The following is a 288358-nucleotide window of genomic DNA, read 5'->3' as shown; positions in this document are numbered from 1 at the left end:
GTGGATGTCAGAGATACATTTGCAAATATCTGAACCTTAATATGAACAAAGTTCAAATTTATTCCCCTGAGGTCCCTGGGTTCCCTTCAAACATCAAATATGTTTTTAAAGGTAATGGAATGAGGGTTCAGTATAAATAAAAGTTAGATGTTGCCTCTGATTCAACCAAAGCATATCTCTATAGTTTATATTGATTCTTTATTTTTTTCTGTCTTTACTTAAGTAAGTCTTGATTGAGAAAGTAAAGCTAGTCTACTACCAAATCTGTTTACAAATAGGAAGGACACAGGGACGAGAACTAAGGGGGGTGGAAATGGGAGGGAGGTGGGAGCAAGGGACGGGGGAGTCTGGGATGGGAGAAATAGACAAAAAACTGTACTTGAAAAATAACTAAATAAAGTTAATTAAAAATGTTAAAAAAAACAACTCTAAGAAATTAAGATTGACACCAATAAAACTCTTAGAAATTAAAAAAGAAATTTTCCAATAGATAAAATTATATATGAATAGGCACCTTATTGCACTCTTTGTAACTTCAACAATTCAATCCTCGGTGATGACATTCAAACAACATATTATTGACAATTTATGCCAATTTTATAAAATATATGTGTTCTCATTGGAGAGAGGTGGGGCTAGATAAAAATCTTAGAAATTATTTGGCACTAGGAATGAGGCTTTTCTTGGCTTAGGGATTGGCTGAGCCAGGATCCAAATAAAATTGTGCTTTAGAGCTGACTTGCCCATCTTGCTTAATCTTTCTGTAGCACTAACATTACTGACTATCTCCAATTACTTGAGACACTCTTCCTTGGTTTCCACATCATAACAGATTTTAATTTGTTTCTGCCTTTTAAACTCTTTCTTTCTCCTTTCTTTGCTCATTTTCCTCTAATTGTTTTTGACATGTCTGTGTTATTTAAGGATCTGTACTTGCCCTCTTCATTAATCTTTACTTTGATAATCTGAGTAGACCAAAACACACAACCTTCTACTTGCCCCTTACATTGTATTAAAGAACAAATCTTTAGGTGGGGTCATTTTCAAGAGGTTCAGACAAATATTCATTGGTCTTTTTACCTCACATAGATGTCTCAAACCCTTTACAAAATCAAAACATTCAAACTCAACCTATCTTTTTTCCTCCACATCATGATATATGCTCTCAGTTGAGAGAAAGAGAGAGATCTAAGTTGGAATTCTGGCTTTGTAACTTAAGTCTCTTCATGGGTTTCTCTGTGGTTTCAAATCTCTACCTATGATCACTGGACAATATGCCTGTATCAGAGCATAATTTGAATACGAGATCTTATTTCAAATGAATCAAAATTAAGATTCAATAAGCAGTAGCTATTACTATTATATGTTATTAATTTAGCAACCCCTTTATTCGCCCAGATGTATGAGGAGAAATATCGTGTGCTAATGGATTCTTCCAGTATCCCATCATAACAAATCCCTCATGAAAGAGTATTGACTCTCTCCCTTGACATGCTCCTTATGAAGAATCAGTAGCAATCAAGATCTAAGGGGTACATTTGGTTGCTATCAACATATGAGTGATATTTAAAACCATGAATTAGGAAGAGAATATAAATATAGATGAAAATATCACTTGTGTTTTGTATGAGATTTTTAATTACCTTATCTCAGCAGATGCACCTCTCCAGGCTCATTTCTTCCTGGAAATGCCAGTTCTCTTTGATTAGCAGAATTAAAATTCACCATCTGATATAAAGACTCCATGTGACTTATAGCACTTTCTTCATTATGAAATACTTTCCAATATTCTCTAATGGCACTGTTACAAGTCTATTACATTTTAGTTTATGTGTATTGAACTTCTTGAGTGAAAGGACCATATATTTTTTGCCACTGTAATTTCAAAACCTGAGCACAATACCTAGCAAAAACACTACAATCAAACCAATGTTTCTTGAGGCTTCTTTTTTTCTTCTTTTCTATATCACTAATTTATAGTCTAAGATTTCATATTATGATGTTAAATAGATTTTATTTCAAAACAATTTGCTAAATAAAAATGGATTAGATGATATGTTAAAGGGAATATATAAAGGAGAACTGAGGAGCAGAAACCTAAAAATTTTTTAAAAGGCCTTTTTTCATACTTTGATATTTCTTGAGGTAAAAGGAACATGACTTTGGGGATTACATTTCATAACTGTCAAATGACATCGGAGGAGATAATTGTGCAGTCATCTAGTAACTGCTATGGCAAAACAGAGAAACAAATTAATCTGGGAGAAAATGTTAAATTTTTATGAGATTTCAATACTCAAAAACGCATAACTAAAGTTAAAACATAAGTAGCATATGAAAACATTCCATTTTACTTTGTATCAGCAGATTGCTTACTGATTGCTCGACTTTGAAAACCATATATAAAATCAATACTTAACACATGAATGAAATAAAACTTATGTAAGTAGAAATAAAAATCAGTAAGAATGTATTGTGCTAAGATCAGTGGCCAAGAAATAGATAAAGTAAAACCATACCTAGTACTGCACATAATTCCAGTAATTGTTTTGAATGTCTAATTTAAAACTGTTATTGGATAGTGTAAGTAAAACACATCATATCATAATCAGCCTAATACAATAAATTGCTGCTCTTTCCATTTATTATCTTCCGCTTTAAGAACTGCAACATTATGCATTTTATTTAGCTAAAAGGTGATGTGGAAAAGAAAATAATGTTTAAAAAGAAAAGTAACAGTACTGTCCTGGCGAGGGCCCGTATTGAATCTAAAGAAAAGTAACAATACTAAAAACTTGAAATAAAATATTGCTATTCCATTAAAAATGTATATAGGGTCCAGCAGAAGTAACACCTGCTTGAGTGTGTTTGGTAGGATAATAACATGGGTGTAACAATTTTACTTTAAATTTGAACATTTCAGTTAAAATGTCATATGGTATGCACAAGTGTGATATTGTTATGTTATAGCATTACATGCTTATGATTTTGTAATAAAAGATTTTATAATAAAAAAGGGATGTTGTTGTGCAGGAACCTGTGTTTAAATATATATTTAAATATGTGCATTTGAAATGAGGCATAAAGATGATTTGAGAATCCTCCTTTCAAATGCATCATTGGTTCTGACTTGTGTCCAATGTGAGAAGTACCAGCTGCTTTTCAAAGATAAATTATCACAGAGTCAGAAAAATTAGAGAAGTATTGATAACAGGTTAAATAAAAGCTAGTAGAATGCTGCTTGCCTATGAAAACTTTAGTGTGCATTAGTATAGAGTTCAAAGGGCAATGAAAAGCTTGGTTAATTCATTGGCATTTAAAACATAAAACTTCAATGGATAAATAAGTTGCTCCTTCATGCCTTTTAAGTGACTCAAAAAAAACTGATCACCACTGATAGCAAACTGAAGATTTCATTTTTTTTCAAATATTTAATAGCTAGAAAGACTGTGGCATATTATTTATTGCTGTAGGTATTGGGGATAAGAAGTGGAAATATAAGCAAGATTTCTATTCTCATGGTAAATATTTCCAGTGAGAATTTAAGGTAAATTAATTAACAAGGCAGTATTGTATTATGTAGTGGGAAATGCTATCCACAAATTAAAATATGGCATTATAGTACAGAATGATAGTGGGGAGATGTGTGTAATTTAGGTAATTGGCAAAAAACACCTCTCTGAGAAAGTGCCATTTAAACTAAACTCTGAATAAATAGACAGGTTCGGCTTAACTAAGATCCAAAGGGAAAAATCAAACTTGTGAAAAGTGAACAAACAAACAAAAAATACACAAAAGATCCTTGTGTCAAAAATAATTTGATTTACTTGAGGAAGTAAATGAAAGAAAGATTGGAGCAAAGTGGACTAGAGTATTTGCCTACAACACAGAGGCCATCATCCAAGACTGGGTTTGATTCTAAGGAGATAGAAGACTTCAAGCAAGAGAGTAACATGGTCAGGTTTATGTTTTTAAAAGGTCTTGGTCTGAAGTATTATGAAGGGACAAGTAGAAATGAAGGACCCTGTTAGATTATTGCAGACCAAGGAACAGATGAAAAAGACATACTAGAATGATAACAAGTAATGTAGACAGTTGTTAATACATTTTGGTTTATTTTCAGAAACACAATGTGCCATCTGAATTCAGTTATTCTTGTCCTTGATTAACCAGCTCCTGGCAAAGGTTTTTTTTCTGAAAGAGATCCAACTTACTCCTTCCGTTATACAATGGATCTAACAACCTATTCTTTGCACTCAGTCCATCATGTATTAATTCTAAAAAACCACAAACATTAAAATTGCTTTTGTCTAGAAAGGACAACAACATAGTTTGTGTATCTATTACCTCACAGATATGTGAATTTACCTGCTACCTGTTAAAATGTGTAAACATGTCAATACCATTTAGGGTGATAACTTGAAGGCATTACTGTAACCCATAATAAAAATAATCGTGTGATGGCAACAAAGAACAGATCTGAATGTTCCTAGGACATCTCTGGTTGGACTTTTGATAGCTTATTAAACTAGAAATTATATAATAAATGCAGTAGACATAGGAAGTAGATACCTGCACTAGTATAGACCCAAGTTCTAAGCATTTCTATTACTATTGCCCAGCTAAGCTATCTGATACTCAAGGCATCGTTTGCTATCAGAATAACTCCCAGGTTGTCATAGACAGTCAAAGAAAAGAGGCAATTTCATGCATTGATATGTGGCACTTAAGGGTGCTTTCTATCACATATTCTATTACATATATTGTACAAATGTATACTAATATGTTACACTTGCTTTTTTTCCTATGACTTGCTATTTCTTCAAAAATGTTTCAGTTGCAATCACCATTCAGAAAACATCTACAACTGTAGGAACACAGCGATTCTAGTTCTACTGTGCCAGAATAAGACTGATTTGACAGTTAAGTCACTTTAGATGTGGACCTAGAAAGAAAGAAAAGCAAAAGTGGTAATAATGAACAATCATGCAGCATGAGTAAGGCTTCTTGAAATCCCCAAAATGAACAAATTTGCAATATTTTATGATTGCTTCACATATTTGCAGGTTGTTTCACTGCTTCTGTACAGATAATTTTAATATAATATTTGTAATCAATATTTTACATTGCTTATTCACATGAAAAAGCCAGGTGATTATGCCAATCACATAGAATTATAAATATAAATAGACAAGATCTGTCCAGAAGGCATCCAGCCATTTAATATGAAAAAGAGACATTTACTGAAGAAGATACAAGGCACAAGACACATTGTACACAAGACAAGGACAACACAGTCCCCTTCAGAGTAGACACCTTAGAACCTCACACAGTTCTCCCAATCACCATCAGCTGACTCATCGTATTTTCCTAAATCTCAGTCAATGGTCTGAAATCTCCTCCATTTCAAAGGTGATTTTAGTTTTGGGAAAAGCCGAATATCTCAGGGCACCAAATCTGGGCTGTAGGGAAGCTGAGTCACCCAGGTGATTTGATGTTTCACAAAAAAAAAAACTGTGCATGGCATGTGATGCATGAGTAATTTCATTGTGGTGATGAAGCTGCCAATCACTGGCTGCCCACCCATCGCTACAGCCTTCTGAATTATCCGAATAGTTCCTGTGGAGGAATGTTCAAGCGTAATGCCAAATCTGGTGCAGATTTATTGCTCTACCAGCTCAGTCATTTTTAATGCAATGGCCACACAGTATACATGTCCCAACAGCATCTACCACCACTCCCCCCACTGACTAGTGCAGTGAAGTGTCACTGTTCATGGCCCACACTCCAGTCTACTCTCCTTGGCTATCAGGTTACATAGATGTTGTGCAAACCATTCTTGTTATATTAACAATAGTCGGACTTTTTCCGGACAGACCTCAGTGACCTCAGTATGGCCCAATAACTCTTGACTACTCTCTTTCTAAGAACATGAACACTAGATAATGAACATAATAATTAAAAAACTATTTCGTTAACTCTAGTAGAGGGTGAGAAAGTGAGAAGCCATATGAGAAAGTTCACCTGAAATGTGTTAGCCAATTGAAACTTTCAAACAGCATATTCTAGGTCCACATACAGTTCCCCCTCAAGATTTACATACCACCTCCAAATCAGATAATGATATTAAATCAGGTTGATTAGACCCAAGAATATTCCTGTAGCTATCCAGTACCCTTGTGCCAAAATAAAAACTAGAAGTTATTGGTTATTTTGCATCACAACAGACATGAGGGAAAGAGATATTCTGCAATCTTAATATTCTTTGTATTGATATTCTTTATAACATTCTCATGCATTTGTTACTAGAGTTTATTGATTTGGGATTTCAACAAGTTATACATCTTCTAATAATAATTATTCTACATAACTTAATACATATTAAACAATTTAACAGTGAAACAGTTCGTATATGGGGTCCAGCACAAATAACACCCCCCTTTTTTATTACAAAATCATAAGGATGTAATTCTGTAACATAACTATCACACTCAAGCATGCCATATGAGCTTTTAGGTGAAATGTTAAAATTAAAACTATAAATTATTACCCCATATATTACGCTACCAACCACAGTCAAGCGGGCGTTACTTCTGCTGGACCCTATATTTTTGGCTATTGCAATAGCTATGTGTGTGTGTGCAAGTGCATTCAGAAGCACAGGGCATGGTTCACTTCTTGAAATACTATTTAACAGATTAGACAGATTCTAAGAAAAATGCCATTGTTTGGCTCATATTAACATTAATAGGCAATACGTATCCTTAATAAGTTGAACTCATTATTGACAATCATGTCAATTTTATAACAGCTAAATTGAGCCATTATAAGTCCTTTGATGAATAATAGATATTCTAAAATCTTTTATCTTCTTTACACAAAAAGTTATTTGGACTGAGCAAAAAGGAAAAAGGGCTCATGGACAGGGACAACAGTGTGGTGATTGCTGGGGCAAGGAGGGGGGATAAGAGGACTAAATAATGAGGAAAAATACAATAAAAATTTAAACAAATAAATAAAAGTTATTTTACACTATTACAGAGATCATTTAAATGTTATATATGTATATATATATATATATATGTTTAAAATGATTTAATATCTGAAACATGTCACAGAATATACCTTTTATACCCAGTATAAGGTCATGCATTCTTATGATTTGCAATTAATTTAAAAATAACAACTACCACTGTGCACTTAAAAATGAGTCATATCATAAAGAAACAAATGGTAAAGAGCAAATTGCATATATCTTTTTGTGAAATATAAAAAACACTCTATACCTACCCTTGCTTTTAGTCTTACCTCGATTATAAAATTTTGCTTTTAAAAAGAAAAAAGAGATGTCTGATGAACAAAAATTTTAATTATTTGAATCTTCTTGTCAGTATTAGATTTAACAATCATATGAAAACTTTTTCTTCATTTAGTTTTGGTTTTTGATTAAAGGTATTAACCTAATAATGGAATCAACATATTTTGATTTACAAATAGACATCAAAGAATATCCAAAACCAACCGTACCATAACAAGAGAATTATAATTTAGCAATAATTTTGGTGTTTAGAAACAAGTCACAAGAACATTATTAAATTAAATTTACCCTATAATTATAGTTTCAAAAAACTACCCAGATTTATTGTACACTTGTGGAAAAACTTGATTTTTCTATGATTGGGAGTTTTGGGTTAGAATAAAAATGGGAATGCATTCGTGCTTAAAGTTTTCCAGAGAAGTGCTATTGTTAGCGTTTAAGTGTTCTTGCCAAGACTCGGATGGTGTGAGTCATCCGTTGTGATGACTGGTGTATTACTCGCGCTAGCAGTCAGATTCCAGCCAGCCTGAACCGGGAAACACTGCAGTCCTGGGCGGTGACAGCTGTTTCTGTGCAGAATACTGTGAAGCTGAGATGATTCAGACGGTCAAAACCAGGTCTCCACATCGTTAGGACCCTTTTCTCTCTGACGTAGTCCTTCAGATATTGTAGAATGGAACCAATGCAAAGATACTTTTTAAAGTATGTACTATCTTTCCACTCATTTAAAAGGATGTACACACAAACTAAACAATGAATATATTGGTAACAGAAAAGACAACTTAATGCCACCATTTCCTCTGTAGAAATATAAGACCCTTATAAAATCATTATGTTTTACTTATGACTTGGCAAACTAAGTATGAGGAAAAAAGTAACATAAACATGACATGGAAAAGGGCCAGTTCATTGTTTTAGAAAAATCACAGTTATCATATATATTTCCATCTTCTTTTAGGTTCTGAGGCCAGCTGACAATGGTCCTTGTAAATAGGGTGGTGGTATACACTTGAAGCAGGGAAATAATCCTAAGTTTTTCAGTTAAAAGTAAATATCATTATAAACTATTTCTTTCATATTTACCTATCTTAAAAGCTAAAAGAAGCTTATAAAGACACCATTAACAAAATATTTGAATTCAAAATAATTGATTTCAAATAAAATGTTTTAAACAATGGATACAAATATCAGAAATCGATAATATAAGAATATATGAAATTGTGAGTTTCATCTGAGTCAGAATGGAACGCCTTTACTAAAAGTTGGCATTCTTCTTCAACACTTAGTCCAAAACCAATGCAACTCAGTAGTTTCCTTGTGATATTAATCGGCTTTGATGGGAGACCAACTGCACAGATACACAAACACACAGCCAGAAAGAAGTTCTGGGAAGAAGGAACTGTATAAATTACTCATAAATTACTGTATATGAACAGTAATGTAATACTTTTGTCGCATTTGAAAACTTAGTTTATTCATAAGGATTTTACATAAAAATTACCAACTTTGTCCTCAGAAATAACTACACAAAAGAGAAATAAAATCCCATAATTAAAAATATTTGAATATACCATTGAGAAAAAAGTAAATAAACAAAAGTAGGTTTCAAACACTCCTACAACAGTAACTAGTTAAATAATTAAAAGTGAAAGAGACAGCCACTTAAACAGAAAAACCCAAACTAATAATCAAAATTGGCTTCAAACTAAAAATCATCATGTTTCATATAGAATGTAATATATTTTCTGAATGAGTGGATAATTTGCTTGTTTTAGTCCTCAACTATTTGCTGTAGAATGAAGTAAATATTTTGTTCTTCCTTCTCATGATTCTTCAAGAACGGTTTTCAGATTTTCTCAAGTGTAAAAACCCCTGCATGGCCTGTTTAAAAACAGAGTACGCTACCACACCTAGAAATGCTGACTCAGCAACTCTGGGCGGGATCCACATTTCTAACAAGTTCTCAGATGCAGTGAGACTCAGTCAGGTGACCACATCTGAGAGCCACCCCTCAACATTAATGACTGCAACTCCAGGCAGGGTAGAAATTAAAAAAGAGAACAGCAGGGGAGGGGGTATGTCAAAGGGAAACAGGAGCCCACTGGCACAGCTCCCACTGGCCAAAGGGGAACCATTTGAGCACCAAAAGAAAGTAGTATTCGATTGTAAACCAAAATATAAAATGAACATTAATGAATCTATGCTGATATGAATGATTGAATAAGTAATTCGAGCAAAATAGACAAAGCTCCTTTGCAGAATTCCAAGTTATTTTTGTACATACTCTGCCCTCGAGATGAAATGTAACTTCCCATCCTTAAGTATGTGGTATGTATAAAGAATTTCTTCCGAAGAGTACAGCATAAAAAAGAGGATCGAAGTACAGCTTTACAGTGGAGGAAATTGATAAACTCTATCTCAGCCAATTGATCTGCATAGGTACCATTAAAAGTGATGTTATGTTGACAGTATGTGCCCTCAACATTATGTTATGAAAATGGCAATTTACCTCTGTAATCCTTTTCCCCAAGACCCCTAACCTCATTTTAATCATAAGAAAGGAATCAAATAAATTCAAATTGAAGGACAGTCTAAAAATATCTGATGATCCAAAGCTGTCAAGGTCAAGCTTGAGGAAATGAGGAAAATCTTAGAAACTGTCATAGTCAGTAGGAACTTAGGAGAAATGAAGCCTAAATGTAAATATGGCATATTGAATAAGGTTCTAAAGCACAAAAAGGACATTAGGTAAAAATTAAAGAAACCTGAATAAAATATATACTTTAATATATAATAATAATAATGTAGATTAAGGTTAATTATTTGTGGCAAATAAAGGTATCTAGACATATAAACAATAGGGAAAACTAGATGTGGGTTTTTGGAAACTGTACTATCTTCACGACTTCTCTGTAAATCTAAATTATTAACCTAAACTATTATCAAATAAAAATTTATAGCAAAAAAAAAGAGAAAGCAATGAGGATGAAAATGGTTAAGAAAATGGGAGACTGGGAGGAAATGACTACCTCGTCATCTTCTATAGCTTTTTGGGTTCTCATTAAGAGAGTTTTGAGTCAGAGAGGGGGAGGTAAGTAAAGACTTGTGGGTTTTTAGTTGTTTCGCTAAATCCGTCCTCCTTTCATCTGAAAACTACCCTAATTCTCCTTTAGGCATTCAGATCTTCCCCATTCAACCCATATTTTTTTTATTTTATTTAGTTATTTTTCAAGTACAGTTTTCTATTTCTCCCACCCCAGCCCACCCCGCCCTGTGCTCCCCACCTCCCTCCCATTTCCACCCCCCTTAGTGAGGGATTTGGAGGAACAAGTACGAAGGACACAAGGACAACAACAACCCATCGTTTTTTAAGAAACTGACACTTCCTTGGTTCAAGGAGTAGAGCTGATGTGGCTGAAGTCTAAGCTGTTTAGGTGAATTTCATCATCAGAGCCACAGATATCGATAAACATAGAAGGTAATTAAACCAGTCAATCTGAACAAGACAAGTACTAGAAGTTTCTGAAGGGAAAAAATATCTACGTGACAGTATGGTGCATTGACATGAAATCTGATGTCAACTATTGCTGACTTCTCAACATTACAGAGGCCTGTTATCCAGGTATTCAATAAAGCTGATACTACCGGAGAGAACAAGAGATGGAGGGAGGGACAGAGGGAGGGAGGGAGGGAGGGAAAGGAAGGAGGGAAAGGAGAAAGAGAGCAAGGAGGACAACCTCAAAAAACTACTCTAAAAGCTTATTGATAATATTATTCAATTGTGTACACCAAGCCAACCAAGAATCTGCTCTCTCTCCACACTTTGCAATTACCTACACTAATAAATCCACCGCATTGTTCAAGCAAATCTGAGTTAGAATTTTTGTAACTTGCAACTGGAAACATTGTAAGTGATAAAAGACTTAAAAATATATTCTGGGATAAACACATCAACTTAACATATTTTAATATGTACACAATAATTTCAAATGTATATTTAAAAAACAAGTGGTAGAGCATTTAACCAATTTAGGCAATATACGCATAAAATTTCAGCTGCATTAAAGGTGCAAATCAGCTTGTTAGGACAATTTTGTGACCATTATCAATTATATCTTCTGTGCTGCAAATAGATATGTATAATATTTCATCTTTTTTTGCTCTATAATCATTAGGCACAAAATTTCAAAACTTTGCATTGCCCTGTTATTCATTAAGTTATGTTAAATGTATTAAATGTACAATATTAATAGAGTAATATTAAAATTTTTTAATGTTGTGATAGAAATGAAATCACAACATTTAAAATGTTGTGATAAAATTTGCAACATTAATTGTATAATTTATACAACAGTGACAAAATTGTTCACTAAATGAACTTGTAAAGATAATCAAACCCTGTTTTTAAATGAACGATTTTTCCAATTAGAATCTAAAAATGGCAAGGGCAACATCCTATGAGATTTGACAGTGTGCCTAAGATGGTATATTGAAAAATTTAAATTTTCCTGCGGTGAGAAAATATCCTTTTGGCAGGTATCAGTAACTGAGGATGTTTCACGAAATCCCATGATGACTAGGGCCCTTGGGGAAAGGAGCACAATACAAAATCAATCTCCGGAGACAATGGGTTTAATTAAGCTTCAACTAAAAAAAAAAATGTCCCTCAACTGAAGTGCAGTAAGGGCTGCATGAAATCAAAGTTCCTGAAATTTGCTCTCGCGCTGATGCAGATACTGCCAAATATCATTCTCTGAAAATCTTTTGAAATGCAGAATGAGGACGAATCCCTAGGATTGGTTAAAAATGTGTACTTTACCCACAACTTCACTTGGACGGAAGCAGGAAACAATGCCGGGTGCCCCCAGGTCCCCAGTGGAAGGTTTGGAATTAGGAGAAGTGGCTCTCCTCTGTGATTTCCTGGGTCTCAGTGCTTTGAGAGGCAAATCTGTTATTTTCATCAAGAGAGCAAAGCACAGTTTATCAGTGGCTGGCACAGATAGATATATGTCATGATTTACAGAGTTTTGATGCTCTAGAGAATTCTTTGTCTCTAGAGATAGAGCCCGTGTTTGGAACTGTAAAGAAGCAAGCTGAGCCCTGGCTGGCATAGCCCAGTGGATTGAGTGAGGGCCTGTAAACCAAAAGGCTGCCAGTTCGATTCCCAGTCAGGGCACATGCCTGGGTTGCAACCACACATTGATGTTTCTCTCCCCCTTCCCCTCTCTAAAATTAAATAAATAAAATATTTTTTTAAAAAAAGAAGGGACTGAGATCATTCGTTTTAATTTCATTGCCCTGCAGCAATTCAGATTCCAACACCCCAATAAGTAGAGTCTGACAATTCTGACAAGCATTTCAGGTATTTTGTAATGTAGGTAAAAGGTTCAACAGTTTGTGTCTTCAGGATAATGTTGGCTTTGGGTAACAAACAACTTTTTGCCAAAGACACTAATAACAAAAGATAGAAGCTTAACATGTTATCACATTTGATAGTCTCAAAACAGCTAAAAATATTATAACAAAATTGTGTTTTGTCTATTTTTATAATGACTCAATTTACGCAGCACCAAAGAGAGTAGTTTAATCCTCTCACCAAAAATATTATGAAAGGCAATGCTTGATAAATTACTTACTACTTGATCTTGAAATCTTAATTATCGGATTCTGAGAGTAATGAGGTTTCGCCATTCATTATGCAATTTCCATTATTGTGACATTTTTATGAAATAAATAAAAAATTAGGCTGTATATTATTTTACTGATTTGCATGTTCTTACATATATAGAATATATACCATCTATCTTTGGGATATTAAAACATATCACTCAGATATAACAAATAGCTACAAGAGAATGGCCATTTGTTTTACTTTAAGGTGTTTCATTTGTCACATTTTTGTCACATTCGCTCACTTTAGACTCTGCTGATTGATAGAATCCCTAAATGTGCTTTTTTTAGCAATTTTTAAAAATACCAAATTGTTGGTTAATTTTTATAACTAAGAGTAATGTAAAAAAAGGAAACAGCTTTTTAAATATTTTCTTGTTTCAGCACCCAAAAAATTACAATGGCAAGTTTAAGTCTAATTGAAGAGAAATTTATTGAATATTGAAGTTTTCAAGGTTTTGTACAGAATATTCTACCGATTGGAGGCTTCTCAGTTGTTTGTATTTTTGTTATTTCATGAATTTGATGGTATTTAGTCAATGAGCATGTCATTTTCACTGATTTTTTCCAGATCATAGTAAAAATACCGTAGAAATATTTTTTTCCTTCTTTCCTAGTCCTCTGCCTAGATAGGGACCAACTCCCTCTTAATCTTCACAGATAGAAGAATTCTTGAATGTGTGTTTATGCTTATCTCCTCCTTCCCAGTGCTGGGTGTCCCTTTGTCTTTAGAGTCATGGCCTAAAGGAGCAAATTCAGTGATGAACTGCTTTATTTTTGTTTCTTTTCTTTCCAGAAGAAAGCTTATGTCTTTGCTGTTTATGTTATGCCTAAGGTATGTCAGTTGCTTGGAGAAGAACTTTAAATGTAAGCAGTTAGGGTGGAAATGGGGTGGAACTTGAGATCACTCTGTTTGTTTCGTGTTCTCAGATTATTGTTAATAGCATGCACTTGCATCTTTTAAATTTAACTTCTGCACTTATTGAAATAGCTTGAAACAACACTCAGACAACAAACCAAGTATTTGACCTTAAGGCTAACACAGACTTGTTTTTCTTTTGATGGAAGCTCTAAAACCGCCCCCAGAAGCCAACCTTGGCGTCCTTACTACTCAGATCATAAGGGATGCAGACTTTGGGCTCCCGGAGGTCCAGTTGACCTGGGAGCCCCACTCACTCCCGATTTATGGACAGAGAACCTTTCTGCTCTGATCTTAGAGGGAAAGACCTGACAGCTCTCTGACCTTGCTGACTCTAGAAATAGTCCATTGTTGGCTGCTCTGAAAGACACGACATTTCTTTAAGTCCCTCTGGATTTACCTCTGCTCATGTCAGACGTAGGTGAGGTAACTAGTAACTAATACACTAGGTTCTAAGTATATAAAAGTGCTTACAACCACTTAATAAAGAGCAGTTGCTTCCACATTAGCCTTAGCTCTGCCATTCAAGTCTTGCCTTGTGAATGCATTGTGAATATATAGCAAACAAATCTGTTTGCCCTGACAATGTATTGAGAGACTTCGCCAAGAAACTGTGTCTGATGGTCCATGAGTGCCCTCCACAGGGTGCAATGAAGATTTTTTTATTGTTGTTTCTGTTTAATTTTCTTGAGTGTTCTGTCTCAGATCATTTCTGTATTAGAGAAAATGCATAAAGGCTTGAAAAGAAATTAAATTCCTTGATCTAATTTAGTGAAGGTTTAATCATTCAAGTTAGGAAGCAAAACGTCAATGCCAGCCTAACCCTCCCTGCCACGGTATATCATCCTGCTGCATCCAATCACTTGGTAAGGAGCTTCTGAAAAATGTTATTTTGCTTCCTAAACAACAGGTAATGGATTTTTAATAGTTTTTTTTCAGCTGTTCTTCCTGTAGGAAATTGAGTTAAGAGTGCAAATGTTGGCAATTACTCTTGTACTCTGTAGCATTTGTGTGGAACTAGTACTTAATAAATGCACTGCAACTTTTCTAGGCCCTTTGGTGCAAACCCTCTGCTTAGATTCTTCATAAAACACAGAGTCCTCCTTCTGACCCCTTCGAGGGAATACCTGTGGGACAGAATTTAAGTAAGGGCTAGCAAAAATCCAACTACATCGTATTTGGTTCATTTTATAAACTAATGATTTGAGAATAGAAAAAAGTCACTGTACACTGCCAGAATAAGTAGGAGGGATAAACAGCATGCACATTAGAGGGGAATTCCTTTTGAACAAATACATGTTGCCCTGTCGACTCCTTAGAGTCGGTCCTGAAAAGAAACATCAGGAAACCCAAATCAAAAAGAACCCAGTGTTTTGATGGCCTTTTCAAAATAACCATTGAGGAGGTACTGTTGCCTTCAGAACTGAGGCTGAACAGTAACTATTATGTTCCTCTAAATACCAAAGGAAAAGGCAACACAATCGTGTGAAACTCAAGACAGCTCAGGAGATCTCATCTATCTCTAGCATAGTCCCTGGTCTGATCAAGGCTGAGGACCAGCAATGCCGAGGCTCCTGCAGGCCCAAGGTCGCTCCCTCAGTTCCTGACTAGGGCTGCTCCTTTCACAGCCAAGGCCACAAAGGCCACACAGAGCCCTAGAGTGAGATGAGTGGTGTACCCCTGCTTTGGTGAACACACACACCCACACTTGCTTGATACTGAATACCCATTAACATAGTTAGTTGCCCAACCATTCAGTCTCCTAATGATGAGAAGGACAAAGATGATAGTGAGAAGGCTGACCCCAAAACAGCTCTGTCACTACTCAGACACTATTTAGAACATCTTCAAAACATGACTTAAGAATTAAGTACGTTTCAGTTGATTTCAAAGTGATGGCCAAAATCAACCCATAAATTAATCTGAAGAAGTTTGAAGAGTGCCCCACAAGTATTTTTCATGGAAGACAGCACATTTATAAGCTCTAGGGGCCTAGGCTCCTTCTGGCTTGGAGCTACACCATCTGGAAGAGGAGGCTTTCAAGGTCACTGCCTGTGGGGATGAGAAGCCTGCAGGATATTGCAGAATGATTCCTAAAAGATGGGGTGGCTTAAACCACCTCTGCCCACCACCTATTGGCTGGAACTCAGCCAGGAATAGCGTGTCATGACTGCAGGTAGTGGGGACTGGGGAAGTGATCTGGTAAAAGTCTGTTTGTGTCCCCAGGAGGAGGAACGGTGTGGTGACTGTGTAACCTTGTCCCTGTCCTGTCTTCTTGTATAGAATAAACACCTAAGTACAATCTAAGTGTATTGCCTTCACTTTTGCTAGTAACCATCATTGATACAAATCATCATTGCTTTCCTTGAAACATTTTGTTTTAATTTCTCAATATTTTATAATGCAAGCCCTTAAATTTAACAAATGACTATTTTTCCTTGGTCATCTTATTTCAAAATTATTTATGTAATAGATCCATGTTTTTTATATTATTTCTATATTAAAAATCTCTGGAAAATATATTAAAGTTTAATTTAGGATATTTTCCTAAATTTAGGTCAAAGAGTTAAAAGAAGCCCTTTAGACACTTACTGAGAATTGAACACTCAGTTATCCACCCCAATTTCATAATAATTTGATAAAGCAACAAAAATTCTCATTAATTTAATAGAACAGTTATCGCCAGAGAGAATTCTGTTGGTTTTGAGCTTCAAGGCAAGGCATGTTTATTGCTTGATTAAATATTAATGTGATTCCAAGTCATGCTCTTTGGTAAAATCCCATTAGTAACATACAATGGGGTACAAACATTCCACTTCAGCATTATGTGTAATATGTTCAGAATGATACGACTAAACACTTAAAAATGAAGACCTGAGGTGCTTGCATGCAGAAGCTATAAACCAGATGCTGCCATAATACAGGAATGCCAGAGTGAGGGGAGATTTATAAGCAAGACATAAAAAAGGGAGAGTTTCATTCTTCTGACAGTCTAGAAGTACAAAACCATATTTCAAACCTAAGTAGATAAAACTGAAGTTAAGTAAGTACATGTGCCTGTATTAACCAATCAACCATTATGATTGTGCCTAATTAGGGAGAGTTGAGTTGTAGCTTATCATAAACTGGTGACTAAATGGTAAGAAGGGAAATTCACAGACTATTAATAACTCACCATGGGAACATGGATAAATGACCACAGTTTTTGGTACTTCCATTTCTGTACGTGTAACCTTGGGATAACACCTACCCAAACCTGATAGTTTTAAGACTTTTTAACAAAGAATGATACTCAAATGACTGAAGATTCAAGCAGGAGATATGGAAAATATCTGTAATAACTGTACAAAGAGAGGAATGATTGCTCATCCATGGTGTCACTGACACTTACTATAAATACCAAAATATAAATTTAATGACACTGATTTATTAAATAAACACATGCTATGCAAGTAAGAGCTAGAATTTAGTATTGCAAATTATTAACTTTTTAAACCTATTTTTTTACTCATTATGATCTAAGGTTAAGATACCTAGATGGTTGAATCACACATAATTTAAAGTCAGATACCTCTTAAAACTTGTTACATGTATATGTTTTCCTTTTTTACTCTTTTCTTTTTTGCCTTTTTTTTTTGCTTTAAAAGCTTAAATAAAAGGCATTGTGAAAAACAATACCTCTTTTTAGTTGTTCTTTGTATTGAATGAATATGAATGAAATTGAGTTGATATTGTTACTTGAGAAATAAGATTAAAAAACTCCACTACTGGTTTACCCACTAAGAATCTGGGAATTTAAGTGAATGAGATAAACCTCTATTTCAAAACAAGATATAACTCAATTAAAATTGGTACCTCTTTCCAAATTGCCTAAAGAAATACTGCATTTCACACAAGAACTCAGGATCACACATATGTCACATAGGAGTAATTTATTTCAGATCTTCTAACACGCTGCTCTTTCAAAGGGAGCCCATGACCCCATAAAGGAGCTGATTGACAATCCTAAAGACCTCTCGCTTCTGTGTATCTATAACACAGGCATCCACTGTGCAAATGTCTCCACAAACCCAACATTGATGTGTGAACTATAATGCGCATCCCGAACTGATGACAACAGGGCATTTGTTGCACTCGGTTTCCAGGGAAACGGCACTTTACAGGATCTCCACTTATGCCAGCCGCCTTAGACTCGCCTTCAAAGAGCCCCTGTCTCCATCTGTGAGCTGAAGGTAAAATGCTGTGATGGCAGCTGCTAATGAGCTGACTCACCTCCACCAGGGCAGGCCTAAATTTATTTCTGCTGTCCCCCTAGGGAACTGTCAGCCAGGAATATGAGGAATATGAGTGAGAGGAGAAGAAATGATGGCCCCTGCGCAGGAGCATGGTACTCGACCACATTCGCTAATTTGATCATTACAATAAAGGATGGAGAGTTAAGGGGGGGGAAATTCATGTACTTTTGCTGGTACTGCAATGTCAGCTAAGTGTTTGCTTCCTAACTTTCCCAGTGGCACCTTCCCTTTGCCGTGCTCTCTGCACGTGTCTCCGACTCTTTATTTTGTCAGCTGTGCTTGTTTCTAATTGCAGGTTTCACATGGGGTACCTTTCTAGAGGCCTGCGTTCCCTTGTTCCTAATCTGCCATTGACAATGAAGAATGGTAACAGAAGCTACTGGGAAGATAAAAACATATGTTTGAGATCACCGGTGAAAGTTTCTTTGTGTGTTCTGGTACTAGTCATTAACGGGTCACTGCAATAAGAGTATTAATGGCAGGTGTCTTCTGTTCACTGGGTCACATGCCAGGGTCATTACCATGTAGCAGAGCCATAGTATATTAGGCTAAGAAGACCCGATTCTGAGAGACAATTAACTAAATTCTGCTGAGATTGGAAGAAATTGGTGAGCAGTAGTATGCTTCTGGTTTCATATTTTGGGGATGGCCCTATTTCATTTAGGGCTGATAATGCTGACTGCATTTACAGAAGGTGAAACAAGTGCTATCACTTGAATTGCACCCTCATTTACACAGGTGCTACAACTCATCTGACGGGACTCATTTTCCCTTAAAGGACAATAAGTAAGCTAGTTACCGAGGGCTTACGCTATTCAATTAGGAGGAAATCACAGTCAGATTTACATCACCAGACTTCCAGAAGCAATTCACTTCTTATAAACCTGGAGGAGGCAGCAGAATATACTATGTGACATGAGATCATAAAGGGGGTGGAGGGTATAATTTGGGGGTTATATGTGAAGGTGCATATATACACACCTGCACATGTGAATAAGAATGTTTAGGTTCAGGAAGAAGTTACTGTAAAGTTCTAGTAATAAAAGAATATATTTGTATCTAATGTAACTGAGAATAATCCTTATGACAGCATAGCTCCAGACTGTAGCCAGTGGAGACAGACACTGACATGGAAATGTATCTGAAAGATCATCAAAAGGTAAATGGAATGAGAATCCCTAAAAAATAACAATGACAAAAGTGATTTTATGGAAGGAAAAGTTAAAAGCTCTTTGTGGAAAGAGAGAAACATGTTCCGACAAATGCCATTCTCACTGTCCCCTCCCAAACTCCGTGCTTTTCCCAAATGCCAGTGTAGCATTGTGAGAAGAAATTACAGGTTCCCTTTAAAAGGGAAGTTCAGTGAGACACACGATGGAAGACCTTACAAAGATGACAGAGTCACTGATGGTGTCTAAAAGCATTTACACTAATGCCCTGAATGAGGGTCTCTCTACTGTTAGCATTCTCGAGAGAACTCCTACCATCTGCTCTCTGCAAGCCAGATGGCCAGTGCTGTAGTTCAGGTTCAAATTCTCAGGCCAGAGAATGGGGGACGCCAATAATGTAAACCCCAGTGTGAGGTCAGGAGAAGACTGATGTCCCAGTTCATGCAGGCAAACAGGAGGCAAAAGCGGTGAACTTCTCCTTCCTTTCAGGCCCTCAGTGGATTAGAAAATGCTCACCCACATTGAGGAGGGCAATCTACTTTACCGAGGCTACCAATTCAGATACGTACTATTCGCATCTGAAAACACTTTCACAGATACACCAAGAAATCAGTGTGTCATCCAGGCAACTTTCGGCACAGTCAACTTGACACATAAAATTAAGCATCTGTTGGCAATAGAACAAGAAATGCATATTTATTAATACTTTATCAATAACCTCTAAACTCAGTTTTCACTTGCTTAGAGGAGCCTACAATACCAAGTCTAATCTCTCCCATTAATTGTGTCACCAGAATACAACATGCTTGTCCTTCTCAGGACTTATCATTGTTGCAATTTTACGTGTATTTCTGGGACCATTTGATTCTGTCTCCTGAGCTAGATCCTAAGCTTCACAAACATGGAGGGAGATTTGTTTCCTTGCTAGTTTTCCCCTTCACTGTTGACAACTCAAGACCTAATAGAGTACTTGGTACATAGTAGGTATTCAACAAATATTTGCTGAAAAGATTTCTTTTAGTAAATAAATAAATACATCATAAGTTTCTTAATTATTGTCCATATTCACAGCTTCAACTCTAATCGCCATTTTGGATGTTGTTTTTTTTCTGCCCTCTACTTTTTCTGGAATCTTTATGTAAAAAGACAACCAAAGTAGTTGTCTCAATTCACTTTAGAAATTAGGCAGGATATAAATTAAACAAATAATGAATCAGCAAAATGTTAATCCATTCAGTGCATTCCAACATGCACAGAGTAGAGAGGGAATTGTTTATCTTATTGCAGATGCTGTGCTATCAGTGAAGTCTGATACTTACAACACTTTAGAAACTAACTCACTGTTGATTTGTACTGAACTTAGGAGTTTTAATAAAGTCTAAGGCTTTTTTTAACCTATTTTGTTTTTATTCCCCTCTCTGTTACGTAGCCTTTCCATGTATCACCATTATATACTGCCTTAGGAGATTCACTTTATAGATCCAACATATCAAAATATTTTTGGAATCTAATGATGAATCTAAAGATCTAGGTTTCAGAGTGTCGTGGTATGCTGAGAGGAAACCATTCTTTTCTTGTCATTGTTAATAGGAAGTCTAAGTTAAGCTGCAAAAATGACTATATAAATATGGCTATTGTACTATGTATATATTTTACCATAATATTTCTCAAGTTCCTTGTGTTATTACCCATCCCACTCATCCCCTGCTCACATCCCTCCCCTACTGGACTGAGTAAAGGAAATGTGTCTTGCACATACTTGCATGGAGGGCAGTATTTATTTTAACAGTGACCTATGAGGTCTGTCCAGAAAAAGTCCAGCCATTGATAATATAGTGAGAATGTGTTGCATGACACTGATGTAACTTGGCCACCAAGGAGAGGGGACTGGAATGTGCGTGTGTGAATAATGATAACTTTACTGTGCTACTCAGTGGAGGTGGTAGACACCATTGAGTGAGCATGTGTATTGTGTGACCATTGCATTCAAAATGACTGAACATGTAGAGCAATGAGTCTGCATCAAATTTTGCATTAAGTTGGAACACTTCTCCACAGAAACTATTCATATGATTCAGAAGGCTTTCAGGGATGATACAGTGAGTACAGCACAAACAAAAGTGTGGCACAAATGCTTCAAAGATGGTCAAGAATGTGTTGACAGTGATCCATGTTCTGGAAAGCCTGCAACAAGCAGGACACCCAAGAATGTTGAACATGTATGAGTTGCAATCAACAAAGATCGGTGACTGGTGATGTAAGAACTAGAAGCTGATCTGAGGATTCCAAAAGTTACTGTGTCTGAGATTTTGACACAGGATCTTTGCATAAAATGTGTCATGAAAAAAATCCTTCTGTGGCTTCTCATACCAGACAAGAAGGAACACACGCTGCAGCTGTGAGAACTGTGTGAGGTCCTAAGGTGCCTACCTTGAAGGGGACTGAGGCGTCATTGTCCTATGTACAATGTTTCTTGTATATTTTATCTTCTTCAATAAATGTCCCTATTTCTCATATGATATGGCTGGATACTTTCTAGACAGACCTCAAACGTTGGTGATCAAGAAAATATATATTCACTCAACCACTAAAAACTGTATCTTGAGCTCTTACTCCAACTTACAACCTATGCCATGTGCTTGATAGATAAATATAAACAAGACAAAGAATTGTAGAGCAGAAACTCACATTTCTAGTGAGGTGAAAAGCACACAAAACATTATGAAACAACTCAAAAGTGCACTTACAGCAACAAGCGAAGAATATGTGTCAAATGTTAAATTGAGTTGAAATAATCCTGTCTGCCCACCTCCTTAATTAATTTCAGTCCTGAATTCCCAGAATAGCAAATGGTTGCATGAGGTCCAGAGACCATCAATCAAGCTCATCCCCACCTTACTCACACCAAGTTCTTCACAGATATATTCTCACCCCAAGAAGCGTTCCCCATGTATTTGGGGAGACAACTAATGTTGTTTATTGCCTTAAGTTGACCTAAATGGTAATACTAAATCCACCTTAATGACCTCTTCTTGTCTAGATATGGAAAATGCATAGAATTCGCCAAAGTATCTACACTGAAATTCTGCCAAAATTTTCACCACCCTTTCTTTTTATAGGAAAATCTTATTGAATAACTAAAATTATGTCACAAGGCACAACCAAATGATTGGGAAGAAATGTACGGTATGAGCCCTTCTCACATAAAACCTTGAGAGGGAGAGAAAATACAGTACCTTTGTCACTGCGCCAAGTGTGACAGGCAAACACAAGCTCTTGCCCATGAAAAATCAAAAGCTAAGGAGAGTATGAAGGCAGATCTATACAGACATTGGTTTATTTTTGAGGACCTACTATATATTAAGCATGACAGTGAGTTCTAGATAAGCCACAGCCTATGTTCTTTGTCCTCGATACTTCTGAGTTTAATGGGAGGAAGGAGCCCAGTAGTGCAATAAGACTCAGTTTCACACGCAGACACAGAAACTCGGGCAGGGTTCCGCAGACGTGGGGAAGCAGCAGCGCAGAGCCCGTCTGCAGCGCCAGGCCAACGGGGAGAACTGGCGTGGTAGGAAAGTCATCCGGAGGTGACCCTTGGGATGAGTCTCATAAACTGGAATCTTTCGTCCTCCCGATGGTTGTTGAAAAGAGCATTCCAAGCAGAAGAGGCCCTGTGGCCAGTGTCAAAAAGGGGCGTGGCGAGAGTGCGAGAAATATACGATGTTACCTGAACTAAGACAAGAGAGAGGGATGTGAAAATGAAGGGATTCTAAATGTTTCTGGGTGTTTTGGTTAAGGATGAGAGTCAGTGAGGAGAAGGGCTTGAGGATAATTCCCACCAATTTCCAGGTTGATTAGGTAGATGATGATTTCTGAACAGAACTTCCTGTCCAGTACCGTGATCTGTTAAAATTTAGCAGATATGATGACCTCCTAACCTCTCAGAATTGCCACAGACCTTAAGAAGCCTGCTACATTTCTTTGGATGTACCTTACATATTTTCATTTCTTGTGAAAGGTGTGGCATAGGAACAGTTTAAGAAGAAACTGCATAGTTATTTGTTACCAGGTTGAGGCCCCAGTGAGGCCCCGCACCCACGAGCTTGTTCCTCCATTCTTGCCTTGCTCAGAAGAGAAGAACTCCAGTGAGAGAAAATATGTATAGTAGAAATGAGATAGAGAATTTATCTATGAAACAGACATGAGCACAAAGCTGCATGCAGGCGCCCAGCTAGTCTGGATGCCTCACATATAGAGGAAATAAGGTTTTAAGTTCGTTAGTATGTTTGCTCTACTCACTTGACCCCAGTACACTTGGGCACTCAGCTAATCTGACTGCACTGACTATACTTTAATCAGCTTCTAGGTACCCCCCCTCTCCCTCTCCTAAACCTTGAGAGTACTGTATAGCTACAAAGGCTTTTTTTCTCAGCCAGTAAAGGCTCTTTTGTCTTAGTTAATGAAATTGCTGCAGAGGCTCCTTTTCCCAGTACAAAGAGTTTCAAGGACTCCCTTCCTCCCGCGCTCTTTGCTTTTGATGTTCGGAAAGGCCGACAATCTTACAGGACTCAGGACTGCGGAGTCAACGGGCGAGACATGTCTCCCTCCTCCTCCCTGCCTTGCTTTGCCATCTATCCTGCCTAACACTGACACAGTGACAACAATGTCCGCTTTCCTAAACACCACGCCCGGCCCAAATCAGTCTTTCAGAAAAAGCAAATGTAGGTACTGTCTCTGTTATTCAACTCATATTGGTAATATACATATGTGCGTAATTAATTAAGTTTTTTCAGCTTTAATTGGTCTAAAATAGTTCTTTCTTAAGAGAGTCACATAGTTTTACAATACATTCTAACAGTCTACAACTGAAGCCTTAAAAGACATAAGAAAGAAATCCAATGTAGCCAGACCTGGGTAATTATGAACACAACTTAATATATTATCATGAGTATGTAGGGCTTTTTTTCTACCTGATGGTAAAATGGTAGCAAATATAGCCTAAATCTGGTGAGTCTCCAAGGTAATTTTCATAATGTAACACAGCTACTATAACCCTAAACAAAATATGCCCACAACCAAGCTCCTTACTTCCTCCACTCTTTCCTACCCATCCCACGCCATCATAGTTGGCACCATCACCCTGGGTTAAAAACCATGGAACTCCCTTGAACTGCTGTTCTGCTAGAATAGGGGAAACTGTTTTTCTGAAGAAGGACAAGTCAGAATCAGGCAAGGCCGAGCAGGGCTCGATGCAGACAGGGTGCAGAAGTTCAGGCCGCCAGTCCCTACACGTGGGCATGCCCTGCACCCAGCTGGGGGAGGCAATTTAGCACTGAAGTAAGCAAGATCCGATCAACAGCAGTTTGGGTTCAGGAGGTCAGAGCCGGGTAGTCAATCAGCTGGACAGGCAGTTTGCGGATCCGAAGTACACAGGTAAGGACTGCCTGGAAAAGTTGCCAGTTGAGTGAAAGGCTGAGCAAGTGGCAGGAATGAGGAGATTCATGGGAGCAAAGAGCAGAGCCAGGTCAGAGGGTCTGCCTCCATCCATATCAGCAAGGAGGGGAAAACTCAATAGGCAAGGCATCTTCCAGCACGTCCGCGTCCAGTCCTGGCCAGATACAAGCAGCACGTTTGCTGATTTGCTCTTCACGACATACAGGATATTTCAGGTGTGTGATGGCTGGCTTTTAAAGAAGGAAATATCTTTTTAAAAATAAAAGCCCATAGGCTAAAATGATGAAAAGGGGTAGGTTTAGAACACAGATCAACAAGCTATAGTAGTCCTGACTCTTCGTTTAGCATTACAAGGCTCAGTTTGCTTTCTGTTGTTTGGTTTAAATAAGCACATCAAGAGGACAGTCAGGAAAACCGCAATTCACACAATAGAGTCAGGATTTTTCTTTAACACTGAATATCAGGAAAGTGCTGAGGCAGGAGCAGTTACCTATGTTCTCCTGTGTCGTCTCATCTCCTAAAACACACAGCCCACGGAAGTGATCCTGGTTTTCATGGATTGACTTGTCCCATATGTGGTTTCAAAATAGATTTAATATGGCTAAGGATATCCGCATCGAAACTCATGGTCTAACACAGCTCTTTGTGATGATTATTCCCAAGGCGATTACTTCAGCCTGTATCTTCAGTCCCAGGTTCCTGTCTAACTCTGGCATTCACGTTGTCCTTCCATTATGCTTTTTAGTTTGGATCTTTCGCTTCTCTTTCTTCTTCGGTTTTCCTCTTCGCCAGCAGGCATGCGATGTGCTTTCCCGACCAGCATGACACGACAGGTCCTCAGTGAATCATGCCTTTCCTAAATATCATAACACAATATTCCTAAGTGATATATTTTCTGTTATAACAAAATGTTCACACCTAGTAGTTGACCCTTTAAGCTGAACTTCCCATTTGATTTCATTTCATCGCCTGTGTTCCCAAATAATACTTCACTCCAGCTTCTACTTCCCTTCTTTTCCATTCTAAATCTATCATCTGCTTCCTTCCTGCTCCAGCACTTTGATGAAGTGACACTTCCCAGTGTAACGCTGACCGCTGAGCGGTTGTTGATCACTGACCTCTATGCTACTCCCCCAATCCCCCACTGTCCCTCATGACCATTTTTAGTTTTACTTTAGGGAACCTCCCCTTCTCTGGCTCTGGCTCTTTAATCTCACTTCTCCTCTGCACTTCTAAAATAATAATTTGGAACCTTTCAAGGGTGATTTTACTTTCTCTAACTATTAAAAGCAGATTAACCTAATCCTTAGCCTATTTTCTCTTTTCCTTTTCCTGTAGGAATGGATCCCGTCCTGCAGGTTAAGTTAGTATTTCTAAATATAACTATCACATCAGTGCTGACAATCTGCGTCATTTCTGCGGCTCTGCCCTGCCTCTCCAAGGAGAATCACTATATTCAATCAATGAAACACATTTTAATATATCTCAAGTCGAACAGATTTTTCTGTCTTTTCAGTATATTTTCTATTCGTTTTGGGCATGTCCTCAAGATTTAAATTCTCATGTCTGCTTCTCATCTTCTCTCCTTTCTGAGAACTGCATGTTTAATCAACCAAAATCCATACTGTTTCCTATTTCTAAGTGGAAAACTACTTCTATTTTAGTCCTCTCTTTTCTGTGTCCCTCGCCACTGCTGTAATAAGGCTCCTACCACCTCACATTTGTTCTAAAAGCAGATTCTTCAAAGGCCTTCTCACACTGAAGTTTCTCCTCATAGGGACCTGCCTTGCAAACACATTGATCTTTCTAAATACTGCTTTGATTGTGCTATGCATCTGATTTAAATACTTTCAATCAAATTGGAGCATCTCAGCCCAGAATGCAAAATCGCACACTGTGTATTCCTAATGCATTTTCTAGATTTCTTCAGCTACCCCTCCCTTACCCTCCTCATGAAAGCAGATTGGTTTTTGCATTAACGAGCACCTGCCTGGGCTGTGCCAGCCAGATCTCCAAGTTCTTCTCCACTCTCTCACATCCTCCCCACCAGTCTGAGTTTCTCTGGGGTTTCAAGACCTCAGTTAAGTACTTTAGTTTACTCCAACCCACACTGATCTCCTAAATTCTATACATGTAACACTTTACATATTTTTCATATGAAACTATTTAATGCATGCTATGCTGACATATACAACTTACCTTAATTTTATTTCAATGATTTTACTTGAGGAAAAGTGTCGTATATTTTAACCGTATTAGCCAATTATTTTTAGTTCACCTTTATTGGTATTTTATTGACCAGCATACTTATTAATGAAACATAATAATTAAATAGCATTTCACCTCTTCAAAATCTGTGTGCTATATGAGTGTGTATAATGATTTAATTTTTCATGTATTGTTAACTTGGTGGGAAAAATGTTTCTTTATCCCCACATATACCTGGTGTGTGCACTTACACACATACGCATTCACGCTTTGACTTAGACCAGCAATGCGGCTCTGCACCTGAATGTCTTCCCTTTTAAACTGGCGATCGCGCTACTCTTCTCTCTTGTCTCACTCTGGGATGTAAAAACAGCTGTATACTGTATTATAGCTAGTATAACAGGATTTATCTAAGCTGTGGAATAACAAATATCTTCTTGTGTGTTTTCCTACACATGCATCTCAAAGACCAGTAAAATTCGTTTGATGGAAGCGCCGCTTTAATGCTCGACGTTTACAAATTGTCTGATATTATGAACTGCAACAAATTTTCTTCTTCTTTTAGAGCATTTCATGTTACAATTTAAATTTGCCACGTTGAACCCTAGATTTTAAATCTTCAGTATTTTCTGTGGCTACAAGCTGGTTTTATGTAGAGCAGCAGTGCCCTCTAGTGGCGAATTTTTTCTTGTTTTTATTTCCTTGTTCCCACTACACTGTTGACTAATTTATTATGTTCCTAGTGGTTTGTCACAAATTATAATCAGTTTTTCCAAATTTTTTTCCTTAGAAAAATATATGAAAACATATACTACCATGAGTTTAATTATTTTCGAAGTTTTAGCAGTTTTTTTTGTTATGTAGCAATCATATTTCTAGGACATTTCTGACAACTTTCCACTCAAACCATTTTCTTGCTAAGTATTGTATAACTAGTTATATAAAACTTTGTGGCTGCTTGTGAAAGTTTTAAATTTATTCCATCTATCAAAAATTTAATCTAAAATTGCTAAAATGCCCATAAAAAAGCAACAGCCTTATAATAAGTCTAAATATTTAACCCCCCATTATTAAGTTGCTTGGAACAATAAATATATTCAATTAGTGATTCTCTTCCAGGCTTATTTAAATACCTAGGAAAATTAGTAGATTTCTATTTGCATTGCATTCAGGTAAATGAACATTTATTAAATATCTATTAGAGCTGGGTGGTAAAGATATATTAATAAATATGTTACAGTCATAAAAAGTATTTCTCCAGCACTTGTTTTATTAAAATAATATTCCATGATTATTTCATTAGGTTCTAGAATATCCATAATCTTTCCATTGAACAAATGAGGTAATTAGAGGTTAGAAAGCTTCCAATGTGTTCATTTTAATGTGTTCCAGTCCTGGCATTTTGAATACCAGGACCAGAACCCTGTTAAGCATTCAGCATTTAGACCTTAGACCACCTGTCAATGTGTGTGATTTAAAAAAATGTTTAATGTTTATAAACACAGGTAGACATACACATTAATAAAAAATGTGAAACATGATTCCATAATAAGTAAGGTTTTTCAACCTTCACCTGAGGTTTATTGATTTGAGAGAGAGAGACCAAAGGAGAGAGAGAGAGAAACCTCAGATTGCATCCCCAGCCCGTGACCCATGTCTTGCACTGTGACCTTACAGCAGCTCTGACTTCACCAGGCAATAGGAATTTCTCAGCTCCACTGCAGTCTAGTGGGGCCACCACCACACTGGGACCCAACACGGACTGAAACATTATGTTGTGCATGACTGTAGTCACTTTGTTGCAGAGCCTTGAATAGCCAATTAGAGTGAACCACACCATTTTTAATTGATTCACCTTTCTACGTAATAGTGTTGGCTTTCAAAAAAAAAAAAGGATGGCAATGATAGTATATTCATTTCCTCGGCAGTTCTGGTGACCAGGACTGAAATCAGTGTCGACAGGCCTTCACTCCCTTTGGAGTCTCTTGGGGAGGCTGCTTTTGTGGCTCCTCCAGCTTCTGGTGGTCCCACACATTCCTGGGGGAGCAGCACCCCCTTTGTGCCTCCATTTTCATAAGACTTCGCCTCTGTGTCTGCCTTCCCTTCTCTTTTAACCATACCAGTTCTTGGATAGAGAGCCCACCCTAATTAATCTAAGATCTTCTCATCTCAGAATCCTCACCTTACTTATATCTGCAAAAACCTCTTTTTCTAAAGGGAGTCCCAATGATGGATTCCGGGTAGAAATGCCTTTCAGAGGATCACCATCCAACTTACTACAGACAGAAAAATAAGTCTCAAAAAATTTCATATCTTCTTGCTGATTCCTCTATTCAGTGTAGCATCTCTCTTGAGAAGAATAGTAAAAGGGTCATTGCTAGAAAGAATAGAATCCCATATAATTAGTACAGAAGTAAAGATAAGTGTGATGTCCATCCATGACTTGCTTTTTTAATACAAAATAAGGCACATGAGTACTTAGAATATATAAAAATGATAACTAAAATAATTTTAAAAACCAGAGTGTTTAGCACACTTTAACAAGTATATAAGAAACCATAACTTATACAGAGTATTTGTATACCTACTATGTCTGAGACATTTCCTTCTCAAAAAAGAGTCCAGTTCTTAAGAATCAATATTATAGTCATAAAATAACAAAAATTAAGTTTATAAAGTTTATTTATTGTAATAATTTTTATACAGAAGAAAACAAAACCTCTACTGACAAAGCTTTTTAAGCCAGGCATAGGTTTCTTACTAAAGGCCAGCCACACAGTAACTCTTTCACCTCAACTGTGTTACTTTTATTGGGGGGGGGGAGTTAAGAGAAAAGAGCACAGACATTTTCTTTCTCTAAAAATTGACCATGTTTAAAGGGAGAGATATAAACACACAGGCCAAAATTGATCTCTTAAAACTGTAGGTGATCAATTACAGCCAGAGAAATATTTCTCTAGATATTTTCAGTATCGTGCTTTTGAAAGAAATCATTTTTCCATAAGGACTTGTGGTTTAAAGGAGTCATTAAGTTCTCAAGTGTCACGTTGTGAAGACTGTTTGTTTAAAACTTGACCATAGCCCTTAATAGACTCAGTGCGTTGCAATTAGCAGTTCATGAAAAGTCCAGCCCTACAATGTCATGGCAGGTGAATAATAACCAAACAACATTCCTCTTTTAATGTTATTTCCTCTTCCTCTTTATATTATGCCCAAGTTACCTTCTTTTTTTCCCAAATAGTAAGTAAAGGGGATGTTGTTCTCCAACCTCCGAGATGTTTGCGTGCGATTCAACGATGCTTTAACATTCCAATGCCTAGCATTTACGTTACAAGTATTTTGAAAAGAATAGACTTGATAGTATGTGAGGAGTTATTAGTGTTAATATCACTTCAGGACTACTTGACTGCATAATTGTAATGTAAGTCCTTCAAATAAAACCATCCTTTGTCAGTTTTAAGACTTCTTTTGAGAGCAGTTCACTTTATAATGGTCCTTACAAAAAGTAAGTGGTTTCAGATACTTTAAATTTTATTTTATGTGTATGTGTTGCTGAACTTGTCCTTCCTCCCCAGGAGAACGAGAACCAGCTCAAAGCCAGTTTGATATCTGATGCCTCAAGAAATGGCTGAGCGAAAAGAAACAAAGTAAAAAGAAATCAATGCATTTCTTCTTGGGATCTGATTTATACACACATTCAGACATTTCTATTACATTGGTATTCATCAAAACGCTTGCTGAAAATCAGCATGTTGAATACTCCTTCCATGTTTCCGCAGGAGGCTGAAAGCCATGCAAGGCATGGTGGCGCAGTGAATGGTTAGTGTCACTGTGACCCAGCAGGAAGCCACGGTAGGACGGTGGAGACGTTAACTTCTTCACAGCTGCACATGTGAGTTAGCATCACACCTGACTCTTTATTTCAAAAAAAAAAATGTCTGCTTATAGCATTATTGCTAAGTGTTTGAAAATACAAGGTCTTTCATATACAATCGAGCGTGTAGTAACACTGATAAATGTCATCTATAGTATCAAATCATTTATATATGTGTAGATATACGTGTGTGTATGTAGCCATCAAAATCAACATTGGTTACTGAAAAGTCAAGTGTGAAAAAGTCATGAATCAAACAGCATCCTTTTCATTTTTATGATGTAGTAAACTGTAAGGGCAGGAGTACAGAACACACGTTTTTCAAGAAGTATGAAAATAAGATTTGCTTAATATCTGAAGATTCCCCATTAAAGCTGTACATGACTGGCCTCTCCTCAATGGACTGTGAGTTCAATGCAAATTCCACAAATGAAAATCACCGCCTTAAGTATTTGTAAAACTCCGGGCATACACACAATTCGCATCAGTTATAAGCGTGCAGGCCCCTCTGGGTCCGGGACTTCTACGTGCCCCACCCGGGCGGGCAAAGCCGGCAGCAGGCTTCTGCCTGCCTCCGCTCAGCGCCTGGGGCTGTTCCTCCATTCATCGTTGTCCTCCGACACCCTAATCAGAAGTAACAGTCCCCTTCCTCGTGCTCCCACTTTCTTTATGTCACCATCAAAGAATACATCGCTTAGAATAATTTGTGTTTGCATATCTCTAAGTGACGGATGAGACTTTGTACCCACCCACCCCCTGCACGGCGCCTCACACTCAATCCGCTTTGCTAAGTTGCTGGTACTCCAACCATAACGAGCCTGATGATGTGTTTGTATCCAAACACTGCCTGTTAGCAGTTTCTGGATCTTGGGCAAGTAATTTATTCTCTGTGGAGCAAACTCTTCATCAGTAAAATTCAATGTTTTAACTAGAACTAAAATTCTATGGTTCCAAGTTTTGAGCGCCTGAATAAAAACTGTGAAGGAGGCGCGGTACGATTTCAAACTACATAGAAACTTGGTCTTTGGAAAACACATTCACGCCTGAGAAAAATATATATATTTCGTCTTCAAAAATCCCAGCGAAAATAGGTATCCTTAATACGGGTGCTTAAAATCAAAGGCCTAGTGATCCTTGTAACTAGCAGCTACATATGTGTGCGCTAGTTAGCACCACCCTGAAGGCTAATGGGCTCAGGGAAGCCACATTTGATCATGGCTGCCAAGTGCGTGTGATATACAATGATTAGTAAATCAAGCCCTGCGCATACTTTCTTCCCACTGTTTAGCTGTAGTTTTTAGTGGCTGCCCTTCTCCATCCCACCAGCAACGTCAACGTCCAGAGCTCCTGAACCCATTTGCTTTCCACTCACTGCTTGCCTCGCTGCCTGCAGCTATGTTTATAGATCCCAGAAGAATGTGTTCCCATCAATTAGGGGAGAAGTTGTAGTCACAGTTCTGTGACACCTCGGAGGTACGGCAAGCAGACAAAAAAAAAAGAGAGAAAATTCATAAAATAAATAAGATGAAAACAGACTCCGCCCGTGAGTCCCTACAGTTAAGATGCTGAGACGTGGGCAAAGGAAAAATAAAAGCCACTTTGACTTTACAAGATAGATTATGTGATCCCTAAGATGTTGCCTCACACAGAGTATAATAATGATTTGGGGGATGATGAATGCATGCAAAGTTAGTGAAACTGAATGGTGAGGAAGAAAGGTGTGAAGCACTGGAGAACTCGACTAATTATTTCATGCCCTTCATTGTGACTGCCCCCAAGTTTTAGTTTTAAAAGATTAAACTTCCTTTTTAAAAATCTCTTGTTCAATGTTTATTTGGGCTACCAGAAACTACCTGTAAAATAGGAAGTGCCCTGTATTGATAAACATTATAATGCCCCTAAGATATGAACAATAATCCTAGAAATAAAAAAATAATCTATCTTCATTTTTATTAAGATGATTATTGACGACTTATATGGCCTCGGAATTGTAAAGGCAGAGGAAACTCTTGGCTATCGCACAACTACATCATTTTATTAATAGGAAACAGAAATGTGTTACCTGGGGCAAAGGGTAAGGAGGAGCCAATCACAGTGCTCTGTTGAATACTGTAACCTGCTCACCTCTCAGTACTCCTGGTCTTCTTTACATCAAGCTGCTGTTTTTTTGTTTTTTATAACTCACTGGCTTTTAATATCTTATTAACTCTATTTATTTGTTGCTTATTGTTTTTTCTCCCTCCCATTGTAATGTACCCACAAAGAGAGCAGATTCCATTGTCTGTTTTGTTCATGAATGTATCCAAAGCATAGAGTGTAGTGTTCATTCACAGTAAGAATTGAATCACACATGCTGAATGAATAATAAAGGAATGGCATAATTGATAGGAAAGTCCCTTAAAGAAGTTGGGGGTGAGAATATTCTCAGGCACAAAAATGGAAGAGAGATATTCTTAACAATAGAAATGGAAGAAAGACTATAAGAATAATTGTGGCTATAGAGGGGGGTCTTCATACTTTAATATATAAAAATTGTTAGGTCTTTGTAGACTATTATCCTGAATAAAGTGGATAAAGTATATCAGCTAAAAGAGGTCATCAAAACATCATGGAATACCGTCCTTGAAAAAACTAGAGAATGAAAATAGTGAGGAAGCAGGAACGTTCACCAGGTAGCAAACCCCCTCTAAGAAGTAGTGAGAAGATTGAAGAGCATAAATGCATAGTGGTACCAATTCAAAAGCCTCATCTTTGTTTCCCTATAATTCAGGTGCAGTTGTACCAAAGGCACACAATCCAAAATAACAGAAAGCCAGGGCTCTCCTTTTCTCATGTTGTGGAGATCAAAGGATACAGATGCTCTAATGAAAAGGATTGATATGGTCTTGACACTGAGGGCCGTGTTATTGTCAAAGAAAATCTGCCCTGGATTAAGGAGCGAAATGATAGCTGCAAAGCCGGGAGCCTGTATTCAGGACACAGGGTGTTGAAATTTGACATCAGACATGTAAAAAATAAAGCAACATGGCTCAAGCTGGCGCCATCAGTGAAACTGAAGTGAAAGTTGATTATTTCAGAGTCATAACAATAAGTGTATCTAACTCATACTTATGAATGTTGAAGTAATGCAACATGAATTTAAGAAAAATAAAAGCTGAAGACTGTTACCCAAATGTGTCTGGAGGAAATGGCCAATATACTATGACAATAAATACCAGCAGAGGGCGGTTTAACGATAGAGCTGGTGCCTCAAAGAGAAAACTTCAGTGCAAGATGAAAAGAAAGAGTTTGAAAACAAAAATGGGAGACTAGAAGGAGCTGGTCCTTTCTCTGAAGATGGGAACAGGAAAGGGAGCAGCCACAATAGAAAGTTTTCAGGGGAAGATGGTATTCTCAGGAGGCCATTGGGTTTCAGTTAAAACAAGAGGATTCAGAAAGTGCTCTGTGAAAATGTTGAAGGAATAGGAGTATTTTGTTTTTATGTTGACTCTGTTTTGCTCTTCTCTTTGTGAGGGAATCTGTTTCCAGTGGGCATAAAAGGAATGATTAAGAAGGATATTAACATAGGGAGGGGAAGGAGTGAATATAAACTCAAATTCAGTAAAGGGGATTGGCGACTTTTCTTGCATTTTATCTTTTTCTAGACAGTAAGAACACTCAGATGTGTATTTATCCATGAATAATGGAACAAGAATGACCTCAAGAGACATAGAAGTTCACCTGTTTTTTTGAGTGATGATTTGCCAGCTCTTCACATGCCAGAGCAGAAACTAGGAAGTGCATTTATTCTGCAATTTTTATTCTTCAAAATGTGTTTAGATTTGTTTTATGCCTACAAATATCAACTTTAGTAAACACATCACATGCATTTGAAAATAATGAATATTGTGCAAATTTTGAGTAGACTGCTTTATATGTATCAATTAGGCCAGTCTGATTAATATTTAATTCTTTTACATCTTTATTTTTTATCCCCTTGCCCTGTTCTGTGTGACCATAAATGGTATATCCAGCCAGCCAGTCCCCAAACACCAAGTCAACTACAGGTTCTAAACTTATTTCCTTGTTTCTTCTCACCCAAACAAGATAGACCGTATGGCCAGAGCCAACCAGATGTTTTCCTTTTTGTCTCTTCCTTACTCTTTGTTTTTTATCATAAAAAAGCTTCTTTCCTTCTACCCATTTTGTAATTCTCTGAATGGAGACTTTCTGCTTCATGAAGAAGTAAAATTTGTATCACCTAAATATACACAAAAGATGATAATAAATTACAACAAAGTATGACTTGTTGCAGGAATTCAAGAGAAGTTATTATTCATAATTTAATATTATCCAGTATGTTAATAGAATCCAGTAGAAAAACTATATAATTGTTTTAATAGGTGCTGAAAAATCATTTGACAAAATTCTGTATCCATTCATGATTAAAAACAAACAAAATCACTTAGCAAAGTAAGAATAGTACTTACAAAGACCTATATCTAACATTATACCTGATATTAAGTATTAAAGCTGTTCACACTGATGTCAAGAATTAAAAATTTAAAATATATGCTATCATCTATTCTACATTGTACTGAAGGTTTTAGCCAGTATAGTAAGGGAGAAAAAATACACAAGGATCAAATGAGAAGGAAATGTAACTGTCATTATTCACAGATGAAAAGTTTCTTTGCACAGAAATACCATTAGCAAATGTATTGGATACAAATCATTTTTTAGAAGTTTATTGACACTAGGCATGGATACAAATACATAGAAAGTAAAATTTTAAAAGGTACTATTCATAATAACAATGACATATCTAATCAAATTACAGTTTTAACAGCATGTGTGTAAGAACTCTATATTAAACATTAGTAAGATAAAGAATACCTAAGTTATTCAACGTATTGGAACAATCAGTATTATAAAGTTATTGGTTCTTCCCAATGAGATAAGAAACCCCTATGAAAAATCTCTTATAGAAAAAGTGACTATCTGATTCTAAAATTTATAAATTAATGCAAAGGGCTAGAATAGTTAAGATAATCTTGAAGAATGAAAAGGAAAATAAAAACATGCACACTTACAGAGAATTTATAAACATAGTAATTGAGATGCATGGTGAGGGCGCTAGGCAATGAAGGTAGAAAATAGATAATGGGAACAGAATATAGAGCACAGACACCGAGACACATATGTGACCACCGTATTTTTGAAAATTGGCTTGGCTGTTGTGAAATAAGGAAATTTTTCTCAATAAATGGTGCTAGATCAATGGGAAATTCAATAGGAAAAACATTATACCTCGATTTTCACATCATAGTATATATCAAAATATACCATATAGTTTGCATATCTAAAAATGAAAGCATGTAAATGAATCAATGCATAAATAAATAGATACGTTTTCAAAAAATCTTTCTGAGAAGGATAGGAATAAGGTTAGAAGGAGGTTTGTAACCTATTTTCTCCCTTTATTGAGAACACCTGACAAAGAAATGATCTTATCAAAACACCTGGCAATTAAGCCACTAAAACAATGTACTGGTAATGGCATTGCTTACACTTTTCATGTTAAAACGAAAGCAGAACATGTTATAATACAAGAGCTAAAGGGCATGGGGGGAGGGTGAAGCAATAACAATTTTGAACCTTCTGAAAGACTAGACACATTTTTAAATAATGCCTCTGCTCTCTGAATTAATAATTTGGCAATGATTACATTTTTTATAAAATTGTATTACATCTCACTTGACAATTTGATGTATTTGTAGGCCTAGATCTCTTAGTTCACCAGGTAACCAATCCCTTCTGAGAACAGGCAAATGTGTTGTGTATAGTCACACAAAGGAACACTACACAGAATGAGAATGGACAGTCTACAATTATCTGCAACAATATTACAAATATAACTTCAAAAAAGTGACAAAAGGTACACAATCATGTATACGATGATTCCAGTCATAAGTTCAAAATTGTTTAGTTAACAGGATTAGTTCATATTTTGGGTTAGATGTCAGAATATTGTTCATTCTTGAGGGTCCATTACTGGGTGTGGACACAAGAGGAGCTTCTGGGGCACTGGTTACATTTCTCTTTTGGATTCTGGTTATAGGTTTAGAAATGAGACAGGAGATATTGAAGTTGAATATAGGAATGAATGACTTCCTACATGGCCACCTCTTGAAAATTCATTCAGTTCTATGTGATGATTTCATATTTTTGTACGAATATCATGCTTCAACTTAAAAAAAAATTTTTTAAAATGTTCTAGAGAAATGAGGTGGGATGTCAATGATAACACAATTTTTTTTAACAGAAAAGCCCAAAATAATACCCAGGTCTCATTCTATCACTTTTATCATGCACACTCATTCTATCACTTATATCACTTTTATAATGCATACATATATGAGTATATATACATATATCACTCAAACAAACACACACATCTTTAAACAAGGGGTGTACTAGCAAAGTTCTAATAATTGTGATGGGTTTGCCAACAAAAATAATGTGCTAAATAAATACAACTAAATGGGAAAAAAATACACAGAACACCTTTGAAGACTTGCCCTGGGTTTCAAAAACATCCTGATAGCAAATATTAAAACAAAAACTCTAATATTAGAACCAAAGGATGAAAACCACGAACAGTTGCTAAACACCAGAGTGCAATCTATTGTAGTTGAGAAACAGACCAAGGTACAGAGGACTTAACTGCTAACTAGAAAAGTAATAAATAACAATGACAGGTAACGATTACCTGTGCCTTTTCCCTGTTTGAAACTCATGTTTTGTCTTAACTCGAGAGTGCTTTGATTAAAATTAAAAGGAATAAAAAATATATACACAGAGAAAGTTCTTTGTAAGAATGGCAAAGGGCATTAAATGTTATGAGTAAAATGTTAATAAATTTGGTAGCGATGTGGAAATTTTGTAATGATTCTAATGAGGTAAAACTGGGATTTCTAAGATTTCTACAACTAAACTAAACCTAGGTAATAGAGATACTAATAGTACTAATCATAGCTGTTTCTAAAAATTAACTTTGTTATCTGAGACACAAGACCATAGAGACAAACTAAAACTTTGGTGAGAACAGGCAAAAGGGTTTTTTAATTTTTTTTATGACTTTCCCTGAGAAAATAGATTTATATTAGTTGTTTTAAGAGGATTAGAAGGCAGGAGATATTTAAGTTGAATGTAGGAAAGAATGACTTTCTAGAAAAATAGTGCATCTTGAAATGACCAATTGGAATAAAGTAGTAAGTGTTCATCCTTAAAATAAAAAAATCTAATTTACAAAAATCCAGGCAAGATTTTAAAAACCTTTTAATGTTAAAATGAGTTTGGATATTTATTTATTTAGGGTTTGTATTTCATGGAGATGGTGGAGAAATGAGAAATACATTAAGGCAAAGAAGATTAAAACACCCTTTACGCTGGCCTTTAAAAAAGTATCTACATAGTATATTTTTCTCACAGTTTGAAATTATATTACTTCTCCTATATACACTCCAAAAAACATATACTATACTTATAAGTGTTAAAAATACTGATTTGAATATATTCTTTCTGCAGTCAAATTTATAGGGATATATTCAAAATCAATGTTCAAATTGGTTAAGCTCAGTTTATCAGCTTTTATATTGTGATTCAAATTCATTAATATGAATAAGAAAAAGTGAATATGATAAAGTGGAAATGTCATTTCACTTAAATACATTTAAAGCAATTAGGAGTGCAAATATATACTCATATTAATTAATATTAAATTAAAATTGTAACTCGTAGGTAAAATTACATCAGCACTAATAGAATTTCTATAGCTAAGTAAACTAAAAATTATTGTATAAGACAAAAATTATAGTATCCAATTATATCTGAAGAAAAAAGTACTTAATTTATGAAACAACTATTTTCTCAAAGGTTGCCTTCATTTTTTCCACTTTTCCCCACTGTACTTGAGTAGATAAACTAAGATTAATTTTTACAGAAATCAAATCTGCCCTGTGGTTATAAAGCCTTGAAATGACCATTGATTAAAGGAGGTTTGCATTGCTTTGCCTGCTTGTTACTGTTACATAAAGTTTACGGAAAGTTGTTTTAAACTAAAATAGGAAGAGAGAGTCAAAAATATTTGTGATAACAAAGGAAGAATTTTACTAGCAGAACTGTATATGGGGCTGAAAAAGTGATCATAATTAAGACTTACTTCTTTGTTTCATCTGGATAGGAAATATTTATTTTATAATCTATCTTCTTTAGATCTTGTTTTTGACAGATTGATCATTTGAATACAGTGCTTACCAGGCAATTCTTCCCCACCCCTGCCCCTGACATCAAGCATGTATCAGCAAAAGAAAACATTAAGGAACAAGATAGATAGTTCTACAAATGAAATTATGTGTCGTAATAAATCATACCTTTATTATTTGATTTATGAGGGAAAATAGGTTACACATACCAGTTATAGAACCTAATGAATTATAATGATAGAATTAGTTGGAGATTGAATATATAAATATGAATATAATTTTATTTTAACCTACAACAAAGCCACTATTTTGTAATAAGCAAAAGGAAGTTCAGGACAGTCAAAAATGAATTATATTCAGCTGACTAGTGATCAAATAAGGGAGGCACTATTAGCAATACTACTTTAGAAATATGGAAACAGTCTCAAAAATATTGTGTAACTTTCCAAAAGCCATGATTTCAAATGATAGAGCCAGGATTCTCTATCATTGTAATCTTGGTAATCTGACCCCCAAATTCACTCCATTAGTCATTGTTCCCTGCCTCCTCTCATTACAGATCTCTGGTTTTAAGTTTGACTCCAGATCACCACAGTCAGACTTGACTGAGTTCTATAAATGGAACTATTGGTGACTCATGATGTTAATGAGAACAAGTTATGTTTCCTTTTGTTTTTCATTATGCTATCTTCCTGATAAGTGCCAGTCATTTTAAGAATAATGACTGGATAGGCAACCTCCACTGACCCCTAGGAATACTCTAACAAAAGCACATAAAAATGAGGTAAGAGTTTATGTCCTTTATCTTGTTTATTTGATTTGAGTTTAGCATTAAGGAAGCAGAGTCATGAACTTAAATCCCATTTGAGTCACATAAATTCTCTACATTCAGTAGATACTTATTGTTCTTTTAGATCCAAGCTAGCCATTTTTTTTTTTGACAAATAAATAAGCCTGGTCACAAGGAAGGCAAGATGAGAGCCTGCAGATAGACCAGCATCATTACACAGGCAAAACAAGTCAAAGTCCATCTGTCGGTCCAGTCATTCCACCTGTTATTATACACTAAACTTGTAGGTTTGTGTAGAATTTAATCCCAGCTAAAACTGAGAATATGTTACATATGCCTTCAAACTTTTGTACATGTGGAGTTTATAACATAATTCCACATATCTCACATAACCATACCTGGTTAGATTAGAGAAAGCCTACCAAAATCTCTGAGCAATGTACTGTAAAACTGTCATTATCAACCTACACCACCACTCAAAAAGGTCAGTACAATACTCTACAAGATTTGTAACCACCCATAGATGAACTGGACTGAGAGCCTTCCCAGGATGTAGAAATTTCCGGGTAAAAACCAGCACAGTTATGCACAACCTGGAATGCTTAGCTTGGGCATGATTTTGATAGAGAGTTGAAAGAGCTAGAGAAGTCAAATGTAACTAATTCTGAAAACAAAAAGAATAGAAGCTGTAGAGTGTGGCTAGGGCTGCCTTATTAACAAAATGCCACAAACTGGGCGGTCTAAACAATGGAAATTTATTTGCTCACCTGTCTGTGGTCTAGAAGTCACAGATTAAGGCTTCAGACGGTCCGGCTCTTTCTGAGGCCTTGCCCCTTGGCTTGCAGACAGCCTGCTGTCTTCTCCCTGTGCCTTCACAAGGTCGTCTCCATGCAGGGTCATGTCCGTCATCTCTTCTGTGCTCAAAGAGCCTCTATGAGAGCATCAGTCATATTGAATTTTCATTTAAAACACCATTTTAATTTTATTTTCATTTAAAAGCATCATTTTCATTTAATCACATCTCTAAGAACCCTGTGTCCAAATAAAGTCACATTGTGATGTAAAGGAGGTTAGGACTTCAACAGGTAAATTTGGGGGAGACACAACTCAGCCCATAATAGAAATACTACAGTATTGCAAATGCTCTCACTTTAGATAGGTTTTAAAACAATTTTTTTTGGTCCTCAAAGGCAAAAATTTGACCATGGGAGAAAATGACCATGAATGTGTTTGTGACTCAAGCTGTACCACTAAATATGCTTCCCAGTGAGTGGTAAACAAATTTTCATCAAGAGCTGTTTGACAACCTTCCAGAGATACGGTTCCTGAGAAGAAATTTTGACTTGACTACCAACACTGCCATTTTCTAAGAGTTGGAGAATTCTGAATAGACCACACCTGACATTAAAAATCAGTGTGTTTTTGTATATGAATGTGTGTTTTCAATTATATAAGCACTACACCTTTAGGGGCCATTAATAAACATGTAAAAATAATATTTGCTGAGCCACTTTAAAGTGGAATCCGAGCTGCCAACCCAGAGGACTCCCTTGCACATTTTGTGATTCCAACCTTTGGGATGCTTTGGATGGGGCCTAAAGCAGCATTATGTCCTGAAGAGCTATTTGCAAGGATAACAAAAAGTCAGAAATTATGATGAAAGGACTGAAGACTCCCAGAAGGAAAATCGAAAACAGCACTTAGGAATAGACCACTATGTTACCTTATCTGCACCAGTAGAAATGCCTTCCTTCTACTAACGCAAGTGCTCCTCTTACCTTTCTCTTAAATACCCTTTGCCTTCGTCTCCTGATCCAAACACTGTTTCACTATTTGGGCTTCTACCTGAATCAGTGCCTTCCAAGTAGCTATTCATTTTCTCTCTCTCTCTTTCTCTCTCTCTCTCTCTCCAAATGCTTCTTTCCTCTCATTGTGAAAACACTTATTTTTGAGTGAACATATGAAAGCATTACACAGAGAGAAATCAGAGGAGGAGACTGAAGCTGGTGATAGAAGATGATGATGATGATGATAGATAGATAGATAGATAGATAGATAGAGATATGGGTTCTAGATAAATAGAGATATAAATATGCAGACACAGTTACAGATAGAGATAAAGTATATACAAATATCTATATATTCAAAGAAGGAAGTATTGAAAGAGAAAAATAGTAATTTTACAGTGGAGAACCCTTATAAAAACTACATTAACCAAATAATGAAGGTAATATTATCAGTACTTTTATGCAATTTTTATCAGTAATTATCAATTTATTTATCAGTAATTATCAATATTATCAGTAATTTAGGTCAAAATCATGCACTCCTTGAGACTACACACGTAATGAAATCACTTTCTGTCTGTTGTAGTCTTTCCAAAAACCCATGGGCCCCGTCTAACCATGAAGAAAACGTCTGACAAATCAGAACTGAGGGCTATTCTATATAATTCCTGGCCAGTATTCCTAAAATCTGACAAGAAAATAAAAAAAGACAGATTCTCACAGAGCAGATGAGACTGGAGACACATGAAAATAAAGGCTACATGGTGCCCTGAGGTGGGTTCTGCAGCACTGGGAAGACATTTGTGAAAAAAGTGGTGAACTACAGGTAACTACAGAGTTCAGATAAAGCAATGTACCAATGTTGATTTCTCAGTGTTGACAAACGTACCATTACTGTGTACATAATAATGGAGAAAACTAGCTGAGGCATACATGCACCAGAATTCTCTGTATTATCCTAGTTGTCCTATAAATATAAAATTATTACAAAATAAAAGCCTGTTTTTTAATGTGATAGCCTAAAAGACGGAATAGACATCAATTCAACTTCATGCAGGGGAAGCGTAGCATAGGCCTTATATACTTTGCCACTCAACTCCATTCATTGCTGTTCCAAGACAACCCCACTACAGATGGGGCAGTAACCACATCTCCTCCATTCTTAACCACGGGGGTGGAGTCTACCCATTCCCAAATCTTAAAATGGGCATGTAACTGCAATGAGGGAGTCTAAAACATTGCCATGGCCAGGGTAATTAACTCAGGAAGAACAAGCAACCCACATATGCTGCATGGTTTTAATAATAGTCTAGAGTAAAGAAAGTAAACCTTATATTTTTGCAAGATTTGAACTTCAATAAATGTACGTTTGCATCTCCTAGAAACCAAATGCTGTGATTAAAGTCACTAAGAAAAATAACAGATCAAAAGTGGCCAGCTACATCTTGTGCTTGTTGGTTGAACCCTACATGACCTGAATCACATGAATCACTTTTCTCCTCCATTTATGCTAATGCCAGTTTAATTTTCATTTGGGTACTGGCAACCAAAAACTCTAAAGGTTAAATGACATCTATGATAACAGGCTCTGTCATTTTTATGCACTTCGTATTCACAGATTTGATTTTTTTTTACTTCTAATTGTTAGTGCAAATCATAAGAAAAATGTAGAACAGCCTAGGGTTCAATGGGAATTCTGAGATGTCTGATTAGGGACCTAACTCTAATTCATATCCAGCCTCTGGGAGTGAATCATGACTGGTACAAGTCAGTGAATCTCAAGCATAAGAGTACATCACAATTACCTGCAGGGCTCATTCATCTTCTGCAAACTGCACCGCCAGAGAGTCTAATTTGGTAGGAAAGGTCTGGACCAGAGAGTTTGGATTTCTAATGTGTTCCTGGAGATGACACTTTGAGAAGCATTGGTCTAAGCACATAATCCTCACCTTTGGTCCTCATTACTTTCTGTGACCCAATAAGGGACACTCCAGATATGTTTTCAGTTTTAAGAAAGATGCAGGGTAATAGATTTCCTCTTTCCTAGTGTTTTTCTTCCCATGTTGGACATAATGATGAGAGAATGTGATGCTTCAAATGGCCACAACCATAAGAGAATCAAGACAAAAAACCAAGAGAATTAGCAGGCTACCTATTCAATGCCTTATGCAGTCCAATGTTCCTATTTAGTGACATAAGCAGCCCTGGGACTGACTTTTGTCAAGAGTTCTTGATATGACGAACAAATCAATGTCATTATTACTATCAAACCGTGAGTCAGGCACTATGCTACTTTTAGCTAATCGTTCTGCTTGGAAATGTTTACTAATGGCCTACTGTAACTGACATATTATAGAAAGCATTCTTCTGACTAGACGAATGTTGGTGGAGCACAATTTGCTTTAAGTCCTACAAACACACAGCCCAGAGCACAGTTGCTTGAATGCAATAGATGTCCAGTACAGATCTGTTGCTTTAATGATAAATGTCCCAGCAGTTTGGCTTCAGTATAAAATAGTTTGGGAGTTTTAAGCATGAAAAAGTTTTCATGTAATTTCTCTTATTATTTAATTGAGCAGATCGTAAAAGTTACTTGTTTCTTCTTGATATTATAGTTCATTTTCTCTTTTAAGAAGTATCTAACTCCCACAAAGATTTGAAATGCATTTTTCCACCACATATCTAAAAATAGTTTAATAAGGGGGAAAATCTGTGGTTGCAGTTTGAAATCATATAATAATTCATGCTAAAAATATGGAGTAAATGTATCTTTTCTTGTCAAGGACTGTTTATAGAGCCCACTTAAGAGGGCATTATTTTTCAGAATTTTCTAATGCCCTCAGTCAGCAATTTAATAGAGAAGAATACTAAGAAATATGATTCCGATAAAACCGTTTATGTCACATTTTTTTCATATGTAATTTCTTTGTGCTCTGGATGTCCCTATAATTCAGACTTGCACATATAACATCAAACACTTCTTTGGCTTCCTTGAAACCCAGTATAATAAAATTTTCATTAATACTTAACTTACCATAGTCTGTACTACCAAGCCTGTGGCAATTATTGTAGCATTTTTTTACATTTACGTCAATGAAATTAAATCTTACACTTAAGAGTTGTAAATAAGGATCATAATTTTGAGTGAGAAAATAAAATCTGTACAAAGTCCACAAGTAATCACGTTAAAAAATTCAAAAGCCCAAAGTTCAAACTACTACAGCTATAAATCAACTAATTGTTCCCATGTTTGTATTACACAGGCTTTGTCCCTAAAACTGCAGTACTAGTGAACTTGGTAAGACTAGCAGTTTTCAGCCTAATACACCATTATCATTTATTCAAAATGACCCCAAAAATGATTTTTTAGTATTGAAATCTCCTTTCCCCCCTTTTTTTTGAAATGATTGGAAGACTAATTATATTTTTAGTGTAAGAAAATACTGATTCTAACTCTCTGTTTTTAGTTCTTTTTTCACTTTACAACAGCAAACATTCTGGAGACAAGTTTTTTGTTTGTTTGTTTTTACCTAAATCTTTACTTCAGCCTTGGAAGTTGTTAAGATTTGACTGACTAGAAATAATAATTTGGAATTGGAATGACTAAATGAAATTAAAAATTGACTGATATTTCTATCGGATTATTACATGAGGCCATAACAATGTCCAACCTCTGTGGGAAAACAAAGGAAAACGTTTAGGTTAGAACTAATGCTACAATTGTCAGGGTCAGTATGAGAGGGAACACTCACACGGAGACCCTCTATACCACTGTCTCACACCTTCTTGGTCCAGGTGGCTATGTGGTCCCATCTTACTCAAGGAAGTAGGTGTCTCAGGGAGGCTGCTAAATTCATCGCCACTCAAATTCTCTAAGAGTGCATTCCGGTGCCTATGTCTGCGCCACGTGTCTTTTGCTCCGCTACCACAAAGGAATGAAATACAGTCATCTAGCCTGAGTCAGATTAGGCTAACCTGACTTCTTCTCTCATAAAGTAGAAAACTGGAAAGTGTTGGGAACCGCTTTGCCTGGTTTCAGGAATTGTAACTGCCTCCCACAGCTAGGGCTGAGTGAGCGACCTCCAGAATGCAAGCCACTAAGGAGACAAAGCTTGTCCCCTGCCCCCAATGCTTGGTTGCTTAGTCTATTGTAACAGGGCACAGTCAGGAGGGGGGCCCTAAAAAAAAGGATTTGGAATGGGGTCCAGAGCTCAGGGCATCCAGGAAATATTAAGATGCGCTCACCCCCACCCCCCCCCAGGTTTCAGTTAGGGAAGGGACAAATGGAGCAGGGCCATTGAGAGCTGTTTTGCATAGCAACAGTTTTGCAGTTAACCTCTGGAATGGTCATTTAACATATCTATAAGTTTTAACTGGTTTCATTGATATGTTAAATAGCTGTGCACATGCTTTGAGCCAGGGAGAAGGGAGTGGCTTCTACCCAGGTTGTAACTGGGGGCTGGTCTCCTGAGTTACAGCACCTGCGTGAGAGCTTGGAGTTGATTGGCTCCACCCCATGGGGCCACACTTGCCCAGACGCACTATGGCAGCCCAGTAAAGCTGGGAGGGTATGGGAGTCCTGGCAGGTGTAACTGATTGTAGGAGGAGCTGAAAATGGGGTTGCAAAGGAGGACTGGTATGGGTTTTAAAGGCAGATGCAGCAGCCATGTAAGAGAGCCATGCAGTTTTGGCAAAGTGCGGACCAACTATTTCCCAGGTAAAAGGGAAAACCACACAGCCTTGCCAGAATGGAGATCCCTGTAGCCATGTGAAGGAGAAAGATGCACTTTTGGTGGAGTGCGGACCCCTGCAGCTTTGGTAGAAGAGGCCCAAGCAGCTTTGGGGTGCTGTCTTTGGCCACGTGGCCTGGGAAGCAGGAGAGACTTTGCCTGGAAAAAGGGTGAAAGAACACTTTGGCAGTAAGTCATGAGAAGGTTCCATATGACTTTGGATTAATTGAAGATCCTGCCTGGACAGCGACACAGCTGATGGTGCCAGCGACCTGAAACACGGACGTGTGCTTCTTTTCCTGACATACGGTACCCCGAACTAGGGCAGGGGGAGAAGGAAGCCTGTGGGCGTCTGTGGTTATCCTAAAGGACTTTGATATTTTTATGGGGATAGTGGGTCACTACTTTAAGTCTATACAGCTTTAAATAAACCCTTCCTTTCCTTTTCACAAATCTCTGGCATTGAGAGATGTCTTTCTTCTGGCGGCGGACGAAAGAACTCAGTAGGTATTAGTATAATGTGCTTGGAAGGGGGCCCTGTTGTTCTGTAGCTGTTTTTGGCATCCGTCAGTGGGCCAAATATTGCCCCCCCCTTGGACCTCTGTTCGATAACACTAAGACGGGTATGACCCCTCAGAGGAGGGGCAACCTAAGCCAGACATAATCACTTGGGAAGCCATCATGGAAGGACTCGGGGGCTACAACAAAGAGGGAGTGATGGACCCTCGCTCCCCCCGCCCCTGCTATTCCAACATAGCCCAAGTCCCCATTTCTGTCTGGGAGAAGCACTTCCTGGCTCTAATCCGCTTAAGCCTAAAAACCTATGACTGGGAGGGTGGTGCAGCTCTTTGCTGGAAAGGGCAGGTTCCCGGGGGTCATCAGGCCTAAAAAGGATATGTAAAATCCGGTGAAACTTGCTTTGTTTAGAATGCTCTCATTTAAATGATAAGGGTCCAAGCAAGAAGTTTGTTCCTCAAAGTTTTATGGCTCTTTAGCTATCTGACCCAGACTGAGAATAATCCCTCATTGTTCTTTGAATGCTATCTATTGTTTGATCCTTACCTGTATTCTTGTGCAAAACAAACCCAATAAAAGCCCCTAGAGAAAGGGGCTCTTGGCCCTTCTCCTTTGAGGGATTGGCCACTTTTCCTCCCCAAGCAGATCATTACATTGGCAGTATTACTTTCATCTGTGGCGGACGGGGGGACTTTGCTGGCAAACTTGCCCCCACAGGCGTGGAGATGGGGAGGTTCTAGCACTTTCACGAATCCTGAAAGTGCTAGAACCTAATCACAACTTTGGTTGCCACAATGAAATGTTCATGAAAACTTGTTTTGGGTATCTCTGGAACTTTTCTCATTCCTGACCTTTCTAGAGCTTGCTGATTTAGCTTTTCTTAGTTCCATTGCAAAATTCTTTGTGTGGATCATGACCATGACAGGTAGTTCACATACCCTACATCATATCCATAAATAGGCATAACAAAATGTACACCTTTGCTTATATCTATATCTGCCAACCTTTCTAACCATGTATCTCTGTGAGTATATGGATGCATGGAAAGCTGATAGACATATAGGGGCATATCTGTGATATGTGGGCACATGGATATCTATATATTTCTACATGGGGATATATTATATGGATAAGTGGGTATATATAACACTTTATATTATTGGATTATAAAATTATATAAAGGGCTCACATTATAAAAAGGGCTACAATGGACTTAAAGAAATGCCCCTGTGAAAGTAAAAAGCCCCTGACCACACTGAAAAACTTATGGGTCACTGATGTGCAGTGTTTGTTTAATGCCACCTATCTTTTTAATACCTATTTGTACCAATAGACTCAGTCACATATTAACGAAACTTACTAAGTAATTATGATATGGGTTCAGTAGGGAGGCAGAGAAAAATTAGAAGTGAATTTTCTTAAGATGGATTATCTTAGGTCTGGTCAGTGGAACAGCTCATTTAATTTTCTTTATAAGAAAGAGATATTGTCTTATCTGGTCCCAGGAGTTGCTACTAAAAAAAGTAAATTTATTAAAAATATTTATGTGAAGAATAGGTAGCCTGGAGAGGGAGTAAACATATATACACATACATTAACCCAACATGCATATATAGTTACAACAAATACAGTACAAGGTAATAAAAAGAATACAGGATTGTTGTTAGAAATGGAAAAATTGGGCCCATTGCTTGCTCCTTCATGGAATTGTGGGGTTCTGTTTTGATCTACCTGGCAAGCTTTTCCTTTTTATAATCAATACCAATGACTGGCTTTGGTCATGATTATGGAGACAGCCTTCAGACTTTCTCAATAAATGTAAGGACACTTTTAAGGGTCATAACCACAAAATGCACATTTTATAAAATAACATTCTATTAGACAATTGAGCTGAATTTTAAAATAAATCATACTTCTTTTTCCCTTGGTCAATGACCTCTCTTGCTTTTTTACACAGATATTTACTCAAAGACAAAGAGAACCTAGTACTTCAATAAATCCACCTCTGCTTAACAAGCTTCCAATTTTTATTCTGCGACAGAATCTCAGTTTTAGATAAGAGCACTTGATTATTCCATTTAAGTCATTTATTACCTCTCTCCTTTGAGACTTCCAGAATCAGGTTAGGACTGAAGCCTCAACAGACTCCTTATTTAGCCTTTGAAAATGACTGTAGTAGAAATTTATTTGAATGCAAACAACAACTTCCATCTCATAGACTTATCACAGTAATCACGTTTTATTAAATGAGTTTTATGAACCTCATATGTTATTATCGTGCCTTCATATCTAACTATTTAGAATTCACACTTTCAGTGAGGTCATTGACCATGTAGTGCCGTGATTTTCAACCTGTGTGCCGCAGGATTTTTAAAATGTGCAATACCGGACAATTTAGTCAGGAGCACTGACTAAACAAAAACGTCAAATAACAAATGACAACAGCCAACAAAACAATAGCTATCTAGTGTGAATGAATCAAAATCGGAACTATTTTTTTGTCAGATCAGTAAAAACTAACATATTTTTGGTGTGCCGCAGAATTTTAGTAATTGGTTTATGTGTGCTATAGGTGAAAAATGTTGAAAACCACTGGACTAATGTCATTATACAGCAGTTTTTCTTATTGCCTCAATCTCACCCATTTCTGTTTCTTGATCTTAACATTTATGCCATTCCTTCTTTTCCTTTTCCTTTTCCTTTTCCTGTGGAGTTACTGTACTTGACATTTTGTGTATTATTCCTATTACATCTCTGGGCATGTTTCCTCTCCTGAATTCTTCCTGTCATAAGCTGCTTTATTATCAATCCCGTTTCTTGTTTTCCTTGTGCTTATGCTATTCATTTAGGATTATCCAATACTTTATTTACTGTGGCATTTTGTAAAATTATTTTGAGCTACATTACTTACAAACCATGAAGGTAAAGCAAACTGAGCCTATTGAATGTTTACATATGTACCACTCTTTTGTCTTCAAATTCTCCCATTACCTTGTGTTCTGTATTATTAGAAATATTATTAAAATATTTGAGTACCTGAGGTGACTACCTCATATTTTAGAAAATTCATCTCTGGAACATAACCTACTTATTTAATATCAGGCTAGTTTCTATTAAGATATGGTAAACAAACTAGGAGACTTGTTCATTATTTCTGCCTCCTGCCTCTCTTTTTAGGAAGTGAGAGAGAGAGAAATTGAGATTTGTTGTTCCTCCTCTTCAGGCATTCATTCATTGGTTGATTCTTGTATGTGCCCTGACCAGGAACCGAACCCGCAACCTTGGCATGCAGGGACCATGCTCTAGAGCTACCCAGTGAGGAGTCCAGCCTCTTTTTTCCATTGAGAGAAAATATTTGTTTAGTGATACAAAAACAAAATTATAGGCAATCACTCATAAAGGGGTGCTACTCACATAATAGCTATGTGGTCATGTTTAGACAATTTAAACTTTCTCTCTTGATTGTGAGATATCATTCTCTTCTGAATGATATCTACTTCCATAGAAACTCCTGATGGAAGCAATCTCATCTTTTAAAAAATAGATTATGCTGTCTCTCCCTGGGATGTTTATTTTACTTCCACTTTGCTTCATCCTGATGTCACACAACAGGACAATGTCCATATAGTCTTTTCCTTTACTCTGACTCCACAGGAGGACCACAGGGATTTTGTTAACCTGTTGACCACCCCACCTCACATTACTAAACGTATTTCACTCTCCCCTCCTTGTTTTTAAACACATGGCCAGATTGGAAAACCCTTCTTGGCTTCTGCTTAGTTGGGAGAAATACAGCAAAGGTCTACTGGAGCGGACAACTTGCCTTGATTGATATCCCTAACATATGAGCATGAAGACTTTTCACACTCCAAGTGGTTTTGCCATTTGAGTGACTAAGTTTTGCTGCAAAAATCTCAATAAATATTATCATTAAATTTTCAAATATATGTATTACTTGTAACACATGTTTAAGACACTGCATCTATGCCATATGCTTACTTGTTGGTGTATGCTTATTTCTGCACTACATGTTTGCTAGCTTAAGCAAACATGACTTGGCCCTTAAGGAACATGAAAAACATTACATTATGCTGTTTTCTTTCAAAACCTAAAGTCTGAGAAAACTGTAGTTACTAGAGGAATTACAGAGAATAGAGATTTAGATCATTTACTTTTATTTGCTTGCTCAAGATGTTAAAAAACACAGCAGCTAAAATAACCACAAGAGTGGTAACTGAATACCAGGGCAATTCATCTTATATAATAGCAGCATAGATACTATAGATGGAAAAATAAAAGGTATATGCATACATGGATGAGATTAGAAACCTACAAATAGAATATTACATTGTTTTGTTTGTATCAGAAACAGCCTAAATTGTTTCAGGAAATAACTTGCAACCTTGACACAGTTCTGTTGAACTTTGGACCATTGAAACCCAACATTTATGCCCTTGACAGCAAGAAAAATGAGTTCCATCTCTGCTCGTTCACTCTGCAGTTCGCTGCTCTGTAGAATGTGGTGTTCTGGCTCCTCTTTTCATATATCTATCATCTATGGGCAAGAATGACTTAAAAAGTCTTTAAAAAATGATCCTAATTTATATAGACCTTTCTACTTTTCAACTCATCTTTTTATAGGCACAAAGATTGGTTTCCTGGAAAATTGTTCTTTAGGTACTTGGCACTGAAATATCTATTATATATAGATATATTTCAAATTTTTGATACAGAATTTTGAGCTTCTTTGGCTTAATTTTTTTTGAAATGTCAACTATTTAGAAAAATGCTATTAACCCCCTGTACTGGCCTTTACTAAGGCCAGTAAAGTTTATCACTACATATAGGTAACTACATTTTTAAAAAAGGAAACTAAACAAGTCATGCAACTTCCAAGTGAGATGTACGCAGAATCAGTGGGTAAGCCTTGTCAATATAAATGTGCATTATAAACAATTTTGACACTTTAAGCTGTCCTTCTACTGCCTGTTTTATACACATTGATTGCCTTGCAGAGTATCACAGAGAGTGTTTTAGTCTGAGAAACACCACATGGGAATATTGAAATTTGTAGTTTTTAACCATTTTCTGCTATATTCTTAAAATTTAACAAGAACAAGAAAGCTCCTAAAATAGCACCCTACACATTATATGTAAGATCTGGAGTTGTAAGAAAAGAATAGCTGAGGATGATCTGAAGTCCTAAAGAAAAGCTGGGGGAAAATGGAGAAATGGAGATCACTTAACATGGTTCCTTTAATATCTACCACTTTCTTTGGGAGAGGACAGACGATATTCCTCAAGTAATCTTCACTTGTTCCAGAAAGTTGAACCATGACTGTAGTAGATTTGTTGACCTGAAAATTTGCTAAAACACTCAGCTACCTTTGTTTGTTTTACATCCAACCAAATAACACAAATGAAAGCTGGAAATAATTCTATTTCTGCATGAGCTTTCAGGTCAATTGAGAAAATTCAGAATTATTTTTTTATGGATAACATGGAAAAATTAAGTTGCTTTTAACTTTAATAAAAATACAAGACTATGCTGCATTTGTAGAGAGAGATAGTATTAAGTATTAAGTCTGAGGTAGTCTTATGACTAACAGAAATAAAACTAATTACCTACAATTTTTACAGCATATTTGTGTCTTTTCCATAAGATTATAGAACAAAATTTATAGGAGACTCTCCAAATTAACTTTGCCCATTAATAACATTAAGTCCCCACTAAAATCTATTATATACGTCATTTTTTGCACTAAATACTTCTTCCGTCTTTAATCAATATTTTAACTGTTATAAAAATATTATAATCATAGCTTATATGAGAAGCAAGAAAACATAAATCCAGGTAGAATTACATGGTGATTTACTAAACAGGTTCTAAAATGTTAACATTTTTTAAAAATGTGAAATATAAAATTTAATATTTCATCTCCTAACAAATAACAAATGCAAATAATTTACCCAAATGATCTTCTTTTATGACAAAAATGCTACCTGCAGACCAAGGATAACAAACTAAATTCCAGAAAAGTTCCAGAATTTAAGGTGTAAACTATATTATTGAATTTAGAATTAAAAGTATAAACCACAACCTCCAAAAATCTGCAGCCTAAATTTAGTCATTCAAACACTTAAGAAGGAAGTAACCTCCTTCTTTTATTATAAACATTCATTTATATCCAAAAGAATTCTGTAATCATCTATGCCTTCCTCTTGCATCAAACTTTAGTAAAAAAATAAAGGGAAGCTCATAAGGTATGTGTCTGTCCCTGAATGGCCTATTTCTCTTAGCATAATATTCTCCAGGTCATCCATGCTATCACACTTATGTGTGGAATCTAATTAACAAAATAACTTAATAAACAGCACAAAAGCAAAAGCATAGATATGTAGGATAGACCAGCAGCTGTTTGAGGGGAGTGAAGTTCCAGGGCTTGATGAAAAAAAAGGTGAAGGGATTAAGCAAAACATGTGTATATGTAGATATATACATAAAACACATATATTTGTATATACAAGGGATATATGTATATATATAACACACACACATATGTGTGTGTGTGGTGTGTGTATATCAAACACTTATTGGTGTATAGTGGATTGGTGTGTAGAGGTGGTTGTCCAGAGGGACGGAAAGGCACTGATGTTTCTCTCCCTCTCTCCTTCCCTTCCCCTCTAAAGATAAATATAATCAAAAAACACTTAGACACAGACAACAGCATAGCGTCAGCCAGAGGGAAAAGGGTGGTGGGCAGGTGGAGGTGGGTGAGTCTGAAGGACAAATGGGGAGAGAAAGAGCCTTCACTTTGGTGGAATGGGTACTCTATGCAGCGTGCTGATGATGCTTTGTGGAGTTGCATCCGGTGTGGTTTCGTTAACCAACGCCGTCCCAATAAACTCAGTAAAATATAAAAATTAGAATCTAAACTGAAAAGGTAAGTAAATAAATAAATAAATGAACAAACAAACAAATAAATAAATGAAAGCCACGCTATGGGACGCGCAGCTGAGTCAGGGCTGGGTTTGTCAGCCAGATGGGCACAAGGGCCAAGGCTTTCGATTGCCAGCTGCAATTGCTTTTTCCTCTAGCATTTATGTTAAACCATGTGACTTTCTACCTTATATACATGCAAATCGTATTAGCAGCAGAATGATTTCTCTTGCCTTCAGAGGAAGTCCTAGCCCAAGATCATGCCCGAGTACTCCATATTTTGTTTTGCTTTTCTAAATGGAAAGTGATTACCAGAACTTACATTTATTGAAACCTAACAGGGCATAGCTTGCCTTATGAAAGCAAGAATTACTTATAGTACCACCTCAAAGTCTCAGAGAAGGCAAACTAAAAAGCACAGGACTAAGTACACATAGTGAGTACAGTTACTCATTTACTGTTCACTGAAATAAAGGATTGAGTAAGGGCAAAAGAAATAATTGTCCTCTTTGGAAGCCCCTCTTATATTTTTTCAAGCTTTGCCTTATTTCTCAATTTGCAAATCAAAGAGAAGACTTATAAATGTATATAATGGAAAAGTTTGTAGAAATAATGGATGAAGCAGGTAAACAGGGAAGACCTTTATGTTAGAAGGACTAGATATTTCTCTGGTCTTCTTTACTCTGTATTATGCAAGAAAAATTTTAGGTTCCAGAGAAGTGAAAACCTAAGCCAGTACCAGGCACTGCAGCCAATGAATGAACCGAGAAAAATCTCCTCTAGTAGCCAGCAATTGCGTATGAATTCTACATCAACCTGAATTAGCTGACACATACCCATGATGAAAATAAATCACTTGTTTATTTTTCCAGCTTAATTGAGGTATGATTGACAAATAAAAATTGTATATATTTAGGTTGTATTACATGATTTTGTTTTTTTTTCAAAGTATATAATTTAGTAGACATTTACGATCAAGTTAACACACCCACTACCTCACATAGTTAAATATTTCTGTTTATGAGGTTAGAATAATTGAGATTTACTGTTAGCAAATGTTAAGTACACAGTAAGTATTGTTAAATCTGATCGCTATGCAGTATGTTATGTCTCCAGAACTAATTCATCATGTAACTGGAAGGTATACCCTTTGACCAATATATTCTAATTTTTCTCACCTCCCCCGCCCCTGGCAAACACCATTGTAATTTCTGGTTTTGAGTTTATCATTTTACATTCCATACACAGCAGCCCACACAGACACAGGGAAGTTCCTAGAACTGAAAAATCTATCTCTACAAATGGAGGACAAAGAAAGAGTGAAGAAAGAGGCTGGCCAGTCCGGTCTGGGAAATCACAGAGTTTAGTAAAGGAAACTTGCATGCAAGGCACATCTTGGGTGGCTGAAAGGCCAAGTGAATTCCCATGTTGTCTACCAGGCACCCAAGAATTGTATAGAGCAAAAGGGGATGTAACGGGTCCTAGTGTGTGAATGCTACCAGCCCGTGGAAACTGCGTGCTCAACCAGGTCGGAACAATGGCTTGTTCCAGGAACTAGCATGTGGTGGGAGTCAGGAAAGAGATGCTGATGAATGTTAAAATAAATGTCAGTTAAGATCAGACAGTCTCTAAGTGGGTGTTTGTGGGAAGCAATCTGGCTTGAGTCCAGTTCACAGGTCAGACAGCAGACATGGCATGAAACAGTCTCACCTTCAAAATGCATAAATGAGATAATGCAGTATTTGCCTTTCTTTGTCTTATTTCACACACCGTAACATCCTCCAGGCTGACATATGTTTTTGTAAACAGCAGGATATCCTTCTTTTTCCATGTTTAACACTCTTTGTATGTATATGTACACAAAATTGCTAACAGGTATGGAAATGTGCTCAACATCACTAGTCATCACAGATACGCAAATCAAAACCACAATGAAATGTCCCTTCACACACGTTAGGATGACTAGCATCAAGAAGACAAGAGATAACAAGTGTTGGCAAAGGTGTGAAGAAGAGGGAATGTGAATTGGTATAGCTGTCTGGACAGCAGTGTGGAGATCCCTCAAGAAATTAAAAATAGAAATACGGTGTGATTCAGCAATCTCACTTCTGGATATACATCTAAAGGAAACGAGATCAGTGTCACAAAGAGATATCTGCATCGCTGTGTTTGTTACAGCATCATTCAAAATAGTCCAATGTTTGTGGAGGACAGAATAAATAAAGCAGTTGTTTGTTTTACCAGTGAGTGTGAGATGCTGGTAGGAGAACGAGGGAAAAAGTCAACACACAGAGACTAATCCAGCCTGAGAAAGGCAGGAGAGGAAACTCCACCCTTGGTCCTTCCAGGTTCTTTGTCTGGTCCAATTATTAAATTTATATGACAAATTAATAGGAGAAAAATTAATTTCATATGTATTGGATCCCCATAGATACAAGACTCTAAGAAATGATCAAAGTAAGCATCTTTTGTAACTTTTGTATTCTTTCAGACAAAGAAGCAATCAATTTCTTAAGAACTGACAAGACAAAGGGGTCTGGGCTTCTCAATTCAGTTTTGGAAGACTGTATGTTTCTAGAAAGTTATCCATTTCAGCTAGGTTGGCTGATTTCTTGGTATTTAGTTGTTCATAGTAATTTCTTACAACACTTTGTATTTTTGTAGTATCAGTTGTTACTTTTCTTTCATTTCTCATTGTATTTATTTGGGTCCTCTCTTTTTTTATGAGTCTGATTAAAGCTTTCTCAATTTTGTCTAATTTTCAAAGAAGCAACTCCTGGGTATATCGATCCTTTGAATCATCTTTTTACTCCCAATGTCATTTAATTGTGCTCTGATTGTAATTATTTCCTTCCTTCTACTCGCTCTGGACTTTGTTTGTTGTTGTTCCTCTAGTTCTTGTAGATGTAGGGTTAGGTTTTTTTATCTGAGATTTTTCTCCCTTCTTTAGGCAGATCTGTATGGCTATGAACTTCCCTTTCAGGACTGCCTTTGCTGTATCCCTTAGGTTTGAGGCTGTTGTGTGTTCATTTCATTTGTTTCTAGGTACTTTTTTTATTTCTTCCTTGATATCATTGTTAACCCACTCATTATTTAATAACATGATATCCAGCCACAGTGCGTTTGAATGTTTTTGATTTTTTTCCTTCAAGCTGGTTTCTAGTTTTGATCCATTGTGATCCAAGAAGATGTTTGATATGATTTCAATTTTCTTGAAATTTGTTGATGTTGGTTTTGTGTCCTATCATGTGGTCTATCTTTGAAAATGTTCCATGTACATTTGAAAAGAATATATATTTTACTTCTTTGAGGTGAAATGCTGTAAATACCAATTGAGTTCATTTGATCCAGGAGATAGTTCCATGCCACAATATCCTTATTGATTTTTTGTTTGGACAGTCTATCTGTTATTGACAGTGGGGTGTTAAAATCCCCTATGATGATTATATTGCTGTTGATCTCCTTCTTAAAGTCCTTCAAGATTTTCTTTATGTACTTAGGTGTTCCTATGCTATATGCATATATATTTATAAGGGTTAAGTACTCTTGTTGGACAACTCCCTTAAGTATTATGCAATGACCATCTTTGTCTCTTGTTATGGCTTATGTTTTTAATTCTATTTAGTCTGATATAAGTATTGGTACCTGAGGTGCATGGGGGGAGTTTCATTTTCATTTGCTTGAAATATTTTTTTCAATCCTTCATTTTCAGTCTGTGTAGGTCTTTTGCTCTGAGGTAGGTTTCTTACAGACACATATGTGTGGGTCATATTTTCATATCCATTCAGTTATTCTGTACCTTTTGATTAGAGCATTGAACCCATTTATGTTTAAGGTTATTATTGACAAGCAATTATTGATTGCCAGTTTTTCCCTATGCCAGTTTTTGTGCCTATGTTCTTCTGTCTTTTTCTCTTTTTCTTCATCTTCTTATAACACTCCTTTTAGAATCTCTTGCAATGTTGTTTTGGTGGAGATGTGTTCTTTTAGACATTTTTTCCCCTGGGACACTCCTGATTTTGACTCCCATTTTAAATGAGAGCCTTGCTGGAGTAGAGTAATCTTGGTTTCAGTCCTTTGCTGTTCATTACTTGGAATATTTCTTGCCATTCCCTTCTGGCTTTTAGTGTTTCTGCTGAGAAATCAGCTGCTAGCCTTATCAGGACTCTCTTATACATTCTCTCTTGTTTCTCCCTTGCTGCCTTTAAGATTCTCTTTTTGTCTTCAAATTTTGCCATTTTAATTTCGATGTGTCTTGAAGTTGGTCTCTGGGTTCATCTTGATTGAGACGCTCTACGTTTCCTGAATTTGTAAGACTTTTTGTCCCACCACATTAGGGAAGTTTTCTGTCACTTTTTTCAAACAGGTTTTCTACCCCTTGGTCCTTTTCTTCTCCTTCTAGAATCCCTGTGATGTGAATATTGTTCCATTACATGTTGTCCTGAAGTTCCCTTTTATTATCTTCATTCACTTTGAGTCTTCTTTTGTTTTGTTGCTCTGACTACAAAAATGGGTAGAATTTATTTGAATTAATCAAGTGTACATTCTATAATTTTGATACTTTTATGTTAATGTGGTCTCATTAAAATTTGCACAATTTGCCTGATCTATCTGTCTGTGTATAGCTCTCTCTCCCCAGCCTCTGAGCCATCTCTCTCCTTCTCTTCTGTTTTAAAAAAAAACCTAAAATTACAGAAATTTTGAATTATGAAATACTTTCAGTTTTCCTTGGATTATTTAACCACAATCTTCCTTTTGTTTAGCTCTATTGTCCTCTTAGCTTCATTTATTGGTAACATCCACAGGACAATATTATGATATAATATCTTTATCATATTGTCTTTTGAAACATAAATCTTTAATGTCTGGCTCTGGCTCCTAGTTGACCACACTCTTTCTGCATACAGACAAACAGGATTTGTCCCTCCTAATTAAACCTGTGTTTTTCAGATTCAACGACTCTCCTTGTTTCTCGTCTTTTTGTCTCCCCTCTCAATATTTTCAAATTTAAAAGTACTTTTAAAAATCTGGATGCATTAATTATTTTTGCATTAAAGTAATTTAAGGTGAACCATGTTATGCGGTACTTTCATCTCAATATTGGATTCAGGGGTTTTCCACTAAATAGATTCATTTTGGTTTTCACATTGTAACTCCGTGTGAGGTAAACAGGGCCTTGTTTTTCTTTCTCAGAAAATCTCAATCTGAGATTCTGAGACTTTTGCTCAATCAGATTTTCTCAGTGAGCATAAACTTTGACATCTAGGCAAGAACTTTTTTTCAACTGACCATCATTTCACACATCAACTTCTTCCTACTTTCACTCCTCACTTTTATTTTCCTTGGACAAACTTTAAATTCTAATTTTAAAGGGGGAATTTTTAAATGAATTCTGCCTATTTCAAAATTTTTATTTTACTGTGTTTTAATAAATAGAGACAAAATTCAAAGACTATAACTTTCTTTTCTCATATATGACCTTTCACAAACAAAATAGTCACTTGATTGTGACTGATAATGATTTTCTTCTCCAATGATTCATTTCTAGGTACAATAGAGCCCCTTAAGGTAAGAGACCTGCATTAAAGATATTGTGGAAAAAGCAGCAATTTCAACCATAAATTGTTAGATTATATCACACTCTCACATATAGCAAAGGTTTGTAGATGCGAACTATTGTAATTTATTATAATTTACCACACAGCCTTGTTTGTGTATTGCTTTTGTACATAATCGTGAATAGAATTTTAATGCTATTTTTAGACTCATTCCAAAATTTCTTTTATCAAAAGTCCAATTATCTATATTATACCATTCTGTGACCTTGAGTAATAGAAATTTGTCTCTTTAAAGAATGGAAATGTATTTTATTTGTGTTATCAATGCTGTGCAATTATCTTAGTTGTGAGTTTCCTTATCATTTGAATATTTACCATCACATTAGGAAGCATAAATTAAATTCATACTGGAATTATCAAGAAAAATAAATAATGACTCACACTACATTTGAAAACATTATACTGATTAAAGCAGTTTTCCATAGGGGAAAATTTGTAAATTATTTTAATAAACAAAGACATGGATAGAAACTCCTCTTTCCAGAAAGAAAAACTGTACTTATTTTATAACACATGGTAGTAAGTTTCAGACAAGTGCAATATCCAAAGTTAATTGGTAACTTTAAAAGGGCACTCAAAATAAATCTACTTAAGTTATCACCAAAATTATATAGTAAATAGAAAAAAGAGGGGAGAAATTTCTGAATGAAACATCATTATGGAAAAAAGTGCCCTGGCTGGTGTAGCTCAGTGGATTGAGCACAGGCCTGCAAACCAAAAGATTGCAGTTCAATTCCCCGTCAGGGTACATGCCTGGGTTGCAGGCCAGTTCCTAGCAGGGGCCAGTTCCCAGCAGGGGACGCATGAGAAGCAACCATACATTGATATTTCTCTCCGTCTCTCCTTCCCTTCCCTTCTAAAGATAAATACATAAAAATCTAAAATAAATAAAATTATTTAAAAAGGAAGTAAAAAATACAAGACAAATTTTATTTTTCAACCTATTTCACAAAGTTTTACTTAAGACAAAAGATAGGTGTGGTTTCTGAGAATGGAAATGGCATTAATGAACTGTTCATTTTTCTTCCCTGGAGAAGAATGTCATTAATTTTAATTTTTTCTAATATTCTCACTATTATTAATGACATGAGTAAACTATAATAATATTGTTTTTAATTTTATTTTAATTACAGTTGACATACAGTATTATACTGGGGTAAAACATAGTGATTAGACATTTTTATAGCTTGCAAAGTGATCCCTCTGATAGTCCAGTACTCATCCAACACCAGACATAGTTGTTGAAATATTATTGACTATGTTCCTTATGTTGTACTACGTATCCTGTGCCTGTTTTTATGATTCAAAATAGTACATTCTAAATTAATATTCTTGATTAATATTCACTGAATTAAATTAATAACCCAGTAAATAACATAGCAATAGCAGTGCATGTAGGTTAATTTTATGTATCGGTCTAGCTGGGCCACAGTCCCCAGATATGTGGTCACACATTATATGGGTATCTGTCTCAGGATGGTTTGGGATGATATTAAGGCTTAAATTGATAGACTTTGAGTAAAGCAAATTGCCCTCTGGAATGTGAGTGGGCCTACTTCAATCAGTTGAATGAAACAACTAACCTCTCTTTCACCTCCTGGCTTATTTCACTTAGCATAATGCCGTTTGATCTCACTTCTAACAGGAATGTAATCAACAAAACAAGCAAAATATAACCAAAGACACTGAAATTTCAAACAGGCTGACAGTAACCAGAGGGGAGAGGATTATAGGAGAGAAGGGTGAAGAGTTTGCAGGAACAAATCAAGGATACATGGACAATAACAGGATGGGGGCGGTGGAAACAAGGGAGGGAGGTTGTACAGGATTGGGGTAGTGGGGAGGCTAGGTGGGAAAGGCAGAAAACTGTACTTGAATAACTGTAAAAAATGTTTTAAAAAATAAATTAGTAACCCTGTCCCCCAGAAAAACTAACCTCTCTTGAACAAGGATTCTGCAATACACGACCTTCAAACTTGAACTGCAGCATTGGCTCTTTGGCAGTTTCGACCGAGGGGCCCACCCTGCAGATTTTTAACTTTGCAGCTTTTATAGTTATGTGAGCAACTTCTTTAGAACAGCACACACACACATTCTATCAGTTCTATTCTGGACAACACTGATTAATACAGTGTAAATAAATCATTTAATAATGTAAGTAAATTGTGATCAATGTTACTACAGGAGTTTATTGTTTTAATGTTTTCTTATTGTTGTTCAAGTACAGTTGTCTATAGTTGTCCCCACCACAACTAAAAAAAAAACTATTGAATTTGCCATCTGAACAGAGTTAAAAAGAAAATATATGTTTTAATAACTGAAGGGGAAAAAATGGCAAAATCAAGGATTATGATAAAAATTCTTAACTAACTGAATTTGATACCTGGCATCTTTGAAAAAATATGTGGTTAATACCATATTTTAAGGTAAATATTGAACTCATTCTCATTATGATCAAGAACAAAGCAAATATATTTTCTCTGACCATTTTTCTTCAACATTGTATTGGAAGTGCAATCCTATGCAGTGAGGCAACAAATAGAAAAAAAAACATGAAGAAGCAGTAAAACTGGCTCTAACCTAGACAACATGATTGTTTACATTGAAAGAAAATCTCTCAAGAGAATACAGCAGTGCTAAGAGATTCTTTAAGTCACAGAAAGAAATGACAACATGTGAAAATCAATTGTATTCCTATATTTTATCAATTATGAAATTTTTGAAAATTCATATATAATCAAACAAAAATTGTTAGAAATCAATTTAAATAATTAATGGAAGACCCCCACACTAAAACTTTTAAAACATCTTTGAGCTAATTTATGACAACCTAAACAAATGGATATATGTACTATGTTCATAGATTAGAAGAATCAATTATTTTAAGATAATAATGCTTTCCTCACTGATATATTCAAAACCATCCTCATCAAAATTACATGTTTTTTCAAAATAAACATTGGCAATCCAATTTTAAAATTTACATGAAATTTGAAAAAACAAAAATATTGAAAAGACACATTTTTCTGAATTTTTACTAATTCAAGTATGTATTTGCTTTAAATTTGCTGTAGTAATTAAGAAATAAAAGATTAGCACAAAGCTAGACATACAAGTACCTAGAAAATATTAGAGAGTCCAGAAATAGGTGTATACTTATCAGATCAATTGATTTTTGAAAATGTACCACATTTATTAGAAAAATTATTTCAACAAATCATCCATGAGTAAATAGATACCCATATAGAAAGAGCTAGCTTAACTTCATGTACACTATATACCTCATACCATACATACATGAAAAAAATAATCAAAAGTATATCATAAACCTATACATTAATTGGTAGACTCAAAAATTACTAGAAAAAAGCAACATATTCACTTTCTGGGTTAGAGAAAGAAATATGACAAAAATACATGACAAATTTGACTTTGTAAAATTATAAATGATACAATCTTTTTATATTTCCCACTTCAGAAAGCTCACATGATCAAGAAAAATACTGCTTTGCTTATGGTGTTTTGGTTACCTATACTAGTCTGCATTTATTTCCCAACCAACCACAAGTTTTATTTAGGAGAAAAAGCCATGCATCTGGTTGGACTGGGTTTCTACTACAGGGATTACAAAAATGGCATTCAGAGCCCACCCCCAATCCCTGGGTGGCTATGCAGTGCCCGGCTCTTGTAGTAAGATGTTAAATCTGAGGCTTCCTATGTTAAAGGCAGGTTCACTTCTCATGAGTTTAGCTGGTGCCATGTGTCATACATTTCCTGAATGGAGATATTTTGTCCCACTACTTTGTAAAAACAGCACCTGCTCCTCTGAGCTCTACTCTGACTTTGATGAAAAGATATCGAACAACCTTTATCTTATTTGATCTGTTTGAGAACCACTTGAGAGTTTCATCTTGAAACGTCAGAGCTGGAACACGTAGGCACTGCCACAGTGGGCATTGCTGAGTAAAGTGCTACAACTTCCCACCCTGGCCGTGGATTCCAAAGCTAAACTTTGTCATTTCTTCCCAAAAGTACCACTCTCTAGCTTCCCAGAGACTGCATGAGTACTCCAACACCCTAATTCTTTTTTTTTCTTCTCATAGTGTGATGCCAATAGTCATTTCCCAATAAGTATTTAACTCAGCTAAATGACAAGATCAAAGTTAGGAAACAGCTTCATCTCGATTCTCCGTATCTTGTCATTTTAACTGAACTACTGTAATACAAGTCTTTTTTAAAAATGCACATTTAAAAAAAATCTTTGTTTCTGATTAATAAACAAAGAAGACAATAGCAGTAGCAACTCTACATTCATCAAGCCCCAGGCCTCGTTTGCAATGCAGAATTCTCTCCCAGTGTGGGTAAAGTTCTTCTTAATAAAGGCTATTACTAACAGTCTGAAAAGATGGTGATCACTTGTGTAGCATCAACCTTAATAATTTCTGGACCCTCAAACTAAACTAAGTTAGGTGTCCGAATTCGATTCAAATATGCAGTCCACAAAATGTTAAACAAATGAATATATTATACCAATTATGGTACATTCATTGATAAAGATTCAATCATCTTAAGTGGTTTTAACTCACTGGCATTAAAAATTGTCACCTTCTCCTTTATGATCTATCTCCCCAACAAGTAGAAGGCTTAATGTTGTTGCCTATTTACAATCAAGGCCTTCTCATTAGAAGGGAGAGGACTTCTTATTAGCCCCAATGTTTTATCTTCCTTGCTGAAAAAGGTTACGTACTTCAGGATTTTAAATTCACTTGCATTATTAATGACTATGATAAAATTGTTACCTTCACCAAGAAAACAATGGTTAAACACTGTTTGTATCCCTAAATCTCCAGGACAAGATCACCATGTGGAGAACACTGAGCAATTTCCAGTACGTAGCTCTACCACATACGGCTCTTAATGACAATCGTGTATCAGCGCCCTTCCAAATGAAGAGGCGACATTAGCAGTTTCTTACATCTACATACTCTGGGACTGAACTTTATTTCTCCCAGGCTATTTGGGGTAACGGAGAACATATGTGTCTCCATTATCCTTTCTGGCCCAATTTAAACAGAAAAGCCTCAAATGTGACTCCAAGTGCATGCTCACTTCCCGTCTTAGTGTGTAACCCTATATGAAAAATTACTATAATGACAGACCACATGGGTCGGAGCACTTGGTATAAACACTAAGCTCAGCAAGGTACAAGTAATTTTCTCAGTTCTTTCAACAATTCTCTAAAGTAGTTACAATCCCTCTCTATATTTCACAGTGAGAGAACTGAGGCTTAGATGGGTCAAGTACTTTATTAAAGGTCACACAGAAAAGGGACACAGAACAAATTCAAAGACAAGTCCATCTGATTACTGAAATTGCTTCTTCATCACAATACTACATTGTATAAAATGTGATGGGCTATGACATAAAAAATTTAAACTTAAATATTGATGGCATGGTTCAGGCTATTCACGCATCTTATCATGTGGAGCAGTATGTCTTACATTAAAGAGTGTTACCTACTTTTTGAAATAAATGCATCATTTTTAAAAAGAAAAATATAAATATCTGAAAAAAATCCATTTAATTTTTATGTGTGTGTATCCAGGGTACTATGTTTATCCCAACTGACAACTGAGTACTCCTATAATCAATAGTTGCATGATTATTGATTATATTACATATAAAGTTTTTTGTGCTTTAAATTTATGGATATTATTCAGCTCTAATTAAAATCTTAATCAGCTCTTTCTTAGTAATTTTTCTAAGTATTTGTACTGTTTCCGCGTGTTAGTTTTAAAAGATTATCTTAATTTAGTAGTTTGAGTAACATATTGGAATTTAGGAATCTAGATAACCACCTTCAGTGTTGTTACAAAGTCCCCCTAAGACATGAATTCAGTTTAAACGTCTGAAACATTGAGAATGTAATTGCCAAAATAAGTGGACTTTATGCACGTATGTGTTAAATTAAAGTGAATTCTAAGCAACATCATTTTAATTGTGAACTTAAGAGCTTATCTGACTAATAATTTCTAAGATAAAAATAAACCTGCCTAAGTAGTTGTTCAATGAAATTATGATGTTGAACAATGATTCTATTTTAGAATTTGGAAAAGAATGTTGAACTTCTAAAGACATGCCTGGAGAAGAAAATTAATTTCAGAATGCCCTGGACATAGTTTACTGACTAGTTAAATTACCTTTTTGGGTGTTCTTTAAAATTATCTATTAAATAATTCTCTATTATCTGTTCAAGAGATAATTGCAGTAATTTCATTTCTTTGAAGAAAAATAATCATTTGACTTTTCTAATTGAAGGTTGTACTTCCCATGTTAACTATATTCATTTCATTTTAATCAAGGAAGTTACTTTATATAATTTGCAAAAAAAATTGGTTTATTCATTTTAGTAATCTACAAATAGCCAGAACTTAGTTCTTCTGAGGACAGTAAATCAAATTTTATCTAGATTGTTATTCAGTATTATGCAAGAACAGACATTTTATTTGTCTTCCCTTTTTGAACTCAATTTTATCTTCTCAGTTGTTAAAATTAGTCACAATTATTGTTACTAATTATTTCTTCTTTTCTAAACTATTGTATAGAATTAAATAACTATGTCTTTTCCCAAAACTCATTGATTTTTGCTGTTGATATCTGACATAAAACCAGAGTTTTCTGTTACAGAATGAAGGAGGTCCTTCTCTATGAACCCAGGACTAAAAGGTAGTCAGACATTTCCCTTGCAAAGAGCAAGTGTTCGAATTGAATGCTGGTAACTAAATAATTCCAATGTGTGGGGAGCTTAGTAGTGGTTTAGAAACTGATGTTCTGATATTCTAGCAAGTGGAGGTCATGACTTCACCAGCACAGATATTTCCCAACTACAGATATATTTCTCATGTAACTCAAATATAAATGATGAGGAAATATCTAGAATCCACCTAATAGATTTTAACATAGGAATACAATTACATGATTCCACTGATAATCACAGAGCCTTATCAAAATACTAAAATTATCCCTATATGGTATAATTGCCCAGAGGAAGAGCTACATATACTTGTATTAAAATGACTTTGGGAGCCAAAAAAATATTGTAACCTAATTGAAATTTTTGCTTCCTTGGAATTTTCATGGAAAGAAAGATCCCAACAGGGTACAAAAATATCACATTAACAAGGGAAAAAATGGTGTATTCAACATCTAGGCACTTTTTCTAAAAAATAATTTTCAGAATGCCTAAATTTTAATTATAGTTTATATTACAGTTATGAGTATCCTCTTTGTATCTTTCTAAATCAAATTCAGTTCCTTATATGATATTATCTTCATTGTTGTAAAGACTTCAAATATTCCAATATTAAATTTCCAGTACTCACATATCTACCTTTGATAACTAGATCTCAAGAAACTGAAGAATGAAAATGCTTTTTATTGACTCATACTATCAACTCTGTATTGAAATTGTCACCAATTAGTTTACATTTATCTATATAGTTCTATGCAATAAAGAGCACTCAAAACCAAAAATTCTTATTGAATATTAATGTAGCATTATATTCACCTTCTGTGTGCTGTATATACTTCAAATTCTAAGTGGCGAATAACTTGAAAAGTGATTTTTACACCTTTTATCTACATGTGCTAATTCCAACAAACCATGCTTTAAAAATTGTAGACCCAGAGAATATCCATGTCAGGGTAAAGGTTAACTATGTTGTTAACTCATTTAACCCATATGTACTTGGAGGTGCTGTCACTTTAATATTAGCTTATCTACTGCTAGCCAATCTCCCTCCAAGAGCCACAAAGTAGAACATAGTATTTGATCCTGCACTGACTTCCAGAAAATTCAGGCTTAGCTTAAGTAAAATCATAAATTTTTTCTTAATCAGACTACATTGGGTGGAAACAAAAATTACAATGAGAGAATAAAATTACAACTAGGAGAACAATTGTCTTATGCGTGGCATGGGTGTGAACACTGACACTGGATGGACAGTAATGATCAGTTAGTTGTAAACTCATCTGAGTTCAAACTCACGGCCTGCCATTCTGTGATTTGGACCCTGGCTCATGGGGCCCACCACATTGTGGATGAGGCATGAGACATTCACATGGACTACCGAGTCCTGTGGAGGAAAAGAGACAGCATGGCTTTTCTCTCAAGGAGAGAAAAAAACCTCAGCCTCCACCATGACAGGCCTTTATTTCTCTTTTCTCTGCCCATTACATGATGGTCCTCATTTACTATGCAGAGGTTCACTTTAGGTGGTTGCCTTTTACAGAAAACAAAGGAGAGGAAGCTGCTAATTACATCACAGAAGGATATTTGCAAATGAGAAGAGAAAAGTGGTTGAATTGGTTACACTCATCTTTAGAAGGTTTAGTATGGATTTTAGGAAGTTACTTTGCAGTAAATGTTTACTGCCTCAATTCAGGGTGAGGGAGTTTCAGCAAAAGCAAGTCTCAAAGCAGCCTAGGTACATTGCAGGCCTGATTCCCCACGGGAGAACCTATCCGTGGGCTTGGGTCCTGTGCATTGGATCTTGCCTTCCACTGGGAGCTGGGCCCATGCCACACAGAATGGTCTCCTACAATTCTGTTTTCATCTTGAATTGCCTACAAAACCTCTACACTTTCAGAAAAGTGTAGAAAACTGGGTGGAAGAGGAGAGCAAAAGTTAATTTCATAACAAGTAAAACATGCTAGCTGTTCAAAGATGCGCAGCTCTGCTCTATTTTCTGTAATTGTAAAAAATTGTTGAGAGACAAACCAGAGCTCAGGGAAGCCTGCATGACTCTTCTATAATGCCATTTCAAGCCAGCTCAAAGACCTCAGCATTGCACACTGCGAATGCCAAGATTTATCCCTCCTAAGAAGCGTATCAGCTTGCATTTGGGGGAGCTTTATATTCTAAAACTGTATCAATTTGCATTTTTGCACAATATATGACAAATAAAAGAGAGGTGGCAGAGAAGTCTATAACCAACTCACTAAAATAAAAATGGACATTTTATTCACTACATATTTTTGTGAATGGCTTGCAGCTAAAATAACTCTATACTGATTGGTTATCTGAGAGTAGTGTTAGGCATATTATTTCATATTACCCTTCCCGAGCCTTTTACCTAGGCCCAAACTCACAGGAAACTGAACTATATTATAATAAAATCCCTAACAAAATTATACTACCTGAAGTGAAAAAGAAGCATGCAGTGTTAAAAACACAAAAAGCAGGTCATTCTCTTGCTTACATTTGATAGAACACTGCATTGCAATGTTGTGCCAGTGATTAATCATAGATTATGTTTAAATGAGTAAGATAAAAACCATCACCCAATTTTTCACGATTATCACACAAACTATAGAATTTAGCATCGAAGTCCAAATATTAGAATGTTTCCCTGGCTTTGTTTTTGTTTACAGTGTATGCATGGAATGAATCTTTCTATTCCAGGCTTGTATTTACCCCTGCTTCACCCAACAGATGTAATAACCACAGCATTTTATTTGAAAAGGCTGGAATTTATAACACACACACAGCAATTGAACTCCTGAGGCTGGCTCCAGAGGGTGCCAGGAGAATACTGACATTTAAGGCTGCCTTGGATTTTTCCCTAGCAGAAGGAGCATTTAAGTGGGTCATGGCCCGAAGGTATTGAACTCCTTCCGTTGCTGACAGCTATGCACAGAGCAAGTCAAGTCAAGGAAGTAAAGGATTAAGGAGCTCCAGTTGATCAAAAAATAGCATTCAAAGTTGAAACCTGTCTCTACTCCCAGGCCTCAGTTTTGAAAATCTTTTAGCAAAACCATTGTCAAGGGATGGCATAATCACGGGATGAAGTAAGAAGATTTAAAATTCTTAAGCAGACAAAAATGCACTGACATTCTAGGTTTTAAGGACAAATTGGAAATAGCCACGTGAAACTAAATTACAGAGAAGAGTCATTGATCCTTTCAAACTGCCCAACATGTTTCAGAAGAAAATAGATCTTTCCATTATGCAACCCCAGATGGAATATATGTTAGAGAAACAAGGGCATTAATGGAACTTGCATTCTGTCTAATTTAAAATGATAATTCATACAAGCAATAAAAATATGCAGATAAGATTATTTTTATTAACCTGAAAACTAAGGTGCACTGTATATGAAAGAATACAAAAATTTGTATTGAATGAGCTGTGTTCTGTGGCTGTTTATTTCCTTAGCATTTTCGCTGAATCAATTGCTTGCACAGATTAAAAATAAAAGACGAGCAAAATACAAGTGATGAAAACAAAGAGTAAAACAAAACTCAGCTGGATCTTATATAAATGGTTTTTCTTTTGTAATTTCCTATTCTTCCATTTGGGGTGGATTTGTTTTGATAAGAAAGATCGGTGTGTTTCTTGGGCCACTTCAGAGGGAAGGCATTCACACGGAGGCCTATGTAAAATGGACCGAGAGTCATTCAATAATTGCAGTGAAAAGGCCAAGAATTTTCCATCACTAAGATACTTATAATTTTGAAAGTTTGGTTTCAAAAATAAAATGACAGTAATATGTGGTATGTATAGGGTACTAGTTATGTGATAAGGACTCTCTGAATAATTTATATAAATTGATTCATTGACAGTCACAAGGCCCTGCAGAAGGAGGTTCAATGAGTATCCCCATCCCACAGAGGAAGAAACTGAAGAACATAAAAGCTCATTAATTTGAACAACAATAAAATTTTTTTAAAGTTCATTAATTTGAGCAAAGTCTCACAGTCCACAAGTGTTGTAATGGCAAAAATTGAACTTCAGAGTGCTGACTCTTGTTTACCCAAGTGGACAGGAAAATGTTAGTAGAACAGTTAGTGGTCTGGACGTCAGAAGACCCATTCATGTGTGGCTTTCATGAGTGATCCCAACTCTGAGCTCCTCTGATTTTTAAAATACATTGACAAGTCCCTACCACACAGTGTTGCATGATGCATTATACAAGATTAAGTGAAAGTTTGTTTTGCTGAAATATTAAATTCTACATTTAATGTAAAATTCTGTTTCATATAAAGCTGTATTTTCTACAGTTCCTGAAAGAGGTCATAATTCATTTGATAATATTAACATCCTCCCTTTCTTTTCCTCAGCAAAGGAACAAAAAAAGTGCAACAGCTTTTCTCAGGTATGACCTTTTGGTCAGAATGCAAATTATGTTTGTATATTTTTATTAGTAAAACATCCATTCCTCATTTACAAACTAAGTTCATATAACCAACCCAGAATGAAGAGCATGGTTATCATATATATTTTGAGATCTAGTTTTGTTTCAAAAAATGAATAAAACACATGGTGAAATGTATCAAAATAACAAGCTACTTTCAAATCATTGATAGAAGCATTTAATTTATGTTAATATGTGTTAATTTTTTGGATTACTGAGCTAACAGCAAAAACATTACAAAATAGCTAATCAAAACAATGATTTTTAACATTTAAAAATAAAAACTATGAGATGAATGCAAATATAATGGGTGTAGAGCCTCTGAATATTAGAATGGGACCACAGTATAATAATATATTTTATATCATATAAATGCATCATGCAATAACACTGTTGCTATGTAAACCAGATACTAATAAATTCAAGTTTGATCATACTTTATGCTTAAAATTTTGATATGTTTTCAAAGTGTGGCATGTATCGTCTAACTGTGTTCCATGTATTTCCTCCTTTAATCATCACAGAGCCTTAAGAAGAAGGTGCTACTATAATTTCCACTTTGAAGATGGTGGAAATATGGCTGAAAGTTTATTTAAGTTGCCCAAGTTCCCAAATCCTGTGAGTGTTAAGTCAGCTGGGTTGTGCAATGAGGAAATCTGGCTCCATACTTGGCATTCCTAGTGATCTTTCTATAGTAAAGTTTATTGATCTCTAAAATCAATTACCAACAATGTCACAATCCATTCTTCTGATGCATAGGCTGATATTCACCAAACGTGCTCAGAGAGCCAGATGCTTATGAACCATGTTAGGAAACTATACTTAAAATCACCCTCTTGGATCATTCAGCCAACTAAATCAACATCCCTGGTAATGGTCTAGAAATCTACATTGTTAAAACAAAAAAAATCAAACTTTAACAGAATATCCAGCTATTTCTCAAACCCATGAAATGTGAAACAATGTTAGTGTGCCTTCTAAATAGAAGCATGAGTGAACTGTTTCTCTAGATAAAGAGATTGAACATGAAAGATGATTTTGGTTGTATCCAGGTAGCACTGATTAGTGATGGTCTCTGCCCTATGTAGGCATACCAAAACCTAGGCACGGAGACATTCCTTTATTAGACTACAAGCTTAAGTATATCTTAGATTGTTTGAGCTACTATAACAAAATACCATAGTCTGGATGGCTTGTGATAGCAGAAATGTATTTTCCACAGGTCTGGAAGCTGGAATCTCCAATATCAAGACCTATAGGTTTGGCCTGGTGAGAGCTTCTTCCTGGCTCATAGATTACTGTCTTCTCCCTGTGTCCTCACATTGCAAAAATAATGAGGGAGTTTGCTAGGGTCCTTTTATAAAGACATTCATCATATTTATGAGGGCTCAACCCTCATACCCTAGTGACTTCCCAAAAGCCCCACTTCTAAATATTATACTGAGAGAAAGGTTTCGACACAGACATTTCAGAAGGACACATTCAGTCTAGTTCTTAAACCCAATGACTGTCTTTTGAAATTTTGTGTTGATCTGCTGCCTGTTTGATTTTAGTTAAAGAGGAATTACAATTGACTACTTGAATAGAAAAAAAAGCAGTAACACAAAGTATGTTTCTAATTTTTCATATGGAAAATAGTACAATAATTAATAGATAATAATACTAGAACAAACTCTATGTTTTCTGTGCTCACAAGTGAAAACCTACTTTTGCTCCACCCTGTAATTTGAATTCTTGATCAAATAGCTGAATGACAGAGAGAGCCACGTATTATCTCAAACTCGCTTGAATAAAACATGTGCTTTTCAAGTTAGAATGGATTGGCGTTGTGTGACGGAGGTGAGGTTTTTCTCCCAAGCACATCTACGGAAGTTGTGCGTTACTAAAGAAAACCTAGCATTAATTACTTTGAATAATTTATTTAAAATATAAATGACTATTTTATACTTTAATTGCCACATAGAGTAAAATTTGCAAGAGTGAATGAAAAGGTATGTAAGGAGAAAAAAACGCAGCAAACATTTGTTTGGTTCACACAGTCATGTGGTACAAGAACGTGTTATTGCCGTGGTAAATAATCTGCTGGCAAACACATCACAGTGCATCCATTTCAAGAGCTATCGAGGGGTGAAGTAGGATAAATACCATTTTGAGATAAGAGCCATAACCGATGGAAATAGCATAGAATATGTGGGATTAATGTCTTTTTATGAAATTGGTCAAATAAGTCTCAACTACGAAAGAAGAGTTAATTGACAGTGAAATTTAAGCTGTGCCACTGGAAAGATAGGAATTTTACCAAAAAATTAATTACAGTGAAGTAAGAATGCAGGAAGAGGAGGGTAAAGTGAATAAAACATTGTGTTAAATTAAGGACCGTGCTCATCAGAGGAGAAGATTTAATAAAACTAATGTGTCTTAATGGTGACAAATTTTATGAAACCACTTTCATGCAAGATTTTCTGAATGTTCAATTATTCAACATACTCAGCTATTGCTTTTAGGTAGTTCATTCCTTATTTTGTAACAGTGAAATAAGTATGTTTTAAGAAGAAACAAAGATATGTTATTAGCAATCACTGTATTACCTTGATTTCTTTTCTAATTATATCCTTAAAGAATTTAAGAAAAATAATGCAATGGAAAAATCTAGCTAGCACTTACATGAATAGATCATGACAAGAATTTTACAAAGCCTTATTTGGGGTTTTAAAATGCACAATTATTCAAAGTGCATAAATTTTGTCTAACCGAGCCCTTGGCCTGGGAACCCAGTAACTGCATGAGGCCCTCTAGTTACAGTACCTCACAACCACCCCTGCTCCTTCCAAAGCATCCCATATGAAAACATTCTGCACCCTTTAAGTCATTACCACAAACCTCTAATCTCTGTTCTCCAGTGATTTGGGTAAACCTCTCAGAATTAGGTTGCTTGGCAATCTACTCAAAATATTTTACACTGTATTTGGATACTTAAGGGTGATTCCCAGTCTCTTCCCATGCTATAATTTTCTAACTGTAAATCTTGTCTGCTCTCATCCATCCATAAATCCAGTTACTATCTACCTCTCCTTAACCTGTCTTTCTGTTACTGATCATTGCTACTTTGATCATAATGCATTTGTGTTTCAATGTCTAGAAGTAACTCCCCTCCTTTCAAAACCCTATTTCTCTATATAAAGATGATAAATTATATTTGAATTAGAAACATAATCTGAAAGTTCTGGGATATATATTCTATATTTTGATGACTCTAATACATAAAAATCTTATATTAAGATAAAAGCTCATTCAATATTTTCATCAGAAATTCTTCCAAAGCTTCATTACACATTCTTATGAAAGACTGCAATCAGTAAAGAATAATGGTGGCTGGGTGGTTCTTCCTTGTTATAATCAACTAAACTGTCCCTTTGCTGATTATCTCTGAGCACATCTTTAAAGCTCATTGAATTATAGTTTCTCCATCAATAATATGATCATAGAAATAATTGCATCCTTTCACATGGAGGTATTAACAAAGTTAATCAAAAATTTTAATGTAATAAACTATTTAAACACAAGGCACTATAACAAAAAAAGGTCATTTGCCATGGGTAAATTTGTAAAAGCAAATATGGAAATGAATACAAGTAAACCTCCAAAGGCCAGGAGTAATTCCTAAGGATCATATAAGAGATTTTATCTGGAATTGGATATAAAGGGAGAATTGAGTTTTAGAGCAGATTGTTTTCAATGGTGTTTAACCACAGGAAAGAAGATTTATACAAAATAATACAGAGCACAGATTAATTAAAAGATTTCAAAGAAAACCACATGGATTAAAGGGCTTCATGACTTTAAGAAAGAACAAATGAGTGTTCTTCAACATTCCACCTGAAAGGATTCTTTTACAGTAATTCTCCTCATAGTGAAATTTCAACTTCCAATTAATCATGGTTGCAAAATCATGATCTGCAACGATGCCAGAAACAAAGGTTTTCTGCTTTAGGTTTATTTCCTAGACAAATAAATGCTCACCATGTATCACTTTTTGTTCCAACGCCACCCAAATTTCCACAGTCAGAAAATAAACATATAATGCATGTCCACATGCTTTGCATATAATCAAAATGTTATTCATTATTAGATGTTTGTTTGTTCTGTTAATGTCCCTACTGAGACTCAGAACCAGGTCTAGCTAATAGTGTTGACAGTTATTTATAAAACACAGTGAAATGAACATCCTTGAGAAAGAAAGCAGAAAGCAACATACAAATAGGAAGCAATATTTGATTATTGCTTAATCACTTTTGTTCATCTTTTATTTTACCATTTGCTGGTATAAGGAATGATCTGTAGTACAATTAGCCACTATGTTTGCCTTTCCTTTAATAATTAAAATTTTATAATTTTACCTGAAGAAAATAGAATAAAAGGATGGAAATCGGTTTTTTAAATTATCAAAATGAGACAAAATTTAATTACAAAATCTCTGCAAAACTCCAGAACATATTGTTAATCATACGGTTTTATGAAAATGTATAAAGTTAGCACCAATGATGAGGATAGATATCTGAATATATCTGGCCCTTATCAAAATCTGAAGTAACTACTCTTTTTCACATAAGCCTAAACTTTGCTATGTTCAAGACAGCTGAAGCAAAAATTACAGAACATTAATTAGCACTTCTCCTGCTTCATTATTTTCAACATAAGAGTGTGCCGCCTGTACATAGCCCCAAACTGGCTCCATCTTGCTATTCCGGAAATCTCTTCTTGCATGGGTCAGGGTAGATCAGTCCTCTCCTCCACCTACACTGGGGTGTTGGACTGCTTTACGACTTAACACGACAATATTCCCAGCAGTGCTAAGGTCTGGCAATGACCTCATTGTCACAATGAAGCGACGCCTGAGTAGGAAGGACACTCACTGCTATTTAACATTGACATTTAAAGAATAAACTTGTACCTTTTCTAAACAGATTATTTTACCAGGTGATTTTCAGTTTTACCTGTCCAATTTCTTGCCAGAATGAGAACAACCTTCTGAGAAAGGTAAACAGAAATCGCTGTGTGGCTTTCTTGATTAAGAGTTAACAGTTATAAGCAATTGCTTCCAACTTTTTTCTGATGAGTATAAAACTATAAATAAAACTTTGACTATTTCCCATAATACCTGAGATCACATGACAGGTACCAATTTGCTAGGGCTGCCATAACAAAATACCATAAATTCGGTGGCTATAAACAACAGAAATTTATTCCTTCCCACCCCACCACCCCACCACCCCACCACCCCACCACCCCACCACCCCACCTGTTACAGGCTACTTGTCCGAGATCAAAGGTGAGCCTGGCTGCACTTTCTCCAAAGCCTCCAGGGAGTGATCCCTCCTGTCCTCTTCTGCCTGTGGAAGTCCAGGCATTCCTTGGCTTGTGACGAGAGATCTTCAGTCTCTTTCTCTGCTTTCATGTCACATTGTCCCCACATCTTGGTGTCATCATTTGGCCATTTTCTCATAAAGACACCAGTCATGTTGAATTAAGAACCCACCCTTCTACAATATAATCTCTCCTTAACTTTACTAACTATATCTGCAATGACCCCATGTCCAAATAGGGTCATTATGTGAGCACTAGGGGTTAGGACATTTTATATTTTGGAGGGTAACACAGTTCAACCCATAATGTGATACAAACCTAAAATCTAAACTCACATCATTTTATGAGGTTACTAAATGATACATAACTAGATAACAAAAGTACTGAAACCATAGTGTTCAGAGAAGTCTTACCACAGGAGAAAACTCCTCTTAAAGCATAAGTAAGGGCCCCAGATACAAAAGAGAAATGGAAGAAAAAGATACCTCTACAGTAACAGAATATTATATATTAATGAGTTGACGTCATAAAAAATAAAGAGCATACTTAGAAAATTGCACCTCATTTTCCAATAAGTAGTAAAAGCTAAAGCTTAAGTGAAATTTTAAGACCTCATATTAAAATTCCTCGAATCACATTTCAAATAAATTTATACTGTTTTTTCTAAAAGCAGAGAGAAGTATAAACATATTTTAAATAGAGGAAATGTAAGTGACCTTTACGCTGTAGAAATTTAATCTTGTAGAGATGACAAGAGATAGCAGATGTTCAGCAAATGTGTTCTAGAAACATTGGATACATGTGCAGTAGGCATTATTGACAGCATAAATATATTATGCTTTCTGAAGAAGGTGCAAAAATGTAGAAGTTACACCAAAATATGTTATATCTAAGGAATTAATTTTAATTACATTACATATTCAAATTATTCAACAATGCTCTAGGTTGCCTTATAGAGTGAATACAAGTATATTTTGGAAAAAAAATATTAAAGAAAAGAAGGGAAAATGTATACTATACCTAAAAACAAAATTTTAATTGCCTTTTAAGATGGTGTGTCAAGTCAAAATGTTTCACTACTTTCCTTAAATAATAGACAAGAAAAATAAAAAAGCAGGAAGAAAATTCTGAAACCTTCACTTGAAAAGGAGGCAATCAAGGGAGAGAGCCAGAAAGAAATGTTCACATGGTGATGTCAGTGTGAGACTGTACTGATGATGAGCATGTCAGTCCGGCTGATACTCAGCACGTGCAGAGATAAGTCTGTCTGTAAAGGAAGTGCACAGGATCCCCATCATAATCCCAAATGTGCCAGGTAAAGCGCTAAAATTCTAGTCTAGGCCAGCTGTTAGTTGGCCAACAAATGGTTTACCGTGTGACCCCAAATTTTATTGCCCCCTTTTTAAAAAACTCCCTAAGAAATGCAGCTTTCACACAATGGACAGTATTGCTGTAAACGTGTTGGGTGCTGAGGCACATCAATCAAGAATAACAAACATAACAGGATGATGGTTCATGAGCTGAATATGCACAGACATGCACATGTATTTTTAATTGCTTAGATTTATGCTTCAGTAGACTAAAACTATACCTAATTCAAGAAATAATGTTAATAAAAACTCTCTTTAAAATTCATAACAAATGTGAGCGATATCAAAGCATTCAATGACAATAAAGTATGTTTCATGATTTTTGTGAGAAAACTAGATGAAGCTGTAAGTGCAACACAAGTGATCGCAACTTAGCAAAAGTAGGCTTGGAGACTTGGTTCACTAAAACAGGATCTAAACAGGGGCAGGCCAGCTGTTCAAAAGCAAAACAAGACATTGTTAGAGCTGAACAATCAATACAAATGTCCCACATTTGTATGAGAGAAAATATTTTAAGTGGATAAAAAGAATGAAATGCCCATTCTCATTTGCTCAGTAACAGTGGTCTTAGATTCATACTGGCAAGATTCAAGAGACTCAAACAATGTAAACCAGTGCGAAGTTGATTTACCTTTAAAAAAGGATGTAAGACAGTGGCAGTGGCCAGCAGAGACGGTGTGACGCCCAGACACAGGATGCAACTTTCCTAAAGCAGTCTCCATTTGGAACATGAGTGTGTTAATGAGAGAAAAGGCTGGCTGGGTGGGCACCACCTTAGTGCAGTCAAGTCGTGAGGTCTGGAATCTCTTTAGTCTTTGTACCTCGCTACTCACAAGGCTTCCTCAGGCTTCGGAGCACCATGCTCCAGGGTGGCTGCACAGCACCATTTAACAGTGAGTCATTTTTAACAGATTTTTCAATAAGAATTTTGATAACATAGAACCCACACTGAATTGGCACAAAGTATATTCTGCACTTTTTTCCACATTTCATTTTGATCACGTGCATGTTTCTTTTTTTTTCTTTTTTCTTTTTTTTTATATTTTTTTTTGTTCTCCCGTTTTGTCCAAGTTAGTGTCGAAAGAGGCATTTGACCAGAGAAAAGGTTACAGATCAGAGAGTAAATTTTTCTTTTCTGAGAAAGATTTCATTATTATTTTCAATTAGTTTAAGCCAAAGAGAAATTTTGAGACAATTAAAAATCATTTTCAGGTGAGTCACATAAACACCAAATTAGAAAATTCAGAGAAGAGGTCTATCCCCCAAAAGGCCAACCATTGTTAAAGTAATGAGAACAGTTTGTATAACCTGGCAGCCAATGTGATTGGACTAGAATGCACGTGTGTGAATAATGATGACTTCATTGTACTGGTCAGTAGGGGCAGTAGACAACTGTTGGGCGAGCTGTGTGGCCATTACATTCAAAATGACTGAGTGAGTAGAGCAAAAAATCTACATCAAATTTTGCATTAAGCTTGAACATTCCTGCATGGAAACTATTCAGATGCTTCAGAAGACTGCAGCTATGGGCAAATGGTGATTGGCAGCTTTAACACAACAATGTGCCCAAACACGCACCATGTCTTATGCAGAGTTTTTTGGTGAAACATAAAATCACTCAGATGACTCAACCCCCTACAGCCCAGATTTTGTGCCCTGTGACTTCTGGCTTTTCTAAAACTAAAATCACCTTTAAAAGGGAAGAGATACCAGACCATTGATGAGATTCAGGAAAATACGATGGGGCAGTTGATGGTGACTGGGGCAACTGTGTGAGGTCTTAATGTACTTACTTTGATGGGGACTGAGGCATCACTGTTCCATGTACAATGTTTCTTGCATCTGGTACCTTCTTCAGTGCCTCTGTTTTTCCTAGTATATGGCTGAATATTTTCTGGACAGGCCTTGTATAAGTAAGGATGTTCTTCTCTTCAGCATACTGACTTCATTCTCTCAAATGTAAGAGCAAGTAAGGTGAGAAGAGTGAAGGATTGGTGTGTCATGACTGCCTTAGAAGGTTAGAGCTGTAGGCATTCCAACCTGGTCAGTATCAGGGTTCTATTAGCAAAGATTGGAGGGGCAGACTTCTGGTTATGCAACTAACTGCCACAGACAGATACAAATGAACAAGCAGTGGGCAAGAGTTGAAATCATTCTAAGAGGGCGACAGCCAAGTGTTGCTATGTTGTTGCTTAGAGCCAATCACTTCCTTGTAAAAACTCACTAACCAATCAAAGAAAACTAAGTTACAACAAAAGAGTTTTAAGAACATCCCATTTTATCCTAAACACAAACTCCAAAAGGACTGAATCGCTCTAACCCAGGCATGGCATGATAAATGGTGAAAATGACAAAAATTTCTCTTCTTTTTTAACAAATACTTTGTTTCATAACATTAATTTTTAATGTTCTTTTTAATTCTTTTATTAAAAAGAACTAATATTATGACATGTGGATAAGCTAGGAAAATAGACATATATTATCATCATATTATTTATTGGCAAATAATTTGGCAACACATTTTCTACCCCTTTATTTTTGAAATTTTATCAATGAAAATACATAATTTTATAATGACAGAAATCTTTGATTAGCCAGGAAATAATATAAGCTGAATTCGATGGACTTTAATATTAATAAAAAATGTTCTGAGATTACCAATGTATCAGAAAGAAGATTTCGTTGGCTCAAACAAAAGGCAGTTCCATTTTTAGTTTTCTGAGGAAATTTCATACTATTTTCCATAGTGGTTGCACCAGTCTGCATTCCCACCAACAGGGTACTAGGGTTCCCTTTTCTCCACAATATCTCCAACACTTGTTATTTGTTGCTTTGTTTATGACAGCCATTCTCAATGGTGTGAAGTGGTATCTCATTGTGGTTTTAATTTAATTCCACTGCTAGGATTATATCCTAAAAACCCTGAAACACCAATCCAAAAGAACCTATGCACCCTGATGTTCATAGTAGCATAATTTACAGTAGTCAAGTGCTGGAAGCAACCTAAGTGCCTATCAGTAAATGAATGGGTCAAAAAGCTGTGGTACATTTACACAATGGAATTCTACACAGCAGAAAGAAAGAAGGAACTCCTACCCTTTATGACAGTATGGATGGAACTAGAGAGCAGTATGCTAAGTGAAATAAGCCAGGTGGTAAAAGACAAATACCATATAATCTCACCTTTAACTGGAACAAGCAAGCAAAATATAACCAAAGACACTGAAATTGAGAACAGGCTGACAGTGACCAGAGGGGAGAGGGGAGAGAATAGTGCGGAGAAAGGCTAAAGGGTTTACAGGAACAATTATAAAGGACACACGGACAATAACAAGGTGGGTGGAAACAGGAGAAGGAGGTGGGGAGGGCTGGAGTGGGGGGAAAGGCAGAAAACTGTACTTAGACAACAACAAAAAGGAAAGAAAGAAGGTTTTGATAAAACTGAGAAATACAAATTTTTTTAAATCAGAAAATGGAAGTCACTGAATTCAGTTCCTCATGGAGCTGCTTACTGTACATATCACAACATTGCATAAAAGAGCCACTCTATAACCAGGTCATCATCCCAAGTTTGAGTTCTGAACCTGCCACTTGCTCAGTAACAATAAACAAGTTACCTTCTCTATTCCTTGCATGATATTAAGTCCTGACTCACCGAATGCCTATGCATATGCAGATTAAACAAGGTAATATTTACAAAGTGTAACTACTTAAGGTGTCTGTCACATGGCTGTATGTTTGTGCATTTATATTTATGTGTGCATACAGAGTTGCTAAATAAGAGTTTATAAAACAAAGCCATTGTGTGTCCTTCAAGTTGGAAAGGAAAAAAAGACATCATTACAGGGAAAAAAATGGTCTGCAGAGTAAAAGAAGTTTTTGGGTAAATATTTAGAGAGGGACTAAGTATATGAATAAAAATAATGTTTTGTTAACATTTGTTACATTCATAGCATACAGCCTGGTACAGAGCCAAAAATAAATGTCATTGTCTTTCTCTCTTTCCACTGCATAATGTATTCTTGCTATGTTTTATTCAGGATATTAAAGGCTTTTGACACCAATCTTACTTGAAGCTCAGAATACTCATGCAACTGAATCATCAAAATATACAAAAGAAATGTCTACAAGTATGTTTAGAAGATATTTTTAAAATGTTTCCTGAATGTGAAATAAGGCAAAAACAGCTTCATGAAGGACAAAGAGAAAAACAACATCACCCAAAAGACACTGAAGGCAACTTTGCTTCTCCTTGCAACAGAAATGCTTTCACTTACGGACAGAAGCCTTTTGCTCAAAGAATATTTACATTATGGGACGTGTTATGCACTAATCTCTTGTTTTGTACAATATTTTTAAAGGATATAGAAAATGTTATGACCTCTATAGTCTTCCTTTAAGGATCATTCAAAGGGAAGACCACAGATAAGCAGCCATAACTTTAAATTAAGATCTGACTGTGCAGTCTTTCTAACCAGGCAGATCTGCTGATTGTTACAAAACATGGTTGGCCCCTCCATGTGAATGAAAATTTCAATAAAAATAACTTTTTTGCTGGCCTGGGCTACTCTACTAGACTTTCCTTTGAAGAGATTTTAGTGTTGACATTCCAAAGATGGCTTCCTTTAATTTTGGTTTATTATCCTGTACTGTATCATATTGTATAGGAGCTTCTTTTCTCTTAAAATATCTGACATTGTACTTTTTTACATTCCGTTAAAGTTTGTTTGTTTAATTTCTTCATTCTTTATACTGCTCCATTTACATCAAGAAAATTTAAACAGCGCGTAACTTAGCGTGCATTCTTGCTTTCCTCTCTACTCTCTCTGTCTAACTGTTGATTCCCCAGCTCTTTTCTCTCCAACGGCTTATAGTTTATAACTTTTCACAAAGCACAATGGATTCATTTGCACAGCCCTTTCTTCCCAAGCCCTGGGGTTTGTTTGTTTGTTTGTTTGTTTGTTTGTTTGTTTGTTGGGGTGGTTGGGTGAGTGTTTGAGGGGTTTTTGCAGTTCCTATGTTAATCCGTGGAGTTGGCATTATTTAGCTGTGACTCTGAAATAAGCCTATCAGGGACTTGCTTACTTTCGCTTCTTACTTTAAGCAGAATAACATCATGGGTTTTATGAAACAAAAGACTAACGGGCTCATCTGTCATATTCTGCAAGAATGTCACAATGAATCATTTTTCTAACTTTAAGTGGCACTGGGAAATTACTACATGTAAATAGACTCACTGAGATGTCAAAACAAGAGAGTTGCATACAGAAATTTTTGCATAGTTTCTCCACAGTATTTGGCAGGGCTTAGAACTTTAGTAGACAGTTGGGAGAAGTCTGGGCACCAGAGTTTACAGTTTAAGCAAGATGTTCAGGTTTTGAGGGGATGTAAAGGAGTATGAGGAGGCTAGAACACAGAATCTTATCTCAAGTTAGCAGAGGTTGTGATGTTTGGAAATTATTGCTTAGGTAACTGGAAGCCTAAAGAATAACTGTAACACCCCAGACAACGCTATAAACCTATAAAATGCTTTCCATTTGAGAACGTGTGAAGGAATTCCCTTTAAATTAAAACATTAGGCAAACCATTGGTGCCAAGCTAAATCCATTTCTTATTTGACTAAACCACTTTTGAATCTCTCTTTTTTGTTTTGCTTTCTGCTAACACTTCAGTGAATTATTCTAAGAGAAAGAGGATGAAGATGAGAGAGATGATATTGAACAACTGATCATAATATCCTTGACATTATATTAAACACATGGAGGTATAATCTATTAATATCAAGGAAGATTTTCAGTTATAGAGAATCAGTATCTTAGTTTTATAGAGGTATGTATCAGTAAGGGTTCTACTGGGGACGTAGACCACTGAGCAATATGAAATAAGGAATTTATTTTAGGGATGAAACTCTTCACAATTATGAGAGAACTCACAGAAGGAAAGATGAGGAAAAACATTGTGAAAAGGCCAAAGAAAACCATTAACAAGGACTCATGGACAAGAGCTGGTCGAGTCTATAGAATACTGTTGCTTCTGTATCTGAAAGTGGACAAGAAGTGGATCAGCAGGGCAGGCAATTGTAAATAAAAACGGTACCTAAAATGACATAAATAAAAAACAAAGATAAACCTGTAAGCACAAACCTCAACTCACAAGGATTACTGGAATGCATAGCTTTCGTTTTGCTTCTCTTCCTATTTCTAACCCTAGATGTAGCCTTGGCACTGCATGTGAGCCTGGACCACAACATAAGAAACCTGAAGAAATTCTCTGCTGGATGCAGCCCCATGCCAGTGAGATGAACCAGTAGGTCAGCAGCCACAGGAGACTCACAGTGATGCCCAGAGTCCCAGAATCAACCTCCTAGCTCATTAACTACTGTTTGACATCCGCCTGCCAGTTCTCACAGATTTCTCTTGTGGCCAGACAAACCAAAAAAACATACAGAAGAGGGCACTTGAAAAATGAAGTTAGAGTTTAGCTAAACCACTGAGTGTTGAGTTTCAATCCAGACTACTTCAATTTATTTCCTGGTGCTTATCGGTTCTGACACCTTAGGCTAGTTCACTAAACTTTGTGTGCCTCAGTTTCTATATCTGTAAAATGGGAATCATCGTACCACCTAACCCATAGAGTTATTGTGAAAATGTAGCAAGTAAATACATATAAAATTCCTAGAATTACACACAGCATAGCATATGGTCTTTACATGCAAGAAATTATCTTTATATTGTAGCATCCACCAATGCAAGCAACAAATGGTCAGAAACTTTCAGGAGTTTAAGATGGAACTTTATTGGCCAAAGTTTTACCTGTGCAGGGGCGAACTCTCGAGGTGTCCGGAGACACCGTACCAAAATGGCTGCAAATGAGAGTCGCGCCCGGCGATTACAGCCTAGGGTTTTTATTGGGGTGAGCAAACAAGCGAGCAAGCAGCAAATACAGAAGCAGACGTAGCTGTTAGCAATTGGCTATCTTGAGAGAACACACATGTGGCTATGCTCTCTGCTTACAACAATGGATACTTTTCTGCAAAGACAAGGTCATGCAAAGACAAGGTCATGCACAGGCAGTGTATCTTGTTCAGCACTCTTTGTACTTTCTTTACTTTTCTATCTTCCTTGCTGAGACAGTCTGGTGCCTGCCTCGGGTTCCTCTTGGCTACTTTTATCTAATTCAGGGCCTAACGATATGTATTTACCTCATTTTACTCTATTTTCAGAATAACTACATGAAATGATGTCTTGGGATCTGCTACCAGATTACATGCTTCCTATATGAGTTAGAACATACTGTGATGTTTAAAAAATCACATCACAAAATATCAAGACATTGACGGTTTCGCCTTCCTTTCACTCTCTATTGAAGGATGATACATTGTTTCAGCCTACAACCTAAAGGTGCAAATACCAGTAGTCTGAGAAGTATTTGCCCAAAACTAGCATTGTAATTTTCAGTGGGCTTAACTGAAGGGATATGTCAACAATAATTTTTCTTCCAGCAGTGAAGGTTGAACTTAAAACAGATGGTGAAATGTACTGGCAGTCTCCCTGAGACTTAATCCATTATCTTCCTGGGCAAAACTTTATATCAGAAAATCCTACTCAGACCTTAAACAAAGAAACCATAACATAAAGAGATTAAGGATAAGTAAATTCAACAGACTGGGAGTAAAATCCCCAAACAAAAGTATGGCTATTGCATAGCTATCTATTTTTCTTTAATGAAACTGTGTAGTGACCTTACAAAAAAACATGCTGACCTCTGGTATGCTTAAATGAAGAACATTGAGTATAATTTTATTAGTGAAGCCTAAGAAAGGAAAAATTGTTCCCCGACCAAGGATAAGAATATCTGGTCTCAAAGAAAAATTTTTTGAGGCTTTCCTTAACATCTAGGCAATTATTATCCCACTATATTGGTAAAGAAACTGACCTGTGGGGGAATTAAGTAAAATCTACCCACCATTTTTGGTGAAGAACAAAAGGTCAAGATTTGAACTAAGGAAGTAAGACTCAAAAGCCTCTGTTTTCACCCTGTAAGCAAACTGCCTTCTCTCTGCAATCAGGATAGAAAACTGTGACCGAACACGGAGCCCTGAAAACTGTGACCAAGGTCTTGAACCTCCAAATTCTAGATCTTTCCAGGCAAAGACCCAAAGGCCTATTTGAAACTCACTTATTACACTGCATATTCGTAATGTCACCTCACTGCACGTTGGTCTTATATTAGGGCTATTTCCCAATGTTAGTATGTATTATTATTAATATTAGTAGCAAAATTCCAAATATTAGCATTTATTAGTATATAATACTGGGAGCAATATTACTGCTGTAGTGTTTAATGGTATAGCAGTCCCAAGTCTGATATTTAAAATAACAGTTACAAAGGAGAGTTTCTGAATTTCTCCCCAAGCTTACTCTTTGAAAACTCTGTGCTTGTAGAACTTTGATTTATAGATAAGTCACCCGAGTCTCCCTAGACACTTTTTGGGGGTGAGAGGGAGAAAGCCCACGCACCAGGAAACCATTTGATGATATATTGCTGAGACTCACTGTAGTGATGTCTCTAACAGGTCCAGGTGGCCTCCACGTGGTGAATCTCACTGACAGTACCATCCTCACTGCCCCAGCCTGGCCATGCTCTTTGTACTTAACAGGCAGTCAAAGATCAAACGCTTATTTCAATACAGCAGCAAGATCAAGGGCGCTTGTCATCTCTTCCTCATTTTGACCCAGTCTGATGCCTTTGAGAATCACAACAAGGCTAAATGAAATTGCTAATTGTTTTAGGTAATATGTAGGACTTACTATGTGCTGGGTACTGCTGGGATTGATCTGACCCCCACAACAACCTATGAATTTTTGTTAACACCTTTCAAATGTTGAAGATTTTTTGACCACATAGAAACAGCAAATTCAATTGAATTTGTATCTATTCAACTACAAAGTGCCTCCCAGCTACCTAATTTTTTTTCAAATAAGAAAGAAATTACAGCAAATCTACACAATAGTGTTAAGAACTGAGTGCTTACAGCCTTCCCACAGGCATATGTTGAAAGCCAAAACCCCAACTCGATGGTACTAAGAGGTGGGGCATTTGAGCAATGAGTATCTCACGCAGCTAAGCCCTCATGTGGTTAAATGGCATTAGTGTAAAACAAACTCCGGGGAGCCTCTGGCCTCCTCTGCAACGTGAGAATGCAACGAAAACATGACCACCTGAGGCCCTCACCACACCTCGGTTATTCTAATGCCCTAGACTCCAGAGCTGCAAGAAATAAGCTTTTGTTGTTGACGACCCTCCCAGCCTATGGTATTCTGCTGTAGCAGCCTGAAATAAGGCACATGGTGACTTCAGCAATGCTCGTTAAGGTTACTCTCATCATAGACTCAGTGATGCTGATGCTGGCTACCACTATCTCCCCAAACCATTCATTGTATAAATGCAGGAACTAACACTCGAAGAATTCAGTAAGTTGTTTAAGGCAACATCATTAGCAAAATCAAGAAGATATTTCAGAATTTTGACTTCTAGTCAGGTGTTTCGGAAGGAAGAACCAGCTCCCCACTTACATATAACAAAGGTCTATGCACTGTAACTGTATCAGTCAACATAGGGCAGGCGGTACCACATCCGAAAACAGCCCTCAGGCCCCAGCAGCACTCACGAAACACACGCCCCCTGCCCATGCTGAGTGCCTGCCGCTGCTCAGCTCTGACTCCGGTGCATCTCATCCCCATTCTGCGACCCAGGCTGACCTACCGACCCTTTCTGAGAGATCGCTTTCCTCATTGTACAAGAGGACAGTGATGACTCTCTTTTACCCACATTTCATTCGTCCAGAAAGTCACATCACAGGGCTGGATGTCTTTTGCACCTGCAGGGAGGGACGCTGCAGGTGTCGTGGCCAAGCTGCATGTCAGTGGAGTAGTGAAAATAATTATATTTTTGAATGATATAATCCTCTACAATTATATAATCGGCCCATTGGTGGTTCTAATTTTAACAAACTTCCTAGCAGAGATTAGTCGAGGTTATTTTGAAATGCTTAAATGGGAGTGTTCTTTCCAGTGAACTAATAATATACCTATAAAGTAGCAGCTACACCACTGTATAGTTATTAGATTAAGGGCAAAATCATACTTAATCACATCAAGGAGATGAATGGGCAGGAGGGGGGCGAGAGATGACTGGAGGGGTGCCATTTCCCCATTTCAGCAAGAGTCCACATGGACAGCAGATCCCAAGCATAAGAAGGTTGTAAAATTTAAGATCATATCCCATCCAGCTGTTGTAGAAAGTGGATAATTCCACTGTCACAAAGATGTGATCATGGTCATTTCTGCATTGTGACTATGAAATCATTGGGATTCTATAGCAGCACTAACAGTAGAAAGACACATTTATTCCAGTTGGACACCACTACAGTAGATTAAAGTAAGAGATGCAGGACCCTTTCCAAAGAAAAAAATGTTCTTAACTCCCTTATGACAAACCACAGAAGAAGTCTGTCCCTTAGGCCCTCTGTTTTGGATATTGTCTGCCTGCTAGTCTCAAGTGTGAAAGAAATTAATGGGTAAAGTGAAAAAAGGGAGGGTGTGTTTGAGTTAGAAGAGAAAAGGTATCATTTCTTGTGTATTTATTGGTCATGACCCAGAGAACAAATGAGCAACAAACATATTTAGTCATTTTCTAGCTGAAGCAAGAGATCAGGATACAAAGTAGCTGTTGTTCTTAAATTGCTAGACAAGCTCAACTTCTCCCAACAACTCTACTAAGGGAACATAAGCTTCTCAAATTTTTTCTAACAAGTTCCTTGAACAGACATAACATTCTGGAGGATGAGGTTCTCTGTGTGTGTTGGTTTGTTTTGTATGAATCTGTATGTGATTCTGAGCATGTGTCTGTACATGTATGTGTGTACATGTGTGTTTATAGGTGTGGGGGTTGCAGTTCAGAATGACAACATTCCTATAATTATTTTCTTACTATGGATCAGTTCACACTAAGCAAGATTAGTTCCTGACAATCTATTTGGATCATTTCACTTAAGAGTTAATTTTATTTTTTTTTAATCAGAAACATTTAGAGAACACAGATGTCTAAGGGATTTAGGTTCTATTTTATCTCGGGTTATTGAGCTCAAATTTAATTAAATTGTGAACATACCAAACCTTGTTCAGTATAGATAGCAGTTTATGTAGTGGGAATCTTAAAGTGTTTCAAAAACATAGCTTTCTTTTTGTAGTCTCCTGCTACCAAAAAAATGCATTCGATATTTTAAATGAATACTTTAATCAAATGTTTTATTTACATAACTGTTTTGGGATCTCTCTACAAAATCTATGTTTATTTTTATCTCTAGAGATCTCAGTCTGGCTGCCATTGAACCTAATTATTTGTTCTAGCTGAACTTTTTACATAAGGGAGACAATGGTAGGATTACGTAAACTGGTAAAATGTTTTATAGTTTCCTTCTTACCTTCACAAGGTAGAGACTTTTTAATTGAATTTTTAATAACATATTTTTGGTGAAAAACAATTTAAAAGCAGAAAGGTGAAACAAATGATGATCAGGCTTACATGTCCAAAATCTTAAAACTGTCTTTTTGAGGCCTTTTATGTAAAACCTGGCTGAAATGTTGTAAATAGTATCACTTTTTTTCCATTCCAGTTTCTTTTATATTCACTCAGTTAAAATTGCTACCTCACACATAAACATTAAATTTAAAATTAATCAAATGTAACATTTTAACATTATCTGTGTAGAGTTCATCAGCATTGTTTATTTCAAATCAATCTGGTATGAGTAGATTGGTTTTATCTTCCAAATTAATGTCTTATAATCTAATTAAGACAAAAGATCATGGAAATAAGTACTTCTAAAGTCTTAACAGGACTTGACAGGTGTATATTCTTGAATAAATGAGTTTATCATGTTCAAAAACAATGGATAAAGTCAAAGCCATGTGGACATTTTAGAGTCAAAATCAAACAACAAGAAGAAGAATTTTTAAAATGCTTTAGAGTAAGCTGCAAATAATTTGTGAATTTATCAAAGGATTTCACATTTTGGCTCCATGCTAGAACTACACAAATTAAACAATGCCATCTCCACTCTATTAATGACACAGATAAATCAGAGGGAGCCCGTGCCCTTGAGAGGCCATTGTAAACCAGGGAGCGCCCACACTGTGCTCTCCTGACAAATGTCTCATGTTAATAAGGACAGTCATTCCTACTGCTCAAAAGATATTTAAGATGACCTGAATTTTAACATAGCATATTCTGGAAAATTAAAGATTAAAATGTGGTATGAATACTTTAAATGTCTTATGAATTTTAAGAGTTATGGAAATTTTAAAAGAAACTAAGGCAAGAACCTACATAGATTTCTCAATATTCTAGTAGAAGTCTATTAGGTTTAGAACTAGTACATTCTTACACTGGAATAATTATTTATGAAAAGGAAAAAGGTATCATTAAAAGGTTGTAGTTAAGTCATTGTTACTTTCAAATAAATTAAGTAACACTTAATAAAGAAATAATTTTTAAAACTTTTAACGTGCCTCATTAATTAGATTTAAATTCTTCAGCACAACCCATAGGTGCATTTTTTTTCTGTATAGCAGCCCCCCTCACCTTTATCCACAAGGGATACATTTCAAGACCCCCAGTGGGTGCCTTAAATCACATATAGTACGGGACCCTACATTCAGTATGTTTTTTCCTATAAATACAGATCTACAGTAAAGTTTAATTTATAAATTAAGCGCAGTAAGGGATTAACAAAAACAAATAATGATAACATAGAATAGTTATAACAATTGACTATAATAGAGGTTCTGTGGATGTCTCTGGGGCCATTATTCAGTAAAATAAGGAGGACTTGAGCACAAGCTGTGCCGTGACAGCTGATCTGATAACTGAGATGCTACTAAGAGACCCACAGGTGGGCATGTGGCAGGGCTGTTGTGCACAAAGGGATGGGTCGTGTCCTGGGCAGGATGAAGCAGAAAGCCACTGGGTAGCAACAGCATGCCATTCAAAACTTAGGGACTGTTTATTTCTGGAATTTTTTATGCAATATTTTTGGACCAAGGTGACTATGGTGTACTGACACCTGGGAAGGAGAAACCATGGATAAAGGGCAACTATTGGAAAAGCGAGGTGAGGAAGTGATAAGTTGATTAAATACAAACAGATGTGTGTCTTACTCTCACATGATAGTGCAGATGTGAAATGCCAGGGCATGTGCCTGGGCTCTACCATTCACAACTCACAGCCGCTAAGTAGCTTTTCCACATTTTATAGCCTTCAGAAATAAAAGCCAAAACTCTGGCCAGCTTCCTGACAGCAAGATCCAGAGGTTGCACATATCTGTTTACCCACACCCCATCATCCCTGATCCTAATCATATAGCCACTAAAAATATAAATGATAATAATTTTTAAAACTCTGTAAACCGGTTGTTGCTGGGGGCCCATAGCCCACACTCAGGGAGTCCCATTGCTATAAGAAGGATGAATGGTCTCTACCACAACTATATTTATTATAATACTCTTCTTGCTGTTATACTGATTCTCCAAGGATCCAATGTGAGGACTTCAACTCAGCATGTAATTATCTTACTTAATTCCTCATGTCTACTCAACTTTTCAGTCTTATCCCTCTCTTGCCAACTGTACAATTCTTAAACAATGATTTAACAATAAAACTACATGTCCATTTACTATGAGTTACTTTATTGCTGATCTTTATTACCAACTTTTAACGGTCACAGCAGCATTACTTGAAACATTCATTGAATACATAATTCTGGTTACAGTGGAACACTGGAAAATTATAATGGTGGGAAATTATAACCCACCCAAATATTCTTTTGATATTGTTTCTGTACGTGCTGACTCTGACTTATAGATGAACGGCATGTTTGTATGGAATCCTATGAACTGGTTTCAAAAGATACAGCAGACCCAGACTTTCAGGCATCCCAGCTCCAGGAGATTTGCTGACCTTCAGCTGTGGGACCAGGATAATGTGAAGCCGGGATGACGTGAAACAGGATGATGTACACAGACCATCACTTGCCTTATTAGACTGGACTGTGCTCTTCTGTATGTAGAGAACTCCACCGCCCCCTCCCTCAATCTCTTTGTTCTGTTCCCTCCTCCCTCCTGATAAAAAACTCTGCCTCCACAGAGAGGTGGAGATGGGCTTTGTGACATGAGCCCCCCCCCCATCTTCTAGGAGGTGGGCTTTGAGATGTGAGTCTCCCATCGTCCAGATGGCTGGCATCTGCAAACAAACCACTTTCCTTTGCATCAGCACCTGCCTCTTGAGTATTGGCTTCTGTGGCGGTAGGCAGCCGGACCTGCTTTTGGTTACAATGATACAATATTATTTAATTAAAAGCACACCATGTACCTGGCCACTTTCATGTAGGAACTGACACTGTTCATAATAAAGAAGCAGACAACAGTCAAATAAAAAAGCTATACATTTACCTAGTTAAAAAAAATGTATTATCCAGTGGATTTACTTGGGTGGTGTCTAAAGAGACATAAGCATAAAAATGAAGGGCAAAATTTTAATTGGCAATGTTGAGGGCCAGGCCAGGCCAGGAAACCTTCATTTCCTTAAGTAAGAGAACTTTTAATTGGATCTTATCTTTATTCTTCCAGTTAGGAAGGAAAATATGAGCTTTCTGGAACTCTTTTAATGATAAGACAGGGAAAACTAAGCATGCTGATGTGGAAAACTTATCCTATGGAAAAAGTAAAGCTCAACACAATCCTTGGGTGATAATAGCAGGTCAATTAGATAAAGGAGCACTGGGAAATTTGACAAGTAGGCAGCCTCTCTTTCAATATCAAGTAAATCTTTTGACCCACGGGCACTGAGATGATTGAAGTTAAAAAGTAACATGGTGAGAGGATAAATCCTGCCTGAGCTACAGATGTGGCAGGCACAACAATATAAAACCGTGGGGCTGTGAATTGGTTAGAATTCTGCATACATAGGGGGTTTCTTTGAAAATGACCTAAACTAGCAGCTGATAGGGAAGAACATGCTGATATTTTTTTTCAAAGCTCCCAACTAACCAACTAAAATGCTATAAAAAGTGCGGTGGGGGTTTTCCCACCCCCACTGGGAAAAACCCAACCTCTCCCAGCCTCGCTCATTTTTCTTTTCTGAAACACCGGTCTATTTTTTAATACCGTCATCAATAGAGCTCTCTCCTTCGAAACAGTTAAGCGCTATGTAGTTCAGCATGTTCTGGAATAATACCTTTTATTCAAAAGTTTCATAATCCACTTTACAGACAAAAGTAGATTAGGGAGATGGGCTGGGTGAGAGGAAAGAAGCCAGCTGTGGAACAGGAACAAAGGATGAAGAGCCAGGAAGCGGCATTTGCATCAGCAATGGGAAAGTAAATATGGTTTGACTGTGGGCAGACAAAAGGAGGATAAAAAGACGCTGCAGTGAGCATGAGAGGTCAGTGGCACACATGAAGGGAAAGATCCTAAGAAAACATTTTAAAAGCCTTGTCTCACATAGGTGATTGTTTAGGTGAATATCTGAAAGAAATCCTGGGAAGAAAGGCTTTTTAATGTGAAGAGACAGAAGTCATTTACTTTCCTTTGGAAGGGGCCATGGAAATCATAAAGTTATGAAACTTTAGAGATGAAAGTGATTTGAAGATCAATAACTTTGATCTGCAGATGAGAAAACTGAAATTCAAAGAGTTTTAGTGAAATTCCCATGGTTGCCTAGTGAGGGTACACAGGTGGGTCTCCTTGTCTGGTGCTTTTCCCACACCAGCATCCCGCCTTCTGTGCATGGCAGATACATTATTTTAGCAATTTGAGGAGGGCAGGTCTGCAGTTCATTTTAAACAGATGATTCCATAATGTAGCATTATATAGAGTTTGCTTTACTCTGAACCTAAAAGTTGTAGAGGAATCCAACTCTTGTTTGATAGGACTGTGAAACAATTAATTCAAAGAATTTTTGATCTGTTTATTTTGTTTCCATGCATCCTTCTGCAAGAGTGTTCAGCTGTGAACATCAAACACAAGGACCAGCCTTGGAAATTCCCCGTGCAGACAAAACAGTCTACTCCTACAAACAAAACTTAATTTACCTTATTTTGCAAGACTAACTTGACTGGGATCAGTTCTTGCTTATGCCTCCAGAAGTCATAAGCAAGACTTGAACTGTTTCCCAAGGTCACTAATGAAGTAACCATTGAAAATTGTAGTATTATAACCAGTTACTGTGAAGAGGAAACAGTCACTGCTTTCTTTGTTGTAGATACCGCTTTATGACAATATACTCTTGAGTCTTTTCCAGGCTGTGGTTTGAGCGCTCCCAGTCTGCACACTGTCTTTCTGGTGTATGCACAATAAACTCCTACTAATTACTACCTCAGTGAGTCACTGGTTTCACTTCAGCTATTTCTGAACTTTTGAAACAGCTGAAAATATTTTTACATAAGTGAACTGAGTATATTGTTTACTCAGGCATTTTCAAAGCCAGGAACCTTTAATATGACATCCAAATTAATTTTTGGGTAAAGTTTTAGTTAAATAAAAATTGATGCAGTCTGTAGGTCAGAAATTATATTGGATGGATTTCAGGGGAAAGTTCAAATTGAAGCTGAAGCTTAAAACATCGTTTTCTAGAATCTAATTAAATGACTTATGAATTAGTTATAAGCTAGCCAGAAAGTCACTGGTAGAAAAAAAAAGGAAAGAAAACAACAAAACAAAACAAGAAAAACCAAGTTCACAGCACAAACTTTATCTAATAGCAAGAATATTAAGAGACTCAACATCGTTCTTCTTTTCTATTATTTGCCTATAAACTTTCTCCTCCCCATCAGTATGCATAGAAGAACTCAAAAAACTTCTAATTTTTAATAACTTGCAATTTGTAGAAAAGCAAGTTGAAATCCTTGCATACTGAGCAAGCATCTCAGATACAGCACCCTGTGCTCAGAGTGCCTGCCAGGAGGTCTCGGTGGAAATGAGAGGAAACTGCAGGGCCTTGTGCTTTCCTTGATGCCACTCATCAACTTTCAGGGAAGAGTAGAGAGCTCGGTAGCATCCCCCACACATTTATGAACAGAGTAAACCTATGTTAGTACAAACGATCCTTTGTACAGGGTGTCTGACATAATTGCAAAGGAAAGAAATGAATATGAACTATCATACAAAGGCTGGATTATAGCCTCACATGAGTTTTTCCTCCTTCCTCACCAACTTCTCCCAACCCCACAGTTCATAAAAAAAAAAAAAGTAAGGATTATTATTCATTCCTCAAACTGTAGTTTATACAAATGCAAGGAGAATTCACGGGCTCTGTGTGAATACCATGGGAAAGCGTATCAGCTCCACTAAGTGGAGCATGAACCAGAGAAAAAGAAATAGCATGGAAGCCACAAAGGGGGGAAGAAAAATAATAGTAAATAAAATATTGCCCCCAAAATGGATTCTAGGAGCAAATTTAACCAAGGGAAATGTTTCTACATTATTATTTATTATAAAATATGTCAATACAAAAGTCAAGAACAATAAGAACTCAATAAACAGTAAGATGATAAAATACAGTTCAACTAAAATAAAGTGATTACTATTAAGAGAACAAATTGCAATCTGAATCAGAAGCATTATACAAATAATCAATATGTTACTATAGGTAGTTAACTATTAATTAATAAGAAAGAGAGCAAAGGAAATTAGACATTGACTTAATAAACTGGGGAGCATGAGCCTGTTTGCCTCAACAGGAGGAAAATAAATTTTAAAAGGCTTACCCTCCCTTTTTTTTACCCAATAAGATGTTTATCAGATAGTCCTTTTTATTTTTTTTAATATTTTATTTATTTATCTTTAGAGGGGAAGGGAAGAGGGAGAGAAACATCAATATATGGTTGCCTTTTGTGCGTCTCCGGCTGGGAACTGGCCTGCAGGGAACTGATCTGCAACCCAGTCATGTGCCCTGACTGGGAATCGAACCGCGATTGTCTGGTTCGCAGGCCCGTCCTCAATCCACTGAGCTACACCAGCCAGGGCTCTGATAGTCCTTTTTACAAAGGAAGATTACTGTCTCCCTGCAACACATAAAATATAAACAGGCTTACCTGTTTATATTAAAGGGTCTGTCATCTTTGAACCCTCTAACACAGGAGGAAGCTTTGTGTTAATGGACTTGATACACTGGGGCATTTGGACACATTTTCAGAGAGAAAAACCATCTGCAGAATCTCCAAAAGCATTCTTAATAAGTATTTCATATTTTATTGAATTTTGCTAGTGTGTTTGAAGGCAATAATATTTCATTTTAAATTTTATTGGAATTCCATATATACTACCAAATTTGAACACCTACTAAACTTGAACACATACAGACATTTTGTTTCTTTGCTTGTTTGGTTTCATGTTTTCCTAATTGCCTACTCTTTGTCTTTTATGTGTTAATTAGTAGAAAATTTTAAGACTCCCTTTTCTGGTTGGTTCTTTAATTTTTTTAATTGTTTTTTAAAAACTCCTTGAGAAATCCATCATCAAAAAGACATATTTCTATATTTTCTCCACATTTTTCTGTACTTTTTATGTAATTTAACTCACCTGAAATGTGTTTATCTTTATGATGTGAGATAAGGACCTGATATCATGAAATGCATAACTAACTAACCCATACCATTTACTGAACAGTCATCTTTTCGTCACCTGTTGTTAGGAACACTGTCATGTTGATGGATGAGATTTCCATATGCAAAGCAAATTGTCTGCGGCTTTCTGTTCTGTCCCACTGAGATATTTTCCTGCTCCTGGACCCTGATCATTCACTCTTTTTTATCACAACCTTGTAATGGTTGTTGTTATCTGATAGGGCAAGTTCTATTTTATTTGACTAAGTTTTTTAAATTTTAAGACATAATCTGTTCTTTTTCACATTAACCAGTTTGTTTGATTTCAGTCTGTCTTGCATAAATTGTATTTTTAAAACAAAACTATTTTTCCTCTCATTTATTTGGGCATATTAAATACAATTACTCAAAACAAATAATTTGTGGGGAATTTATATAAATGCTGATTTTATTTCTGAACTTAATTCTATAAAGTTTGTTTTTCAATCTTATATTTAATACATTATTACCCTGTCTGGGAGCAGAATGTGTAAATTCATTTTGCTATCTTCTCCTTCCCTTATAAATATTCAAAAGAAATATAATAAAGTTCTTGATTTCCCAAGAAGTAATTGAACTGCATCAACCATAATGGAGAAGACAGTAATAGGGCTCCTCAAATTCAAGGGGCACCATCCAGCATTCGATCTTATCTGTCTAGACTGTTACCACAATCATCTTCCAGAAGAGAATGTCCCCCAACTCCATTCGTGGCATCTCTCATTTGATGTACATTTTAAAGTGCCTACTAATGCAATTAGTATTAATTTAGTTAAATGAAAAGTATAACTATATCCCAAGACATACATTTTTTAATTTATATTCTGCCTTTTATGATTGAGGATTTTAGAATACAACACTTCATTCTTTTTATTCAAGGTTAAAGAACAAATTAGAAAAGTACCTATTGCTTAGTTTAGCCAATATTAGTATACTTAATATACTAAAATGTGCCACATTTTAGTATATTAAGGGCCTCTGATCTAGGACTTTATTACCTGTGGGCAGTTTTGCTTATCAGAGCAAAAGGCAAATGGGTTTATTTCAGATGAGGCTTGATTTCATTTACAGGGTGGGGCAACATCAGGTTTTCATTTGTGAATACACAAAACACAGCTTATTCTTGTGTTCTTATTTACTAATTGTTTTATTATTTGCCCTATGATCAACTATAACCCCATTTTTACCCTCCCTGTATTTATTTTTGAATTCTTATATTCATTGTTATTCAGAGTGGGGCAGTTTCCATGACAAGCTGTACTTCAATTGTCAGAAAAGAGTCTAGATTTTCCCAGAAAGCAGAGAATTACAGTTATGAGCATCGTTATCAGAACCTGTTCTCTTGTTACAATTGGCATGTTTATAAAATTGAGAGCAAGCGAGCAATACCTTCCCTTCCCAGAAAACTTTCTTAAAATAGACATAAATGCTTCATTCCTCTCTCAGAAGCGACTCCCGTTCATTGATGACTACACAAAACCAGAGAGAGTAGCCACTTGACACCCTGAGTGAGTGGGTTTTCCTTGAAGTTAGATCGATACTGCCTTACATGGCATAACTTCACTTGGGTAATGCAATGAAGATTAAGGAGGATAAGTGTTAGGGGAAAAATTGCAGTTAAAAAGAAGAAGAAGATGAACAGAAAACAATTGTGATTGTTTCAATATCATACACACACAGACACACACATGCTGAACAGGAGAAATGTCTGAATATGCCTTGAGTCACAACATAGATGCTGATCTGTTATGAACTCTCCACACACATCAAATGCATGTGCTGAATGACTAATTTGTCTAGTATGAATTTTATATTTCTCCTAATGGTTTTCAAAATGATAAAGTGTCATTTCTGCTTACGACATGCATTTAATTTCATTCATCCTGACAAATGGCCTGTTCAGATGATTAACGTTTACAACTCTAGGTATCTCTTTGCTCATTTACATCTTCTTAAAGATTAACCGCCCTTTTAAATCTGTGTAACATGTGGAGATGCAATGTCCTTTGGGCACACACAACACATCTACACTGACTGGTAAGACTAGTGTGGACTCATGTGTTGCTTTCCAAATCTTTTTTAAAAGCTTAAGAGATTTTTCTCCCCAGCTGGTGCAAGTTTTTATATTTCCTCACAGTGTTTAGCTTAGATCATCTTCAAAAGCCAACAATGGTGTCAAAAAGAAACGTGCCTTCAAAGCAACGTTCTCTCAGCACCTATGAGGTGACGCTTGTGGCTCTCTTTGCCATTTTGCTGGTTCTCTGTGCAGGGTTAATTGCAGTGTCCTGGCTGGCAATCGAGGAATCAGAGAAAGGTAAGTCACGCGGAAGGCTTGGTGGGCGCACCCACGTCAATCTCAGTTGTCCTGCCCGGACACTGTGTCCATTGCTGTGCTTTCGTGACAAGCTACGGATGTTGCTTCAGATGCTTTGTTGTAGTTTACTTCATAGAATAAGACAAAAATTAGTTGATCTATGATATGAAACTTAATTCAGAATTCTAACATGAAACAAAGTTTTTTAAAAATAAAAATTGTTAAATTTGTTTCTCAGTTTCAACATACAACAAAGTAGGTTTTATAGCCTGTGAGTTAATTTTGATAGACTTTAACTCATAAACATGCAAAAACATTTTTGACAAATCAATAAATCTACTAAGTTAAAGAAAAATATTATTTCTACAGAACAATACCTTCATTCCTTTGTTAAACTAACAATTTTAATTTCAATAATATAAAAGAATATGGGTGTAAATAGAGAATTATAAGTATCTGAACCTCCCTGAGTAGCAAATTATGATAAACAGGAAAAAATAAGAAGAGGTAATTATTATTTACAGCTAAATTATATGTACCAAAAACTTTCCAATGATCTTCAAATGTATTATCCTGTTAAAACAAATCTATGAGTTACCCTCCTTTCACAGGTAATGAATGAATCAGAGACAGACAATTTAAGTAAGTTGTTTAAATTTGAATCATTACAATATCTTGTACATTCATAGCACAACCGTTATGGCCAAAGAGTTAACACTGGTACAATGTTATTAACTGAACTGCACACTTTTTTAAAGTTCCACTAGTTTTTCTACTCATGTCCTTTATCTGTTGAGGATCCAATGCAGAGTCCTATATGAGATTAGTTATCACTCTTTCTTAGTCTCCAATGCCTGACAAATTTTCCTTGTCTTGTCTCAATTTTTCCTTGTCTTTCATATTTAAGCATGTAAATCTAAATGTAATTTTGAGTATTTAAAAATAAAATATTATAAATAAGATATATTACATCAAATATCTCGTGATAACTATTCCAACTAAATGCATTTTTATTGTTTGAATTATTAATTTCTAAAGTTGCTTCTGCCCCAGGAAGTTTGTTGTTAATATATAATAGATTCTGGCTTCTAGAGTCAGTCAATTCTATGCCCAAATGCCTTATTTGTCACTTAAGGCCTCCATTAGCTTGGGAAATATATGCAATGAATTTAAGCTCCAGTTTTCTCATCAGGGACAAGAAGAAATAACTTCTTTCCAGGTCAATGTGAGAATTATGTATCATGATTATTACATTTACCATGATTTCATCATTGTGTAAGTTTTAGTTTAAGCAATTCATTTTAAATATAAATACATATCAAAGAAAATATTCTGATAAAGATATTGTGCAGGACCTAATGGTACATTTTAGTACCCACATTTATATTCAAGTTGTTAGCTCTTTCCTTATAGTTTTAAATATTGAGATAATATATTTTCTGCAACATTCTCAGTAACTTCCCTAATAACAACATTCACTGCCTAATGGTAAAAGGTCAGACATGCCAATTTTATAATTATTAGAGTAAAAGGAGTAGCTTCAAGCTATGTTTCAAAGTAACACACACACTGAAATCTTCAAAGCAGTCACAGGCAAATCAGCAGTGCCCCTGGATGTGAAGCAACTGAAAGCAATACAAAACTTTTAATGGCCCAGTTCTCACCATGTTTCCCTGAATCAGTCCCCATAATTGGTGCAAGTTGATCATTCCTGTATTTTCCAAAAAGAATCTCAACAGTAAAAAACGCTTGGAAGCATAGAATCTGGGTTAGACTTGAAAGAACAGAAAAAAATTAATATGCTGGAGAAAAAGTTTAATTTTTAATCCTAAAACAATGACCTAACAGGAAAAAAAGCGACTGATTATAAAACATGAGGACTACAAAGAAAAGGCAGAAAACCTCAGTACACACACATGAAGCAAGAACTTCACGTCTTTACCAGAATGGGCGTATTCTCTCTTATAATTCATATTTGAGTGTTTCTTTTCTTTTATTTAGATGCAGTACTTGGAAAAAGTTATACAGCCAGAGGGACGCTGAAAATAACAGCAGGAGCTACATATAATCCTAATTTGCAAGACAAACTCTCAGTGGATTTCAAAGTTCTTGCTTTTGACCTTCAGCAAATGGTAGGAGATTGTTTCTCTTCAGCTGGTTTAAAATTTCATGACATAGTTTCACTAACTACTTGTGAAAAGATCTGTAGATTCTGTTTCCTTACTTTGAAAAATTAGTAAATAAATGTAGTATGCCCAGGATGCTTGAGTGGATGAGTCTCGTTATGACAGAGAAGGAAAGCGCTTCTAAGCCAGTTCTAAGCCAATTTAAAGATAACTATTTAAATTTTTAAGCAAAAGTTTAAATGTTAAATTTAATATGCTTTTATTTGATTGTTTTGTTTCTTAGATAGATGAGATCTTTCAATCAAGTAATCTGACAAATGAGTACAAAAACTCAAGAGTTTTACAATTTGGGTGAGTACAACTCAAAATTATTCTACTGGTAGGAAGGAAGCACAGAATCACAAAATAATGATCTATTTGCTAACGTTTGCAAAATAATGTTACCACTTTTAGGAGAAAAAGGAATATTTAAAATTTTCAACATTGCTATGGGAATTGATAAGCTTTCATCTTAGCAGTGAATAATAATAATAGCTCTGAATAAGTGATCTTATGTCAATATGTTTCTCCTGAGGAGAAAATCTTGCAAAGACACATGAAGGGGGCCAAATTCAAAATATGGAGACACAAATAGAGTGCCTGATTTGCTATGAAGATGTGGAAGTAACTTCATTATTATACTTTATTTACATTTTAAGTCATAAAAGAGAAGGGACTTGCTCTTTTTGCTCCCAGAAGGCACAAAGGCTGTACCTAGAAAAAAAGTGAGTGCTCAGTAAATGAATGAGTCTTAGATCAATAGGATCATGATACAATTCCACTACAGATACTTGTATCAGAAGTTTTCTCTACTGCAAACTACCAAAAGGCCTAAGGAATAAGGGTATAAATCCGCAGAAAATTACCATGCCAGTTAGAATCTCTAAAAGTTAATAGGTCAAAAGTCAAAAAGAGGGAATTCCTTTTTTAAAGTATCTTTTGCTGAATATGCTATTACTGTTGTCCCACTTTGTCTCCCTTTGCCCCCTCCTCCCAGTAGCCCCCTTCCCTCCAGCCATCCACCCCCCTTACTTCATGTCCATCAGTTATGCAGATAAATTTTTTGGTTTCTCCAATTGCTATGCTATTCTTAACATTCCCCTGTCTATATTGTATCTACCATATGCTTCTTAATCCCTATACCTTCCCCCCCCTCATTTTCCCCCTTCCCTCTTCCTGTAGATAATCCTCCAAATGATCTCATACTATGATTCTGTTCCTGTTCTAGTTGTTTGCTTAGCTTATTTTTTGTTTTGTTTTTTAAATTCAGTTGTTGATAGCTGTGAGTTTGTTATCATTTTAATGTTCATAGTTTTGTTCTTTTTCTTAAATAAGTCCTTCTAACATTTTATATGATAAGGGCTTGGTGATGATGAACTACTTGAGCTTTCCATTGTCTCAAAAGCACTTTCTCTGCCCTTCCATTCTAAATGATACCTTTGCTGGATAGAGTAATCTTGGATGTAGGTCCCTGCTTTTCATGACTTTGAATACTTCTTGCCAGCAAAGTTTCTTTTGAGAAATCAGCTGATAGTCTTTAGGAACTCCTTTGTGGGTAACTCTTTTTTTTTTTTTTTGCTGTTTTTAAGATTCTCTCTTTATCTCAGGACAGGGGAGAAGAATGAGGGAAAATGGGGAAAACTGTAATTGAACAATAATAAATTTTTAAAAGATTCTCTCCTTATCTTTTAACCTTTGGCATTTTAATTATGATATGTTTTGGTGTGGTCCTCTTTGGGTCCAATGTCAATTTCCTTCACCACATTATTGAAATTTCCTTTCATTATTATTTAAAACAAGTTTTCAATTTATTGCTCTTCTTCTTCTTCTCCTTTTGGCATCCACATGATTTGGATGCTAGCACTTTTGGAGATGTCCCAGAGTCTTCTCATTCTCTCCTAGTTTGTTTTTTAATTCTTATTTCTTCTTTCTGTTCTGGTTTACTATTTATTTCTTCCTTATGTTCTAAATCTTTGATTTGAACCCTGGCTTCCTTCCATTCACTATTGGTTCTCTGTGGATTTTTCCCATACAACTTAACAGGTATGCTAAGACAAGGAGTCAAAGCAACTCTAGCTAATACACAGAAACAAACACAGGGAGGCTGCCAAATTGAGGAGACAAAGAAATATGGCCCGAATGAAAGGACAGAACAAAACCCCAGGAAAACAAATAAATAAAACAGATATAGCTAACGAATCAGATACAGAGTTCAAAACACTGGTGATCAGGATGCACAGAGAACTCGTTGAGTACAGCAAAAGCATAAGGGAAGAAATGAAGGCTACACTAAGTGAAATGAAGGAAATTCCTTTTTTAAAAAAATAGAAGAACCTTATCTTTTCTACAGAAATAAAATGGGAGATAAGAGGCGGGGAGGGAGGAAGCCATGAAGTGAAAGCAATGAAAGTCAAGATAAGGCTGGAGAGCTTGACTTACAGCACTTAGACACTTAAGTAAGCCAGGTTGATGGCAAAAGACCTAGACACTAAGGTCTGTCTCACATGTTGTTTTACCATGGAGGTAAATAAGTGTGAGTTTGGGGGACGCTGGCACCTTGCAATGGAAGACAGTTATCACAGGCAGCAAGGATGGACAAGGAGACAGCTTCAAGCCTACAACTTCAAATGAAGTCAAAATGTAAGGCCTCCAGACCAGAGAGCAGTGGCCTCATTGTGTTTTCATGACAATGCAAAGTCACTACCTATAGACAATGAATGTAAATAGACATTCATTTTATTTTTATCCATTTATCATTTAATACATGTACATCATTTGATCATGTACTAGCTGTTGTTACTAAGCAGTTGTATACACAAGGGTAGGCAAAAGTAGGTTTGTAGTTGTTCACATAGAAAACTACATGCAAGTTATGATTAGTACAATAATAATATTTTGGCCTTAGCTGGTGTGGTCCAGTGGATTGAGTGCTGGACTGCAAACCAAGGAGTCCCTGGTTCAATTCCTAGTCAAGCCTCATGCCTGGGTTGTAGGCCAGGTTCTCAGTAGGGGGCACTCCAGAGGGAGCCACACAGCGATGTTTCTCTACCTCCTTTAATCCCTCCCTCCCACTCTCTAAAAATAAATATAAAAAATCTTTCAAAAAGTAATCACATTACAAAAGAATGTCACAGTGCAACTCTAAACCCACTTTTGCCCACCCTTAGACAATTCGTACTATAAGTATGCGAGGGGAAAAGAGATTTTAAGTGATATAGTTTAGCCTTTGCTTGTCTGCTTTGGCCTGTCATGCCAACAGCCTCAGAAGGAAGTTCAGTCTCATCCAACAAAAGAAAGACGTCCGTACTGCTTAGAACAGATTCCCTCATGTGAAGATATTTAATAAAAATTAGGAATCCATATTCATTGTCACTGCGAACATTATTTTTAATACTGTGTTTTATTTCTGTATAGCTTCGCTTCCTAGAAAATTATTTTATTCTCAACCAAGTCTTTAATTCCTTGGCTCTTACCCACTGGCTCTAGTTAATGGCAGTTATTAATTTTTTATAGAATAAATGTATTATCTCTACCTTCATACCTCAGTCTTTCAAATACCCGAAGCCTGTTTCTATCATTGTTATCCTAAATGTAGGTACTCTTCTGGGGTTATGCCTCCAAAACTCACTCCTGCCTTTCCTTTTACTCCTCCTGCCCACCTGGCCCCCAATAAGCTTTACCTGCATGGCTTTAAAGGCGCCCTGCTTCCTTAACTGCCTAGACCTCCATTTTCCCTCATTATACATTGCATCTGTCAGTAACATCTATCCCTACATGCCAGTATCCCTACATACCTGTCCCTGTCACCTCCTCAGAGGATACTAATTTGGCAGACCAGTCGGTGTTAGTACCTTGTACCTACATATAACATAACAATCCTCGTACTCTAATGTAATTGTCAGTTGGCCTATGTTCTTACTAGACTATGAGCTACCTCAGGGCAAAGAATGTGTTCTTTGATATCTGTATTTTCAGAAGCTAGTTGATGTCTGGCTCCGAGGATGTGCTCTATAAAGTCCTCACAAACAAACAAGCTATTTATTTAGTACCTGGCTCTGATACATTGAGTACTATGTTAGGTGTTACATGTTGCCCTTTAACCCATGTCCAATAGATATAAAAAAGTATGCTCTTACCTTGGCTTTAACCAAACCATAAGGATAGAATTTTAATTTTAAAAAGCTCTAAACAAGTTCTCTAGAAGCACAGCAGTGTTAAAATACATTAAAGAGCCCCCTCGGGTTGAAAAGGCAGGTCATGAAAGGTGTGGTGGAAGATGTAAGACACAATCAGAGAAGCATGGGTGGAGACTAGCTATGGAGAGAAGAAAATAGAAGCCATTTCTAGTAAAAAACACAAACAAAAAACACACAAGTTTAAAAATCTTTCCCCCCAGCACTTGCTCTCTCTCTCTTTTTCACACTTTCTCTCTCTCTCTCTCTCTCTCTGTTATTCATTCATTCATTCTCTTTCTCTCTTCTTCTTTCTCATTTATCTATCTACACTATTTATTCTTTATTTCATTGCATTTTCATGACATCTCAGCCCAGTACCTAGTCAGCCCTATACAGCCCACCTACTGTCTTCCTACCTCCTGTTTTCCAAGCCTTTTGACCTTGGCTACTAGTCTCTTTTATTGGCCCAATATCAGGACTAGAAAAAGATGTATGGAAAAGGTTAACGTCTTCTTCAAAGTGCTATTTTTAAATACTTATTCAATATATATTCTGTGAAGGTAAAACCATGCATGAAAGATATTATTTAACTTTAAACTATTTGTCTGCTTTGAAGTGAGTGGAACTGATTTCTCTTTTTCAGTTTTATAGAGAATTGAGTATGGAGCTCTGCATGAAAGCATCAATTCAGAATTATATCCCTAAGGTGTTAATGTTCTTTGAGGGGGGCTATATCAGGTCCCAGCCTCTCCTTTACTGGGTTCTGCCCATTGAAATCTCTAAAAGCACAATATTCGTTGCAGAGTTTATTGGGATAGTTTTCCTAATGGGACTTTTCATGTTCACATATAATATGCTAGATAACTTCATTTTTACTATATAGAGAATATTTGCTGAATGTAGACTTTTATGCATTGGCCTGGTGGTTTATCAAAACCCCAGCATCTTCTTTAATATTTAGTAAATAATCTTTTATCCACTAGATTTTAAAGCCACTATATTTGAAGCTGTAGATTATTTCAGTTGAGGAATTTTTTTTTCTTCCTCTTTATGGTTACCTAGGAGACCAATATATTCCCTAAGCCTTAATACATATTTTAGAATTATTCTCAAATAATATACTTCATTGGGGTAGAAATAGTTCTCCTAGTTGTATCTGAACTATATTTAAATCAGAAGTGAGTTTTTGAAAGATGCAAAGGAATTTTATCCAAATATCTGTAAGATAAATTGCAGGTTGGCACTTTGGGAGACTGGAAAAGAAATTCAGAAGCAAGAAAGAGCAACAAGCAAACATTTAAGTTTCCTTTAAATAAGCGCATATAAAACGGCATAGTTCACTCAAAAGAAAGGTGGCAGACTCCTAATTAGCTTTATAATTTTTTTTAGTTTTAAACTCTAATTGGTAAAATCAAGAAATAAATAACTGAGGTCTCAACTAACAATATCCACACTAACTGAGAAAAATGTATCTAAAAATCGGTATCTAAAATACCCATTTTCTTCTTTGTTACCGATTTTAATTAAACACACACTACATGCATGTGTATATTGTTGAGTTATAGCACTGGGAAACAGTCCTTAACCTATCTTTTGTTACTTGAAGTCAGCTCCTGCCCCTTGTCAAAGTGTGTGTGTGTGTGTGTGTGTGTGTGTGTGTGTGTGTGTGTGTGTGTGTGTAGCCACTCTGCTGATCAAACGGTTGTTCCCCGCTGGGAGCACTCTCTCTTATTCTGTGTTTGAAAAGTGCTTTGACTGGGAGAGCATTTAGCAGCAGATTCTTTTTTCAAAGCGCGGTTCACCCTCTGTGGGGCTACACACCCTACTCTGCCCTTTGAGTAGAGATGAGTCACCAAGTTAGTAAAGAAAAGACTTCCGTTTATTCAGCAACCCTGGAGGTTATCGAAGTCATTAAGGGAAATAACAGATAAGAAACATTTTGATTTATTGTACACAGGCTCTCTGTACAATGATAGGATTTATCTGATTTTTGTAAACCTCAGATATTCTACTGGAACAAGCACTTTGAAATGAAAATGGCTATTTACCTTAATAAATAAAATCAATCTCAGAGCAGTGATATAGAGATCAATACTAAACTACTAAAATAGCAGCTTTAGCATTCTTATTAGGGGAAACACAAATGTTTATTGTGGGTTTTTTGTTTCTAATATATATCTCTTTTATCTCAATACTTACAATGAATAATAAAACAAATTTTAAGGAATACAACTATATGTGAATACAGGGCCTATATAACTCCTGTCCTTGCAAAGCATAAATTATTAAATGCAATGTATAATTCAGAAGTAAAAAAGTACAGCTTTCATACAAAGATGTTTTATGCCTGAAGATAAAATAATCCAGTTACTTTCAACTCAGCGAGAGAAAATTCCAGATTTGTACTTTCTCTACCAAAAAATATCATACCTCTTTTACTTCCTTAGAAAACTAAAAGAAATTGCTTAGTTGAATCCAACAGTGGAAATTACATAAAGAGAAAATTCAGATTTAGTCAAAAGGAGAACTTCAACCATATTTAATCCTGTCCGTTTAACTATTTGAGAGGTGAGGGTGGTTAAGGACACAGAAGAAGAAAGAAAAGGAAAAGAAACTAGGGAAAGGGAAGAAGAGAGAGGAGGGAAGATTCTACCTCTTGAAAGTATGGAGGTCATAAAATATCTATCCCTCACTTCTCCCTCCAAAATACAACTAGGTATTACCGCAATCTATTTGGTTGTGAAGTTCTGGCAACAATGTGAGATCATCGTAAATGTACATCCAGGTAAATGTGGCCTATTGTCTTTCCCTAACAAATGGTATTAACAGAGATGGTGTTGAGAGTGAGGAATGGGAGCTACTATGTAAAATCACATCTGGGAGATGTCTACCCTTGGATTTCATTCCTATATCTGATACTAATTTGCTGTAAAATTCTAGGCAAAGTTATCTACGTTACTCTGAGCCTCAATCTCCTCAGGACTAAAATGACAATTTGGCCAACGTCAGGTGCAAAATACAGTAATCTCCCTTTTCCAGAGCTTCTGTTTAAGTAAATATGTGATGAAGCCTGAGAGTTGTATGTCATTAGGATTAAATTGCAATGAACAAAACATGTAACTAAAAGTGCCTTAGACAATAAGTGTTTATCATCTGACATCACAAGAAACTTGAAGGTTTCACCAGAGGCTAACTCAGTCATACGATAACAGTGACGTGGTCAATGACGTAGGTGCTTTCCTTTTTCATTTGCTGCATTTAGTTTGTCCACCATAGTTTGCCCCATGGGACCAAGATGGATGTGGGAGTTCAAGCAATCTCATACTAACGTTCAGCAACTAAGACCAGAGGTGCACTCTAAACCATTATTTTATAAAATATGAAAAAGGTTTTCAAGAAGTTCCCATCATTGCTCCCTCGCGTTCCGTTCACCAGGGTCTGCTCACGTGCCCATGAATAAAACTATTGTTGAGCAAGAAAGGGTTGGAGAAATCATCACCATTTGTGAGAAAGTGGAGAGTTATTCTCAAATGAAATAAGAGATAGGCCAGCATGGAATTAACATGGAGTGTGGAAAGGTGGATAAAAACAGTGTCTGTGACAAAATGGACCACACATGACTCCATATACGAGTGAGTTAGGGGAACCCTGAACTAAGCAGTTACTAAGGAGTCTTGACACTTGCAAAATTTGGTTACTGTGATTTAAGCAAATAAATAGAAACTTAAACATTATAAAATTCTTAATAGAGGCAAAATGTATAATTATTGTATCATGGTATCCTGTTTACTTCAAAAAATGAAAACCAAACAACATAGAAAGGAATGACTGCTGCTAAACTGTGAACCAGAATAGCAGCACAGACCTTAAGACCTACTACCAAGTAGAGATGTTGATCTGTGATCTTTCAGAAACATTTTGATCTTGTACATAGTCATGGAAGAAAAATCAAGATATACATATGGGCAGATGGACAAAGAGCTCTTCTAGAGTTGACAAAATCCTTCAAACAGATCATTAGCTTACAGACATCATAAGGATATAAGTGTAACTGCCTACATTTCGGAACTAGCTAACATACCATGCAAAATTTAGTTCTCCCTTATCTAGCTCTTAAGGATCTAAGTATAGCCTGAGTACCCCCAGTCTACTGAGGGCTACAGAGTGAAGATCAGACCTAAAGTTTGTCTCTCCAGTGGTTATATCCTGAAAGCATAGCATGAGGGAAATAGAAAGATAGGCAAGAGAGGAAAAATTGCTCATGAATCTCTACTGGGCCAAAAATGTATTCATTTTTATGTTTCCTTAAGCTTGAAACAAATAACCAGCAAATAAAACTTTTTAAATGCATGCTATAGCATTTTAAATGCATGCGAGGGCAAGAAATAAAATAAAAAGGAAGATGACTTGAGCTATGTAATTGAACTGTAATGTCATGGTTTGAGATGATTTTCACAAGATTAGCCTGACCCTTGATGATAGAATGGGCATCATGTAAAGCCCCAATAATACAGGTGTGCTTATCTTCTTTCCATCCCTTTATTTTTGGATATTTTTATTAAGAATAGAGGAAAATGTAGATATAGATTAGTTGCCATAAGCTTGCTATCAGGTTTTCATATACTATTCTGAAAATTTTTCTCTGAAATCAGTAAAACTACCTTAGGCTTTTCTCTTCTTAGAACTCATGTGTGAGAAATTACAAATCCACACTCTCAATTCCTTCAAACCATAAAATGAAAGTAAATGTCATGAAACCACTTGATTTGGTTTAAATTGACACAAGTAACTCTGGGAAACAGCACGGCCTGGGAATTTGTCTGTTAATGTGGAACTCAGAAAACTCAGATTCCATTTCTGGATCTGTCTTTGTGTTCTTGAAAAATACACTTAGTCTTTTAATTCCATTTCTTCCACCTGTAAAATAAAGATAACACTTGATATTATCTACCTGGCCCAGGTGTAATGGGGATTAACAAGGTGATAACCGTAGAGAATTTCAAAGGCATCTTACCTGAATTGAGCCCAAATCACTGGAAGAAGTCTGACTTTTCTTCTTATGTCATCTTTTGCTTTGCAGAAATGGCAGCGTTATAGCCATTTTTGACCTTTTCTTTGCCCAGCGGGTGTCAAATGAAAATGTAAAAGAAGAACTGATTCAAGGCATTGAAGCCAATAAATCTAGTCAACTGGTCAATTTCCATATTGATTTGAACAGCATTGATATCACAGGTATCGGTGAACATTATTTGATTTCTTTGAATCATTAAGCTATGAAATTAAAATTCTAGTGATATACTAGGAAGCAATGGAATCACCATTGGCTTCAGAAACATGTCGTCTTGCTTGAGGTAACACATTTACCTGAGAAATGTGAAATACAGAGAAACCATATTTGAAGAAATATATCGGTGAGGAAAAGTTATAAAATATAACTCATAAAAAGGTTTACAACCCCTTATCAAATATCAAATATCAAAAAGGCATCAAAAAATTGACATGTATCAATATGTGTGGGTCTTACCACACCTTTGCCTTGAGTCCGGCACAGCCTAACTTCCCAGAAACCCTCCATCATAAAGTCACGCTCGTTCATTTCTGAGTCATAGACATCATTAGCTTACAAAGTCAAGTGTCAAATCTGATCTCTAATTAGAACTTAAAAGAAAGAGAGAACAGAAAGGAAGGGCCAATTGTTTGATTCATCCTGATTACTTATTTATATATTAAGGAAACTTTATCATGGTTCAATTCCCAGTCAGGGCACATGCCTGGGTTGCAGGCCAGTTCCCTGCAGGCCAGTTCCCAGCAGGGGATGCACGAAAGGTAACCATACATTGATATTTCTCCTCCTCTCTCCTTCCCTTTCCCTCTAAAGATAAATAAAAATCTTTTAAAAAATACTTTTAAAAAAAAGAAAGAAAACTTTAGCCCTGGCTGGTGTAGCTTGGTGGATTGAGCACTGGCCTGTGAAGCAAAGGGTCACTGGTTCAATTCCCAGTCAGGGCACATGCCCGGGTTGCAGGCCAGGTCCCCAGTAGAGGTCACATGAGAGGCAACCACACATTGATGTTTCTCTCCCCCTTTCTCCTTCCCTTCTCCTCTCTCTAAAAACACATAAATAAAATATTTTTCAAAAGAAACTTTATTTTCAAAATGACAAATAATTTTCAGATAATAAATCAAAGGTGAAGAAGGATAGGGAATCAAAATAACAACAGACCCTTTGTCTATTGATGCTTATCCTAAATTTTTCATTCTAGGCATCACCCATTAAATTCAGCAAACATTATGTTGTGCACTTACTTTGGTTACAACAATAATAATTGTCCATTATCCTTTATGTGTAAACCTTAATGCCGATTATGTTTTGGAATTTAGATATTTGGGGATGTTAGAAAGTTAATCAGCATACAAATATCCACATCATGTGGAATAAAGGCAAACTCCAAATAATCTAGTGTCAGTTAAAACATGGTTTTACTACAGAATAGAGCAGTCAGTATAGGTTTGCCTTGGAATCAAATATATGAAAACATGCAGAATTTTTCATTTTGTTTTGTTTTGCTTCAATTTTGCAATAGCAGATATGAAATCACAAACCCTGCTTTCCTTCACAACACTGGTTCATCAGACAGTTTCCTCTTAAGTCTCCTGCTGTATCCTGTGGCACCTGTTCAATGAGAAGACAGTGAATGTCTTCTCTTAGTGCCTCCTCTACTGATGGGTTGGTACCCTCAATTCAACTTCCAGAGCAGAGGCTGCTTTGGATCATTGTCTAGTTCAGTCTCACTAAAAACTACTGAAGACTATTGTTAGCTAGAATAGATGTGTTACCCACCAACACAGTTACTCCTCATATCAGTTCTATTACATGATGTCTTTACTGCCCTCATTTTTTCTGAGAAAACCAAATACAGATAAATTTAGTAAATTGCCTTAAATCACAGAGCTATTTAGAGTTGTATCAAGGCTTCTGACCCAGGCAGTCAGACCCTAATGTCTATGTTCTTAACCATTACATTAGAGTTTGAACAATGTTGACTGATTTATTTCAATAGTCAATTTTCTTCTGGAAAATGGAATTCTTGTTATTTTTCTTCGAATGTACATCAGTTTCTGTGGGTCCGTTGTGACCAATGAATTGACAGATGTGCTAAAACTTATTTTCATGACTCCTTGCGGTTGGGCTCTTTGAGGGAGGAAAGTTTGTGGTTTCTAAAAATATTTATTTATTCAATAAGACTACATCCTTTTCATTAACGTAGGATAATGACCATAAATGCAATCAGCTATATCACAACATCAAGTCAAGAATATGTTCTTGAAGTTACATTTAACTTATTGAACTATGTAAAATGTTTTCATAAACATGAGACCAAATTTAATTTTAGGTATTTAAATTTAATACTCACTTCTAGAAGGTGAATTTTCAAATTTATTACATTTACAATAGGTTGAGAATTTTACAAATACTGTGAATTTCACATAGTATACTGTATAATTAAATATAATAAAAATGAAAATATCTTCTTTGTGAAAATATGGCATAAATCTGGTTATCTTCTTCATCAATAATCTACCATATGTCATTTATGAAACTTTGCTACAGATCTTCTAGAAACAAGACAATGCGAAATGAAGAAATACTGTAATAAACAACATGGTCACAAGAGAACCCACCTCTTAATGCACTTACAGTAAATATAGTTTTGAATAACAACAAGTAAACTGGATGACTTTTTATTCACTCATTTTTCATTAGATTTTACTTATTTATTTGTTTTTTGAGGGGAAGGGAGGAGAAAGAGATGGAGAGAAACAGCAGTACGTGAGAGATCCATTGATCAGTTGCCTCTGGCACACCCCTACCTGGGTACCATGCCCAGAACCCAGACTTGTGCCCTAACTGGGAATGGAGCTGTCAGATTTTCAGTTTTCAGGCCTACACTCAATTCACTGAGCCACACCAGCAAGCAATGGATAAGGGTTGTTATAAATCATACTTTGGTTTCCTTTGTATCCTACATAGTTGTCATAGTTTTATTATGTGAAAAAATACCTATATTTTTAAAACTATCACACAAATTAACAGGTGAAGAAAATAGCCAGATTTTTCATGTGAAAAGCACTTTATACTCAGACAGTGCATCACTTCTAGCCGATATTATGCGCAAGAAGAATATTTTGATGTCTTCCATGTGTTTCAATGCAACATCATGGGTCTTAGATGTAAAAAGATCTGGTGTGTGATGGTATATTACCTATCCCAAATATAAATTATTCTATGATGAAAAATTACATATTTTATTAAATGATTAAGGTAAAGCAAACTTTTCCATAGGCAAATTTAGTAGAAAGAATATACAGGTTTTTGGAAATTTATCAAATGGATCCCAATCAAATAATAATCAAACGTTTAGCATGAGCTGAAACAGGAACTCTGAAGGGTCAGATGCCCTTTGAATGAGTATTGCAACTGCATTCATTTTTTATAATATATGCATATTCTACATCAAAGCTTCAAATTAACTTTGCTTTATTGTAGCATCTTCGGAGAATTTCCCTACGGTGAGCCCTGCAACAACTTCAGGTCAGTTCTGTGACATTTAAAAACTACGGTGGTAACTGTCAAACTCCAGAACATTAGGGAGGGATTCTTTTTTTTTTCAGTGGCTCTTTCTGAGACGTTTACTCTTTATATTAAAATGTAAGAAACATACATTTGGTAAGGAATGATGTAGTTCATAATATTGCAGAGCTCATGATGCCTATTTGTATCTGCCAAGGATACGCATTTCCAATTTCATATTTTAAGCTTTCGAGACATATGTATACATGCATGGATAGGAGGGTGTGTGTGAGTCACTGATCACATCTCCTTACCCCCTCTGAAATTCTGTTCCTCATAAATCATAAATAATGTGATTTTCTGAATATTTCAAATCACCCCAAACATCAAATGTGTATATAAGTGATTTTTTAAATGAAAAGTATATTTGTGTGACCTCAAAATAAGCCTCTGATCATGCAGTCTTAGAGGTGAAACCACAGCATTTATGAGGTCACTAGGAATGAGGGAAAGAAAGTTTCAAAATGCATTGCCCTCTTTGCAAAGGAGAATCTAAGGCTTCAGGTCAACTTTGCTCTTTTCCAGCATTTTCTTTATCTTACCTTTCTCACCAGAGTTGGACATCACTGCTCCTTACTTACATTTATAACTGCACTTTGTTTTACCAAGACCACAGCACTATCAAAAGAGGTTGCTTCAGGAAATTACCAGTAATTTTAGAATTAACTGTGTTATCTTAAAATGTAAAATTATTCTTTGATAGAAAAAAATCATTTGAATGGAAGTCAATGATATAAACATTAACCCTGACTCTGCCAACTGCCAGAATCACTGAGCATGACTGTTTACCGCTCAGAAAATCTGTTTCTCATAATCATGAATAATATGATTTTTCTGATTTTTTCAGAAGTTATCCCAAATATCAAAACTATATGTAAATGATTTTTCAAGGAAACTTGCTATAAAATCATAGAGTACTTTTGGGATTCTCTATAATCATGATGATTTTTATAAAACTGAAATCTGTATTTGTTAAAAAAGTATCTACTTGGGCCAGGTACTATATTTTACAAACATTATTTCATTCTCAAAATAATCATGTACAGAGGTAATATTTTTTTCTTCTTAAAAGAGTCTCACAGCTATTAAGTGTCAAACTCAGGAATTAAAAGTAATTCTTATGTTCTCCAAAGCCTATGGTCTAGGTATATTCCAAGATTCTTTTTCAAATTAGATCCGATCAACCCAGAACATTTAAATTTAAGTCTATAGCCACCACCTCAAAATTAAATAAATCCTATGTTGAATTAGTTGTGATGGTGAAAAAAAACACATTCTGACCTGAAAAAATACAAGATGACTTAAAAGTTTGAAAACCTATCATCAACAATTCTAAAGATCAATGAAAGCAAAATATTTATTTTTAGATCTAGATACAAATGATGTATTCTTAATAGACACTAATAAGTCACAGTAACTTTAAAATGTCATTAAATGTTAAATGGAAAGAATATATAATAAATTCCTAATAATACATTTAAAATCTAACAGTCATTTCAATGTCATTTATTCTTACAGGCAAGTTAACAACCAACAGTCCTCTGGCAACCACAGGTCAGTTTTAATCATGTAATTTCCTTCATTTTAAAAAAGTTTTCACTAATGTTTCATTTCAGGCTCCTGAGAATTCCTCACAAAACAGCAGTTCATATTACCCCTACTTTGTAGATAAGAAAATTAGAGCTTAAAGGTTTGCAGTTTTAGCGTAAGATTTCACCAGAAGTTGACAGTGCCTTCTGAGGGAAGGCCTGGATTGTTTGGCCTCCCTCCAGTTCTCTGTTGCAACTGTGCTCGTTATCTGTGGCTATCAGAGGGATCGAAATGTAGGTTTCATCAGACGTGGTGGGTTTTGTCTTTGATTATTCTCTCTGCAAGCAAGTTGGACATGCTTGCACTCTTCTCGGTTCACTTTAAAAATAAAGCAGCCAGTTATTTTACACAAAGTGGGTTGGCTCTGGAATTGCTAGAGGAATTGCAAATAGGGACATGCACAGTATGGAAAAACTGAGAGAATGTTACCTTTTAGACAAAAGGGGGGGAGTTGAGAGCGGCTGTGAAAAGCAAGATGCCTTGGAAAGATACAGGAATTTGATATGTAGTGACTTCCTATTGGTTGAGTCATGGTGGTTTATATTTGGCTGGACCTGTTGCTAGCTAAGCAAGGAGAAAATGTCTCTTCTGCTGAAATCTGCAAGGTACAGTGAGGGTTGTCTGTTCATGAGAGCTCCCCCTGCAGGGCTTTCTGACTTTGTTTAAAATAAGATTTTTTAATGTATTTTCACACCTCCTAACACCAGTACTGGGTGCCAAATCACTACCCAAGTAACCTTGGATTTATTCATTCAACAATTTTTCATCAAAGGCCTACCTTGTGCCAGCTCCTGGTATGTAACTTTGATGTGACAATCTATCTGGATTTCTAGTAATTATCCTGATTTCTAGCAATCACTGTTCTTTTATCTGCCTGCTGGTTAACTGAAGTGCCTCTCTGGTCCTAACTGAACCGCCATGTTCTTCTGGAAAATGGAATTCTTGTTATTTTTCTTCGAATGTACATCAGTTTCTGTGGGTCCGTTGTGACCAATGAATTGACAGATGTGCTAAAACTTATTTTCATGACTCCTTGCGGTTGGGCTCTTTGAGGGAAGAAAGTTTGTGGTTTCAAAAAATATTTATTTATTCAATAAGACTACATCCTTTTAAATGCAATCAGCTATATCACAACATCAAGTCAAGAATATGTTTTGCAGTTACATTTAACTTATTGAACTATGTAAAATGTTTTCATAAACATGAGACCAAATTTAAGTTTAGGTATTTAAATTTAATACTTCTAGCATGTGAATTTTCAAATTTATTACATTTACAATAGGTTGAGAATTTTACAAATACTGTGAATTTCACATAGTATACTGTATAATTAAATATAATAAAAATGAAAATATCTTCTTTGTGAAAATATGGCATAAATCTGGTTATCTTCTTCATCAATAATCTACCATATGTCATTTATGAAACTTTGCTACAGATCTTCTAGAAACAAGACAATGCGAAATGAAGAAATACTGTAATAAACAACATGGTCACAAGAGAACCCACCTCTTAATGCACTTACAGTAAATATAGTTTTGAATAACAACAAGTAAACTGGATGACTTTTTATTCACTCATTTTTCATTAGATTTTACTTATTTATTTGTTTTTTGAGGGGAAGGGAGGAGAAAGAGATAGAGAGATACAGCAGTACGTGAGAGATCCATTGATCAGTTGCCTCTGGCACACCCCTACCTGGGTACCATGCCCAGAACCCAGACTTGTGCCCTAACTGGGAATGGAGCGGTCAGATTTTCAGTTTTCAGGCCTACACTCAATTCACTGAGCCACACCAGCAAGCAAAGGATAAGGGTTGTTATAAATCATACTTTGGTTTCCTTTGTATCCTATACAGTTGTCATAGTTTTATTATGTGAAAAAATACCTATATTTTTAAAACTATCACACAAATTAACAGGTGAAGAAAATAGCCAGACTTTTCATGTGAAAAGCACTTTATACTCAGACAGTGCATCATTTCTAGCCGATATTATGTGCAAGAAGAATATTTTGATGTCTTCCATTTGTTTCAATGCAACATCATGGGTCTTAGATGTAAGAAGATCTGGTGTGTGATGGTATATTACCTATCCCAAATATAAATTATTCTGTGATGAATAAATACATATTTCATTAAATGATTAAGGTAAAGCAAACTTTTCCATGGGCAAATTTAATAGAAAGAATATACAGGTTTTTGGAAATTTATCAAATGGATCCCAATCAAATAATAATCAAACGTTTAGCATGAGCTGAAACAGGAACTCTGAAGGGTCAGATGCCCTTTGAATGAGTATTGCAACTGCATTCATTTTTTATAATATATGCATATTCTACATCAAAGCTTCAAATTAACTTTGCTTTATTGTAGCATCTTCGGAGAATTTCCCTACGGTGAGCCCTGCAACAACTTCAGGTCAGTTCTGTGACATTTAAAAACTACGGTGGTAACTGTCAAACTCCAGAACATTAGGGAGGGATTCTTTTTTTTTTCAGTAGCTCTTTCTGAGACATTTACTCTTTATATTAAAATGTAAGAAACATACATTTGGTAAGGAATGATGTAGCTCATAATATTGCAGAGCTCATGATGCCTATTTGTATCTGCCAAGGATACGCATTTCCAATTTCATATTTTAAGCTTTCGAGACATATGTATACATGTATGGATAGGAGAGTGTGTGTGAATCACTGATCACATCTCCTTACCCCCTCTGAAATTCTGTTCCTCATAAATCATAAATAATGTGATTTTCTGAATATTTCAGGTCATCCCAAATATCAAATGTGTATATAAATGATTTTTTAAATGAAAAGTTTATTTGTGTGACCTCAAAATAAGCCTCTGATCATGCAGTCTTAGAGGTGAAACCACAGCATTTATGAGGTCACTAGGAATGAGGGAAAGAAAGTTTCAAAATGTATTGCCCTCTTTGCAAAGGAGAATCTAAGGCTTCAGGTCAACTTTGCTCTTTTCCAGCATTTTCTTTATCTTACCTTTCTCACCAGAGTTGGACATCACTGCTCCTTACACTTATAACTTCACTTTGTTTTACCAAGACCACAGCACTATCAAAAGAGGTGGCTTCAGGAAATTACCAGTAATTTTACAATTAACTGTGTTATCTTAAAATGTAAAATTATTCTTTGATAGAAAAATCATTTGAATGGAAGTCACTGATATAAACATTAACCCTGACTCTGCCAACTGCCAGAATCACTGAACATGAGTGTTTACCGCTCTGAAAATCTGTTTCTCATAATCATGAATAATATGATTTTTCTGATTTTTTTCAGAAGTTGTCCCAAATATCAAAACTATATGTAAATGATTTTTCAAGGAAACTTGCTATAAAACCATAGAGTACTTCTGGGATTCTCTATAATCATGATGATTTTTATAAAACTGAAATCTGTATTTGTTAAAAAAAAGTATCTACTTGGGCCAGGTACTATATTTTACAAACATTATTTCATTCTCAAAATAATCATGTACAGAGGTAATATTTTTTCTTCTTAAAAGAGTCTCACAGCTATTAAGTGTCAAACTCAGGAATTAAAAGTAATTCTTATGTTCTCCAAAGCCTATGGTCTAAGTATATTCCAAGATTCTTTTTCAAATTACATGGGATCAACCCAGAACATTTAAATTTAAGTCTATAGCCACCACCTCAAAATTAAATAAATCCTATGTTGAATTAGTTGTGATGGTGAAAAAAATCACATTCTGACCTGAAAAAATACAAGATGACTTAAAAGTTTGAAAACCTATCATCGACAATTCTAAAGATCAATGAAAGCAAAATATTTATTTTTAGATCTAGATACAAGTGATGTATTCTTAATAGACACTAATAAGTCACAGTAACTTTAAAATGTCATTAAATGTTAAATGGAAAGAATATATAATAAATTCCTAATAATACATTTAAAATCTAACAGTCGTTTCAATGTCACTTATTCTTACAGGCAAGTTAACAACCAACAGTCCTCTGGCAACCACAGGTCAGTTTTAATCATGTAATTTTCTTCATTTTAAAAAGGTTTTCACTAATGTTTCATTTCAGGCTCCTGAGAATTCCTCACAAAACAGCAGTTCATATTACCCCTACTTTGTAGATAAGAAAATTAGAGCTTAAAGGTTTGCAGTTTTAGCGTAAGATTTCACCAGAAGTTGACAGTGCCTTCTGAGGGAAGGCCTGGATTGTTTGGCCTCCCTCCAGTTCTCTGTTGCAACTGTGCTCGTTATCTGTGGCTATCAGAGGGATCGAAATGTAGGTTTCATCAGATGTGGTGGGTTTTGTCTTTGATTATTCTCTCTGCAAGCATGTTGGACATGCTTGCACTCTTCTCGGTTCACTTTAAAAATAAAGCAGCCAGTTATTTTACACAAAGTGGGTTGGCTCTGGAATTGCTAGAGGAATTGCAAATAGGGACATGCACAGTATGGAAAAACTGAGAGAATGTTACCTTTTAGACAAAAGGGGGGAGTTGAGAGCGGCTGTGAAAAGCAAGATGCCTTGGAAAGATACAGGAATTTGATATGTAGTGACTTCCTATTGGTTGAGTCATGGTGGTTTATATTTGGCTGGACCTGTTGCTAGCTAGGCAAGGAGAAAATGTCTCTTCTGCTGAAATCTGCAAGGTACAGTGAGGGTTGTCTGTTCGTGAGAGCTCCCCCTGCAGGGCTTTCTGACTTTGTTTAAAATAAGATTTTTAAATGTATTTTCACACCTCCTGACACTGGTACTGGGTGCCAAACCACTACCCAAGTAACCTTGGATTTATTCATTCAACAATTTTTCATCAAAGGCCTACTTTGTGCCAGCTCCTGGTATGTAACTTTGATGTGACAATCTATCTGGATTTCTAGTAATTATCCTGATTTCTAGCAATCGCTGTTCTTTTATCTGCCTGCTGGTTAACTGTACTGCCTCTCTGGTCCTAACTGAACCTCCATGTTGAATAGCTTGCCTGTGTCCCTAATCTCTCAGGTACAGTGCATTCAGGCAGTGTTGCCTCAATCTCAGCTCTTAAAATAATACTGCCACTTTTGTGTTATTCAAATTTCTATCAATTGTTATATACATAAAAGGAGAGGACATTCCTATGTGAATACCCTCCTGGGTAAGACTGAATAATTCTTGTATAAACGACTTCATGTGATGTTTGAAAAGCAAATACATGGATCATTAAAATACTTTATGAAACAAACCATCATCCCTCCAAACCCCTGGAGATCTTCTGTGGTGCGATAAGCCTGCCCGGTGCTGTATTTAGTTGTTATTCCTGTAGCTGCACAACACATAGAAAAATAAAACTGCTCTTCAGCCCGTAGTTCCATCTCTAATGTGGAAGACTATGGCATCTAAAATCACCTTTCAGCACACTTTCAAAAAAGTGATTTTAAGATTAATAATGGCTCATTTGTTTAGCCTAAAAATAAACTGAAAAAATAATCTGAATATATTTTGATTAACTTATTTTCAAAACTTTGAAAGTCAGCAACAAGTGTTAACATTAGTGCCTTGTTTTCTATTTCTCTGTGCTTTGGTCCATTGGGTGAGTGATGTAACCCACTGAGGACCCCTTAGGCATATAAAATGTCCTGAGAGAAGTATGTGGGACAACTTAAGGAGAAAAAAATCAATGTCAAAGCAAGAAATCCTTGGACTTAAGTTTTCCCCCCTTACTAATCTGAAGACATACCCATCACAAATGTAAAAAGAGGCTGAACCCGCTACCCAGTACCCTCCAGCCAAAGGAAACCATGAATGGGAAACAGAGAACATAGGGTAATATTCCTCCCTCGCTTTTCTTTCCTGAGGAGGGGGCAGAATTTCTTTTCTTACAATGGGAATGAGATCGGCATGTATTTAAGTCTTAGTTTTCACATTTTAAGCAGTGGATATTCAGAATGAAAACCACAAAGTGACATACCATTCTCAGTGGTTGAAAAGGCATGGTGAGCCCACCATTAACTAATCTCACCAGTTCCTCTCTATGTCTTGTTTGGCAAGCTACCTAGTCATTTTAAACTTTTTTGTCTGAAAGGTAATTAAGATCCATACCTTAGGGAGTGGTCATAAGTATTAAGAGAGATAATACAGATACCACAGTACTGTACCAATTGATGCCTAACAAAAACACAACCAGTGTTATATTCCTTCTCCTTTCCTCATTCTGACTTAGGGGAAAAAATGCAGTTGGATACTTATAGGGTTTTTTTAATTTAATTTTTTTCAACTACAGTTTTCTGTCTTTTACTCCCATCCCAGCCCACCCCCCCGTGCCCCCACCTCCCTCCCATTTCCACCCCCCTTAGTTGTTCTCCATGTGTCCTTTATACTTGTTCCTGTGAACCCTTCCCCTTTTTCCCCTGAGATTCCCTCCCCTCTCCCCTCTGGTCACTGTCCCCTTGTTCTCTATTTCAGTGTAGTTGTTTTATTTTGCTTGCTTGTCTGTTTTGTTGTTTAGCTTCCTGTTAAAGGTGAGATCATATGGTATTTCTCCTTCAACCCCTGGCTTATTTCACTCAGCATAATGCTTTCCAGTTTCATCCAAGCTGTTGCAAAGGTTAGGAGCTCCTTCCTTCTTTCTGCTGCATAGAATTCCATTGTATATGTACCATAATTTTTTGATCCATTCATTTACTGACGGGCACCTAGGTTGCTTCCAGCTCCTGGCCATTGTAAATTGTGCTGCTACAAACATTGGGGTGCATAGGTTCTTTTGGATTGCTGTTTTAGGGTTCTTAGGATATAGTCCCAGCAATGGAATTGCTGGGTCATAAGGCAAGTCGATTTTTATTTTTCTGAGAAAATTTCATACTGTTTTCCATAATGGTTGTGTTTTTTAAAGAATTCTCTAAAACTAAATTAAGGTTAAAAAAATAAGATGATTGTACTGAGTAGTGCTCATTTTAATCTCATTATTTATTTCACACACAAAAAAAACTCCTTTTCTGAAGTTTCCTGTTATTGGAGACTATTGAATTACCTTAATCAATCCGCAAAGAATTATAATAAGGTAAGTAGGTGGCAAATATCATATTCCCTCTTTTACTGAAGCTATGAGTTTCAAATCATCTGTCTTATTTATTCCTCTCGTCCTGCAAGATATTATAGATTTATAGTGGGGAATGAGGCAATTAAACTTGAGAACCACAGTTTCCAAGCCATAATTTATTATGAATATGCTGTTCAAGGATGTTAAGTTTATTCTCATTTTTACATGCCTGAAAGACAGAGTTTGAGAAAAATCAGCAAATGCATGCATCATATACCTGGAATTAATACTATTATAAGTTCTGCCAAAGAAAATTTTTATATGATAGTGGGTACAAAGTCCATGAGGATTATGTTCTATTGTTCAACTGCCTTTGTTGCCAATTATCATAAAGTTTTACTAACCCATTTGGAACACTACAGGAGAATGATGAGAACCACGGTTGCACTGCACTGATTTCTTGGCTGCTAGAGAGCACCTAGAGGGGTTGTTTTGGGCAGTTGTTCAAATGCTTGGAGGGTTGGTAGCATACAGCTTGTTCTAGTATTTTGTTACTGTGTAGACTGTATGATTGCAGAAAAACAAAATTTGACTATCATGGGCTTTCTCGGTCTCACACAAAATGCAATCTTACTATCATTCCACTATGTGGAAAGGTTGGGGGATTGAAGAAAAATAATTGTCTGATTTAATGAAGAATATAAATTTGAGTAAAGAAAAGTTAAGATCGTATAGAATTATGCTCCTCAGTTGAATTGCCTCAGGACTGCAACACAGGGATGTTTCCTAACCCCAAATGCGTTACGACTCTAAGTGTTGTCATTTTTCCCTCTGCATTTAAGAGAACATGTATATACTGCTAAGTATTTCTATTCACATGATATTACTCAAGACATTTCTATTCACGTGATATCAGAGCTGATAAAAAGTATCTTTCCACTGTAATTTCATTTGGATTGACCATCCACAGTCTTTCTAAAGAGATTAAATTTGTTCTATTAAAGTAGATGAGAATTTCTGTAAGGTGATATGTATTTTTCCAGTACAGTGTGATAAAATGTACTTGGTCTGTGAAGGCAAACATTCTTGGATTCAGATTCTACTTCCACTACTAAGTAGGCTATAAGGCTCTTGGGCTTAATTTGTCTCAAATAGCTTTGGCCACTAAGCATTATTGCCCCCACTCAAATAACTAGAAAAATTAAAGTCTAAGATTTCCAAAATATGATTTTCAAATTATCACCTTGTGTGTAACATTTATAATAATGGGTTTGGAAGAAAAGAATGGATTTCAGTCTTTTCATCCTCCACTTGGCAAACACGGGCTGCCCTGGAAGGCACAGGAGGTTTCTCACTCCAAATCACTAGAAATCATTCTGACTGTGGAGCACGCTGTAGTAATCACATCGAGTTCATACTGAACCTTTCATGACGCAAATATAATTGGATAATTAAAACCTTTCATTTGCAAAACTCCACCTAATATCAATTTACTGGTGGGTTTTCATAATGGGCCAGAAAATTAATATCCTGAAAATAAATACCATATAGATATAAAAATATGTGTATGTCTTTTATTCACTCAGAATGACATAACTACTATTCAGGCAATTTGATCAACTTCCAGTAAACAGAATCAATTGATATTCTCTTAAAATACCATTATTTAACCCCTTTCCTAAAATTCTCTATTGAGAAGTACAATGCAGACTTACAAAAAAAAGCAAAAATTAAGGACTAAAATAGCAAATAAAGCAACCCACAAGTTGAAAAGCTCTAGTTTTAAGAATGGAAAGTCATTTTTAGAATACTGGCATCTGACCATTTTCTGCAACCATTAATGCCTTAATCAATAATTTTGTTGGAATTTATTGTCATACATGTGCTTGTGAAAAGAGGTAAAGAATACAATCATAAAATTCTAAAATGTACTACCTTATATAACAATTATATTTGTATTTTCCATATTGGTTTCAGTATGAAGAACTTTCCTTTCTTCATTGACTAAGGTAGCTGAAGACTGTTTATAAAGCTGAGTCCAGAGAAATATAGTACAAAATAAACTAGAGTTCCTAATATTTCCACTTTCAAATCAAAATACTTCAAACTGGAGTTATTGTCTAATCCCACCAGCTGTTCCTCTTTTATTCACTATTGTGACTAATGACCATTAGTAATTTAACTCGGAAAGTGTGAGTATCATTCTTAGCACTCCTTCTCCACCTGCCTTTGTTCGGGAGCACATCTGGCCACTAAAGCCCACTGCTTTTACTTGTAAAATAGTAACAGTCCACACCCCATTTCCTCTGCTAGTGTGAGAGTTCCAACCCTCATCAGCTTCCGCCTTCACCGAGTAATGGCTTCTCTTGTCCCCTCTTTCCACAGCATCCTCCATTTGGTTCCAGAATTCTGTTAATGAGACATGGACTGGTCATATCACACATACATCAAAAATTTTCAATGCCATTACCTATAGAAACATTTTTTCTAACATTTTACAAAGACAAAGTTCCCTAGGATTTGGCATCATACTCTCTGCCTTGCATGACTTTCAAACATCCTACCATCCAGAAAAGTTAGATTCATCTGTGTACCATACATATGTGTTTTTGTCACATTATGTATGCATCTACACACCTCTCTTCCTGATATGCTTTGAGAAATCCTTCAAAACCCAGCTTTTGTAGAGATGTTTACAATCTCTGCCTCAAAAAGAAACAAATTTCCTACTTCTGTTCTCACAGCACTTTTTAAAATATCTCTTTGAAACCTAATTAGTTAACGACTCAGTCTCTCACTAAACTCCATGAGCCTAGAGTCTCTGTCTTACTCTTCTTTTTGACTCCATCCCCTTAAAAATGCGTGACACAAATAAATAGACCATAAATACTTGTGGAGTGAGTGAATAATCATTAATGACATCGAAGGATCCCAAGTGGTATTACTTGCCCTGTGGTTTTGAGGCTGGATGCAGAGAGTGTAACAGGCAATGACCGGAGATACGCAGCATCCGGAAGTGAGGTCCCCGTGCAAAGCATCAGAACAGATGAAGTTTACATCTTCCTAGCTCTACGCCCAAATCTGTTCTTTCAAATGTTGAACACTCATAATTCCATTAACTACTGTTAAAATGAGAGTTTCAACAGCCAAAGGGGGTGGAAATGGGAGGGAGGTGGGGAGCACGGCGGGATGGGTTGGGATGGGAGTAAAATACAGAAAACTGTACTTAAAAAATAATTAAATAAAATAAAAATTATAAAATAAAATGAGACAGTTTCCAGAGTAAAGCTTTTCTGTTGTTTATTTACTTAGCAAGCATTTATGGAATACTGTAAACACTCTGCCTTTCACAGATCCAGGACTCAGTGATGAGGAACTCTTTCAGGGATTCTGTCACAGATATCAATGGTTATAGTATGCATTTCAGTTTACTCAATATCATTTTTATCATTCTTTTTTGTTGTCTTAAATGGGGTATTCTGACATTTGGGAACAGCTCAGATCTTTATCCTAATTGATTTTTTGATGTTAGGTGATCCATGAACTTCTCAATATGTAAATCCTTTTAACTAGAGCTTATTGCAAAAGTCTAATTTATTTGTGTATATACTCAGCAACCCTATCCATAAATGTACCACATTCACTGACATAAGCAAAACTTTTATTTTCCCAATTAATTTCATGGAGCATCAGGAGAAATTTCAGAATAAAATGTATATTTAAAACCCAGCAGATGGCAGTGAAGTGCTGGCTTTAAGATGAACAACAACCAAAAAAAATGCTATTGAGCTTAAAGATTTTTCAGAAACTTAAAGCCATCCTTGTTATTCTGATCGTAGACAAAAAACGTTCAAATTCTCACATTGCTCTGAAACATAAAAACATATGTCTTTATCTAGTGAGCATAAGACAATGTCATTTTTGGAACTGCATCTCAATTTTCCAACTTAATTTCCTGAAGTAAAATGTGTCTCTTGCCACACCTCTGTGTGTAGGTTTATGGAAGAGGAGCAGGTGCAGGACAGGACAGGCTGAGAGGTGCATGCATATCAATTGGACTCCAGCCAGGCTGTGGCACAGAACCCTTCAGAGCCTCTGCTCCAAGCAGCAAACAACTATGGAAGGAAATGTTCATTGGGTTTTGTCAATACTCAATCTAGCAACATGCTGGGGATTTTAAGTGTTTTATTTCACCATAAAATGGCTTTCATTTACAAATTTTGCTCTTCAGAAGGCAAACCCTGACTTGAGCCACAAAATTTTCAAATATGTTTATAAGTAAACAAAATGATTATTAGTATTGCAGATGATGTGAAAAATACTCCAATAAATTGTCCCATATGACATATATAACAATCCCAGGAGGGGTAAACATTAGGGGCCAAATGTTAAAACTGCAGTATTGATTTATCAAGATTAAAATCAACGAAGTAAACGTTCACATTTAACATCTATGGATAAACTTTTTTCAAGATGTAAAATTCTAAATTTTTACAGATGGTGAGTTTATTGTATGAAATAAATATTGATAGATTGAAATAGATGCCTATAAGTAAAAACCTAAATGGCAAAAATCCATAAATATGTAAACATTAGACATATGGTAAGAAATTAAATCTGCTATGTGGTAAAAATTCAATCTTGTCTTCTAAAGGAAATGTCTCAGTGGAGTGTCAGCCTGGTTCAAGGCCTTGTGCTGATGCGATACAATGTATCTCAACTGATTTATTCTGTGATGGAGAATTAAACTGTCCAGATGGTTCTGATGAAGACAACAAAACTTGCGGTAAGTAACGTTCCCTCCCTGCTCTCTCCCTCCCCGCTTACTTTACATAGACCATGTATATATACTGTCAGAGATAGAAACGTCCAAACCTGTGGAGGACTTTTATTAAGAGTTTATTCGAGCAAACCTGAGAACATATGCCCGGGAGCAAGATCCCAAATGCTCTGGAGAATAACGGTTTGCAGTGTCTTTTATGTGCTTGAAATTAATGACAGAACATCAGGATAGTTGTGTGAAGGTGGGGGAAAAGCAAGCCGGGCATCTGATTACAGAATAGTACAATTGTGTAGAAGGAGGCGTCTAAAAGGATGGTCACGTTAAATTAGAAAGAGGATCTGAAAGGGGCATAATCTGAAAGGGGCATTTCAAAGGTATGTTGACCTAGATGCCCAGAAACAATGGAGGGGCTTGCTTAAGGCAAAAATTAGCCTTTTACTAAAGAAGTTATACGCCTGGGGAGTGACTACCTGTCATGACCTGCGCAGTTATGAATTCATGATCAGATCACTCTGTGAGGTTACTTTCCGTAAAACCCCTCTTCTTATCCACAGTATGTACACCCAGACCAAGTATATGTGGACCGTGAATATGTATACGTAGACCATGCTTGTATGTGTCCACCCTCACTGTGTGCACAAACACACACACACATATCTCAGATACCAGAAACTGATGGGGAATAAAATATCACAATAGCTGTGATTATAACATAATACAAAATCTTAAAAAACTATATAATATTTTCCTAAACTTTATTATACAAAATTGAAATTAATTAATTAAAAAGAATTTTACTTGTTGATAACAGAAAGGATGTTGTGGTTGACAATGCCCATCATAAATGTGGGAAGAGAATGGCATCCTTTTTCATCTCTTATTAAACTATTCCAAAGTAGTTATTATGAATTTGAATAATTTTTTAATGTTTTTTCACTATCATAATATCAATCTTTGTTTTCCATTTTAACCATTCCTAACATATTAATTGCCATACTTTAATTTTGTTTGTTGCTTTTATTTGCTTGTTGGCAAAGAAACAAGTAAACAAAAAGTGTACTTGAGTTGTAGTTTTGTAAATAATGGAAGCCAATTTTGAATATAATCTTAAAGTCTCATAAATGAAACATCTGTATTTTATTCATAAATTTTGACATTTGTTATAATATTATTATTATTATTATTATGAATTAGCACTTAAGTAGTATTTGCTAAATGCCAAACATGGCTCTAAGCAATTTAAACATATTTACTCTTTCACTTATTTCTTCATTTTATAGCTGAGTAGCATATATATGAAAGATTATGGCGTAAGTATTTGAAATGTATAGACAGATAGATTGATAAGCAATATAAAGCCCTATTTGAATAATTCCAATCTAAAACTGGTTCTCGAAAAATTAAACAGCCAGTGTAAATTGAATAGTGTTTTGGGGTGATTCATGATCAGTGCGTGTTATCAGTGACCTGAGCACAATTAGTTCCTGAACATGTAAAGGCTGTAGTCACTATTGGGCATAATTTGCTCTTCCAGTATTTGTTTCACTTTGCTCTTCCTGCTTGATATTAATTGAAGACGAATGTTCCAATGAGTACCAAAGTTTTTAAAATTACCTATCCACTCAATGCGTACTTTAAAAGACTGGGAGACTGGGAGTTGGTTCCCCAACACCAGCTGAGAAAAAAAAGGCAACAACTAAAGAGGCTTCTCCTAAGAAATCCTAATTCAAATGTTCTTGGATAAAATTCAAAGCTTCAAAGTTTAACTACATACTTTGAAGTACACTCAGAGCATATTGGAAGAAAGTGCAGGTTACAGAATATTTTTAAATTTATTTTATGTAACTAAGTTATTCAAAGAAGAAGAAAGAAACATGCTTTTTGCTATGGTTTTCAGGAACTTTCCAAAACCTTTTCAGGGAGAATATGATACAAGTGTGCCCTCATGAGGTGATACAGGTGATGTTGGTTTATATTTCAAAAATAATAATGTATGTCAGAGAGATATATAGCTTTAATTCTGTATAATGATGATCAGTAATTTTAAGTGGGGAATATAAAAATAAATATAGGTGTAGAGAATGAACCACACCTATAATGTGGTCTTTACTGGCATGAAGTTAATAATTTTTATGATAAATTAATATTGGTGCACATTTAAATATTACCATAGATGGATCTTGTGTGACAACTTGTCATAAAGTAAATTAGAAAGACATGAATTATTTTTCTAAGCCACTGTAAATTCATGACATGAGCCTCAGTAGTAGAGTGGAATTAATTCTCTAAGTCTGTGCTAAGGACAATCGAAGTGCATTGTTACTTTTCCGTATCTTGGAGATTTTGTGTTGATTGAACTTTAGTGTCAACTTGACATCCGTGTCACTAACTTTATTCATCCCTTAGACTTCCATTTCATATTTTTCTTGATTCTCTTCATTATTCATATATTTAAATTACCAGTGTATATATTTTGGAAAATAAATATAACAAACATTTGAATAAGAAACACATTAATAAATTACTGTATATTAATCCAGCTAGAATTCAGGCATATAAATCATTTTATTTATCATTTAATCATTGAATGACGAGCCCAAAGCCAATGGCTTCACCTCAGCCCCAAGTCAGGGAGCTTTTCTACATAAAAGCCCTTGTTGATCAATCTACATTCACAGAAAAATTAATCCACAGGAATTCCTTCTATGTGAAATTGACCAATGTTCTCTCTACATTGTTTCTCTAATTCTAGTTTATGTTATTAATAGTCACGTTAATGTTGACTTCCTCACACAGCTTCCTCTTTTAGTCTTTAGTTATTTAGGTCTGCACAACTTATAGCTGACTATAGCAGAAGCAAAAATTCTTTAAATTGTTTTTCTCTTCTGATTAAGTTTGCATCAGCAGGAACATGCAATTTCTAGCTGACCTGTGAGAAGGGAAGATGCTGACTCACAGCTTTTAGGCCAATGTTTGAGTCTAGTTGGAAGTTGGCAAAAGTCTCCACAGGTTGTTTGTGTACTGCTATGTGTGTGCATGATAGAATTGCATGCATGGGCATAGACTCCATCCACCCAAGCTTGGTTTGAACGTCCTGGAGAATCCAATGCCCTGTGCAAACACACAATTAGTGAATATTCAGCCAGCAGAGGGAGCTCTCAAGGGGTCCAAGGAGCATTCCTTTATAAACCCCAACCCATTACAGACAGCATTTCAGAAAATGCAGTAGAATGGCTGATACTATTTGAGAGGATCATTTATCTTCCACTCAGAATTTTTTCTGATACCACATTGGGAAGCATTTTGTAGTCTAAAAAGCTATAACCCTGAACCTAGTAACCCTCCTCAGCCACAGCTGACTTATCTCTGTTTCTCCAAAAGGTTATAATGCTTCATTGCCTTATGTAAAATTACATTCTCCAGAAATATCCTGAAATTAACTGAGAAAGTATGTAAAGTCTCTAACACAAACCTCTGCCTTGAAATAATGATATCGTGATATTATGAACTTTGCTATTATAAGTAGCTAAATTCCATTGCAATTTTATTTTAAATGCCTTCAGGAATAGTCTTCTTCATCTTGACTTGCATGCAGGAATTTACTAAAGGCCCTTCAGAGCAGAACTTGACCTCTAGGTTCTCCCTTCCCACTAAAACTCAGCAACTTTTTTATAACAGTGGGCACTCAAATGGGTCATATTCTTTAGGACAGGCTAAATACAGTGATGAACAATCTTAGCAATTTCAGACAATATGGCTTATTTATAATTTACATCACAGTCCAAGAAAGGTCGCAGAGGGCTGAGGTTTTATGTAAGCATCAAGAATGCCAGCTCTTTCACCGTCCCCTCTGGCCCAGGTCCTCCCCTATGTCCTCTGCCACCTACTGATGGACAGAGGGAAATAAAATATCACATAAAGTAGTCTTACTTTTATGATCATTGAAGATAAGTGAATAATTGTCCCAATTATTTGGCATGATTTGTGGTGAGCAGAGTGGAAGGTGAAAGAGATTTTCTTTTGCATCTAAAAAATTATTAAGCTCTTCATGAAAAGGTCACAGATTCTACTTTTTATCTTGAAATCATATAAATTAGACTTAGCCACTTTTGTTTGTTCTAAGATTATACAAAAGGAGATTATTTCTCTCAACAAGCCACAATTTTATCTCTTTCCTGAGGTTTGTAACAAATTGCTCAGGGTTTAATCCTTGCATCTTGGGTTATTATCTTTTCAGTTCTCAGTTTTTCTTTTTTGTTGTTGTTTTCCACAGGGAACCAGGCTATGAAGTCATAACCCAGTGAAACCCACTCCTAGGTCATTGTTCTTAAAGAGTCTTTGAATCTAAAAATTTATTTACCAAAGTCATTTTATTCTTTATAAAAATTATACAAAAATTGTTAAAAGCTAACTAAAAGCATTAGATTTTTACCAAGGTTTTTGTGTTCTGTTCTATTATTTAATTTTTTCACCCATATAAAATATTTGATGTCATATAATAGCTTGGATTTTATAACTTAACAGGGTTGCTGTATAACATCACAATGGGCTTTTCCATCCATAATTTAGAATTAATTTATTGAGCACTCAGCTTCCAAGAGTAGAAATTTAATTTTGACAAATTTCTTTGATTTCCTTACCCTCCATCAATGACTCTGGCACACCAGGAATCAAGAACATGTCAGGAGAAAAAGAACACAGTCTAGGAATCATTATTTTACACCATTATATCAACACAGTCTAGGAATCATTATTTTACACCATTATATCAACAGAACTATGTAACTAAGTGCATAGAAAATAATCTAAGAAAAAGTAAAGATTGTAAAAATCAAAATTTTTGGTACATGCTATACATAGCAAGTACAAAATAAAATGCCATAGGTTGTGGGTCCCGGTGCAAGCTTTCAAGATGATTTTAGTCTAGCTTAAATGATTCAGATATAAATTAAAGATGCCTAGTAATACATGACATTGCAAAGAAGTAGTGAAATGTACATGAAATGTGCTACAAGAATTATTGTAGAAGAGGAAAATGAGGAACCATGGAAACAAGGCATTCAGAAATATTGAATGAAAATATTGAGCTACATAGCAAGTCTGTACAAAAGGGGCAAGAACAATGAAGTAAAATAGATTGAATTCTGTATAGGCCGATTTGTTATACAGATCACATGCCTGGCCATATTCTGATTATTTCAGGAGGACATAGTGTGGGGGTGACTTTGCCTGCAAGTCCCCCTGTCCGCCATGGATGAAAGTAAACACTAACAAGACATGATCTGCTTGGGGAGGAGAGGTGGCCAGTTTCTCAGAGGAAAAAGGCCAGAAGTCCCTTCCTCCAGGGGCTGTTATTAGGTCGTAATACACAGGAATACAGGCTGGCAAGAATCAAACAGTATATAACATTTCAAAGAAATCCGAGGGCTTAGTATGAGTCAGTGTCTGTCAGGAAAGGGGGGTTTGCAGAAACTTTGGGAAACATACTCATTTCCTGCTTGGACCCTTAACATATGAATGAAAACATTCTTAGCAAAGCAGGCTTCCCAGGACTTTGTGAATTCTTTCTTATGCCCAATCACCCTGGAACCCTCTCTAGCTGGCAAGGAGCTTTACAGCCTCCCCATCAGGTTTTCAGGCTTAAGTGGATTAGAGCCAGAAAGCACTTCTCCCAGGGGACATGGGGACTCGGGCTATGTCACATAGCCAGGGGGCAAGGGTCCATTGCTCCCTCTTTTCCTCAGCCCCCCAAGTCCTGCCATGATGGCCTCCAAAGTGATCATGTCTGGCTTAGTTTGTCCCTCGCCGTGAGGAGTATTACCCATCATCAACATCGACCACGATTTGGGAGCAGGGGGAGGAAGCTGAGGCAGCGTTTGCTATCGGAGACAAGCCTTGTTTCTTAGGGCTCGCATTCCGGAGGTTGCTCACTCATCCTTAGCCATGGAGGGTAGTTACAATTCCTGAAACCAGGCAGAGTGGTTCCCAACAACATAGCACTTACTGCATATATTTGAAATTCATTTTAGCACCAATTTAATGGGGAAAATATGACAAGATATTAGTAGGTATTTTTCTAAATTGGAAGTTCATAATTCAGGTATATTTACTTCCTTCCAAATATGAAAGACTATACTAAGGCATTAGTATTTAGAAATAAAATGTTTGTCTAAAGGACTCTATAATGGGGTGTGTAGAAGTATTTGATGATAACCAGTGATTTTAAGCATGAGATCTATTTCCATCAGATCATTTCAGTTTTGTAAAATAGCCTAGCATATGTTCGTTGGTGAGAGTTCTGTAAAGTGTTCATTAACCAAATTAAATCCCATTTCATTCGAGAAATCCCTCCAAGATTGTTTTTGCCTAACACTAATTGCCACTTTTTACAGCCACAGCTTGTGATGGAAGATTTTTGTTGACTGGATCTGTGGGGTCCTTTGAGGCTACCTCTTATCCAAAGCCTTCTACATCAAGTGCTGTTTGCCGGTGGATTATACGGTAATATACCGTCTTCTATTCCCTGTTATTAAGTCATAAAGTCATTCTCTGATGTAATTAGTCTTTCCGCCCTTAGTGATGTATCCATTTTTTTTGACAATTGACATTTTCATTAGCTATGAAGCAAAGCCTTCCCAGCTGATAACCTGTCCAAGCAGTTTCTCTCTTGCTCTTAACCTTTTAAAAAAGGTCTTCTGTCCTATGAACAATACTTTCTAAAACTTAAAACCATCTCATTCAGCTCTACAGCAAGTTTTCTTTTTTCCTGTGATTGGCACAAAATTGGGTGCTACCAAATTAAACAGCATATGTGTATTTCTGTGTTTCACAGGAAATGATATGTCACATCACACACATTCTGATGCCAGAATAGTTCTTTTCTCATTATGTCAGCATCTCTATGAAAATCTCCTATGGTGTGATTTAGTTATGGCAGAGTAAGAGCTGGGACCACCCTCTTCACTGTATATTGAATTACACTTAGATCAGCTGCTATATATTTAACCTCTAAACCCTTAATTCAGCTGACCGATCTAATCATTATGATGATCAAAGTAATCAAACTGCTGATGGCTGAACTACCTCAACCTTCACCTAAGCATTTTTCAGGGAAGAATGTCACCTGATCTTTCTCCAGATATTCTAAGGGGAAATAATTTTCACTCAAACATGAGACATACTAAAATAAACACACTGCAATTTTTTAAAAGTCTACGTAACTTCTCATCACTTTAAATTTGTTGTTATGTGATGTAAATATTCCCCAATATATGTTTCCTATGAAGCCCCTGAACATTTTTCATTCAGTGTATGTGTTCTACGGAATTTACTTTGAAAAATGACATTCTGGTTAGTTCTTTTCAACAGCTGGATGAGATTGTGGTTTCCCAATCTAACCTCCGGTAAAATAATTTTGATCATGGCGATGATTCACTTGAAAAGTAGGAGGATCAATAGAACAGCTGATTAAAGAAGATTAAAAGGCAGGGCTTCTGGTTCTTGCCAAACAAATAGGAGATGGCCCCATAAGATTCACAAGGGTTGCTTTCCTTTGTAGCCATATCCCAGAGATGAGATGGGGTGTGAAAGAAAGATTGTTTTAAACACATTTATTTGGCCATAATCAGAATAAGAACAACATCCTGTTTCTTCACGTAATTTCTATTTTGGAGCTACGCCCCGTGAAAGCCATGTAATATGACTAGGAGCATGATTTCCTCTGTGTTCATGTTTTACGCGACATGCTGCTTGTGCGCCAAAGATATGGTTTCGTATTTCAAATAGCGCACCGGGAGTCTTTGGTAAGCAGTAACCATGCAGCCGTCTCCGTGCCGTGAGTCTGTACAAGGCCCGGCGCGACGGGGGTGAGGGGTTTGTCCCCTTGCAGCTTTTAGCACTCAGCTCACTAATTCAAGCCTGAAAACTTATTTTATGAAATTATGGCTTTTTCATACTTCAATACAATTTTGTTCCACATATAAAAAAAAAGGGCAATTCTAAGTAATTCTTGCCAAGTGAAAAATTAACCAATTGAAGGACCATTGATTCCAATATAGTCTTATCAAATTTAAAAAGAACCATTTATAAATGGTTATTAGCATTGTTCATAAGTAAAATGAAAAATATCTATTTCTTACTCTAAATGTCAGCAGAAAACCTTAGAAAAATCTTAAATTACTTCTCAAAATGGGAAAAGCATGAGTCCTAAATGATGTATTCATGCAATCTTTCAAATTTTATTAATGTCACATAAAAATAATTTAATTGTTATATCCAGTTAATAAATCTAGTTCAAATTTACAGGGCTTATAAGCAGAAAACAATACTTTAGCTATAACAGTGATATCATTTGTTATAATGCTAATTAAAGATTTATATGGTTCTGTTCTTTTTACTTCCTTTTAAATTACTTAATTTAAAAAAACTATTTTTTAAAAATCCATCATTAGTGAGTAGATAATTTTAAAACCCAGAGAATATAAAATATTAACCTAAACAAATACTGCACATTGTGATTATATTATGATTTAATTAATTATATAAATTATATGTTTTTCTTCCCAAAATGGATTGTTGTATTAGCAAAGCACAATACCAGACTGTTTCTTTTTCCTAGTGGTAATCAAAGTTGGAGTCAGGGCAATCATTTTTCCTACAGGCTTAGAAGATAACCAATTGAATGATGGAGAAATGTTTAAAAGGCAAATAAACTATATTTTCAGCTAGGCCAGCCCAGCCCTGGAATTATGCTAAGATCACATTTAGCACAGTATCAAATATTAAGAATATGAGCACTGGAGACAGACTGTGTGGGTTCAAATGGGATTTTTTCAAATTCAAGATGTGAAATCTCAAGCAAATGACTAAATAATTCTCTTTGACCAAAAATTTCTACATGTACAGATTTCAGCATTTCTAACTACAGAGGCCAAAGTCATTATTAGGAATAATGAATGTAAAGTGCTTAGCCAAATAATAAGTGCTCAGTAAAACTGGACTATAAAATGATTAGCCATTGAAACAGGAGTACAAAATGCATAAATTAATTTAGAAAAGTACCCATTCCTTCCAAAAAACCAGAAAGTAACCACCATGTCTAATATTATAGAAACAGCAGATACTATAGTCTCTAATTAATCTTACCTTTATTAATTCCTGTGTCATTAACGCGGGTGAGTTGTGCTTTTCTGAATCAGAAGAAAATAAAAACCAGTATGTTTTTATTTCTCTCTCTACCTTCAATTACCTATTTTGAAAGAGCACAGGACTCTTGAGCTCAAAGGTTCCTAGGGAGCTGCTCTTAGCTTCATATTTTGAAACATTACATGAAGATATATATATGAAGTTCTGGAGACACCCAAACTTTAATTAAGAGAACAGAAATCATCCCTGAAGCCTTCTTTATTTCTTCTCCTCTGTCTTCTTCAGTGTTGATGCTGGGTTCCCTAAAGTTCTCACCAGCAGGCTCACCCCCCCACCCCTGCACTGACTTAACAGAGGTAGCATTTACACAAATGGCAGCACCACTGTCTGCCTTGCTCTCCTCTGCTCAGTCTGGGCTGCAAAGACCTGCTGCCTCTGACACTGATCTCCTTTTACCCCTGCCAGCCTCCATGGTTCCTTATATACCTGAAAGTGACCCGTGAGAGTGGCATCTCTTCATCTAACTGTCTTCCTCCAGTGGCCCTGAAACCTGAGAGCACCTCACGATTCTGCTGGACCACTTAAACGTACATGTCCCAGAATCTGCTCCAGAGCTGCAGAACCTGGTCTCCGGGTTGAGGTCCAGATGCTGATGACAGTTCTAGCCTTACCTCCCTTGTAGCAAACACTGGTCAGGTTCAAACACTGGTGTTTCTCTTCAGATGTCTTTTGATCCTGCCCTAACAGTCATTGTCATTACTGGATCTTCAACCTCCTTCCCTGAAGATTAAATTCCAGCCCCTGACCAGGATTCTAATTCAGGGTTTGCCAAAACTGAGGTCTTGCTACAAATGGACATTTTCCAACAAAAATGACCTTTAGAATTTCAAAATTACCTATATTTGTGATGAATGTACACAGTTTCCTAATTTAGCCAAAGGATTATTGATAATTTACTGAAAAGCCAAGCTTGCCACACCCTTGGTCAGTAGGCCTTGTTCATCCAGCATCCTCCACAGCCAGCCTCAGAGGCCAAGCCACTTCTCAGTCTCCTACCTGGCTTTGAAAACTAGGTCTTTTCCTGTTATCAGCCCCTTCAATCCTCAGCCAATGTAGACATGATCACCCTGCTCTGCTTCATCTTGGGCCCGCTTCCCTTCTGAGGACTTCAGCGCAGTATTGTTCTACCCTCAAAACACTCAGATTATCCACACTCTTCTCCTGCTACTTCAGGGATGTGTGGAGTTGTGACAGAAGCTGCCTTAAACACCTTTCCACCTAAATTAATATCTGAAAACAAAATCCTACATTTAAATATCAAATTAAAACTTTCTAGGGAACCTGTCACACTTTTCATTCTATTCGCTTATAGTGTCAGCTACATAGATTAATTTCGTACTTCTATCAAAAAGTTATGCTAGAGCTTACAAAGCACTAGACAATATGCATGAATAAATTAATCTCATATTTAAGTCATACAATTTCTGGTAGACAAGACAATTAAATATATAACCAACAACTACAAAGGAAATGGATAAAATGGGGTTTCCACCTAAGGGGTCCAAACTAGTCGAAACCCATGTACTTTAAAAAATGTCCTTATTCATTCTCATTTGTTTTAAAACTAAATACTTAGCAAAAGTTTTTAAAAGTAAATACTGAAATACAGTAAGTGACTACAATGTAAATTATAAGTCATTTGATTTAAAACTATTTCAAATGAAGAAATAATGATATATCCCACATGGTTATTTTGTAAGTGACATTTTGGTCTTCAAAAAATTTAAATTAAATTATGCAAATTTTGATTTACTTTTAATTTGCATATTTAAATTGTGTGCATATTCTTTCAATTTTGTTATGCCGCAAATACAGTATGAAGGAAGACACTGCCAAAAAAACAGAATTGTGTTCTGAAGGGTGGGCCCATCTGTATCAGTGTTCCAGCTGGTGTTGTTGTGAGAGGCTGTGTTTGGCTTCAGTGACTTGGTTTTGAAGACTCTTTCAACATATTTGCCCATTTTATGATGGATGATTACAAGCACACCTATTCATACTATGCTGAGGGTTCAGCATTTTTTTACCAAAAATGACATAATCTCTGTGCCCTATCCCCCTATTCACCCCATCTGGCCCCGGGTGACTTTTGTTTCACTTCCTTGGATGAAAAGAGTTCTCAAAGGGAAAGGTTTTGCTGATATGGAAGAGGTAAAACAAAACAAAACAAAATGGCAGAAGCACTAAAAGGCATCAAACTCAATGAGTGCAAAAACTGTTTTTAGCAATGGAAAAAAGTCTCAGTAGATATTTTGCATCAGATCGAGAGTACTTTGAAGATGACCGAAGTTTAAATATAAACAATTTTTATTAATAAATCTTGGTTTTTGTGGGGTCCTCCCTTGTATAATTTAAGCATAACGTTTTAGCCAAAATTAGTTTGAAATATCTCTAGAAATGCATTGGAATGTAAGATGGAAGAGTAAGAATCCTTAGCATTTCTTCCCCCACAAAAACACCAACTTACCAATGATAATAATTTCATGAGAAATTTAGAATCTAAGTAAGGAATTGCAGTACCCCCAGTGAGCAGAAGGCCAAGAACAACCACATTGAAAGAAATAGGCAACATATCAGATTCATTTTACTTTGCGAGCTCCTCCCCCAAGCCAGCGCAGTCCACACCAGGAGAGCACCTGGTCTTGGCTCACTACTTCTCACTTGGAAGGAAAGACGAGCAGAGCATGCCTTCAATATTGTTTCTGCCAAGAAACAGTATTCAGCCTTCTGCCAAGGCTGCCCAAGGGGCTCATTTCTTGGCCTCATGTGGAGCCCTGATGGAATCAGCATAGTTCACATGCTGGAGTGGGGCTGAGAGTAAAGAGGAACAGGAGCACCTCTCTGTGGTCAGGATGTCTTGATGTGATTGGGAGATGGTGCACAATTCAAAATTTCTCCCTCAGGATGCACCCTGCTTCCAACATTGCAGCTGTTCCAAGGGCTTTGCCGAGTACTATTATTTTTTTCCCATGAGTCGGACTGATAAATGCCTGGTGGCTGCAGAGTACAAGAGAGAATGGGGTGGCTTGCTGTTAGAGAACCAGAGAACTCGAAGTGCCACATATGGTCACCAGAGGGAGCAAGAAATTAGGAACTCCTGAGGAAGAAAACTGTAAGCCTCTAGTGGCTCTTGAATAATTAATGAGTCTTAGAAAAAAATTTAAAAGGAAATTAGAAAATATCTTTCGACAAATAAAAATAAAGCACAATATACTAAAAATTAGGGGGTGAATAAAAAGCAGTATTAAATGTAATGTTTATAACAAGAAATGCCTAACTTTACACCTCAAGGAACTAGAAAAAAATCAAACTGAGTCCAAAGTTAGAAAAAAGGAGATATGATTAATATTAAAGCATAAATAAGTTAAAAAGGAATAAAAGAACTATCTTAAATAAAGAAACAGAGTTGTTTTTTGAATCTTAACAAAATTGACAAACATTTAGCCAGATAAAGAAAAAAAGTACAAATTGCCCTGGCTGGTATAGCTCAGTAAATTGAGTACTAGCATGCAAAACAAAGGGTTGCTGGTTTGATTCCCAGTCAGGGCACATGCCTGGGTTGTGGGTCAGGTCCCCAGTAGGGGGTGTACGTGAGGCAACCACACATGGATGTTTCTCTCTTCCTCCCTTCCCTTCTCTCTAAAATAAAAGTGAATAAAACTTAAAAAATAAATACATTTTAAAAATTAAAAAAGAGAAAATAGTGAAGCAATCTGAAACGAAAAATGAGAAATGACTACTGATCTTCCAGAAACACAAACAAGCAGAAGAGATTACTATGAATAACTACATGCCAACAAATTGGATAACCTAGAAGAAATGGATAAAATCCTAAAAACACACAATTTAGCAATTCTAAATCTTGAAGAAATACAAACGTGAACACACCAATTACTAGTAAGGATATTTAATCAGATATAACACATCTAAAGTATTTAAACGCATAGAGAGAAAGTAGAGTGGTGATTGCCAGGCACTGGGGGGTCAGAAATGGGCAGTCACTGCCCAATGGGGAAAGAGCTTTGGTCCTGTGAACTGTAAAAAGTCAAAAATCTGTCATACGACTTTGTGATAGTCATTGATATTGTACCAAATACTTAAAAATGTATTGAGTGTTGATCTCATGTTATGAGTTTTGTTAAGTACAATTAGAAAATGACGTTCAAATTCTAAAATGTATTAAGAGTTGCGACAATTGTTAAGTGTAGTAACCTGTTTTTTTTTGCTTTTACTTTAGTGTAAACCAAGGACTTTCCATTAAAATGAGCTTCGATTCCTTTAACATATTTTATGCAGATATGTTAAACATTTATGAAGGTGTAGGTTCAAACAAAATTTTAAGAGGTAAGTTAAAACAAGTATACAATTCATTATCAGAATGAAAATATGCAAGCAGCTTTTCAATGTGACGTGTTTTCTCTTTATTTTGAACTAAATATAAACTCAGACTTCAAGTTTCTAGAAGGAATAAGTAAAACTAGTCCTCACAAAAATAATAATAATTTAGTGCTCAATGTAATACATTTTCTTAGCAATAAAATAGTGACTATTTCACATGGTTCTCATCTAATCAATATTATTTAAAATCATGTGGAATTTTCCAAAAATATATATCTTTGGTTACTATGCTTTGTTTGAGTGTTACTCTTCCTGTTAAGCAAAACTCAGACAAGTACTAAAAACTACTATATTATTTTGCTCTGATATTGCGCTGGTTATAAACTTATAGAAGGCTTTTTCTTCTTCGTAATGTGACTCTGTTGCTCAGTCTCTTGCAGGGCTACTACTAAGAAACTAAGAAACTACTAAGACAATGACTAGAAAGGATGTAGCCTCAGTGTACAGTGGGTGATTGTGATCACATAACCACTTGTCGTTATGTATGTGGACTGTGATGGAACTGGGGTTCCACTAATTTATGTGAACCCACCTAGTTTATCCCGTCTGACCCCAAAATGGTAGCCAACAGATCTAAGAGTGAAGTTCCATGAGAAAGTAAAAAAAGTTCGAGGAAGAGAATACAGAAGTGGAATCAAGGGAATTACTAGTTTTCCTCACACTTTGGAGGAATAATCAAGTATATAGAGCTAAGATGAAGTTGCAAATGACACCTGTTATTACTGTTTATGTTACAACTGCATTTATTTTACTATTTTAGCCTTCAAATTGTGCTTATGAGAAATGAAAATTGGACTATATTTAATTAATGTGTTTGATTGACTTATTGACTTAAGAAATATTTAAGTATTTGCTAATAAATGTACAATTTATTGGGCGTTATTGTGTGACTCTAAGATACTGTTGATGGATATTCTTATTTAATATTTCAATAAATGTGCAAAGTATACCTCACAAAAGAGGAAACTGAGGTGTAAGGAGTTAACTCACCACAAGTCCACAGACCTAGTTAATGTTGGAGGCAGAAATCAGACCCAAAATTGCTGTCATCAAACACAATGCATTTCTTCATTGTGCTTTAAAAGTCCCAAGTACAAATACAATAATGAGTGTACACGAAACAGATGAACCTATAGTAAGTCACATGTGGTTAATAAATGATCTAAGCCCTTTCATAATCTACTTATTTCTGTTGTTGATAAATTCAATTTCTTAAATTTATGTCAACATCAAATTCATATAGATGAACAAATAAGCCAGTTCACATAAATTTCTCCAAAGACTAATGTGATGATAATAAATTTTAGCATACATTAATCACTGACAATATGTAAAGTACTGTTCTCAGCACTTTAACTCAATAGATGTTTCCTAAAGCCATATACGTAGGTGCCTTTGTGATCTCTACACCTGAGGAGAACTAAATGCACCAAGATTAACTGCCCAAAGGCAATGGGTAGAAGGAACTCATGTTCCTTTAGTCTTCAAATACTTTGATTTGCCTCAGTGCTATTTTTTGTTATTTTATATAGTTATATCATCAGTAAGTCATAAATAAATCTTAGAATCATTAAGAATAATGGTGTGAATAATGCACAAATAATTACAAAAATACAATAAATAAATAAATGCCCACATTTAAAAAACATATGAAACTATATTTTAATTATAACAAATAGGTAGTCTAATTTTAAGGTTCTTTAAAATATAAATCTGTTTAAGATTTCTGAAAGCTAAATAATTTAATTTTAACTTGGAACATTTTAGGAGTGATATTGAGTAAAAATTATACCTTTGCTCAAGAAAAGCAATAATATCCCAGCATCTAGCACAATGCCAGATACATTATAAAAACCTTGTTGATTTAAGTTTAAACTAACAGGTTTATATATCATATTATAGTATACAATTAATGCACATCAAAAATTTTTATGACTCTAAAGGTATTTTTAAAATAATGCCAAAACCTACATTCTTTACTTACAATCCTATATTTTTCTAAATATTTTAGCAATTTTCTGTGTATGAGAGATGCATACAAGATTTACTTTTATTAAATTCACCTCAGAGTATATATCTCAAATACAGTTATCTTCATCACATTGAAAATATATAAATATTTAATTAAAAGGAAAAAGTAACATTATCTAGAAGAATTACAAGAAAATATAAATACCCAGTACCATAAAATAGTTCTTATACATTTGATTAGGGGTAAGTCAGTGTAAACATTACTGAACACTACTAAAGGCATTACGCAGTCATTTTAGTACATAATCATGAAGTAAAAGTTCTCTAACTCATAAAAAGTGTCAGGAATAATAGGCATTACATAAAAGAAAATAATTTAGAGTGCAATGGGGTCCTTTCCAAATAATTATGGGAACTGAAGGAAATCAGAATAGTCTGACAGGTTCTTTTTAACCTAGGGTGAGGAAGGGGCAATGTTCAATTCAGTGAAGGTAAGAATTATTAATGCTGCAAATGGTAAGAGAGTATAAGTGTGCTTAATTTTTTTTGCTCAGAAAAATACATAGATGTTTTGTGCATCCTCAAAGAAAGAAAATTAAAATAGCTTGGGTGAGACATCAAAATTGATTTCAAATTGTCAAGCCGAGAAAATGTGTTTCTGAATATTTCATAATTACGCTATTCTTTATATCCCAAGTGCTTAGCTGTTATTCCATTCCCAGATGACTATTGACAGCATATCCCTGATATTGTTGCTTAACAATTCAAGGTCATGCTTTCAACAGTGAAGCGCACATAAATGTGCATGCATATAGCCAAATGCATAATAAACATAGGGGATTTTTCTAATTGTCAACTTACCCTTCAACAAAAATAATCACATTGTGGCTATGGAATTAAGTCATATATGCAAATATTTTTCAAAGTCAAGCATTTTGATAAGCTTTGTGCTTTTTTTTAGAACATTTTTGTGTTCACTTAGAAGTAGCCATTCACTCACTTCTGTTTATAGGATTATTTATATGCAAAAGCTAAATAGGCACTGACTTAAAATTTCCGGAGACCCTTGATGACTCCCCAGTCACAGTGCCTGGATAAACCAGAGGTTCCTTCCTCACGTAGCTCCTCAATGCCCCCATGGCATTTCTCCCATGAAGGCTGGTTCCCAAGTTCTGTTTACAGAGAAACAGATAAAACCAATATGAAATAGAAATAAGATAATCAATATTAAAAATCAATATAAAGTAGAAAAATCCTTAAGTCCCAAAGTCTTGCCTTGAGATCCTATTGTTATATGGATAGAAAACCAAAGAAGTACTTTTGTTTTTATCATTGTTACTGAGTTTAGCTCCTGTTACAAAAATGCAATAAAGAAACTAAATGCCCACATTAAAAAACATATGAAACTATACTTTAGTTATAACAAATAGGTAGTCTAATTCTAAGATCCTTTGAATAAATACCTGATAGTGCTAAAACCAACTTTTAGTTTTCTAACTGCTTAACTTGCATGTTTCTTAGAGGAACCTTCCCAGTAAAGAACGCACATATTTATTTGTACATATGTAGCTAATACTTAGAAATAAAATACAGTTTTTCAAGCCATCAATATATATAATAATTTGATTTTCTAGTGCTTAAAGGACTCATTTCAATTAAAATAATTAAGCATGTGATTAATGATTTTAGTTACCTGATGGTCTTAGATTGCTACATCAATAAATAGAACAATAGTTGAATAGATGGATGTATGGATTAATGAAATGATGGGTAGATAGGGATGGATGGATGAATGGTTCAATAAATGAATGAACAGGTAAATATGTATATTCATTTTCTTTTGTAGCTTCTCTCTCAGAAACCAATCCTGGCACAATTAGAATTTTTTCCAACCAAGCTACTGTCACATTTCTTATAGAATCAGATGAAAGTGATTTTATTGGCTTTCATGTGACATACACTGTATTTGACATCAGGGAACTTAATAGTAAGTATGTTTATTTTTTAGCCTTTGAATTTTCAGGTATTTTAATATAGTAACAAAATTTTTAAAGTAGCATAATCTAAACTTTCAGAACAACTTTGTAATCTGTTTTGTTAGGCAAGTTCTTTAATGAGTATCTCTTACATATATTTCTCTCTTCTTACTACTTGCAAATAAACTAGAGATTAGAAAATAATTTGTGCTCTTCAAAAGAATCAAATAACCAATTTGACAAAAAAACATAAATCAATATAATGATTACATTTTATACACTGCAAGAATTCAAATTAAAGTTTTAAGTATATTATGTTGATTATTCTATTATAGTTGTCCCAATTTTCCCCCTTTGCCTCCTTCTGCCCCCCTTACTACCCTCCTTGCCCTCCAATAATCCCCCCACCTCACTTCACATGCATGGAACATGCATGTAAGTTTTTTGGTTTCTCCATTGCCTGTACTGTTCTTAACCTTCCCCTGTCTATTTTGTACATACCCAGTTATGCTTCTAAATCCCTACAACGTTTATCCCATTCTCCCCCTTTCTTCCCTCAACTGACAACCCTCCAATTGATCTCATCTATTCTGTTCCTGTTCTATTCTATTTCAGTTCTGTTCCTGTTTTTGGTTGTTTGCTTGTTTGTTTTTATTTCTAGATTCATTTGTTGATAATTGTGAGTTTCTTCTTATTTTACTGTTCATAGTTTTGACCTTCTTCTTTTTCTTAGATAAGTCCCTTTAACATTTCATATAATAAGGCCTTGGTCAAAGTAAATTTTTAAAATTAGCATAAACTAGGACAAAATTGATGTGGGTAAGCCAATGGAGGTAAGGTATAAAAATGAAAGGCCAAGAAGCTTGTCTTTGTTAAAGTTTTAATGGGGTATTATTCTAACACAGCTGACAACAGAAATCTGGTTCATTTGTTTGTTTATTTTAACTAAATGGCATGAAACAGAGTTAAAAATTAAAAACAAAGAATTTGTGTGTGCCATTGAATTGTAAATTCTATAAGGTTAGATTATTTTCAGTGACATCTACTACAACTAGTGACATGTTAAAAAAATCTAAAGTGTTTTTTTTAATTCACAGATTATGAGAAAATTAACTGTAATTTTGAAGATGGCTTTTGCTTTTGGATCCAGGACCTAAACGATGACAATGACTGGGAAAGGACTCGGGGAGAAACTTTCCCCCCTTTCACGGGACCAGATTTTGACCACACGTTTGGCAATGTTTCAGGTATAATTCATATTTAATTCACAAAACAGCTCATCATTTAAATGCAAAACCAGTCTTTTCACGTTTTCTTTTTAATCTTGGGCTCATAAATGCATTTAAATGAAAATAGTGATCAAATAATAAGCAATAAATGAACATTATTGCTTATAATTATTTAAATGAAAATAATTATGATTATAAGCAAGTGAAAGTGAGTGTTCCAAAAATACATATTCTTTACCTTATATGCGCACGAGATGTTGAAAAGTGCATAGAGGCCATTAGAGACAACGACACTTGGGTTGTCACCCGAGATTTATTTGGCACCTATTGTTAGTTACATGGACTTGTATAAGATAATTAACTTTTTTGAACTTTGCCTACTTTGTCTTAATTTATTTTTCTTATTATTCATAGTTGGTGTATTGAAATAAAATTCACTTTTTATGTTTATCTTATACCCTGTAGACTTGTTGAACTTGTTATTAGCTCTAATAGCTTTTCAGAATGCCTTAGAATTTTCAGTAAACAAAGTCATGACATCTTGAAGTGAAGATTGGTTTACTTCTGAGAAGCTATTTTAGTCCCTTCATGTTGTCATAATAGAACACCACAGATTGATTGGCCTAAACAATTGTCTCTTCCAATAAGGTCACTAAATTTCAATGTGAGGCTCCAACCTCAAGACCTAATTAGCTCTCAAAGGCCCGTCCCCACATATCATCATATTAGGGATCAGGGTTTCAACACACAAATATGGTGGAGCACCACCATCCGGTCCACAGCAGAAAAAACAGGGGAGGGCTCATTTTGAAACACAGCCCCAAAAGAAGTGTTATGATATGTAAGTACATTTTTATGTGAATGGGATATAAGATTTTGATTTTCAGTGGAAATATTAACACTGGAGACAATATTTGACTGATTAGACCAGAAATCATAGGGAATTATCACGTGACAAGGAACTCATGGTACAAAGAACACTCATGAAAACCTTGGAAGCATGTATTCATAATACCAAATGTAATCAATGAATAAAAGTTACAAATCAAGAGGTAATGTAGACCTTACAAAGTAAAGACAATTACAAAAAAGGATAGAATAGAATTATGTGCATTTAGATAATTTTCTTAGTACATTAGTGACCAGAGTATGATTTAATTCTAAAAGTGCAGATGAAAATCTTCCTGTAACCACACACGATCCAATGCATTGAGGATGGAGATCATACATATATCACCAATTCTAAGAAGTTTTTCCAGAACCTACATGTTCAAATCCTCCTTTCCATTAAGTAGGACAAGCATCTTTTTTATTTTTTCGTATTACATGACATTATATTTGCTTTCTTACTCATTTCTTTTCACCAGTGTTCATTTCAGGAGTAAGAGCATTGTCCTTTTAAACCTTTGAATGTTTAATATATATTCAGTGCCTAAATCTAATTAATATATATGTAAAATAATTTTTGAGTATATGAATGTATGTACAACTTTGGCTCAATAAGTCATTTCTGAATGAGTAGTTACTGGTGGAATGAAATTGCTTACAACACAAAAAGAATCTAAGCATGTGTGCACTGTAATTTATTATTAATAGCCACCCATTTTATAGAGATCAATGTTCTCATTTTTATGAGAACATTTTATGGCTGATTTAATGTCAAATGTTAATTACATCTAGTAAGAAAACATTAAAGAGTTAATTTTTTTCAAGATAGAAATATATCTGACTAATCCATATACTTTAAAAAATGGCATGCCTAGAATAACACAATATAGTATTCACACTACTTCAACTTGATCAAAAAATTTCTTAACTTTTAATCTATTTCCATACTCATCATTAAAAGCCCCATTCAAGTTTTTCATCCACTTATTTATTCAAGAAGATTTTGAGTACCAGGTCCTATTCAGGCAGTCAAATATATCTGTGAACAAAATAAATCAGATTTTCTGCTGTCATAAAACACATTCTAGCTAGCAAAGAAAAACACAAAACAATCCGTATGCCTGACCAGTGATTATATTTGGAGGTTATGTTAAAGGTCAAGAAGTGCTCCGGAAAAATTTGATAAGGGCAATGGGAAAGGCAAGTGTATGGGGGTGTTACTGCAAATTAGAATAGAGTGATCGGATTAGGGCTCATTGAAAGTGCAACATTTGAATTAAAACCGTAAGGAATTGAAGGAATTAGAAATATATTGACAGATGATTCCAAACAGAGGGAACAAAGTGGGGGAAAGGCTTTAAAGAGAGCACACCTGAGCTGTTTGAAGAAGAGCCAGGAGGCCAGCCAGCATGGCTAGAGTAATGTAAATAGAGCCAGTACAGCCCAGGTAATAATGGGTCTTCTCTGGCTTCAGCCTTTTTTCTCAGTGAAATGAGGAGCTATGGAAGGTTCTTGAGCACAGGAGTGCTAAGATTCATTGACTAGTAGAACCGTTTGTGGAAGGGCAAGAATGTTGTCCTCACAGAGACTAGTGGAAGGCTGTTGAGAGCACGGGATTATCAGATCAGTGGGCGCAGATATGGCGAGAAGAATGTCGGTTTCTGTATAAAGTCTGAGCGTTAATAGGATCCTGCTATATGAGCTACCAGTGTGGACCTATGAAGACAAAAAAATATAGTCTGCATAGATGGCCAGTCTCACTAAACCAAGTATGCTTAGTATTAAAAATTATGACATTCATAATCTTAATTAATCTTTTTTGAATAAGTTATTTCTCAGGGCCTGATCCTCCACGGATAAATTTTAAATCTACAAAATGAAGGCTGACTCTGAGATGATAATCACCCTGGCTGTCTAGAGAAGATTGACCTAAAACAGTCAAATAATTTGACCACTTTTTTTCTTTACTGTAATAAAAAATAGAGTCTAGCACACTTGAACAAGAGTAGTTAGTGGAGAGTGCAGAAAGCATTCATAGCTATTCACAATGACAGATACCTTTCATGTACTTGAAATCTTTGATGTTCAAATTATCATTTTTCTACTTTTATGTCATCAGAATAAGAGATGAAATAATTTCACTGACATTTGAAGAATAGAAGTACATTAAAAGAGAGAAATGGTTTCGGCTTGCCAACAGATTTAATAACTAAAGAAATAAGATGAAACTGACCGAAGTGAAGCAGGTGGAATGTCGGGTAGAGGTTTTAAACAGTTGGGTCAGAAATGAAGTCTCGGGTAGTCGTGGAGCAGGAGTCATTTAAAGGGAGACCAGTCAGAGCAGTTCAGAGCCCACCAGAGGCAGCAGAGTAATGAGGATGGTTGATAGGGCTTAATAGGTCTTCTCCATCTCTCACGCCACAGATTTTATGATGTACCAGTCATTCCCTGCCTGGGGCACTTTTCTTCCAACCTGCTTTTTTTAATGTCAGAACATCCTACGTCTGAAATGGAAGAGAATTAAATCTCTCCTGCTGTGTGTTCCCCTCCATGCAGGGTTTTTTGTTCTTTGCCTTCACTTTAAATGGCAGGAAAGTCTGAATGAAATAGATAAACTTTGAATTAACATTGCTTTAGGGAAGCACATCTAAGCCCTTTAACTCTTTGACTTCTAAAGCTCTCTCTCCTGCCAGAGCACCAGCTCCTCAATTTCTGCACAGTCCATTGTAGCTCTTAGAAGCCAAGTGAATTGGTGGAGATTCTGGCAGCATCTCCTGTATTCAGAAGTGGCCCGTTTGTTCAGAACTTTCAGGGGAAATGAGATTAGTCATGTGAAAACTTTAGGAATGTAGTGGTCACTGCACAGACCAAGGGCTACACAGACCAAAGAAAGAATTTCTTAGTTGCCCTTTCTCAATGAAATCATACTTGTTTCAAATGCTTAGTGGTTAGCAGAATGTAGTAGGAAAGATCATTACACTAGGAACCCTGAAGTCTTAGCCAGGTTTAAATCTCAGCTCTGCCATTTCAAAATGTTATGTCTCTGTCTGCACCATGGCTCCCTCATCTGGACAGTGCGGTTGATGATGATAGCACATGACTCTAGAGGCATTTTATGAACATTAAACTGATTATGTTTTTAAAGTACAGAAATGCCTGACATATAAAATGTGCTATATAAATTTTGGTGTTATAATGATTTTCTTTTCATGCCATAAGTATTTAACAGACATCAACTGACCGTGGTACTCTTTTCAGTAGTGTGCTGGGGGGAAGAGTTATTTTTTCTATTTTCAAAAATATATTAAGTTATTTAGATATCCACATTTCATTTAGCACATAGACTTTTTATAAAATAAGTATAACTCTAGAGTTTTCAAAGTAATTGTCTTTATTTCCTTATGTTTGCCATGATGTTAAATTTTAGAAAATAATATTACTTTCTAATATTGATAGAATCTAAATTTGGATCATTCTCCAATGTAAACCTTCCAATATCTATGTACTAGGTTTGGTTTTACATATAAATAGCAACTTGCAAAGTGAATCATACCAGTCTATGTTCTTCTTAAGTATGGTCTGCAAGTTTCCAGAAAGTTCTACTCTCTCTCCAGTTACCGCTGTCTCTATAGCACCCTCAGAACATATCCAGCACTTTTTCTTTTTCACTGGGATCACTGAGGGGAGGTGAGCATCACTTCATGGAGAAATAAGCAGAAAGAGAGAAGGGAGTCGTACGGAAAATCTAACGGCTCAAGAAAAAGGCTCATCGTGTTTTTAAACTAACAAAATATATTCGATTATCTAGATTTTAAACTGACTCTGAGGTTAAGTCCAAGAGTTCTCAAGATATTCCAGAAAGTTGGATTTTAAAAGAAATTATTGTGAAAGGATAGAAATGTTCACATGTTAATGAAAAATATCTAATTATTATTTTTAAAGATTTTATTTATTCATTGATTGGTTGATTGATTGATTGATTTTAGAGAGAGAGGCAGGGAGAGAGGAAGAGAGGGAGAGAAATATTGATGTGCAAGATAAAAATCTATTGGTTATCTATTGCACACCCCTAATAGGGGACCTGGCCAGCCACTCAGGCATGTGTCCTGACCTGGAATCAAACCGGCGACCTTTCTGTTTCAGAGATGATGCCCAACCCACTGAACCACACCAGTAATGGCAATTATTCTTTTGTGTAGTACCTCAGTAAATTTAAACATAAAAAAGCAAGTCAAATTAGTGTAACCTGTATCTAAGCAGTATAACATGAAGCAACATTCACCTAATTCATATACAGAATTCAAAAATTAATCAAGTGTCTTTCTTTTCCCTTAAGTTTTAATAAGTTTAAAAAGTCACATTTGGATATAAATATACACAACTTTTAAGTGACATCAGAGAAGGACACTTGCAACTGAGAATTCAAAAGAAGTGGTCACATCTCATTAAGAGGACTAAGAGAGGCTTTTTCAAGGAGATAGTAGCCTGATTTAAATGACTTTTAAAAATTAGTAGGTTTGACAGGCACAATTGGAAGAGAAAGTGGAAGGACAGGAAAATAGAAAAATAATTGTACACTTTGTGGGTCTTCAGAAATTAAAATAATTTTGTAGAAGTGCTTCATGTAAATAGATGAATTATTAGAACTATGACAGGAAAATGATACTGAAGTCATAATATAGAAAGACTCAAACATCAGAGTGAGTTTGTACTTGGTTTAATAAAATATAAAGAGATAGTAAGCCCTGGCTGGTGTAGCTCAGTGGGTTGAGCATGGGCCTGTGAAGCAAAGGGTCGCTGTTTCGATTCCCAGTCAGGGCACATGCCTGGGTTGCAGGCCAGTTCCCAGCTGGGGACTCACGAGAGGCAACCATACATTGACATTTCTCTCCTTCTCTCTCCTTCCCTTCCTCTCTAAAGATAAATAAATTAAAAATCTTTAAAAAAGAGAATAGTAAAAGATGTTGAATAAGGGACCAATTAGATTGCACAGAGGGGACATTATAAGCAATGGTGTAGGTGATGAAAAATTCTGGAGAGTTAGAGAACGGGGCAAAGATTTGGAAATCACAGCAGCCGTGACAATTGGACTTAGTCATAGACCTGAGGGTTACGATGTTCCTACTCCTGCACCTGGTGGGATACTCCAACAGAAATACTGTGTGGACTTCTGGTTCCCCTACTCTGAGTAGGACCAAGTGGAAGGACAACTAACAGAGAGTTTATCAAATGGAGAAGCAAAATGATATTGTGTCATATTAAAATTGTTGAGGGCAAAAGGAATGGATTTAGGAGAGGTATCGTAGTGGCCTTTCAATATTTGTAGAGCTGACAAAAATTTATCTAATGGGTTCAGAAGACAAAATAAGAAACAATAGATGCACAACAGTTTGCTGTTTAAAAAGAATAGACTTTTCTAATTATGTTGATTACCAGACTGCCTTGAAATGCAGATTCCTGCTGCATTTGACCTCTGTTAAGCAGAGGTTAAGTGACTCCTACAGGCAAAATGTAGAGGAAATGTAAGGACAATTGGTAGTTGGACTATGTGAATTTTTATGTAAACTACAATTCTCTACTTTTAATATTCTTAATTTTATAAAGAATTTCTTTCATTTTCTAACTTTTTAGCTCAAGAATTTAGTTGGTGTCACAGAAATATTAATTTGAAATATTATATTACTATATTCCAAAATATTCTGCCTTATATAATTTTATTATATTCTATTTTTTAAATTTATTTATGCAAAATTCATAAGGTACTAAACAAGACAAAACTCATAACATCACAATGCCTTAATCACTCTAAAAGCTTCTAATATACTACTGTTTAATAAGTAAACAATAGATTCAGAATTTGTAAAGAATGTGCAAAACTCAATACCAAAGAAACAAACAACCCAATTAAAAATTGGACAAAGGACCTGAATAGACAGTTCTCCAAAGACCTACATATGGCCAATAGATGTAAGAAAAGATGCTCAACATCACTAATTATCAGATAAATTCAAATAAAAACCACACCTGTCAGAATGGCTATCATCAAAAAATCAACAAAATACAAGTGCTGATGAGGATGTGGTGAAAGGGGAACCCTTTGCACTGTTGGTGGGATTGCAGACTGGTGCAGCCGCTGTGGAAAGCAATATGGAGATACCTCAAAATTAAACATGGATCTGCCTTTTGACTCAGTGATCCCACTTCTGAGAATATATCTAAAGGAACCCAAAACACTAATTCAAAAGAACATAAGTAATCCAATGTTCATTGCAGCATTATTTACAATTGCCAAGATATGGAAGCAGCCCAACTGTCCATCAGTAGATGAGTGGATTAAACAACTATGGGACATTTACATGATGTAATACTACTTGGCCATAAAAAAAGGAAAAAATGCCCTTTGAGACAGTATGGATGGACATGGAGAAGATTATGCTAAGTGAAATAAACCAGAGAAAGACAAATACCATATAATTTCACTCATATGTGGAATCTAATGAACAAACTGAGCTAATAAGCAAAAGACACAGACTCATAGATGGAGAGCAGATGACAGCTGGTGGGGGAGGAGGTTAGAGGGTGGAGGGATTGAGCACAAAGGAGAAAGTACTCATGGACATTGACAACAGTGTGGTGATTCAGGGGGAGGGTTTAAGGCAGCTAAATGGTAATGGAAAAAATACAGTAAAAATGTCAAATTATAACAAATTGACTATGAATATGGTCAAGCATAAGTAAGAACATAGTGTATGTTTATGTTATAGAATTTCAGTTAATTAGAATATTTTTTAATTGGCTATCCACTTCAGTACTTAATTTTGGCATTCGGTGGTATTTTATTTCCTCCTCAGCTATATTCTAAGCAACTAAAAGTAAAGTCAACTCAAAAGGAATTTGCAGTTGGGAATTTAGTGTGAGTTCTTTAATATCTCCTCTGTATCTATGCTGCTTTTGCTAATGAGTTGAATAATTAAGCACTAACCATATAGCTAAAATAAGTGCTCATGAAATATTATAGCATTATATAAAATATTAGTAATGTAATAATAATAAAATATTAAATATATATTCCTTTCTAGTGTATATTTTGTATCTAAATTCAAAGAAAGTGAATATATTTATTAAGATATTTGATCAGGATTTCACCTTTATAAAATACTTATTTATTCTGAACAATTTTTGCCTCACTGATCTAAACATGCTCTGATTATTGGTGGCTCTACTAGCATTTTTCTTTATGCCTTCTCCTTACTCTGTTATAAATAAAATGTTTCATTTTTAGGCAGTACTGGCTATAAAAATTCTGTTGGAAAGCATAAGAGAAAATATACTTGATTTCAAACAAATACCAATGAAGTGAGAATTATCTCATATTTGATATTCTTTATATTTTGTTATGATGATTCTATTTTCTTTCATAATGTTTGAGCCACAAACTAAGAGTTTAAAAAAATTTAAATCCTCTAAGAAAATGTTCAAGGTATTTTTATCCCAGTGACACTTCCCACGCTTCAAATGACTCAAATCATTTGTTGGAATAATGAATTTCAGATCAAAGAGCACTTTATTCACTAGCTTGAGCATTTAGAAAGCTTTTATGTGGATTAGCCTGCTACCTGCTTCTTTGTGATCTGATTAGTTATCATTCAAAGGAATATGGAAGATGAAACCATTGTAAAATTAGGTAATTTCTTATTTAGAGAAATGCAGTGTAGTCAATGAAATTAAAAAAAACTGACAGGCTTTAAAATTCTTAGTTTTGTCTTCAAATCTATATTTAAATACTTGAATGCATCAGAGGTTATTCCAGCGATATATCTAATTAGTCTCATGGACTGATTGTCTCTAAAGACTGAAATAATTAAAACATCTAATAAATGGGAAAAAGGTATTTGGATGAGATAATGTGAGGAACAATCACCTGGAGGCACTAAGTCCAAGTTTGGTATATTCTCAGCTGCAGTTCAAGGCTCTTGTTTTGTAAGTTGGGAGGTCCAGAGCTGAGAAGCACCTTTTAACCTAAGTAACAATTCATTACACCAGAGACAGTGCCTTCTGGGTTTCAGTCAATGTCCTTCTCACTCTACCTAAATATATTTTCTTACATTTCTACCTTAAATTTGTTCTTTTCTGTTGATATCTCACATAATGGAAATGCTAATATTTAACTGAAGCAAAACATTTTTGGTGTTTTTTACAGGATTTTACATTTCCACCCCAACTGGACCAGGAGGTAGACAAGAAAGAGTCCAACTTCTAAGCCTCCCTTTGAAGCCCTCTCTGGAACCAGTGTGCCTTAGTTTCTGGTATGACGTAGACACATGTTAAATACCATGTTGCTTCATGAGTAACACTGCCTTTCTCATATTGCAAGGCTTCAGCTTCACCGGATGTTCTCCCAAGTTTTAGTGAATTAGCCATTATTTTTCCAACAGATAAAGGAGTAAAATGTTGGGACATTCCCCAACCCTTCTCTAACAATACCCTCACCCAAGAGAAAGGGGATATTTCAAAGACAGTAAAGGATTTAGAAGAATCCTAAAATGTCTTTATTCTAGTGTTTTAGGAATACAATCACTTTCATTTTTTTCCAAACTAGGTATTACATGTATGGTGAAAATGTCTACAAATTAAGCATTAATATCAGCAGTGACCAAAACTTGGAGAAGATAATTTTCCAAAAGGAAGGAAATTATGGGGAAAACTGGAATTATGGACAAGTAACGATAAATGAAACAGTGGAATTTAAGGTTGGCAAAATATTTTGTGTTTTGTAATCATTTACTTGTATTCTAAAAATGGTGATACAATTATAATTTATAGTAATATGCTGAAATAACTTATTTTATAAATACAGCTAAGTCACTTTCTCTACTTTCATAATCTATCTTCTTTCTTTAATATTGGAGTGCTTCTAATTTTATTTAGTCACTGACTTATTAAAAACCACTTATTGAGGAATAATTTACCTCAGATAGCACTACTTAGAAAGAGCCTTAAAGTCTGTGGAATCCTGGTAGGAGATTTTTTTTTCAGCAATTTTTCTAGCACAAGCTAACCATGTCCTAGTATGCTCCTGCCTTGCTTTCAACTTATTACAAATACCAGGAGGATCAGCCCTGCACTTTTCCTTTCCTGTTAGAACATCCATACCTACCATTATCCAACCACCCTGCCCCACTCAGGCTTAATCTTCATTTCCTTTAAAAGCAAATTCTATGAGCTGTATCATTGAGAAATCTTCACTCATTTATTTCGCATTAGGGTGAATTAATTTTTAAGATAACAGCTTGATGGGTTCTCTTCCTAAGTGTGTTTACAATTAAAATGTAGGGTTATAAAGGCTAATAGTTTGACTAAGTTAACGATGTTTTCATTGGGTAACTTCAGACAAGAGAGTCTAACCTTCAGAAGATGTATTTTTGGATGCATGTTGTCATCAGAAGGCTTCAGTTTTGTCCCACAACTTTGTATAAGGGGAGCAATAATCAATGACCCCCATCTCTATTTCTAGCATCTTTCTTTCTTACCTTTTCCCTTTTTTCTTTTGCAAATTCCATCCTTCAATTCTGCTGCGTTTTTTCCCACCTTTGGTTGTTTTCTGATCATTTAAAGAGGTTAAAGGAAATGGAACCTCAAAGGAGCACGGAGGTGGCAGAAGCAGGGACATAAGACCTGTAGTGGTGAAGTCTGGCTCCACTCACTGAACATTTTTTAAGTCATGAAACTGGAGCAACTTTTTCAAAGTTAGCTCATCAAGCAGAGTGAGAGCATCAAATTCCACAAACGTTTTCAACTTGGTTTTGCAACTTTGTTGTGAAACCTTAAACAAACCATGCTCGTTCCCTTGCAATTCAGCTTGCACATAATGAAAGGGAAAAAATAATTCTTATTTTGAATAGTGTGTGGCATGAAGTAGGTGAAAGAAATAAACAAAAATGAGTGAATAGATGATTGTATAATGTTGCAAAATTGAAGTAATGTATAACGGGACTAACATAGCAATTAGCATAAAACAGATAAGTATTCAGTTTCTGTCCTTTCTTTCTTACACCGGAGAAGATTTGGGAAAGTCCAGCTAAAAATACTTACTGCCCCTAAGAACCGAATATGCTTCATATGACCACTGGGTCTCTCTCCCAAGTCTGGGTCTGTGTCCTCTGGGTATTACCCTCACACAGTATCTCACACCAGCTTCCTGGGTGAACTACAGCCAGTACCAGCTGGCCCTGAATGATCATATTGTCCCCCTGCCACACTTTCTCCACTTTAGATGATCTAATCAATGTATCTTTTCTTAGGGCCTATATCCTTTGAGAAGGCAAGCAAGTACTTGGATTTCTAATATTGGGGGAAGAATCTGAGAGAAGTTTGCTCTTCCCTGCCAGAGCTTGTCTCTGCAAGACCCAGCACAATGGAATATGACAGCCTCATGTGACAAAGAAGCATAGACAGAGACAGACTGTGGCAATAAGCCTAATTCTGAAGGAAAATACTGTTAAAAAGTGAGCTTGGTATGAATGCATAATAAAGGCGGTACGCTCAGCAGAAGCTTGAGAAGCATGATCCAGCTCCATTTCCCTGTAAGTAGTAACTTGTTCTCAGATAGTTGAAGATGGCAGTATTGGTTCCTCAGAGAATACTGAGCCACAAGAAGAATCAAGTCAGAGAATATTTGAGTGGAATCATTTCACATGCCTCTCTGAATTACAGGTTTCTTTTAATGCTTTTAAAAACAAGCTCCTGAGTGATATAGCATTGGATGACATCGGCCTAACACACGGGATTTGCAATGCGAGTCTTTATCCAGAACCAACTTTGGTCCCAACACCTACACCAGAACTTCCTAGTAAGTAATCTTAATGTGCATTTTCCCTGACTAAGACATTAATATTTTCAACGAGGTCTTTCTTTGGTTTATTTATGACCTCAACCAGTATTTTTTCACTGAAAAAGCTAAGACTTTAAAATATAAGTAAAATGGAAGCCAGCAAAATATTAAATGTTGTATATGTCAACTCATAGTCAAAATTACTCACTACATTTTTATACATTATATTTATAATTTTAGTACCTTTTATTTTTAAGAATAATGAACATTTCTAATTTTTTTATTTCCACAAAAAAAGTTGTGAAATTTTTTACAAAGCTTTTACAAAGCTAACAGTCCATTGTCCGTGTGACTTGTGGCATGGTCTGTATATAGTCTTTTGGGAAGAAGCTTTATGATTTTCATAGCCTTCTTAGGAGTGATGTAAAGATCTCAAAGGAAGTTTGACTAAGCCTGAAACCCACCAAGCCCCTTTCCAGAATAATTCAATAGTAATGATTGGGCCAGGACTTTGACTACACAGACCTAGGTCACACAAAAGGTACTTGTCCTGAAGCAGTGACTAAGTCTTCCAAGGTACTTCCTTCACGGAACCACTGATGGGTTGCAGTTTATCAGTGACCAGTGGTGTCTTACGGGGTCTTTTACCTCAAAAGAGTGAAAACAAAGCCTGTGTCTACCTTTGCTCTAAGTTGAATTGGAAATACATCTCAGAGGGAAAGGGACATCACCAATACTCTTATCCATGTCAAAAGAGATAATGACTTCATATCACTTTCAGACTACAGGATTTGACAGAAGACATTAATGATAAATGAAATTAAACACCCATTGTTCCTTCATTATGATATTTCACTGTAGTGCAGTTTTAATGTAAAAACTTCTCTTTTGTCATTGGAGTGTGGTGTTTGGAAGCTGATCGGGCTTTACAGCTTTGCTTATGTCAAATCTCATGGATGTTTTTCTTCTGTCATGGAGCTGAGCTAAGAACCAGCATTTTCCCCCAGTTCCCATTTCATTCCCATATTCACATCAGCAAATCAATTTGGTGCAACTATCCATATATTTTGTTTTGCTTCCAAAACCATATATTTTCCTGCTTTCTAATCTTTAAGTTAAAAACAGACTTGTTAGATAAATGGTGTTAACTCAAAAGCTCTAAAGATAAATGACTGGTGTTTCAGAACATGTATGAATGAGCTGCTGTTAAGATGAACTTAATATTTACCTTGTCATACTGGTCTCATGAGACCATATGGAAAATGCCCTTAAGTCCCACCAAAAGGATAACTTGTCATTACTATCTTGGGTATTAACGTGTTTATATGCTTGGAGGGGTTATACATAAATTCTTCACTATTTTAAACATTCATTAAAATTTTATGAATATCTACCATATATACAAAGTACCACACAGATGTAAACTCTAGCCATAGCCATTGATGCATGGACAAAACAAATAATTAGAATTCATATAAATAAATATTAAAAGCAATATATAATTATGTGCCCCTAAAAGTAATAAATGAAAGAAATAGAGGACTTTGGAGAAAGGAGTATGAACTGGAGAAGGTTTTAAAAAACCATTAAGATTAAGAGGGAGAATGAAACTCATAAAATTGAAACAAAATCAGGCTTAAGTCAGGCAGAAGAGGTAGATAGCGAAGGAATTCTCAGAGCCTTCTCGCAGACAGACTGAGGACTCAGGCTTCGTCAAAGCCAGAGGGCAAGAGTCCATCACCCCCTCCTTGCTGCAGCCCCCTGAGTCCAGATTCTTTGAGGGCCTCCCAAGTGATCGTGTCTGGCTTAGGTTGCCCCCCCTCTGAGAGACTGTACCCATCACTGACTAACTGACCGAGTGTTGGGGGCCAGAGATGGATGAAGCAGAAGCAGCGCTCCTGCCAGGGAGATAAGCTTTGTCTCCTCAGTGGCTCAAAGCTGCAGGTTGCTCACTCAGCCTTATCCATGGAGGGGGCGGTTACAACTCCTGAAACCAGGCAGGGTGGTTCCTACCAATAATACCTAAATGTCAAGGAAGTATGCCATTTCTGCATATTTTCACAATAGGGAAATTACAATGGTAGAGTAACCCATTGATTTTAATATATAAACTTCCAATTTTTTTCCGGAGTCTATTTGTTCCAGTTTCTAAATGGTGCACTTCAGGGCAATATTTAGCACAGCAGAAAATGTTAATTACCATCAAATGCACTCTGAACAATTTCATTCTAATGCCATTTGCAATAGGTTCAGTGAAATTCTTATATGAGCAGAGCTTTCGTGGTTGCAGATCGTTGATTTGTTTAAGGAGAAATAAAAGGAAACCTTGGCTGACCGGCTCACAGCCTTTCTTTAGCTCTTCTTGTGCATTTTAATGAAAAACTAATAATAACCCCCAGCAAAGGTCAGTGTCCTCCCTTGTTTCTAGGGGTCCCCGTTGTGTCTAGTTTGGGGAAATGTAAGGTGTTTCCCTAACTGCAGGAATTCTTCCATTTTATAAGTTCAGGCTTGCTAAGATCACAACCCCATGGAAATGCAGAGGTTGTACTGAGAACTCTTTAAAAAGTTAAGTTTTTCCTACAAATATCATGCCAATTATAGCACAACTGGGATGATTCGTGAAAAGACACCTACCAAATTGTATCGGTATCTACAAAATTAAATTTACATTTTAATTCCCTGACTTGTTCCTCTGGTTATTCTGTTAAAATTAATTAAGAAAAAAAACAAGACAAACAATAGTTTTAGCTATTTTATTTCTTAACTTTCATTCTATTTGGCCATTATTAGGCCATTTTCCATTTCTAAAGGTAAAGTAAAAGTTAATTTGTAAAGTTTTATAAGTATCACATTATACTTAGAGCAAAATAATTTAACTTTAATTCTTCATGTAGAAATGAATCAGCATCTATCTACCTCTCTTGTAATTGATGGCCATATTCTAGCAGAACTGCTTCCCTTTTAGATTATTAGTGTGACTTGATATTCAAACCCTTAGCCAATGGCATTAAGTCTACTCATTTATTTCTGCATCAATGTATTTTTGGCTACTTTATTTCTCTCTTTACCTTTAAAACTAATAACCTATTTATTAGAGCTATCATTGGCTACATGGCTACCAATTGCAAATACAATTTAAACCACAAAAAACAAGCATTTGAATTTTATTGGCATAAATGTAATAAAAAATATCATCACCATGGCTGGGCACTATGGCCTGTTCGTAGAAATACAAATTTTCAGAAACTGAGCATGAATTTTGATGAGAGATTTTTATATTACAAGTGAAGCTTCTCAGATGTTTTCTGTGATACTGCTATATGGCTCTGTACCACAATGATATTGATGTTTGTTTTATCAAAAATCTTTCATTTGAACCCTCTCATCACAAATGAAGCTGGGCTCTCCTCCTTTTCATCTCATAGTGACTGTGTCCACATCGACACACAGCTTGTAGGTGTCAGAGTCCCATGGGCATGGTAACAAATTAATCAGAACACAAATCTTTGAGAGAACAGCTCCAAGAAAAAGAAAAATGAAAGAGTTTAACAACTGTAAATGAATAGAGTTCCCTGTACAGACAGGCAATTTAACTCCCTTTCTCTGGGTGGAAATGGTTTAATCTAATAACACAGCGTGACTGTGGTATCCAGAATTACATTTCATGAGTCTCTGGCTCTTCCATTAAGAAGCACACGCTACGTTTCCACAACAGCAGCACCACCATTAAAATAAATAGTGTCAGCAGAGGCAGAATGGCCGACAGTGCTTCTGTCAATTCCTTACAGTCACTTGTATGCAGAGTAACTGCTATTTCATCAAGTCAGGATTAGAGAGGTATTTCACTAGTTAGTTATTTGATATAAAGGTATATTTGAAATGCATTTTAAAAAGTACTTCTTAAGTATTTTAAAGAAATGAATTTTCCCAATATTTTTTATTGGAGAGATGCTATGTAAACTGCCTGCCTTGACATGCTTAATAGTTAACTTTGACAACATCTGGGTTCTGGCTGTGTCTGTATTGAAGTTCTACTGTTGCTGAAGAAAATAAAGCATCAGGAGAAAAGAATTCCCTAGTCTATCAAGCTTACTATTGGGTTCCTTTTTCCTCCTTTCTTACATTAATAATTAGCTTTTTACATTAATAATTAGCCAACTATGCTAACACTACCTAATCATCTACATATAATGTACTGTTCAGTGTTTGTTATGTAAAACTTCAGTACATTCTTTAAAATATCAGCAACTAGGAGTAGCTGATTTTCACATTTTTCTGTTCCTTGAAGAGAAAATTAGAATGATTATTAAAAATTAATAACAACTTAAGTGGACTAAATGGTAATGGGAAAAATATAATAAAGGTGACATTTGAGAAAAGAAAAAAATCAACAACAACAGACAAAACAAAAACAAAATACTTCACTGAGCTCCCTGGCCGTGGCTGAACTTGAATGAGGAAGAGCTGCTTTTGCCCAGCCCTCAATATGCAGTGTTATTTTTGTCCCCAGATTTCAACTTTCCCTTCCCCGTGAGTTTCATTGGGAATTAAAGGAAGCCTTCATAGCACTTAGAATTATTCAAATTAAATGAATATGAGTTAATGGTGTTGCAGTAGATACTTCTACAGAAATCTTTGCAAGACTATTAGTCACAAAAACAGGAGAGGAACAGCTGTTGCAGGAGCATACTATTCTCTTCACCTCTCTCTCTCTTCTTCCAGGGGATAACCTGCCCTTGTTCTCATTATCACTTTCTATGGCTCAAATACCTTCTTCAGCACCCTGCACACAGTGCTTTCCTCCTTCCCGATCTGCCCATAATTGATCTTATTTGTTAGTGCTTTCATTAATGTTTCCTTCTCTCCTCCTTCTGTCTATACCCATCAAGAATATGTCATATACTCATCAAGTGCCACTTACTGAGAATCAGTCTAAACCTTGCCTGTGCCTTGGACCAGATGGTCAAAATGCTTCAGAGTTTAATCAACTCAATAGGAGATAGTAACGTGCTGTGGAAAGAGCTTGTGATTAACTGAGTTCAAGTTTTGACTTTGACATGAAGTGAATGTGTACGTAGCAAGTAACAGAATACTGACAATGCTCAAATAGTCCATTTAAAATAGGAATGATATTAGTAATACCTAATCTGCAAGTATGCATTGAAAATCAACACTGAATATGCCAGGAAATGTGTAGGCATATTTTATAAATGATGTTTGATTTTTACAACAACCCTGAAAATCTCATATATATGAGAAAACCAAGCCACAAACAGACAACGAACTAACTCAGAGTGACAATTTTAATCCACCAACTCTAACTTATCTTCCTCTTATATACCTTGTTCTTTCTCCAAATGAGAAAATATTTATGGAAACATTTTGCAAAGATAAATTTGTCTAAGAGGTTTTATTATCCTTGCTAAGCTCATCTGGGTCCAGACAAGCCTGGCCCAGGAGGGCGTATCAAGTAGACCGGACCCTGCCCCAGGATAGGATGGCAATGATACTGCTCTCAAGCTACAGTGACTATCTCCCTGCTCCATAAAATACATACAAATAGGGAAGATGCACAGGACTTTCATAGGATCTACAGAAATAAGACAGGTTATATGTAAACTAGGAATCAAAGAAAAGAATCTGACTGTGGTATTGCCATAGCTATAGAGATATTTAATTATTCCTCTTATAATCTGATTCCTTTCTTATTGGGAGTAAATAATTCCAGTGGAGAGTCTGCTTTAATAATAGGAAAAATATATACTTATTTCAGTTTTCTATATTCTTCAAATTAAGTTACCTGTATTCTTTTTATCTGAAATGTAACATGATAATAAAAACAGAAATTGGGATTCCAAAAGTAGTTTATGAATTTTTATATTACTTTGTAATTTTCTTCTCATAAGCAAGAAGGCAAAAATAAAGTATGCTAAGAATTTCATAAACTTAATCTACCTACTTAAAACATTATACTTTCAACTGGAAGAGCTCTCCTTGATTTTACTAACACATTTGCATTAAGTTAAGTCCTAACTTGACTCCTGGACAATGCTGGGTAACAGCTCACTCTAAAACAATTATTAAGCAAGTGGAGTTTCAGTTTTTCTCTCTTTCCTGATAGTCGAATGCCTCAATAAACAGGATGATGAAGTTTCCCCTCTACAAAAAAAAAGTTTGAGAAAAAAGCAAGAAATGGCAACATTAGTGATTTACTAGGCCTTCTTATAAGAGAGTGGCAGATGTAAGACCTGTCCTATTATCTCTTGCTTTTTACTGCAGAGGATTGATACCTTTCTTACTCACGAAGCCTATTTACAAAATGTATTCAGCAGAAATGTTTCCTCACCCAAGTCATTTTGGAAAAGCCTATACAGAAGTATGGCCTCTTGGAGGTTCACAGAGAACAGTGGGATATGTTAGGTTTTGAGATCTATTTACCTGTATTTTCTTTTTTTCTTTAATTTTATTTATTTTTATTTTTTAATTCTTGTTCAAGTACAGTTGTCTCGATTTCTCCCCCACCAATCCCCCCAACCTAGACATCCCCATCTCCCACCCTCGATCTGACCCTGCTTTGGCTTTGTCCATGTGTCCTTTATACATGTTCATTGACAATCCTGCCCCGTAATCTCTCCAACATCTCTTCCCACATCCCCTCTGGTTACTGTCAGTCTGTTCTTAATTTCAATGTCTCTGGTTAATTTTCCTGGCTTATTTGTTTTGTTGATTAGGTTTTTTACTTAAGTGCAAAATTATCCCATCTACAAACCCTAAAACTTATCTATCAAGGCCAAGAAATGGAATTGGACATTTTCTAGCAAATAATATTACCTCTCTGAAATAAACATGATGTTACTGTTATGATTTTTACGTTTTCCTTTACAGCGGACTGTGGAGGACCCTTTGAACTGTGGGAGCCAAATACAACATTTACTTCTATGAATTTTCCAGACAACTACCCTAATCAGGCTTTCTGTGAGTCATTTCTTCAGGCTATGAGACACAATTGCATATTTCGAAGTTTCCTTTTGACACAGCAAAGTAGATTACAGATTTGTTATATATAACTACATCTACCCCATTTATGAGATTTTTTAACATAACAATAAAAACAAGAATAACAAAACTAAAGTTACTATTTTAAGCAATTATTTCAGGCCAGGCACACTATTAGTGCTTAATATGAATTATTTCAGTTCATTCTCACAATAATTCTCTGAAGGAGGTGCTATTATTGTCATTATCAGATTTAAAATTTGAATCAAACAAGGAAGTGAAAGAGCCAACCTTACCCCAGACACTACTGTCCCATTGATTCTGTTTGATTATACACATAATGGCTACAGTGAATATGACAAGTTTGCAATCCCAAAGAATAAAGCCAGTGAAGAGTATAAACAGCAAAGAGCCAGCTGTGACACCTGCACCTTTTATAAATATAGACTAGAGTCAATAAAGCAGCTAGAATAATGTGATTAGATTCCCGCTATAAAAGATGAAATAATAAAAAGAATCACTAAAAAAAAGCTAAGTCTAGTGAGAAGGGAAGTTAGCTAAACGTGCCCAAAGCCTGTCTCTAGATCATTACTCCTAAATAGAGAAGTTCATTAGAGCGGAGTAGAGACTTTGTTAAAGATACAGATACCCAGCTGATGCCACAAAGATTCTACTTTAGTCTGGAAATAGGCATGTTTTTCCCATGGCTGCATCTGCTCAGCACCATGGAGCTAAACGGAGACTTCTACCGGTGAAAGAAATGCCCCAGTGACAGTGAAAAAGTGTGTTGTTAGGAACTGTCAACTTTTCTTGCTTCAAATGATCCAGAGATTAAGTGTCAGTTTCACAGAATAAGAGAGTCATTATTATAGGGAGATATCTGATTCAAAAAAATAAACAGCTATTAATCTAATTTGACTTGTTTGGGCAACCAGATATCATCATATCTACTTCACACTGAAGACATTTTTTAAGTATATCCCTTGTACAAAGTAATGGTTTAAAAAATCTGAAAGCCAGCAGAACACTGAAAGAACAATTTGGAGAAATGTGTCAAGTTCTTTGATTAATTCAACAAGCTTCTATTGAACACTTTCTTTGTTAGGCATTGAAGTAAGTGAATGAGAAACAAACATAGCCCAGTTTCACGTGAGTTGTCCGTGGCACTGTCATAATAAGAACAAAGGCAGGATACTGCGGAAATACCTGAGAGGTATACAGCACACAGGAAGTTCAGGGGGTAGGAGACATGATTTTTTTCCCCCGAGTCTCCAAGAAAAATGAAAGAGTGGTAACAAATAGGTGTTACCTATTTGAGGTGTGAAGGAATTTCACAGCATGTCAAGCAGTTTGGATTTTATTTTGAGAGCACTGGGGAGACTTCGAAGAGTTTACATGAAAATAGTGATAAGATCAAGCTTGCATTTTAGATGAATCTACCTGCCTTTAAGCATCAGAGATGGATGGCAAGGAAGAGTGCCATCAGCATCACCAATCAGGAAATTAAAAAGTAACAGTGACTTAAATAAATTCATGCAGTGGCGATGGAGACTTAGAAGTCAATGACATCAAGGGATATAGGAGGTGCTGTTGGCTGGCCTGGGTGATGGATTGGCTGTGGTAGGAGAGAGGAGGTGAAGGAAGACACAGAGGTTTCTGGTTTAGACAATGGTGAGTAGTGCCATTTACTGAATAAGGAGGAATAAGAAATGAGTTTAGGAAGAAGATAATTCTGTATTCTAGTTACTATGTGTTGAGTTTGAAATACATCTACATACAAGATAATTAGATAAATTTATCTATTTCTCAAAAAAAGCATAGAAAATAGGACTTGAAAGTCATTACTATGTCAATGAAATGCTCTTACCTACAAGTGAATGAGAACAAATACAAAACAAGGAAAGAACCTAGAACAGAATTGAACAAATAAATTGTTTAAAGAATCAATAAAAAAGAAGAAGTGCTTACTGATACTAAGGCTGGTAATTGTTTTGTTTTGTTTTTTTCAAGATGAACTAGTAGTAAACAACATGTTTAAATAATGGCAAAATTAGTTAAAGAAATATTACAGTTTTCTTGCCCTGGAAATTGCATTTAATCACTTCATTTTCTTTAAAATTGAATCATGGAAAATAAAGTTGAATCATGAAAAATAAAAGTAGCATATTAATATATTTGATATTTATACAATTTATATCATAGGAGCAAAATACTATTAGTAACCTTTGATTTAAATATTTCATCTTAATATAAAATAAAACAAGTTTAATTACAATAAATCATTTCAAATTTTACTGAAACTTTACTATAAATATTCATGACTAGACCAATATATTTCCTTTTATACATGAAAAAACAACAGTGTGGAGTATTGATTTTCAAAAGGTGGGAAAAAGTCTTTGAAAGTAATTTGAAATTCTCAAGAGAGTGAAGCTTTTAAAAAATACAAAGAAGTGTGTTCTAAAATAAACATTGTTATTTACCCTTTTAAGGTGTTTGGAATTTAAATGCACAAAAGGGAAAGAATATACAACTTCATTTTCAAGAATTTGACTTAGAAAATATTGCAGATGTAGTTGAAATCAGAGATGGCGAAGGAGATGATTCTCTACTCTTAGGTAAGTCTGCAGTCTCAATACCATGAAGGTTGTATAGCTCAAGACTCTGGACTGATGGAGAGAACATTTCTCAATAAATCTACTCTTTTATAACTAACAAACAGTAGAGTAGCATGTCATATTTTACATGGAACTTTTAATTTGGGGAAAGATGTTGCAAGGATGATAGGATAATATTCTTCTTGAGCATTCTTGGCAAGCCAGGACTAATATTTTTGAGCCAGCAGTTTCTCCCAGCTGGGATTAATTTCCTACAATAAGCACTACACCTCGGAGACTAAGAGCTAAGGACAACAGCTACGCAGTTTTCTGTGCATTATGTGTGCACCAGGTGTCCAAAGGTAGCAGTTTAATCCAATATTATTTCATATCAAACTAAAAAAACAAGTGTTAACATAATAAAAATCTTTGTCAAGTATCATAGCTAATATCTTATTTAACTACCAATTTTTAAGACTGATTAAAGTATGAAAATACATAAAGTGTCAACTGGAATGCATGAACAACACACTTTATAAGTAAAGATGTTTTATCTAAATGTACTCTCGATTTATATTAGCCATTTCCTATAAAATCTGACCCGATGCATCAGGCAGCAATCATAGGACCACTGTGACCCATGAGTGAGGACTGCAGAGGGCACTTTGCATAGCAATGAAGGGGCAGAGTGGCAGAGAAGGTTCTCCAGCCATATTAATCTATTACCTGTGATGTGGGTCTCTTCAGCAAAATCCCACGAAGTTCTAGAATATGAGCTTCCTATGAGAGGATTCTGAGGGCCACACACAGTACAAATACACAATGAAATCCGTGGGGCTAGGAGAGGACTGAGGAACTTCAAATTTGGTTTTTTTCTGTACAATTGTAAAAATATTTTGGGTAGTTTTCCCATTTTTTGTTACATTGTCCTTCCAATAAAAACTTCAGTGATCTCATGATCTAAGAAAAATCATAGTCATTTCACCGGTTATATTTACATAAATCATTGAAAAGTAAGAATTTCCAGAGGGTCTCAAAATCATAGTTTTCTAATTTGTAGGCAAAATTTTTTGAAACAGAATTGCTTTCAGATTCCAAAATATAAATTACTTAATAATATGAATGTATTTTAATTAGCTTGAATCTTCATTGTTAATAAACAGTATTTCATTGTTTATGCAAGATCCAAAACCCAGAATTGAGTGCAAAAATTTTTGAAAACCACCATTTAAGTTTATATAATCTGTTCCTAATTAAGCCATCCTTCCGATTAGGTTAGTGATTCAACTCACAAAAAGAAATGTCACGTAAATTTGGACAAAACTATTAAGGGAGATTATGAGCTCCACTGTTTTAGAATGGTCTTTAGAAGCAGCCAAATAATCATTTTTTTCTGGAATAATGTGAGCTTGGATACTAGCGGTGCTAATCACCCAGATAATGTTATGAGTAATTCATCATTAAATTACAGAGCCACAGAAACCTCAAGCATTATTGAAAAAGATCAGTAGAGAAGTTGGCTTCTGAGCAGTACTGCCCAAAATATAAAAGAATCTACATTTCATACAATATACACATTGCATGGAATGGAGAAAAGGGGTATATTTTCTTCTAGGTCCTAAGGATTGATCATGGCGCTGATTTTCTTCTTTTCCTTTGGAGCAGCTGTGTACACAGGGCCTGGTCCAGTAGAGGATGTGTTCTCAACCACCAACAAAATGACTGTGCTTTTCATCACTGACAATCAGTTGACAAAACAGGGTTTTAAAGCCAACTTCACTACTGGCTATTACTTGGGGATTCCAGGTAAGTGCACTTGGAATTACGCACTGCATTATAACTCTTGGAGCAAATCGATAAAAGCGTACAGGATGTGTCAATGTTTGCAATCTAATAACATTCATTTTTCCTCATCTTAACAAAGATTTCCTTCCTCCCTTTACATCTATTTAACCATTACCTGAATTTGTTCACAGAGGAATCCATATCATTTGTCAACAGATCTATTTGCACTTTTCTTGTGTAGAGAGGGTTGTGAATTTTATTCACCAAAGAGAGCCATTTTAAACATTAAAGTGGGGTTTTGGCACTGCGGGGAAGGCGGACTGTCTGTCACATTCCCTTTGCCAAGAGCATTTTTAGAGAACAGCAGGGAGACAGTCAAGTGAGCTGTTCGAATGCCAACAACATCCAATTAAAATATTAACATCATTAACTTCTTAGAGACAAGCAGCGTAAAGCCAATTCTACGAAGGATGAAGGAATCTGAAGCTGATTTTTGCTGGTACAAACAACCTTCTTACCTTATTTTTTGTTATATCCATAACACAAGTAGCAAGAGGAAAAAACAAAATTGTTTCCTGCCTTCTCATCATGGATATGTCTATATCTACTTATTAATCTATGGTATAACTGTCTGCATTCAACAATCTACAAAGAACTTTTTCTCACTTGCTACTTCTCCTGGACTATGATTTTTCTGATGCTACTGCTCACACCTATGCTCCTCTCTAGGTGCAGATATGTCAGAAAGACAGAATAGCGGACACTTCTTCCACCTCTTTTCCTTCCAGGGGAGACTGTGGGCAGTTTCTTACTTAGAACGTCTAGAAAAGAGGAAGGGTTGGAGCTTTGACCTTCATCCTGCCTGTTATCTAATCCCAGATCCATCTGTGCAAATAGCTGCTCCTCCACTCACAACTGGCCTAGACCTTTAGACCTTTAGACCTTTAATTGCATCACAGAAAGTTGTATACTTCCAGCTTTGTAGCAAACATGGAAGATGACCCATATCTTATCCATCCTTGCCCTGAACAGAAAAGCCGTAACAATTGTGCTGGTTTGTGCAGGTGTGCAGGAAAAACACAAAGCCACAGTTTCAAAATAATAGGCATTTCCAAAGGGAAAACACCATCAAAACTAACAGGAAAGGCATGCTGTTGGCTGTAAAACATTAATTAGCACAAATCAGTGTTGTAACTCCCCTGTTTAAGTTTTAAATTTCAAGAGGAAAATTTTGGGTCAAATTTCTACACAGAAAAATATCATCTTTGAAAGTTTTAAAAATCAGACAAGCTTCACATATTGCTCATTTCATGATGACTATTTAAACACAGCAGAATGATATTTCTGTTTTTGAGGAGAAACTGCTATGATAAACATGTGTAGGCATCCATGTCATTCATGTCTGAATGCAATAAAATTTTGTGCTCCATTCTCCAAACTATCTTAAAATAGAGCAAATACCTCAGATCAATTCTACTGGAGGGGAGAGCCTCCCAACTTTTTTTCCAAGAATAATGTCATGCAAAGAACTTTTTTAAAAAGTACTATAATTTTGAAGAAGTAAAGATGAACATCAAAACCAACTGAACTATAAAAGCTAGTAGCTCTAACCACTAAGGGGGTACGTTCATTCATAAAGCCAATTAAGTGATTGTTGGGCACTGCACCACCTGCAAAAGAGAGAACATCTTAAAACAAAATGTTAGAGAAATGGTAAATCTTTAAACCCATATTTTAAATTGTAAATGAAGAAGGGGGAAAGAAGTGGGAAAATAATAGGTCGTGAAGAGGCAGGCAGCAACGGATCTCTTCCATTAAAAATATTACAGTTATGGGTTTCTCGCCAGAGTTTTATAATGAGATAAATACAATGCCAAAGGTTTTGAAACATATTATAAGCAGTTTCTGTTCAAGATAAAAAGCCAGGAAAGCATAATCTATTGCTTCCAACACAAAATAGATTCCAGATTTACAGTGTTGAGGTTGTTTATATTTGTTTGCCCTTTCACTAGATTTCAACTACTATGATGATGTTATTTAGGATGTAAATCACTTAGAGAAAATGCCCTGATTGAGGTTAGAGTGGAGTCATCTGTGACCATCACTGTGTCCTCCTGGACACAGGACAGATGCTGCTGGGGGGGCAGAAAATTGAGTGATTGAGTCATGATCAGCACAGCCTTCTCCCAGAGAGATGTTTAACACCAAAATGCTGAAAAGCAATTACAGAAACAGGGAATTGGCAGAGGAAGATAATCAAGCTGGTAATGGGAAGAGAAGATGGGCACACATATCTGTTTATATTGGTGCTCTGCTTTGATGGTCAGTTCAGAAGAGGTATAAAAGGGGTGTCATAAATGTTCGGCATTTATGTGCTCCATTTATCTTCTCAGATATTTTGTGAACAACTTCCAAAGCCTTTAATTGAAATGTAAAAGAATTATAGAGCACATTTTGGTTTCTCCTTTTTTTTAATCCTATTTTCAACATTGCCAGGCACATTCAACTAGAATGTATGAATTACAGATTTATTAAGATTGATCTCCTATAAATGTGTCCTTATTGCTCTTTGCTGATATTGAGAGTCTTCATTTGGAATTCAGTGGTGCTTACCAGGCAACTGTGGAAGTGGCAGCTGATTACATTCAGGGGTTTAGAGCCCTCCCTAGATTGTGTAGTATGTGCCTTAGAGATCAATTCGGTTCCATTTAAAACCAAGCGTATGTTGACTAAATGAGGCCAGGCTATTGGAGACTTCATAAAAAAGTAGATGGGGAAGTTCAGTTCTTAGCAATATTTCTTTTTCTCTCTCTCTCACTATGAACAAAAAACCAACATAAATAAGATTTCAGAGGCTGCAGAGACTAAAACTTTCAGATTAAAGACTTTTTGATGAAGCTGAACTGCTATATGTTGTTGCAAAGAGGGAGAATACAGTTCATGCATATAAAGAAAACTTTGAAAGAGTTTATTTATACATCTCCTCAGAAGTTATAATTTCTAGTGAGTTCAGCAACAACAGACCATTTTATCCCATTCAGCACTTTTTTATTCAATATATTCCTCTAATAGAAATAAGTTAATTTTTCTAGATTCCTAGTATATAATAACCTTAACAGCTTTCCTGAGAGTACAAAAATGAATTACAATTTTCAAATCTTCATATATGTTTTCATTCATATATTAATTCAGATATTGAAATTTTTATTCTAAAGGATTGTGCTTTTCCATCTAAATACAGCTTGACTACACTAGTAAAAGTAAAATTATCAATAAATATACTTATGGTTAAATTATTGGCATTGAGAACTCATTTTTACATAATGATTTCAATAAACTATGAAAACAAAGTAATGATGTATTTTAAAAATAACTAGTGGTGACTAATATTCTATAAGTATATTAAGATATTTAATGAAGGATATTTAATTAGGCTGCCAACTTTTTAAATAAATATAATATATGTTAAAGTATAGATCTTAAATAGAATATATAAATGCAAATATATGTATACCTAGTTTCAAGCCTTCTGTTTTTTACAGGAAAATTAATACTAGAAAGATAAAATATAAAGTTAGGTAAAATATTGATGTTTGCCTGTAGAATACTTAGTTTTCTTTGCCTGTTCATCATCTTACTAATCTGGTTAAAATATGTATTTGTGAAACAAATTGATAATTACATTTTCAAGAACTACCTTAATAGTATTATATTTGATATATGTAGCCTACTTTTCTCATGGGGCCAAGATTTCTAGAAATAACCAGCAGGCCATGTCTTCCTTAAAATATTTTTTCATTAAGATAACTAAGAATTGGGTTGAAGAAATATAAAAATTTTCAAAGCTGAAAATAAAGTACACAAATAGCTCCAATTATTGTTGTAAAATACCCAGAAGAATGGATTATGTATGATTTCTTGTTGTTGATACAGTTACCTGGAGAGGAAGGGAACATAGCTGGCCCATGGAAGAAGGAAGGTGAACTTAAAATTATTAGTGAAAAGGAGAATTTGTAAATGTTATTATTTTTGCTGTTAAGAATACTATTTACTGAGCATTCAATGTGTTTATACGCAGATACTAACTATATTTTAATTTGTAATTATACTCTATTGATTATGCTATTGCAGTTGTCCCAATGGTTTCCCCTTTCCCCTCCTTCCACCCAGCACTCCACACTCCCTCAGTCAATCCCCACACCATTGTTCACTTCCGTGGGTCATGTGTGTAGGTTCCTTGGCTACTTCATTTCTCATATAGTTCATTTTAATTTTTCAACTTACTTTCATGGTATACCTAAGACATAAATAATAGTTGTTCCCATCTGAGAGTCAAGGAAATTGATTCTCAGAAAAGCTGGTTAATTTGACCAAGGTCAAATACAGGTAAAAGGAAATAGCTAAATTGCAGATCAAACCAAGGTCACATGATTACTAAACCCATGGTTTAACCACAATTTGAATTTAAATAAAGAATTCTATTTTCATAAAGATAATAGAATCAATGTCTATTTTTTCTAATCAATGGAGTGATCATTAGCCAGTAAATTGCCTAACTTAAAAGTGTGTTTCTTTAAATCATACCTTCAAAGATTACTTTATATTGTGTCAACTCTATCACTAAGGCTTATACTGATTTTTGTTTAATCTTTATATTTTTTCCATCACCATTTAGTCCCCTTATAGCCCCCTTGCTCCAGCATATACCAATTTTGGAGATATGTCATTCATTCAACATAAATCAATTTACTTAACATTTAACAAATACCTAAAGATTTTCTACTTTGTGCCCAGCATTTTATCAAGCCCTGGGCATTATAAGTATTGAAGCTAGTATATTGAATATTCAATTCACAGAATGAACTCAATGAAAGAATAAACCAAAAAAACTTTTATTTGCCTCCATCTACTCTTACTTCAAATCTCCCTTTTTGCCCCTGAATATTTCAGGAAGATCTCCTCACTTTGTCAGTTATTTCAGAGGTAATACATTTTCTTAACTGGATAGCTAAGTCTCATTTTAAATATTAAAATGCACTGTCAATTATAGCATCAAATTTTAATATTGTCCAATTCAAAGTTTTTTTTAATTGCTCAACTTGGGCACTAATCTTAACCCAATAACTTAAGATAGAGCAGAATAGATATATTGTCTATGACTCAGTTTCCACTTTCTTTTCCTTCAGTCTTCCCATACATCTGTCCAGTATTGGGCGAGCAGCAGACAGGAAACAAAAATCTATAATCACTGTAATTTCTTTTGGTTAACTGCGTCTCCCAGTCAAATGCTGGCTTCTTTGTAGGACAGAGTTGTGGGGTCTGGGGAGAGTTCCTCTCCCCCCACCCCCAACATATTTTTCCCCAGGACATCTTCACTGCAGGCAGGGGTAGTACTCTGCCTAGATGATTCCTTAGAACCGGACACAGCTCGTAATCCCTCCCTAGACCCCATCGTTGTGCTAGAGCCTGCTTGTCTGTCAGGAAGCTGTCACTCAATTATAATTCCTAGTGTCCATTGGCCAAATGGAAACTCGTGCAACTGCCCACTCATAGATAAATGCAGGTTGTTTCCACCACGAGGTTGTTTCTTTCCTAGCCCGGACTACCATCAGGGATGGTTCCAGCCAACTTTCTGGCTCCTGCATTCATTACATGGGAAGTTAATATCAATCTTTATTTATATAGCTATCTGCCCACAAACTTTAGGAAACTAAAATCACTATCTCCCACAAAATTTTTCACTATACTTCAGTTTAGTCTGGTATTTTCAACAGTGGCCACAAAAATCAATTTATTTCTTTTTGTGTAGCATTCCTTGTTATAGAATGGAATGAGATGGGATGGTGGGAGGGGGCAAGACAGATTGGAACACAGCAGAACAGACCTGAATAACGGTATTATATTTAGTCACACACACACACACACACACACAACATGTTTGTGTGTCCTAGAGTATGGTTTAATATCTATTTCTTACTATAGTCAACAGCTGGAAAAAAGTCTGAAAGCCCCTGCACTAGTCCCATGGAAACCCCAGCCCTTGTGATTCTGCCGTATAACAAACTTTTAGCTGGGAGCTGTCTTGGGCACCCCTTGTGCCCAAGGGATCCCTTCTCAGGGATCCAAATCCCACGTGGTCCTCAACAAAGACCCCGCAGTCAGCATGTAGCTCTCCCTTCTGTGGCATAATTAGAAAATATCTTGAGAAGGAAAGAGGGCAGGGGACAGTGGGAAGAAGGGTTTTCAGGAACTACTTTAAAGGACACAGACAAAAGCAAGGGGGAGGGTGGAAGCAAGAAAGGGAGATGAGTTTGGGGGGGGTGACAATATACGGGCAACTGTAACTGAAAAACAATAAAATAATTTAAATTTTAAAAAGGAAATATCTTGAGGGAAGCAAACACTCTATCTCTGTAAGATGAGGGCTGTCCTCTTCAGAACAAACAAACAATTCCACAGCACCTACTCCCTTCAAACAATGAATATTTTTCAGTCGGCCTCTTTCTGCACAACTCAAACTCTGGAAACCACCAATGCCTCCAAATCTTCTTAGTTCCTCCCTTGTCTAGTCTCTTCATTTTCCTTCTATTTCTTCATGTGCCAAGCACATTCCATGACTCTAACCCTGCTTTAGTAGTTTGGACCCCAATCCCCAAATTCCTTTCAAATTCGTTATTGTAAAGTTTCCATTTCTTTGTGACTACTTTTTCTCACCTGGCTACACTTTAAATGAGTTCACAGTCTTCAGCCTGGTCCAACTTTGGTCCCACCAAAAGGCAACTTCCACATTTCTACGTAATAAAGATTTGGAGGTATAATTGTTGTTGGTGAAACCAAAAGATCTTTCTACGCTTGTGTAACACTCCATTGTCTGCTGCTTGTATGTTCATTTTAGGGTGGAGGAGTTTATTAAAGAAACACTAGCAAAGATTCTAAGGGAGTGGCATGTCATCACCCATGTTCTACAGCAATACAGATGCTTAAGGTTTTATCCACACTCTTCTCAAGTCATATCTCTGGGTTTGACATTACTATTTCTGAGGCATTCTGAGCAACCAAGTGTACAGTCGTACTCAACAGCAAAGCTAGCATGACCATGTGCTGCTTTCGAGGGCTTATTGATTTTTTAAGGGACAGAAATGGGACAGAGACTCCACAACCATCTACTTGTCATTTCTTTATTCTCTACAATAACTGTTCCTTCCCCACAGAGCCCTGCAAGGAAGACAGCTTTCAGTGTAAGAGTGGAGAGTGCATTCCCCTGGGGAATCTCTGTGACAGTCATCTGCACTGTGCAGACGGCTCAGATGAAGCAAACTGTGGTAGGTTTTACTTTCAGGAAAATATTTGTACTGTTTTAAAATTTGGATTCTGCAAATGTTAAAGGAAGCTTATAAATGTGCTTCTTAGGACATGTTTTGATGCTTTGGGGTTTTAAACATCTTCTAGTGATTTCAGCATCTCTATTCCCATGCTGGTTAACAGAAAAGTTAAAAAGCAGGCCTCAATTATCCATCTTTTGTTTAAATTTACTACACTTAATAACTTTAAGTCTAGGACAGCCCATATTTAGGTAGAAAATATAAAATACCACTGAAAGATAATAGCCCACACAAGGCACTTGGACACTACTCTTATTATCATACTGAGAGTTTTGCCTACATGCAAAGGTACCCTCATCTTTATTTATAACTGATTTTCTTATACTTGGTTCTTCGCACTCTTGTTTCTTCATTATCTGCTACTCTTTCTGTCTTGAGTCTTTAAGTGAGTCCAGCCCCAGGCCAGGTATCTGTGATATCATGAATATTGGCCTTGGACAGTGTGGCTCAGTCTGTAAACTGAATGGTTTTGAGTTTGATTCCTAGTCAGGGCACATATCCAGGCTATAAGTTCAATCCCCATGTGGGGTGCACATGAGAAGACAACCATCAGTTTCCTGCTCATCTATCTCTCTCACACTGATCTCTCTCTCCTGCTCTCTCTCTCTCTCTCTCTGAAAGCAATGAAAAAATTGTCCTAGATGAGAATAAAAAATATAATGAGTAATGACTACCTTTATGATGCCTTACTTTTGTTTCTAAGCTAACGTCTAATTCTACTAATTCTGTGCTGTGAACTGTAACAAAGTCCTGTAAAACAATCTTAACATAATAAGAAATAGCTCAATTTCAGCCAAGAGAAAACTGAGGCTTGGAAAACTTAGGTGGATGCCACAGATGTCACACTAAGGGCTAAAGCTGTGTTGAAAACAAAAGTTTATCTAACCCTAAAGTCAAAGCTCTTACTCTTCGCATAATAGGAAAAAATAGTAAGCAACAGCATTCGCTTACAGAATTACAGTATGGTGTTTGTGGGTAAAACTATCATTAGTGATGTTTTTCCCACTTGATAAACTAGCTTAGCTTGGCCCCGGCCCTACCTAGCCACTAATGGCCTTAACTCTATCCAAAATGTTTGTACAATGGTGGGAAGGATGACAGATACCAAACTGCAAAAGAACATGTGCGAAGAAAATGGTTTCTGGAGAAAGAAGTAGAAAAACTTTGCCTAAAGTTATGCCTGTGTATGTGTTTTCTTCTAGAGACCAAGCTTATAAGATATGCTCTTCCCAAATAGTCTTATTTTCTGCATATTGCTCATATTTATAAACCATGAACTTACATCTCTCTACCTTTTCCAATTTTAGAAAAAGAAAAATTAATTTCACAAATTTATGTTTTCAATATGGGCCTTCCAACATACTCTTAATAAAAGTTACAATCAATCTCTAAACTCTAAATGTTAAGAACATTGCACATTGTACTTCAGAGGTCATCATTTACTTTCATTGTTTTAAGTCAAAATGACCTTGTGTCTAATCTCTCTAGTGCGTCTTTTCAATGGGACACTGGAAAACAGTGGTTTGGTGCAGTTCAGAATCCAAAGCGTGTGGCACGGAGCTTGTGCCGAGAACTGGACCACCCAGATTTCCAGTGACGTTTGTCAGCTTCTGGGACTGGGGTAAGTAATTCGATTCAGTTCTCTTTCCAGGTCTTCTAATCGGTACCAAACTAGGTTTATTAAGGTGGTTGAAATTTATGGAAGTTATGAATTTAGAAAATACACATGAGCAAAAGGGAGAAAAAATCTTGATTATATATTATTAAAATACAATCATTATTAATAGCTTTTTAGTAAATATAAGTATAGGTATATAGAAATATTATAAAATCATACAAAATAGCTCATTATGCTCTGTTTTATAGGGTACCTATATATGAGCATTTCTCATGTCATTATATATTCTATAGGTATTTTCTTAAATATTTAATTTTATGCTATATGGTAATATACATAACTAATCACAAGCATGCAGAGAAGATACTTTTTCTACGTATTTGTAACTTGTTTAAGGGCTTTTTTGGAAAATTTGTAGCAGCAAAATTATTGTGAGAAAAGATATGCAAAGTTAAGACTTTACCAAGAAGGATGAGGAAAGTGGTAACTTCATATTAATGACTCACCAAAAAGTGTACTATACTTTCCAATCTAATGTCATAGTATGTTACATCAAATAGAGAAACTCGCTATGATCATATTTCACCTTTCCATCAGTCTCCAGTGGAGAATGGAAGGTAATGAGTAGTAACAATTTTTTTCTTTTGAGTTGCACAGTCAACTGTAATTCACAATTCTGACACTTTAGTTAAATTGTGAAATTTAACCATAGTGGACCACATCTGGTTATTTTATCATTTATAGAACTATATTATTTATACTTTGGCTTGTCATAGTAAACTATGAAGTCTATAAATGTAAAAACCGTGTCTATTCTGTCCATTGCTGAATCTAGATTTCCCCTTATCTCAAAATAAGGGATTCTTCTAACCGATTAATAATCCATATATAGTATTTCAAAATGTATTTATTTATTTTACATTCTATTATAAAATAGCCATCTTTATTGTGTGACAACAGAAAATATATTTTAAAAAATTTACATCTATTAGTTATAATTTAATCAAGGCCAAGAATCCAAGTGAAATTTGTATTAAATTTAAATTCAAAACCCATCAGCAATGAAACAGCAGAAAGACAAAGAAGGGGTATGAATTTACATCTTTTAAGATGACTTTAAGTGTGCGGCCATTTGTTGGCATATCTACAACTGATCATATTGAAACTGAAAAAGCCAGCATTTGTGCTGCCTTACATTACCAGAACCAATCACAAAAATTCAATCACAAAGACAGGGATTGAATTTTTATAGTGCATTACTCAGATGGCCAACGATCTGAGAAGTCAATGGGTTATGTACCCTAACATACTGTCTTATGTTTCCTTTCAAGCCAGCCTTTTTATAAGGAGAAAAAAAGTGTAGGTAAGGAATTTAGAACTCAGGAAAGAAGTTAATCAGATAAGAGCTGCGGTCTGGCAATTTCCCTAACATCCTTTTATCCATTAACTGGTGATTTTCTACCTGTGTCCTGTGTCCTGTGTCCTGGGCAGTTTTCTGTATCTGTGTCCTGGGTGGTGAGGTGTCTCTCCCTGGAACACAATGGCTCAGATACCATCTTGATTGCTTATGGCCTCTAATAGAGCACAAAAGTTAAATTGCTTGTGGTCTCCTAGAGTCAGGATGAGCCAACGTTCAATTTCTGAAACAATAGCTTTATACATGTATTAACTACTAAGCTTATTAACTATTACCTAAAACTAAAATTTTCCAAATCTTGAGTTCCCACACCAATATGATCTACATAAGTACAGAGGATCCTGGGAAATACATAAATCAGTGGAAAAAATAATAATTTTCCAAGAAAAATTTAGTTTTAAATTTTTCTTTTTAACCCCAAATATATTTTTCACTAGAAATACCATCAGTGTAATTGTTAGGTCTTAATATAACCCATGGTAGGTGTTTAATTTCTATCAGACTGGGAGGGTTATATTGTATATTATTGACAAATGCCTAACAGCAACATATAGACATTTTACAAGAGGACAATATGCTGAGGTTCCAGTCAGAGTGTCAAAAATGCTTCATGGCTAAGTCTTGCCAGTGGATTGAAAGTTTTCTTCTCCTTTTGCCTCCTAAAATGCTATTCATTTGGAATGGGAACTGCACAGCTCCAAGCCTCATTCAAGTGATATCATATTCAATGGAAAGTTATATTCTACTTCTGGTCAAAATGAAGACATAGGTAGACATGCTTTCATTTTTGCACAACCACAAAAAGGAATTATAATTAAATCTCAAAATGTAACACTCAGAACTGTCAGAAAATTTAACTGCATGTAAATAGGACAACCAAAGACTTACAGAAGCCACATTCATCCAAACAGGTAGGAGGGGCAGAGAGACAAGGAGACATGGTGCAGAGAGGTGGCGGTGGTGTCAGAATGGGCATGGGCATCCCCACATTCACACGTGGTAGATAAAAATCGGGAAGGACACCTTGGAAGCAAGTGATCCCAGCTCTAGGCCAGATCGCACAGCCCAGGGTTCCCACACCAGCAAAATAAATCCCAGTATCTTTTGACTGAAAAAACCAGTGGGGGTTGGAGTAACAGCAGAAATTCAGATTTTCAGAAAACTTTGCTCAAAAGGCCTGCATGGTCTCATAATATACACAAACCCACCCCCTCTGGGATTCAGTACCAGGGCAACAGCTAGAAGGGCACCAGATGCATACAAGGAAGGGGTGAAGTGACTGGAAATGGGACAAGTGCTAGGCAAACCCTCAGATGCCAAGCAGTGGCACAGTCGCCTCTCCAAGCCCTCCCTCCACACAGAGCTACAAAGTGGTAAAGTGGGTCGCTCTACCCTGGTGATTGCCTAAGACTCCACCCCACACAACTTGCAGTGCCTTTTACAGGAGGCCTAAAGCAGCTCTATCTAATACACAGAAACAAATGCAGGGAGGCTACCAAATTGAGGAGCCAAAGAAACATGACCCAAATGCAAGAACAGAAAAAAAACTGGCAAAGAACTAAATGAAACAGAGATAGCCAACCTATCAGTATAAATTTTAACACAATCGTCATCGGGATGCTCAAAGAACTCATTGAATATGACAACAACATAAAGGAAGAAATGAAGGTTACACTAGGGGAAATAAAGAAAAATCTACAGGGAACCAACAGTGAAGGGAAGGACGCTGGGATTCAAATCAACAATTTGGAAAAAAAGGAAGACATAAACATTCAACCAAAACAGAAAAAAGAAACAAGAATTAAAAAATAAATAAAACAAGAATAGTATAAGAAGATTCTGTGACATCTCCAAATGTGCCAACATCTGAATCATAGGGATGCCAGGAGAAGAGGAAGATCAAGAAATTGAAAACTTATTTTAAAAATTAATGAAAGAAAACTTCCCTAATTTGATGAAAGAAATAGACGTACAAATTGAGGAAGCACAGAGGGTCCCAACAAGTTGGACCCAAAGAAGACCACACCAAGCTGCATCATCATTAAAGTGCCATGGGTTAAAGATAAACAGAGAATCTCAAAAGCAGCAAGAGAAAAGCAGAGAGTTACCTACAAAAGAGTATAGATAAAACTCTCAGCTGATTTCTCAAAAGAAACTTTGCAGGCAAGAGGGAATTGGCAAGAAGTATTCAAAGAGTTGAAAATCAGGGACCTACAACCTGCATTACTCTATCCAGCAAAGTTATTATTTACAATGGAAGGACAGATAAAGTGCTTCCCAGGCAAGGTAAAGCTAAAGGAATTCATCATTACCAAGCCACTATTACATGAAATGTTAAAGGGACTTTTATTTAAGAAAAAGGAAAGCAAAGTTATGAACATTTAAAAAGGCAACAAACTTGACAACTGCAAGATAAAGCTAAAGGAATTCATCATTACCAAGCCACTATTACATGAAATGTTAAAGGGACTTTTATTTAAGAAAAAGGAGAGCAAAGTTATGAACATTTAAAAAGGCAACAAACAACTATCAACAAATGAATCTTTAAAAAAACTAAACAAACAACCAGAATAGAAACAGAATTGTACATATGGAGATCATTTGGAGGGTTATCAGCAAGGAGGGGGAAGGGAGAGAATGGGGGAAAAGGTACAGGGAGTAAAAAACATAATTTGTAGGTATAAATAGAGTGGGGGGTATTAAGAATAGTAAAGAAAATGGAGAGGCCAAAGAATTTATATGCATGACCCATGACCATGAACTAAGAGGGTGTTGCTTGAGGGAAAGGGGGTACCAAGCACAGGGGGGCAAAGGGGGAAAAGTGGAATAACTGTAATAGCATAACCAATAAAATAGACTAAAAAAATAGCCATAGTGGCCCCATTATAAGATCTGGAGTTAACGGTCAAGTGTTGAAGATCTAAGTCAGGGTCAGATTCAGACTTTTCCCTTTCCTTCTCTCTCTCCACTCAATGTTCCTAAATTCTCTAAGACTCCGTTTCCTCATCAGCAAAATGGCATCCCTAGCCTGATCTTGCTATGTTACCATGAGAACCAGAAACATGATGTGTGAACAAAGCCCCTGGCCCCAGGGCAGGTGGTTCTGCGATGACAGCATCACCTGTCTAACTTTGGGTGGCCCTGTGGCCCATCTCCAGGTGCTGCTGCATTCAAAGAAAACTAATCCCTTGCAGCTCCAGTCCCTAACAAGCATCTCAAAGGGTATTCGCATTCCAAAGACAAAATCACACCTCCTAGCATCCTCTTTTTTTCCATGTCTACTCCCTCCCACAGCTCAGCCACACTGCCTCAGTCTCCCCTCAACTCTCATCAAACCCAGTGCCTGCGAGCGCCTGGCTGCCCTTTCTCTCCTTCCTGCCTTTTATCATCTTCTATCCTTCTCACCCAGGAGGGACACTCTGTCTACTCAGAAGTAAATTAGTCTGGGATTTCTAGGCTTTCTTCAACTTTCCTTGCCAGAGCAACCGAGACCCAAAGAGGACAAAACAGAAAATTGTCAGGAGGTGGGCAGAGGACAGGGAAAGCCTGGGGCTCCTTGCATACAAACTTTTTTCTGGTCCTGCAGTAGGTAGTTGTTACCATCGGGTATGTCAGTGCATTATTGCCATCAACAGCGTGCTCCTCAAGGAGCTAATAAATTGTGGAAATAACCTGAAACAGGCAGCCTATGAATCTGAACTGCATCTAGCAGACATGCTGTTTGGACTGAATTTTTGTGTCCCCTCAAAGTTTGTATGTTGAGGCTCCAACCCCAATGGAATGGCACTGGGAGGTGGGGCCTTAAGGAAGTAACTAGGTCCAATGAGGCCAGGAGGCAGGGGGCCCATGGAGGGATCAGTGTCCCGGTAAGAAGAGAAAGAGAGACCAGAGCGCCCCTCCTTCTCCCTTCACCTTGTGAGGACCCAGCGAGAAGGCAGCTGTCTGCCAGCCAGGAATCAGGAGCTCACTAGGGAACCAAGACCAGTGCCTTGACCTGGGGCTTCCCAGAACTGTGAGTAATAAATTTCTCTTGTTTAAGCCAAAAAAAAAGAGAAGAGAAAGAAAGTGGGAGACGTCCTGCTCTTTGTATATATTACCCCTTTTATACATTATATATTGTATTCTAACAAAAACCTTTCTTTTTTCACATTTCTAAAAATATTTTAACGAAAATGTTATCCTTCTGTACATATTTCAGTATCCTACAAATGAGACATTTGAATCTATTACAGACCACCACTTAAGTCTTAAAAATCAGAAAACATTGAAATTGTGAATACTCACATAAACTAACAGTCCTTATGTTAGCATGCTTATCCCCTATCTTGTGACATCAGGTTGTGACTTCTATACTGGAGCTCTTACAAGCAAGGTTATCTCAATTGTTTAGCTCCTTAACAAGCTCCTTTGTTACCAGAGTTCCTTTGTTACCAGAGTTCCTTCTTTAGGACGTGAGTGGAAATGAAGGGTTTTTTATTGTGTTTTATAAATATAATGTAGAAAGCAGTAACCTCTGAGTTGCTTTGACAAAACCAGTGAAGTTTGCCTTGACCGTTTTCTTTATGGATTTCCTTATTTTGTTTACTGGTTCTGTGACTTAACAAATATCTTTCAACACAGGGGTTGAGAGGGTTGGGGCAGGGGTGCCGCTTTGAGAAATACAAAGTCTTGAAGATGGGGGAGTTGCAGGGGAATAATGTTTCTTTGATAGTCAACTGAACACTGAAACGGACCATTGTTTCTTTTTATTCTCACTTCAAGTACAACCCAAAGTAAGTGGCATTGATTCCAGGTTCCCACTTTAGTGCTGATTATAGTTCAATGATGAGTTCATGGAGGTGAGGCCCTAGGAAGTCATTTGTTTCCCCTGCTAGAGTCACCAGCAATGCTGAGGAGCTGTTTTATAGACTCAGGAACTTAGTAAAGAGCAGGCTAAAGAGATTGGTAACTTGACCTCGCTTCCACAATTGATGGATCCAGATGCTCTGGGGTGATACACGTACATTGGGCTTTCACTGCACAGGGGCCTGTGATGCAATTCACCCCCTTTCTGAGCATCATTGTACGATTATAAACATAAGAGTTCTTTTCTACTGTGGTTTGTGCATCTTAACTAAACTGTTTCCTGGGATTAAAATGAATCGTTTACAAATGTCAAAAAGATCTGTTTGGAGGGCTTTTTTGTTTGTTTTGTTCTAGTGAATTTGAATGAAATGTGTTGGGTGATAGCATGCCACTGATTCCTACAATTGCACGAGAGAACGTAATAGAAAAGAAACATATTTTATTACTTTTTAACAGTTGCTAATATAAATACATTATTTTGATTACTTTCAGATCAAAAATCTATGCATTAGCAATGATACTGTGTCTGTTTTATAGATGAATAAGACATTATGTCTGCTTCAGATGTGGTGGAGGTAGACATATAAATAGATAATTACAACATAATGTGATCAATCTAATATGCTATAGGAGAACCTACTCAATTTCTGCATGTCAGGAAAGGCTTTCTAGAAAAAAGCCTGAGCTGGGTGGATGACAGCCAATTCCAACAACTGTGTACTATCTATTTACATGCTTTCCCCCAGCCAGATTTTACTCTGTGGTTCACTGACCTCATTTCCTATGAATCACAGTCCCTCCATCTGGAGACAGGGACAAAGAACTAGATTTTTTAGTGGATGTATAGCAATCAGCGCATCCCACAGCCGTAGATGCAATATTTTTGATGAAGGTCAGGCACTTGTTTTCTTCAGAAATGAGTCAGGTAATCTCTGCAAAGACTTTAATCTTTGGGCCTGCACTTATTAAATAGTCTCCATAGGGCCTTAGTAATTGAAAGAAAGTTATAGCCTTAATGAGAATTTGTCTGGACTGGCACATGGTAATGGAAAGGAAACTCGGCAAGGTTAAAATGATGTGTTTGGTATACTGGAAAGTAATTTAGGAGTCAGTTTATTAAAAAAGCACTGTAGTCTTTCAAGATTATTTATGCAGATAGGCTACAAAATGCAATTCCCCAAAGATCCTAGTAAATCGTATGAGGCAGATTCCATCAGCCATCCCTTTTTTAAATGAGTGTTTTCATTCCCTGCCATTTATAGTACACATCAGTAAAAAGTACCTTGAACAACATTTTCATGTCTTTGATGAGCATGAAAGAAAACATTTTATACTGATGCAAGAATAAATGTTAAAGGAACTTAGTGATTTTTAAAATGATAGTTCTTAGTGAAGCACACCACCCTGTTACTTAACCAATGAGAGAACCACACAGTTGATTTGCCTCGCTGAGCTATTAAAAACTAGAAGTCATCAGATCTGTACAGCTTTACATAATTTAGGAAATACTAATGTATTAAATTACACATATCTTTATTATGCAGCATATAAGTTGGAGGTCATTCTTAAATCCCATAATAGTCTTGTGCTAGACACCTTTAGTTCAAATATCAGAAACATCAAGGGAATCTCTCAAACTCAATGTAAGAAATGGAATTACTTCATGTTCTTCCATTTCAGAAGTGTTTTGAAAATGCTGGGGGCTTATGAGTAAAAAACAAATTTTATAAGCCTTGCAAATAGTGGGAGTATAATGACCTAACTTCTTATAAGCACAAAGCAAATTTGTATCCATAATTTAGTACTAGGTCCTAGAAACTGAAAATAGAACCTGGTTTCCTATTAATTTGAAAAGTTGGTGGACAAATTAGTGTTTCTGTTCTTGTCATTGTCCCCAATTTTCTACTATGTGGAAAAAACCTTAACATAAAACAAAAACAAAGATAAAATATAAGAATTAGCAGAAAAATATAACCAATATCTTTGAATTTAAGTGATTTTAATTTGCTAACTTTACACAAAAATAATTGAATAATATTTTCTGTTGCTTTTAATATTTTCTTAAATATTAAAACATTTTTATATTCAAGGATATTAATATTCTTGGATATTAAAATATTTCCTTGAATATTAAAAATATTATTCTGTTGAATAATATTTTCTGTTGAACTCTGTAAGTTCAACACTAAAGGAATTCTTTTTATTCTTAGCTATGTTCCTGGTGTGAGATGGGGGATGGAGGACGCTGAGAGCAAGGTGATGGGGAAAATTTTTTTTTAGTTAGTTTAATTAACCAAGTTAAAAGCTCATCATTCACCTGAAGTAAAAATTATAACTTTGATGTTTTTTCTCATTTTATAATTAACAGTGCAGAAATTAAAAATAAATAAGACACTTAAGAGCAAAGCACAGTAATTTTGTCCCTTTCTAAGATCCATTTTTTTTTAGTTTTATTTTATAACAGTATTGAGAAAAACACAGTGCTTAGGTAACTGTATCTGCTGCATATCCTCAAGCGGGTGAAAGCTGATATGCCACTAATTTGTAATCCAAGAGCTGGATCAGCAGGTCCCAAACTTGGTTACACATTAGAATACCCTAGTCTTGGTCTCAGACATTTGGAATCAGGGTGGTCTAGGTCAGTGGCTCTCAACATGTGATTTAAGGACCAAACAGCACCTGTAACATGTGACATGCATGTAAAGATGTGCAAATTCTGGAACTCCACCTCACGCCTACTCATCATAAAGTCTAGAGCAGGGCCAGCACCCTGTGTAGGGATAAACGCTCCAAGTGATTCTGACGCAACCAAAATTTTGGGAACCATAATCTGGGGTAGACGTTCTTGTTCTTAACCTTCTTTTGTGTGTCATGAACACTTTTAGCAGTCTGGGGAAACTTATCAGCCCCTTCTTAGGCTTATATTTTTAAGTGTATCAAATAAAATGTACATAATTACAAAGGAAATTAACTTCATTGAAAAATAATTATTGAAATATTATACATATGGCATGATAATATATTGTTCCTTATTAGGGGATTAAATAAGATATACTGGTGGTTCTAATGATTACTGTAAGATTAGAGGTAAGCATACATGATATTTTTAGGTATATGCCACAACTGCCGTGTGAAATGTAGATATCTGTAATTTGTTTTGGTGACAAAATTATAGGTGCTGCTAATAGTATTGTTATTAGTCACCCACAGTTGTATCGGAAGGTAAGACCAACTTTCCATTAGAGGGTAGTAAAAATAAAGATGTAATTATTTCTCATCCAGCAAGAAACCCCTACCTACCTATTGGCACAAGCAACCAGGGGCTCCACAGACGCGAGCCGCAGCCCTCGGCTGGCGTGAAACATGGAGATCTCCAGTCATCATAGAGCCGCAGGTGCTTCTGAAAGGGCACAGGCACCCAAGAAGCTTTAAGTACTTGTTTTGGCAGAACACATAGAACTTGTCCACAATATCTCTAAAATGTGGCAGTTTGCTCTAACTTGTTATTAAGAATGAAACATTAAACACCTTTTTTTCTACTGCAGCCAGGTTGAGGACCATCTCTGACTTACTCCAGGGCATTTCTTAAATTTCCATTGTGACATCAGTCTATTTTAATTCTCTGGAAAACGTTTTTTCCCCAATAGACCAAAATAAAAATAGGGAGCTTTTAAATTCCACTATAAGAAGAACATCATTTAGAGGGTAAAATAAATCCACAGCTAGGTTTTCACCAACCAGAGACTGGTACAATGGTTTGCTTGGAAAAATTCATTCCTGATTTGTCCCATTAAATATTTGAAAATATATTATTGAGAATCAAGGGACTCTTATATGTTGCTTATGTGTATCAATACATTTCAGGGAGAATCCTCATTGTCTTTAACCTGACCTAAACGCTAATACATATTTCATAACCCCAGAAGGATTTATGCAACAAAGAACTACTGAAAATATAATTATTCACATAATGAGTAAGAAAAATCTCTTTTATATTTTGATATAATTGTGTTATTTACCAATAAATTTTCTACAACTTGTAGCCATTTAGTCTTCAAAAGTCTATTACAGACTTTTTTATTACTCCAAACTTTTTTATTTATTCAAAGTCTATGTCAAATAAACAACAGGAGAGTGCTGTCCCCAAGCCAGTATCTTTGACCATTCCCTTAGATCCTGTCCTGTGGGAAGGGGGGAACCTCTGTATTCTACAACTGAAACATGTGAGGACGGTGGAAAACTTTCACTCCATAAAATGAATAACAAAAGTTCTCTCGTTCATTCTACTTCCCTTCAAGAAAATATTTTCAATGGTTCAAGCTGTATATTCTATGAGACCATGGGCAATTTTGAACAAAATTCACAAAATATAATAAAATGATATACCTTTCTCCTTTCCTTTCGTTTTTTTCTTCTTTCTCTTTTCCTTATTTTTTCTTTACTTTTGTTTCCTCCCTCATTTCTTTATTCTCTTTCATCTTTTCTATCTTATTTCATTCCATTCTTGCTTCTTTTTAAAAATAACCTTATCTTTTCCAAAGAAAAGGGAATAATTTATACTCTTACTGCATAAGAGTATATGCAGTAAGATTAACAGAGTATTAGATGAAAATAAGGTCTAAAGAAAAAATAGGCAGATCTATAAAACATTCAAGGTCAGAATAATTACTAATATATTTGTACAAGATTTCCAGAAACGCACACCAAAAAAAAAAACATTCAAACTCTGTTAACATTAATTCTGTGATAAGACAAATGCTACCAGTTCTATAGGGAAGATAGATTTCTCCTGACACTAAATTCTAAAGGAAGTGTTATATATATATATATATATCCTTATAAAGTAACAATACTGCACTGAAATATATATATACTGAGAAAACTTCATAGAAAATGTGAGGTGTAAGCCATATACATCTTACTCAGCAACAAACCCCAGTGGGGACTGAGAAAATACTGCTAAAAATCATTGGAAAGCACAAGAGGATTCCCCCACTCTATTTTTTTTAGTTATTCTGGCTAGATTAGCTGTAAAATAATAAAAGTGACACACGACTGTGTTATAAGGAGAAAAAAACTATTTAATAGATGTGTACTGGAGAATCACAGTGTGATGCTCAGATTATAAAATGAGGCTCAAAGAAGTGGCAAAACTAGGCACTTTATCTTTTAGACAAACAATAAATTTGTGAAAAATTGACAAGACAGAGAAAGTTAGTGCCCATGGTTAGAAATGCAGGAGAAATAGAGGCGGGAGGTACTGGATGATCTGATCCAAGGGCCCTTATTTGATTCAGGGCTTACAGGTGGGCTGAGTCTGGACTGACTGCAGACCCAGGGGGAGGCAACAATGGGTTGTTTTTTTTAAGTATAAGATGTATGAGGAAGTAGGGGAGGGGTTAGTCTCTTGTTCTTCTGGGCAGTTGCCTGAGGGTTTCAGGATGTGAGACAGGACAGCGGGTTAGGTAAAGGGCCAGGCTGTTCGCAGGGGCAGGAACATCAGGCTGACCACTGGCCATTATAGCTGGCATCAGATGTCTACTGTGGGTGGTGGGAGAGGGTTTTGATTAAGTGACAGATTATCAATTAAGTGGGGATAACCCCTCTCACTTGATTAAGTGAGACAAGAGCAGTCCAGCGGGTTGGAAAACTGGCCTGGCTGGGTCATGAGCCGTCTGGCAAGATGGGAAACTGCCCTGACCCTTTCACTCATCAGAAATAAATCTAAGTAGTTTGGGGTATTTCTTAATGAGGAATCTAAACAAAGCTTGGCCTCGAGTAATAAATTAGCAAAGGCAATTAGCAATGATGTTACAGGTTTGTTTATACAGGCTTTCTGACTCTGGATTGTATAACTCATGATAAGGTTGTCTCTCGGTCCTTCAGAAGTGGGAGGCGATCTATTGTTATCAGTGGAAGTATAGTTCTTACTGTGTCTAAAAAAAAGAATTTTCTGAAACCCACACAGGAGGATGGGACTCTGTGGTATGGTTTATTGATGATGTACAAGTAAGGGGGTCCACCTACTCTCTTCCCAATGTCCCATCTCCTTCTGTCTCACTATGGAGAAAGTCCAATCTTGGCTTCAGTGGGGTCAGGATAAAGGCCACTATGCAGAGTTTCTGCCCCATAGTAAAGCACAGTCCAGTCCAGCATCCCTTTAGCCCAGTGTGTGCTTCCACTGCAGACCAGGTGGCCACAGAGAAAACAGGTGCGTGCACCTTGGGAGTGTGGGTCACAGATAAGAGAGAGAGAGCACTCCTTTGTTCCCTTGGGGTTATAATGAGGAACTTGGGTTTGAAATAGACCAGGTGCTTTCTCAAAATGACCAATCAGCTTCCCAAATTTTCATGGATTTTAATAGGTCTATCCCCCTTGTTAGACTCGTAGGCCTCTAGGGTCCAGCACCTCCCCCGGAGCCCCCCAACAGTCCAGTACCAGATGGGGAAGAATGAGGGTTAATCCCCTTGGCAGAGCATGTTGTCATCCTCTTGAATGTGAAAAGCTATAGCTTCCTGGTGAAGCAAACAGGCTCCTGCTTCCCAATTTGCTCAGCTCCATGTTTAGTCCACTTTGCCCATTCCCAATACCTAGGTGAACACCAATGGTAACACCATCATGAAGATTTATTTCCAGCTTTTAGGGGGACAGAGGAGAGTGAGAGAGCTCTTCTTGCTCTTGCTGCTTCTCAGGTAATGCTTAGTTCAAAATAATCATTATGTCCTTGCAGCATATCTTGGGGAAGCCCACCCTGGGCCCCAACAAAATGAATCAAGTATATACAACAAGGGATTAAGATCAAGTTGTCCAAGATGTTGTCCATGGATCCTGCCTCTGACAATCTCCCCTAAGTATCACTTCTATCAGCCATATTTTTGGATATGGCTGACAGGATAATGCCAAGAACTTGTTTTCTTCCTAATACAATTATACCTGTAAGATAACAGAGGGCAGTGACCAACTGGCTCATCAGTTTCACTCATTCTTAATACAGTAACTTGTACAAAGGAGGAGATCAATTAAAGGAACATACTTCTTTTCTGTTGACATTTCTTTCCTTCTGCATACCACAAAATTTTAAGAGGTGAGATCAGAACATCTAAAATTAACTAAGCTTACTTGTTTGCTGAAAGCAGTCAGAGTGCTGAGTGACTGCTAGATGCTTTGCTATGAACATGGCAAATGCATACGTAGTTGTCATGGAAATGTGTCTAGTTCAACCTGGTGTTTAAAGAACAGCACACATGTCCTGGACTCTCCTAGTGAGAGGCTTTGCCATCCTTTACCTTGAATCTTTTTAGTTCACTGATCCCCAGCTTATTAAAATGCTCTCCCTTACCTTCTGCTCTGCCAAATAAATCCTCTTCTTTCCCTGCAATCTGAAAAGGATCATCCATTCTTCTTCTTAAAAAAAAATTCTTTTCAGACTAATCCCACCTGGCTCAATTCATTACCCAAACCTTTTGGGAGTGCAAAATGAGCTGCAATGCCTGGCTGCGGCATTCACAGCATTGGTTATTCTTTTTAGCTTTAGTGTGCCAAAAGCTTCAAACCTAAGCTCCTGCTTTAGGGAGAAATTCTTATCACAGCTAACAGTCTGAGGAGCGAGACAAAAGAGAGAAATCTAAATAGGACCCGGGAAGAAAGGCAGAAGATTTAATACTGTGAAAGACGCCTTGGGATATCCTTCTTTCTGTCCCTGGAATTCATCTTTGGATATATTTTCATACTCAGTATACAACCTCAAAAATAATAATAGTGAGTTGCATCTCTGTGCTTTTTTTTCTCACATCGAATAAGGTTACTCTGAAGCCAGGGGAGCCTTTTGAGGGTGTGCAACCCATGAAAATGGTAATAAAGATTTAGAAATAGCTAGTGAGGAAGCATTAGCATGTCGAAAAGCAGTGCTCTCTGGGCTTTTCTATGTGATACCAAAGTTCTGATTCCCAACAGCTGTGCAAACGTGTGGTAGAGTTAATCTAACCCTGCAGCGCTGGAACCTGTTTTCAGGATTTAAAATGTGCCAAACCTAGTTGTAATCCTGACAAAGTGCCTCTCTAAAAACTAACAACTAATTTCCTTGCAAGAAAAAGAAACTGAGGCGGGAACCCAGCAGCATGTTTTACATTCACAGAACTTAATGTAAGATATCCTCTCTTAAAATTTTAATTTTTCAGTTCAGAGATTTTCTTTTTCAAAAATAGTGACAACATAAAATTATTAAGCTTTTATTTTGCCAAGAACATTTTAAATATATTTTTATCATCTCCATTATTTCTTAAAATAAGAAATAGTTTGTTGCAAACTTTTCCTGCCATTTGTATTCTGTTTACTGTGACTACCAACTGTAATAAATTATGTCCAGCACAGAAAAAGGACAAGGTCATCATGGCTGGATTCAAATGCAGGTTGTCCAATTCAAATTAAATTCCAGATTCTAATAACCAGCACTGATGCCAGGAAAAGGTTGTATGAGCCCATAGGTACCCCTCCTGGGTTTCTGACATTTATATTTCCTACAAAAAAAGTTATTTATGTAATTAAAATTTTTTCTAAAAAAAGGTTTTATCTAATTGTTCTAAATAAACCAAAATAGCACATTTATACAATTAATGTATACAATTAATGTAAACCAAAATAGCACATTTATACAATTAATGAAATCTGTTTTCTCTTGCCAAATTTGAGGCTAAAAATATAGAGAATACCATCTCAGAATATAAGATAATATGTACTTTTTTATAGGCGTACATAATCTCTCTTTTTCACATCCATATAGTGAACACATCACTATAGAACAGTATTTGAACATATCATGGTAGAATAACTAACATTTACTAAATTCTTTATTCATTAAATACATTCTTTATTTACTATGTTTTCTTGTTCTTAAAGCTTTTTCTTTAGTCTTCTTTTATCTAGAAGAATCTGATGTTACAAATATACCTGCCAGTACCATTATAGGGCAATGCCAGAGGTAGGTATATAATAAATACTAGATAAAAATGACTTATAAGTAGTTCTCAGTATTTTTCAATGTAATTTTGTCTATGTATTGTTTTAAAATTTTGGAGAAATTAATGCATCTCCCTCAGGGTCTGTCTTAAAAGAGATAATGAAGAGATAGAATAAAAACAACTAGAGATAAAGGAAACATCTTAAATCTACATTTCTGCAGTATATTTTTAATGAGTTACCTTCAATATGTCCCTCCATGTATAGTGCATTCTCACTTAACATTGACAATAGATCTGGAAACTCTAAGTAAAATCTGATCATGAAACCAATTTAACCATAGACTAATGGATGTAAACAAAATTTAACTTCTTGACATCTCATCAATACTATAATGAATTGACATCAGACAAAATGATTGAATTCAAGGACCTGCTACTGTTATGAGTACTGTCAAATGACAAAACTAAAATGATTCAGCAATGTCTTTGACATCCTGTCTGTTATTAAAGGTGAAAGAGTTCATGTGTTGTGGGAGTACAGTGCCTAGAAAACAATGTAGAACCACTCCCAGAAGATTTAGAGCAAGAGAAAGTCTTACAGAGAATTAAAAGAGTCAAGTTGGAATCGGAGAATGATTGCCTAGAAGGTTTAAGGCTTCCTTACGAGGCCAGCAGATCCTGTTTTCTAGGGTAAGGTAAGCAAGCTAAAGCTGAGTTGGAGGACTATGGTTTGTGTATGGTAGGTTTCCTTGACAATAAGACTTCCTATAAAGGTGGGCTGACTTAGGTTTAGATTTGTGACTTGGGCCAGGCCACCAAGACAACCTTCATTTTGGGGGCCCTGATACATGAATCAATTTTAGCAGTGCCTTAAAACAAATTGTTTGTTAGGTCACTCGAAGCCAAAAATAGACCCTTAATAAGGGAAGAAATAGATATCATAATTATCTATGACAGTGGTTCCCTAACATTCAGCAGAACCACCTGGAGGGTTTGTTAAAAGAATGAATCACTGGATGCTACTCCAGATTTCTGATCTGGAGGGTACGGACAATTAGCATTTCTAATACATTTTCTAGCGAGGCTACTGCTACTTGTCTGGAGAACACACTTGGGAAATCTTCAGTTACGGAAAGTCAGAAACAGAAAACTGCCTAGAAAAATGTCTGACATATGTATGCATTCAGCCAAAGTAGACTGGAAATATAAGCAAAAGCTATAAAAAAAGAGATGTCTAAAGGGAACCTTGAAGGGTGGCTAGGACCCATCAATCAACTTTACCTTTGCAGCAAAGATGTGCTCTAATAAACCAATTCCAACTTGGTCGTCAAATTGGATGGGCATTCTTTGATGTTAAAGGCCAACATTGGTGTGATGAATTCTACCAGAAGCTGCACCAATGGTACAATTCAAAGTCCTCCATGGTCTGTTTTTCTCCACATTCTGCTTTCCCTAAAAGTGTGAGTCTTTAAATATGCAGCTTCTGTGGTGGTGAAGTCATTGGTGACCTAGAACATTCCGGAAATTCTACACTCTCCACTGTCCTTTGACATCTTTATGTCTGATTCATTTTCTGAACTGTAGCAAATATCTTTTACACAAATTCTCAAATACTATGACTCTTCTGCCCACATAGGAGAAGAATCTTAATCTTTTTTATTGTAAATAATGCTGCTATTAACACTGGGATGCATAGGTTCTTTTAAATTGATGATTCACAATTCTTAGGATGTAATCCAAGCAGTGGAATTGCTGGGTCAAAAGGCAGTTCCATTTTCAGTTTTCTGAGGAACTGTAGAATCTTAATCTTTAACAATAACATAAGCAACACTAATCTTCCCTTCGGTAACTTCATTTCAGGTTTTATTAAATGAATTGAAAGCAATATGAAGAACAAACTGACATTTAGAATAGTAAACACAGAAGTGTTCATTTTTCTAGATTGTTCATAGGCAACATGTATTTTTTAAAAGATGGATTACACTCGATAGGCACAAAATCAATAATTGCAGCAATTCCATGAGATTGTCATTAAAACTCATCATAGAAACTATTGGGCAATATAAATAAGTCAAACGAAAAAATCAGACACCCAAGTTATCCATACACTGATTTTAACTTGTTAAGTAAAGAACTTGAAGTATTAAGCAAAAATTAAAATTATATCTACCTCATTATAAGTAATTCTACTAATGTGTGCCGTCTTTTAGATAGCAAAGCACTTGAAGATTTATGTTGATGTATTGATTTCTTTGTATGGAATTCTATAATTTCTTTCAATGTCCACAGCATTAAATAACCGAAGTTTAGTTCCTGGTTTTCCATTCATGTTTTTAGTTTTATGTATACGTGTGCTTTTCCCTAGGACTGAAAACTCATCAATGCCTGTCGTCTCTTCTACGAGTGGACCATTTGTAAAATTGAGCCAAGCACCTAACGGCAGCTTAATACTAACACCAAGGTGGGTCCCAAGATCTGTTCTTGGCCAACTCGTTCATGGACTGCAAAGGAGATAGAGTTTGAAGCCAGTCATATTTTAATTCCATCACATACTAGTCACATAACCTTGAAAGTTATTTAACATTTTTATTCTTCAGGCAATCTCAAAAACTCTGATTGATGCTATCTGATAACACTCCCTAATCTCCATATAAATGGTAAAACAGGCAAATGAGATATTGTATATGCAATTATTCAGCACACTGATAGCAATCCAATTAAGTTCTAATTCTGTACCCTTTTATTCCTTACCCTCAGATTCATAAACAAGTAAATCCTATTGGAAAAAAATTGTGAGAGTTAGGATGAATCAGCCCAGTGTGAACCAGATTAACGAGAGCAACACAGATTAGCTGTCATTGAAAGAGGAGAATGTCATGGCAATCTTTTCTCTACCTTAGCAAACAGAGCACAGGTGTGAAGTGAGGCAGTCCAGACTTCTGGTTGTGCCTACAGACTCTCTTTTGCTCTTTACAATTAGGTTCACTTTTATAGCTTTTACTCACGTCTTAAAGAGTGACATTGTTTCCACGTTTGAAGTCCCTACAGTATGTGCGTTTATGTTATTTGAAGGAGACAACATTTACGGGCATAGATACTTTGATCTTTCATAACTTCCACAAGCCAGAGAGGCCCTTAATCAGCCATGTTATACTGAATTAGTGAAAATCAGACATTATACATTTATTTAGTTAGGTGTTGCATCCACCAACGCAAGAGACAAATTGTCAGAAACTTTCAGGATTCAGAAATGTTATTTTATTGGCCAAAGTTTTAATCTGCGCAGGGGCAGACCCTCAGAGTGTCCTGAGACACGGTGCTCATAAGAGGTGCAAATGAGAGCCGCCCTAAGCTCTTACAGCTAAGTCTTTTTATAGACGCGAGCAAGCAAGCGTTGTATAGAAGCAAATGTGGCTGTTAGCTATTGGCTACTTGGGTGGTACGAGCATGACCTAAGCTTCTGGGTTTTGAGTAGTGGAAAAATTTTAACCTAGACACTTGAACAGGTGGTCCTCTACTTGTTCAGCCCCATTGGTTTTGTAGTTCTGCCTTCTCCACTCCCTATGTTCTTTCTTAACTTCCTTGTGGTTTCTGCTCTAAGTTCCTTGTTCCTCCAGGCCAAGTCTCTTTAAGGCAGTCCCTGTTTTATTCCCTATTTATCTGGTTTCAACATTAGGTAGTTAACTTATTTATGTATATATTCATTACATTATTGCCTCATGAAAACTGGTGCTTTTTGAAACACACTTGCACTTTAAGCTGTGATAAAAGATAAGGAAAGGAAGAGAATATCAAAGAAGACTAGTCTTCCAATTATGAAAATCTACTGAACTGCATCCTCATTTTCCCCTTATTGGGAGGCATATGCATGATTCAGACTATTTCCCACTAGTGAGAAAGGCCACTCAATGAGATACCAGCAATCTGACTGAGTAACTGGAAGTATATGGTTCATGAAGCTGCTGTACTGTGTTTCTACTTTTCCTGATTCTTCAGACCTCTCCAGTAGCAGGGAGCTAGACACCGGATACAAAGTGCTTATCAAACTCTTCACTGAATTCCTATCATGTGACAGACGCTGTGGTAGGAAAGGTACCGAGGTTACTCCCAGTCTCCAGGAAAGCTCTATGACACCGGCAGTATTGCTCCGCTAGGAAGGTGAGGAAACAGAAGTGTGGCTTTGGTAACCCACTCGAGCCAGTCACGAAGCCTGCCGGCACCGTAGAGATTCTAACCCAAGGCACTCTGCCTCCAAAGCCCTCCACTTTTCACTGCACCGCGCTGTCTCCCCAGTTCCTAAAGCAATAGCTCACACTCTAAATAGCAGTGCTGGAAAGGAGAAAGAAAAAAAGTGGAGGCTTTTCAACAACAAAAAGGCTGTGGGGTTGAGTATGTATTGGGAGAGAAATGAGTTCATTTTGTCAATGTAACAGATATAAATCCATCCATTGATATCACAGTATCGCTCCCACGAGGCTGAGAGAAAAATACAGGATCATGGTATTGTCTTTCATCCTGTCCGGAGAGCCAGCCAGGGCTGACTCCAGTGCGGAAGGTCGGGACAGGGACTCGGCTTCTCTGCAGTCCCTCTCAATGCACCTGCACAAACAGTGGATTCGCTGCTCCTTCTGGCTGCGGGTAAAGCAGTTTATTCCTCTGCACCGAGACACTCCATGAGTGATTATGTACGAAACTTTGGACTAACCAAAATACGTGGAGATCGAACTGCAAGGTTTAGCTTAAAGTTCCGGTTACCTCTTAAGTTAATCAGAAACTTTTCTGTGTTTACTAAAAAAAAAAAAAATAGTTTTATACATACCACAAAGTACTAAGCATTTTCTAATATCTAAAAGTGATAAACCATTTTGAATATGGATTTTCATTGATGAGTACTATACATGTAGAAAGAGCTGGGATAAAACTTCACACATCCCAGAAATTACTTCCTTCTCAACTATGTGTAGGTAATAGAAGAGAAGCTAACTGAGGCTTCTTCTTCCTTGCAGAATTCTGAATACGTATTGATATATCTAAATCTAGGTAGAGATGCATATATACACATTGCTTATTGATAAAATATAAGAATATTTCTTTATATTTCTATTAGAATCATCTTCTCTTCTGAAGGATAGGTCAATCAAACCACATAACACACGCGGTTTGAAATTTACCTTATCATATGTTTTGAGTGGCTATGGTTGTACCTATGATTTCACATGGATCTTGGGTCTTATTTTATGTTTGGGGTTTTTTCCCTAAATTTTTAAGCATCTAAACAACATGCACAAGAGATGTAGTTAAATATGTAAATAGAAATCATTAAGATAATATGTGTTCATGTGATTAATGTGTACAGTAGCTGCATCAGGGAACAGCAGGCAAGTGTTTTAATTCCTTGTATTAGACTGATCTCTAGTGGTTGGTAAGCATAACACACTTTCAAACAATTTTTTGTTTAAATTTTTTAAATAGAATTATTGGCTTTGAATAGTTGGTATCCAGCTATTAAACAGATACTGGGTTTTAAAGTGTTTATTACTAAACTTTATTTTATATATTTGCCTATTTATGTGTTTACCTGTGAAAGCAGGACCTGTGATTAATTGATCATTGAATTCCCTGAATGATGTTCACAGTCTGGCACACGGTGAGGCACTGACTGGTTGTCTGATAGGAATATGGAGGCATATTCTGTTATTGAATGATGAAATCCATTGTTGATTCAAACGAATGAACAGCAGCTATCGTTTATTGAGTGTCCATTGTATATAAGGCACGATCATTTCATTGAGAAAATTTTACTTCTCAGAAAATTACAATAAAGTAAAACCCCATATTATGAATGACAAAGGGAGTCTGAGGCACAATGAGCAACTTACCCAAGTCACGAAATGTAAGAGGTAAATGATACAAACTCAGTTCTACTTGACTTTAAACTGAGGATTTCCTGCTTTGTATTTCAGCCTCCCTACATTTTTATATGATACTTAAAAGTTCATTTAACCAAAAAAGACAGGATACCCTATATTATGCTTTGCTTTAAAATGTTAGATGCATAATTTCTGAAATGTAATTGTTCTTCTATTACAGTAAACAGTGTTTACAGGATTCACTGATTCTGTTACAATGTAACCACAAACGTAAGTAAATATTTTGTCATGTTTTCATCCCGGCTTTCTGTTTAAAATTCTGAACAGAGCTGGTGTGTCACCTGAGGCTATTTTATAGCAGTTCGCTCAATTGTCATGACCAGGGAAAATTCACTGAAATAAAACAGCTCTTTCTTCAATTATTTTAATAGCATGTGGTAAAACACTGGTGGCCCAAGAAGTCGACCCAAAGATTGTCGGAGGACATGATGCCAAAGAAGGAGCCTGGCCCTGGCTCGCTGCTCTGTATTATAACAACCGGCTGCAATGTGGTGCTTCTCTCGTCAGCAACGACTGGCTGGTGTCTGCGGCGCACTGCGTGTATGGGTGAGTGTGGCATCGTAGAGTCCCTTCCGGAATGAGACGACCACAGCACACACGGTGCATTTCACTTTCCTGTAGCCTCACACATCCACTTCGTCAGGGCAATCTTCCCACTGTTATGACATTATAAACTTTTCAATCCCTTTTCCATTAAAATCATATATAAAATAGAGAAACCTCAAGTAAAAATCATTCTTTGTTAGATGTTTGCATAAGGTTATTATGTATCCTACATACCTAATAACTGATAAGTAGAATTTTTAAAGGTTTAAAATTAGTATTTAGTGCTTAAATTGTACTGATTATCATTCAATTAGGCCAATATGTATTGTCAGCAAATTGTTAGTATCAAAAAGCTCACAAGTTACAAATAAACTGTGCTCTAAATATTTGTGCTTAAAGACTTAATTATGAATCAGAATAAAAATGTTTACTTAGTTCTTGAGTCAGATCTATTTTAATGCTACCCATAATTAAAACTTAGAAATAGCATCCACCGTATCTAATTTTTTTGTAACATGATGAAATACATTTTGAATTCTAGAAATTATTCTCCCTCTAGAACCTGCCATTTCTAAAGCAGTGCCACAGGAGAAAATAATGTGTATAGAGGGGATGGAGAGAAAAGGAGGAGAAAATAAATATTTCTGAGCCCAACAGCTTGTTAATTCTCTCCTTCTTGCATGAAAGAAGGAGCCTCTTTAGGCAATCCCATTGTATGACTTCTGAATTAGGTCAGAGAAAATGCTGGCTTCCTCACCAGAAATTCACAAGACCTGCCCTGGGACAATTTCCTGCCCCTAACTGAGTAGAAGACTTCAGAAGATGGCTTTGCCTGTGAGGATTACAATGAGCCTCTGATCAAGGGCATCCAGAATCTCTTAGAAAAGAGTCATGTGTGCGCAGAATTGACGATGCAGCTGTAGTTAATCAGATTAAAAGACTGAGCTCCGTACCAACACAGACATCGGAAGTTCTTTTATAGATGGCAACAAATTGTTACACAGGAGGTTTTGAAAGTTGGAAGATAGGGAGTGCCAGTAAGAATGAGTATTAAAAGACTGACTCTGTGCCTCAATACTCATTGTATAGAGTGAAGGTAAACTTGAATGAATAATCCTACGAACTTGGAAATGAGGGATTCTGCCAGATCACAGGTTGGCCAAATTACCTGAGCCTTCAAAGGAACTGTTCGCGGTTCTGACCACCTACATCTGAAGGTCTCTGATTCTATGCTCTGAGCCTTATAACTCAGTGACGATAAATGTTTATGCAGCCTCTCCTACATTTGAAGTGCACCTTCTTGACCTTTGCGGCCTCCTGATAAATTATATTTTAATCTGTGTTCAACCAGAGCATAGCAAGTACACATAGCAGTCAATTTTCCCATTGTCTGCTAAACACAGCTTTAACTTTTACCTGCATATACTCTATGCCTTGGGCACATCACAGATGGGTAATCTATACCCTAACTGTATTACAAGTAAGAGTATCTTTAGCTAAACACTCAGTGTTTTCTGTTGCACAAAAGTAGGTCTTAATGAGTTAGCAATCTCCTGTATTTAACCTGGAATTTGGTAAGTTTGTTTGATGTTCTTGCAGAACATCTGCGTTCTAAATGTCAACCGAGGCTGCAGTAATTTTAGTGATATCTTTCAATTATCTACCTTACAGATGTATTTACTGTGGGTCCATGATACCAATATTATATCTGTTTCAAACCACAGATATACAAAAAGCAGTTTCATCTGATATAAACGCATGTTCAATCATATAGGACATAAAATGTCTTTTCACACAATTTCAGTTTGAACACAAGCAAACAAAGGTATGCAGTAATGGAATCGTGATGAATTCCGATTTAGCCTCACCACGCTTGCATTTTCCTTCTCCTCAGCCACTCAATGGCATTATTTCTTCTTCCTCCCTTTGCAAAGAGTTTCCGTTTCTTGCTTTTCACTTCATAGTTCTAACCAAGCAAGAAATTTTTTGATATGATTTCAGATACCTGATAAAAAATATTTCATCAGTATGCCAATTCTGCCCATTTATATTTTTTAAAATCCTAACTGTGCATTGAAATGCTTAATTTCCTGATACGTAAAAGGAAGAAACCAAATCAAGCAACTTCCTGAAATCACACTACAAAATGACGTGTCCTCAGTGTAAATCTGTTCCAGGTCTTTTAACCTGCAGCTCCCCCTTTCCACATTCTCATTGTCCACACTCCCATTCCGCCTGTGTTGCTGGATGACCCCAAATATCCCTGTGCCTGCTGTTTCTCTACCACTAGAGAAAGTCTGTCTATCACTGTACACAGATTTGTCCTCTTTTCCAACCTTAAAAGAGAGATTTGGACACCACGGGCCAGCTTTGCTGTGGTTTAAAGGAAAGGTTGACTTTGAACCAGAGGACAGGGTTTTGATTCTACCTATCCTAATGGTCTCACATGACTTGGTATCTCTGCATTTCAGTATCCTCATTTGTAGGGTGTTTAAAGGATGTCTGCCTTCTAAGGCGATTGTCAGGGAAAATTAAGATGCTGGAATACTTTTCATGCTGTGATTATGAATGTGCAACAAAAATTTTATCATGCTTCTCTCCCATGCTTATCATGCATCAAAGGGTTTATAAAAAAGAGTCTAAGTCTTGCCAAGAGACATTAAGCATATTTATTTTACAAATATCTTGTATGGGTATAATTTCAAAACATGCACAAAATTGCAAATAATAGTACAAAGAACTCTTTTATAACTTCACCCAGATTCTCTAATTGTTTAAATTTTATGCTGTAAAATCTTTCTTACTCTTTCTCTCCAATCTGAGGAATTTTTTTCAACCATTTGATAGTAGCTTAGACATTGTGCCCCTTTCCATTATATATGTTAATCAAACTTTACTAAAAACAAGAATATTTCTTTACTTTTTTAAAAAATATATTTTATTTATTTATTTTTAGAGAGAGGAGAAGATGTGGAGAAGGAGAGGGAGAAAAACATCAATGTGTGGTTACCTCCCATATGGTCCCCTACTAGGGACTGGCCTGCAACCCAGGCATGTGCCTTGACTGGGAATCAAACTGGGGACCCTTTGGTTCACAGCCCGTGCTCAATCCACAGAGTTATATAAGCCAGGGCAGAACAAGGATATTTTCTTACATAATCACAGAAAATCATGGTAATTTAACATTGACCACAAAACAATTATCTAATGTACAGTGTGTATTCTTTTTTGTTATGCCCTTTACAACATTTTTGGTTTGTTCATATTTTTGTCACCCAAAAACCAATCCAGGGTTATGTACATTTAGTTTCTATGCCTCCTTGGTCTTTTAACATCTGAAATAACACTTCTTTCTGTCTTTCTTGGCCTTTCTGGCTTTCTTGTCTTTGATATATATATATTTGTAATATGAGCAAGAATTTTGTAGAAAGTCCTTATAGTTGGGAAAACCCTTTTGCTGCTCCTTTATTAATCATAACATATCACCATTCTTTGAAAATCTCTTTACTTTCTGGCAAAATAAGATGTTCCATGTTCCTCTGTGCTTTCCTTGCCCCAGCCCTGAAATAAAACTTTCTAAATAAAACCCCAATACATTTCAGCTACTTGTGGTTCCTTCTCTATTTTAAAAAAAGGTATTGTGTGCTCATTGCTACTGCTTTTGTGTCCAGCTCATAGACTCTCTTAATGAGCATGACTGTATATCTGTAAATATGAACTCAAAGATAGCTCCAGCTGAAATAAAATACCACTGGATATAGTTTGTTCTCCTTCCATATTGTAACAGTTTTCTTCAGTAATTGGACACCTTGCTTCTACTACCCACAAAATATTTCTGGATTTTCTGAAGCTTAGAACACAAAAAGCATTTTGAGTATCACTAACCCTACCACTGTGTTAAGCAAACTTACCAACCAACCAGTTTAATATTTGTTTTCCATTTTTTTCAACTGCCATATAGCAAATGCATCACCTCAAGTGTACAATTTCATGAGTCTTGACATAAAATATTTTCATCACTCTTATACTTCTTTCCAGTCAATCACCATTTCTGCTTGCAGAAGCAACTACTCCTCAGTTTTTTGTGTGAGCAGTTATGTATAGATTTATAGTCTGGATCACATCTATTGACTGGCTGTGTATCAATGATAAAATGATCCATAGAAAGTCCTTTTGCCAATTTTCCAGTCTCCTTTATTACATTTTAATTTTTAATATAATTTTATTTTTTTGTGTAAGCACTTGCATTGCCTGATATTACTTAGTACATGACTCCCCTCTCTTTACCTAAATGTAATGTGTGATTACAGTGGTCAGGTTCAATCTTTCTGGCTTCTGGATTGTATTCTGTTTTCACATATTCATTCAGTCAAGTGACATTTCTTGAGCACTTGTTCTGTAGCAAACAAGGTTCTAAGTTTTGGGGATCATAGTGCTCTACAGGCCCACAAATTCCTTATCCCTTTTTTAAAGAAAATATTTTATTTATTTACTCTTAGAGAGGTGAAGAGAGGAAGAGAGAGAAACACCAGTATGTGGTTTCCTCTCGAGCACCCCCTACTGGGGACCTGGCCTGCAACCCTGGCATGTGCCGTTGACTTGGAATTGGACCGGTGAACCTTTGGTTTGCAGGCAAGTGCTCAGTCCACTGAGCCACACCAGCCAGGGCAAAGTCCTTATTCTAATAATGCTTATGTTGTAGAGTAGGGCAGAAGAACAAGAAACCTCAAGAAACCTTGCTGTTGCTGTTCACCAGAAAGTGATTGGCAGGCAGCTTTGAACAAGATTGGAGATGTAGGCCACTAGGTCCTGGGCCCTAGTGAGGACTCAATAGGCCGGAGTAAATGGGATGTAAGACCATTTGACCATTTGGGGGGCTAAAGAGCAGTATTATCTAATCAGGCTTTTGTGTGGAGATGAAACTGCTGGGAGAAGCAAGCGTAAAATCAAGGAGAAAGTTAGAAGGAAACAATGGTGACCTTGGGGCTGTGGCTAAGGAAGCCAGGCAAATGGTTGGATTTCATTAGTAAATTCAGACAGTTAGAGTTACCTGAATTTACTAATGATCACTCCTTTTTAAGAATTGTATGTTTTTTACTCAACATGTAATGTATATATTTATTCAATATATATAAGAAAATTAATCTAAGAATTACAATACCATCTTACTTTGCATTCAGTATTTATACATAGATTTTATATTTCGCATTATAATTACATTTTATATAAATAATATGTTAATATTTATATTATAAATAATATCAATTATACTAGTGTTATATAACATTTAAATGATAACTATTAAAATTTGCTCAAAGGACTGTGAGTACATTATGTGAATTTTATTTTATTTATTTGAAGTTAATAATAGGGACCATGTAATTATCAGAAATGATAAGATTGTCTCCTTAAATGCTTTCTACATATTTTATCTTCAGAAATATTCATTCAGAAACAATTATCTTCAGAAACAATTCAGAGAAAGAGAAGTAGATTGTTTACTATAAATTTAAATTAATAATAAAATAATGCAGTTCAGAAATAATATCTAATCTCCCAAATTCTTATCTGCTAACTATAAACATATTATAAATGATATGACATAGCTTGTAGCTAACACAATGTTTAGTAATCACTATTTCCTCTCATTATTTTAAGGTTTTGAGTAGAAAACCAATGCATGAACTATAAATTGTGAAGATTAAATATACATGCTTTAAGCTACTAGTCTAATTAAATACAATCTTTGGCAATGTTAATCTGATACATTCTCAGTGATTTCCCAAACTGTTATTGTGATACATAGAAAATAGCCGACTTTGCATGTTTTTATTTCTCTTCCATGTATAAGTCACACTCTGAGAAGGAAATAGCTTTCCAACATGTATCATTTGCATTTCACATTCAAGTCATTCCACAAATCTTTCTGTGTCTATGTAATTCATTTATCACTCCCCCCAACAAGTCCAATGCCACGTTAGACTAGGCATTTGCAACTATTAAGAATTAAATCACTCCACAATAATTGAAGTTATTGAATTTTGACTTCATTGTGAATATGGCTTAATTGGCTTAATTCCAGATGTTCACTTGTAATTTTTTGGAGTGAAAATATTGCAAGCCAGTAGTACACTTAAAAGTCCTTGCACATGTGAAAACTGTAATATGCTATTTAATTCAGTCTGTCCTATAACACAAATGTCACTCTTTACCAACACTTTATTGATGGCCAACATTGTATATGGAAACTTATTCAAGTCCATTGTAGATGGAAATTACTCAGGTTTATGTTAGATTTTAAGCATCATAATAGGTTGCCCTGCTTACCGTGAGTCTGTGTGAATTCAGTGGCAGCCTGAATGGGGGCATGTTCCGGAACCTCCCTCCGTTACTGCAGTAGCTGCTCTGCTTGTCTGGAGAAATCCTGGGCCCAGCTGCCATTTCCTCTATAGAATGTGCTCTGAAACTGTGGTTCTCTGACCAGTCATACATGAGCATAAACTTGAAGGTGTGATTTTAATATTAGTTTAAAATTAAAATCCCAGTCTCATCAAATCAAAGATAGAGAAGAAGGGGAGAGTGGGTATCAGTGTTATTTTCTGTGATTATAATGTGAGTTGAGAGCCACAGTCTAGAACTAGAGAGCAAGAGACTATTTAAAAGAAGTGATGCAAGAGATCAGCACTAATTAAGGCTTTCTCTGTGATCTGATTTAAAAATTAAAGGAATATTTTTTTAAAAAGATGAACAGTGAAAGGACAGCAAACTCACAGTTATTAACAACCACACCTAAAACAAAAGCAAACTAAGAGGACAGCTAGATCAGGAGCAGAACCATAGGAAGGAAGATCTCAAGGAGGGTTAGCAACAGGGGAGTGGGAGAAGGAGAAGGGGGAGAAGGTACAGAAAATAAGTACCATAGATGGTAGGTAGAAAATAAATAGGGGGAGGGCAAGAATAGTAGGGGAAATATAGAATCTAAAGAACTTGAGACACGTGGTCATAAACTAAAGGGGGGTAATGGTGGGGGAGGGGGCGTGCAGGGTGGAAGGGAATGAAGGAGGGGAATGGAACAACTGTAATGGCATAATCAATAAAATGTATTTTTTAAAAATTAAAGGAATAATTTTAAAGAAGAATGCTTTGGGGAAAATCAAGAACATTTTAGGATGGGAGCACATAATTCAGAAATATCTTTCATGAAGATCTGTAGAAAGTAACTGTAGTAAAGGGAGAGCTTCTGATATTTCTTTATTATCATCTTCAGGAGGAATTTAGAGCCATCTAAATGGAAAGCAATCCTAGGCCTGCATGAGACATCGAACCTGACTTCTCCTCAAGTAGCAGCCCGCTTGGTAGACCAAATTGTCATAAACCCTCAGTACAATAAACGGACAAAGAACAATGACATTGCCATGATGCACCTTGAGGTTAAAGTGAATTACACAGGTAAAACAAATCACTTTTAGCCATCTTAGCTCCCTAAATTAATTCAAGCTTAGATTTGAAATGTTATCAGCACCAATGCATTGACAGTCCATAAAAGTTGAATGATTTGTTATGAAAATTATTATAACTTAAATGGAATTGGAGAATGAAAGAGAAACATATTAAATTACCTTCCGGCCATATTAAATCCAACTTTCTAGAAAGTTGACCAGTAGAATAAAACCCTCAAAGCCCTCGGTAAGCTCAAAGGAGCAGCCCTGGAAAAAATAGGTCGTGATACATGACAAGCCTGGTCTGTCTCTCCTGGAAAAGAAAGGCAGGTTTACCTGCACAAAGGCCAGAGGAGGGCACACTGAGAGAAGATCACATGCAGTGAGGGAAAGTGAGTAAGATTTCTTACCCATAGAATAAAAACCTTTAAGCATATTCAATAATATCGATAAAGTGGTAGGTGGAGGACTACCTCTGAATACCCGGGTCATATGAGTATGCAGGAAGTCACCTGAAGAGCAAACTTTATCCTGAAGGGTTCTACTCAATTCTAACTTTCACTCTGAAGACCTTTCTAATCCCAGTTAGGGGAAAGGGCTGCCATTTCCTGGCTCTTATGGAATTTGGCCTCCACATCTATGGCAGCACTTACCAAACGCAGGCAATTACTGTGGTCAGTTTTATAGCACCGTAACCTATTCATTGTTGGAGTCTGCCCTGGGATGTATGTGCAGCAGGAGCTTTAATAAATGTCAGGTGGTTTGCAAATTGTTGGAAAGGGCTTCAAAAGTTAACGACTGGTGCTAGTGCTTTCTTAAGTGCCCAGTAAAGCAATCACCTAAAAACGTTTTTAATGTGGGATACGTGAAGAAAATATTTTTTAAAACCTCTAACCAAATTTCTCTTAAGTGAGCCTGAAAACCAGCCTCCCCAAGACTTTTATAGAATTGCCACTATTTTCTATTCAGTACTGTAATTATTTAAAATCAATATACATGGTTAATTCCAGAATTATGATGTTGTTTACACTATGAATGAGTAATTAGGAGACAATGTGGGGGATTCTAACAGGCAACAAGTGGTACCTAATTGCTTGTCAACAAGTACTGCTTGGAAATGCTTCTTTCCCCCAAGATTGATGTCTAAATAATTTCCGGGCCATATAAAACAAAAGTACAAATTGTTTTAGATGAAATGTTTTAAATGATTGATTTTTGGAACTTGGAAATGCATGTGCCTCTGTTCTAGTTTTTGTTCTGTTTTATTTTCAGATTATATACAACCTATTTGCTTACCAGACGAAAATCAAGTTCTCCCTCCAGGAACAATTTGTTCTATTGCTGGCTGGGGACGGGTTGCTTATCAAGGTAAATTATCAGTCCCATATTTACTAGAAAATATTTACTAGAAAAAAGTATGCTATTGCACTATCCTGTGACTATTTTCAACAGTTTTTGCAACTCTTATGCCAAAACAATTTTATGCAATATCTCTTAAAATACTCGCATTCCTATGTTACGTATTTGTGTAGTTAATAAATTATTTTCCATTTTTTGTAGAGCATATTATAAAACTATAGCCCTTATTGGAGGGGATTTCAAGTATCTAAACCCAAACTCAAAATCTAATTTGTATATTATAAACACTGATAGAGAGAAAAGATATGTCTATTAAAATGAATATAAACAAAGCTTTCAAAATTTTGCCTTTGTAAATCTCATGGATAAAGTCTCATCAAAAGCCCAAGTATTAGCTGTCACATTTCCCAAATGAATAAAACTGTCTTTGTCATCTGAAGGTGTCACGGTCACATTTTCTAAAATGAGAAAGAAATCCCTTCTTGCTTCAGATGCCGATTCTGCCTACTGACAAAAAGACTCAGATATGTGCAGGTCTTAATATTGAATACTATGAATGGATATACCACTGACTCAGGAGCATAATTTAATAACATGTTTTCCAAACACACAAAAGAAACATACTAATAAGAAGCAGGGTGATTTTTATATAAACATTCCAGTACTTCATGCCCTCTAAATGTAACAACTGCAAGTCTCACTGGCGTCTGAATTCCTCATAGGAGTTACTCGGCCCAGGAGAGAATTTCAACTACTCATTAACAGTTAAGCAAAAAGGAAAGGCACTGGAATCTGGTGGGAGAAACTGACCCCTGGAGTCACAGCAGACCACAGACTATATTTACAAACCCTGACTGTATTTAAGATGTATTTAAATCTTGTGGCGAGGCTCAGATCCCGGATGCAGAGCATTCACAGCCAAACTATCCTTACTTCTTTCTCGTAAAAGAAAGCATCAAGTCTAATCAAACCCTTGCCTGGTGATTCCGACAAAGTTCTCCACTGCGATTGCATTAGGTTGCTGAAAATGCCTGATGTCTACTGTCCATAAAATGTATTGAAGTCAAAGACTGTATATCCTTTGATTTATGCCACTTGAAAAATGTCATGATTTATTAAATTTGAAATCTGAAGAGTCAGAATGATTCCTAGATAGATATTTTCCCTATCAGACTTCAAACTAGAAGACATTTATGACCTCAAGTAGACCCTTCAAAACAAATTATCCAGTAATGAATAAATTTAAGACTCTTTATTCCATAGGAAATGGATATTTTTTCCAGAGCTGATACTTAAGACTGGTACTAAAGATATGCATTTAATTGGCTTAAGAAAGGTCTCTAAGAGTGACTCGGAGCCAAGAGAACATCTGTATTGAGGTCAATTTCATTTAGAAATAAGCAGTCAGATCAGGTTTAAATAGTTGCTGGATGATGGCAATAGGAATGAATTTTTTAAATTCTGCCTTATGGTTTCAAGCTACTTCACTTCATAAAATCTCAGTATCCCCTTTTTTAGTACTTCACACTGAGTAATTTTTCTAGAAAAACCATGAACTTATAGTTTACCAAGAAGAAATAAGGTGATATTAGTTGAATAAATGAAGGCAATTAGTAAATTTTTAAAAAATGTACTAACTTCATGTGTGAATGTAAATATGCTCAATTATTTCCATGGCAGTTCATATTGACAAATAAATGTTAAACATAAAAACATTGTTCAAATTTTCCTTTACCAAAAAGTTTTCTCACACACCCAACCAATTTTTATCCCTTGGCAAGCAGCAAAATTGGCTTTGATTTTTATTACAAAACAGAAGTCTCCCGGCCCATCCTCAATCCTTAGAGAATGGATGGCAGTGAGATGCTGAATTTCTTCTGCATCTTAATCTCCCCAACTTATATTCTTAACATAAAGTTTATTGTTAAACTTGAAAAGTCACCCAGTGGTGTGCTGCTGGAGTCACTGGCACTGGCTGGAAACAGCCATTTGTACACATCTCCCGACTCCATGTTTATTGGAACACGGGGACCTTGAAATTGGCCGTGGCTGGAGTGCTTATACCAGGCAAGCCAACAGGCAATACACATTGGGACTTTCTTTCCTGACCACCAGTTATTAAACACTGACCAACACACCACTGAGTTATACAAATGTTGCTTTGCACCTAAAATCCACGCACATATATTTATCTTTTTTTTTTAGCAGGAAATCAGGTCAATACATTTTTTTCAACACTGTCAGATGTACTAACATACCCTCAACTTGCTGCCTCGCTTGAAGAGCCAAATAGAATTGCTAATTATTAGAAAGTGCTTATCATGGGCCTTTTGTAGGGCCACTAGACACCTGCTTGTTTCACTTTCCTCCTGGGATTAGTATTTCAGTAAATACAGGTTCATGCTTGCAGTAGATGAGTCATTTTGTAAAAAGCAGGGAAGTATACTCTGCTACAGAATGCCTCCTTTCTCTTCACCTGCACTTGGATGACAAGCTGAATGCCCTGAAAGCGGGCACAGTTCATCTGAGCTTTATCTTCTGTTCAGTGTGCACCTGCTCACTCACACAGCATCGCAAGAAGCTGAATGCCATCATAAGGGCGTGCCTCTTCGGGTGTCAAATAAAAATCACTTTTGGATTTCTGAGCCATTGCTAATTTCCATGAATGAAACTCTTTGTGTTGGTTGGCTTTCCTGCCCCGCCCCTCCATGAGCAACACTGTAACTGTTTAAAATCACTAAACATGCCTAAAGACTGTCTAGTCCAATCCACTATTCCAGCTAGCCCTTGGGAACCAAAGAAGTGCTTTACATTCATTTGTCAAAACGCACAGATGAGCTTTATTATGTGCTTTAAAGTACAAGGTTTAGCTTTTAGGTCCATTATATATACACACAGAACTGTATAATGAGAGTGAACTGTTGAAATAAATAAGACTGATGGTGGTTCATTCACTGATGCGTGTTGATCACTTCTGACTGGCTGCTTGCATTATCCATGTTGAACAGGCCCTACTGCAGAGGTATTGCAAGAAGCCGACATTCCTCTTCTATCAAATGAGAAATGCCAACAACAAATGCCGGAATATAACATTACAGAAAATATGGTGTGTGCAGGCTATGAGGAAGGAGGAATAGATACTTGCCAGGTAATTATATAAAACTGCTCACCCCACAGTTTCAGAAAGCATTAATTTTATTTTTTCTTTTATAAAACTGTAACGTTTGGCTTTTATTTGTGGACTATTTACGTAGTGTTTCTAGGGGGCCCTGAACATTAGACACGAAACTTTTATCAACAAGGGTTATGCATCAGAAGTCCTTAGAGACTAGACATCAAGTGGGATTGTGGGAGACAGCCGGGCACAAATGCAGTAGTAGGATGAGCTGCAGAGTGTACACCTTGGCTAATAGCATTTATTCTCAAATTTTAATTCTTTAAAACTATATGCAGACTTAAAAAAAAAGTCTCAGGGCCAATCTGGCCTAGAACACTCTAATAATCAATCCTGATTTAGAGCATGGTCCAGATGTCTAGTTACCTGAAATAATTTCTGGAGGAAAACCACAGTGGATACACTGGCTAGAGCCTGTTTGCAGCTGACTTCTGTTGGCAAGAAGATAAACAAAGAACTTACTCAGCCTGGCGTAAACATGGCTCTGGAGCTCGTCTAGTGGAATTTTCATGTTGTCTTTTACATTTCCCATTGGAGATGGAATAATGTGAACTCAGTGCATGCCAATCCTGAAATGCATGTGCAGTGTCAACAGCTGTGGATTTGTGTGACCTTCAGAGAAAAATCTTACCCACAAACTAGTCTCAAAGAAGGCAAAACATCTTACCACCTAGAAATAATGTAGCCATCTATTAGCTGCATGAAATTCACATATATTCAACAAATAAAAAGTAAACTCTGCTGGATTTCAGAATTACAATTAATTTTCAAGTGCAGCATGGGGTAATCAAGAATACTTCATGCTCAAAGATTCTTATCTGACCCTTATTGGAAAGACTTGGGGCAAGTCACCTAGGTTTCACTGAGAGGTTGAAATGAGGTAACACAATGTAGTGCACTCAGTAAGCACTCAAAAATATTATCAGTTCCATTATGTGACTTGGCAAGTAAACTTTCTGGCATGTTTTCTGTATTTGAAAATTAATAAAATATTAATACACTAACAGCTGCTGGATTAGATTAAACCTGACAGCAATACTAAGCAAACAAATAACTCTCAAATGCAAAAGTATCCATTTATACTGTGAGTAGATGGTTTCACTTACTAAAGTGTGAACAATTTGTTATATATATATGTATGTATATGTATATAAACACATAAATATAATAACAACTTGATACAAGACTTTTTAACAGACATTTGAGCAGATGAATCTGCGTATGCATCCCCCAGTTAAATCAGTGTTTCAAGTCATATAAATTAAACTTTCAGCTTAGTTCTGCATTTATTCAACTTTGATGAACACTTGGAAACTCAAGACAAATAGGATAGTTTTCTTCATGTTAAAATTGTATTCCTGGACCTTATGCATTCCTTTTAAAATGAAACATGTGCTAGAGGTAAGATATATTGCCACTTAGAGGGAAATTTATAGAATAATTGTCCAGGAGGGAAATCAGCTGCACAACTTCAATTACAGTGAATGGGGGCTGTGTGGCAGACACCTCATGCACGAGGTAGAAAATATGACTGCGGATGCTATTAATGTATTAATGTAATTAATGCTATTATGCATTAAGCCAGATCTCTGAAATCTTATATTTGGCTGTGATTTCTAAAGTCTAAGTATGTTATTCATTAGTAAGAAAACTCCCACACAAGGTAGTACCTTGTATCATATGTTATCATACTATTGACTGAGTACTCAATAGTCTAAAGAGTCACGTGATCTTTTCTGTTCAACTTGAATACTGTTATGCAAGGAGACTGATTAAATAGGAATACATTATTTAAAATTATAAATGCTATTATTGACATATCATTTTACGAAGTTCTTTGAAGCATTTTTCCTCCTATAGTATCAAAGATTTTTGCCTTATTAGTCATTCACTCATTCTCAAATGTCTTCTGGCTTAGCTAACGTTTGCCTTTTTGAGGCAGTTGTCTGATTTTTAAGGCACCATGAGTTGTTGTAGAATGTCCTCTCTACCTAAAGCTAAGAGCAAACCTGTTTGGCCAGCCCTTCAGAGCCCTATTCTATAGCAGTGGTTTTCCGAGTCTAGAAAATCAGCATTACTTGAGGACATGCTATCCGAACAGATTCTCAGGCCCTGCCACAGTCCTGCTGAATCAGAAACTCTGATGGTGGGTCTTAGCAATGTGTTCTTCACATGTCATCAGAGGATTCTGATGTACATTAAAGTTTGAGAACAGCTACTCTAAATAAGCATGGTCATCAACCTTCACACTCACATAGCCAAAGGAGGTAGTGATTTTTTCTTTACAAATATAGCGTCTCAGTGGAACCATAAATTTTAATAATTTATGTTCTGGGCAGACACTCATATTTTTTAAGTACTTATAACATCTCTGAGATAGTGGGAGAATGGACTATCTTCATTAAACACATTGGAAAATTAAGACCAGGAGAGGATATATAACTGAATTGAAATGGTGTAATTAGGAGATGGGAAGTGATAGGATTCAGTCTAGGTCTCTCGACTAGACAGGCCACCCAGCTCTTAGGCACCAAGCCTGCTCTCTTGAATAGCTGCAGCTAACCCAGTATGAACTGGGTAATTTCAAACCCCTGTTTGAGTAATCAGTATCTGGTTTCTGCTGTCTATTTGGAAAATTAATTTTTTATAAAACCAAATGACCTTTTGAAAATATATATATCAAAACATTTGAGGCCTATTTTTAATAATTTCTAAGTTGCATATAACTTTGAGTCTATATTTATTCTTACCTTGGATTGACAGTGTTCCATAAATATTTCTGAACCCATATGATAGATGAAGAGTTTAAGATGAAGAAATAAAAAGTCCAGTCTCTGCCTTTAAACAGCCTGAATACATTTGTTACACATAGAATAAAGCTAACCTATGTTGCCAATGCAATTTATACTCCTCTGCACCCAAGAGAGAAAAGATACCTTTATAAACCAAAAATTTTCCCCTAAATATAAGTCCTTGTGATAGTAAAGAATCAGGCAAAATGTCTCTCAGGATATTTCTAACATCAGGCCTGGGTTGAAATAATCTATCATACTGGTGATTTAAAGGAAAATACACAAAGCTTTAACTTCTTTCTTAAATAAATAAAAAGGCAGATTAATTTAAATACTTTACATAATTAGCATGAAAAAACTTGTCAATTTTATTATTAATTAACAGTACCATATGTTTGCATTATGGTCATTTGTATTACACAAAAATCATTATGTGCAAATAAACCTATGTAATTAACTTTACTAGGATCTGCTATAATTAAAATTTCTGAAAATTAAAAACATTTCATCAATTGAAATCTCAGATAAAAACATGTGTACTTATCACAGAAATTATATCATATATTTACCTCTTTCAGTTGAAATAGTAAGTTTTTTTTTCGAATCTCATTGTGTTTGTCTAATGGCAAAAAGTTAACACTACCCAAGACAACAAAAATGAACTTCATGTTTCTTAGTTTCTTTAATGCACGTAATACATAATAATTACCTTTTCCACAGATTCCTTCAAAATACTTCAAACATATCTTCTTTAATCAAAAAATAAGCTTTTAATAAATATTTAGATTGGGATGATTCTCAGAGTTGTGACTTAGAGAATTTCTTAGTACACACTAAAAGGCCATAATTAAACTAAGAAAACTCTTGCTAAATAAACATGTATTATAAAAACAATACATATGAATGATTTTTAAGTTGCCTTAGTTTCTCTGTGTTCTTACTGAGTAGCCAAGTGATTCCATTCTTGACCTACACCGATGGTGAGAATATATGTGTAAAGGTGACTTGCATTTATATTATATTTTTCACCTTTATTTCTGAATTAATTTGTTAAAAACAATTTTATATATTTACATCAATTGACCACACACTTACTATTTTCTTTTGTATTTTACTATTTAGGGGGATTCAGGAGGACCGTTAATGTGTCAAGAAAACAACAGGTGGCTCCTGGCTGGTGTGACGTCATTCGGATACCAGTGTGCTCAGCCCAACCGCCCAGGGGTGTACACCCGGGTCCCGAGGTTCACAGACTGGATACAAAGTTTTCTCCATTAGAGTGTGTCCTGAGCCAAACACGAAAATCAGCCAGTTTTCCCAGCCCACTCTAAGGAGTGTGAAAATTGAGAATTTTGTAAAGGAAAGAAAAAGTTTCTAAAAGCTTTTTTTTCACCTAGTCACTTAAATGAAAGGGGAAGAGAAACAAACAAATAAACAAAACAGAATTAATCTTTACAATACTAAGTAACTCTAAAATAATACCTTGTGAACAGCTATTCACAGCTATTGTTTCCTTTGTTCTTAATCATTATTTTTATCATATTCTCTTACTGAAAGGAATGCTATTTTAAATCGAATATTATCCACTTTAAACAGCTGAAGCAAAATTAGAAAAAGAAGTGATATAACTGTTTTGCACAAGATATGTTATTGTTCGAAATGAACTGTTGAAAACTATCTAGTTCCCATTTAAATGCTATTGTCGGAAGTTCAGTATTCTTCCTGCTTTTCCATCCAAGTTCATTTCCATCTTGGACATGGCCTCAGTGGCTCCGCTGCTCATAAAAAATAGGTTTTGTAAGCCCATGTCATGAACCTGGCCTAAATTGATTGCACATTCCTAATAAGCTAATTAAACAGCAAACACAAGTATATACATTAACCTTATATCAAAATAAAAGGTAAATTTACTGATATTGTAGTTCTTTTATTGGATCCTTTATCACCTGGATTATTCATGCTGTCTATTTCAAGTATATATTTTTTATTTTCATAAACAATTATACATATTTAAGAAATGCAACTATTAAAATTTTTTTGATTTATGTGTGTTACAGTGAATGGTTGTTTCTAACATATGCAAAACTTATTTAAACACAGCTGAATAGCCCATTAAAAGGCCAAAAATGTGGAATAAATGAATTTGTTTCACTGCTTTAATCTCTTGGACCATTTCCAGAGTAAGTGCAAACTCTAATTTAGCATACCACACAAAATATATTGACTTATTTGGGAAAACAAAATTCATACTTACAAACCAATATATGCACATACATACATACATATTCTTGCATGAGTCTACATGGTCAAAACAGAAAAGAGAGTAAGGTTCAAAGTAGTTGAAAGACGGAGTCACGAAGCACAGATTCTTTTTATGGAAGCAAAACTTGGACTCCCCCTAAAAGGAATGATCATTATGTGTGTACTGTTGAGGCACTGGGGGCCACCATGTAGTTGGGAATGGCCCTGAAAGATCAGCAAAGGCACGATAGATAATCATCTGCTACCATGAAAGATTGTTTCACTGGGTACCAGTCAGAGAAGAGGAGAAAATATTATAGAAAGAAGGTGTGCACAGATGCCTGAAGACTACAAATTCCTCATAAGCCATTGTTGGATTTATTTTTAGGACAAAGGAATCAAGAGTCCCTGAACATACAATTCTCTTTTAGACCTTTCCAATCAGGAAGGATGAAACAGTGGGGGAAGGGTGTGCTGTTTGATTTTACTACCTGAATATGATTCCTGAATTCACCTGCATTTCAAAACACATATGAAGAACAATGCTCTGAAACTACAAACACCCACAACAGATACACAAACCATATAGTCCTTTTTATTTTTCAAAGTTCAGCTAAAATTTTAAGAAACATTCAGGACAGTTTCACGGCCATCTTCTAATAACAGGGAAATTCATTGTCCCACTCCTAGTAACTCACAAGTTTGGTAATTAATACCAGAAGAGTTATCCAGGCCTGGATGAAGATAAAACGCAAAACCAAGGCCCTTCCCCATAGCTTTGCTTCTCGGGCTGCAGCTGTTACAGACATGGGAGGCAGGGACCTGAGGGAAGCCCAGTCTCCTTCCGCTGAGTCCTGACTAAAGGAAGACACGCATGGTGGGAGCTTGGTGGGAAGAGGTAGATTCCAGCAGCTGGTCTCCCATTCTGCCCAGAAAGATGGGCAGCCAAGAAAACAGGAGTGTGAAGTGTGGGCGCATCTAAGCTTAGAATGCAGCTGCGCATTCCCTCCATCTCTAAGCAGCTGAAGAGGGGCCAGTGCCCACTAATTTCTATTTTCCCTTTTAGTTTTGCCAACCAAGTCCAGCTGCGAATTGCCTAAATGAAAGCTCTTTATCATCCGACTGAAAAGGACTGACAGGAAAAAGATGGTTTAACACACTCTATAACCACAAATTTTGTTCTTAACACCCTTAAACAGTTATTTCTTTCCATCTTCATGTATTGATACAAACATATCTGTATGTTATTCTCTTGAGAGATTTAGACAACACACACAATCATTCTTCAGAAACAAGAACTTTTTATTTGGTTAAAAGGAGCACAGGGACCTGTGAGGACTAGATAGTTCCCACTCTCTCTGGGGAACGAGGAGCTGTGAGCATCGAAAAAACTGGAGGTACGACAGAGGAGCCCCAGTTTCTCTCCCAGCCACACCCTCAGTGATGGACGCATGACCACTGATACCCTCCAGCCATTTTTCACACTAACTCATAGTTTCTCCCCTTGCTGAAATGTTAGTGTGCTGTGCTTACCTCCCCACCAACAAGACCCCTCACCTGGCCCCAACAGTTTAAACCCTTTTATATGCTGATAGAGGTTAAACAGAGCTAGAACAAAACCTTGGACGAAGAATGCAGCTATCTGCTTCCAGTTTCAGCCCCAAACCCCTAACAACTCTTTTTGTACTGTGGCCAAGGGAGAGACCCAATTGATTCCAGAAACTTCAGAAAGCTACTTGTGGTTACATAGGCAACAGGTGAAGATGTGATTATACTGTGTATGCTAGTTTTTTCTTCTAGATTGAGTATATTGTTTATACAGTTATTAACAAAGTTATTACAAAATCTGTTGAATTTTAAACTAAAAATAATTGTAAGGCACATGTCTTGCACAATTGAAATTAGACAGTTCTTGCCTCTAAGTAAAACATTTGAGTGGATTTATACCATAGTTAATGAAATACTTTCTTATTTCTGAAGCAACTTCCTATACATGGTCTGATCCAAAGCAGAGAAAGTCAGGTGATTTATTCCTAGAAAGGAACCTTTGTCCAATGGTAATGTATTTATGTGTGTGTGTGTGTGTGTGTGTATTCATTTGACCACAGTGATAAATTTCTTTAATCAGCACAGCATGTATCGAAAAATGAAAGACCATAAAAATAAATATCAGAACAGTTCATTTTTATCAAACACGTAAAGGTAAAATTTTTTGCACACTGTAAATTTCAATACAATTTACATTACATTAACTAGACTACAACCTATGAAAGGTAAAAGAAACAAAAATGACTGCTTCCAACACACATACTTCTGATGTGTCAATAGCAAATTTGTCTGCATGGTCCGTTCCATTCACTTGAAGTTTGGGTGCATCATTTAGCAAAATAAGCGCGTCTCACTCCATTATCAGCATAGCATACTTTGTAAATGAAATGAACATAGAAAACTCGTTTTAATATTTGCCTCAAGGGGGAGCTTACAGTTCATCTTGCAGATCCTCTGAGATTTCAAGCCATTCCAAGCTAAGGTTCTGATGCCATTCTTTATACAGATCCAGAATTACAAAACTCTGTTTTCTTTTCTGGAGCCAAGTCAATAAATTTTTATACTTCCATGCCACTTTCTTTTCTCGTGCTTTTTGAAATCCACAGTGTAGACTGGTTGGGGCTAGTTTTTGTTCTTCCTTTACTGAAAAACATAAGAAGAAGTCAGGTCAATGTATGAGACTTCTTATCAAACTGGGCATATCTTGGTCCAAGTGAAGGTACTTGAGAGCCTTATTATAAAAGGGCCCTTCTCTCACCAGCCTATTTTTTCATCCCTACAAAAAATTCCAGATTATTCCAGTATGTAAGGGTGGTTAGTGCATATAAAATGATGAAAAAATAAAATAGGTGGTTCTCTGTTGGACCCCTTACAGTTTAGAATTCAGATACACACACAAATGTTTCTGCCACAAAGCCAACATTTTTTATTGTAATCACCAGTAAATCAATTTTTTTGGCCTGTGATCTTTGACGTTTTGCTTTTTGAATATTTTTCCATATACATATGCCGTATATAATGCCAAACATCAAGATAGGTTTTTCCTACTAAGTATAAGGACCTTCCTATTTCCCTATTTCCATCAGTTTTTAGGTCCCATGATTAAGTCACTTAATCACAAAAAGTTTAATACTGTTTCAGTCCCTGAGAACAATGTAGATTCAGGTGTATTTATGGGTATCAGAGTTTTCCTAGGTCTGAGGTTGAACTTCACTCTCATGGGATGTAGAGTCTGGGCCCACACTTTCAGCCTGTGCCTCGGGCAGTACTGACTTCCAAACCTCCATAAAACAGACATTTTTCAGGCTCCTGTCTTGAAAGGGGCATGTTCCTGAGTGTGCTCATCACCTTCTGCCAGACTACTGGTTTCAAGCTCTAGATTCCTTTTGGCTGCGATTCCTATGAATGAACCCTCCCTGCATTGCTAGCCACCTCTAGTGCCTGCATATTGCATTCTGCACTTCCTCCCTCCCACAGGTGCTTGTTCCGACTGCACCCTTTCCAACCCCCACAGGTACGCCTTCTGCCCACTCCACTCACTCCCCATCTGCCTGACCTTGCAGAACTCCTTCAAAGAAAAAACACTCTTCCAACAAATAAGCTTGAGACTTTGTTACTAATAAAATAATATGTTCCAGTTATATGTTTTGGAGATTTGCATCCAGAAAAGCAAGATCAGCACATCTTTACCTATGAAATAATCTAACATAAATGGAAAATAAATCAAGCAAAGTTTATGAAAAACACAGAATTTTTTAATGGTGAAAAAGATGGTTAAGTTATTAATGTCATTTTTGTGTAGCACAAGTATTGCATTTGAGTTACTACCAGGTAAGGAAATGAGTTATAATTTTGAACACAACATGGAACCATAGCAACCATCATGTGTACCAGATTAGAATTTAAACTTTCTGCAAGTCACTCAGATAATAATGCAGATGAGACTTTGATGAAGTTTCTCCTTGCCTTCCTGAAAAAAAAAAGGAAAGGGGGAGGATCTGAGAACGATTGAATGAAGCACGACAGCTAATCCTGGCATCTAGAGGTACTTTATTTTGTTTATATTCTGACTCTGAGGATTTCAAACAGTGAAAACTTCACAGGTCTTCAAGATGGAGAAATCTGGGAGACTTTTGAATAAATAGAATCTCTACTGTAACATACTATTTGAAAGAAGAAAAACAAACTTTAGAGAAAATTCAGTTACTAGCAAAAATGAGAAAGACTACATAATATTTTTCAAGTTCTTTTTTTCAAGCCGACCCATTATTCACAGCTCTTCCTTAAAAGTTCCACTGGGTTATGGGAGGTTTATAGCAAATCCTCCCTGTAGATTGAGAAAAAAGAGAGAGAGAGAGAAGTCGTGGACACAAGCAACAGTTTGGTGACTGCAGGCAGGTGGGGTGTGGGGGGAACAAACAGTGATTGACGGAGGCCTGACTTGGAGTAGTGAACACACAGTGCACAGATGATGTGTTGTAGAATTGTGCACCTGCAAGCTGTATAATTTTGTTAATCAGTGTTGTCCCAATAAATTCAATTTTTAAAAAAAGAAAGAAAAATCCCGTCTTTACGTCATTGCTTTCCATAATGATAAATCATCTTTCCATAGTCTTAGGAATTAAGGGAAGACACTGGAGACTTACTATTGTCTTTATTCCATACAACATATTGAAAAACTATTTTAACTGTGTTTTACATATACATTGGAAAACCAAGAGGACATAAAATGTAGTTTTAATTTGCCAGGTATTATTTATTATTATTATTCAAAAAGCCTTACTTAAACAGCTTATAAATGACAGACTGGATTTTTTTTAATTTATGTGAACTTGGGACTTTACATTTATTTACCTTATTTCTGGTAATTTTGTTACACAATGGATTTGTTAGGGTTTATCTGAAGAAAAGAAGAAGATGAATTAATGTCAAAAAAGAAAAATGGCTAATTTAAAAGTCCTTCCCTGTTGGAAAAATGCTCTTGATCAATTTTTTATTGAAGATACTCTGACAAGGATATCTAAACCAGTGCCTTTTAACCTTTTTCATCTCATGGCACACAAAAATGAATTACTGAAATTCTGTGGGATACCCCAAAATATATTTTTTGCCCATGTGATAAAAAACATGCATATAACTCTGATTCTTTCACACTGGGTGGCCATGGCTGTGTTGGCTGTTGTCATTTTTTCATTTCTAATCTACGGGAAAGAAGGGCACTACTCCTAATTTTTAAAACATGCAATACCTGCATGAAGGTATTGCATGTTTTAAAAATTCTGTGGCGCACCAGTTGAAATCACTGGTCTAGTCTATTCTTGCAAACATGTTCTTATTTAAATCCAACATCTTTTCCTTTTCGCCTGTCACAAATATGTGCATTTCCTATGTTAATATTTTAATGGCATTGACAAATTGATACACATGGAAAAATTTTACCTCTAACTCAAGTATATGGATAAACACATACGAGGGGGACCCAAAGAAGACAGAATTGTATTCTGGAGGGTGGGGCCCTTCCAGTACAGGCCTCCCCGACTAGGTGAGTGTTCTAGGAAGCCATCTGTGTCACTACACCAGCTGGCATTGTTGTGAGAGGCTGCATTTGGCCTCAGTGAAGTTTTTTGAAGACTCTTTCAACCCATTTGTTCCTTTCATGATGAGTGATTACGAGTACACTGGCCCACACCACACTGTGTGTTCAGCAGTTTTTGACCAAAAACAGCATGACCCCATGCCCCAACCTCCCTATTCACCTGACCTCACCCCAAGCAACATTTTTTTGTTTTCCCAGATGAAAAAAAAAGTCCTCAAAAAGAAATGTTTTGCCGAAATGGAAGAGGCAAAACAAATACCAAAAGCACTAAAATGCATCAAAAGCAATGAGTTCAAAAACTGCTTTGAGCAGTGCAAAAAATTGTCTCAACAGGTGTTTTGCATCAGATACAGAGTACTGCAAAGGTGACTGAGGTTCAAACAGGTACAAATAAATTCACATTTTTATAAATTAATTCTAGGGTTTTTGGGTCTCCCCTTGTAAAAGAGTACTCTCCAAAATCTGGCTGTTAAGACATACCATTTTATTTCAAGCTGCCTACTAAAAAGGGACATATTTTTACCATTGTGCTTTATTTCCTATACTTAAAAGATCCTTTTGAAATAAAACAGAAGGTAATGACTTGAAATTTTGAAAAGTCACTACGCAGTACACCTACAACAATTGAGTCTTGCATTCAACTGGAAATCAAGATCGAAAGGTTTAATATTAATGCTTTTACTTAATAAGCAAGGGACAATATGATTGCCTACACTGTAAAAGTTTATAAGTATTCAGATATCAGATCTATCACATGCACTAGCCATGAGACCCAAGGCAAATCGTGTCTAGCCACCAACTTCTTGACTGGAAAACAGAAACCAAAGAGTACCCACTTCATATGGCTTGTGAAGAGTAAATGAGATAATGCAGGAATCCTATGAAAAGGTACATCTTATTAGGTTGTCTATATTAGGTTGTCTTATTAGGTTGGATTAGTGCTGACAGATAAAAAAATGAGAAATTTCTTAAGGCAAATTAAAAACATAATTTTATGCTAATTTTAAAACTTTTCAAGGAGTCTTTACATATAGGAATTATTTACCTTTTATGCAGCATCTGGAAACAGCAAGTACCAAAAGCAACCAGTATCAGCAAGAGCAGTGGGATTGTTGGTATAACAACATAAATTAAGTTGGGAATTATGCCTACAAAAGTAAGACGGTCAGTGTAAAAAGGCAGTTGAGGCAGAATGTTAACACCAAAGTTATATAAAAATTTTCAAAAACTGTGAGGCAAAATAAAATTATTATAAATAACTAGATTCTGAACAAGGTTCTTCCCTAATTACTAAATAGTCTAAGCAATAATATACCCATGTTTGTTAAAAATCAAAATCAAAATCATACTGCACTGGTGGCCATACTCCTGTTCAACGCCATATTTCCAGAAGTATTATCAAATCTGCTATCCAGGCAGAGGCTTATTTTCCTAATGAATTAATAATCACAGTTATCTCACCTCACTGATCCTTCTTAGTTCTTACTTAGAGTATCAAGCATTGATGTTTAAACAATAATAATCATTATCAAAATAACTGTTGATTTATTGGACATGTAATTATCCTAACCAATAAGCTCAGTACCACAATTATATGCAAGATTCCCTGGGATTAATCCAAAATACGCAAACACTAACTGATGATATAGTCATAACCCAGAGACTCAAGACTTCAGAGACAGGAAGACTTGATCTTAATTAAATTCCGAAATGAATCATCTCTTTAATCCTGTTCCATATCACTTAATAATACTGGTATTCTTGATAAAATAAAAACTGAAGTCTCAGGCAGCATAAGATGACTTTATTAAACATTTTTTTCATTGTCATAGGGGAAATTATTTCTAATGTAATTATTTACTGATATCTTTAATTAGTTTAGATGGTCTGAATGGTTTAAAATCAGGCATCTGAAAAATAAAGAGTACTAAGTTTTAAACCACCTAAAAACTATCATTTAGCTACCAAATCAAAAACTATCATAATTATTTATTAATTTAAATAATTCTGGCCAAAGTAGACCTAACTTGGGGCAAACTATGCCTTTAACTGCATATCACTTCCTTTGTTAACACAAAGTTATACTAAGGTTTGGTGATGTTGAGTATAATTTGCTGTGTGTTCACCAACTCTTGAGCATCCAACAAGTAACAGGTAACATTGAAAATTGTTAAAATTCACAAAATGTTTTCCTACTCTTTCAAAATGCCATCATGATTATATACACATATACATACACATATATATACATACATATGCATATACGTATGAAAAAAAGAGACAGTATTCCCTACTCTTTCATGGATTTTGTATTGCCTGTGAAAATATTTTCAGACCTTTTGGGTCTTTGGCTCTAACCTCACAGAGCAACTAGGATAAATAAAAATTTCTGTCCAACTGGCATAGGGCCCTGCTGAAACTCTGACTAACAGGCAATTTGCATTGGGATTTCATTGTTTCTTTCGCAGACAGTGGTAAGTTAAAGGCAGCTGGGTTAGAGCTCATTGTATGCATTTTTCCCACCCTGTTGTTCAACAATGTTACTTTGGTGGCTTGAAATCAGCCAGGGAGTATTCACATCACAGAAAATTCCAAAGTCAACAAATCGGAGTTTTTATTTCACACCCACCTCACCCCAGCCAACCCTTAAACAGTTACCAGCACACCACTGTTCACAGGCCACTGCCCGTACCAACTTACATCATAACTCTTACACGTTACTGGGGGAAGGTCCTTGTAGATCCTGATTCTAATGGGGATTACTTAGTTTAGTACTAGATACACCCAACTGGAAGAAAACAAAAGTAACCTCTTGTATTACAAAACTAGTTTAGCCTCATTTGTTCTAACCTAGCTCAAAAGTAAATTTCTACGGGCCTGTATGCAGCGCACCACTTCAACAAGCAACAGCAAAAGTTGGGGCCAGCAGGAAGTGGAGTGTAAACATAGTTTCTGTCCTTGACAGAGGAGTTAGAAACCAGGGAACAAATTACCTGCTTCAGTAACAACCACGTTTTGATGGGCGTCTCCTGGTTGGTTCGTAAAATACGTCTTTTCTCCAGGTGCTGTTGGATTAATCTCTGTAGATAATAAGTGCAGACATCATATGTAATGACAAACAAGAGAAATATAAATAAAGATAAAAATAAAAGTTGACAATAAAATTATGCAAACATCAGAGTTTTGACTCCTGAACAATTTACAGCTAAGAATTATATTTTGAATTTAAATTCGCATTTAATTATCTTTAAATCAAGCATCCACCTAATGAATTCTTGCAACCCATAATTGCAGTAACAGTCAACAGTGTGCCCATACTAATACAGCCTGTTCCAGGCAGTAATGACAAAGCAGGCAGGAAGCTAAACAAAGATAAGCAAGAATCAGTGACCACAGCATGCAAGCCACTAACTGCAATCCAATGGCAAGTAAAGATGATGTTACTTGCCATTGGTGTTAATATCAGTACCATGTTTAGGTGTCTCCTCACAGTAATAATCAGCAGAAGATTGTATGTGGATTGATTGCATTTGGTCTTGATGATTCAAATATTAATATCCCATGCACATATCTGCCCTATACAAATAATGCCCTTCCCAATAGTGTTTACCTCTTTTAAAATAATAATAAATTAAGGCTTGTGAGACGTTTCTTTTCCTATGTTTATAAGATGAGATCTCTTCAATTGCCATGTCCTTAAAATATGTTGAAATATCTTACCATGACTTGGTATTGCTCTACCACCAATTTTTTCCTAGATTCTTCTTTTTAAATTAATAAGTCATGGAATATCAGTTAAATTTGCAAGAAAACACCCTATAAGTTTGTTTTCATTTATTCCAAAAAATAATGTTCTGTTTATTTTTGTCAAGTGATGGAAAGGAAAGCACCCATGCAGTATCTTATCTTAGTTTCAGGGTAGTAAGTCATTTTAATGTAATATTTACTACTCTAATTTGACCACGTAGTTTGTATTCTTTGGAAGTTTAATCATACACCATCCCATAATAATACTTACTGTTCTTTATGCATATCTCACCCTGACACTTTACCAGCCTCCTCTAGGTTTTAGATACAGTCCTGCTTTCCACTCACTTTTCTGGGCTCTGCTTATGCTCAACTGGTACTCACTGAACAAGTAACACAGATATTATGTAATGTGTCCACATCGAACTGGTTATTTTTAAAGTAATTTTTAATAAATTTAAGTTAATGCAGCTGCTGATTAAGTCACAATGTTTTAGGAATGTAATCCCATTCATGCTATTTTAACATCTTAGAATAAGCATATATAATGCAATTTTTAAAAATACAAAAATTAGATTCAGACATTTGCCCATAAAAATGTGTTTGGGTAATATTGCTAGACCTAATGAATAGATATGCAATCCACAGGACAATAACAAAAAACAGTGGCGAAGAGAGTGAGAAAACTCGGAAGTAAATTATTGTTTCTGCTTAGCAAGGTTCATTTGTTAACACTCTGGATACTATTAGTCATACTTAGATGGTGTGTGGGAGCAGAAAGAGGAGACTCAGTTCAAATCACAAAGTAGTTCTGGTATAGTTGGAGAATAACATTCAATATAAGTAGTGTTATAATTTATACATTTTAAACTGTTTTGCTGCTTAATCCTCTAACCCCCCTCAGCACTAAAAAGCTAACCACTATCCACCAAAAAAGTACTGACCCTTATAAGCAAGGAATGTAATGAAACCTACATCTTTCATAGATAAGCCACTAAGATTGAGGAAGTTTAACTAAATATAAAAGTTAAAGATGAAAATATCTAGAGAATAAAAATTCTATGTACCTTAATAAAACCAGCTGTAAAATTGTGCATGTGCTTCAAAAACAATAAATAATAAACGAATGTTGTTCACAAAGTATAGATATTTGAAGACTTAGGTAGAATACAGAAGATAAGGGAAAACAATAATTTTATGACTACAGTGCTCTTCCTGGAATAATATAAACCTAGATTATCTAATGCGAAACAAGTCAAGAAGATTCTAGGGTTATAGTGTCCTGACTAATGTAAGACAAAAATAAAATAAAATAAATGTACTGAAGGTCAAATTGTTCATCTAAAAGCTCAGAGAAGAAGACAGTGCTGTATTAAGAAGATTTTTTAATATACTTTGTTTTATTTAATAGCTTTGAGTACCTATACTCACAAATTTAAACTATCAGAGAATAAGCACTTCTTGGCCTTTTGGCTAAGATCAAGTGTAAACTATCAGAGAATTTCAACTTTATATTTTTCTACAAAAAAAATAAAGACAAAGAACATAAAGGCATAACAGATTTGGCTTTGTAAAATCTTCTAGGAGGGTAATGATGGATTTAGCAGCCTAGGGGTTGCTAAAGAATAAACTCACCAGGGACAAAAAGTTGGCTAATATACTCAAGAGCAGGATAAACATGAGAGGAGAGTGAATCTAATCCATAATCCAAATAATCCCTTGTGCTTTACAGTCTTGTGAGAAAATGAAATCATGTCATTTTAAGACAATAATGGAAATAGCAGAACTTGATTGTAACTGACTTCCATGAACACATGAGGTCAAGCAGACAGAAGAATGAAAATGACACTTCCAAACACTGAAGAGACAAATGGGCAAAAAGTAATCTCAAAGCCTGGATAACTAATTTAACTTTCTTACATTGTTTTTTAAAGTGAGTTTACACAGTTTTGATTAACCTCTCTTTTGGTTAAATAGCAATTCCGTTGCGTTGTCTTACTCAAAGTAAGTCAAATGTACTGTTTCCACAGGAAACCACCATGGTGTAGCTCAGGGCAATGCAATCTTCTTATTTGTGGCCTGTGGCGATGAGCTGGAGACCAAGTGAAAGATGATTAAGGAGACAATCTTCCAAGAGTGAGGATCCCAGCAAGAACAGGGCACACGCCCCTCTTTCTCTTCAGTATGGATGGTTCAACGAGCTATGATCAGTTTAACATTCACTGAGAAGAACATGCCAAGTATCACGTCCTGAAATAACAAACTAATGTTTCAGGAGAAGGTCTCTTTAATCCCTTAAATTCCCCAGATAATCACCTTATAAACTGTTGCTCAGATATGTAAATCTACGGGTGCTTTGGTGACACAGCGCCTTCATACATACTGTGCTAAATATTTTAAATATTTTAAAATAGATGCTTATTTTTCGTTAAATCTATGCACAAAAAATAATTTGGTTTTAATATTAGAAACGATTTTCTCTTAAAGGCACCCCTCCAGATGTTTCCGGTTACTCCCCTACTCTGTGTCTAGTGACTGTGGTTTCTATTTCCACTTACTCCAGTTTCTACAGTTCCTGGTTACACTAGTCCTAGTTAAGTCCTTGGGCAGTGTGTTCTACAGCACACAGCATGCTTTCATTGCACTCAGTGATATGACAAGCTGCAAAGTACTTTCATGCTTCAGAGCAAGAAAAAACAAAAGAGCCAAATGAAGCAAAGCTTAAAGATAAAACTGAATGTAAGCAAATATGCTCAAGATCTGATATACCAAGGTACAACACATCCTACCTGGCTCGTACTTGCAGATGTAATTGTGCTTCATGTTGCACCTGTCGTCATTCCACTGGTAAAGGTAGGGGCCTCCGAGGCCAGGATTGGCGGTGGGTTGATGATACATCACGACGCACTTTTCACTTCCACAGGAAGGTTCATCAGTATACCAGTTTCTGCAAATACAGGGCAGGTGGGGCAAAGATAGGTTTGCAATTGTTCATATGAAAAATAATGCAATAATTAATGAATAATGCAAGACTAAACTCTGTTTTGTGTACTCACAACTGTAAACCCACTTTTGTCCCACTCTGTACAGAGCAGCAAGAATGCCTCTAAGTGATCTTTGCTGCTCTGTCCTGACATTCTCTGCAGGTAACAGAAATCTCCCCCAGGCCCCGACTCACCGGTACTGGGAACTGCTTCCATCAGACCACCGGTAGAGATCTGGGCAGGCACCGGATGCTTGCCCATCTCCATTTCTCCAAAGGCCTATCCAGAAATCACCATCGGAAATGCCTGTGCCTGGTTTTGTCAGGTTTTGCAACATGCTTTCTATTAACTTCTGTTCGGCTTCATTCTCCAGGCTGAGCAGGGCTCCCCCCTCACTCTCACACGCCAGGCGTGCCTCCTGGAAGCTCACACGGCTGGACAGTTCATGGAAATAGGCCATTTTGTAGCATGGGTGCTTGTAGTCGGCAAAACACACCTTTTGGCCTGAAAAAAAAAGACAAAGACTTAAATACATAAGCAACAACAAAAAAGTTTGATTTAAAAAATTCCCCAAATTAAATTCTACATATACCTATATATCAAGCAGAATGAATTTTCCTGGAGACTTTGTGACATAATCACAAATACACACCATCATATCATGTTATCCTGAAGCCATAGTGTATACGATTTAGCTAACTCTACCAGCAACGGAATTCCTATTGCTTACACCCTGCTCCTTTTACCACCAGGCAGGTAGGCCAAGATTATAGACACTCTTCCCAACGGCCATGCTGCTTTGTTTTATTTTTCATTATCTTCTTTAGCTCATCTGTGATCTTTGCTTGTCAACTTTAAAAACTGCCACAAGCCCCTCTCAGTCACTGCTCCTCATTTCCAGCCTGCTGCCCATGACCTACACTCTCTTAGTCTTTGACTCCAGCTTAGGTTTAGACTTAGAAAACAGAGTATTTGACTATTTTATGTAAAATTATGTTAAATTCCTTTGTGTGGAGAAATTAAGGCACAGCTTTACTGTTTTCTTATGATTCATCTGCACGAATATTGTTCTTGTTGAGATTGAAGGCTTTGTTCCCTATGTATTTAATTTTGTAGCCAATCAAGAAGAGTTGTCAGTCGTGGAAGGGTGGGAGCGTAATTGTACTTTAACACTGGCTAAAAAATAAAGCATTTGAGCTTTGCACTCTTAATTACAGTGTATCACACTGAGCCAGTGTTGGTATCACATCCATTCTCCCCCAGAATCAGCAGTTAATGGCCAATGATGACACTCGGAGGCAGAAGGGAGCAGAACTCAGCGCAAGGCCATTAACCTCACCACAGTGTTTGTTTGAGTGATGGGTGTTCAGTAACTTGGCACAAGCAGAGAATGGCCAACTAATGAAATGGCAGCTCCAGCAATTCAAGTGAGACAGCCAGTTGTCCTCTGTCTCATTAACTGCTATCTGGACCCAGGAGCAACACTCTGAATGATATAAGCAAATTAACAGACTGCCCAACTAATTGTTAATGAAAAATAACAAGCTAGTATGAATGCCCAAAGGGCATTAGAATTAAAGAGACCTCAAATGGACAAAATAAGTCTGAAACATTCCTTGAGAGATGATTAAGGAAGTCCCAAAGGTTGATTCTAATATAACTATTATTTTTTTTAATTTCTCTTAGTTTATTATAAGGTTTCGTGTTCACTACATTAATTAAAAGTGGTTTTTCTGGTAATGTTCTAACAATGCCATTAAGTCTAGTGATTTTTATGCCTATATTTTAAAATCAAGTTCTGTTTCCATTTTCATCTTCTGCATCCTTTACATATCTCTAAGTTTCAAAATATCTCTTAACTGCATTCCCTTGAGGTTGCAATTTGTTTAGCTTTTCATTCTAAGACATCACAGACTCAGATTTGACTCCAGCACTTTTAAAATATTAAACTTGCCTAGCGTGATTGTTTTGCAAGAGGTCAAAAAGCCAAGTTTAAAAAAAAAAAGATTATACAAAACTTTTAATGAGTAAAAATTATTTATGTAACAAAGCCAGCACACATTCAGAGAATGCACAGGTGTGATTTTAATGCTAACAGTCTCTGCTCCTTATCTATCATAGATTAAAAAACAAATGCAACACAGATGTATTATCTATGGTGAGGGTACAAAAATGATTAAACTAAACTGGTTTATAAAATTCAGACAGCACTTCTAATTAAATATATGAGAGCTTTAGCCCTGACTGCTGTGGCTCAGTGGGTCGGGCCTCATCCCGCAAAGCAAAAGGTCACCATTTTGATTTCCGGTCAGGGCACATGCCTAGGTTGCAGGTGAGATCCCCAGCTGGGGGTGCAAGAGGCAACCCATCGATGTTTATTTCCTGCATTGATTCTCCATCCCTACCCCTCTTTCTAAAAATCAATCAATAAATTAAAAATCTTTAAGTTCATGAGCGCTTTAAATGTCATGAAAAAATTTCCTAATATCACTCTTAGGTATTAGCAAAGTAATGTTAGTCTGTAGAGAGATAATAAGAGAAAACCCATAGGCAGGGATTATATTAACATAATTAATAACAACTACTGCACAGGCCTTGGACGATAGCCAGCCTTGACACTCGCCCTGGCTGTGGATGATGGAGTGGTCCAGGGATCTGGGTGAGCGGTAGAGACAGTTGGGGCTGCACCGCAGGGGAAATCTTAGAGGATCCGGACACTGGCCAGTTACCAGCTACATATAGACGTTAACTCCAAAGTGTATCGACTGAATATCAACTGTGTCCACAGATTTTGACCTGAAGTCACTACCGGTTCTAATCTAGCCAGGCAGTTTTCAGGAAATTGTGGAAACATTGCATTTTTTAAAATGAGATATATGTCATAGTCAGTTAAAGCTGGCCCTGTGAATTTCTTCACACCTGATTGTACTTCACTACTGATTTCCACCTTACTAGGGGCAAATTTAGTGCAAGTTGCAGCACGACCAGCAAAGAAGAAGCTATCAAACCACTGCTGTCATTTGGCTGTGACCGCAGTGGAAACTCCAACAGCTGGGAACAGATGCTGCCCTGATTCCCAGAGAAGTCCCGTTAACACGGATCTCAGGAAGCGGCTTTTCCCACTTCTACAAAGGCTAATATTCCTAGAGAACCGTTATGATTACCACCCTTCTCATTCTGTGAGATCACAGAGAACATTTCCTTTTCTCTTTTAAGTATTATATTCAGATGAAATCTTCCATCACTGTATTGAAATACAGGAATCCTAATCTTCCATCTGTTACATCAATTTCCATCTACCATTCTACTCCCCTTAACATATTCAGATAATCGCATAACACTTTTTACTACACAGAGGCTGCCTTGATATTGTCCAACAATGATTTAATAAATGTTGCCTAGCATCTTCTGTGAAGAATATTCTTTGATTGTTGGCTTATTTACAAGAGAAAAAAAGATATTCCAACTAAAAGTCTGCACTTCTATTAACACTTCTCACACCCATTAACTTTTATTTAGAAATATTTCTCAATATTGACTATTAAACATTCATATCAATATCAGAGCTAAGATTGTGCTATTATTTCTATGAATACATATATTTGTCTTTTTTTCTTAGTCATTAAAATTCCTTTAGAGCTAAATATTGGCAGAATTTTAAGTGCTTTCGGCAATAATGTAAAAGTGGAGTAAAACTCATAAATGCATTGTAGTTTATTCTTTCTTCCTAAATAGAAAGTACCTAAGGTTTGGTTGTATTTTGTTTATATGTATTAACCTTCTGACAGGTGAGTGCTCAGTTTGTTAGGAAAATAATATCATTTTTCTTATACCTCACACTACAATTGTGTATTGCAAATATTAAATCATTGAATTTATATCACATTATTCAATAAAATATGGAAGACACTTTATGAATTCCTAATGTTCCATTGTGATGTAACTTAGGCTGCAAAGAAAAGTTAAACAAAAGCAGATCTGCATAAGCCCAAACATGATTGACTAAACATTATTTTATTAGAAACCCACAAAATAATTTGTTTTTCATAGTTCTCCTTTCACTCCCCTCAAAATCCCCCTGGTAAGTTGTGCTGGCACTTCGATACCCAGGGCAGCATGACCTTTGATGGCGACGCCCATACTTTCAAAGTAGAAAGGAAGCGATGCTGCTCATCCTGTTTCTGTTTTCAATGTTCAATATCATCAGAATTTTCCTTCATAAAAAAAATTTGTTATACTCAACTTCACTTTTGTTGGAGGGGTTTTTAGAATGCAATGAACTGAAGAGTGCACTATGAAGTCTGTGCTGAAATCCATTTTCCAATATTGGTAAGCAAAACCCAAACTGCAGTCTTGGGTCATTTTGTGAATGGTGGTGGCAGCTGCAAGCCCCCCCTCTCCAGCTAGGGAATGCCACATGCTTCCTCACAAGGAGATGAGACTCATCTTTTTAAAATCCCAATGTTTATAATCAAGATCTAAAATAGTAAATGGTAAACCAAGTAACTGTGTGACAAGATTTCAAGCATTCTATCAATCAGGACTGGCTTAGCATTCCAGAGCTACATTGGAACTATGGAGACATTACTTAAACTTTCCCAGCCTCAGTTTTCTTACCAAAAGTGGTTATGAGCTCTAAAGAAATAATGAGAGCCTGCCATTTATTGTTAGTTTAGTACCCAAGGCCTCACGGCTAGTACCATCCATGCCTTGGGGTAAATTAGGAAAAGATGTCTCCTGGTGATGCAGACTTTTCACCTAGAAAACAAAGAGCTGTGTTTTCCTGTAGGGGGCCTCACTCCAGGCGCCGGGCTGGCCAAGCCGGGTCCCCAGCACAGCTCTTTGGCATTCACTCCCTGGTCACACAGCCCGTGCAGCTGTGTCAAACCTTTTAAAACCCCCAACCACCCTAGGCCGTAGGTGTTCCCATCCCATTTTTAAAACAAAGGGGAAAAAAGGAAAGTTAAGTAACTTTCTGAAGTTCAAACAGCTCATAAATAATAAAATCAGGGTTTAGGAGCGGGCAACCAGGCCGTAGAGTTCACGCATTTACCTTGATTTCCATGCAGCCCACACACATGCCTCAAACCGAACACTTTTTACTAAGTGGGAAGATTTCAAAAATAAAGGATTGATGAATATATACATTATTTATGTTTTTTATGTTGTAATTATTAGTATTGATCCATGAATGATTACTGGGTGGCTAATATAGGCAAGGGGTTGGGCCTTGAGAGTTTGTTTCTAAGCTGATTGTGGATTTTCTATGACTGAACATTTAGTCGCCGGATTAATATTCGAACATGGACCTCATATTTCCAGACCATATATGTCTTTAATGATTATTTTATTGAGCCCTTTTGCTTTCCAAATAAAATGAACGAGGGCCACACTGAATTTTCCCCCTAATTACAAGGAGGATAACTTTAATCAGGTCGGCAGGTCGTGCTGTATCGTCAGTGGGATGTTAAAACAGTGAAAGAAGCGGCCTCCCTGGGCAGGGTGTGTACCTCTGGCCACCTGAATGGGAAGCACCGACACAGAAGACAGTTGCAAAGAGTAAAAATGGTTACTGAGAACATGAGCTGGATTTCTTCTTGCACCCCTTTATTAAATAACACTGCCTTCTTTATCATGTTAATGGAAAAGATATTGCCACTTTCAGGAAAAAGAGTTATAAAAACAAAACCAAAATGCTGAAAAACTGCAATTAGGCATTAATGGCTATGATAAATGTGTCGTTTACTAAGTGGCTAGTAACAAGATTAATTTGTTCCTTTCTTGCCCAAGAGATACTTAAAGTAATTGCATCTTTGCAAACTGCACCGTCATCACTTTATGCTTTTGATGATGTCATGGAATTCTACCAGGGCCTGGGATAAGAGTTTCCACATCTCCTCTGCTATTATATCCATCTATAGGCTACTGAACACCAGCATGATTCTGCAGTATTCTGTGGCATCTCTGTGAGAAGAAGAGAGCTCTCTAAAACATCCAGTCTCCTAAACAAAATGTGTGCCAACTGTAAATTCAAATCAATACATAGTAAAATGTTCTGCAGACATTGGGAGGGACCATGAAACACACTCAATGGCGTTTCGCAGCACAAACAGGTTGAGGATCACAGCTGTGTGCGCTGAAAAAAGAGAGAGTAAAAAGAAAAAAAACACATTACTTCAAAACATCTCAAGCGTTTAAAAATAGCCACATGCTCTTCAAACACCTCTTCCCAGCTGGTAACCTGAATTCTGAACTCTTCTTTCGGATGTGTATTGATATCCCCATAAGTAAAAACCTCTTACCTTTGTCCTGAAGATTTCATTACCTATCATCAGTCACTTGACAAAATTAAATGACTGCAGCCCCCATAGGTATTCCCTACACATCTGTATTCAGCCATAAATCAGTACAGGTCTAAGACCCTAAAAGAAGTTCCCAACTTAGAGTCATAAATTCACAAAATACTCCCTGATTGTCATTCTCATGGTTATATGGTAAATAGTCGTAGCACACATTTACCCATCAAGATAAGCACACCAATAACTTATAAAAATATTTCTCTACAATTGCTGAATGCTATTAACTCTTATAGGTAAGATTATGATGATGAAGTTGTTTAAAGTGCTATTCCTTTTTAAATACTTTCATTTCCTTTATAAATAATGCTCTCAATTTTTTAAAGGATAATGAATTTTAAAGTACTAGAAAATATAACTGGATATTTTGAAGTACTAACGTAAGAATTTCTATGAAGGATCATTTTTCTGCGGTGATTATTTTGGTACACTACATAGAAAATATAAATAGTTGCATTGATATTTAATAAGTAGAAAATGTATTCCATATATTGAAAGTATATTTTCAATACGGGTCCCCAAGAACCTGTTGCAGCAACACACACTTGAGAATTTTGGTAAATGGTCCCTAGTGGCATGAAGAAGTTGACGCACCCCTCAGAAGTTGAGGACTAGGTGGACATTAAATTTGCTACTTCCAAAATGCCTCACTTTAAACTGCTCTGTGTTCATGTCATTATGGCTGAAATATGTATATTTTCAATAGAGAGTCTCCAAAGAATAAAATCGCAAGCCAGTTTATAATGCTAAATGTCAATGTGAACTTTTATGACCAAATACAATTAAATTATTCATAAAATCATAATTGTTTAATATCAAGTAAACATCATCATTTATGCTAAATCAAATATATCATGTTCAGTTAACTAGAAATTTTCCAGATGTCACCCAAAAGATGCCTATAAATAGTAGAAAAACACAGCAAAATTGCAACAATTTATGCAATAACAAAACAGAATAATCTATCACCAACAATTTTTAAGTTCTATTTTCACACTGTGTATCTTTTTTATTCCCTTCCAAAGTTAAGGCATACAGGCAAGAGTATACAAAAGGGATACTATTTAATTCAAAGAAGTGTTTTTAGGTGTTTCAAAAACACCTTATGCTCAAAGCCTGATCACCGCTCTTCATTCATTTGCCAGAATAATTCTGATAAACACAAAGGCAGTCAGGTATGTAATTCACACATGCAGATGAGTCAAATATACTGTAGTCTTTCTTCAAAGTTAAATGAAAGGGAAATGGAACTGATGGTATGGCTTCTAAAACATCCTTATTTGGTACTGTTTTCATTTTAGAAAAACTAACAGCCTAATTTTCTTTTCTTTTTTAAGTAAGCAGTATGCATTTCCAAATGACATGTTACAATGCATTTAATTCCAATGTCTCCACAGTGCCAAAAAATCAGTAGAGAATGGATGATAACTAGACATTTAAGACTTATATTCTGAAGATGTAGAACATCACATATTGCTGAGGAAAAGATCAGTAACCATTAAGCTTAATATGCCAGTTTCTAAAGGTCTGGCCTCACAGCTGATTAAGTTGCTGTCATCTGTCATCTACCTCTGGTGACACCTGTTGTAAGATGCACAGAATGTGAAAGGGAATTTGTACTTTTTACCTGAAAAACCTTCCCACACTTAAAATACATGCCCATATACTTTTAGCAAATATTCCTTGCAACACTTTAATTAGCATCACAAGATATTTCAATAAAAGGAGCTATCTACGCTCCATTTTCTTTTTGAAAACGGCCCTATTAATGCATCCTAGGCTTCTGAGAATCCTCATATGTTTTAAGAGACCTTACCAAGAAGTAAGAAAGGGCAAACCAACTATAAATTGTTCAACAATAAGGGAGTGAAAGTGGAAGAATAAGAAAAATCAGAGCGAACGCCTAGTAGCATGCCATTTCTGAACCATTTACCTTGCCCTGACTCTATCGACCTAACTGGACACCTACTGTGTGCACGAACCTAACACCTAGTAGTCACCATATACACCTCAGCCCAACTCGAGCCGACCTCATTTTCTGTTGAGTCCCCAACTTGGAATGAGGTGTGCCAAGGAAAGGCGTCTGCGCACTGTGACCAGTGCCCTATTCTTTGTCAGTCCTCCCGAGAACAAAGGCTGTGTGCCCTGGGGTCGGTGAGCCACTCGCAGCCAACAAGTCTGGTCTCAGAAACGCTCCCAATGAGCTCGGTGCGTGGACCGAAGCGGCCAATAGAGGGTGGCATTCCTGCAGCGGCTCTCCCTTCCCGGACTCCCTCGGTGCCCGCGGTACCCCACCCCTGCCGCAGGTGCCCAGCCCTGCCCTGTGGCCAACTCTCACACACAGAAAGTGGAATCAATTACTCCTCGAAAACATCGTGCTGCTCGCGATGAAGCAGAGCCCTTTTCGCAGCTATTGAACTAGACACTTCCTGAAATTTTAAACTTTTTGTGTGTCTTTCGGGGGTGTGCGGGGGAGAAGAACGAACAACACAATCCGTTTCCCACACCTCCCGGCTCCCCACCCCGCACAGGTTTCCAACCCCGGGGACAACCTCCACCCCAGGACGGGCTGCCCCGCATCGCCCTTGCCCGCTCGCCCCAAGGTTCACCTCCCTGCTGGTCCGCTCGGCGGGCGGGCGGCCCCCGGACTCACCGCTCACCACCCGTCGGCAAAGGGCTCCGTGACAGCAAAGCAGAGCGGCTCCCAGCAGCAGCGAGACCACGCGGCTCATCGCGGCAAGGCGGTGGCGGTGTCAGCGGCAGCAGCGGCAGCAGCAGGTGTTGCCCCGGGCGAAGGCGGCCTTTGCCGGCGGCGCAGCCAAGGCTCTAACCCCTGCACTTCCCTGCCTTCCTGCCGGCCCTACTCCAGCTGCCGCAGCCCAGCCACTCGGTCCGCTGCACGCATCGCCTTTGGCTGGACCTGGAGCAGGGCGCGCTGCCGTGCGCGCGGGTTTGCTGGGCTAGAGCGCACGACCCGGGGAGTGCGCGTTCAGGGAGGGGGAACAGAAGTTTGGGGGTCCCTTGTGGGTCCCAGATATGCAGCAGAAGCTCTGGTTGGACGCCACCGGCCCGCTTTGATCCTCTCCCGGCCCTTTAGTGAATTCAGGGGCTGAGTCCGCGCGCCCCGATCTCGGATCTCAGGGCAGCAGCAGCAGCTCTGCGCTGGAGGCACCGGCTTATATACCCACATCCCGAGGCTCCGGCCCCTCGCTAGTAACAATTTTTAACTACTTCGTTTCTCCTGCCTTGCGGAATATCCCGGCCCCTCCCCTAAAAACTGGAGCCACTTTGAAAACCGTCTACTCAGCAGCTCCACCTCCTCCCCTCCACTTCTCCCGGTCTCCTCGTCTCATTCGCTAACAGACCCGAAGCTCATTTGTGTAAAATGCAACAGTTTTGCTATTAAACTCTGGCAAAAGTTGGACCAATGTGGTTGTCTCAAAGATTAATGTCCACGGGGATGCCAAGTTGTGGGGCCTTTCTTTTCTGTGTGCTAAATTGCTTGATCATGAGTATTGCTAGATGCAGGGCACGATCCACTATTGAAGATGAATTGGCAGAGTGGAGCCAAAACCTGCTTAGTGAATTATATAATGTGGCAGGTTTTCCCCCACGTAGGTTCTACAAATAGATGACTTCCAAGCAAGTTGTGTGACTAAATTGCCACAGGAGTAATTTCAAAGAATATTTGAAGCACGATTTTCCCAACTGGTCTCCATCTTCGTATTCACAGCTCCAGAGAAAACCATCAAGGCAAAACAAATATTTTGAATACTTGGGAATTTCATGGATGTAAATATATGTATTTCCCTGCAGTCATCTATCAGTGACTTATGGTTTGCATTAGAAGTAGGACTCGATCTAAACCCTACAAAGGCATTTTTTCTATACCCTTACCGAGTCTTTATTAAAACCGTCCCTTTAAGGATGGTAGGCTTTCCTGGAGACTTGGGAGGAAGTGAATGAGAGTTTCATCTATAGCCCATGAGAGGAAATTTGAGAATGCTCTCAATAATGAACTTCAGTAGAACTGGTATTTTTGCCCATGTTTTTGTACATGTCCAAGGGTTTGTTAATTAAAATCCTTTGGTTTTGATAGATAGTAAACCTTCCTGTAACACCCTCTTCTCTTTGTTTTTCATATGCCAAAAGCACACAATAAACATTCGTTGGACTTTTTTTCTTGAAACAGGTTAATCCTGCTATGGTAAGAACAAGTCTTGCAGGATACGAGGTTCTAGCACTTGGAAAGACCTTAAATAATATCAAACCCACCCTACTCAAGAAAGAATTCTAAAATAACTATAATGATGTCTATCAGTTTATTTTTCCTTGTATAACCATGAACATTCTAATTTAATATCAGGCCATGGGCAAGTAATAAATCTTGCAGAGGGTATGATTTTTTTAAATTTCACCACTAGCTAAGTGTCCAAAAGAAACAAGCATTGCTGGGATTTTGAATGGATACCTGATAAATCCACAAGGCAATGGAGGACTGCACAGCCTCGTGAACCCTTTCAAAGAGACTGGGTGGTTGTGATCACAGAATTGCTCCAGGGGCTCACTGCCCAGTGTGGGGAAAGAAATATAATAGTGACCGTGTGCCACGGTTAGCATGGAGGAATGAGGTAGTTTTGCAGGAATTTTCTAGCAGTCGTCCAGGTTGAGGGTGATGATCCTCGTTGGCTGGTGACCTGAGTGAATTCTCCAAATGCCTGCACACCTAGGATTCTGAACAGGAACTTCTTTCTCCTTTCGTGGCATCCTACTCCTAGATATTAGTGTGGCCCAGAGTTATCATGAAAAGGTCCCTGTTTGGGAAGGACTATCAGTGCATTACAGCATGAGCACTGGATATAACCCCCTACCCATCAACAGATTCCAGATGCCCCAAGCTTCTCTGACATCTAAAAAGCCAGCAAGTCCTTGAACCTATTATTGGCCAGGGGGAACCCCATGGGTTTTGTACTTCAGAAAATCCAAATTATAACGACTGACTCTTCAGTAGGGTGGTGCAGACATCCAAAAATATAGTTTCTTTAGGTTAGGATTTCATCAGTTCAGGGTGGCCACACTGGTTTATGAGGGCTGCTCAGCAGTTTGACTTACCAGAAAAACACATTATTAAAGGTTCTTTTTAGATAGGATTATTTTAAGGGGACTGGCTGACAAGACTAGCTATTTTCTTTGCTTCTCCATCACTGGCAAATATCTGGATGGATCATCGCTAAATTTGGAGAGCACATTTTGGGTAGTCTCAAATAGAGAATAAGAGTGGTACTAGACATTCCTTTTGGAGAGCATGGTGGCAAAGTAGCTCTCAAACAGTTTTTCACAAAGTGTAGTAAAAGATATACAACAAAAATTTTCAGCAAAATTGCATTTAAAGTATAAAGTTATTGGACATCAGGTGAAAACAACAAATACTCATTTTTTTGTAACAAATTACTTTCATTGTTTTTCTCTGTGGATAATGTATAAGGTATCGTCAGAGATGAAATGACTCTCTCGTAGCAAAGGTATTTCAGTCCCACCGTAATGGAACAAAATGAGAGATTGAAGAACTACTTGCAGATCAACAAGGAGGTAAGGGGCCCCTCGAGAGCAACCTCGGGGGTTTGCAAGGAATGTCTGCCCCTGCATAGAGCTGGACCTTTAGAGGTCCTGACACCAAGTGTGGCCAGACCACGTGCCTAGTGACTGGTCATCAGGACAGAGGTCCATCACAGGAGTCTGTGGTCAATTTTTTAAAAATTCAAATAAGAACCTCACATTGATTAGGGTAATGAGTTCAACATTGATTGAACAATATACGGTACATCCCTTTAAGCCCCGAAACAGAAAGGTGATCTCAAAAATAGTGATCCCAAGGAAATCCCTGGCACAAATCAATTGCTGAGTCTCCAGGGGCTTTGAAACACCAATTCAGCAACACTTGGAATCCCAAGTTCTGAAAAGTGACAGCAGGGCACTTAATAGTGCGTCTATGGAATCTGTATCTCCCATATATACATATTATTCCTTCCCTCTCCCCGTTGCCGTTAAATGTCTGCAATTCCCAGTGAGCATCTGTTTCACGTGCACAATAATAAGTCTCAGGACAGACGGTCTGAATCGCAGGCATCAATCTGCAATCAGTGGCTTCGCACTTGGGCAGCTCTAGACAGCAGCTTCAGCCTCCGTCACAGCAGGACTCATCCATGTGTTCCAGGGCAAGAAGTAGCAAATATGGTCGTTTTAGGCAGTCCAGGCTGCTGTGACAAAGTACTGTAAACTGGGTGCCTTGTAAACAACAGAAGTTTACTTCTGACAGTTCTTGAGGCTGTAAATCTGAGTGAGATCAAGGTACCAGCACGGCTCAGTTCTAGTGAGGGTACTTTTCTGGGATTCAGGCCGCAGACTTCTGGCTATATTCTCAAATAATGGAAAGAGGGTAAGTGAGCTCTCTGGGATCCCTTTTAAGGGGGCAAAAGTCCCACTCATGAGGGCTCCAAAGGCCTCACCTCCTAATTCTATCACATTGGGGATAGCATGAATGGGGGACCACACAAACCTTCAGTCCACAGCAATAGTCTGCAAACAGGATTTGTTATGGTGGTTTCAATTGTTACAACTTTATATCAATATATTTGAAATGTTTATGGAATCCAATATTGCCTAATTTATTTATTCTATTATACTTTATTTAATGTTGGCTAATGATTCTCCTAAGCATTATCAATAATATTGCCAGGTAGAGGACTTCCGCCAAGATAGAGGCGTAGGTGGAAACACTTTGCTTCCTCGCACAACCAAATCTAAGAACAACAAAGTTTTAATGACAAACACAACCAAACCACAGAAAATCGAACAATACGGAGTCGGAAACCATCGAACAGCTCAGCTAAACCAGTGAGAGGGGCGAAGCCAGCGGCAGAGCAGGTCCAGCAAAAAAGATCCCCGACCCGGGCGGCTCGCAGGCAGCCAAACCCGAGGATCCCAGGTGTGGGGTAGCTACAGGTGGACCCAGGGAAGGCGCTGTCTGCGGTGGCGCATTTGCACGCAGATAAACCAGTGAAGATATGAGCATTGAGACAGACCATGCAGGCCCTGGCTCAGGGCAGTGGGCTCGCACATTTGTGCTCAGACAAACAGGTAGGGGCAAGTGGCGAGGTGGACCAGGTGAGCGGAGAGGACTGCCATTGCTCCCTCTCTGACCCTGCCCCCACCTACAGCATCAGGAACCAGCCACCTGGGTAGCTCCACCCTGGTGAACACCTGAGGCTCCGCTCCTCATATGTAACAGGCACGAACAAATAAATATGGATCAAGAATAACTCAGAGCCCCAGAGCCGATAAATCTAAGTGATGAAGAAATAGCCAAACTTTCAAATGCACAGTTCAAAACACTGGTGATCAGGATGCTCACAGAACTGGCTGATTTTAGTCACAAATTAGATGAACATATGAAGGCTAAACTAATTGAAATGAATGGAAATGCACAGGAAACCATAAGTAATGGAAAGGAAACTGGGACTCAAATCAAGGGAGCAGACCAGAAGGAAGGAAAAAATGACCAAACAGAAAAATATGAAGAAACAAGAATTCAAAAAAATGAGGAGAGGCTTAGGAACCTCCAGGACATCTTTAAACGCTCCAACATCCGAATTATAGGGGTACCAGAAGGGGAAGAGGAACAGTCACAAGTGGAAACCTTTTATGAACAAATAATAAAAGAGAACTTCCCCATTCTGGCAAAGGAAATAGACTTCCAGGAAATCCAGGAAGCTCAGAGAGTACCAAAGAAGTTGGACCCAAGAAGGAACACACCAAGGCACATCATCATTACATTAGCCAAGATTAAAATGAAGGAGAGAATCCTAGAAGCAGCAAGAGATAAGGGGACAGTCACCTACAAAGGAGTTCCCATCAGAATGTCAGCTGATTTCTCAAAAAAGACCTTCCAGGCAAGAAGGGGCTGGAAAGAGGTATTCCAAGTCATGAAAACCAAAGGCCTACATCCAAGATTGCTCTATCCAGCAAAGCTTTCATTTAGAATGGAAGGACAGAAAAAGTGCTTCTCAGATAAGATCAAATTCAAGGAGTTCATCATCACCAAGCCCTTATTATATGAAATGTTAAAGGGACTTACCTAAGAAAAAGAAGATAAAAAAGATGGACAGTGAAAGGACAGCAAACTCACAGTTATTAACAACCACACCTAAAACAAAAGCAAATTAAGAGGACAGCTAGATCAGGAGCAGAACCATAGAAATGAAGATCATATGGAGGATTAGCAACAGGGGAGTGGGAGAAGGAGAAGGGGGGGGGAGAAGGTACAGAAAATAAGTAGCATAGACAGTAGATAGAAAATATACAGGGGGAGGGCAAGAATAGCATGGGAAATATAGAATCTAAAGGACTTGAGACACGTGTTCATTTACTAAAGGGGGGAAGGTGGGGAAGGGGTGTGCAGGGTGGAGGGGAACGGAGGGGGGAATAGAACAAATGTAATGACATAATCAATAAAATAAAAATTATATAAAAAATATTGCCAGGTAATACTAAAATAATTTAAAAGTGAAAAACTAAAACCATTACTATATAACCACTTTGGTAGTAGGCAAGAAACTATTTTCTTTGTTTTCTGAATAATCATTAATTGTCAATTTCAGGAAGATACCATTGAATTCCAGGGTTTTCCTCCCAATTCTTTAGATATGAACCCTCAGCATGTGTGTGGGTATGCACCTGGCTCAAATACAAGCATGAGCAGTTGGCTGACTTCCCCCAAGATTTACTTTTTCTTTTAAAAACATGCCCATGCTATAAAACACATGACCTACCTCACTCAAAAGCCAGCTCTGCTCTCCCGCATAATCCCAGAAGTAGCCATTACAACGCTATCCAAGGGCTGCTCATGATGCTGTTAGAGATTCAAGGAAGAATTAAATACGCTACAAAAAAAAATACTTTACTATCATTTAAAATAGAAATTTCGGAAATATTGCATCTGTTACATGCTCTGACCAATCAGGTGATGAATTAAAAATACTTAAAAAACTCGGTTATTACAGACAGATCTTAGATGTGAAGAATCATATGAATTTATATGAATGTCTAACTAAATATCAACTCAGTAAATTAAAATTTCCTTTTAGTGTTTCCTTATTAATTTAAAACAATGTAATCAAGTGCTATTATTATAAATTTACCATAAGCCAATACTTTTTATTCTAATGTTGGCTTAGTTACTAAATCTGTGTTAATATACATTAATCCAACAAAATAAAATTGAGATAAACAAAACAATGGAAGTTAAAGTTATGCATTTTCAAGAGTCTGGCCTGAAATACGTGGGTATTTCAAACAGCTCATTGAGTACTGTAATATGAAAAAATTATTTGGCTAGCAGAAACATAAGCCTAATTCTCAGTTAATATGCTCTTGGGCTATTTTCTACAATTTTGGTTTTCACATTTAGAATAGAAGAAGAATAAGTTGGAGAAGTTCTGTGCGTCCCAAATGGATGACAATCTGCCCCAGAAAAACTTAGTACTTCCATGACTTTTTCACTCTTCATCTTTACATATATTAAGAACTATCCCAAGTGATATTGAATCATACATTATCTGCATATATGCAATAATTTAAACATGCAAGTTTAATTTTAAAACATCTCTAAATTAATAAAGTGTTTTCCCATATATTTAATCAATATTTACTGAAAGAATAATTGTTATTATGTGGTGTCCTAGAAACATATTTTTATTAAAAATAAGACTTCATACTCAAGGAAGTAGCAATCACTAGGCTATACTAAAGTTCTTTTAGCCTTGCAATTCTATTTCTCTGAAGTTAGAACACTCTAATACTGTTTTTTTCTCCCTGTCTTCCTCCATCCCTCTTCTCCTCTCTTCTTCCTTCCCTCCCTCTTTTTCTTTCTTTCTCTCACTCTCTCTTTCTTTCCACTAAAAAAAAATGTCAGTTTATCATGAATGGGTATAGTCCATTATCTGATTTCTAAATTATTCTGGAAATAGGAGTCCTCAAAATTTTTCTATAGTTCTTGGCATAACACATGGAGATGTTGCAGATGCCACAGAAATGGAAAATCCAAACAAAGCAAAATAAAACTAAGTGACAAAGTGAGTGAAAGAAAATTCAATTAAGAGACCATAAAGCTAAAAATGAATATTTGATGAACCAAGACTTTTTTCTATTAAAGTGCTCCATTTGACTAAAAAGAAACTTTTAGCACGAAGAGGAATAGCTAAAGGCTTTCAAAATATAAAACATGCTTTTATAGTTTTTGCAAATATTTGCTGTTTCTTCAAATATATGAAATGACTAGAAAACAATAATGCCAAAGCAGCCATAATAGCAATAAACTAGGTTATGTGACATGATATATAAAGTTAGAGGAAATTTGGGGGGAACTCAAAGGTATCAGGACCCAAAAAATCAATTTAAATATCCTTCTGAAAAACAATTGTCACTTCACTATCTATTCAGACACTTCATGAGAGTGAAGGGCTCATATGTCAAGCGCATGTGTTTATCACAGTACAGCAAAATAGCAATTTTGGGAATAGTGAGGAACACAGTCAGGTAACTTGTAGATATTTTAAAAAGTAAGTACATTCATTTCTATATTCAAATCCTTTATATCAAAAAATAAATAAGTTGACAATGTTACATAAGGCATTGGTGTCGTAATATTTCTCTCCAAAGAGTAGATACGAGGATTCATAAGCAGACTTAATTTCCAAGAGCTTTCAAGATATTTGAGGGGCAAAAAATCACTGTGAGTATATTAGCTAAGTGTCTTCTCTCTTCTAATGGATAGGAGTCATTTAATCTGAGACTGAAAAATCAAGAATAAAGATTTAGATATTTTAATATTTATGAAGTTAAATATTACAACCATTACGAAAAGATATAAAGTTCTTAATACAAGACTGGAACAATCATTGTGGATTCAGGTTCATCTCCTCTAGGGCTCATTAGGATCTAACTCTAATGATTTGAAAAAATACTTACTTTTAGAACACAGTGGAGGTCAGAGGAGGGCCTCAATATTTTAATCCCCTAATCAATCCCCCACCCATCTACACCAACCCTTCCCTAAACATCATATTCCACGTGGCTTATTCTGACATGCTGAAGGCCACTAGGACCTTGGGATCCTCTCCCAGACTCTACAGTGTCTTTCCTGAAACCAAGTTAATAGTTCAGGGTGCTAAGAAGCTCTTTATGATGATCATAAAAGAAGTAAAGACACTGACTGTCCTTCTGTATCTACCTAGGTCTACAGAAAGACCTTCCCTGACCACGTAATCCAAGTTGACCCCTGCTTATTCCTCCCCAATTTTGTGTCTGTGAATGCATTTGTTATTCATTCAACAAACATTTACTGAGCACATATTACACTTATTCAGTTAAAAGTGTATGCTTGCTCACTTGTTTAATGTTTGTCTCTCCACCAGAGTATGAATTCTGAGTTGGTTTTTTTCTCCATCACTGAGCACCTGATAAATATTTATCAAGTAAATAAATGAAAGAATGAAGGAATCTCTGAATTAAGCTATTTACCTTCAGCCGCAGCCAACTTTTGGAACTTCTCCCTGTCCTTTTCCATGCACAGAATGGATGTGGAGGTAGAGAGACACCTCCCATAACTACATCCAGTAGGGGAAGGACAGTCTCATCTTTTTCATACATCCTTACTCCCCTGGCCATACTGAACAAGCCTCCAAAGCCTTACTTGCTTTTGCTGAAATATATCAGGTTTGCAAAGGAGGAGGTCTTCCAGTGTAATCCATGAAACTTGCATTGTAGAATCTCCGATGTTTATCCCACTCCTCGTGTGCTGAAATGGCAGCATCGTCCTCACTTTAGCTGTAGGCATTTTTTCTACTTGTGAGAGTGAGAAAACATGAATCCCAAACTCAGATGTACACTCCCAGAAGATAATGTTAGAGAGCCTAAATTTTGTTTTTCTACCTCCACACAGCTATATCCCGCCATAAGTAACATCTTCCATGAATATGGTGAGAACACATTCTTCCTATTTGTCTGGCAAAGTCTTCATTTGCCCAGAGCAACACCCATTCACACCTTGATATTTTCCATGTGGTTGACTATCACCTCCTACATGAAGTTCATTTCTTTCTACTTGGTGGTGGTTGTTATTGTTTAATTGTTTTAATTTATTTGTTTTTAGAGAGAGGGGGAGGGAGGGAGAAAGAGAAGAGAGAACATCCATGTGTGGTTGCCTCTCACATACCTGCAACTGGGGACCTGGCCTTCAACCCAGGCATGTGCCCTCAATGGGAATCAAACTGGCTACCCTTTGATTTATAAGAGGGCACTCAATCCACTGAGCCACACCAGCAAGAGCTGAAGTTCAGTTTTTAATTGCCAGAAAAAATATTTCTTTCTTTAATTTATTTTTTAATATCACACTGTATTTTCTTCTTCAGTTGTTAGTTGGTACAGTAGGTCTCTTTATGTGAAAACATCAATCTGCTTTAGGGAAGATACCATGTTATAAAATATCCTGTATTTGAATGCCTAGCATTAGAGATTCAATAAATGTTGACTTCCATGAAAGTAAGTGGTTGTTGTAACCATTCACATAACATCTGAGATAAAGACAATACAATTAAAAGAAGAGACAGAAAACAATGCATCCCTTGACCTTAAATATCTAAAATGTTCATCTTCATTCTTTTAAAGCCCACAAATTATAATTACAGAATAAAATTTTACATGTCGGAATTCTAAAATAATTCTATTCTAAATTGAATATCTTCAATAACATTTTTATTGGAGATATCTTAGAAAAATTAAAATGTGTCATTTATTGTTCAAATGCTTATCTGAAAATCTCGTCAAAAATGATTAGGATTTAAAATATTTTTGTAATTTTTTTATCAAATTGCTCCAAACCTTTTGAGTTCTGAAACTCTTTGCTCTTTTGCTGGGTTCCACAATTGCAATTCCTAGTGTAGCACTGAGGTGAATCTTAAAAGAAATAGAAAATAGCTAAGTCACGTCCCCATAATAACCATACCTCCATCCAAAGAGACCATAGAGATATTCTGTGGAATGCTTAGGATTCATAAAACACACTTTGAAGACCATAACTTCAGTCAATAAATACTTGGGATATCCTGAGCTAAGGGCTAAAATGTTCAGAATCTACCAAAAGCAACCAAGGCTCAAATAGATAATAAAGGCTTTTGAGATTCAGAAAAACATGGAGGAGAGGCCATTTATTTTACTTAATAACCAACAAAGGATGCAAATGTAACACCATTGTATGATTTTAGTAGAAAAATCATTCATTCTTTAATGTGATGATAATTCAAATTCCTCTGGATTTATAAAAATTGAAAAGGAATACCATCTAGCTAAATACGAACTACTTATCTTTTCTGTCCCACCTTTAACGTTTTAATTTCCAATTGCGATTGGAGGTTGTCATAGCAACAGAACTCTATTTTCAGTAAGTTTTGGGTTTTGGAAAACTAATTTATTATCAGTGGAATACATTCAGTTGGTTGCATGTATGACAGATTTTTCAAATTTTTGATCTGACTACTACTTCTTATCTGTTTGATGACATACAATAACTCTTAAAGTTCATAGACAATAGCAAGAATAATTTCAAGACAGTCATGCCTAAAGTCGATTCAAAGAGTTACATGGGGTTTAGAGTTTCGCTTCCCCCAGCCTCAATACATCAAAATTATCCTATACACCAGCAGTGAGTTGTTTTGCCTGAAATACAGATTTCTCATATATTCATTATTTTAATTTCTTAATTTGCTTCTACTATTAGTATAAATATACTTGTAGAAAATGTAATACAAAAATTAGCAGGAAAATTTTTGCATACTGCCACCATCAAGAGCTCCTATTATAAACGAATGCACAGGCTTTTACATATTCTACTGCTCAAAAGCTTTTAATTTATTCTTTATGGATGATAGAACAAATTTTGAATTTGTCTTGCATTCAAAGCCCTCCAAAATCTCATGCTCTGTATCCTTCCAGATTGACGTATACTTCCAATGCTCATAAACAATTGGCCAGCACAACCAGCCAGGTGAGCAACAACCTTTCTTCATGTTTTCTGAACTCTGTGTGTACTCCTGCCATTTTCCTTCATCTTTCCATTCCGGTCTGTCTTGCTAGACCTCTCCTATGTATCTGCTCTTCTTTCTTAAAAAAAAAAATCTCAGACCTCTAATTTCTCCCCTGAATGGATAGAACTTGCTCATTTAGTCTTTGAATAAAATCTACCTTGTAGAACAGGGGTGTCAAACTCATTTTCACCAGGGGCCACATCAGCCTGGTGGTTGCCTTCAAAGGGCCAAATGTAACTTTAGGACTGTGTAACTGTAACTACTCCTTAACAGTTAAGCAAGAGTTTGATGCTGCCATGGGGGAAAAACAAGGTGCTGGGCTGAATAAAACAAGGTGGAGGGCCAGATGGGCCTTGTGTTTGCCACCTGTGCTGTAGAAATTTTCACACTCTCAGTTCTCACAAATTACTGCCTACATGCATGTTTTACCTTGTCAGCCAGAAGGTGAATAGATTCAGAGTCAGAACCATGGCCAGTATCTGTTTTCCAACCCAACACCAATACTGCCTATTTTACTTAACAAAAGAGCCTTGGGAGTGGAAGTCATGTGACACAGGTGGATAACTTACTTTGTATCCACACATCATCAGATATGTGGAAACATTTGGGGAGATTAAAGATGAAAGGACATACTGTTCCCAGCCACTTCTTTCAATTGTATTATCTTTATCCTAAATGTTGCATAAACGATTACAAACAACCACTTACTTCGTGAGTTACCCATCAAAAGAGACCTTAGTATACACTCAAATTGTACGTACAAAAGGTGCAAAAGGGAATAAGAGGCCGGAAAGCGATACCAGAAACAGTCGTTTCTTTTCTTCTGTTTAACCACCAGCCATGTCAGCTTGCGGTTTTGTTACCGAACAAGAGCTCCGAGGGAGGGGCAATACAATATTCGGCCCACCTAGGGATGCCCAAAACTGCTATACAACAGTTTAGCAAAAAAACAAAATACTAATATCTACTGGGCTCTTCTGTCCGCCGCCAATTGGAAAGACATCTCTTAAAGCCAGAGATTTGTGAAAAGGAAACAAAATGTTTATTTAATGCTATTCAGGCCTAATGCCTCCACTAAAATATCAAAGTCCTTTAGGTTGTACACTTACACACACACAGCTCTCCCTTCTCCCACTGTCCCAACTCCGGGTACCGTAAATCAGGAAAAGAGCACATGTCTGGCCCTGGCTGGTGTAGCTCAGTGGATTGATTGTGGGCTTGTGAACCAGAGGATCATGGTTCAATTCCCAGTCAGGGCACATACCTGAGTTGCAGTCCAGTACCCCGCAGGGGACACACGAGAGGCAACTATACGTTGATGTTTCTCTTCCTCTCTCCTTCCCTTCCCCTCTAAAGATAAATAAATAAAGTATTTTAAAAATTATTTTTTTAAAAAAAGAGCACACGTCTATGTTTCAGGCCGCTGGCACCATCAGCTGTGTCACTGTGCAGGATCTTGAGTTAATCCAAAGTACTATGGTACCTTCTCATGGTCCACTGGCAAGAGTCCTTTGTACCCAGTCCCGGTCAAAGTCTCTCTTGCTTTTCAGGCCCCGCAGCCAAAGGGGGCACCCCAAAGCCGCGTGGGCCTCTTCTGCCAAAGCTGCAGGGGTTCGCACTCCACCAAAAGCATGTGGCTTTCTTCTTCGCCCGGCTGCGGGGATCTCCTTTCTGGCAAAGCTGCATGGTTTTCCCTTTCACCTGGGCAGTTAGCCCCTCATGTCCTGGAGCCCATCTCTCCCAAGCTCTCACACAGGCCTCCTCACTCTGGGGCGCAGACCCTCCTGAGTCCCAGCCACTACTCCCTTCTTCCTGGCTCCAAACTTGGCCACAGCCATTTAACATATCTATGAAACCAGTTAAAGGTTATGGATATGTTAAATAACCATTCCAGAGGTTAGCTCCAAAACTTTTGCTATGCAAAACAGCTCTCAATGGCCTAGCTCCATTCGTTTCTTCCCCCTGTGGGGAGGTGTGAGGACATCTTATATGTCTCTCCAATATTCCTATACACTTTGAATTCTGGACACCATTCCAAATCTTTTTTGGGGTCCCCCCTGGCTGCACCCTGTATCAGTTTCACAACAAGCCAAGGAAAAGAAAATATTTTATACTCTTGCTTCCTTTCCCTATCCACCTAAGGAAGTCACCTGACATCCTTCCAAAACATGATTACCTAAGCAAGCAACCCTCTATGGAGAAAGGTCCCCATTGCTTCCAGCAGACACCCGCTTCCCCTCCACGGGGCGACCCTGGCAGCAACACAGAGTAAAGGAAGAACATTCAGATGAGGACACATATTTGCTTCCTCACAAAGTGCTTTGTCTTTGAAGTTATTATTTTTAAAGATAAAAATAAGGTGTGCCTTGCCTTCTTGCACTTACATTAATGCACACAATTAACCAGGGGCTGTAGGCATGGCAAAATTCTGTCTTTATTCCAGCATTTTAAAAAGTTCAACTCTATTGATTCATTGTGTGAATAACACAATTTGGAATATCATTTTTCAATATATTGCTGAAGAATTAAAATAGCATGAATTCTGCATGATCTGTCTTTTGAAAGTTGTGGTCGGGATATAGACAGTATTTTATTGACTTAAGTTTTTAAACCTTGATAGATTTTAAGTCACAGTGTAGAGTAATAAATTATACAGTTTTGAATATGAAATCTTTTCCTCGGCACTTCAGAAGAGCAGAAAATGGAATGCATAAAGTCTTACCAGAAGTAGTCTAGCCATTATGAACTAAGGCCAAATCGTCCTATTAAAAAAATTCAAAATTTTGACTTGATGTTTCAGTAAAATATTAACTGGGCTATTAAAGCTAAACTCAGGTCTTCACACTGGATAGTCTTATTGGAGACTGCTGATAGTTAAAATGTGCCGGGCACTGTTTTGAAAGATTATGTTAACTCATTTCATCCTCACAAAAGTCTTATCACACTTTTACCTCTATGTTTACTTTCTTAATATTTAAATGGTTAATATACATTTTATTTTTAGTTGAATGCATTTTAATCAAATTGATTGGGGTGACATTGGTTAATGAAATTATATAGGTTTCAAGTGTACAACCCTATAACACATCATCTGTATATTGTCGTGTATGTTCACCACCCAAAGTCAAGTCTTCTTTTATTACCATGTATTTAGCCCCTTTACCTTGCACTACCCTCCTCACTTCCCTGCCCCTGTGGTAACCACCATGTCGTTATCTGTGTGTGTAAGGGCTTGTTTGTCTTATACATTCCATTTTTTGCTTTCTGTTTTATACCCCATATATGAGTGAAATCATATGCTTCTTGACGTTTTCTGTCTGATATATTCCACATAGTTTGATACTCTCAAGGTCCATCCATGTTGTCACAAATGGCAGCATTTCATCTCTTCTTGTGGCTGAGTAGTATTCCACTGTGTGTATGTGTTACATCTTTTCACCCAACAATCCACTAAAGGACAGTTCAATTGTTTCTATATCTTGGCCACTGTGAGTAGTGCTGCCATGAACATAGAGCTACATATGTCTTTATAAATTAATGCTTTCACATTTTTCAGTCATCCCAAGTTTTAAAGGTAAAGAAACGGAGGTATGTAGATGCTAAGTTGCTCAAGGTAACACATGGCTAAAAGATGACAGCTGTTATTTCAATGCTAGCAGTCAAGTCCTAGAATCTGTGTGGTCAACACGACATCAAACTACCTCTCAAGAAAATGCCCTCCTGTGCCACAGAATTGGAAAAACTGCAGCCTCCACCACCACTGTTTCCCAGACGTATTGGTTTTCCCACCCCACGTTCCTAACCCCACCCCAACACACAACAATTCACCAACTCTAGCCAAAACTAAGCCAATATTTCTCAAATATTATTGAGATGGTTAGACCTGAAATGCAGATTTTAAATGTTTGTATATATATATATATATATATTATATATATATGTGTGTATGTATATATATATACACACACAAAGTATATGTGTGTGTATATATATGTGTGTACATATATACATATATATATATACATACATACATACTTTGATATATGTTTAAGAAATCAATAAAATTAACACATCAAAAACAGGATCTTATAGATATGGCTAGATTAAGATTGAATAAAATAGTGAATAATTTATATCATTTTTAAGAAAAATAAGTAAATAATAGGACTGGTGGTAAATAAATGGGGAAGAAAGTTTGGAGTTTGGTAAATATTAAACCACAGCAGTGCTTTTCTCTGAGAGCTAAATGTCCAGACAGACCAACACTTGGGTGTGTCAGCTAAGCTAAGACAGAGTGATTCTAGTTATGCCACGGTATAGCTGGACTTCCCCACCACCTTCTTGTATAAAACTTCAATTTTCTCCTGTCACAATATCACAGGGTCACCAAGGCCACCATCACCACTATTCAGCAGAAGTCCCCTTGGAGCCCTGCAGGGCTCATGTCTTTCCTATCTTCTGAATGCGGAGTGAGGACCTTCTGTAACAGCCTGAGGAGCACTTGGGTAAGTGTGCGTGTAGGTGGAAAGGAGTAGGGAATTGTGACACTCGGGGACCAAAAGGGAAGACAACCACTCTGTGCCCAGCAGTGACTGAATCACCATACTGACTCGCTAGTTCACTCTTCTGAGTAACCCTGAGATGAAGGCATCGCTGTCCCTTAGTTATAGATAAGAAAACCAAAACCCACAAAGCAAGCAAAGTGTGAGGCCAAGTTCTATATTCTGAAGCTGGAGAACCTCTCCACTACATTTCAGTAGAGACTTAAGAAAGGAAGCAGTACACAGAGGATGAAATGAAACAAAAAGTGACCTTGAAAAGACTTATTTAAAATCCTCATTTTTTATTGATTTTTTATTGTTGTTCAGGTACAGTTGTCTCCATTTCCCCCCATAACTCCCCCCCACTTCAACCATCCCCACCTACCACCCTAACCCCCTTTGGCTTTGTCCATGTGTCCTTCATACATGTTCCTGACAACCCTTCCCCCATTTAAATCCATTAAAAAACTAAAGACAGAGCTGCATGATCATGTCCCTAGAGCTACAACCTATATATTCAAATGGCCAGTTCAGAGCTTTTTCTAGCACCTTTTTCGGAAAGGCTTGGCAGTCACTAGAAGCTATAGCCAGAGAAAATGCTTAAATTACATCAAATGGAAGAAAGCATGACTGTGCCAAGTCTTAGAATTTGCACACACCCAGTGGCCAGCAGCCATGAAAACAATTTTTGCTGAATAGGTTATAAAATATATAGGCTACCACAGGGCATTGTCTAAGTAGTGTCATTTCATGGTGTTGGAACCCAAACTACCAAGCACTTTAGCGGGCTGGCAGGAGGAAGAGCTGACAGTTACCTTGTCAAAACCTTTACTAGAAGTACTCCTACTTTATCATAACACTGATTAGGTTTTTTTAATTTAAAGCTGGGTCAAGTTGTTCTCAGACACAAAGAACAACATACATATTCTCCCCAGTGAATTATAATATTACCAATTAAAGGGCCATTTTTGTCTTCATATCCTCACGGTGTCTTGCCCTTGGATGGGGCTATATAAATGTTTGTTAAGTTGAATCCATGTCATTATCAAGGCTGAAACACCTGTGCAGAAATAAATAAAGATCCTCTAAGGATAAGTGAAAGAAAAATCATAAAGTAAAAAAGCATTCATATTTCTATAAATGTGTATTCATGTGCTTTTATAGCCATCTTTTGAGACTCATTACCATAAAGATAATTTTGGTCAATAATGACAAACATTATGCCAAAATTATTATAATTCAATGACTCATATTCACATATTTTACCTTCTTGGTTGGTATTTTAACACATAATGCTGTTATAAAGAGGCTTATTAACCCACTTTTTACTCTAGACGATCTTGATTAAACACAGTTTTTATTTTTAAAATAATACCAGAGACAAATTTTCTGTTATGTTAATTTCTTTGCATTCATGAGTATTTCACCCACTTCGGTTTTAAATATTTTATAATAAATTATGAAACCACTTATATGGCATCAATGAGTGTTATAGCTAATAAAATCCAAGTAATAATAAGCCTAAATACTTGAAATTCTGTTTACTTGTTATTTCCCCTTCTGTTTCCTAGTAATCACATAAATGTAAAACTATTTAATTTAAAAGCTTTACATTTCATAACAAGGAACTAATAATGTTAATTTTGTAATCCTGAAATGCCTGATTGCCTCTTGAAAATAATCTTTTCAATATAATAAAAGAACAACTATCTCTGGCCTACAATTTGAGTGATTTATACTGTATGGTTCCACTTCTTCACAGTGCTTTTCTCTACAAGGAATTTTCTAGCAAAGCAAAAATCGTGTACAACCAGAACTGTGAGGACCCTAAACGGCTTTGAGAAAATCACCCAAGGAAACAAAGGAGGATATTTTAATGGTAACAGTTTCCTCTCTGGGGAACTTCAGATACTTCCCCTGACCCCCGAATTCCACAACTATATTTTATTTGGCTACATCCGCTTAAACATTTGAGGTCGATTGTATTTTGTTCACAAACATTTACTCTCCCCTCAAACCTTCTATGGGAAACATAAAATCCCCTACTTTGCTGATTTTGATTTTGGCCACAAGCCTTACTTTGACCAACAGCATGCAAGAGAACATGGCATAGGCAGCATCCAAGGAAAAGTGTAAATGCTCATGGGTGCTTTGTCTTGTTCTCTTGCACTTTTGATGTCTCCACAAAATTTAGTTACCCAGGTGAAAACTGCTCCCTCAGCCTAGGTGACAGGATAACAGAAATGGCACCAACCCAATCCCCACAAGAGTCTAGAGAAGAGGCCCCGTAACCAATCCACAGGACCATTTGCGGGGACTAATTGTGCATTCCTGTGAGTTACTGGCATGCTTCCATCTGCTGTTTTGGAACACTGGTACAGTAAGAGCAAACTAATGCAGAAATAGATACCAGGAGTGGGTAGTGCCTAAAGGAAAATATAAAATGTATGACAGTGGCTTTGGGGCCAGATGTGGGTAACCACAAAACCACACATTTTTGGATAGTGTCCTGTCTTATTCCTCCATTGAATGTTGGTTGGGAAGGAGGGGCAGATGATGTAGAGATTATTACAAGATTTTTAACTTCAACTCTGAGGCCATAAAAGCATAAAACTTTGAGGAGAAGAATGAGTCTTCATTAACGTTGGGTAAATATATTTTGTGGGTGCAAGGAAGAAAAGTTCATGCTTGTTATCCAAAGAACAAATTATGAGTAGGTTGCACAGTTATACAACAAATACCCATATCCATTCTCCCCACCTCACTAGTGAAAAAGTATGCATTTCCACCCTAATGATGTCTGCCTTGATTATGTACTTTGCCTTGACCAAAAAGAATATGATGGGATATGCCATACAACCCGTTCTGAAAGAGGCTTTAAACATGCTTGTGTGCTTTGGTTTGGTCTCTTACCTATCCCCTTTTGCCATGAGAAGAAATAGCCTACTTAGTGTTCATTCAGCTTGCACCTCAGAGTGACAGACATATCGGACACACCTAAATGCACCCAAAGCCCATAGCAGAGGTACCTCAGACATCTTGCAGACCTATAAGTACAGAATAAATGCTTTTCGACGTAAGCTATTGAAGTATCAGGGTTGCTTGTTATGCAACGCTGTAATAAAAAGTCTTACTAACATACAATTTCATAATAATAAGTTTCAAATTATCAATCTATCCTCAAGAAAAAGCAAAAGTTATATACGACCTGATTTCACCTGAAGATTTATATAGAATTTATTGAGCTCTACAAGGTCAACCTTGATATTTCCCCAAGCATATTTTATAGACATTTAATCTGAAAGGATTCATCTTTGTATGGTAAATTAGGAAGGTGTTGCTAAAAACTGTGCTTTAGTCTCTACTTTATTTGGTGAGCGAAAACACAAACCAAAATCTTTGTAACTGTGTCTAGTTGTGGCCTCATTATTTGATTTCTCTATATATGGTTTATCTCATTATATCAATTTATTTAGTTGAAATAAAGCATCTTCTGTTTTACAAATTTCTTCGACAAAGCTACAGAAAAGATCTTTGCAAACCAACCAATCTGAACAAAAGAAATAAGTCAGGGTGGATATTTGGGATTTAGGATTTAAGAGTCCTAGCTGTTCAGAAAATTAACAAGAGTATTCAATTGGCTCATAAGAACATTTCCACGCCAGAGTAGACACTAGGGAACTGCAAACACAGCTGGGATTCTTGGATTATGTTTGCAACAACCCCCCCCAGGGAGCTGCCAGCCAGATGCCCATAGTAAAGCCAGCCGTCCTTGTGTAGCACAGACATGAAACTAACGATGCATCCATGATGCAACCATTGAGATAAAACCATCTGTTGGCTTATTCATCCACCATCTTGTTACTATAGATGCGCATCAAAGACAAAAATGCATGGAAAGCAACCCACACAGGGAGGTTTTGGGTATGGGGACACACCCCAATGACTCCACAGATCCATGAATGTGAAACTGTCTGTCACAGTACTGTCTCGTGTTGCACCATCCACATTTACATATGCAACCTCAGCTCCTTGAAAAATCCAACTATTTTCCATTAGAAAGCCATCAAATGAAGTTGTTATTATTATGAAATGTTGATATTGGATATAAGACACCTTGAGGAAAGTTAATCAAATTAATAAGAATAGTTTTTTAAAACTGTGAAAAATGTCACTACCATACAGAACACCAAAGTTTGTTCCCTTGGAATGAAAAGATGCAAAACTGAACAATTTGTGTAGCCCAGCCAGCTTGTTATTCTGAGTAATTTTATATTAGTGATACCCATAAGAGTGACAATGCAAAAGTCTGTGTTCTAGAAAGTTGGAGCTTGGAAAACTATCATCTACTTTTATCACAAACCAGTATTTTTATCCAGATATTACCATTCACTATCTTTTACTTTACAGACATAGCTAGCTACCCAGCAAAGCACGATGGAGGGACTTGTAAATTTTCCAGTTAATCTATCCTATAAGCGAGTAGGTAACAACATTTTATGGGCGTTAAAATTCATAAAGTGTTCTTATACAATTTCATATTTGATCTACTCACCATTCCATGGGTTACAATAGAAACCATCATTTGTGTTTAAAATGAGACACATGAGATGTGGAGAGAAACATGTCCCTGTCCTCCGACCCCAGCAATAGCTGGTCACCAGAGGAGGCCAGCCCGGAACCTGTATTTTCTAATCCAAATCAGATTCACCTGCCACTAGGTGATTTTATTTCCTAGTTAACTTATTGTGCTTTTTCCTCTTCCTATGAGTATTACACGGACAGGACAAAAGCTAAATACCCAATGACATATAGGAAATACGGTGCACAATTTCAAACCAGTCTTTAAAAATGTAAATATCAGACTCAGCAAATCTGGACAATTTCCATGTTAAGAATCTGATTTTTGTAGTGAAATTATTTGTTTTGACACAACTAGAAAATTCTCTACTATTTAAGTCAATTATTCTCCCTAAAATTTGTTTGACAGGAGGATGCAGATAAATAAGCAGAACTAACCTAAGAATTTTTCAGAATCTTTCAGTATAAAAGCTGAACTGTCCTTCAGAGATGGTAACCATACGTTATTTTTATATCTTTCTCTCTGTCTTTGTCTCTATCTCTAAATAAATTTTTAAAGTTTTACTGTTTTAAAATCAACTTTATGCAGGTACTTTTAATGTATGAATTTGCTTCTTTGTTTAATTATAAATGACAGAAAACATAAGAAGGTTCAGAGGATTACAACAGACAGTCTCTAAAATCGATGTACTTTTTTCTCTAGCAGTTGGTATTCTCTTAGTCAAGTCTCTAACACTGGGCTTCTTTTATAATTGTGGTCCTTGCCACTGAGGAATTATTCTAACAGGGTTTACAGATATATATTCTTTCCAGCCTTCTTATATTATTATGTTAATAATAATACACACAAATAAGTGTATATGTCATATTTCAATATTTTAGACAACAAATGTTTGTTTTATGATTAAAGACTTTTATGTGGATAAAGTAGACTTTATGGATCTTCTAGTCATCCCATCTGGCCATGGTGGGATAATGGATAGACAAATGGAAGAAGGACACCTACTGAGAATTTCTCAGACTGTAAGTCCTAATAGCAGAGGAAGCTGAGAAATACAGTGGCAGCCAAGAAATGAGTACTTCATGAGCCCTAGCTGCCTAACACAAGCTTACTTTTTAGAAGTTAGAGATGTCCCTGTTACTCTTCCCTACCCTGGAGAATGGATCTTGTCATTCTGGTCCTTCAGTTGTGAGTCTCACATTTTATTGACCATTTCTCTGGGAAACCTCCAAGTTGTTATACAAATATATTTCTGGTGGGGAATGCTGTGAAATTCCAGTGTGGACATGACCCTCTTAAAAATATTTTAGTGTACTTTAATTTAATTTTGTAATGCAAGAAAAAATCCCCTATGATTTTCTAAAGTGCCAAGACAGCATTTTATAGATGGTGGAGACAGAACAGTCTAGAAAATGGACTGATTGAGTTATTCTAACCAAGAGCTTTGGTTATAATCTTACATGACTTTTACTGGCTACCACTCTGCAATTTCCAAGCATCTTCTCCTACTTATGTGGTCATATACCTTCTAATCATTGACTCTTTATTTTTTTAACATTTTTTTACTTAACTCCCTTTAACATAAAATATTAGTTTTATATCACTAATGTACAATTTTACTGGCAGTAAGTCTCTTCACATCACTAAAAACACCTGTACGTAAGGTGTTCTTAGAAGTTTTATCTTACCTAATTGTATTCAAAATGCATTATTTGACTCTATTTCCAAAGTTAAATAACATTTAATAATAACTTCACCCAGAGAAAACATTGCTTCCTGTGCAGAAAGATCAATTTAGTTGAGACTTCATGTGATGCTTGAGTGTACACAGAGAGTAAAAATAGTTGTTAGCAGACTGACACTGCTTCAGAAGTTTTCTCTTTCAGATGGTTCCCAGGGTGCCTTACTGAATTCTGTTTTAGTCTTGATCCAGAGGATTACTAGCAAAGTAGTCATTGATAATAGTAAAGGCTCCAAGATTCCAAAACCATGCAAATCCTTGTGTATAACTTCAGGAGGAAATTTAAACCAAGTGGCAAATTCAAGAATTAAATTGACTTCTGAATCAAGGATGACTTGGGGCCTGGCAAATGGAATATGTCAAAACATTTATTTTCTACTTTATACACATGCACTTATGCTCATAATGCAAACTAGCTTAAAGCAAAAGAGACTATAGTAGTGCAATGTAATTTAGAAGTCAGGGAATTGAACTAAATTTGAGCAGGGCTAAAGGAAGGAATTCAAAATATCTCAAGACCATGCTACTTACTGTATGTATTCCTCCGCTCTGCTTGGTCCCACTGTCAGACATTCCTCTCTACATGTAACAATTGCTTGCAATCCTAATTATTCCTGAAATCATGCTGCTGAATATCAATTGCACCATTTCCGTTCCAGTACCTTGATGTTACAAATAAAAATCCCTGAATTGATGCAATGCTCATTGAAATCTCCACGGTCTATGCTAGGTGGCTTTTAAGATACATTCCTATAGAGTTTAGATGCCCCATGTTCTTTGAATCTGGTCACGTTTATCCCACTCCTGTTCAGATTTATACTTAATCTCAGCTGGGTTCCCTCCACGACCAAGCCTACCCTAGCATTTTCATTTCTTCTATCTTCCTACTAACCTCCTCTTCCTCTAGTTCATCCCACCAAACAACCCGAACCTTGTTAAGTTATGTGAACCCTCTTGGTTGCAGTAACAGAGAAGCGTTCTTTGTGTTCCAACACAGACAAAAGGGAGAACTGGACATTAATAACATTCTGTTGTTTGGTTGGTAAATACTAAATAAGGCAAGATGATCAATCACTCTGGGATATTTTGTTTGGATTCCAGGTCAGAATAGATTGTTTTCCAACTTCTCTGAAATTACAGTCATTTTGATTTTGCCAATAGCCATTTCATAAACATTAACTGGTCTATACAGGTACAAACTTTACAGACATGAAAGGTTGAAAATATCCAAATAACAATCTAAAGTACCAAGGGTGGCTAAATTGTAAGAGTGTCTCAAAAGATGTACGTTCGATCAGATCATTACTGACAATTCCAGTAACACAAGTCAAAAGTTTTTTCATATGTCAAAGTTTAGACCCAGATAATTTGCTTGACATCTGACATGTTAAAAAGCAAATAAACCATTGCATCTCTGTTAGTGATTCCTGAATGCAATCAATATGTGTGATTGCTCTTTAAATAATACCAACACTTCCTCCAAATAACACAATGGCCTTAGGCCTTTTGCTCCCAACTCAGTTTGGGTGTTAGCTAAAATAAGCACAGCATTCACACATCTGGTGGCGGGATCATTAGCAGCTCGTTTATGGAGACAAAATTTTTCAAATGTATTATTGTCATAGGAATTGCAGCATGTAATTTATGTGCAAAGAGAGAAATAACAGAGAGACTGAAGAAAATTATTCTCATTTTAAGAGAATACTTACAGAAAGTTTTTTATAAATTTGTTTCCTGGTCATATGTCTTATTAAATTCCAAAATATTTATCTCAGAACATTTTGAAAAATTACAACTATAGTTTGCATACATTTTAAATGTATTTAGAACACTATTGTTTAGCTGTGGCATTATTTATGAGTTCTTTTAATATAACACTTTGGTATTTCCAGTGAAATTGTGCAAAGGCTCATTACATTTAAATAGTATATAACAAAACTGTACATGCATGTTTATACTTCTTTAAGACTAAATTTACAGTCTTCAAAAATAAGAATTTTCTTTTTTGTATTTAGTTTTCAACTGTGACTGTGTTGTCATGATCAAAAATAACAGTTTCAAATTGTGATAAATGGGTCAACCCTTGTATCTAGAACCAAAGTTTTTTACTGATGTATTGAATCTGAGGGCAATTATGGTGGTTTCAGACATTAAAATCGCTATTAACCACAATATTGTTGGGGCAGTGGCAAAGCCATGCTAACATTCAGACTGATATTTATTGACCCTTTTCAACTATAAATGTAACTTACTAGACACCAGTGTTTATCCACTATGTCCTTTCTGACAGTATGGCACTAGCAAAAGGAGACATTCAAAATGTGCATTGCATGACCAACTCTGTACCTGCAGCAAACTAATTAGTGCTGTATGTATGTTTCTGTAGCACATGCGTGTTCCTCAAATGGAACACTTGCTGCTTGATATGGTTTTGTTTGTACATGACTTGGACGTTCCTTAAATTCCAGGGGTGTCACTTAACAAAGAGGTTCTTAAATATTTTCTAGGAAATAAATATTTTCAAATGAATGCACTTATGATGGACAAATAAGTTTCAACCAGAAAAACAAGTCAAGAGAGGCATGTTCAATAACACCGTGTGACAATTGAAATGTTCCAGACCAGTGCTGTCCAATACAGGAATCACTAACCACATGTGACAACTGCAGACTTGAGATGTGGCTACTGCCACAGATTTTTAGATTTTAGTCAGTTTTAAAGAAGCCAAATCGAAATATGAAGAGCTATCTGCTCAGTGGCTACTGTATCAGCCTACACATTTCTAGAGCTTCTTAAAAGAATAAACTTTGGCAATCTTTCAAAAGCATAGGTAATTCTCTTTCCAGAGTATTGTCAGAAAATCAGAAGTCTGAAGTGGAACGAAGCCAAAGATCTTCCCATAGCTATGAGACACAGGTCATAGTCAAGTTTTCATTGATAAAGACCCCCTAAAAAACAAATCATTACATAAAGAACAAGATAACCAGATATAAAGACCCCATAATTGATGACTTTTGCTCTTATAATTAGTTACTGAGAACCAGAGCAAAAACCAACTGAAATGGAAGCAGAAATTAATTATTTCCTGAGCAAGAATCAACTGATTTAGAAGCAAAAATTAACTACTAAACTCCAAAGCAAAAATGAGCTAAAGTAAAGCAAAGAGATGTGAACTCTCTCTCTCTCCAAAAAAAAAAAGGGGGGGGATCTAATACAAGAGAGCCATGGCCAGCAGAGTTGGCCACTAAAAGGCACCGACCCTTACCAGTGTTTATTCATCTTGAAAGCTGAAGGTCTCAGGCATGAACTCCTAGCAGGTAATAATAGGTTCACTCACCATCAAGACCATGTGTCCCGCCACCATGATGCTTCCCGACCTGTTTAGATCCTAATGCTAGCTTTTCCCCTTCAGACTCATTGCTTGGCCATTGATTGCTTTTAATTTAACTTACTTTACTCTAGGTTAAGTCATTTATGCATTCATTCACTCATTCAATAAACAGTTATTGAGTATTACCTATGTTGTTCAGTGTCCTAGGCACTGGGGTATAGATCAACACCAAAAAAGACCAAAATCCCTGCCTCCTAGAGCTTACAGTAGGGCGTACAGAAAATGAACAAACTACATGACTAAAATATATCACATGGTAGTGAATGAGAGGTGGTATGGAACAAAATAAAGCAAAAATAGGGTAGGGAGTGTGTGTGTGTGAGTTCATGTTCACAATGCAAGAGAACAAGCCATGTGGAAAGACCATATCAGGCAGGGCTAAGAACAGGGGTCGGGGATGGAAGTCTTTGAGGCAGAGGGGAGCCTGATTGCTCTGAGGCAGGTAAAATAACCGTATAGCTGAAACATAATGTGAAAGTAGAACAATAATAGGAGGCAAATCAGAGAAGTAATAAAGTCTAGAGAGTGTAGACTTTGAAGGCTATTTTAAAGACTTTCATTTGGAATGCTATGGGGAAACCTTGGGTTACTGGGCCACTCGGACTACTATGTTGAGGTGAGACTGTTAGGGATGAAGGGCAGAGCACTGCGGTCTGATTTAGGAGCTCAGGGTTAGGAGACTGCAATAGCCCAAGTAAGAAGTGATGGTAGCTTGAAACAAGGGGACAACTACAAATGTGCTGAAAAGTGATCAATTCCCAAACATAGTTTTAAGGTACAGCTAAGGGACTGGGTGGACTAAATGGATCTAGGGTAGATGTGAGAAAGATAAATCAAGATTTTAACCTGAACAAATGAACAAATGAAGCATTATTTACTGTGATGTAGAAAATTAAAAAATGATTATTTGGGGAGAGAAAATCAGAAGCTAAATTTTGACTTTGTTTGATTTGAGATAGTTCTGAGTATCTATATGTAGTTGTTCATTTTAAAAATTCTAAAGTTCAAAAGAAGGGTTGGAACTACAGATTAGCATACAAACATTTTTTCATATTTTAGCATTGTATTGATGAAAACTTAACTTTCAGTAAGGTGGAAAAGCTGTTGTCCTGGGACATATACTGTTACCATTCTAAAAACTAAGATGTTTCTATTATCACTACCTGAGGTATTGGGACAATAAAGGAATTCGTAGGACAGCAAACTTGCTCCTTGTTCTTCATTCTGTTCTTCTCCCCATATGCTCACTGGGCTTCTGGAAGGTTCAGAACTATACATAGTGATCAACTCTGCATCAATTATATTTAGTCCTATCATCTGTAGCCTGCAAAAATTATTCTTTTGAATGCATATTTTTAAAAAGTGACACCTATTAAGTAAACTAAACCCTTTGTAGAAAATGTAAGTCTCACTTGCAACCAACCAATGTGATTTTTTTCAAAGGGGATCTTACTCAGGGTTTTTTTTTTTTGTGAAGGTGTAAACAGAGGTAACCAGGCTGTTTAGTATCTAGAAGTTATAGCTTCATTATGATCACAGGAACAATAGTTTCCAATACTTGCTTTGTTTGTGTCAGTGAAGGTGGGGAGAAAAAAATATATAAATATACACACACAATCATGAAAAGAAAATGTTATCTGCGTTATTATATAAAGCAATCCAAATTCTAATGTTCTGTGTTTTGAAATTCACTAAGGGGTATTGAGTGGTTTTTTAGGTACATTGTCTCAGCTAGAAATAAGAAACTGCAATGGAAAAATAAATGCCCTAAGTTTTGTATTAAAAACACATAAACTCTCATAAAGTGACAGAATATGACATTTAACGTAGTTGCAATATGTTTGTGGAAGTATGAGTATCATTACTATTGTTCATTTACCTATTCCCCAGATAACTGTAGTGCTCATTTGAAAACAAGCTTATAGGAATATGGTATGATTTAGAGTCACATATCCATAATGATCTCTTAATAGTTTCTGGTAAGATGCCAGTCTCTATGAGTTTATTTACCATTTAAATAGTTACAATGTTTTTTAAAGTATACAGAGTCTTACCGCTCATTCCACAGCTCATTCAACAAGAGTCTTAATTGATAAACCATGGGGATGCCTTGAGATTTTATCCTAAAGTTTTAAAAATTAATAGAATACACACAAAAAACATTCAGGGTTTTAAAATTTTTTCAGTGAGCTGATATATTTTTAAAGATTTTTCAATCACTGACTTCTATTTCTCACTTTTAAGAGTTTTAAAATGTGTAATAGTAGAGTTTATTAATTTGTTACTTTAACTGAAATATTTTTGTTGACTCTGTTTCCCAAATACTATAGCAGGTTTTGAGTAAAAATGAGATGCTAAATAACAGGGAGCAGTATGACAGGTTATTCTGGCATATATTCTAAGATTTATATCAGGGTTATTTTGGCATATATTCTAAGATTTATATCAGTTGTCTTCAAGATGGTATTTTTCCATGAGGAAATCTGTGAAGATAAGAATGGGGTCCACAAGCTAATATTTCATAAAGATCAATCACTTATACCTTAGCTGTGAACCAAGCTACTTAGTTTTTCACAAACACTAGACTGCTTTCCTTTGAACTAAAATTAATTCAAACAAATAGTGGGTGAGAACTTTCCAAATGATGGAAAGAAATAGATACTCAAATCCAAGAAGCAAAGGGAACACCTTAGCTTTCTTAATCCAAAGAGACCCTGTCTAAGACACATTGTATTAAAACTGTCAAAAATTAACAACAAAGAAAAATTCTCAAAGCAGTCATGGAAAAGAAGGAAGTGACCTACACAGGAGAGTCCATCAGGTTGTCATTGGACTTCTCAGCAGAAACTCTACAAACCAGAGCAGAGTGGAGCCAAATAGTCAAACTACTGAAGGAGGGAAATTACTAGCCAAGAATAATATATCCAACAAAGTTATCCTTTCAATATGCAGGAAAAATGAAGACTTTACAAAGAGTAGTTGAGGGGACTTATCACCAGAAAACCTACATTGCAGACAATACTCAAGGAGGTTATTCTACCCGAAACAAAGAGCAAAAAGTCACAATACTATGAGTAAGATCACTGAAATTATATCTACTTAGTGGCTAAATTGATTATCTCATGCTGGGTAGGGTAGTGTATACTTATAATTAATATAAACTTACTTATGCATTATTTTCTAAATACTATTTATTTGGTAATCATACCCTTCCAAATACGTGTTAGATGAGAGAAAGTAATTTAAAAAGACCCCTAAATGAAAATTTTGAGAATTTAATTAAAAATTAATATAATTTAAAATTCTTTATAATTTTACTTATGACAAAGAAATAAACTGTGTAGCTAGAAATAAAACTTGAAATTATAAACCCATAGTGATGTTTTCCATAGCAACTTAAATGTAACTTAGAAGGAAGAATGTTGAAAATTTTAAAGTAAACTGTATACTTAATTTTGACATATGCACACATTTCTACTTTTAAATTTTTTGGTAACCACTTAAGAATATTGCAAAACTTCATTCAAACTTTGATTGTGAAAAGATATGTCAATCAGCCCTCTTACCTGACTCTTCCCCTCATATGTCAAAAGCCCCTAGATACTGAAGCTAATATAGTATTTTATGTGAATTATAATTTTAAAATAAAAATAAAATGTAAGTAAATAAAAGTTTTTTAAAGAAATCCATAAATAATCAAATGGCTCTCAGACAACTTTTCTTCTATCTCTGCTCTTTCCCACATGATCACAAAATACAAATCCAAGCCAGATGCTTGTAAACCCAAGATCACTCAATAAGTAAATAACTTTGATAGTTTTAAAATTTATTTGATTTATAAATCCAAAATCCACCGAATTTAAAACAGAGTTTTATTTAGTAATTGAATTAATCTTTATAACATAAGATTTTATTTTTGATATATTCAAATGACATTCGCTAACAATTATTTTGCAAATGAACTTTCCTTCTAAATTATTCAAGCTAATCACTGACATTGAATGATAAGCTAACTTTGGTAGATGTAGACACATGCAGAATATTTACTGCCTATGTTAAATTATACAGTGTATTATATGCTTAAGAACTAAGATGGACAAAGATGAAAATCTGATCTACTATATTGAAAGCTAACTGACTTTTCTCTTAGCATCAGTCCATCTGTTAAAAGTAAAAAGATTTATATATAATTACTAAGGAACATGAAGCATTCAATTAGGGACTGATTCTATGGTGCATACCTTCCATTTTTCAAATATAGTATTATCAGTGAATTCTTTTAACTTAAAATGTATTAAACAAACTAGTTCAAAATCTAACTAAACTTCCATTTTTTAGAAGTTATTAGAAATTTGCCTGCGAACCACACGATCGCGGTTCCATTCCCAGTCAGGGCACATGCCTGGGTTGCAGGCCAGGTTCCCTGCAGGCCAGTTCCCAGCAGGGGACGCACAAAAAGGCAACCATACATTGATATTTCTCTTCCTCTCTCCTTCCCTTCCCCTCTAAAGATAAATAAATAAAATCTTTTAAAAAAAAGAAGTTATTAGAATTTAAAAAGTAAGTTTTTAACAATCAAATTAAACCTTCATAGCAGCTTTGTGATCTTTAATAAAAATTGTTCACAAATATAAGCTCCATTAAAATGTGCTTCTGCCTTTCTCTGATATATAAAAGAGGAGGCACAACATACAATTCAAATCTTTTTAGGACACAATTTCTAAAATCCAAATGATTCTCTTCATTTAAAGAACAGAGTTCTTTTAGAACTTAATCCATATTCTTTTAGAATATGGATTAAGTCAAACAGTTTATTATGTCAGTTGTTCACTGTTGAATTAGAAATGGTTCTTGTCCTAGTTTAGTATGTCAGGGAAAAGAAAACAGTTTTCAGAATAAGTGTCTATGAAATGCTTGGTTGTTTGTTTCCTTAGCTAAGAAAGTTCACTAAGTCAGCTTGTCTTCTGGCCTTCAGACTAGAAGCCTTTCCTAATTAAATTAACATCAATATCATAAGCAAATGATGCTTCTGGGAAGTAGGTTCAAATGTCATAAGGCCAAATTTTGATTACTTTTTTCAAATCAAGTAAATTATTTTGTACCATAAGCGTTTATTAAAATAAAAGTGTGTATAACCATTTTAACAATTTCTTATTTATTAAAACTAAGCATCACTCTGATGGGGAAATGGGGAAAATAGGGGAAGGGCCATCAAGGAACATGTATAAAAGACAAATGGACAAAGCCAAAGGTTTGAGGGTGGGAGGTGAGGATCAGTGGGGTAGGAGAGGGTGTAGTGGGGGAAAAATGGAGAAAACTGTACTTGAAAAACAATAAAAAATTATAAGATAAAAAATTTATAATATAGATTTTATTTATTTTTAAAAAAACTAAGCATCACAATTTTTAGGCATTAACATGCTTGCCTGTTAATAAAAGATTGTCAATAATAAAAAGATCAGTGACCTTATTTACAGCTAATTTCTAAATTCAGCTTCATTAAACTGATAGCCTGGTTCTTTATATCATTGTGTTACTAAGAATGAGATATGAATCAGATATTATTCAGATATCTAAAATATTCTGTATTTATTTACTAGGGCTGCCAGAATAAATTGTCACATACTAGGTGACTTAAAACAATAGAAATATTATTATCTTACAGTTGTGGAGACTAAGAGTTTCATGTCAAATTGTAGGTGGAACTATGCCCCCTCTGAAAGCTCTAAGGAAGAGTTCTTCCTTCTTCCTAATTTCTGGTGGCTCCCAGCTACCCTTGGCATTCCTTGGCTTGGAGCAGCATCACTTCAGTCTTTGGATCTGTTTTCACATGGCCTTCTGTGTGTATCCTCTCCTCTCTTATAAGAACACCAGTCATTGGATTTAGGGACTACTTTGAGATCCTTCTTAATGAACTCTACAAAGACCTTCTTTTCCAATAAGATCACATTCATAGGTACTTGCATCTGGGATTTCAAAGATATGTGTATCTTTTAGGGATACACATATAGCCCACTGCATGCTCTAATTAAGTAGTTAGAATAAAAATTGAACTTATTCTTTTCCTATTCTAAGAACTCTTAAAATCTTGCCAAATGTATAAAATTCTTAAAATCTTGCTAAATGTCCAAGATATGGAAGAAATTAGATGAACATATGCAAAGAGAAAATTGGTTATCTTTGTTTATAATTACTTCCTATATTCATTCTCTCTCTCTCCCCTCCCCCCCGAAATTTGTTATATTTCTAATAGGATAAAGAGAGAAAAATATCTGACCCCCACTGATAAATGTATTTTCCTTGTGAAAAAAAACAAAGGGAGCCAATGGAAATATTCTACTTTAAGTTATCTTCAGGTAAACAGCTTATTTGGAAGTTCAATTTGATTATTAAATTCAGCTATATTTCTAATTTTACATACTTAGTATAAATCATTATGTAATTGTATCTATCATTTATCATTTGTTAAGTCAATAAACTTTGTTGTCTTAACAGTATTATGAGTATGTAAATTAAAACACTATCTTTTAAATATCCTAAATAATCAACACTAAGCCAAACTTTCTAATGGTAAAATCCCAAAACACTGGCAAGACCAAATGTTGGCAAGGATGTAGAACAGCAGGGCCTGTCACTCATTGCTGGTGGGAATGAAAAATGGTAAACCTACTTTGCAAGAGAGTTTGGCCATGTCTTACAAAAATTTCTCATCATAAGATCCAGTAATCCCACTTCCACATACTTACCCAAATGAGTTGATGACTTATGTCCTCATAAAAACACACACATGAATGACTTTGGAAGTTTTGTTCATAACTGACCAAAACTGGTAGCAACCAAGATATCCTTCAACAGGTGAATGGATAATTGAATTCTGGTACTGTATTCCACACAACAGAATATTATCCAGCAATAAAAAGAAATGAGCTTTCAAGCCACAAAAAGACATGGGGGACACTTAAAAGGATATTGCTAAGTGAAAGAAGCCAATCTGAAGAGGCTGCATACTGTACAGTTTCAAATATAAGGAAGTATAGAAAAAAGCAAAATCATGTTGACAGTTTAAAAAATCAGTAATCAGCAAGATTCAGCGTAGGAAGAGATGGATGAAAAGATGAGGTACAGGGGATTTTTAAGGCAATGAAACTACTGTGTATGATCCTGGAATGGTGAATGTGTGATATTACACATTTGCCAAAAACCACAGAACTTCACAATACAAACTGAACCTTAATGTAGACAATGGAATTTAGTTCATAATAATGTATTGATGTTTATTGATGATAACAACTGTTCCACACTAATCAACTTGATAAATAGGGGACACTGGGGAGAAGGGATATATGGGAAATAAATTCTTCCTCATTTTCTGCAAGTCTACAGCTGTTCTAAAAATTAGTCTGTTCATAAATAAAAATAATAATAAAATTACATTTCTAACCCAACTTTGGTTGAAACAATGCAGCCCTTGAGAGTTAGGTAGGATGACCCTCCTGACGTGTGGCAGCAGGTGTACCGACAAGCGTTCTATTGTCCCCTTCTCGGTATTTTCCAGAGCTCTCTAACAACAACATCTAAAAGCCAGCCAATAAATCAAATCTCTTCTTTGAGAACTAAATCTCTAAATATAAACTTATTAGCACTTTAGATTTTCTGTCCAATAGGAAATTACTCAACTAATTTATTTTAATTCCTTTTCCTGTAGGATCTCTCTCAATCTCTTTAAAATGGTATATGACAGAGACTTAAAATTTCATCTTGAAAAATACCACTTCCTATTAATTTTATAATAGTTTATATCCAAGAAAAATTACCTCTGTTAAATGACAGCATCAATACTCTAATACGTGTCTAAGTTTTCATTTCCTCTGTCCTCCTTGGGTATCCCTTAGGGCAAAGCTGTCCAACACTACAGAACGTACCCTTTCCTTTCGATCATGTTCGTACTGCCTTTTTTTTGTTTGTTTAAGGTTTCCATGTTTGTGTAGAATCCATAACATTAATATACAGAGCTCACCTTGAATTCATTGAATGTAAACACAGAGAAACAAACATACTTCTCTCAAAAATATGTTTTTACCTTACTATAGCACTACCATGAATATCACCAAACTTTTGAAAGTGCAAAACTTTAAGAGAAACCTGTGTTTTGTTTTTTTTAGTTTGGAGACTTTGTTTTGATTTGTATGGGGATAAACTATGCCAAAGAACACTGCCAAATCATATGAACTAAATTTATTATGGTTTTCTATGAAGTTACATTGCTTTTTATTTTAAATAAGTATGATGCAGGCTTCTGCTATTTTTAAAGATATTTATTTTATAATTATAATACTTCATAACTTAGAGGTTAGCATTTGAAATATAAAAGGGGAAATAGTATGAATAATTTGTTAAAATGCAGCCTATTTTAACCTGGTTGCAACATTCACATGATCTTTTGTGGAATGAGATGTAATGATCTTTGTGTTGATTTCCCATTACCCCAAGATTAACAGAATGTAAAGCCTCCATAAACTATTATTTCTACCTAGGGAGTATGGGGGTTCTTTGCATAATGTACTGCATAGCCTCTAACTGAAAAATCGAATTAAGTAGAGTTGCAGATGCTAAAAGAACCTATGTGCTTTCAAATGTCTATGTTATTTGCTGACCTGTAGATAACATTTCAATTGTCTATGCGATTTGCTGACCTGTAGATAACTTTACAATTGTTTATATGACTTGCTGACCTATGTAGAACTTTCAGCTTGCTACTTTCAAATAAATAATAAAGTCCACTAATAATAATGGTTTTTTATTAACTAAATGTCCTGTGGTTGTCAACTCAACTGTGTGTCTCTTTTCTTAAGGGTAACCCAAAATGCTTAGGTAAGTTTGAACTTTCATGAAATATTTACTTGGTTGTATTTGCAATATACTCACGTGAATAAGTAAAGTATAAAAAGCTTCCCTTTCTGCGTTTATATCTTTCCCACATTTTATGGTTGTTTGCCCAGGGGCCTTTTTGCCTCCATCACCATTTCATTGGCTTCACTGGGATCCCATTGTGGCATTCTATATTGCACCAGCTGCGCTACAAAATTGTGTATTTTCCCCAAGACTCTTCGGCAAGGGCACGAACTTTTGGCGAGAAGAGGCAGCCCCAGGTGTAGGCTGCTTGTTGCAAGGTCAACAACACAGAGATCTAGTTGTACTCAGCAGGCATGGCCGAGGCAGAGATGACAGGAAAAAGAGACGGTGGTTGTAGGAACTCAATGGTGTCAGGTTTAAATAGGCAGTATAATTACAGTTCCCCAGTTAAGTCATTCCTTTGTATTGTCTTGAACTATCAATCTTTAGGGCCAAGGAATAAACTTGGGAGGAGCTGAATTCTGATTCCTATTGCTTGTCCATAAGCTCGAAGATCACTCCACCACATGGTCTCACTTAATTTCTAAAGGGTTTTAGTATACATGAGAAAGTAAACTCCCCAGGGTTACAGCTTTGTCAGCATAAAGTGAGTCCTTGGGAACAGGTAGTAGAGACAGCCAGTGTGTCACAGGACTGAATGTCTGCTTGTGAGGGCTGCCTGAAGCTATTTACTATTAGCTACAACCCACACTCGGTTCAGTACTGGGTGCCAGAAACGAGAGGTTTAAACAAAACATTTAAATAGAGATTTTAAAATACACGGAATTGGAAACAAAGAACCCCAAATGAGACCTGTGATGGTGCTTTCCAACACTGAACATTTCAAACTTTGCAAGAGGACATTTTTTCAAATGTTCTTCTCTGAGAGAGGAGGGAGTGTGCCTAATTGGGCTAAAATTCAACCCACAGTCCCAAAACTGACTTCTCCCAGGAGAGTTACAATTTATATTCAAGTATATTACAAAGGATTATCGTCCCATCAGAAAGAACACTGAAAAGGTATCCTCAGATACCACCGAGTTTTTGTTATCAAAAACTTTGGGGACTTTGGCAAAAGCTACCAGGTTCTGACAGCATAAATTGGCCTCAAGCAAAATGATCTGGAAGTCTAATGCTCAAGAAAATGGAAAAGTGCTTGTTTTCTAAACTTAGTGTGACTGAGGCAAGTGCTGCGATAATCTTTTGTGGCATGAAGTCTTCTGTCTCTTTAGTCAGGCATGTCAGAAAGCTGGTTCTGCAGATGCGGAAGCCCCCTGTAACCGAACCCACTCCCAGTGAGCAGAGATCCCACTGCGGCCATTGAGGAAGCCCAGCACTCTCCCTGCATGGGGAATGTCCGTGGTTGAGACTCCACAGGGAACGACAGTGGAGAAGCCTCTGGACTTTTCACTCACAAAATAAGAGAACTCAAATTCAGATTTCAATCCCTTGGCCGAGGGACTTTCACTTGCAAAGGGAATTAATATTTGGATATTAGTTTTTCCCATGACACTGATGAGTGGCCATTCAAATTTGTCATAGTCCTATGTTGCTAGCATCTTACTAATGGACTACAAGCACAAGATTCCACAAGCTGAAACACTACCCCAACACCTTCACTTCTTCCTTCACCCCACTACTCCTACTAATCCTCTGCGGCTCCACTTAATCTTCCTTCAGGACATTTAAACACAGTCTAGGTGTTCTTTCTATGTGCTCAATAATAGTGGCACTCAGCCCTCCTCACCTCCTACCACTCTGAGCTGCAATGGACTAATATCAGTGTGAACATCCAGTAGCTTATGAACATCACCATAGCAGGGAACCTGCTGTTTGTATTCCCAGAGTTTAGGGCAGGTCTTAACACTCTGTTAAGTGTTTATATTTCCTAAAATTATTCATGAAGACAAGGAGGAGAGTAGTATCACTACCAGGAACTGGGGTCACTGACGATGGAAGCTGATTTGGGGACTGAGAATGCTTATTTCTGCTTAGAGATATGTTGAGATTAAAGCAGTACTAGAATTCCCAGGGGAACAATTTGGTAGAGATTTGGCAATACAAAATTAAACTTTTGATTATAGGCATAGGTTTTAGCCACATGAGTGTCTATGATCATTGAAAGGGTAAAAGCAAACTAGGTTTTTAACATAATGAAAAAACAATGGCACAGATCTTTATAAAATTATGGAAATTACTTCTGTAGTCTTATGTAGAAATTAACATTTCACTTGGCTTTCTGTTGTCACTATGGTGGGAGATTTATTTGTTTTGCCGACTAGCTTCATAAACCAGCTGCTCTTGTACAAAGGAGTATTGTTTTTTGTTCTCAGGAAAAATAAAGACTGATATTAAACTACAAAAGATGCAAAGATATTTTGAGTAATATAAGATTTAACCTATGTTTTGATATAAAGGAATACTTAATAGTAGATAGTTAGCATATTAAAGGAATATCTTTAAGATTCTAGAAAATTTTATGAATTCCCTTTAAGGAATCCCTCCTGAAACTGATACAGTCACCAAAAAAAAAAGAAAATTATTGAACTAGAGGAAAATATTGGGGATAAACATAAAATCATGCTCTTACATGACACAATATTTTACGTGCAGATGTTTAGAAGAACATTGCTTTTTCACTTTTACTTTCACACTGTGTTTTCAGTAAATGTCCAAAAACTGAATGAAGATACTTATATTTCCCTAAACAACTCCACTTTCCCAAATGGATTGATATTGATTTTATAAATGTCTGTCTCCTCCCCCAAAATAATGTCTTTCTGTCAGTCACACACCCCAGTCAGCACTTAACAGTTAATTGTACCATAACAATACATGTAAGAAACGGAAGTAAACATTCCTGATAGAAGATAGAAAATACATTTCCCAAAAAAGTCTTTCACATTAATAAAAAAAGAAAATATCCTCAGATTAAAGTGTTATTCTCCCTTTATTTCATCTTAATAAAAGTTTCATGTTGAAAATTGCATAGCCATAGCAAATGTCATTTGAGATACAGTTTGTTCTCAAGTTTGTGTACATTTTGGTCTCGTTAATTTTGAAAAGCCTACGAAACAACCATGGAGAGATATCAAATAGGCATATGGATTTGCAAGCCAGGCATTACAGGGTATGTGAGAGCTGATTACATGTTTATATTTATAAGCGAGAATGAATGGAATAGCAGTAAAGAGGTCTAAGAATTAAAACCCTGGTGTTATAATATTTTAAGGATGAAATGAGAACAAGGAACAAAATAGACTTACATGCAATGGCTAATGAGAATGATAGTTTAGAATATTAATGTGAAGTCAAAGATAAAAGTATGTTCCAAAAAGGAGACAGTGGTCAGTTTTAACAGTGCTGCTAAACATCAAGAAAGAGGAGTTTGTTGGATTCAGAAGCACAGGCAACCCTGATGAGAGCAATCTCAGTGTAGTATTAGGGTCTCCCCACTGATGTGAGCCTGTATGCTAAGGAAGTGGAAAAAATGAGACAAGTCAAGGAGGTGTCTTTATTTATGAGAGCAGATAGCAAAGGCTGGTGGAAATGAAACAAACCGATAAGAACCCAATGATGTAAGGACAGCAGGGATGACTTCGAAATCAGATCCCTTAATAAGTCATGGGAGAATAAGATTCACAACAGAATAGCAACTACTCCACTTCAGGTAATGGGAGGAATGGTAAAGAGGACAGATGGTTCTTTTGTGGTGGGAATAAAAAAGAACTTGTATCAGCTTCTATTTTCTCACTGAAAATTTGAGACAAGATTGTGAGCTGAGAGAAGGATTCCTGTAGGAGGTCTGAGTAGATTGGGAGAAGAAAGATAAGAGTAAACTATAATATCACAACAATTATAACACAAAAATAATGTGATACATGCCATGAGAGATAACCTAAAATGCTATAGTGTCATCAGAGAGAAAGATCAAATCCAATAAAGAGTGCAAGGCTTTAAAAGAGGGGGAGGCATTTGGACTGGGTGTTAAAGGAATTGTCAGAGGTAGACATGATGTGGGAAGTACAGTCTAGGGTACTTTGAATAACTTTCATAAGTCACAGAAAACATTTTTTGGACAAAAAAATAACCAGGCTTTCAAAAAGCAAACTCAGATGACACAAATTACAACAACATCAAAATAAAATATGTTTTGTTCTTTTTTTGTTTTTAAATTCCTAATGTTGAACATAGGGTTTCTGGCCTATTCTGTAGTCACTTTCCCTGTTTGCATAATATAAACCAAAGGTGCAACCTTTCTAATGGATTTTTTATGTTACATTAATGTTTATAGAATTACAACCGTTGATGTGTACAAATACTACACCTATTAGTAAATGCAGAAAAAGAGGAAAAGCTTTGCTTCCTTCTTTATGTGTCCATTAGTGTTCTTTCATTGCAAGCAATGGAGCTCAAGCTAGCTTAGGAAAAAAATATGGATAAAGTTATTGGAATGAATGAGGGATGTCTCGTGACCATCAAAGGCAGATGTTAGGGCTTCTCAAGGACTAGAATCTTAATCTCTCTCTTTTTTTTCTCTCCCCACTCCCCAGAAAATGGTTATGACACAATTGTTAATTAGTACAATTTATCCCATATTATGCCTGGAATCCCTTGGATCCAGTGTTAAATTCCTAAGTTAATAGGATGATATAAACAAATATAAAATAAATCAGTATTTTAAGGAGAGTCCTAGAGACAGCAGTGGAGTTCATTTTCAGGGTCGGAAACCCCAGTCGGTATCTACTCCGAACACCTTTTAAAAAATGTACTTAAAGAGCAACATGGGAAGTTTTTAGTGGTTGTTTTATCTGTGAAAACCTTTGGAAAAAAGCTTTTGTATTTCATCAAGATGACAGTTCATCCTTTTTTCCTGCCCTGTGGACTATGTGAGATACAGGTTTTGCGACTGCAGAAATGCAGCGGCAGAAAGCTCTCCCCCTTGTACCCCATCCACCTCCACTAAAACTAATTTTTGTAGCACAAATGTGGAGAGAGTGGGTGGAAGGCAGAAGCAGCACCCAGAAATCTTCATCTTGACTCAGTCCACAGAATGAAAAGACGAAGGTGACTAGGGATTCTTGCCTCGTATTAACATAAAAGGAATGAGACAGCTCTCACGAGGATCAGTGCAATTCCTTTGCTTTGGAAACGCTTTACATAAAATTGTAATTGTTTGAAAGTGTGTGATTTTCTTTTTCCACTTAGATGGAAGAAATATTAAAATTGAATTTTTATGTCTTTCCTTAAGTGTATTTTTTGTTAGGCTCTATTAAGATGTGAGACATAAATCACATAAAGCAAGGTATATTTGAAAAAGAAAGTTTAGAATCGACAGCTACTTAATGAAACTCATCCACTCAGAGTGTCCCTTGAGGACTTGCTATGGCCACAGAGAAAGAGCTAAGGCCTTGAAGCCAGCTCAACCTGGGCTCACATCCTGATGTCTGTCTTCATCTGATCCTTTTGACATAGCCATGGTGATATCCTTAAATTACCTGAATGTCAGTGCCTTTATTCATTATGAATTTAAAAATTAGTGTTCTAAGTAATGTTCCCGTGCACTAACAAGGAAAATGGGGACACGGTCATAGATGGAGAACAGAATGACAGAGAGTGGAAGGAGGTTAGGGGGTGCAAGGATTGAGCAAAAAGGAAAAAGGACTCATGGACATGGACAACGGTGTGGTGAGTACTTGAGGGAGGGGGATAAATGGTAATGGAAAAAATAATACAATAAAGATTAAAAATTAAATAAAAAGTGTTCTAAGCAACGCGCATGTGAATTACAGTTGGTATTTGTGTGCTGGTAATGGAGATGTAAAATGATACAGCTGCTTTGGAAAACATTCTAGGCCTTTCATAAAAGTAAAACATAGTTAATTTACCACACAGTGATTCTACTGCTAGGATATGTACCCAAGAAAACTGAACACATGCTTCTACACTAAAATATATTCATAAATGTTGGTAGCAGTGTAATTAATAATAGTCAAAAGGGGAAACAACCCGCATGCCTATCAGTGGGTCAATGAATGAACAGAATGTGATAAATTCATTCAATGGCATATCATTCAGCATTAAAAATAAATGAAGCACTGATATATGCTACAACATGGATGAATCTTAAAAATATAAACAGAAGGTTTAGAACCGACACTTAGAACCTAAGTGAAAGAAGCCAGTCACAAAAAAACATATATCGTATGATTCTATTTAGATGGACTGTCCAGAATAGGCAAATCTATAAAGACAGAATGTAGATTAGTAGTTGCCTAGGGCTGGAGGGAAACAGGAATGATTGGTGGTTAATAGGTATAGTTTTTTTTTGATATGATGAAATATCCTAAGATTACACTGCGATGGTGATTACACAATTCTATGAATATACTGAAAACCATTAGATTGTGCATTTTCACTGGTAACTTTGATAGTATATAAATTATAATTCAATGCTATTATTTTAAAAAGTGATATGGTATAAACACACAATGAATTCATGATTCATTTATTCTAGTCTAAATTCTATATGTGAATCCTCCCTTGATATTTCTATATATATCCCTTCATCCTGCCTTAAAATAAACAGAAATAAAATGAAAAATTGCCTTAAATAATATTACTAATATTGACCAGTGATACTATTAATAAAAATTTATTGCTATTAATTATAATTATTTATCATTACTATGTACCCAGCACTAGGCTAAGCATTTGTATTCATTAATTAATATTCATAATAATCCTATGAGAGGTAAGTGCTATTAATCTGTTTGACACATAAGGAAGTTGGTACTAAGAAAGTTTTGATTAATTGCACCAATTTATAAGTTTAATAAATACCAGAGCAGATAAACCCACTGTAGCTAATTTCATGGGCCAAAGTCATAAGAAGCCTCCCCTGCAATAAACCTGATGATATGTGTATTTAATACAGAACACCTTGCTTGATCATGCCTTCAGAATTTTCTGTAATATTTTAGGTGAATTTGTCATGTAAACCAGAATGAACAATGCTATATCTTTGGTAGATTTTCAGCATCCCTGAGATACTTTGAGAGAACATTCAATTACTTTCTGAGTTCAATAATGTAATGATATGTATTCTGTTAATCAGCAATTTCAATTGGTACGAACCATTCAATATCAACAGACTCAACAGCATCCCTTCACAATGACAATAATGAGGTTTAATTGTGCATCCATCGCAGAGCACCAACTGGGTAACCACTGGGGTTCTGAGTGACGCATGATGTCTCAGCAATATTGCAGGAGTCTTTCCAAGATAATATCATGTAGGTAAATTAATAATTATATATTAATGCACTATCAGAAGAGAATACAAGGTTACTTCTGTCTTGAACTGTGGATTTTTTAAAAAATTATAGCAGGAAAGATGCATCTCACAAAGTAGAGCTTCATCTTTGCATATTACCAATAATAATAAAAGTTACCACTCATGAAAATGCTAACTATAACCTAGGTATAGGTGCTTTACATGTATCAACTAATTTAATCCTAAAACAACACTGCAAACTAGGTACTGTTATTATTCACTTTTTTTTACAAATATGGAATATGGGCCAAAGGGAAGTACTTAAGTCAAAATATTAAGCAGTCTAGCTCACAACCCGCACTCTTAACCACTACTGTACAGTGACTTCCTATGCTTAAGTTTAGTTTCATTGAATAAGAATCATTGTGTTTCATGCTAATGTTAAATAACATTTATTGCTAATTTAACATTTATGCTATTAACATTTCATGCTAATTTAACATTAGCATGAAATCCACATACGAGAAAGTTATATTCTAAGAAAAGAATTTTAAAATTAGTGTTGGGACAGACATTTCAGAAAATAAATGGAAATATTTTCAGGTTTTGATACATTTGCTACACTTATATCAAAATATTTTCTGATATTGCTACCATAAAGAAGCTGCTTTTAGTAATTTCATAAGTCTCTATTGAAGGAGAAGTAAAAAAGAGTAGAAGGGAAAAATGCTATTATCACACATAATTGATTCCTACATAGTAACAGAAACAAGTCAGTCAAGTTAAAGTGAAGGCCTCTTGATTTATTAATCCCCAAACACAGTTCTTAGGCTAAATTTAAGGGTAAAATTGACCAACTGTATATGGGTAGGAATAAGGGCCACAGATAAGTGTATACGAGTTTGGAGTAGGCTACTGAGAAAATCTGAAACAAAAGCCATAAAACTGGCCTGTATTAGCCCTTATAAATCCAAACCTATAAACCAAGAGGCACAATTGAATCAGTTCAAAATTATGAGGATAAAGGCCAACATGATTTCAAGGTGGAATTCTGGAGACCAAAGCAATAAAGACAAATCAATGAACAGAGGAAGAATCTAAGAGTTAAGACTAGAAGCTGATGTGGACTCCAGCCCACGGGACCCATGTGTTGTGGATGCAGTCAACAAATTCACACGGACTGCAGAAGTACTGTGGAGAAAAACAGATGGCGTGGCCACTCTCTGAGTAAGAGAGGGCCCCAACCCCACCTGAAAAAGCTTTTATTGCTTTTCTGGGCACATTACATTGAGGATGGCTCTCATTTACTATGCACAGGTTCACTTTAGGTGGTTACATTTTACAGATAACAAAGGAGAGGAAATTGCTAATTACTACAAAGAAAAGGAGTATTTGCGAATGCAAAGGAAATAGTGGTTGAAGGGGTTACACTCCATCCTTGGGAGGTTTAGCATAGATTTTAGGAAGTTACTTTAAAGATATGCAGTAAACATTTGCTGCCTCAATTCAGGGTGAGGGAGTTTTAGCAAAAAGCAAGCCCCAAAGCAGCCTAAGTACAACACAGGCCTGATTCCCCACAGGAAAAACTATCCGTGGGCTTGGGTCCTATGTGCGGACTCCCTCCCCACCAGTGTTCCCAATCAGGTGCTGGGCTACATTCACCATGCCACTCAGATAGGTTCCCTATAAGAAGCAGCAATGGGCCAGAAATGGGTCAAATGGCAAGTAGAACATATGGAGAGCAAAGCATACACCTGGCTGAGATGTTTGCCAAGCCCCTAGGTGTTCCTGCACCACATCGACTCTCAACAAGTGGCTGTTTTCAACTCAAGATCTTGAATTTGTTGAGGTTTCAATTGTTTACAAATAGTGTCTAAGGATGGATCTGTGTGTTTCGTGGTGGTCAGCCTTTTTCTTTATTTTTTTGATATTACAGTTTCAGGTGTGCAACATAGTGGTAGACAATCATATACTTTACAAAGTGGTCCCCCTGATATTTCAAGTACCCATGGCACACACATAGTTATTATAATATTATTGACTATATCCCCTATGCTGACCTTATAACCCCATGACTATTCTGTAACTACCAATTTGTACTCCTAAATGCCTTCACCTTTTTCACCCAGCTCCCCACCCCTTTTCCATATGATAACGATCAAAATATTCTCTATTTCTATGCCTCTGTTTCTGTTTTGTTTGTTCATTTATATTGTGCTTACCTTTCTTTTGAACACTATTCTTATTAAAAAAAAAAGAACAGGTTTTTGGAAGACTAGCAAGAATGAAGACATTACTTTATCCCCAAACTCTGGTATCATTCCAAAGTAAACTAATGTGCTATGTACCTTAAAGCTGAGACTCAGTAGTAAAAAAAAATAAGATAACCATGATAATTCCTAACATATTCTTTGAAACTACAGTAATCAGTGTGATATGAACTGGTGATAATCTGAAATTAAGACTCATAAATTTGGGGACATGAAAGGGGAAAAAAGAATAAGTGTAAAGCAAACTACTGCACCTCATAAAATACAACCCGTAGTGGCTTTACACTATCATCTTCGCATGTTAGTAAAACATACAGGTGATCGTATGAGAACATAGTAGAGTTTAGGTTATTTAATAGCCTTGTGAAAAAATGAACTTTTATGCAGCATATAGTTATGAAACTTATAGCACAACATATAATTTGAATTATAAAATTATATTATAAAATGTGTCTTTACAGTTAAAGAATTGGCTAAATGATCTCTAAATATATTATTACCAACCGCAAGCCTGAGGACTGAGAGCTATCCCTAGTCATTTTCTCAAGGTTTATAGCTATTATGGGAACTAGATAGGGAATAAAAGTATTGAAATACATCGCTTCAGAGCTCTTATCAAAAATAAGTATTTTCATTAAGACCCAAGCACATAGCTTTTTTCAAAGATTAGCACATGTTTATCAAGTGACATTCTAAACCAATTAAACTCAATTAACTTTTCCTGAGAGTGTATTATAAATAATTTAATGATGACATGACACTCTAAACCAGTTGAATAAACTCAATTCACTTTTATTGAAAATATATTGTAAACAATTCACTAATGTTGTAATAGATAGTTAATATAATTTTAAATACATTTTGAAATCAGCAAAATTTTAGTAATTTGTTATTACTTATTGGCTATACTGGTACTTTTTCATTTATAAATGTCGGCACATTTTCTGGCATTATGAGGTATCTGTGAGGTGTCTGAGCATTTGAATTTTGAGTCAAAAAACAATTCTCTTTGTAGAATAGATCAACACTCAGTTGCCAATGGCTGCACCTTCATGGGTTCCATTGAGATAAGGTCAAAATACAATTTTTTAATTTTTTATGCTAAGAATTATGCTGAAATACATACAGAAAACAAGAAGCAAATGATAAATGTCTGCATAATATCCGGAGCTAGACTGTAGCATGAGAAATACTGAGATTTAAATCTCAGCTCTTCAGCTGTTTCACTGTTTCAGAATTTTAAACGATTTACACCCTTTTCAACCTCAGTTTATTAAATAGGAAAATAGATTTAATATTACTGGCTTTTCAGGCTCGTTAGGAAGATTTACAATTTTATATATATAGTTTCCATATATATATAATTTTATACATATATATGTATGGATATAAAATCTCCCTTTGTGTGGCATTTAGCACAGAATGAAAGCTATAGAAATTTCTTCTAGTGCAAATGTTGTTCAGTGTATCTTTTTTGTCACACTTTAGACTCTTGGAATAACTCAGATATTATGGTGTCTCCATTTAAAACTTTTTGTCTTAATCTAATTTAGATAGTATTTTGTTATTAACATCTAATTTTTTTTCTATTCAGTATGTATTGAATCCTCCCCCCACTCTAACTCTGCTCTTAATTTTATTTCTTTTCGGCTTTCTTTAAACTATTTACAATACCCATTTATCATCAGTACCTTGGAATATTACCATGCACATATTTTAATATAAAATACTTTCATGTTTATTAATAAATAAAACTTTACTTTTCCCCAGTAATACAAAATAAGTTTGGTACTGTGCCCCAAGCACTGTATTAATGCTCAGTGGAAACCAAAAAACAGTGTCTACCTTAGGGGCCTACAATCTAGTGTAGGGTACAGGTGTTGGCCTGATGTGTTATAGCGTTTCAGCCAGGAGAATGCATAGTTGTTACAGTTATAGCTTTTTAATGACAATATTCAATATGTGACAGATTAAAATAAAATTTCGAAAAATAAATTGTTCCAGCAACAAACTAGAAAGATGAAGCGGAGAATCACAATAAATACTCTAAAGAATGGCAAACTTCTGCAAACTGCTCAATGTGAAATGAACTTGGAGAGGAATAAACAGGAAAACAATTCAGGGATTTTGATTCAATAGACCCTTGTTTCACAAATGAAATCAATGTAACTCTACGGTGTATTCACAGCTGTTTATGTGGTAAGATTGCCTGTGGGTTCCTGTTGGGTGATTAATGCCCCTCTATTAATACTTCCCAGAACCTCGAATGGACACAAATCTCATTTGACTCAAGGGGAACCCAGCTTCTAACCCCATTCCCCAAACCTATTTTCTCTACGGTGTTTGTGAGTTAGTACACATCTGATAGCCAAACTCTGGAAATATATAATTGATTCCTTCTAATCTCTTACCCCTTTCACAACCTAAGGTATTTTTATTTTCTTTCTGCAGTGAATGATGCATCTATTTCTCTCTTTTTGCCTTCCTCATGTCGCCTGTCTTGTGGGTCATACCTTCATCACATCTTGACCACACTCCTAATTAAATAGAAAAATAGGGAACATGCCTATTTTCTCTAATCTCTCTTCTTTCCCACTTTCTCACTGCCCCAAAAGTAATTTTCCTCCATCACAACTTTTATCAAAACATTTCTCCATTTCAATAAACGCTTTTTGTATTGATAAACTTTAATCTGTTTAGACTTACTTCAAAAACTCATTTGTGTCAAGTACACACCTGAAATAGTTATTAATCTTTGGAAATAATACAGATTTTGCTTGATCTCAATGATAATAGACAGCATCAGATTAGAGAGCCCTTAAAAACTCACACAAAAACTTAAGCCACTTAGAAGGAATTATTTTTGCCACCACAAAGGAGGCAATGATCCATTCTATTATATTTGTTCTTGGGAAAGGGATCTCATTCATTCATATTATTTCACTCTAACCCATATACTGTTATTTCCCAACTTTCTATGTGCTCAGACTCTTCTGAGCTCCAAATGTATGCATTCAACTACCTACTAGACATCTCTGTATACACGCCTGAAAAAAAGTAATAAAATTAACGTATCCAAACTGACTTCTCCTTCCACCATGAAGAGAGCTTCCCCCACTACCACTAGGACATCTCTTGTAGTTTCTCTAGGAGCTGGTCTTCTATGCTTTAATAACCTTTCACATGTCTAGAACGCTCTGCCAGCCTCTCTCTGGTTCTTTCTCAACATTCAAGGTTAGTTTGAATGTCACCTCCTCGAAGAAGCCTTTCCTGATGACTTAATAAAATGAAGTGACTTCTTTCATAGCCTCTCAGTTCTTTACTTCACAAAATTAATTACAATATTTCTATTTTCTGGAATTTCTATATCTATTTCACAGAATTTGTTGTATTATGTCATTTATCAGGAACTTTTTGTGTGTATCTATGATTTGATTATAGGTTCTACGAGGGCAAGGATCAGATATTTCTTGTTCAATAATATTACCCCAGTGTCTTGCATAGTACATGGTAATAGTAATATTTTTGGAAACATTTGCTAACTAAGTAAAGAGATGCAAAAGGGGAAAAAATCACTAAAAGACAATATTAGATAGCATTGTAAATTAGAAGTCCATTACCAGCTACTTTTGAATTGCATCTGTGCTGTAATTTAGGAAACCTCAACATAAAAAGGCAGAAAATTCAATTAGGAAGTAATTGTTTTAAGAAGAGATAAGTATTCTATACAATATTCACTTTGGTTTAAGAGTTTTACAGATACAACTACTTAATCTTCCCTACAAACTTATGGAACAGCCGCTAATCTTATGTGCATTTTCCAAATAAAGAAACTGAAGGGAAGTTCAAGTCTTGCCCAAGGTCTCAGTTGAGAGCAGAAAATCTAGAATTTGAGCACAGGCTGTCCAGCTGCAGAGTGTGCATGCTAAGCCACAGTAACTCTGCCAACATGCCTCTGTGTCTAGGCATCTCACTTCCTGCTTTAAATACAGTTTAACTTGAAAAAAGAAAAAGAAGCCGAGGGCAAGGAAGGCCTCAGACTACATCTGTGGTATAAGGTGAAGCATGACCATGTCCCCACCCAGGACTGACCAGTAAACTCTGCCAGGTTAGAATTAGGATGTATTTTCCCATCATTGACTTAAGTGGAACCTGATTGGTCCAGTCCTTTTTAATCAGAATATGCCATTTTTATCATTTTGAACATTTTTGGCACAATCATACATTCATCCATTAGTAAGCTTCAAAAGCTCTGTCAGCAAAAACCCTATCTTCAAAAAAATGACAAAGTAAGAAAAGCCTATAAACCTGGCCTTGAGTATGAAAGTTAAGAGCTAGGAGCAACTGTGTTTCACAACCCAATGTGGAGCTTAAAATATTTTAGAATTATTGATGGCGTAAAAATTTCATTTAATTATAACTTTGGTATTGAGATTCAAGGAAAACTGGGAGATATTGAATCCAATTCTTGGAATAGCACTTAACTTAGTATAAAACTATGAACTGCAAGGAATAAGTCCTGTGTGTGTTACATGCATATCATTTTCAAATACATTCACCATCTCTAAATGTTGCATTTAAAAAAAAAAAGATTCTGTTGTCCAAATGGGAATGTCAGTCAAAGGGGAAATGATCTTGGGTGAGACCGCATAGCAGATAAACTCTTTAACCACAGATCTAGAGTTTAGAGCCGCATCAAGTCCGGCAAATACTCTGCTGCTGGTGTTGAAGAAACAAGCTGTCACATCATGAACTGTCTATGGAGAGGGGTGGCCTCCAGGATCTGAGAACCTCAGTCTTACAACACAAGGTAGTGAACTCTGTAGACAGTCTGAATGAGCTTGGAGAGAACGCTGTGCTCTCCAGTCTGAGATGGCATCTTGATTCCAGCCTTGAGAGACTGACCAGAGGACCCTGTTGAGCCGCGCTCAAACTTCAGACCTCCAAAATGATGACATGGTAAATGTTTTAAGCTATGACATTTGTCATTGTTATGTAGCAAAGAAAAGTAACACAGTAGAAGATGGGACTTCTGGAAATCTATACCTCTATAGAACAATAGGAGAACTAACAAAAATTCTCCAAATCAACTTTTAGTACTCTAGAAATAACCAAACATGTGTGTGCACCAATCTGAGTAGAGTTTATTACAGAAACATGGCTGAATCTTGGTAATAACAGTTGGTATTGTGTTTTAACTTGCATTATCCCATCACCTTCTCACCAATTCTGTAGGAACCTTGAAACTCAACAATATTATAACCAAGATAGCTATGAAAACTGGCAACCTAGCAACCACTGGGTGGGGCAAAAGAGGTTCAGAACTGTTTTGAACCAAAAAGCCCCATTCACAGAGAATTGTCATTATTTGACCTGTGTGCCTATTCCCTGGAAATCTACACTCACAGGAAATGTAGATTTATAATTCTATCAGAGCAGCCTTTCTTCTAGGTATTTTTTGTGAGAAAAAAAATCAGTTGCAATTATCTAACACCACACTTGCTTAAATCAGAAATAAGAATCAAAGCATAAAGAAGCTTAAGGTGGAGTGGGGAGACTTTAAAGATAAAGCTGTGGGATGAAGCCTGTAGGAAGATTTTAAAACCTCAGAAATATTCCTGGGAGTCTAGAAGATCATGAAAATATGGTCATGCCTGAGAAGCCCCTAATCTCTCATCTGTGGCTTACCTCAAGGATCTGCACAAGCAAGAAGTAAAGACTAATATAAGTTATAAAGTGATGGAGCAATTGAAAGTGGGCCCCAGTATTCACAGAGTCTCTTAGGAAAAGGCCAGAAACTTACACTTTCAAGACATTTAAGGAAAACTCTGTCCATAATTAGCTGATCAGTAACTAAGCAGAGGTCAGTGGTTACACGTGGCAAAAAATACAAACCAGAAGCATCAACAGCAAACAAAAGAAAGAATTTGGAGAAGGAGGTCTAATTTTTAGATGTCACATTATTTAAAATGTATAAATTCCCAGGGGATGGGTGAAAAAAAAAGGGATTAAGAAATACAAATTGACAGTTGTAAAAACAGTCACAGGGATGTAAAGTCACAGGGATTATGAGTTATATCATTATATACCAAGACCTAAATGGATCGACTAAAGTAATATGAAATACCTCAAGTGGACATTGTGATGGTTAATTTTGGGGGCCAAGAGATAGTAATAATAGTAACAACTTCTACAAGGGCAGTGGTTCTTAACAGGGGTTGACTTCCCCCCCACACAAAGGACAATTGTCAATGTCTGGAGACTTTGTGGCTTCACAATTTGGAAAGTGCTGCTGGCATCTAGTGGGTACAGGCCAGGAATGCTGCTAAACATATTACAATGCACAGGACAATCCACAATGGAGACTTATCTGATCCAAAAAATCAACAG

At 36.2% G+C, this 288358-nt stretch overlaps 2 protein-coding genes across 3 annotated transcripts; one reads left to right on the top strand and one right to left on the bottom strand.

Moving 5' to 3' along the window:
- Positions 1-98332: 98332 nt before the first annotated feature.
- Positions 98333-215443, top strand: TMPRSS15 (transmembrane serine protease 15). Its single transcript, XM_053657914.1, has 25 exons — positions 98333-98477; positions 100479-100609; positions 100887-100954; positions 109898-110049; positions 114968-115003; positions 126705-126836; positions 133226-133334; positions 140272-140378; positions 144250-144390; positions 145477-145626; positions 154697-154802; positions 155096-155246; positions 157210-157345; positions 164213-164302; positions 166816-166941; positions 168586-168726; positions 175917-176027; positions 177576-177708; positions 195290-195385; positions 199015-199064; positions 199226-199400; positions 206668-206849; positions 208112-208207; positions 211207-211346; positions 215288-215443. The coding sequence occupies exons 1-25, from the start codon at positions 98333-98335 to the stop codon at positions 215441-215443; spliced, it is 3060 nt and encodes a 1019-aa protein (XP_053513889.1).
- A 3442-nt stretch (positions 215444-218885) lies between these two features.
- CHODL (chondrolectin) lies at positions 218886-237869 on the bottom strand. 2 transcript variants are annotated; one of them, XM_037131173.2, is made up of 6 exons: positions 237791-237869; positions 228976-229285; positions 228587-228744; positions 225044-225130; positions 223096-223198; positions 218957-219097 (listed from the first exon to the last, which is right to left on the bottom strand). In XM_037131173.2, the coding sequence occupies exons 1-6, from the start codon at positions 237867-237869 to the stop codon at positions 219013-219015; spliced, it is 822 nt and encodes a 273-aa protein (XP_036987068.1). In that variant the 3' UTR covers positions 218957-219012. The 2 variants fall into 2 exon arrangements, with proteins under 2 accessions (XP_036987069.1, XP_036987068.1); XM_037131174.2 differs by lacking the exons at positions 223096-223198; positions 237791-237869 and having other exon boundaries at positions 218886-219097; positions 228976-229241.
- Positions 237870-288358: the final 50489 nt, after the last annotated feature.

Source organism: Artibeus jamaicensis, unplaced genomic scaffold (genome assembly GCF_021234435.1).
Source record: "Artibeus jamaicensis isolate MK-2021 breed Jamaican fruit bat unplaced genomic scaffold, CSHL_Jam_final scaffold_474, whole genome shotgun sequence".
Lineage (NCBI taxonomy): Eukaryota > Metazoa > Chordata > Mammalia > Chiroptera > Phyllostomidae > Artibeus > Artibeus jamaicensis.
The sequence above is the reverse complement of the archived record's forward strand: the minus strand, read 5'-3'. Positions and strand labels throughout refer to the sequence as shown.

Bases quoted from the DNA above. Each gene is read 5' to 3' on its own strand.
- CHODL (XM_037131173.2), bottom strand. From the start codon at position 237,869: ATGAGCCGCGTGGTCTCGCTGCTGCTGGGAGCCGCTCTGCTTTGCTGT. The intron at 229,286-237,790 runs GTGAGTCCGGGG...TTTTTTTTTCAG, and splicing joins TTGCCGACGGGTGGTGAGCG to GCCAAAAGGTGTGTTTTGCC. The intron at 228,745-228,975 runs GTGAGTCGGGGC...CTGTATTTGCAG, and splicing joins GGAAGCAGTTCCCAGTACCG to AAACTGGTATACTGATGAAC.
- TMPRSS15 (XM_053657914.1), top strand. From the start codon at position 98,333: ATGGTGTCAAAAAGAAACGTGCCTTCAAAGCAACGTTCTCTCAGCACC. The intron at 164,303-166,815 runs GTGAGTCATTTC...TACCCTTTTAAG, and splicing joins CTACCCTAATCAGGCTTTCT to GTGTTTGGAATTTAAATGCA. The intron at 206,850-208,111 runs GTAAAACAAATC...TTTTATTTTCAG, and splicing joins GGTTAAAGTGAATTACACAG to ATTATATACAACCTATTTGC.